Below are 229,253 nucleotides of genomic sequence, written 5' to 3'. Positions count from 1 at the left end.
GCAGCAGGCCACTCAAATTGGCAGGCATCCTAAACGGCCTCGGTCCAGTATATCTGAAGGAGCGTCTCCACCCCCATCGTTCTGCCCGGACACTGAGGTCCAGCGCCGAGGGCCTTCTGGCAGTTCCCTCATTGCGAGAAATAAGGTTACAGGGAACCAGGCAGAGGGCCTTCTCGGTGGTGGCGCCCTCCCTGTGGAACGCCCTCCCACCAGATGTCAAAGAGAACAACAACTACCAGACTTTTAGAAGACATCTGAAGGCAGCCCTGCTCAGGGAAGCTTTTAATGTTTGATGTATTACAGTATTTTAATATTTTTTTGGAAGCCGCCCAGAGTGGCTGGGGAAGCCCAGCCAGATAGGCAGGGTATAAATAAATTATTATTATTATTATTATAGTATTATTATTATCCCTCTGTCTCCTGTGGGAGGGAGTTTCTTTGTGTACCTGATCCGCTAAAGTAGGGTTAACAGATTTCCCCGGTTCCCAGGGTCAGCCCCCGGATTTGCAAATCTGTCCCCGGACACATTCCGTCCCCGGAATGACCCCAGATTTGCAAATCTGTCCCCGGGAAAGTGGCAGCGGCAGCCTCAGCCAACCTGGTAGCGCCGTTGGCTCTGGCTGGCTTCAGGAGCTGCTCGCTGCCGCCGCCACGGGGGAACTGGGGACATCCGGCGGTACAGATCTCCTGTCACCTTTGTTTTGACTGATCGGGGCGGCTCAGGAATCGCGGGCAGGCGGCCGTTGCCCAGGAAGGGCGCAAGGCGCGCAGCTTCTCTGCCAGGCAAGGTGCAAAGCCCGTCTTTCGCACCCTGTGAAACATAAATGCGCAGAGTTTTTTAAAAAATTGGGAAACACTGCAACTCCCAAGTACTGTCTCCTGATCAGTCAAAACAAAGGGGGGGGGAGATTGGGGGAGGCTCAGGAGTTACGGGGAGGTGGCGTGCCGTTGCCCAGTTTTTAAAAAATATTTATGTTTCGCCGGGTGCGAAAGAAGGGCTTTGCGCCTTTATACAATACGCATGTGTGCTTGGACCCAGGGTCTTTTGCCTCGCCATTCCCACTACGGGCTCCTTTTGCTGTTGTTGTTGTTTAGTCGTGTCCGCCTCTTCGTGACCCCCTGGACCAGAGCACGCCAGGCCCTCCTGTCTTCCACTGCCTCCCGCAGTTGGGTCAAACTCATGCTGGTAGCTTCGAGAACACTGTCCCACCATCTCGTCCTCTCCTTCTCCGTGTGCCCTCCATTTTTCCCAACATCAGGGTCTTTTCCAGGGAGTCTTCTCTTCTCCTGAGGTGGCCAAAGTCTTGGAGCCTCAGCTTCAGGATCTGTCCTTCCAGTGAGCACTCAGGGCTGATTTCCTTCAGAGTGGAGAGGTTGGATCTTCTTGCAGTCCATGGGACTCTCAAGAGTCTCCTCCAGCACCAGAATTCAAAAGCATCCATTCTTCGGCGGTCAGCCTTCTTGATGGTCCAGCTCTCACTTCCATACATCACTACTGGGAAAACCATGGCTTGAACTATACGGACCTTTGTTTGCAAGGTGAAGTCTTGGAGCCTCAGCTTCAAAAAAACAAAACACCATACGCTAAGGGACTCTTACTCTTCCCGCAGAGTCGGCACCCAGTCTGCTCCCTTGAAAGGTTCGTCAAAATCGGGAGGGAATGGGCCTTGTTTTCAAAGAGGAGGGAAACTGGGTCAGGAAGGATTTCGGTCCAACTTAGCCATAGCAGAAATTTAATCGGCTGCGGTTTTTTTCTCTCTGCTGCTGCTGCTGTGTGTGTGTCTGGTAGGGTGTGGAATTTTGCATTTTCTTTCCTGCATTTCACTGGAAACTCCCGCCTGCAGGCAGACATAACAAAACCGCCCTCCTAGAGTTTGGTCTGAACTCGAGGATTTGATGAGACACACACTCATGCGGCAAAGGCAAGCTATCTTTTATTGCATCTGCAAATCCCCTCCCTCCGTCTCCCAAAGGCTTGGCTGCTTTCGAAACATCTGGCACCGAAGCTTTCTTGGGAAACCGGGATATGGAAATGACCTAATGCAAAGAGGGTTAGGAAGAATGCACCCGTTGGCCTCGGTTTTGCGGATTCTTGCACTCGGATCCTGCCTTCGGGTTTCTCATAAGGTGCACCCTGAGATGAGGCTGCTAGACGAGTGGGAATGCTTGGGCCTGATCCAGCAAGCTGGGGTTTTTCCCCCTTGCTCTTACGGAACCTCCAGGTACAGTTGCAGTCTATCCGCACTCCAAGGTTCTTAGGGGTATTTGGCCAGGGGGCTGGGCTCCCTTTTGTCTGATCCAGTTCTGCAGTGGAACAAAAAGCAACTGCACAACGGGTTTCCAAAACAACAACAACAACAACTTCTACAACCATATGATCCACGCGAAGTCTGCAAGTTTGGTCAACTGCTCTAAAGCAGCCTGAAATTTGCACAACCGCTAAAAAGCACAAGGGGAAGTCAGTAAAAGAGCGCTTGTGTGATGTATGGCGGTGGACCTGTGAGAGACCAGAGTTCGAATCCCCACTCAGTGGCCGTGAAGATCACTGGGTGCAGCTTTGGGGGCCCAGTCCCTGCCTCTCGGTCTGACCCGCCTCACAGGGTTGTGGGATTAAATGCGGAGGGAGGGAACTATGCAAGACATCTGGAGCTCCTTGAGAAGGGGAAAAAGGTGGAATATAAATGCAATCAGTCGACCTGATGGAAATGCAAGTTCACAAATGAGCAGGGTTTGAAATGCATGAATAGGTTTGCAAGGCAGAAATGTCTTCACTTTAATGCTGGCACAGAGCAGGGACCAATCGAATCCTCCTTTGGGGAGTTTCCAAATTGGGACGGGGCCATCGCTGAAAAGTCCCTGTTCTCACGCCAACCAGAGGCCGCCACATCTCTCTCTTGGTGGCAGAACGGGAAGCAGGGCACAGGAAGATACCTGCTAAACATGGCACAGGACGGGCAGGCGGGTCTCTGTGGAAACATGGCCTGGATGGTAGGACTCGAACCCATGACTTCAAGTTGCAGGAAAGGCGCTGCCGACTAAACAGCAGGAAGAACTTGATGACAGGAAGAGCTGTTCGGCAGTGGAACGGACTCCCATGAGGGTCCCTTCCAATTCTACAATTCTATGCTTCTATGATCTGGATCTGAGTAGCTGAATATGCTGGTGCCACAGCCCCATTGCAGTGAACTCTGACCCATCCGATTTTGGTCCCCACTCCCCCCCCCCTTTAGTTGGCTTCTAAGCATGCAAATGAAGGGACGCGGGTGGCGCTGTGAGTTAAACGACAGAGCCTAGGACTTGCCGATCAGAAGGTCGGCGGTTCGAATCCCCGCAATGACGGGGTGAGCTCCCGTTGCTCGGTCCCTGCTCCTGCCAACCTAGCAGTTCGGAAGCACGTCAAAGCGCAAGTAGATAAATAGGTACCGCTCCAGCGGGAAGGTAAACGGCGTTTCCGTGCGCTGCTCTGGTTCGCCAGAAGCGGCTTAGTCCTGCTGGCCACATGACCCGGAAGCTGTACGCCGGCACCCTCGGCCAGTAAAGCGAGATGAGCGCCGCAACCCCAGAGTCGTCCATGACTGGACCTGATGGTCAGGGGTCCCTTAACCCTTTACCTTTAAGCATGCAAATAGACTGGGGGGAGACTGGATATTTGTGTCAAGGCCAAATCAGGGACCAAAGCCACCCTATTCCTAAGGGGCAAAGTACATCTGGGGAAGGGGTCGGTTTGCAAATTATCCAATGTCACAGATTCCCTAAATCAGGGGTGCCCAAACCAGGAACGTGCATGAGGGCCGACCAAACTTGTTGATTATTTTTTTTAGGATTTTACCCCAAAGTTGCTGAGCTTTTTTTAAGGATTTTACCCGAAGACATATACGACCACAGGGGCCAAAATAAATGGACCAGCAGGCCTGCGAAACGGACTTTGGACACGGCTGCCCTAAACGGAGCCTGCACTTACACCGTTCCATTTATTATTATTTTTATAAAATATTTATTGCAAATTTATTGGGTTGGTGGAAGGCGCTTTGGAACTATGCCTCCCACTCCGTCCAGGCTTCCGGATTGCAAAACCACCGCGAGTCGCCACGCTGGAGAGGTTTCAAAAACAGTTGCGAGGCGGCGGTTTTTTGGTGCGTTCCCAAAACCCCAGACATTGGAAAGGGAGAGGAAAACAGAAAAAGAGAGAGAGAGAGGATTCTCTGCGGCGCGCGGAGGACGACGAGTTTGGAGAAGCATTTCCAGGAAGGAAAATTTTGGGAATGAGGAGGATGCTAATCTTCCCAATCCAGATGTTTAGGAGGGAGAGGGAAGAGGAGCGCCGCGCGTCGCACAGCTGCGCCGCCTCTCTCTCCCATCGCGCGCAACTGGAGCGCACAGGCGTGCGCCACGACCCGGGAGGGCGCGTTATTGATGCTTCTCTTAACGATCCGGATTTGGCCGCATTCAGGCTGGCCTGGGGCGCAATACACTCCCCAGACACGTTACTGGCTGCCCTCGACACCGCCTCCCGTGGAGCTATGATTCAGACTGTTACAGACACCCTCACACACTTCACACACACAGAGAGAGAGAGACGCGGGGAGAGGAGAGACGGGGGTGCTCTTAAAACGGGGAGAAACCCTCTCCCGGGAAGGCAGTGCCAAAGAGGACCCCGGATTATTCCCAAGCTAGGTGCCTGCCCTCTGCTGAGACTTCGCTCCTGCTTCGGAGAGACAAGAATCTGAACTTTCCTGGACGCTTCCAAATTTTCTTTTCCCCTGTGGATTTCTCTCCCTTGCGCCTCGCCATGAAGTTCTGCCTTCTGTTGCTGAGCGCGCTCTGCGCTGCAGGCGGGGACTCCCTCTCAGGTAAGCGCATTTTGGGGGGAATGGAGTGCCGGGCTTTAAGCAGGGTTAGGGGGTGCAAATCCACGGGTTAGGGGGCGCAAATTACTTGCCTTGCCCCGGGTGCTGACAACCCACGCTACGCCACTGCCCCAGGTGGAATGGTTTCCCAGGCCTCCCCGGAGACAAGGGAACGCGGGTGTTCCCCAAGAACCTGGGGGTTAGAACGTCGGGTGGGATGGGAAGGAGGGCGTCTGAGCATGTGCAGAGTGCGGGACTGATGCAGGATCGCTGAACTAGTTTAAAAACTTTCGGGAGTCAGTCCCAACCCAGTTCTGACTCCCTAGAATTGATGTGGGTGGGCCAAATTATTATTATTATTAGTAGTAGTAGTAGTAGTCTGCGCTATTACATCATCATCATCATCATCATCATTATTATTATTATTATTAATACCCCGTCCATCTGGGAGGCTTCCAACAAAATATTAAAATACAGTAATGCATCAAACATTAAAAGCTTCCCTAAAATTACAGTATCAAAAACACAAAAAAATAATCAATAACCAGCCCAAGCTTTTAGGGGATTGCAGAAGGCGACTGTGATGATTTTTAAGGTGATAAGTCAAGGGATATGTTTTTAGTTGGGGGGGTGGGGGGAGTTAAACTTATTTTAGTTCTGGTGTGGTTACTCTCAACAGGGTTTGAAAAGGAGAGGATAAAATATGCCCTCCATCCATTTAAAATTGTTTTAAAAGCAAGTGGGGGTTAGGAATTAAAGGGTGGTTTTTAATGATGCTCCCCCCCCCGGAGTTCTTGATTGTAAAAAATAAATAAATCAATAAATTATCAATAAGAAAAATAAATGACAGTGATTTAAGACTTTCGAAAAGCTGAAATAGACGAAAAACCGAATGAAACTTGCAGGGACTTTCTAAACATCTGGGGCAGCTCATCGAAACAGAAAATGTCTTCAGCGGGTGGCAGAAAGAGTATGGCGAAGGCGCTTGCCTGATCTCAAGTGGCAGGAGTGCCGATGGTTTTCTCTAATGCGATACAGCTGGGAAGTTTGGAAAGGAGCAATAGAATCAGAAGAGACCGTCTTGGTTTGTACACATTTGTGCTGCAGATGCATACCCCTCAGCTAGTTTGATGGCATGTCATAGTGCCTTAGTGACCATGCGCAAGGGTTTCTGCGCATGAGCATTAAAGCGTCAATTTTTTATTATTAGTGTCTTATTTTTTTACATGCCAGACAGATCTGGTTGGAGGATGGATGGCGGCTAACAGGTTGAGGTTGAATCCTGACAAGACAGGAGTACTGTTTTGGGGGGACAGGGGGCGGGCGGGTGTGGGGGACTCCCTGGTCCTGAATGGGGTGACTGTGCCCCCGAAGGACCAGGTGCGCAGCCTGGGGGTCATTCTGGACTCACAGCTGTCCATGGAGGCGCAGGTCAAATCTGTGTCCAGAGCAGCTCCATCTGGTACGCAGGATGAGACCCTCCCTGCCCACAGACTGTCTCGCCAGAGTGGTGCATGCTCTAGTTATCTCCCGCTTGGACTACTGCCATGCGCTCTACGTGGGGCTACCTTTGAAGGTGACCCGGAAACTGCAATTAATCCAGAATGTGGCAGCCAGACTGGGAACTGGGAGAGGCCGCCGGGACCACATAACACCGGTTCTGAGAGATCTGCATTGGCTCCTGGTACGTTTTTGAGCACAATTCAAAGTGTTGGTGCTGACCTTGAAAGCCCTAAACCGCCTCAGCCCAGTATACCTGAAGGAGCGTCGTCCAGCCGACTCTCATCCAGCCGACTCTCTGCAAAGTAGGAATCTTTTGTCCAATGTGGGGCTTGAAGCCACAATCCTGAGATTAGGAGCCTCCTCTATTTCTGCTGTTGCCCTGATCAAATAAATTAATGAAATGAAGAAGCCCAAAGTCCTGGGAGGATGTGGACTTGGGATTTAGGGTTGCCGGCGATGGATCGGAGGGTTCTGAGCAGTCAAATCTGTGCACTGATTTCCCCATTTGCAAATTATGGGATGTTGTAAGCGAAAACATGCCTCCCTTCGGTGTTTGGGGAGGGGGGAGACTGGAATCCGAGTTCCTGAACCAGGTGGAGACGCTTCCTTTGAAGTGGGAAACTTAATCTTTCAACAGGGCTTACTTGCGGTCGAGACTCTTCTTCTGGTGAAATTGCACAAGACGTCCCTCTTTGATGGGAAGTGGGGGCCAAGTCAGACAGGCAGGCAGACAGACCTTCAGGCAAAATGCTTAATTTTATTTTATTCCCTCCACCCCCAGCAAAACGTCTAGAGTTTCAGGCTCTCTTTGGGGTTGAGAGTTTCCTGTGGCCAAAAGAGGCTTCCAATAATAATAATAATAATAATAATAATAATAATAATAATAATAATAATAATAATAATTTATTTATTTTTTAGAATAATATTTTATTAAAATTTTCCAAAGAATTAACATCAACAAACAACAACAAAAGTCATAAAAAATAAACAACAGACATCAAAAGACATCAAAAATTCAAACAAAAAGACAGAAAAAAAAGAAAAATACAAAGGAAAATTTAGCATAAAAAAGAACACTCTTTTATATTAAATGACTTTCAAAACCTTATTCTCTTTGCTTCCACCCGCCTTCCCTTAGGCGTTTCTCCTGCAGGATAATAATAATAATAATAATAATAATAATAATAATAATAATAATTTATTTATACCCCGCCCATCTGGCTGGGTTTCCCCAGCAACTCTGGGCGGCTTCCAACAAAACACTAAAATACAATAACCTATTAAACATTAAAAGCTTCCCTAAACAGGGCTGCTTTCATATGTCTTCTAAAAGTTTGGTAGTTGTTGTTCTCTTTGACATCTGGTGGGAGGGCGTTCCACAGGGCAGGGGCCACCACTGAGAAGGCCCTCTGTAATTCGGTTGAATTTCTGGCACATTACGCTCCTGCCCCTTTCATGAATTAAAGGCATTTAGAACTGGGGAAACAGAAGTCCCCAGTGCGGATGATGCAGGCCAAATCCTATCGCAGAATCGAAAGGGTTGGACCCTTGAAAGGCAGGAATTTTTTTCAGCCCTGTGTGGGACTCGAACCCGCAACCTTGAGATTAAGAGTGTCAGGCTCTGCCCACTGAGCTACCCATGTTGGAGGGGGAAGGGGTTTTTTTGGGGGGGTTAGGCGCAGGGAGGCGATTGCAGTTCTACAGCCGCCCAAATACTGGGTGCTCTGCAAAGCCACCAGCTATCTTAACATGCCCAGAGGCCCTGTGCCCTTAAACACCTAAGAAACCCCTCTCCGTGGCGGACGGCAACCCAGTCAGGTGGGCAGGGTAATAATAATAATAATAATAATAATAATAATAATAATAATAATAATTTCTGCAAAAAAACCTTCCACCACCACCTCCCGAGGGAGCCCATTTCACCATCAAACTGCTCTTGCTATCAGAAAGCAATGTTGACGTTGAGTCAGAAGCTCCCTCCTCGTAACTTGGAGCCACGAGTTCGAGTCCTGCCCTCCAGAGAAGGAAACAAGCGTGCTGCCTTTCTCCACGGCACAGCCCTGCAGTTGCTTGAGATTTAAAGGCACCATAAAACAACAGAATTGTAGAGTTGGAATGCGCCCCCAGGGGCCATCTAGCTAGCCCAACCCTGTCTGTAATTCCGGGACTGTCCCGGGAAAACCGGGACACTTGGAGGAGGGCGTGTCGTTGCAGAGGGTTAGGCTGGATGACCTTTGGGTGTAAACACCCCAAATCTTTGATTCTGTGAATCTGCCGAGACCCTGGCAGGTTGGCAGTCCCAGCCAGGGGTGTTCTGCCATCTGCAAAACCATGAAGACCGGCGGCTTCAAAATTAAACAGCTCTCCAATTAAAAAGGCTCTGGAAGGTGTCTTTGCTGCTGATTGTTCTAGGAATTCTAAGGTCTTATATATATATATATAATTAAATGTTCATAAACGTACAAGGCAAACACATACGTAAGTATACAAACCATGTGTCTGCGATAGTCCAGGAGAGCAATCCTGAAGCCCAAATTGACCTCAAAGATTTCTCTGCAAGGAGGAAGGAAATGGGGAAAGCCTTCCAGTTTTCTTTGGACTATAGGGGCTCACACCTCCCTTTGCAAATACAGCCTGGCAAGTATCTGTTCAGCTGAGCAAAGTTATCAATATGCCTAAGAAATTCAGGAACTAAGTGTTATCTCCAAGGAATGGCCAGGCTACCCAGAAAAGGCAATTGATAAGGTATGATCAGGTCTCCTGGCAGACAGGAGAGAAGCAACACACTCCCATTTCTGCTGGGGACCACCTCTTTCTGTGATGTGTGTGGGATGTTTTTGGGGGGTGGTCTTGAGCTACAGGGGAGACAATTTCAGAAGTCTATATAAGAGCTTGCACACCAATGTTGGGGGTTCCCTTCCTCCCTCCCTGCAACAGATGAAAAAAGATCAGGCTTACTAGCCGCTTTGCTTCTCAATATTTTCTGCTTGGCCTCTGTTATTTTCTCCTACCGATAGGGAACCTACTTAAGGACTCTATATGGGCTCTTGGATACCCCATAAGGGAAAAAGAAGCAGTTTTTTCTTATAACATTGGCCTCTGTTATGTTCTCCTACCGATAGGTAAAGGTAAAGGGACCCCTGACCATTAGGTCCAGTCGTGACCGACTCTGGGGTTGCGGCGCTCATCTCGCTTTATTGGCCAAGGGAGCCGGCGTACAGCTTCCGGGTCATGTGGCCAGCAGGACTAAGCCGCTTCTGGCGAACCAGAGCAGCGCACGGAAACACTGTTTACCTTCCTGCCAGAGCGGTACCTATTTATCTACTTGCACTTTGACGTGCTTTCAAACTGCTAGGTTGGCAGGAGCAGGGACCGAGCAACGGGAGCTCACCCTGTCGTGGGGATTCGAACTGCCAACCTTCTGAACGGCAAACCCTAGGCTCTGTGGTTTAACCCACAGCACCACCCGTGTCCTTCTCCTACCGACAGAGAACTGTTAACAGAGAAATCTGAGGGCTCCCTTAGACAAAAAACAAGGACACCAGCCAGGAATACCAGAGCGAAACAGCAGCCAGTGGGCTTGGTCTTTATTGAAGACGGTCACGACAGGACTCCCACCTGCCACCAGGTGGAACAAGATGGAAGCCCCGAACAAAAGAGAACCCAAACTTTTATTAGCTGCTAATCCCCATGTTACACCCCCCCAAACTACATCACGGTTACATCATGAAAGGGGAGGTCTGGTGGCCGTAATCTGAGCATCGGGGACCCTGCCCCATGGTTCCCCTTGCCCTCCACCAAACACCCATCAAGTGTAACAAAAGAGATCTTTACATTTCCCTGTTTCCCAGCCAAGTTCATCCCACCTTTTTGTCTTCATCTGGGTTTGTTATTTCTGGACTGGCTACCTGTCTGGCACTCAGGTATCAGGATGCCAGGGATTACCGCTCAGGCAGAGGGGCTGCTGAGGAGCTGAGCTCACCTGTCTATATCAATTTCTGAAGTTTCCCCAGTGAGCCAGTACAGAGATACATTGATCAGTGAATTCTTACATTTGGTATCGTGCAGCAAAGGCCCTTGGAATAGATAGGAAGGAACTGCGATGAAGTGTTTTGTGGGGACAAAGCACAAAAGTCACAAAATCGATCGTGCTGGTTTTGGTAGTGGGCTGCATGTGCGTGATATCTGCTGGAGGGGCAATCCCCCCCCCAAAAAAAACCTATACATAAATTCCTGCAACAGAACCTACATAAGGACTCTGTACAGGCTCTTGGATACCCCATAAGGGAAAAAGGAGCTGTTTTTTTCTTATAACACTGAGAAAGGGCACCTCTCCTGAACTGAGGAGCCTTGGGGGTGGGATGGGAAAGCTTTCCCCCCCCCCGCTCCTGAAACGTGGGAGCGTCTGGGGCACCCCAGACAGGAATGGCCCGGGGGGCTTTGCTCTCCAAAAAAATGAACGATTCGTTCACCAGATTAAGGAACAAACAGCCTTTTGAATCGGCTGCCAGCTGGCTGGTTGCTTTGCCGCCGGCTGTCTTGGATAGTACTTTTTTTTGGGGGGGGCGGTTAGGTTTGAGGATGCCATCAGCACTGGGGGGGGGGTGGCGGGCAAATCAGAAGTCCCAGACAGACCTCACACGCTCAGGCCTGATCTTTCACTCCAAGAGCCAAACAAAGCACAGTTTGTCTGTCCAGGGGTTTTTTTGGGGGGTGAGGAAGAGATCAGGCTTGTTGTGGGTGGGGGGCAAGAATGAGGGGGGTCAGCTCTCGCCAGCTTGTTTGGAAGGCCTGTGGCGAGCGAGGTCCCGGCAGGGTCATCCAACCCCCTGCAATGTCCGCCTGAGTCGGAACTCGAACCCGAGACCGTAAAATTCAGAGTCTAGTGCTCTGCGCAAAATTCGACAACTCCCAGACTAGAATTGCAACCTGTTGTCGCTTAACCAAAATTTATTGTTTTATATCAGGGGTCAGCAAATGTTTTCAGCAGGGGGCCGGTCCGCTGTCCCGCAGACCTTGTGGGGGCCAGACTATATTTTTGGGGGGGAAATGAACGAATTCCTATGCCCCACAAGTAACCTAGGGATGCATTTTAAATAAAAGGACACATTCTACTCATGTAAAAACACGCTGATTCCTGGACAGTCCGCGGGCCGGATTGAGAAGGCGATTGGGCTGGATCCGGCCCCCGGGCCTTAAGTTTGCCGACCCATGTTTTATATCATATCAGCTGATTTTTTTTGTTAACGTCGAAGTATATCTACGAATAGCCAGTTGATTCTTCTTCTTTTTATCATTTGTTCTGTGCAGAAATGCGCTTAAGATTTCGCTTCCCGGCTAGCTCTTCCAACCCTAAACGCCTAACCAAGTTTCTGGCCCTCATTGCCGTGAAATAAAAAGCTGGTTTTAAAAAGGACCGCCATGCAAAATAGGATAGACTGCTCCTGAGAATGGAAGCTCCACGTAAAACTAGCTACTGGGAATAATAGGCGAATCCTGCTGATTGCTTGGAAAACCACAAAACGCCCTTACGCAAAGTCTGCCAATAGTCAAGGCCGTGAAAGTAGAACTTCTGTAGCCTAGCGCAGTCTATCTCCACTCTAGATCTCCTATGCCCTTTAAAAATATCTTTTTTTCTGGGGCCAGGGCAGGCTACCGGGTTGTGGTTTTTATTTTTATGAGGTATTTTGTGGTTTCATATCTTGATTTTATTCTGTGAACTGCCCTGATACCCCTGGTTATAGGGTGGTATATACCGTATTTTTTGCTCTATAGGACTCACTTTTTCCCTCCTACAAAGTAAGGGGAAATGTGTGTGCGTCTTATGGAGCGAATGCAGGCTGCGCAGCTATCCCAAAAGCCAGAACAACAAGAGGGATCGCTGCTTTCACTGCGCAGTGATCCCTCTTGCTGTTCTGGCTTCTGGGATTCAGAATATTTTTCTTCTTGTTTTCCTCCTCCAAAAACTAGGTGCGTCTTGTGGTCTGGTGCGTCTTATAGAGTGAAAAATACGGTAAATCATCATCATCATCATCAGTGCTTTTTTTCTTAAAAAATGTTTAGAGGTACTCTCATTTGGACTCAAGAAAACCACCATTTTATAGTTCAAACCGGGGGGGGATAAATACAGTAAATGGACAAAAGTACAAAGATTCACAAAATGTTTAGGGGTATGCGTACCCCCGGGTCCCCCCCCAAAAAGCACTGGTAATACAGTGGTGCCCCGCAAGACGAATGCCTCGCAAGACGGAAAACTCGCTAGACGAAAGAGTTTTCCGTTTTGGAGGTGCTTCGCAAGACGATTTCCCTATGGGCTTGCTTTGCAAGACGAAAATGTCTTGCGAGTTCCTGCGGGTTTTTTCCCCCTTCCCCCCTTTTTCTAAGCCGCTAATCCGCTTATCAGCTGATCCGATCAGCAGATAAGCCGCTAAAAGCCGCTAATAGCGCTAATCCGCTAATCCGTCAATGGGCTTGCTTCGCAAGACGAAAAAACCGCTAGACGAAGAGAATCACAGAACGGATTCTTTTCGTCTTGCGAGGCACCACTGTAATAGATATAAACCTCAAGAGATGGTGAGTACAGATTGCTGGACTAGTTAGGGCTGTAACAGCACCCTCTTCCAATGTTCTTATGAAACCTCCAGACCCAGGATCAGTCTATCTGAACTCCTAGGTTATTTTATGGGCGTTTGGCCGCTGTGAGGCCAGGGTGCTGGTCTAAGCCACATAAGCTGCCCAGTCATGTGGCGGTGAGTTCCGCGAGCTAACCGATCTCTTAAGAGCCGATATTCCGTTCTCACGGCCCCTTTTTCCCAACAGGCGGTATCTGCTGGCTGCAGCAAGGGCGCGAGGCAAAATGCACGATGATCGTCCGGACCGGCGTGAGCTGGGAGGAGTGTTGCGCCAATGGCAGCACGGACATGGCCTGGTCAAACGCCTCGCACCCGGACAACAAGATCAGCCTCCTGCGGATCCTGGGGCTCGTGACCTGTCACCCTTGCAAAGGTAGAGGACCTTTCTTTTTTTAAAAAAATAAATTTGCAAGGGGCCACCACTATGAAGGCGCCGTGGAAGCTGGGAGCCAGCAGTAGGTGGCGCCAGAGCAAAGGGGGAAAAGGCAGGCAGCTGGCCCTCTTTGGCCGAGGGCAGACTACAGCCACAAATAAAACATTTCAGCTGCATAACCGTCTATTGAGATTTTTTCTAAATCTCCCAGCCTCCCACCATCGCTTCTTTGACTGCAGATTATTTCATAATCCACATATTATAACTCTCCGTATTATCCATAGCATTTGCTCTTAAAATCCTGCTAATGTTTTTAATCTGCCTTGCAGCGGTCGTTTTTAAGTGTGTTTTAAGCACATTATACTAATCTGACACTAGGTGGCGGTGGTGAGCTAATGGCAAATTCAATTTATATATATATTATATTATTATTTTTTTAAAAAGCATCTTCACAGTCTTTTTATATATATATGCGTAGTTTCGAACCAAGTCTGGTTGGGCAGTACTGCGTTCGCCCCAATTTATCAGCCTCGACTGCGGCCACCACGAATGCAAGGAGACATATTGGTATAGCAACGTTGTCCATCAGTCCCCTAGCGCAGAGATCACACCCCATTCAAGGAGGGCTGCTGTGTTTTAGGGCAAAATACATCGATAATCCAAACCCATACAGTATATAAAAGACTAAATTAAAGTAAAAAACTAGAAAACCACAACTAAATAAATCAGGCAACTTTAGATTTAGGCTTTAAGAATCTCAGGTGTTCCTTAACAATAGTTCAAAACCTATTCCCTGCCCCCTGGAATTTGCCCAAAAAAGCTCAACAGATTTTCACTGTTTGAAATATGCAGGAATCTTTTGCCCGCTGCGGGACTCGAACCCGCGACCGAGAGATTAAGAAGCTCCTGCCCTGAGCTGTCAGGAGGGGGGAAAAAACCCAATCTCAATAACTTTTGTATCCGGATTTTCACTGTTTGAAATATGGCAACCCTAGATTTGGCTCCTTGCGCCCTCTTTGCGGGGCAGGACTCTGCCGGGAAAACGGGTGCTGCTTTTTCCCACCCCCAGACTTGCCTTGGGGGGGGTGACATTCTCCCAGACAGCCAGAGAGAGCCCACCCACGTCTCCAAGGGGCGGACTGTGCGTCTCGCCCCCCATCTCCGCCAGATTTTTTTTGTTTTGCCCCAGGGTGCCCCTCCGACATAATGCACCCGTCTGTCTCCGGAGACTCTCCCTCCTTCCCCACAGACCGGAGGGGCTCCCCCCATTCCGGCTGCCTTCCCCAGACAGATCCTTCCCTCTCTCTGACTTGTTGTTTTCATGTCACGGAAGCCGGCGGAGGAACAGGGGCGTCTATTGTGCGAGAAAAAGCTCCCCGTGGAATGTCCCCTCTCCTGCAAAAACCAAGTTTTCGGGCTTGCCGCGAGCACATCGTTGCAAACCCCGGTTTTGCAGACCCTCCGACTTGTCCCAGGGGTGTCATGAGGACTGCAATCTTGCGTCGTTTTTAAGAGAAGCATAGAATTTTAGGGAATACTTGGGTCCTTGACCCAGTGCAATGCAGGAATCACAACTGAAAAATCCCGGGCTCTTGGCCGCCTGACCTCTGCTTAAATACCAGACCCTCCCCCCCCCCAGTGTCCCTATTTTCCAGGAATAGTCCTTGATTTTGAGAAGCTGTCCCAGTTTCTGATTTGCCAGGGAACATCCCGCTTTTCCTTAGGACGTCCCTATTTTCATGGGAGAAACGTTGGAGGGGATGGAATAGGACGTCCCTATTTTCACGGGAGAAATGTTGGAGGGGATGGAATAGGACGTCCCTATTTTCAGGGGAGAAACGTTGGAGGGGATGGAATAGGACGTCCCTATTTTCAGGGGAGAAACGATGGAGGGGATGGAATAGGACGTCCCTATTTTCAGGGGAGAAACGTTGGAGGGGATGGAATAGGACGTCCCTATTTTCAGGGGAGAAACGTTGGAGGGGATGGAATAGGACGTCCCTATTTTCAGGGGAGAAACGTTGGAGGGGATGGAATAGGACGTCCCTATTTTCAGGGGAGAAACGTTGGAGGGGATGGAATAGGACGTCCCTATTTTCAGGGGAGAAACAATGGAGGGGATGGAATAGGACGTCCCTATTTTCAGGGGAGAAACGTTGGAGGGGATGGAATAGGACGTCCCTATTTTCAGGGGAGAAACGATGGAGGGGGTGGAATAGGACGTCCCTATTTTCAGGGGAGAAACGTTGGAGGGGATGGAATAGGACGTCCCTATTTTCAGGGGAGAAACGTTGGAGGGGATGGAATAGGACGTCCCTATTTTCAGGGGAGAAACGTTGGAGGGGATGGAATAGGACGTCCCTATTTTCAGGGGAGAAACGTTGGAGGGGATGGAATAGGACGTCCCTATTTTCAGGGGAGAAACGTTGGAGGGGATGGAATAGGACGTCCCTATTTTCAGGGGAGAAACGTTGGAGGGGATGGAATAGGACGTCCCTATTTTCAGGGGAGAAACGTTGGAGGGGATGGAATAGGACGTCCCTATTTTCATGGGGAAAACGTTGGAGGGGATGGAGTTATCCGACCCCCGAGCCGTCTGAAGGCAATCATGTATAGGGAAGGTATTTTTTAAAATGTTTAATGTTTTGTTACGTTTTTTATGTGTGTTGGAAGTTGCCCAGATTGGCTGGGGCAACCCAGTAAGATGTGTCGGGTATAAATAGTAAAATTATCATTATTTGAACGGGACGCCCCTATTGTCACCGGAGAAATGTCGGAGGGTACGATTTTGCTTCTCTCCATTTCGTTTTGCTTGCTGCGGCTTTTAATTTAAGTGCTCTGCCGTGCTTCGGATTAATAATAATAATAATAATAATAATAATAATAATAATAATAACCTTTCGATTTCTCCTTCCTCAGAGACCTGCGAAGGTGTGGACTGCGGTCCGGGAAAAGTCTGCAAAATGAAATACGGTCGCCCGCACTGCAGCTGCGCCCCAGATTGCTCCAACCTCTCCCGGAAACTTCAGGTGTGCGGATCCGATGGCTTCACCTACCGAGACGAATGCGAGCTTCTGACGGCAAAATGCAGAGGACAGCCTGACTTGGAAGTCATGTATCAAGGCCGGTGCAAAAGTAAGCTGGTCTCCCCGCTCCAAACTCCCAGCACGGGCATCTTCCAAAGTTTGACTAACAAAAGCACAAGCGCTCTAGGTACTATGGTTTGTTAAACCGAACCGCAAGTGGTCCGGCAGGTTATCGAAGAAACCGTGGCTTGCGCCAATACCTTGGTTCTCAAACGTAATCCGTTCCGGGAGTCCGTGCGACTTCTGAAGACATTCGAAAACCGAGACATGGATTTCGGTTGGCTGCGGTAGCTTCCAGGGCCCTATCGGAAGCCGCGTCGGATGTTCGGCTTCCGAAAAACGTCCTCAAACCGGAACACTCACTTCTGGGTTTGCGGCGTTCGTTTAAAAGCCTGGGATGGATTAATCCGTTCTGCATTCCTTTCTATGGGAAAGCAGCATGCCTTGGTTTTGGAACGCTTTGGTTTTGGAACGGACCTCCGGATTAAGTTTGAGAACCAAGGTACTGCTGTATTGAGTAGAATTTCATGACAGAAAGCGGCGACAGCTCGCCCAAAGTTCCAGCTGATCTTGATCCTTGGACTACTGCAATGCGCTCTCTGTGGGGCTACCTTTGAAGGTGACCCGGAAACTACAACTAATCCAGAATGCGGCAGCCAGACTGGGGACTGGGAGCGGCCGCCGAGACCATATAATACCAGTCCTGAAAGACCTACATTGGCTCCCAGGACCTTTCCGAGCACAATTCAAAGTGTTGGGGCTGACCTTGAAAGCCCTAAACGGCCCATTATACCTGAAGGAGCGTCTCCACCTCCATCGTCCACCCCGGACACTGGGGTCCATCTCCTGAGGGCCTTCTGGCAGTTCCCTCCCTGCGAGAAGTGAGGTTGCAGGGAACCAGGCAGAGGGCCTTCTCGGTGGTGGCGCCCTCCCTGTGGAACGCCCTCCCACCAGATGTCAAAGAGAACAACAACTACCAGACTTTTAGAAGGCAGCCCTGTTCATGGAAGCTTTTAATGTTTGATGCATTATTGTATTTTAATATTTTGTTGGAAGCCGCCCAGAGTGGCTGGGGAGGCCCGGCCAGGTGGGCGGGGTATAAATAATAAATCATCCTTATTATGATTATTTCTCTGATGTCTGTGTGCGTGTGTCCCCTTGTGCAGAATCCTGCTCCACTGTGGTGTGTCCCGGGACCCACACGTGTGTCGTGGACCAGACCGCCAGCGCCCACTGCGTCATGTGCCGGGCCGCCCCTTGCCCGGACCCCACCGACATCGACCACGCGATCTGCGGGAACAACAACGTCACGTACCCTTCCACCTGCCACCTTCGTAGAGCTACCTGCTTCCTGGGGCGGTCCATCGGCGTCCGACATTACGGAAGCTGCGCAGGTAGGTTTCACCCCGGGATCGGGGCCTGAAACTCTGAGGAAGGCCAACAATTCGGTCCCTATTTTCCAAGGACAGTCCCAGATTTACAAAAAGCTGCCCGGTTTCTGATTTATTTCTTTTTACCAATGCTTTTTCAAATTAATACATTTCACTGATTTCGCGATCATTCTGACGTTTCAAAGCTTGCCTTCCTTCCCCCTCTTTCCGCCGTTCCTTAAATTCATTTTTAATATCTTCTGCATATCCCAATTAACTGTATGTCTTCTAAAGGTTGTATAGTTACTTGGCTCTAGGGTTGCGTAACTCCATCCCCTCCAACATTTCCCCAATGAAAATAGGGATGTCCTAAGGGGCGCGGGTGGCGCTGTGGGTTAAACCACAGAGCCTAGGGCTTGCTGATCAGAAGGTCGGCTCCAGCCCCAGTGTGCCTAGGCGTTTCCCCTGCAGGATAATAATAATAATAACAAAATAATAATAATAATAATAATAACAAAACACTAAAATACAATAACCTATTAAACATTAAAAGCTTCCCTAAACGGGGCTGCCTTCAGATGTCTTCTAAAAGTCTGGTAGTTGTTGTTCTCTTTGACATCTGACGGGAGGGCGTTCCACAGGGCGGGCGCCACCACCAAGAAGGCCCTCTGCCTGGTTCCCTATAACTTGGCTTCTCGCAGCGAGGGAACCTCCAGAAGGCCCACGGGAGATGGACCCAGGTGTCCGGGCTGAACGATGGGGGTGGAGACGCTCCTTCAGGGATACTGGGCCGTTTAGGGCTTTCAAGGTCAGCACCAATGCTTTGAATTGTGCCCGGAAACGTCCTGGGAGCCAATGGAGGTCTTTCAGGACCGGTGTTATGTGGTTTTGGCAGCTGCTCCCAGTCACCAGTCCAGGTTGTAAGTTCTTTGTGGACAGAGAGTGACTTCTGCATTCGTCGCCCACCCTGACGGTGCCCTTCTGTGCAAATCCTGAATCTTGCCCTCTCCTGTTTTGATTTCTCCCTTAGCCCCGAACCGATACCCGCTGGACACAGATGAAGCCGAGGAAAACTACATCTGAACCCGCCTTTGTGGTCTATCCGACTCCCGACGACACGCTGGGGCATTATCTGTTAACGATGTACAGACCGTATATATCTGATATTTATTAAGACCAAAAGACGACGACAGCCTTATTTATATATATATATAGACAGATAGATAGATATCTCGGCTGATGTAACCTAAGCAAATCTGCCCCACTTTTTCCTCCTCCTCCTTCTTTTGGACACCCCCCACTCTGCAGAATTCTCCCCCAATAGTGTGGAGGGAGATCTACTCCACATAGTGAGAGCGAGGGGGAAGCCGGGACTGCAGTTCTTGAGGTCTAGCAGCTTAGCTCAGACCAGTATGGGGTTCTCTGCTCTCTGCTTGCCTCTCGGCGACACCCTATCCTTGCCCTACGATCCTTTCTCTGTGCTGAGCGGAAAATTCAGGCCCCGTCCCAACTCCCAAAGCTGCGCCGTTTGTTAACATCCCGTTGCTGACTCTTCCCACAAACATTCCGTGACATCACAGGGATCAAGCCAATAGGCACAATTTGGGGCGGGAACTCACCCGGACAAATTACCAGTTTTTAGCCTTTAAAAAATATATATACGTATATATCTCTCTCTAATTTAAATTCACCACTATGGTCACACCGAGTGCCTCATAAGCTTGTTGTTGTTGTTTTTTAAAAATATGTTGTTTCTTGTTCTCTTTCTACATTTTTTTAAAAAGCCTATTTTCTATAAAAACAAAAAGAAAAAAAAATACCTTTGTGTCCCGATCTTTTTACACGCTTCTTTTACCTGACGGATTATTATGATGATGATTATTAATGATTGGTTGAAATTAAATTTATCCACGGTCCTTCACCCAAAGATCACCAAGTGGTTTGCGACACAATCTCAGTTATAACCAGCCTTTCCTCTAAGTTAAAATAGCAGGAGGCGAACGACAGATTAAAACCCACAGCAACTTTCTAAATGTATTTATAAGTTGGCAAGCATGTCTAAACAAAAACGTGGCGTTTTTTTGGCAGGTGCCGGAAAGAGGACCCTGAGGACGCCTGCCTGATATCCAGTGGCAGGCAGTTCCAAAGTTTAGGCTGGCAGGAAAACAGGTTGGCTCACTGTTTTAGGAATGTATCCAACTAAATTCTGCTCCAGAGACATTGATATGGAGGGAGCTGTGTTAGTCCTCACTATTACCGTATTTTTCGTTCTATAGGACGCACATTTCCCCCTCCAAAAATTAAGGGGAAATGTGTGTGCGTCCTATAGACTGAATGCAGGCTGCGCCGCTAAGCCCAAAGCCAGAACAGGAAGACGGAGCACTGCGGAGGGCTCCGTCTCGCTGCTCCAGCTTGGGGACGGCTGCGCGCAAACCTCTGCAGGGCAGCAGAGCGCTGCGCCCCAAAGGTTTCAGGGATCTTTGAGGCTGGCGGTGGGGGAAAGCAGCGCTTCGCCCCACCGCCAGCCCCACAAGCTCTGGTGAATGCACCTTGAACGCACCTTGTTTTAGAGGGGGAGAACAAGGGGGGGAAATTCCCTGTTCTCCCCCTCCTATGGTCCGGTGCGTCCTATGGAGCGAAAAATACGGTAGTTTCAGTGGGATTACTCTGAGGAGAAGTTAGCGTTGGCTAGAGCCCTTAGGCCCCATTTGATTCACTCGCCTGTAATTTGGGGTGTGTGTGAAGAAGGAAGGAAGGAAAGAGAGAGAGAGAGAGAGAGAGAGGAAGGAAGGAAGGAAGGAAGGAGAGAGAGAGAGAGAGGAAGGAAGAAAGGAAGGAAAGAAGGAAGGAAAGAAGGAAGGAAAGAAGGAAGGAAGGAAGGAAGGAAGGAAGGAAGGAAGGAAGGGAGAGAGAGAGAGAGAGGAAGGAAGGAAGGAAGGAAGGAAGGAAGGAAGGAAGGAAGGAAGGAGAGAGAGAGAGAGAGGAAGGAAGGAAGGAAGGAAGGAAGGAAGGAAGGAAGGGAGGGAGAGAGAGAGAGGAAGGAAGGAAGGAAGGAAGGAAGGAAGGAAGGAAGGAGAGAGAGAGAGGAAGGAAGGAAGGAAGGAAGGAAGGAAGGAAGGAAGGAAGGAAGGAAGGAAGAAAGAAAGAAAGAAAGAAAGAAAGAAAGAAAGAAAGAAAGAAAGAAAGAAAGAAAGAATGCTATGTTGGACATGGTCTAATCCAGGGGTAGGCTAACTAAGACTCAGGGGCCAGATCCGTCCCAATTGCCTTCTCAATCCGGCCCTCGGACGGTCCGGGAATCAGCATGTTTTTACATGAGTAGAATGTGTCCTTTTATTTAAAATGCATCTCTGGGTTATTTGTGGGGCATAGGAATTTGTTCATGTTTTTTCCCCAAAATATAGTCCGGCCCCCCACATTGTCTGAGGGACGCTGGACCGGCCCCCTGCTGAAAAAGGTTGCTGACCCCTGGTCTAATCTGTTTGCTGGAAACGGTATGGCTGTGATTTCCAATTTGGGGCCTGTTTATTTGTATCACAAAACTTACACACCGCTTGATTGCAAACAAGGAAAACCTCAAGGAAACAATAAAACCATCAGTTTGAAACATCAGCAGCAACAATCAAAGACTTTCAAAAAAAAAGTTACAATAACAGACTAAAAACAGATCAAAACTCTCATCAGCTTTCTGATGCGGGCAGGCTTCTCCGAAAAACGTGTTAAGGGGTGCCAAAAAGAACACTGCAAAAGCTGACATCAATAGGCAGGGAGTTCCAAAGGTTTAAAAAAATAAATAAGAGGGCACTGACTGTTTATAGAAATGCAGCTATTTTGTTCTTGGCACCCGTCTGTCTCGAGAGACGACATTTCGAAGTTTTTCTGTGAGAGGGTTTCTTAGGTGTTTAAGGGCATGGGATGACAAGTGGGCCTCTGGGCATGTTAAGATCGCTGGCGGCTTTGCAGAGCACCCGGTATTTGGGCGGCTGCATAACCGCAATCGCCTCCCTGCGCACTGAAACCCCAAACTCCTGCCTTCCTCCTCCAGCATGGGCAGAGCCTGGGACTCTGAATTTCAGGGTTGCGGGTTCAAGTCCCACATGGCGTGGGGAAAAAATCCTGCATTGCAGGGGGGTCAGGATGGATGACCCTTGGAGGAACCATCCTCTACAATTCTATGATTCGAGGAGATGGGTGGTGACGGCACAGGGTTTAGGCTTAATGAGGTCCTCAGCGCCTGAAGGTCATGGGGCCCTTTCTATGTCCAGCTGTCCTTTGTCAAGAACAAATTGTCGCTGTTTTTTGTGTCAATATACTGCGGGTATAGGGCAGTATATAAATGCAAATAATAATAATAATAATAATGTGAATTGCGGGTATAGGGCAGTATATAAATGCTTAGAAGAAGAAGAATCGCGGGTATAGGGTAGTATATAAATGCAAATAATAATAATAATAATGTGAATTGCGGGTATAGGGCAGTATATAAATGCTTAGAAGAACAAGAATCGCGGGTATAGGGTAGTATATAAATGCAAATAATAATAATAATAATGTGAACTGCAGGTATAGGGCAGTATATAACAGCTAATAAGAATAAGAATAATAGGAAGAAGAAGAGGAGGAATCGCGGATATAGGGCGGTATCTCAATGCAATGAATAAAAATTAAATTAAAAATATTCTGCGGGTATAGGGCAGTATATAAATGCAAATAATAATGATGATGATGATGATGATGATAATAATAATAATAATAATGTGAATTGCAGGTATAGGGCAGTATATAACAGCTAATAATAATAAGAATAATAGGAAGAAGAGGGGGAATCGCGGGTATAGGGCGGTATCTCAATGCAATTAATAAGAATTAAATAAAAAATAGCAATTAAATGTGTGCTGCTTTGAGGGGTGTTAAGAATATATATATAAAAAACCATGCATGTTGAACCCGGAAACTTCCCACGGAAAGGAGAGGCCTCCGCTCTGCACTTTTCATAGCTCTGCGGTCCCAGGAGAGAGAGAGAGAGAGAGAGAGAGAGAGAGAGAGAGAGAGGCGCGAGCGAGCGTGCGTGCTGCGCGCGGCGTCGCTCGGATCCGGCGGGTGGGCGGGGCGACGCCTGTGACTTCAGGCAGGAGGTGGGCGTGGCTTAGCGAGAGAGGCGTGCGTGCTGCGCGCGGCGTCGCTCGGATCCGGCGGGTGGGCGGGGCGACGCCTGTGACTTCAGGCAGGAGGTGGGCGTGGCTTAGCGAGAGAGGCGTGCGTGCTGCGCGCGGCGTCGCTCGGATCCGGCGGGTGGGCGGGGCGACGTCTGTGACGCCAGGCCGCCAGGCTTAGCGAGAGAGGGGGAGAGGCGTGCGTGCTGCGCGCGGCGTCGCTGGGATCCGTGGGCGGGGCGACGTCTGTGACGCCAGACCGGCGGTTGGGCGTGGCTTAGCGAGAGTGTGAGGGAGGCTCAGAAGGAGGAAGAGGCGGCGGCGCCGGAAGTCGCCCGTGGGAGCTCGGCTTCCGCTTCCGGCCTGGGCGCTTCCTCTCTCTCTCTCTTTCCGTTCGGCGAGGCAGGAGGTGAAGCAGGAGGGCCGCGTGGAGGGTGGGTGGCCTCGCCTCGGACGCCTGGGTCCCTTTCATTTCGGGAGGGGTTTTCGTCCTTTCGTGTATTTAATTATCAATTTTTAAATTATTACTATTTTTTTTAAAAAATACCATTTTTTAATTATTATTTTTTAATTATCTTTTTCTAAACTATCATTTGCCTTTTTTAAATTATCATTTACTTTTGAATTCTTGTTTCCTCGCGAGTCGGGCAGCTACTTTATGATAATCTCATTTCTCTCCCCCTCTGAGAGGGCTTTTTATCTGGGGCGCTTTCTGGGTTTTACGTCACGTTCGTCATTGGCACTATATTTATAATTGTGCGTTTTATTACATAGAGTGAGAAAGAGAGAGAGAGAAAGTTATGAATAGGACATAAAACCCAGAAACTGACAGGGCTATACTATATATATGTGTGTGTGTATTACCTTGTCAGTTTCTGGGTTTTATGTTATAGTCATAATTTATGTTAATATTTTTATTTCTGCATTTTATATCTATCTATAACGTCTGTTTCTGGGTTTTATGTTATATTTGTAATTCTGTGTGTGTGTATATATATGTATATATAACCTTTTCTGTTTCTGGGTTTTATGTTATATTCATAACTTATGTAACATTTATAATTCTGCGTTTGATTATCTATCATCTATCTATAACCTTGTTGGGTTCTGGATATATATATATGGATGTGTGTGTGTGTGTGTGTGTGTGTATATATATATATATATATATGGGTGTGGGTGTACACACATACACAGTATAAATATATATAATGAATATGACATAAAACCTCAAAACGGAAAAGGTATGTATATGTATGTATGTTTGTTTACACACACACAAACACACCTTACGTTTCGCCTCTTCTCACGATACGCATGCCGTATCGAGAAAGACTCTCGATACAGCTGCTTTTCTGCATTCTGTTTCATTTTATTCATGTCTGTAAATTACAAAGCGTCCTATATTTGTTTTATATCCATCCACCCACCCACCCGTGTGTCTATACACACACACACACACGAAAAACTACCCAATTTTTGGGGGACACAGATATAACCTATTGTGTTTGCGCTGTGCTTTTTATACATTGCCATCTGAACCTTCAGTAGTTTGAAGGGCTGGTGGTTAAAGCTTATAAAGGTAATGGATTTGGTTTGTTCAGTGGGGGCTTACTCCCAGGTCAGCAAGCAGGGGATCTCAGCCTTTAAAGCAGTTTGATTTTGTTTAGGCCCTCCCGCAATATTGCTCACAACCATTATTGTGTCATTATTGGGCAGGGGGCATAACATGGTAATATTCAATGCAGGATTTTAATATATAGGTTCCCATCTCTGCCTGAGGACACAAATGCCACGCATATTTCCTTAAGCGGTGAGATTCGTGTGCCTCTGAATTTACCAGGAGGGTTTAAGGAAGCCCCTCTCTGCTTCACTTCTCCACATCTGTGAAGTGGCGATCCTGATACTGATTTGGTTTAACCACTGCTTCTCTTCCCCCCTTCAGGTGACGCTCAACTGCCAGGATGCAGATTTTTGTGAAGACCCTGACGGGCAAGACCATCACCCTTGAGGTGGAGCCTAGCGACACGATCGAGAATGTCAAGGCAAAAATCCAGGATAAGGAAGGTGAGAGTGGTTGAATCTGTTGGGGGTGCCAGAGCGACCCAGGGACTGCTGCTTTTTCAGAGCGTCGGGCTTGCAGAGGGGCCTGCAAAAGATTCAGTTAAAAGCAAGATCGTCTCTGCCCATAGGCAGAAAAAACAGGAGGGCAAAGGGGGAGAATTCGAACTCGGGCACCAATTCTTAAAATTCTTCTTCTCGTCTCATAATAACCAGCTGGCATAGTTCAGGGGAGGAAAAGCAGAGCTGATGGAGTGAGGAGAGCTTGGGTTTTTTTTGGGGGGGGGGGACAAATATCATTTGTCAGCACGCATAGATCAGGGCAAGCCCAACTTTATATACCAGGTGGGGCTACAAAGCTACAGTGGTACCTCAGAGGTCAAACAGAATCCGTTCCAGAAGTCCGTTCAACTTACAAAACGTTTGGAAACCAAGGCGCTGCTTAATTATCTATTATTATATTCTAAAACCATAATTATTATCTCCCACCCCTTGAGTGTTGCTAGGGGCTGCCTAATAGGGCAGGTTAGGCCACCCTGATACGGATAGTAAGGTATAGTAAAGTTTTAAAAGTGTGTGTGCGTGTGTGTATAATTGTGTGTATACAATTACAACAGCAGGCAAGAATTTTAAGAAACAATAAACTAAACTGTAAAGTAGGCATGCAGAATGAGTACAGTGCCACATGGGTTAAAATAAAGCGCTGGTAAAATACTGTTGGGACGCGGGTGGCGCTGTGGGTTAAACCACAGAGCCTAGGACTTGCCAATCAGAAGGTCGGCGGTTTGAATCCCCATGACGGGGTGAGCTCCCGTTGCTCGGTCCCTGCTCCTGCCCACCTAGCAGTTCGAAAGCACGCCAGCGCAAGTAGATAAATAGGTACCGCTCCGGCGGGAAGGTAAACAGCGTTTCCGTGCGCTGCTCTGGTTCACCAGAAGCGGCTTAGTCCTGCTGGCCACATGACCCGGAAGCTGTACGCCGGCTCCCTCGGCCAGTAAAGCGAGATGAGCGCCACAACCCCAGAGTTGGCCACGACTGGACCTAATGGTCAGGGATCCCTTTGCTTTTAAAATACTGTTAACACGCAGGAATATATTTCCTGCCAAGGAAAGGTCATAGCTCAGTTAGCAGGACACCTGTTCTCCATGCAGAATGTCCCCGTTTTAACCTCCCCAACATCTTCTGATACGGCTTCTGAAATCCTGGAGAAATGCCTGGAGTCGAGGCAGACAGTAGCAAGCTCGTTCGCCCAACATCCTAGCTTAGAACAAGGCAGATTCCTGTACTGTGTTGCTTCTTCAGAACCATGAGGACTAGAATCTGGCTTTGTTGATATAGAGAAGAGCCTGAAACCTCGGAGACCCTCTGCCAGCCAATCCTGGGCTGGTGGGTCTGTCTCTGCACCGGGCTCTCCTACGTTCCTGCGGGCGGGATTTTCATAACATCTCCTTTTGCAGGTATCCCTCCCGATCAACAGCGTCTGATCTTCGCAGGAAAGCAGCTGGAAGACGGCCGCACGCTCTCCGATTACAACATCCAGAAAGGTACGTTTCTGGGGCGGAGAATACCCCACCCCGGCCCCCTTCTGCCACACAAGACGGCAAAACCTATTTGGCGTTTCGCAACTTTCTGACTAGTTGCAGGGCCTTAGCCAGACCTAGCAGAGTAAACGCAGAGTTCACGAAAGCAATTGGCAACTTGGCTGCAGGCAGGATGGACGAAGCAGGAACCAGGAACTTGTAGTTAGGTGTTTATTATATACAGTGGACTATTTACAGGAACAGGACGCGGGTGGCACTGTGGGTTAAACAACAGAGCCTAGGACTTGCCGATCAGAAGGTCGGCGGTTCGAATCCCCACAATGGGGTGAGCTCCCGTTGCTCCATCCCTGCTCCTGCCAACATAGGAGTTCGAAAGCACATCAAAGTGCAAGTAGATAAATAGGTACCACTCCAGCGGGAAGGTAAACGGCGTTTCCGTGCGCTGCTCTGGTTTGCCAGAAGCGGCTTAGTCATGCTGGCCACATGACCTGGAAGCTGTACGCCAGCTCCCTCAGCCAATAAAGCAAGATGAGCGCCGCAACCCTAGAGTCTGTCACGACTGGACCCAATGGTCAGGGGTCCCTTTACCTTATTTAAAGGAACAGAACACTGATCTTGACATCATCTCTCACATACACGACTCACAACTCTCAACCTCCAACTCCTACAGTGACAGACTGAACCACTGAACTAACAGTTAGTAGGCCATTAATTATCACTCCAGTGAGAGAGCTTGACCAATCATGGAGCTGTCTCCATGCCACTGTATGACCAGGCAGACTTACTCCTTCACATGACCTTTTGGCTGTCTGCCAAACCTTAGTCGACTCTGTGTGAGTAGCTGCACATATTCAGATTCCCTATTATTATTATTATTCCCAAAACTAAAAATTGAAAAATTACAAACATCAATTTCAACATCCATATTCATTTTCTAACATAAACCTATTACATAATTAAATTAAAATATGTCTAATTGCTCTAAACTTCTCTTTGCTGTATGCAAATGCAACACAGTTATAAATGTTATATTAAAGCTTTTATATTATAAATAATACTTCAAATTCCCCTATACCTCCCGTTCGGTTCCCCTTCACCCATGTGTGATCTCATTTTTTATTTTATTTTTTACTTCTTCCGTTGTGTTGTGTTACAAGACGGCAGTCTCACTGCGCTCCTTTCCGCAGGACTCTGCCTAACTCCTGATGTTCCCCCATAACTGGCGACTCTGATTTAGAATTCCCGGAGTCCCCGTGAAGCTGGGTTTCCAGGCTGGCTGCCCCCAGTCTCCCCCCCAAAAAACACACACCCTGAAACACCAGTATAGGACCTGCTAATCTTGCTTTCCCCCCTTCCCCTGCCTAGAATCCACTCTCCACCTTGTTCTTCGTCTCCGCGGGGGGATCATCGAGCCCTCTCTTCGCCAGCTGGCCCAGAAATACAACTGCGACAAGATGATTTGCCGCAAGTAAGTTGTCTGGGTGGGTGGGTGGGTGGGTTGCTTGCCGGGACGGATCCTTATCCTCTCATCCGGAGCCTCACTGTTTCTGCGCTGTTCCCCTTCCAGGTGTTACGCCCGCCTCCACCCCCGGGCCGTCAACTGCCGCAAGAAAAAGTGCGGCCACACCAACAACCTGCGCCCCAAGAAGAAGGTCAAGTAGACCGAGTACGCGGCGGGGCGTCTCTTCCCCCCCGGTCCCTCCCCAAATCTGGGTATCGTGCTACTTTGCCGAAACGTGCTAACACCTGTTCCTTCCGGGCATTTGTTTCTTGCCCGTTAGAATAAAACTTCCATTGCACCAAGCAAAGAGTGTGTCTGTCTCTTAAATGGTTTGCTTGGACCAGTTGCTGAGCCCAGATTCTCCGCCGATACGATACGATAATCTTTGTTGTCATTGTCCCGTACAGAACAACGAAATTGAAAAATCTACATCAGACATTCAGAAACCAACAAGCCTATCCCAGCCTGTTTAGCCTCCTAAAAACATCTGATACCCTATTTTTAAATACACTATACTCCCATAGAGACTCCTTACACTGCGTTTAAAATCAAAATCGCATTTCGATAGACACTTTCTCAGGCGGCTAGTCCTAGTCTTTATAATCCTATACCTTCTTCCAGAAGGCAGAAGCTGAAAGAGATCATTTCCGGGGCGCGCACTGTCCTGCGCTATCTCTGCCGCTTTCTTATGGCGCCTGGAAGCATAGATTTGATCCAAGGTGGGAAGAGTGCACCCAATTATTCTCTCTGCAGTCTTTACAGCCCTGGACAGCATTGTTTTTCCCCTGACCGTGCAGCTCCCAAACCACACACACAGACCGTAAGTTAATACACTCTCCACAGTACAATGGTAAGATGCCATCAACAGGTCCTTTGAGAGATTGTTTTTCCGGAGGATTCTCAGAAAATATAGCCTCTGCTGTGCTCTCTTCATCGGGTCTTTGCTGTTTTCTCCCCAGGTTAGGTCATCTCTCAACTCCATTCCCAGAAATCGAAACACCGGTGATTATTCCTGAAAGTTGCAGGCATGTGTGAATGCTGTTTTTTAATCGTCTGAACCAGGGATAGGGGAATATGTGGCCCACCAAGACGGTTTAATTTGGGGGATGTTTCACCCCTCAAAATTCAGCCACTCACTGATTTGAGGGCGAAGTTCGATTCTGCGTAGGCTGTGGAAATGGAAGGGACTTTCTGTGTGGGTGTTTGCCGCTGTTTGCGGGCGCAAGCTTGGTATTTGGGATACTTACTTCGCAAACTGAGCTAGTTTTAAAAAGGGAATACCCTTTCTTACAGGTTTCAGCATGGCATGAAGGCAAAAGTGAGATCCGGATTAGCAGTGCACACAAACGCCGGTTCTGTGTAACCGATTTCTCTCACCACTAGGGAATACAAACATCAAATCAATCGAATCTGCAACTTGTATATCAGAAACACTCTAGAAACTCAATTTTTGAAACTTGTCCGCTACATCTCACATTAACTGAATAATTCCCCTTGACTCTGATTTTTTCATGAACAGATCATGCCTTCATCTTTCCTTGTTCTTTAACTATTGCAAGTGTGTTTTGCCAGAAATAGAGGTGGCTTTAAGAGTGCTTTAGGACAGGCACCCCCAGTCTTGGCCCTCCAGATGTTCTGGGACTACAACTCCCATCATCCGTAGCTGACAGGACCAGTGGTCAGGGATGATGGTCCCAAAACATCTGGAGGGCTGGGGTTGGGGGTGTCAGTTTTAGGAGGGTGTCAGTTTTAGGAGGTTTGGAGGGCCTTCAGAATCCTGCTTTTATTACTCCTAAATGTACCTCGTGATGTGTTTATAATCCTGTGCCCTCAAGCTTCGCAGGGAGAAATAAGGGGAAAATATGGGAGTTTGCATTTAGGTGGGTTCCAGTCTTGATTGCAGGAAGAAATTTAGTTTATTGGGGGGGTTAAGCCCTATTAGGGACGCGGGTGGCGCTGTGGGTTAAACCACAGAGCCTAGGGCTTGCCGATCAGAAGGTTGGCGGTTCGAATCCCCGCAATAACGGGGTGAGCTCCCGTTGCTCGGTCCCTGCTCCTGCCAACTTAGCAGTTCGAAAGCACGTCAAAGTGCAAGTAGATAAATAGGTACTGGTCTGGCGGGAAGGTAAACGGCGTTTCTGTGTGGTGCTCTGGTTCGCCAGAAGCGGCTTAGTCCTGCTGGCCACATGACCCGGAAGCTGTATGCCAGCTCCCTCAGCCAATAAAGCGAGATGAGCGCCGCAACCCCAGAGTCGGCCACGACTGGACCTAATGGTCAGGGGTCCCTTTTCCCTAAGCCCTATTGGGGAAAAAGAGGCAGATTGGGAGAAAGGATTTGAAGGCAGGCAGTCTTGGGACGGTCCTCTTTCAGTCTGACGTACCTCACAGGGTTGTTTGTGACGTATGCCCCTTTGGGGCAGAGGGGAGGTGAACTGTAAATGCGATAAATCAGTAAAATGCAAAGGTCTTTTTTCGGATGGCCGGAATTCCCCAGCAAAGGAGCCTCTCTGATCTCTTACCAACTCAGTCGGGAAGAGCATGAGACTCTTACTAACCTCAGGGTCGTGAGTCCCACATTTGGGCAAAAAACATTCCTGCGTTGCAAGGGGTTGGTTGACCTGGGCATGGTTTTGAGTACTGATGTACTGGTGGTTATTATTATTTATAAAATTTATACACCACCCTATACCCGGGGGGAGCCTAGGACTTGCTGATCAGAATCCCTGCAACGGGGTGAGCTCCCTTTGCTTGGTCCCTGTTCCTGCCTGTTGAATGGTCACTGTAAAATGTGAAGGTTCATTATTGTTCCACCTGGAGTACTGTGTCCAGTTCTGGGCACCACAGTTCAAGAAGGACACTGACAAACTGGAACGTGTCCAGAGGAGGGCAACCAAAATGGTCAAAGGCCTGGAAACGATGCCTTATGAGGAACGGCTAAGGGAGCTGGGCATGTTTAGCCTGGAGAAGAGGAGGTTAAGGGGTGATATGATAGCCATGTTCAAATATATAAAAGGATGTCACACAGAGGAGGGAGAAAGGTTGTTTTCTGCTGCTCCAGAGAAGCGGACACGGAGCAATGGATCCAAACGACAAGAAAGAAGATTCCACCTAAACATGAGGAAGAAATTCCTGACAGTAAGAGCTGTTTGACAGTGGAATTTGCTGCCAAGGAGTGTGGTGGAGTCTCCTACTTTGGAGGTCTTTAAGCAGAGGCTTGACAACCATATGTCAGGAGTGCTCTGGTGGTGTTTCCTGCTTGGCAGGGGGTTGGACTCGATGGCCCTTGTGGTCTCTTCCAATTCTATGATTCTAAGTTGTGTATGTCTGCAAATAACGAGACCCAGTCTTGCAGCTGTGAAACATAGCAGGTGCTGCTGAGTTGTGTTAATCAAGCTGTGTCAGCAATTGGGTATAGTATATAAGGAGCAGCACCCAGCTCTCCCATTACCCTGGGGGATGGGTTGGTGGTTGGGTCATGTGTGTTGTTGTTGTTATCTTTAGTGTAAAAGGAGTTTTTGTTTTGTTGTTGTTATTATTATTATTATTATTATTATTAAAACCTTGTTAAAGTTATTTTTGAGTTCCTTGTTATGCATGCTCTCCCCAGCAAGCTCTCTGCAGCGCTACTAAGCTGCAAATAGCCAACACTGCCAACCTAGGAGTTCGAAAGCACACCAGCGCAAGTAGATAAATAGGTACCACTCCGGCAGGAAGGTAAACAGTGTTTCCGTGCGCTGCTCTGGTTCGCCAGAAGCGGCTCAGTCCTGCTGGCCACATGACCCGGAAGCTGTACGCCGGCTCCCTCGGCCAGTAAAGCGAGATGAGCGCCGCAACCCCAGAGTCGGCCACGACTGGACCTAATGGCCAGGGGTCCCTTTACCTTTACATATACCCTGGGGTGTCAGAGTGGTTAACAGAATAAAATCAATATTTAAAACCACAGAAATCTGCCTCCCTCTGTATTTTGCAACCAGCTGGAACAGGGCACAAGGAGAGTACCAACGTGAGCAAATTGCCGCACACCAGACTTGAGCATGCCGGTGGTCTGAATCGCCACTGGGGTGCACAAATTCAGTGCCCTTTGCTTGCGCAGCAGTTGCTCCCCCCATACTGGGGCCCTTCATGGAATGGATTGCCTGTGAATTTTGTTCTACAGTGGTACCTTGGTTTACAACCATCATCCGTTCCGGAGGTCCGTTTGTAAACCAAAACTGGTTGTAACCCAAGGCGCGCTTTTGCCAACGGGGCCTCCAAAAAAAATTTGCTCGTCATCCCCCCAAAATTGGGTTGTAATCCAAAAAAAAAGTTTGCAAACCGGGACATGCACTTCCAGGTTTGACGTGTTCGTAATCCAAAACGTTTGCCAATCAAACTGTTTGCAAATCAAGGTACCACTGTATTTCCAGAATCACCCTTTGTTTAGTCGCTTAGTCGTGTCCGCCTCTTTGTGACCCCCTGGACCAGAGCACGCCAAGCCCTCCTGTCTTCCACTGCCTCCCGCAGTTTGGTCAAACTCATGCTGGTAGCTTCGAGAACACTGTCCCACCATCTCATCCTCCGTCGTCCCCTTCTCCTTTCACAACATCAGGGTCTTTTCCAGGGAGTCCTCTCTTCTCACGAGGTGGCCAAAGTCTTGGAGCCTCAGCTTCAGGATCTGTCCTTCCAGTGAGCACTCAGGGCTGATTTCCTTCAGAATGGAGAGGTCTGATCTTCTTGCAGTCCATGGGACTCTCAAGAGTCTCCTCCAGCACCAGAATTCAAAAGCATCCATTCTTCGGCGATCAGCCTTCTTTATGGTCCAGCTCTCATACATCACTACTGGGGAAACCAGAGCTTTAACTATATGGACCTTTGTTGGCAAGGTGATGTCTCTGCTTTTTAAGATGCTGTCTAGGTTTGTCATTGCTTTTCTGCATAACCTAGCAATTCTAAAATATAGACGTCCTTGTTTATCTCCTGTCTGGCAGGTTACTTGATTGGATTTCCTGGGGAGCCTGGCCAGTCCTTTGTAATGATAAATACTTAGTTCCTGGGCCAGGTCACAGGCTCACACCCTATTCAAACACAGACATACCCTTAAGACAGGATTTGTGAGGAAAAGACAATGGGGAGGCTTTTCCAGTTTGGCCTTGCAGAGAAAACATTTGCTCAGTTTAGGAACCAAAATGGTTCCAGGTCAGTCTTCCTGTGTTGATCTATGTATGTGCAGTTATGAACATTACCATATATCTAAGACCATAAAATTCCTATTACACTATCCCTGCCGAAAGGAAGGTCTGTTTAGGAGAAGCCCTTTTCCTCGTTGATATTTTGCTGACATATGAAAGACAACGATGCCCCGTCATGGATTTTTAAACGGAATCTGATCCCCCCGGCTCCCTAAAAGGCAACTTGATCCGCTTGCAAAGAGATCTTCCGAAAGCCCGGCGAAAGAAAGCAGGTTAAAGAGGAGAGAGGCGTCTTATTACGACCAGAAAGAGAGAGGATCCGCTCCCCGGTTTGATCTTCAAAGCAAATTTCGTCAGAGAGGGACCCCAAACCGTCGCAGGCGTATATTTCTACCCCCTTCGAAAAGGTCCAGCTGATTCAAGTAGGTTTTTGCTTTTCGAATGCATGTGTGCGCGTATATATTTTAATCAAAGCAATCTGCAAGCTTCTGGGTGACACAGGCTCTCAAAAGGGCCATTTCGGCTCTCTGTTTGACCTGGTGGAGGGTCAAGCTGATTCAGATGGGTTTTGCCTTATATATATATATATATATATATATATATATATATATATGCTTTCGTAGATTTTCACGGGTACAGGAATGCAGGTTTTGGTGTCTTCGGGTGTCTTCCCGTGTAAGAGTCGGGGTGTCTGTGCGACGTTTCGACGTCGAAACGACCTCGTCGAAACGTCGCACAGACACCCCGACTCTTACACGGGAAGACACCCGAAGACACCAAAACCTGCATATATATATATATATATATATATATATATATATATATATATAATATTTTATTAGGTTTTATCAATAGAAAAGTTTAGAAAAATACAAAAGCAAAAAAGATACAAAATTACAGAATACAAAAATACATTAAACACAAGAAAAAGAAAAAGAAAAAGCACATAAAAAAAAACAAAAACAAAATTTCCCCTCTTTCTTAATTTCTCATCTTTAGTTAACTTATTTTCTGACTTCCTCACGTCTCCCATTTTTGTATCCCTTTTAAAAATTGGTTCAGCAAATTCATATCCTATCTAGTTTTATCTATTTATTAATCCCATCTTACATTTTACCTTGTTGCTAGAACCCCTTCAGTTCATTTCAATGTCATCAGATGGGTTTTGCCTTTTAAATGCATGTGCGTGCGTCTATATTTTGATAAAAACAATCTGCAAGCTTCTGGGTCACACAGGACTCTTCTCCGCGTTCGAAAGGGCCACCACTGCTCTCTCTTTGACCCGGCGGAGGGTTAAGCTGATTCAGATGGGTTTTGCCCTTTTAAATGGTATGTTATTTAATGTATTTTAAATGCAAGCTTCTGGGTGACGCAGGATTATTCTTCGCGTTTAAAAGGGACATCTCAGCTCTCTGTTTGACCCAGTGGCTGATACAACCAAGAAAACTACACCTCCCAGAATCCTTTATTCCTTTCTTTTTTTCACTCCTCCCCACCCCCTCCTCCCCACACATGCTCAAACCACAGGGAGAGAAAAGACCCAACAGGAAGAAAAAGAAGTTCAGAGAAAGGATTTGCAAGTTGCAAAGGGGTAGAAAAGCAAACAGCAACAAACAATGCTCTGACCTGGAATGAGCGGGCCGGATCCTGCTTGCAAAAAGCACCAAAAACCGGCACGTTTGCAAAGCTCCTCTGCTCCCGGGTCGCTCCTCCTCTGCAGCAACAACAAAAAAGTTTTCCAGAAAGTGAGTTTTTTTCCCCCTTAAAAAGTTTGCATCCGCTTCGTTTTGCTTGTAAACCGCCTGAAATTAAACCAAAACAGTGTGAAATAATCTGGCAAGCTTGTAGATCTGTTACACATCAAGCCAGGCAAAAATTAATTCAGTCTGAATTAAATTTTTGGGGTGGTTTGGTGGCAACGACTGGCAACTTTCCTATAGCTCAGTTCTGTGTTTTTTGTTTAATTTTTTGGGTGGGTTTGGTCGTGTCCTTTTCAGTCCTTTGGGTCCAGGGTGGTTTGTAAATACTTTAAATAGCAATAACCCTGTTTACTCCTAAGTAAACAAGCCACACATAACCAGAATTCACTGCTTGCTTTTTAAAAAAAGGCTTGCAAAGCATTGCAATTCAGTTCTGACTTCAATCACCTGGGAGTAAGCCCTCCGCCCTTGAATTCAGTAAGGCTTACTTCTGAGTAGACCACCGTAAGGCTGCAATAGGAGGCACATATTGGATGTGGGAATCATTGGGAGTAAGCATGCGTGGGTTTGCCTTGTGAAAAAGAACGCCCGGAATTTGGAATTTGCAAAACCATTGATAGCTGCAAATATCTCTTAATTTCTCAAATGCCTGGGGAACATTTATTGTTGTTTTTCTGAAAAAAATAAAATAGATGAGTCCTGTTCTCCGAAAGAAAATCTGCAGACGGCAACCAAATTAATAATAATAATAATAATAATTTTTATTTATACCCCACCCTCCCCAGCCAAGGCCGGGCTCAGGGCGGCTAACAAGTTGAATGAATACAACTTAAAAACAAGATTAAAATACAACATTAAAATATTGAAATATTAAAATGCAGCCAAATTGTGCCTTTCCCTTCCTTTTCACATCCCTGACACTATTACTTGTCAGTTCCGCCGTCCTTGCTCTTTTAGCCGCCCTTCCCAAATTTAATTGAATTTAATTGATTCGACCACCGTTAGCAAAACTTCTAAGTGCTTTTACGGGAAGGGTTGAAACAACCTACGAAGGATGAGTTAAAAAACCATTGGAAACGTTTTTCTAAAAAAATAAAAGAAGGCAAAAAAATTAAAATCTGCAGTAAAGTTAAAAAGTAAAAACATGTCTGGGCAGTTTTGCCTGAACAGAAACATTCTGAGCCGATTATCTTAGCATATATCGGTGCCTGAAGCACGTTGCAGTTGTCCAAAATTGCAACGAAGTTCAGTAAATTATAATATTTTTGGCTACTGTGAGAACAAAATACTGGACTAGATTTGCTTACTGCATTTATACCATACCTTTTCTTCTTAAACCCCAGAGCCTAGGACTTGCCGATCAGAAGGTCGGCGGTTCGAATCCCTGCAATGACGGGGTGAGCTCCCGTTGCTCGGTCCCTGCTCCTGCCAACCTAGCAATTTGAAAGCACACCAGTGCAAGTAGATAAATAGGTACCGTTCTGGCGGGAAGGTAAACAGCATTTCCGTGCGCTGCTCTGGTTCGCCAGAAGCGGCTTAGTCCTGCTGGCCACATGACCCGGAAGCTGTACGCCGGCTCCCTCGGCCAATAAAGCGAGATGAGCGCCGCAACCCCAGAGTCGGCCACGACTGGGCCTAATGGTCAGGGGTCCCTTTACCTTTACCTTTCTTCTTAAAACAGTGTGCTTTGCTCTTCCCTGATCCCGGGCCCATTTAAATCCCGACAACAACCCTTCGAGGCTGGTTGGGTTTTGAGCATCAGCCGCTACCGCAAGCAATGCTAGAATCTCAGATACAGTGGTCCCTTGGTTCTCAACCTTAATCCGTTCCGGAAGTCCGCTCCAAAACCAAAGCGTTCCAAAACCAGGGCGCGCTTTCCCATAGAAAGCAATGCAAAACGGATTAATCCCTTCCAGACTTTTAAAAGCAACCCCTAAAACAGCAATTGAACATGAATTTTACTATCTAAAGAGACCATCGATCCATAAAATGAAAGCAGTGAACAATGTACTGCAGTCACACAATCAATCAACCCATCAGTAGCTGAATTGGGTTCCTCACAGTCACAAAAACAAAAAGAGCCGCAAGAACAAAAAATGCAAAATAAATAGCAAAAACAGAGAGATCGCAGTGTAGCACTCAAATCGGAAGTGTAACACTCAAAACGGAGCACATTCGTCTTCCGAAAATAGTTCGCAAACCGGGACACTTCCTTCCGGCTTTGCAGCGTTTGGGTTCCAAGTTGTTTGAGAACCAAGGCGTCTGAGAACCAAGGGACCACCGTATAACAAAAATACAAAACCGTGTGAGCGTCCGCAAGTCTGTTCCAGTTGTCCATTTCCACATTCCGATCTGCAAAATCTGTATTTATTTATTTTTTAAATGCTGTTCTACATTCAGGGTAAACCCTAGCAATTAATAAATGCTAGGGTTTGGGTTATTTTGTGATGCGGAAGGAGAAAGCAGGCTGCAAATTAATTCCTAGGGTTAGTGAAGAGGAAATGTAACCATTTTTGTACATTTTTGCTCATTTTACCGGGGTAACCGGGGGGATTTCTAGCACAGATCCCCAAGGGAGCTTTACGGCCAGGTGGGTGGTAGGATTTGAATTCGGGTCTCCCCGGAGCCCGGTCCTGTATGCTCGCTTTTGTTTTCAAGTGTAGGGCTATTCCTTGCTCCATCATGACCGACAGCGAGATGGAGGCGAATTCGGTGACCGACCCCCCAGAGACCCTCTCCATGGACTTAGAGGAACGCATGGCGACAGACCCCGATGCCCCCCCAAAACCCGGAACAGATGCTTCTTCCGTCTGGGAACAGCCCGGTCCCTCTCCCGGCCGTCTGCAAGCCCCCGTTCCGAAAGGAGAATCCGTGATCTCCGAATCGGCGGCGCCCGAGACCCAGAGCGGCTCAGAAATTGCCGAACGATCCGATTGGCTTTTGAATCCGCCAGATTCCAGCCGCCAAGGTTACAAGCAAGCGGTCAGCCAGGGCTGCAGGTAAAACCCGTTTTTAAACTTCATACAAGTCGCCGCCGCAAAGCAGGGATTGGGATTGTCTTTCCTGTTTCACTGAAATGGTGCACTGGGGGGGGTGGGTCCTGGCGCGAAACACGACCCCCCGAAACGGTTGAAGTGGGGCAGACCGCCACGACACAGGACTCCCGGGCCCCCAAATGCTGCCAGGGCAGGTTCAGGGTTCTCGTATCGTCCCATACGAGGGTGCCTGGATTTTGAGTTCTTTGGAGAGGCCCCTCTCTCGGTCCCGCTTGGTGGAGATGAAGAACAGGGCCTTCTCGGTGTTGGCTCCTCCCAGGCAACTTTGGGATCTTTGGAGAGGCCCCTCTCTCGGTCCCGCTTGGTGGGGATGAAGAACAGGGCCTTCTCGGTGTTGGCTCCTCCCAGGCAACTTTGCGATCTTTGGAGAGGCTCTTCTCTCGGTCCCGCTTGGTGGGGATGAAGAACAGGGCCTTCTCAGTGTTGGCTCCTCACAGGCAACTTTGCGATCTTTGGAGAGGCCCTTCTCTCGGTCCCACTTGGTGGGGATGGAGAACAGGGCCTTCTTGGTGTTGGCTCCTCCCAGGCAACTTTGGGATCTTTGGAGAGGCCCCTCTCTCGGTTCCGCTTGGTGGGGATGAAGAACAGGGCCTTCTCGGTGTTGGCTCCTCCCAGGCAACTTTGGGATCTTTGGAGAGGCCCCTCTCTCGGTTCCGCTTGGTGGGGATGAAGAACAGGGCCTTTTCGGTGTTGGCTCCTCCCAGGCAACTTTGGGATCTTTGGAGAGGCCCCTCTCTCGGTCCCGCTTGGTGGGGATGAAGAACAGGGCCTTCTCGGTGTTGGCTCCTCCCAGGCAACTTTGGAACTCCTTGCCTAGGGAAACTAGGCTGGCTCCCTTCTCGTCATCCTTCTGGTGGCAGCTGAAAACCTTATTCCACCAACAGGCTCTTGGGAACTGATGTGCGATATTCTGATTAAGGGTGGTATAAGGATTTAAAGGGATTTAAAGGTCTAAACCACAGAGCCTAGGGCTTGCCGATCGGAAGGTCGGCGGTTCGAATCCCCATGACGGGGTGAGTGCCCGTTGCTCAGTCCCTGCTCCTGCCAACCTAGCAGTTCGAAAGCATGTCAATGTGCAAGTAGATAAATAGGTACCGCTCCGGCGGGAAGGTAAACGGTGTTTCCGTGCACTGCTCTGGTTCGCCAGAAGCGGCTTAGTCCTGCTGGCCACATGACCCGGAAGCTGTACGCCGGCTCCCTCGGCCAATAAAGCGAGATGAGCTCCACAACCCCAGAGTCGGCCACGACTGGACCTAATGGTCAGGGGTCCCTTTACCTTTATCAACTGAAATTCCAAGACATATCTGAGATCCGTCCATTAGAAGCAAAATCGGTAAATATGTCCGGGGCAACCTATGTCAGGATCAGGGCCGGATTTAGGTTGGATGAGGCCCTCAGCTACTGAAGGGAATGGGGCCCTTTATATGTCCAGCTGTCCTTTGTCAACAACAAATGGTCGCTGTTTTTTGTGTTGAATATATGCTATATGGTAATTGATGGACCTAATACGTATCAAAAGCCATTTGCACGTGTTGCCCTGCAACCAGTCCATGCAGAATGTAGGCACCCTATATATAGAAAGGAGCAAACCTGGGATATTTTAGGGAGCAGGATAGCAGGCGGGGCCCATGACTTACATCACAGGAGCCTACACAACACAAAACACTGTTGCGGTAGGTAGCTTTTATTTTATTTGTTTTTTTATCTTCTATTTTGGAAATGTACATCCAGGTTTTTTCCTTTAAATTTTTTTGGGCGCCCCCAAGAGAGCGGGGCCCTGAGCTACAGCTTGTTTAGCTTATACGTAAATCCGGCACTGGTCGGAAGTGTTGATTTTTTGGCAGATAGCTAAAAATCTTCAATGTTTTGGAGATTTTGCAAAACAACAAAGCTTTTGTAAAAAAAAAAAAAAAGCAACTTTTGCGTCTGTATTTTCGCTTTTTGAAATATGGAAACACTTAATAATAGTAACAGCAACAACAACAAATGGCTTTTTTGAAGGAAACGGCTAGTGCTGGGATGCTTTCATTGTAATTATCTGCATGTTTTGAATCGATCTTGTATACATTTGGGCTTGCCACTTAGACAGGGTTTCGTTTTGGAGGCTCTCAAAAGTTTCATTCCTGCAGACATTTCAGAACCGACTGCGAAACGACACCCCTGACATATATATATATAAAATTGATTGACTTTAACATAAATTATAAAATGTACCACAAAACCTATCACTTATACAATCTTTTTTAGACTTCCATCAGCACCTCTGATGATCCACCATTTTAACCACTTCTTTTATGCATTTCTTAGCTTTATATTGCCTTTACGTCTCTTAACAAATCCTCCTTCCCCTTCTCCATTTTTGCAATACTTCCAAATAACACTCCTCACAAAACCTACAAACGCCGTCTGATCTTCACAGATATCTTGTCAAGTAGTTCGTACATTGACTCCAGTCTTCCGTGAATTTATGGTCCTGCCGGTTTCGAATCCTCCTTGTTAGTTTATGTAGTTCTGCATAGTTCTTTAACTTCATCCTCCATTCTTCAATCGTCGGTAATTCTTCTTGCTTCCATTTTTGGGCCAGTAATATTCTTGCTGCTGTTACTGCATATAAAAAGAGCTGACATTCCTTTCTGTTTATATCACTCCCCACAATCCCCAGACACCCCTGACTTCTCAGAGGGCTGAACCTTGCTTTTCCTCCAGCAGGGGCTCAATGCAGGCGTCTCCCGAACCCGTCGCCGGGGACGCCGGCTGGACGCCGGGCCCCCGAGAAGCCTTGGAGGAAAGCGACCTGTCGTCCGCAGACCCGGCTGAGCTTCTCGTAGAAATGGAAGATGCGGACGTCGTCCGGGACGAAGAGGAGGACGCCCCGGATTCCGATCACCTACATCTTCACGGCCTCCTGACCCGCTTGCAGCGACTCAGCCCGAATTTCGAAGACCGATCGCCCACGTCCGAAGACGGGCTGCTGCCCGCCTCCGACGGCGAAGAAGGCCGTGTTTCCGAAGGCGACGGAGACCCTCTCCTGGCGTCCGAAGAGTGCCAGGGGGCCCCTTGCCCGCTCCACATCGCCACGGGGCACGGCTTGGGGCATGGCCCGCCGCGCCTGCGGAGGGGGCGAGGGCTGCTATCGGCAGAAGTTGAGAGCGAGGATCTGCTCAGCCTCCTTCGCTACGAACGGGGGTCCCCTTCCGACGCGGGCGCCGAGACACCCCTGGCTCGCTCGGACACGGTGGCCGGGAGCAGCCGCCCCGGGGGAATGGCGCCGGGGGAACTGGCCTTGGACAGGGGTCAAGGGGAGGGCCCCCGCCGATGGAAGGAGCCACCTCTCTCCTCCGCTGATTCCGTTTTGGGGGGACCTTCGCCGGAGCTGGGATGGAGGCGGCCGGCGCCGGGGTCTGCCCACGAGGAAGAGGCGTCCTGCTCTTCGGACATGGTGGTAAGGATCTTGCGAGGGGCACACCTTGTCCCAGGTTGAAGCAACAATGCCAGTCACCGTAGTAGTAATAATAATAATAATTGATTAATTTTATTGTTTATACCTTGCCCATCTGGCTAGGTTTCCCCAGCCACTCTGGGCGGCTCCCAACAGAAAATTAAAAACACGGTAAAATGTCAAACGTTAAAAACTCCCCTAAACAGGGCTGCCTTCGGATGTCTTCTAAAAGTCAAATAGATGTTTATTCCCTTGACATCTGGTGGGAGGGTGCCACCACCGAGAAGGCCCTCTGTCTGGTTCCCTGTAACCTCGCTTCTCGCAGGGAGGGAAACGCCAGAAGGCCCTCGGGAGATGGACCCAGGTGTCCGGGCTGGACGATGGGGGTGGAGACGCTCCTTCAGGCATACTGGGCCATTTAGGGCTTTCTAGATGAGCAGCAACACTTTGAATTGTGCTCGGAAACGTACTGGGAGCCAATGCAGGTCTTTCAAGACCAGTGCTATGTGGTCTCGGCGGCCGCTCCCAGTCCCCAGTCTAGCTGCCGCAATCTGGATTAGTTGTAGTTCCCGGGTCACCTTCAAAGGCAGCCCCACGTAGAGCGCATGGCAGTAGTCCAAGCGGGAGATAACCAGAGCATGCACCACTCTGGCCAGACAGTCCGCGGGCAGGGAGGGTCTCATCCTGCATACCAGATGTAGCTGCCCTGGACACAGAACTGACCTGCACCTCCATGGACAGCTGTGAGTCCAAAATGACCCCCAGGCTGCGCACCTGGTCCTTCGGGGACATAGTGACCCCATTCAGGACCAGGGAGTCCCCCACACCTGCCTGCCTCCTGTCCCCCCAAAAACAGTCCTTCTGTCTTGTCAGGATTCAACCTCAATCTGTTAACCACCATCCAGTGGTGTAGACAGAGCAAGGGCCTTTAAGAGAACAAGGGAGCTTTCATTTGACTTTGCTTTTTATATGCACGCCGCCTTTCTGCGTCACAGTGCATGAGGCAGTTTGCAAGCTGACTAAGCAGCGTTCGAAGGAGGCTGTAACCAACCGTGAACTTCTTGTTTCCCTCTTTGAACAGGATAAAGCGGATTTGTCATCCTTGCCGACTTACAAGGAAGGTGAGCGAAGGAGGTTTTTTGTCCCACTCGCAGGAGGAGGCTTCTGTGTTGAGGGTCGGGGTATTTCAACGTGTGGGGCATGCTGCAACCCTACCAATCTTGTAAATAAAAATTTGCCCTTTTCCCTTATGGGGTAGCCAAGAGCCCATATAGAGTCCTTGCATAGGTTCCCTATTGGTAGGAGAAAATAACAGAGAATATTGAGAAGCAAAGCAGCTAGTAAGCTTGATCTTTATTGATCTGTTGCAACAGGGTGCTCCCCTCACTTGCAGGAGAGAGGAGGGACCCAGAAAAATGCCATGCAAGGCCTTATAAAGACTTTTGAAATTGCCCCCCTGTAGATCCAGACCACCCCCAGAAACATCATACATACATCACAGAAGGGGTGTAAGCTAAGAGCCCCCCTCAGATACATCACACCTACGTCACAGAAAAGGCGGTCTACAACAGAAATTTGAATGCTGTTTTTCTCCTGTCCTTGTTTATCTCCTGTCTGGCAAGTTACTTGATTGGATTTCCTGGGGAGCCTGGCCATTCTTTTGTAGTGATAAATACTTAGTTATTGGGCCAGGTCACAGGCTCACACCCTCTTCAAACACAGACATACCCTTAAGACAGGATTTGTGAGGAGAGAGACAATGGGAGATTTCCCACTTTGACCTTGCAGAGAAAACATTTGCTCGGTTTAGGAATCAAAATGGCTTCAGGTCGGTCTTCCTGTGCTGATCTGTGTACGTGCGGTTATGAACATTACCGTATATCTAAGACCTCAAAATTCCTATCATAATCTCATACAGAAAGGAGGGGAGTTGCTCTCGTTCCAGCTGCAGAACATCCCCCATGTGGACTAGAAACTTGAGGGTTGAGGGAAAGTTTTTTTTGCTTTGTTCCATTCCACGTTCCGTTAAGAAACGGGCCCTTTCGTCGTTTAATCCAGTCCCAGGCCCCTGCGAGCCCGAAGATCTGCTGGACGGCGTGATCTTCGGAGCCAAGTACCTGGGCTCCACGCAGCTGGTCTCGGAAAGGAACCCCCCCACCCACGTCCGCATGGCCCAAGCCCAGAAAGCCGTGGACAGGATCAAGGTGAGATCCTGGGGGAGCATCTTCCTCCAGAGATGTGTTGCTGCAGAGGCAGCTTTGGTCCAATCCAGCAAAGGATCCTTTAGCATTCCTAATTCCACCCAAGCGGAGCCTCCAGGTACAGGCGCAGTCTATCTCTCTCGGCACCTGCTGGCAGGGGCAGAGTGGAAGAGGTCTGTGGCCTTGCCGTTGGGACACTCTGGCTGTTCACCTCTGGAAGCAGGATGTGGGGCTAAAGGGGTCTGTGGTCCAGTCCATGTTGCTCCCTCTGCTGGCCATCACTTGCCGCATATTATTCCATTTGCCAGCCATCACTTGCCCTGTGTTGCTCCCTCTGCCAGCCATCACTTGCCCCACTTTGCTTAATCTCCCAGCCATCACTTGCCCCATGTTGCTCCCTCTGCTGGCCATCACTTGCCCTATGTTATTACATTTGCTGACCATCACTTGCCCCGTGTTGCTCCCTCTGCCAGCCATCACTTTCCCCATGTTGCTCCTTCTGCCAGCTATCACTTGCCCCACTTTGCTTAATCTCTCAACCATCACTTGCCCCATTTTGCTCCCTCTGTTGGCCATCACTTGCCCAACTGCACTTAATTTCCCAGCCATCACTTGCCCCATGTTGCTCCTTCTGCCAGCTATCACTTGCCCCACTTTGCTTAATTTCCCAGGCATCACTTGCCCCACTTTGCTTAATCTCCCAGCCATCACTTGCCCCATGTCTCTCCATCTCCCAGCCGTCACTTGCCCCATGTCTCTCCATCTCCCAGCCATCACTTCCCCCATGCTGCTCCATCTCCCAGCTATCACTTTGCCCCATGTCTCTCCATCTCCCAGCCATCACTTGCCCCATACTGCTCCCTCTGCCAGCCATCACTTGCCCCATGTCTCCATTTCCCAACCACCCCGTCTCTCTATTTCCCGGCCATCGCTTGCCTCAAGACGCCTGCCTTTGCGTTGCAGGCCCCCGAAGGAGAATCGCAGCCCATGACGGAGGTGGACCTCTTCATCTCCACGCAGAGGATCAAGGTCCTGACGGCCGACTCACAGGTGCGTCCCTTGAGGGCTTCCGGGTTGGCTAGCAGCATAGGCGGAAGCGGGGCTCGAGTTCGAGGATTCGCCAGGAATTTCCAAGCGCCAGAAACACTTGGCCAAAGCCTGGCTCCTATTCCTTTTGACGTTTCTCCTTCCTGTCCCCCTCTCCGCTCCCAGGAGGCGATGATGGACCACCTATTGCAAACTATTTCCTACATCGCTGACATTGGGAACATCGTGGTTCTCATGGCCCGCCGGAAACTTCCTCGCCGGGCGGACGCCTCTGCCGAAAAGCAACTCTACAAGATGATCTGCCATGTCTTCCACTCGGCGGATGTGAGCCTGGGGAAATTGGGGGCCGGGGGAGAACCTCGGGGGCCGTATATGTGTGTGAGGTCCCGTGTAGAAATGGAAAGGAGAATAATAATAATAAAAAAAAAATCGGATTTTTAAATTTGATTTTTTAAAATTCAAATTGTATTTTTTTGTTTTAATTTTTTTAAAATCAAATTTAAAAATCGGATTTTTTTAAAAAAAGCATTGATTTTTATCTGCTCTGTGTAACAATAATAGTTGTAGTCACAACCATGCTGATGGTGATGTTATTATTGTTGACGGCTCAGTGAGTAGAGCATCTTAACCCCCGGGTACTGGGTTCGAGTTCCGCGCCGGAAACCCGCCTTCTCCTTCCGCAGGCTCCCTTGATAGCCCAAGCTATCGGCCAAGCTTTCAGCGTCGCGTACCAGCAGTTCCTGAGGGCCAGCGGCATCGACCCCGACCAACTCCACCCCCGGCGGTGCGGCGACGACGAGGGCGACGAAAGCTTCGTCCCGGGGGAAGAGCTGTACAACGGCGATTTGGCGCACTTCTCCAAGCAAGAGAACTGTAAGGAAGTAAGGACGGATCTTTCCCCTCCTCTCCCCGGAGGTGGGTGGGCTGAGCCCCTCACCTGCCTTGTAGGGGGTTGGTCTAGATAAATAATAATAATAATAATTTATTATTTGTACCCCGGCCATCTGGCTGGGTTTCCCCAGCCACTCTGGGCGGCTTCCACAAACACCAAAAAGATGTCACACGTTAAAAACTTCCCTGAACAGGGCTGCCTTCAGATGTCTTCTGAATGTCTGCTAGTTGTTCTTCTCTTTGACATCTGACTGGAGGGCGTTCCACAGGGCGGGCGCCACCACCGAGAAGGCCCTCTGCCTGGTTCCCTGTAGCTTTGCTTCTCGCAGGGAGGGAACCGCCAGAAGGCCCTCGGAGCTGGACCTCAGTGTCTGGGCTGGACGATGGGGGTGGAGACGCTCCTTCAGGTATACTGGGCCGTTTAGGGCTTTCAAGGTCACCACCAACCCTTTGAATTGTGCTCAGAAACGTCCTGGGAGCCAATGTAGGTCTTTCAGGACCGGTGTTATGTGGTCTCGGCAGCCGCTCCCAGTCCCTAGTCTGGCTGCCGCATTCTGGATTAGTTGTAGTTTCCGGATCACCTCCGGAAACCAGAGCAGCACACGGAAACGCCGTTTATCTTCCCGCTGGAGCGGTACCTATTTATCTACTTGCACTTTGACGTGCTTTCGAACTGCTAGGTTGGCAGGAGCAGGGACCGAGCAATGGGAGCTCACCCCGTCATTGTGGGGATTCGAACCGCCGACCTTCCGATCGGCAAGCCCTAGGCTCTGTGGTTTAACCCACAGCGAAGATCATTTAGGCGCTGACAAATTAGACTGCTTGCTTGACTAAAACCCAAAGTGAGCAGCTGTTATGGGGATAAACCGCAAGAGGGAAATTTTGGATAGACGCACTGAAAGATCACCATTTCCTACAGACGTGGCGCCGCGCTGATTCCTGCCCTGTGTTTCTGTTGCAGGTTGTCATCCACAAGCAGAAGGGGGAGATCCTGGGTGTCGTGATCGTGGAGTCGGGCTGGGGCTCCATCCTGCCCACCGTGGTGGTGGCTAACCTCATGCACAAAGGTGCAGCGGAGCGGTCGGGGAAGCTGAGCATTGGGGACCGCATCATGTCAGCCAACGGGACCAGTCTGGTGGGGTTGCCCCTGGCTTCCTGCCAGGGCATCATACGGGTGAGTGACGGCGGCGGAGGAGACTCCTTTTCCTTCCCAGGGCTGGTGGGACGCAGAGCAGCGGCTGGGAATCCCCGAAGCAAAGAAGGCTCAGAGTCTGGGAAGCAGTGGTGGGATGATAATACATGGTGATATGTCCATAGCTGTCAACCGTCCCGTATTTGGCGGGAAAGCCCCTTATCCCAGCGCCGTGTCCTTCCGCTGCTGTCCCTTATTGATGATGTCCCTTAAATTTCCCGGGTTTCAAAGGAAGCAGCTCCCCTCCCTCCCTCCCTGCCGGCCAGGGAGGAGGGAGGCTCCAACTGGGTTGCTTGGCTGCGTTGCTCACCCAATAAGGAGTCTAAGAACGACTGGGGGGTGGAGCTTGCATGCCTTGTGCCGATCAAATCGGCCACGTTGCCTGGGGACTCGTCTTTGCTCAGCGCTTCCCAGCGGAGAGGTGACGGTGGTTTCCCTTGCTGCATCCCCTTTGCCGGGTTGCTGCGCTGTGGGAACCACCGCTTGAGGCTTCGTTTGGCTGCTGGCTGGGCTTTCTGCCTTTGGCTCAGAGGGGCTCAGAAGTTGAACATACCTGTGCTTGGAAAATCCCTTATTTTGGCTGCTGGTCCCTTATTTTCGAGGCTGCTGGTCCCTTATTTTCAAATCTGTAAGTTGACAGCTACGGATACATGTGGTCTAAACCACTGAGCCTCTTGGGCTTGCTAATCGGAAGGTCGGCGGTTCGAATCCCCGCAATGACGGGGTGAGCTCCCGTTGCTCGGTCCCTGCTCCTGCCAACCTAGCAGTTCGAAAGCACGTCAAAGTGCAAGTAGATAAATAGGTACCGCTGTAAGCCAGCTATTCAAATTTCTGCACTCTCCCTTCCCAGGATTTGAAAAGCCAGACTGTGGTGACCCTCAGCGTGGTACATTGTCCGCCCGTCACCACCGCCATCGTGCGGAGACCTGATGCGAAATACCCGCTGGGGTTCTGCGTGGAGAACGGCATTGTGAGTAACTTAGGTGGCTCGAGCGAGCGAGCCAGGCTGCGTGGCGAAAAGTTTTGCGGGGTGTTTTTTGGAGGGTAGTGGCGGGGATTGGAGTGAATTTAAATAACAAAACAACTTGCAAACGCGGCTGCGTTAAGACCTTTGGAGGCCCATAACACTGGAAAGATTTGCCTAAATATGCATAGATGCATATTTCATATGTGTGTATATCAAATATGCATAAATATATAAATATATGGGATGCGGGTGGCGCTGTGGGTTAAACCACAGAGCCTAGGGCTTGCCGATCAGAAGGTTGGCGGTTCGAATCCCCGCGACGGAGTGAGCTCCTGTTCTCAGTCCCTGCTCCTGCCAACCTAGCAGTTCGAAAGCACGTCAAAGTGCAAGTAGATCAATAGGTACCACTCCGGCGGGAAGGCAAACAGCGTTTCCGTGCGCTGCTGTGGTTTGCCAGAAGCGGCTTAGTCCTGCTGGCCACATGACCCGGAAGCTGTACCCTGGCTCCCTCAGCCAATAAAGCGAGATGAGCGCCGCAAGCCCAGAGTCGGCCACGACTGGACCTAAATGATCAGGGGTCCCTTTACCTTTACCCAACTCTTAAACAGGGTCCCTTTGCCTTCTTCCTGCTCCAGATCTGCAGCCTCATGCGAGGAGGGATCGCCGAGAGGGGCGGGATCCGCGTGGGACACCGGATCATCGAGATCAACGGGCAGAGTGTGGTGGCCATGCCACACGAGAAGATAATCCAGATCTTGACGCAGGCGGTCAGCGAGGTGGGCATCAAAGCATCCCTCCCCAGCAAAGGATTACAGTGGTGCCCCGCAAGACGGAAAACTCGCTAGACGAAAGAGTTTTCCGTTTTGGAGGTGCTTCGCAAAACGAATCTCCTATGGGCTTGCTTCGCAAGACGAAAATGTCTTGCGAGTTCCTGCGGGGTTTTTTCCCTCCCCCCCCCTTTTCTAAGCCGCTAAGCCGCTTATCAGCTGATCCGATAAGCCGCTAAAAGCCGCTAATAGCGCTAATCCACTAATCCTTCAATGGGCTTGCTTCGCAAGACGAAAAAAACGCTAGACGAAGAGAATCACAGAACGGATTGAAGAGAATCACAGAACGGATTCTTTTCGTCTTGCGAGGCACCACTGTATTTATTGAGATGCTGAATTTGCAAGTACAGGAACGCCCCCAAATTGCATGCATTTGGCTTCACGAGCAGAGCAAAAAAATTAAAAAAGGGGTCAGCCTTCCGAGAGGGGTGGGAAACTTTGACAATCTGCAGGGGTGTGGGATTTTTTGTGGAAATAGTAGTAGTAGTAGTAGTGATGATGATGATGATGTTGTTGTTGAGTCGTTTAGTGGTGTCCGCCTCTTCGTGACCCCCTGGACCAGAGCACGCCAGGCATTTCTGTCTTCCACTGCCTCCCGCAGTTTAGTTAAACTCATGCTGGCAGCTTCGAGAACACTGTCCCACCATCTCATCCTCTGTCGTCCCCTTCTCCTTGGGCCCTCCATCTTTCCCAGCATCAGGGTCTTTTCCAGGGAGTCTTCTCTTCTCATGAGGTGGCCAAAGTCTTGGAGCCTCAACTTCAGGATCTGTCCTTCCAGTGAGCACTCAGGGCTGATTTCCTTCAGAATGGAGAGGTTTGATCTTCTTGCAGTCCATGGGACTCTCAAGAGTCTCCTCCAGCACCAGAATTCAAAAGCATCCATTCTTTGGCGATCAGCCTTCTTGATGGTCCAGCTCTCACTTCCATACATCACTACTGGGAAAACCAGACCTTTTACTATACTGACCTTTGTCAGCAAGGTGATGTCTCTGCTTTTTAAGATGCTGTCTAGGTTTGTCATTGCTTTTCTCCCAAGGAGCAGGCGTCTTTTAATTTTGTGGCTGCTGTCAGCATCTGCAGTGATACCAGCATGAGTCTGACCAAACTGCGGGAGGCAGTGGAAGATAGGAGTGCCTGGCATGCTCTGGTCCAGGGGGTCACGAAGAGTCGGACATGACTAAACGACTAAACAACAACAACAATATTAGCAAAGTCAACTTTTTTTGTTGGGCAGGACTCGCTGAATACACTGGGGAACAATTTTTTTGTTGCATTGACACCTGCAGTTGTTCTAACCTAATTTTGACGTGCTGATTTCATATCTGAAGTTGGTTTTGTTCTGTAAGCTCTAGCTTTTTGCAATTCATGTTTTTCACTTTTCACCATAATCTTTATTTTTCACAGTGAAAGAATTCAGCATTTTATTAAACACACAGCAAAAGTAGTACAATATGAGTATAAATGTAAGTGACTTGCATTTGAAAGCAGCACTGAAAGAACGTATAAGAATGGCTGAAAAATCTCACGCAAGAGAAAATGACAAAAGAAAAATTGTTCCCCAGTGATATCGCTTTAACGCAAACATGCCTTCCGTCCTTGTGTCTTTTTTATTCCAGGTCCACATCAAAACCATGCCGGCGTCAACTTACCGTCTTCTGACCGGACAGGAACAACCCGTTTTCCTATGAAGGGAGGTGTTTTCTTGGGGCGGCAGCAAATCTACACCTGCTTAACAAGTTGCATGCAACCCTTTCTCACTTCGCAAACCAGACTCTGTGCACCAAAAGCGGTCTTCTCTGAATTCAGACCTGCCCGCCTCTCAACGGGACTTTTTCTCCACCCGGAATCACAGGAAAAAAAGGTTTTATTTTGCTTTAACTGGGAGCGTGTGTTCGTGTGCGGTTTATTTTGGGGTGCTGGTAAATTGTCCATCTTCAAGCGTTGCCCTGCAATGTTCGTTTCGGAGATGTGGGGTTTTTTGTGTGTGTGTGTGGAATTGTTTTCTGGGTCGGGACATGGGAAGCCGCTAAGAAGCAGTGGGAGAAAGGCTGTACCCCATCACGCTGCTGGTGGATAAATAATTTTTTATACAGTGGTGCCCCGCAAGACGAAATTAATTCGTTCTGCAAGTTTTTTCTTCTTGCGAGTTTTTCGTCTTGCGGAAGCACGGTTTCCCATAGGAATGCACTGAAAATCAATCAATGCGTTCCTATGGAGACCGTCCGGGGACAGAGGGGAAGCGCCGCGCGCCTTCCCCTCTGTCCCCAGACCTGTTTAAAGAAAGGGGCGGCGGGGAGAAGATTGCTTCTCCCTGTTGCCAGCTCCGCAATCTCCGGGGAGAGAGGGGAAAGCGCGCGCGCCGTCCCCTCTTTTGAAGCAAGGGGCGGAGGGGAGAAGATCGCTTCTCCCCGTTGCCGCCCCTTGGTTCAAAAGGGGTCCGGGGAGAGAGGGAAAGGCGAAGCTGCATTGAGGCGGACGGATTTGTGTTGCTGTTGTTTTTAACGAGGTGAACATTTTAGGAAACGAAAGATGAAATAAATCTGAAAAGCAAGGATCTCCAGGAAAAGCTATCTGGAGTTTTCAGCTCCTGACACACACACAAACCCAGAACTGAAACACAGCTTAAAACAAGCTATTTATTAAGGCAAAAATCCAGAGGGGAGTTTGACTGTTTCTCCGACAGCGAGAGATCAATTACGGAGGTTTTATATTATTATTATTATTAAAAAACTGGCCCAAACTTTGCAGGTGTGCATGGAGATTTATTTATTTTCCATCTTCTCGTTTTTAAAAAAAGAACCGATTTGCCTCGAGGTCTTTTGTTCAAAAGCTGCGAGCCGTTGGCACAGATTGTTTTCCCCTCCAGATCGCGGGATTTTCGGAGCAAAGGGAGGCGGAACGGTTCCTTGCTAGGTGGTGCCGCGAAGAATTGGGACCTGAGTTTGGGGTCGGGGGTCCTGATCCCAAGGGACCCGGGGCTGGTAAGAGGGCATACAGGGATGTCGTAGGCACAGAATTTCCAAATGGGGGAAAAAATAACACAACGCACACCGTGTATTCCTCCAATCGGCGAACCCCAATCTCTGCAGAACAGTCTAGAGGTCTGTGGCAGGCCCCCAGTCGTAACCGTAGTCTTGGTCCGACTCGGAGTCGTAGGTCTGAGCGTGGGTGAACTTCTTCCGCAGGGCATCGTGTTCATATTCCCTGGGGGAGAGGAAAACGAGGTTGCAAAACTAAAGCAAAAGAGGGGTTTTTAATTCAAGTCGTTCAAGCCCACCTGTCGGTACGATCCGGCCCCCCTGGCAGTTTCTTTCCTGGGGTAAAAGGTAAAGGGACCCCTGACCGTTAGGTCCAGTCGTGGCCGACTCTGGGGTTGCGGCGCTCATCTCGCTTTACTGGCTGAGGGAGCCGGCGTACAGATTCCGGGTCGTGTGGCCAGCAGGACTAAGCCGCTTCTGGCGAACCAGAGCAGTGCACGGAAACGCCGTTTCCCTTCCCGCCGGAGTGGTACCTATTTATCTACTTGCACTTTTCACGTGCTTTCGAACTGCTAGGTTGGCAGGAGCAGGGACTGAGCAACAGGAGCTCACCCCGTCATTGGGGGGATTCGAACCGCCGACCTTCTGATCGGCAAGTCCTAGGCTCTGCGGTTTAACCCACAGCGCCACCCACGTCCCTATTTCCTGGGGTAAAATCCAATAAAAAGCTCACCAAAATACTTTGGTCAGCCCTTGCGACGCATGTTCACTTCATCAAATCTTGCCCTCTTTGAAAAAAGTTTGGACACACAAGCTATAGCTTAGGGCCCGGCTCTCTTGGGAACCCCCCAAAAAATGTAAAGGGGGAAAAAACCCTGGATGTACATTTCCAAAATATAACATAAACAAATTAAATAAAACCTACATACAGCAACAGTGTTTTGTGTTGTGTAGGCTCCTGTGATGTAAGTCATGGGCCCAGCCTGCTAGCCTGCTCCCTAAAATATCACTAGTTTGCTCCTTTCTATATTTAGGGATGCCGGTGGCGCTGTGGGTTAAACCACAGAGCCTAGGGCTTGCCGATCAGAAGGTCAGTGCTTCGAATCCCCACAATGACGGGGTGAGCTCCCGTTGCTCGGTCCCAGCTCCTGCCCACCTAGCAGTTCGAAAGCACGTCCAAGTGCAAGTAGATAAATAGGTACCACTCTGGCGGGAAGGTAAACGGCATTTCCATGCGCTGCTCTGGTTCGCCAGAAGCGGCTTAGTCCTGCTGGCCACATGACCCGGAAGCTGTACGCCGGATCCCTTGGCCAATAAAGCGAGATGAGCACCGCAACCCCAGAGTCGGCCACGACTGGACCTAATGGTCAGGGGTCCCTTTACCTTTATATATAGGGTGCCTACGTTCTGCATGGACTGGTTGCACGGCAACATATGCAAATAGCTTGAGATACCTATGAGGTCCATAAATTACCATATAGCATAGGTTCAACACAAAAAGCAGCAACAGTTTGTTGTTGACGAAGGACAGCTGGACATATAAAGGGCCCCATTACCTTCAGTAGCTGAGGGCCTCATCAAACCTAAATCTGGCCCTGGTCAGAGGGCTGCCGACAACTGACAATGTGGACTAGTAACTTGAGCAATCATTTACAACCGCAGACAGCGCACAGGAGTGTACTGAGGGATCGTTGACCGGCCGACCACCCTCTTTTAAAACTCTCAGGGTTGCTGCAGCCCCTAACCCGTGTCCTCGACCCCCAAACTCTTCATCTTGTGCCCTCCGAAACCAAGTATCAGCCCTCCCACTTGGGTGGACATTTTCCCGGTACCCCAGAATGCAAAAAGCAAGTACCTGATTCCGTAGTCTTCCCTCCATTGGCCTTGGGGTTGCTGGTCGCCGTCGTGCTGGAGAGGGAAGAAAGAGGAATCAGCAGGTGAGAACCACAGGTCTTAAAATTGGTGGTTTCCCGACAGCTGGGACTACAACTCCCATCATCCCTGCTCGCTAGGGATGATGGGTGTTGTAGTCCGACAACAACCAGGGACCCAAAGTTTGGGACGCTCTTAATTCAAGGAGAATCGCTTCCCATTTGCACCATTGTTTTTGGAACCGGGGTTGGTGTTTCTAAGTTGCCGGAAGCAGCCCAGAGCGGCTGCGCCGACCCGGTCCGATGGGCAATGAACAAATAATAAAATTATCGCAAGCCGTGATGGCTAGGCTCTGCCTTTGTGGTCAGAGGCAGTGACGCTTTTGAAGAACAGCCCCTGGAAACCACAGGAGGTGTGTAATGAAGGCGCCAGGCACACTTCCCTGGGGAGAGTGTTCCACAGATGGGGAGCCACCACAGAGAAGGCCCCGCTCTCGTGTTGCCACCCTCCGGACCTCTCGAGAAGTAGGCACAAGAAGGAGGGCCTGAGAAGATGATTTCAGGGTCCGGGTGGGTTCATATGGAAAGAGGTGGTCCTTGAGGTATTGCGGTCTTGAGCCGTTTAAGGCTTTATAGGTCTAAACCAGCACTTTGAATTGGGCCCGGAAACTAAATGGTAGCCAGTGCAGCCGGACCAGCACTGGGGTAATACGCTCAAACTGTTCTGTTTCTTGCTACAGTAACACCCCCATCACATGGGCTGCCCAGCACTGCAGGAGAATGGGGATTGGGTTGGAGTAGATGACCCCCAGGAACCCATTTGGGGGCTCCTTACCTGCTTAACTAGGGACGTGGGTGGCGCTGTGGGTTAAACCACAGAGCCCAGGACTTGCCGATCAGAAGGTCGGCGGTTCGAATCCCCGCAACGGGGTGAGCTCCCGTTGCTTGGTCCCTGCTCCTGCCAACCTAGCAGTTCAAAAGCACACCAGCGCAAGTAGATAAATAGGTACCACTCCGGCGGGAAGGTAAACGGCGTTTCCGTGTGCTGCTCTGGTTTGCCAGAAGCGGCTCAGTCCTGCTGGCCACATGACCCGGAAGCTGTACGCCGGCTCCCTCGGCCAATAAAGCGAGATGAGCGCCGCAACCCCAGAGTCGGCCACGACTGGACCTAATGGTCAGGGGTCCCTTTACATTTACCTGCTTAACTGGGTAAGCCAAAGCAGCCGCTACTCTCTCACTGAGGTCCTGCTCCGAGGTTTGCTCGGTGGGTTCCGAGGAGCGAGCCAGGGCCGGCTCCTGATAGGATTCCTCGAGCTCCTGGTCAGTGTAAGCTTCGCCTTCTGCGTCCGTCTCATCGTAGTCGCTATTGGCGCGGCTGTCGCAAGTCAAGTAGCCCGGGCTGGTGGGAGAAGGCTGGTTCAATAGGTCCAAGCCTTCGTCGGCTGGAACATCCACCTGGGTGGAAAAGGGAGGCAGGTGAGTTTATTTTAACCTAAGCTGTGTATTTTTTAGGTTAGGTATTTTAACCTAACCTACCGTATTTTTCGCTCTACAAGACGCACCAGACCACAAGACGCACCTAGTTTTTGGAGGAGGAAAACCAGAAAAAATATATTCTCAATCCCAGAAGCCAGAACAGCAAGAGGGATCGCTGCGCAGTGAAAGCAGCAATCCCTCTTGCTGTTCTGGCTTCTGGGATAGCTGCGCAGCCTGCATTCGCTCCATAAGACGCACACACATTTCCCCTTACTTTTTAGGAGGGAAAAAAGTGAGTCTTATAGAGCAAAAATACAGTAATGATTAAAAAAACAAACCTCAAAGCCGTTTACACAAAATATAAATTTACTCGTCGCACACACTGGAATTCTAATAGCCCGCCCCCAAGCCCGTCTGTTTTTAAAAACCATAGCGCATAAAAACACAGGGCAGCTTCTGAAGTCAGTTGTTAAAATATGGGCAGTTTCGAAAGCGGTGTTAGGGCAACTCACGGTTTGGGTCAGTTAGGCCGGAACGATCACTTACAGTTTCCGGAGAGGCTTTATTTATGCAGGAACGGATTCGTCTCGTCGGGAACTATTTACCGGATGAGCAGAGACGAAAGGTTTTGCCTCTCAGCACGTTGGGAGAGAACAACTAAACGGTGACCATGCGACGGGATTTAGCTTAGGCAGAGAGGCCACGAAACAATTTCTAGACAAAACAGCACTTTTGCAGGGTTCAAGGCAACACACGCATTAGCCAGAAGTCCAGAAGAAGAAAAGATATTTTGCTTTTCTGCAATACCACCCGCCTTCTCAAATAGTTTTGCATTCTCAGGCGAGGCAGTGGCAATTTGCAGACAGCCAACCGTCAGCCAACGATGCTATCTTGCTGCACGTTCTTGAGAAGGAGATAAGTTTACACCAATGTGTTTAGTCTTTGGGTTTATCTTCTCAGGCTGCGTCAGACTCCAAGGTCGTCAGAGAGCTTAGCAGCTGCTGTTTCCAAGACCTTCTTGTCTTTGGCGATCCCTCGTAGCCGAGTAAGACTGTCTTCCCCAAACACGGTTTTAGCAGTGAGTCCGTAAGTGACTATGGAGGCCAATTCTGGATCCACACGTCCTTCCACAGTGGGGACATTGGTTTCCGGGTGGGAGTTGATCCCGGTGAGGGTTTGCCAAGCATGCCTTCCTCTTAGCACATTTCTCCCTTTTGTCCTGAGTTCGAGTGTCTTCAAAGCCCACGACACCTTTGGTCAAGGCTGTTCTCCAACTGGAGCGCTCGCAGGCCAGTGTTTCCCAATTGCTGGTGTTTATACTACTTTTGCCTTGAGACAGTCTTTAAACCTCTTTTGTTGACCACCAGCATTACGCTTCCCATTTTTAAGTTCGGAATAGAGTAGTTGCTTTGGAAGACGATCATCAGGCATCCGAACAACATGACCGGTCAACGAAGTCGATGTTGAAGAATCATCACTTCCACACTGGTGATCTTTGCTTCTTCCAGTACACTGGCATTAGTTCACCTGTCTTCCGAAGTGATGTGTAATATTTTTCGGAGATACCGTTGATGGAATCTTTCGAGGAGTTGGAGATGGCGTTTATAAGTGGGCCACGTTTCACAAGCATACAGTAAGATTGGCAGCTTTGTAAACAAGCATTTTGGTTTCCCTGCGAATGTCTCGGCCCTCAAACACTCTGCGCTTCAAGCGGGAGAAAGCCGTACTCGCAGAGTTCAGGCGCTGCTGGATATCAGCATCAATGTTGGCCCTTGTGGAAATATAACTGCCCAGGTAGGAGAAGTTTCCAAGACCACGCAGTGGTTGAAAAAGACATCGTGTTTGTCGGCAGGCAGAGATCACAATAAGGGATTTCAGCGTTTGCAGAAGACAGAGAAATGGGGGGTTGCTTCTTGTATGGCCAGCTGATCATGCCTTGACCAAACTGAAACAGGTAACCACTGGCAGATTTCTTGCCTGTGGCATCTCTCGCCCATTGGGCATCAACGTAACCGAACCAGAGCTGGCTTGTCAGCTAGAAGATGAAGTTGAAGAGAGACCTTTTAGGTGTGCATGAGTTACTGGACAGAACGTCAAATCAGCTCAAGTAGGGAACTCAACCTTTCTGCATAGGACACCAACAGACAGGCCCCCAACAGAATGCCCATTGCCTTTCTGTATTGCTTCTTATTAGGGATGCGGGTGGCGCTGTGGGTTAAACCACAGAGCCTAGGACTTGCCGATCAGAAGGTCGGCAGTTCGAATCCCTGCAATGACGGGGTGAGCTCCCGTTGCTCGGTCCCTGCTCCTGCCAACCTAGCAGTTCGAAAGCACCTCAAAGTGCAAGTAGATAAATAGGTACCACTCCAGCGGGAAGGTAAACGGCGTTTCCGTGCGCTGCTTTGGTTCGCCAGAAGCAGCTCAGTCCTGCTGGCCACATGACCCGGAAGCTGTACGCTGGCTCCCTCGGCCAGTAAAGCGAGATGAGCGCCGCAACCCCAGAGTCGGTCATGACTGGACCTAATGGTCAGGGGTCCCTTTACCTTTACCTTTTATTGCTTCTTATTGGGCAAAGGCACAGAAGAGCCAAGATTTTTCCAAAACTTGACCCCCAAGAGTATCTCAAAAACCTTGGCTTCCGACATTCAAAAACGCACATGCCAAAAAAGCAAGCAGTTTTGCCGTTTTCAGCGACTGGTTAAGAAGGAAAATTGTCAGAGTGTTAATGCTCGATTTGTGTCCCAAGACACAAGGTCTTGTGAGGTTGGCAAGGTCTTTGAATTGCTGAGAGAGCTTGTGAAGAAGGGAGCTAGTATCTTCATCTTGGTCCTAGCAGGCCACTAGATCACCATAAATGACCAGGTAGGTCCACCTGAAATCTCGAAGCTTGGGAGTACAAACGAGGATCGCCTTTGCTTTGAGAAAACGTTTCCACGAGTCAAGACACTGTCGATTTCTCTTTCTAAGCTCCAGCAAGCTTGCTCAGGACCACAGGTGCTTTTTGCAAAGCTCACAGACTAGATTAGCATCGTTTAGCTCTTTAAAACCAGGTTGGCTCCTGCAGAGATCCTCTTTGACATAATACAAAAAGGCCGGTTTTTTAATTTCCTGGTGCTTTTCTGCTTTGCAAGGTCTTGCCAAACCTCTGCAAAGTCTAGGTTTGTATCTGTGAACTCAGCATTATGCTGAAATCGCTTGCATCCACCAAGACCTTGACTCTGCTGTGATAACAGATGAATTTCACAGGGTGTCTGGAGCACAGTCTACTCCTGTTGTCTTTGATTAATTTCAGCTGGTAAGGCTCAAGGATGTGGACGCTCAGACCCTTGCCCCTCTTGGCTGATAAAAACCATCAGGGAGGGAACAGCTGGCTGGGCCAGGGAGGTGATCAACGCCTCTTTACGATAAGGGCTAGTCCCTGCCTGTTTGAAGTAGGCTGTTGTAAACCCACTCCTTAACAAACCTTCCCTGGATTCGAGAAAACCGAAACTACCAGCCAGTTGCTAATCTCCCTTTCCTGGAACACTTTGGCGACTAAGTTTGCAGCAGCACGTGCAACAAAATGGCGTCCAGCATTCAAAAACCTCCTCAGCTTGCATTAACTAGCCACACACAAGGCATGCAAGCTCCACCCCCCCAGTCGTTCTTAGACTTCTTATTGGGTGAGCAACACAGCCAAGCAACACAGTTGGAGCCTCCCTCCTCCCTGGCCGGCAGGGATGGAGGGAGAGGAGCTGCTTCCTTTGAAATTTAAGGGACATCATTTAAGGGACATCTATCAATAAGGGACAGCAGCGGGACATGGTGCTGGGATAAGGGACTGTCCCTTCAAATAAGGGACACTTGACAGCTATGATTAAGAGAGTTATTGGGGAGGACCGCAGGACAGACGCTTGTCCAGGAAAGAGCAAAGAATGTGTTTTCATTGTGGGAAAATGGGACATCCAAGGGAATATTAGAAGTCTGGGGTGCAAGCTTGAAAGCTACCTGGTATGTTGATTCTGGTGCGAGCAATCATAGGACAAGTTGGGTGAAAGATTCCTGCGTCGCGGGGAGGTGGGCTGGATGAATCAGATTCTATTCAGTTGAACCTCTGGTTACAAAGTTGGTTGGACAGTGTTCTCGAAGCTACCAGCATGAGTTTGACCAGACTGCAGGAGGACAGGAAGACTGGCGTGCCTGGAACAGGTGAGGCTGCAGGTCCCTTATTTTGGCTGCTGGTCCCTTATTTTCAAGGCTGCTGGTCCCTTATTTTCAAATCTGTAAGTTGACAGCTATGCTCTTAATCCTGTGACACTCTTCAACCTGTTTGGAAAAGACTCAAATCTGCTTCTGGTTGGGTCTCCAGGACATTTTATCAGTGGAGCAAAGGATTGGGGTGAACGGCGTAACATGGAAACCGCCGCACGGTTGTCCTCAAGATCATCGCTGACTTTTCTCAGTCGCCGAAGAATTTCTAGGGCGGCACTCAGGCGAGTTTGCAAGTCTCCATCCTGTTTCAGCCTAATTGAATACGGTTTCCCCAATCCTCTGGTGTGTATTATCAGTGAATCTTCCAGACAATGACTTTTGCTTCCCTGCCCTTTCTTATCCGACTGCGCAAAATCAGCAGCTGGCTAGGAGATTCTCTATTTTGAACATCCACCGTTGAAAAATCTGCTCCTTCAACTTGGAGATTACTGTCCTTGCCTAAATTCCAAACATTGTTCATCTCTCTGCAAGTTCCAGTTCTTAGCAATGCAAACCTCCCCCTTCTGCTTTCCAATAGCCTTTGGGGAGAGGCACACCTAGGATTTTTGCTTTTGCAGATTCCTTGCAGCCGGTTCTTTCTTCCTAGTCCAGTCCACCCATCCTTTCTCTTCACTTCTCTTGAAATCCACTCCCCTTCTCGCTGGCTTTCTCGCTGGCATGGGAAGGCTTTTGGAAAGGAAACTTTGGGAAAATCCATATGGGGTTCCAAATATACGCCTGGGCCCATAACCTGTTAGAAGTGCTTGCAGCTTGGGTCAATAAGATTTATTTGATCACTTAACAGTTTCTGGAGTTCAGAGGCTTTATTCATGAAACAAATATTTATGGGATGAGTAAAGATGAAAGAGGCAAAGATCTTGTCTCAACACGTTGGGAGGGAACAAGAATATGACTTGGCACCCGGTGATGTCTAGATCGCCCTCATGTAGTTTAAAGTAACTCATGCATTAACTAGAAGCTCAGAAGAAGGAAATGTATTTGCTTTTCTCCAACAAAAATCAGGGCGGTTTCGAAAGGTTCTGTTTACCATCTTGATTCAAAATAACCCCCTGTTTTATCCAAATATAGAGGAAAACCAGTTCCCTGGTCTCAGGAATGATTGTGCGAAATCTGGATAAAATCAGGCTTCCAAATATAGATGAACAGCAGCTCCTGATCTCAGGAGCTGTCATGCAAAGTTTGATCACGATATCCTAAGAGGTGTTCAGATCCAGAGCGACTGGGTAGCCGTCCAAATTGCACAGAAGATACATTAAAATTATCAGTTAAAAGCCAGAAGTTAAAAACCAAGCGGACCTAAAAAATAATAAATTCAAAACATCAATAAAACCAGCTGTTCAAAATATACATTACAAGGAGAATTCACCTATTAAAATGCATGACAACTTGGGTATAAGTTGTTGCAGATCAGCAAACAGGCACTTACTGATTTTGTTCCGTTTGAAATGTGCTTCTTGCAAAATACCTCGAAGCAATTTCACAACGAAAAGCATCAGCGATAAAAACAATTATAACGTTTTGTTAAAAACCCAATCAAAACCAGTTTCACCTGTAAGATCACTGAGGGCAGAGAAGAGAAATATCTAAGAAATCAGGAAGTTTTCTGCATATGTTCATGCTAGATGGAATAATAATAATAATAATAATAATAATAATAATAATAATAATATCTTTATTGTCATTGCCCCCTCTCGGGGACAACGAAATTTTTAAAAAGCAAATGAAAAGTATTTCATTAAAGAAGAGAAAAAGCCAGCGTGCCACAACCGCAGCGTAAGACGTGAGATCCAGGTTCCGCTACCCCAGACGGCACCCACCTGCTCCTCTGTCGTCCATACGGGTCGGGCTTGCTGCACCCGGATGATGTCCTTGAGGCTCTGGTACCAGCTGTTGGAGCCGCCGGCCAGGCTGATGGTGGCCGTGAAGATGTGGCTCCAGTCTTTCTTCATCTTGCCAGCCTGGGCGTAGAGGCGCCGCGAACTCTTCTTGGATTCCGGGGCCAGCCACTGTCGCATGGCTTTGACGCCCTGCCGGCTGTCCGGCTCGCAAAAGACCACGATGGGGAAGTACTGGACGTAGTTGAGCCTCTCCACGGCTGCTGGGGTGATGTCCAGAAGGGCGTGTTTATCCTGGGAGACAGGAAAGCGACAGATGAGGCCGTCAATCGTGCATCTAGGGCGGCTATCTATCAGCTCCATCAGAAACCAGGTGCGCAGCCTGGCGGGCATTTTGGACTCACAGCCGTCCATGGAGGCGCAGATCCATTCTGTGTCCAAGGCGGCTGTCTGCCAACTCCATCTGAGACCCTCCCTGCCCACAGACTGTCTGGCCAGGGTGGCGCATGCTCTGGTTATCTCCTGCTTGGACTACTGCAATGCGCTCTACGTGGGGCTGCCTTGGAAGGTGATCTGGAAATTGCAACTAATCCAGAATGCGGCAGCTAGGCTGGGGACTGGGAGTGGCCGCCGAGACCATATAACACCGGTCCTGAAAGAACTATATTGGCTCCCAGTACATTTCTGAGCACAATGCAAAGGGTTGGTGCTGACCTTGAAAGCCCTCAATGGCCTTGGACCAGTATCCCTGAAGGAGCGCCTCCACCCCCATCGTTCTGCCCGGACACTGAGGTCCAGCTCCGAGGGCCTTCTGGTGGTTCCCTCCCTGTGAGAAGCAAGGTTACAGGGAACCAGGCAGAGGGCCTTCTTGGTGGTGGTGCCCACCCTGTGGAACGCCCTCCCGGCAGAGGTCAAGGAGATAAACAGAACGCAACACAGAACCATGAGGACTAGCGTCTTATTTTGAAGGGAAGGGCTTCAGAGCGAGGGAGCATCTGCTTCCCACCCCCTTGGACCCCAGTTTCGTGACGTTCCCCCCCGCCTCAGTCCTCTAACCTGTTTTGCAATATGCCACACGGAGTCCAGCTTGATAACCTTTGATGAGCTCCCTTCTCTTGCTACGCTCTCTAAAAATGGGGAGGGAAAGAAAAAGAGAGAGATGGATATTGTTTTTCCATCTTTGACTGCGCAAGAGTCGGTCAAAGCACAGTGAGTCGGACGACATATGAAGACCTGGCCCTTCCAGCCCCACCAGACCATAGCTGTCAACTTACAGATTTGAAAATAAGGGACCAGCAGCCTCGAAAATAAGGGATCAGCAGCCAAAATAAGGGATTTTCCAAGCAAAGGTATGTTCAACTTCTGAGCCCCTCCGAGCCAAAGGCAGAAAGCCCAGCCAGCAGCCAAACGAAGCCTCAAGCGGTGGTTCCCACAGCGCAGCAACCCGGCAAAGGGCATGCAGCAAGGAAAACCACCGTCACCTCTCCGCTGGGAAGCGCTGAGCAAAGGTGAGTCCCCAGGCAACACGGCCGATCTGATCGGCACAAGGCATGCAAGCTCCACCTCGCAGTCGTTCTTAGACTCCTTATTGGGTGAGCAACACAGCCAAGCAACACAGCTGGAGCCTCCCTCCTCCCTGGCCGGCAGGGAGGGAGGGAGAGGAGCTGCTTCCTTTGAAACCCGGGAAATTTAAGGGACATCATCAATAAGGGACAGCAGCGGGACACGGCACTGGGATAAGGGAGTTTCCCACCAAATAAGGGACGGTTGACAGCTATGCACCGGACTCGGGTCGTGGGGAAGAAGGCTCACCTGCAATCTCAAACTGATCCGGCAATTCGGTGCTGAGTTTCTGCATGGCAATGTCGGCGATGGGTCCCAGGATCACGACCGGGCGCTTAAAGGTTGCTGCCGGGGAGGAGGTGGAGAGGAGGAAAGTCAGAGGGGTCTTGCTCATTTATTGCATCTATATCTCCCTCTGTCACGGAGGAGATCCGGGCGACGTTTTCCAGGTGATGCTCTGTGTATGTTTCGGACTACAACTCCCATCATCAACCGCCAGCCAGCATGGGAATTGTAGTCCAAAAAGATCTGGAAGGTGCCAGGTCCTCAAAGGCCAATGGTTAAGCCTCGTGCATAACATTGCGTAAACATACCCAGTGGTTTTTTTCTAATAAAATAAAATGTTTAGGGGTACTCTCATTTTGACTCAAGGAAACCACCGTTTTATAGTTCAGATTGGGGGAAATAAATACAGCAGACCCTCTGGATACGGATATAATTTGTTCCAGGGGTCCGTACGTATCGTGAAAAATCTACAAGTAGAGGTACCAGTTCTGTGCATGCGCACGGTGTGGCAGAGCGCTTCTGCGCATGCGGCGAAACCTAGAAGAATACAATGCCGGGTTTGCAACCCAAAAGCTACGTTTCTGTATAGTAAATAGAGAAACGTACAAAGATTCACAGAATGTTTAGGGGTATGCGTACCCCTGCGTACCCCCCCCCAGAAAAAAGCATTGAAAATACATAAACATACTATTATTGACCTTGCTACATAATAAGGAGGAGGAGGAGGAGGAGGAGGAGGAGGAGGAGTAAATTTTCTTTATACCCCACCCTCCCCAGCCAAGACCGGCTAACAGCAGGTATAAAAACAATTGATTAAAATACAACTTAAAAACAAGATGAAAACACAACATTAAAATGCAGCCTCATTTCAGCAGAAACTCCAATCAAAAACTTTTGGGGGGATGAAAACATCAAATCTTCACCAAGGCCAACTATCCAGGCTCGTCCTACATGGGCCAGAAAAAAGCCAGGGAAGAATAATAGTAATAATAATAATAGTGGGGCCCTGAGGTATAGCTTTGGGACGCGGGTGGCACTGTGGGTCAAACCACAGAGCCTAGGACTTGCCGATCAGAGGGTCGGCGGTTCAAATCCCCGCAACAATGGGGTGAGCTCCCGTTGCTCGGTCCCTGCTCCTGCCCACCTAGCAGTTCGAAAGCATGTCAAAAGTGCAAGTAGATAAATAGGTACCGCTCTGGCGGGAAGGTAAACGGCGTTTCCGTGCGCTGCTCTGGTTCGCCAGAAGCGGCTTAGTCCTGCTGGCCACATGACCCGGAAGCTGTGCGCCGGCTCCCTCGGCCAATAAATCGAGATGAGCGCCGCAACCCCAGAGCCGGCCACGACTGGACCTAATGGTCAGGGGGTCCCTTTACCTTTAAGCTATGGCTTGTTTAGCTTATATGTAAATCCGGCACTGCCCACCGCTCTTGAAGTCCCCAAAAACAAAGCAAACTGCCCTCACCTTCCTTCAGAACGACCCTCTCGTACGGCGGGTAGTGCCCTTGCTTGGTGAGGGCGGACAGGTCCTCGCGACTCTTCCGCAGGTTCCTCTTTGCTCCTCGCAGGCCCCGTAGTTTCCAGAATTCGGCCCGTGGCCCCGAAGAGGCGACTCCCGATGTGGCCTTGAGGACGGACTCCAAGCTGGCGATCTGTTCCGCCCTGGGGTGCAAACGAGAACCACGGGATGGGTTGGGTGGAGGGTATTTCTCTTGGCAATGCCCCATAGATTCTCTAGGGGGTTCAGGTCAGGCAAGCCTGCTGGCCAATTAAGCACAGTAATCCCATGGGATTACACCCATGACACAACCTTGATGGCAGAAAGTGAGGAGGAATGAAAGAACCTTTTAATGAGGGTGAAAGAGGAGAGCGCAAAATATGGTCTGAAGCTCAACATCAAAAAAACGAAGATCGTGGCCACTGGGCCCATCACCTCCTGGCAAATAGAAGGGGAAGAAATGGAGGCAGTGAGAGATTTTACTTTCTTGGGCTCCATGATCACTGCAGATGGTGACAGCAGCCGCGAAATTAAAAGACGCCTGCTCCTTGGGAGAAAAGCAATGACAAACCTAGACAGCATCTTAAAAAGCAGAGACATCATCTTGCCAACAAAGGTCTGTATAGTTCAAGCTATGGTTTTCCCAGTAGTGATGTATGGAAGTGAGAGCTGGACCATCAAGAAGGCTGATCGCCGAAGAATGGATGCTTTTGAATTGTGGCGCTGGAGGAGACTCTTGAGAGTCCCATGGACTGCAAGAAGATCAAACCTCTCCATTCTGAAGGAAATCAGCCCTGAGTGCTCACTGGAAGGACAGATCCTGAAGCTGAGGCTCCAAGACTTTGGCCACCTTAGAAGAAGAGAAGACTCCTTGGAAAAGACCCTGATGCTGGGAAAGATGGAGGGCGCAAGGAGAAGGGGATGACAGAGGACGAGATGGTGGGACAGTGTTCTCGAAGCTACCATCATGAGTTTGACCAAGCTGCGGGAGGCAGTGGAAGACAGAAGTGCCTGGCGTGCTCTGGTCCAGGGGGTCACAAAAGAGGCGGACACGACTAAACAACAACAACAAATGCAGCTAATATAATTTAATGGCTAGAGTCTCCATTAATTCCCATTTGTCTAACTCTTGAGTATTTCTAATGCTGGAATTTATCAATAGGTCTACTCTGAGTATTTCTAATATCGGATTATATCACCCTGTGTAGCTATAGAGTCTCCGCTAATTGCAATATGTCTTAACTAATATTGTACGAAATATTGCAATATTGTGCAGTCAGTAATGTATATAATTTAATACACTGGTTCCAAGGTTGTCTACTCTGATCGGGACTACCCCCGTGTAAAATAAGCCAGATCATGGGGTCACGAAGAGTCGGACACGACTAAACAACAACATCGGGAACCTCGGAGACAGCCCATCTCTGCCCAGGATACCTGTTTCGATTGATAATGGTGGAAAATATATATTTACTATAGGTTAAGATGCTGAGTAAGGTTAAATGATAGAGGGTAAGGATTTGCTGAACTAAATATCTGAATTGGAATACAAAAAGGGAGGTGTGAGGAGGTCAAGAAACTAGTGAATGAAGTATAAGACATGAAAATACTAATCTTTTTTCTGTTTTGCTTATTGGTGTTTTTTATCCTTTTTTCTTCTATTTTGTTAACTGTTCTTTATTCTGTATTTCTTATGTGTTTTGTTTTGTATTTTTTATTTTTGTAGTTTTTCTTGGCTTCTGTTTAAATTTTGAAGCTTTTGATGGTTTATGAAACTTTAATAAATATTATTTAAAAAAACAACAACAGGGTACCTGTTTCGGTTTGGGATAATGCCCTTATCAAGTTCCTGGAGATCTTTGCCCATCCGCATGGCTAGCCAGCTGCCAACTTTCCCCCGGTACATGGTGTCCACCACGTGGAAGACCTCACCACGGGTGAAGCTCAGAGCAGAGGGGGCGTCCTTCTCAAAATCGAAATGGGTGCGGATGTAGAAGGAGTCGCCCACGTTGGACTTCACCATCTTCCTGTAGACTGATAGGAGGAGAGAGAGAGAAACGAAGACTCAAACATTTTGATGTATTTTTAATCTTTGTTGGAAGCCGCCCAGAGCGGATGGGGAAACCCAGCAGCCAGATGGGTGGGGTACAAATAAATTATTATTATTATTATTATTATTATTATTATTATTATTATTATTATTATTTTGAACCCCAGGCATGTGACATTGCTCTCCATAGCGAATGGGTAGGCAAACTAAGGCCCGGGGCCCGGATCCAGCCCAATCGCTTTCTCAGTCCGGCCTGCGGACGGTCCGGGAATCAGCGTGTTTTTTACACGAGTAGAATGTGTGCTTTTATTTACAATGCATCTCTGGGTTATTTGTGGGGCCTGCCTGGTGTTTTTAAAGGTAAAGGTAAAGGGACCCCTGACCATTAGGTCCAGTCGTGGCCGACTCTGGGGTTGCGGCGCTCATCTCGCTTTATTGGCCGAGGGAGCTGGCGTTCAGCTTCCGGGTCATGTGGCCAGCAGGACTAAGCTGCTTCTGGCGAACCAGAGCAGCGCACGGAAACGCCGTTTGCCTTCCTGCCAGAGCGGTACCTATTTATCTACTTGCACTGGTGTGCTTTCGAACTGCTAGGTTGGCAGGAGCAGGGACGAGCAACGGGAGCTCACCCCGTTGCGGGGATTCGAACCGCCAACCTTCTGATCGGCAAGTCCTAGTTAAGCAATGGCAAATGAGGGCTGGAGGGACACGACAATGGCGAGTTACTCACTGTCCTGCTTATTCTGAACGTGCAGCGCCACCTCTTCACCCGGCGGCAGCTCCAGGAGGTACTGAATGGCCTCTTCACGGGTGAGGTTATGAAAAACTTTCTCGTTCACCTGTGGGCAGGAGCCGGGGAGCAAGGAGTAAGGAAGGAGAGATAACAATGTTCCGCACCTCTGTCTGAATGCACACTTGTTTTCACCTCTGAAATAAGACTCTTCCAAACTGCTCTGAGCAGTGCTTCTTAGTAGAGCATAGGTAAAGGTAAAGGGACCCCTGACCATTAGGTCCAGTCGTGGCCGACTCTGGGGTTGCGGCGCTCATCTCGCTTTACTGGCCGAGGGAGCCGGCGTACAGCTTCCGGGTCATGTGGCCAGCAGGACTAAGCCGCTTCTGGCGAACCAGAGAAGGGCACGGAAACGCCGTTTACCTTCCCGCCGGAGTGGTACCTATTTATCTACTCGCACTTTGACGTGCTTTCGAACTGCTAGGTGGGCAGGAGCAGGGACCGAGCAACGGGAGCTCACCCCGTCATTGCGGGGATTCGAACCGCTGACCTTCTGATCAACAAGCCCTAGGCTCTGTGGTTTAACCCACAGCGCCACCCGCATGCCTTTAGTAGAGCATGAGACTCTTCAAAATCAGGGTCGTGGGTTCGAGTCTCGCAACAGGCAAGATTTCCCTGCATTGCAAGGGGGTTGGGCTGGATGACCTCTGGGGGTGCCCTTTTTTCTCTCTGTGTCACACTTTCAGGATAAAAATCTGCTTGTACCACACAACATTTATTTTTTACCGATAAGAAATACATTGGAAAACTAACTAGCGGTTCTTGAACCCAGCTACTTTACTGGGTCAGGAGCTGGGACAGAGCAACGGGAGCTCACCCCGTCATGGGGATTCGAACCACCGGCCTTCTGATCGGCAGGTCCAAGAGCAGGCATAGGCAAACTCGGCCCCCCAGATGTTTTGGGACTAAAACTCCCATCATCCCTAGCTAACAGGACCAGTGGTCAGGGATGATACGTACATTTCCGAGCACAATTCAAAGTGTTGGTGCTGACCTTGAAAGCCCTAAACGGCCCAGTATACCTGAAGGAGCGTCTCCACCCCCATTGCTCAGCCCGGACACCTGGGTCCATCTCCCGAGGGCCTTCTGGCGGTTCCCTCCCTGCGAGAAGCCAAGTTACAGGGAACCAGGCAGAGGGCCTTCTCGGTGGTGGCGCCCGCCCTGTGGAACGCCCTCCCACCAGATGTCAAAGAGAACAACAACTACCAGACTTTCAGAAGACATCTGAAGGCAGCTCTGTTTAGGGAAGCTTTTAATGTTTGATGCGTTACTGTATTTTGATATTCTGTTGGAAGGCGCCCAGAGTGGCTGGGGAAGCCCAGCCAGATAAGCGGGGTATAAATAAATAATTTGTTGTTGTTGTTGTTGTTGTTATAATTATTATTGGAATTGTAGTCTCAAAACATCTGGCGGGCCGAGTTTGCCCATGCCTGTCCGAGAGGCTCAGTGGTTTAGACCACAGCGCCACCCGCGTCCCCATCACATCACAGACCTTGCGGAGATCAGGCAGATCGGGCGAGGGATCTGCTTACCTGAAGGATCTGGTCTCCTTCCTGGATCCCTTGGCTTTCGGCTGGGCTGCCTTCCTGCACCCCGGCGACGAAGATGCCGACATCGTTGCCGCCGGCCAGACGGAGACCGATGCTCTTGGCTTTTATGAAACGGACCACTTTCGAATCGGGGCTGTATCTGAAACAGGGGAGGACGAAAAAAAGCGCTCTCAGGGAATGTGAATGTATGGTTATCGCATTGTGATCTTGACCTAGCAGGTCCCCCTGAAATATAGATTGGCAAGCCTGCGGAAATCATAGAATCCTAGAGTTGGAAGAGGCCACAAGGGCCATCGAGTCCAACCCCCTGCCAAGCAGGAAACACCATCAGAGCACTCCTGACATATGGTTGTCAAGCCTCTGCTTAAAGACCTCTAAAGTAGGAGACTCCACCACACTCCTTGGCAGCAAATTCCACTGTCGAACAGCTCTTACTGTCAGGAAGTTCTTCCGAATGTTTAGGTGGAATCTTCTTTCTTGTAGTTTGGATCCATTGCTCCGTGTCCGCTTCTCCGGAGCAGCAGAAAACAACCTTTCTCCCTCCTCTATGTGACATCCTTTTATATATTTGAACATGGCTATCATATCACCCCTTAACCTCCTCTTCTCCAGGCTAAACAGCAACGGACAGACTGTGGGAATGTTTTTAACGGAGGTGTGGAAATGGCGTCCGTCCTTTATGTGACATGACTCTTGGAGAGTGCAAAACCCACACAGGAGATGTTTGTTTTCAACCCGCTTGTGAAGATTATCAGAGATCACAAAGAAAGGAATATATGATAGCAACAAGAAGATGGGGAAAATAACAAAGAGACTATCTGGACAGAACTGGATAAAACTGTTTAATCAAAGCAGCAGCAAGAGTGATGTTTGGACCCCTTTCGGAGCTTGAAGTAAAATAAAATTTTTAAAATCTGGCTGTATAATTTGGAACTAATGTGATTTGGAATTAATGTGATTTGATTGGCCTGTTAATAAAAATTATATTTAAAAAAGAAAAACGCTCTCAGGGCCAGGATGCGTGCGGTCAACTCTGGAGCCGCTAGGACTCTCCCAAGCTCCTTACCCATAATTTGTGCCGGTCTGAGAAGCAAAGGCATCAGCGTGGGCATCATAGTCGTTTTCAGGGCTCCCTTGGACTTCTGGAAAGGGTACGGGAAACAGAGAGAGTCTGAAAACTACAACCTCCATTTCTTTTTATAAAAAAAAAAAATTTACTGAATGATTTTACGTTGCAAAAAACAATACAGCCATACTACCCCTAAATATAATTAAGAAATAAAAATTACATACATCGATTTTTAGTTTATTTGTTATTTACCGTCTTATTTCCTCCCAAACATTGCATACAGCAACACACATATGTGCAGACACCCACACAAAATGATAATAATGAAAGTAAATATTCCCCCCCCCTTTTATCTTCCAAAATCTTTTCTTCAACTTTGACTTCCTGTCAAGTCCCTTTGCATATATTTTATCTTACCTTTGGATGTACACAAAACAATAAACCTTTCTATATAATTTTCCTAATACATTCTGAAAACATAATAAATCCTTAATTGTTGTCTACTTCCTTTTAGTTCCTTTATCACTCGAATGTTAGCACGGAGTCAAAACTAGGTGCGCAGCCTGGGGGTCATTTTGGACTCACAGCTGTCCATGGAGGCGCAGGTCAAATCTGTGTCCAGGGCAGCTACATCTGGGACGCAGGATGAGACCCTCCCTGCCTGCGGACTGTCTCGCCAGAGTGGTGCATGTTCTGGGTATGTCCCACTTAGACTACTGCAATGCGCTCTACATGGGGCTGCCTTTGAAGGTGACCCGGACACTGCAACTGATCCAGAATGTGGCAGCTAGACTGGGGACTGGGAGCGGCCACTGAGACCGTATAACACCGGTCTACATTGGCTCCCAGGATGTTTCCAAGCACCATTCAAAGTGTTGGTGCTGATCTTTAAAGCCCTAAACAGCCCAGTATACCTGAAGGAGCGTCTCCACCCCCATCGTCCAGCCCAGACACCGGGGTCCATCTCCCAAGGGCCTTCTGGCGGTTCCCTCCCTGCGAGAAGCGAGGTTACAGGGAACCAGGCAGAGGGCCTTCTTGGTGGTGGCGCCCGCCCTGTGGAACACCCTCCCACCAGATGTCAAGGAAATAAAGAACTATCTGACTTTCAGGAGATATCTGAAAGCAGCCCTGTACAGGGATGTTTTTAATGTTTGATGTTTCATTATGCTTCTATATTTGTTGGAAGCTGCCTGTTGTGGCTGGGGAAACAGAGTCAGATGGGCAGGGTACAAATAATAACATTATTATTATTATTATTATTATTAGGTGTGATTGGGGCCTTTACTCAGTCCATCATGTCTGCGGCTTATGGAGTATTTACGGATAAGGCAGAGACTTCATCTAGTCTATGGAGGGTGTCAGGGGCAGAAAAGGAGTTGGGGGGAAATCGAGCCCCCAAAATGGAGGTTTCTCCACTGCTGGGGTAGACAAACAAGGCCCCCCCTACATTTGGATAGAAAATCTAGCCACCCCAAAACCCTTTGCCCAGGCACGCAAAAGGTGCGATTCAAGGGCCCCTTTGCAACCTAGCAAAAACATTTGGCGGGGAAGGGCCAGGGGGGAAGGATCCAGGAGCCAGATTGAGAGGTCTAGGGGGCCACATCTGAACCCTGAAGCCCCCCCCCCCCCAGGGCCTGAGTCCCTGCCGTAAAACGTCTCAGCCGCCTTCGAAGCAAAAAAACCAGACACTTGACAGAGAGATGGGAGAGAGAGGAGATGAACTCACCACGAAGTGGGGGTGTCATTGACTTTTCGGGTGACGTTTGCTCGGAGCGCCGTAGGGTCCTGGGTTTGGGGAGGGAAGGAGATTTTTTAAAGCACTAGTGAAGAATTGGAATTAAAGTGAAGGGAGTGCTGTGCTTGGAACTTGCAAAAGGGACAGAATTATTACGGAATAAACCAACCGATGTACAGTGGTGCCTCGCAAGACGAAAAGAATCCGTTCTGTGATTCTCTTCGTCTAGCGGTTTTTTCCGTCTTGCGAAGCAAGCCCATTGACGGATTAGCGGATTAGCGCTATTAGCGGCTTTTAGAGGCTTTTAGCGGCTTATCTGCTGATCGGATCAGCTGATAAGCGGCTTAGCGGCTTAGAAAAAGGGGGGGAGGGGAAAAAAACCAGCAGGAACTCGCAAGACATTGTCGTCTTGCGAAGCAAGCCCATAGGAGATTCGTTTTGCGAAGCACCTTCAAAACGGAAAACTCTTTCGTCTAGCGAGATTTCCGTCTTGCGAGGCATTCGTCTTGCGGGGCACCACTGTAGTCTAAAAGGAGTGGGAAGGCTTTAAGACTTATCTAACGAGGCAAATTTGGCCGTGCCTAGAATAAATCCAGAAGGAGAGAGAGAGAGAGAAAGAAAGAGAGAGAGTGTTAGAGAGAGAGAGAAAGAGAGAGAGAATGAGAGAGAGAGAGAGAGACGGGGGGGCAGGAGGGCAAAGGAAATGAGACGTCCGCCCCCCATCCAGGCATCTCAGAGAAATGCTTACGGGGCCGGATTCCACTTTGGAGATCCCGGCGAGTCTGGCCCGCTCGCTGGGGCAGTTGGAGGCGGCGAGATGTCCGAGCCGAGGTCAGAGATGTCTTTGGGAAAAGAAAACAAAGAGAAATATCTAAGTATTTGAGAAAAATATCTAAAGTTGGAGACATAATATTTGAAAACTACAAAATAAGAGTTGAAAGAAGGTGATGAATTGCTGTTTATAACTGGGAACGCAGGAAAGGGAGATGTGAGGAAGTCCGAAAGGTTATGGAAATATGGTTTTTTGACACTTGATAATGTTATATTTTATTTATTCTGTGTTAACTTTTTTGCTTTTCTCTTTTTTTTTCTTTGTTTGTTCTACGTTGGTGATGGTATTTTATGTGTCTGGTGATTTATTGTTTAAAACTTTTAATAAATATCTTTTAAAAAAAAAAGAAAACAAAGAGAAATAATTTCGCGGCGCATCACTTCTGCGAGCGCTAAGCAGCTGGAAGTGCTTAGAACTCCCCGGCCCTCACTCACCGTCCAGATGGGAGCTTTCGCTCTCGCTATCTCTCACTTGGGGAATGTTCACCAGGAACTGGCTGTTATCCCGAAGAACCACCAATGTCAGCCTCCCCTCTGAGAGCTCGATCAACCGCCGCGTCTCCTCCAGGGACAGATTCTCACTCGACACCCCATTGATCTGGAAAGAGAAGAGATTCTCTTGAACCCGGAGATTCAGGATCTCACGCTAAGCCGACTAAGCTAAGCGCTGTTAGGAGGTCAGGAAATGTATAGGACATGCTCCAACATGCCATCATGTTATTCTTTTAGTTAAACGAATCGTTTAAACTGCTATTAAGGAAAGGGTTGTTTTTCTCCACAGCGGAAAAGTTGCCCAAATGTAAAGAGTTAACTTGTTAAACCTCACAAAAATCATTTCATAGTTATCTATCTTATGTATTCCTAGGTAAATGTAAAGGTCTTTTCGTCTTGCGATGTTTTTCATCTTGCAAAGCACGGTCCGTCGCAACTGCGCCTCTTCAAGCGGCTTTAAGAAAAAAAGCGCAAGACGTTTTCGTCTTGCGAAGCAAGCCCATAGGGAAATTCGTCTAGCGAAGCAACGCAAAACCGAAAAACCCTTTCGTCTAGCGAGTTTTCCGTCTTGCGAGGCACCACTGTATTACCCGTTTTTTATGTGGTATGAAAATTGAATAAACAAAGATAAAGCAAATATTAAAAAGGAAGGATATTAATAAACAATATATCCTCTCCTGCCACCCTGAATATTCCCACAAATTGCGGGTGTAATTCCTCCGAGATTTGAACGAAGACCCTCTCCCGCCCAACTCACCTTCAGTATGAGGTCTCCCTCCTGCAAAGAACTGTCCTTGGCCGCCAGTCCTGTGTCCGTAATGTGTTTAATAAAGATCTGGCTCGCCAACTTCAAGCCAAATTCTGCATTTTTGGGGGAGGGAAGGAGAGAGAAAAAATGAAGACATTTAGGTGAAATGAAGAGTTCTTCAAGCGCTTTCGAAGGAGGGAGGGGGGGAAAGGCAGATAAATCAATGGAATATGTAGAATTGACAAATAGGAATAAGGAGCCAGGAAGATGGGAGCTTCCGGCAGCCAATCGGAAGCCGCGCTTTGGTTTCCAAACGTTTTGGAAGTGGTACCACTGTATATTTAAAGAAGATGAACAAGTGGGCAAATTAGGTTGATTTGGATATGCACAAGATATTAGAAACCGCAGAAAGAGGGGGAAGGAAGTCAAGTTTCGAAATGTCAAGATGGCTGTAAAACTAGTGAAATGTATAAAATTAATGAAATGTTAAACTAGAAAAATACACTTAAAAAAAAAGAATATATATATATATATATATATATATATATATATATATATATACACACACACACACACATACACACACACACACACACACACATGCATACATATATATATCTCTTAAGGATGCAAAATGCTTATCTGAAATTGTAAAACAGAAAAATTAATAAAAAGTCATCTTAAAAAGGCGAAGAATCTTTACGTAAAAGAAAAAAAGAGGAGAGGGAAATCGGGGTGGAAATCCCACTCACCTTCGCTCTCCTTGCTCTTTACCAGAACGGAGCGGACCGGTTTCATCGGCACGTCCTGCTGCGGAAGCCGCTTGAACCCGGATACCAGGGCCAGCCCGCTAGCGCTGCCCCGGTGGCTGTACCCATTGGTGAAGCGCTGCCGGTCCGACCCGCTATCTTGGCTCCGCCTCCGATGCCCGCCGTCTTGGCTCCGCCTCCTGCTGCGGACCGGGTGCCTGCGGGGGGCGTCTTCCTCGTCCCGGTGCCGCCCGGAGCTCCTCTCGCTGGACGAGTCGCCGTCGTAGCCGCGGTTGTGCTCCGCCTCGGCCTGGCGCCGGCCGCCAGACACCAACCCGTCCCGCGCGGAAGGCGCCCGGTAGCCAGCGTCCTCATCAGAGTCGCCGTCGCGCAAAGCGGGGCTGGAGAGTGGGAGGCTTTTGGGCGGGCTGGGCTTGGCTACGGGGAGGTGCACTTTCCGGGGGCGCTTGACAGTCTGCAAGAGGAGAAAATGGAAGACAATGGTAACTTGGCTCTCAAACGCCTTGGTTCTCAAACGCCTTGGTTACCAAACACCTTGGTTCTCAAACACCTTGGTTCTCAAATGCCTTGGTTACCAAATGCCTTGGTTACCAAATGCCTTGGTTACCAAATGCCTTGGTTCTCAAATGGCTTGGTTCTCAAATGGCTTGGTTACCAAATGCCTTGGTTACCAAATGCCTTGGTTACCAAATGCCTTGGTTCTCAAACACCTTGGTTCTCAAATGCCTTGGTTACCAAACGCCTTGGTTACCAAATGCCTTGGTTACTAAATGCCTTGGTTCTCAAATGGCTTGGTTCTCAAATGGCTTGGTTCTCAAATGCCTTGTTTCCCAAACGCCAAAAACCCGGAAGTAAATGTTCCGGTTTTTGAACGTTTTTTGGAAGCCGAACGTCCACTGTGGCTGTCGGCTATTGTTTCCGGGGCGCCTGCGCCAATCAGAAGCCGCGCCTCGGTTTCCGAACATTTCAGAAGTCAAACGGACTTCCGGAACGGATTAAGCCGGGGTTGGACTAGATGACCCTAGGGCCCCGTACTGGGTGAAATCTTGACGTTGACGTCATAAGTTGGCCTACATTGTGAAGAGACACAAAAATAGTGTGTGGTTGAGGGAATCTGCTAACTCAGATTTTGTTAAGAATGCGTCGAGAACGTCGGAGTAATATGGCCTTGAATCAGCGATAGGAGTGGAAACTCTGTTCCGTCGGATAATATCCGGCTCGGACAACGCAGGCCTGCTTTCCCTCAAAGTCTCCGTTTCTGCGCATTCATGCAGCTAAATACCTTATTTTTTGCTCTATAAGACAGTGGGACAGTCTACACCCACCTCACTGCTCTACCGTCTTTCTAGAATAGACCAGATTTCTCCACCTCTCTCTCTCTCACACACACACACACTCAGCCCTGCCGTGTGTTAAAAATTTGGCGGCTGGTCTTCGCAACAAGAAACAGACCTAAAGCAAAACTTGCAGCAGGTGTCCATCCACAAACCTTTCAGTAAGCGGTGGGGAACGTGCCGCCTTGCTGATCATCAGCCGAAATACTAAAAAACAAATATGTCTGCACCGATTTATCACTTCACAAGGGTGGGAGCGAATGCAAAAATCTGCATGTCCTGCAGTCAAAAATCCAGCATCTCAGGGTAAAAGGTTAGGGCAGAGCCTAAAATGGCAGTTTGTATTTTTATTTTTTAGAAAAACCTTTAGGGCGAGCACATGGGAAATACCGTATTTTTTGCTCTATAAGACTCCCTTTTTCCCTCCTAAAAAGTAAGGGGGAATGTGTGTTTGCGTCTTATGGAGCGAATGCAGGCTGCGCAGCTATCCCAGAAGCCACAACAGCAAGAGGGATCGCTGCTTTCGCTGCGCAGCGATCCCTCTTGCTGTTCTGGCTTCTGAGATTCAGAATATTTTGTTTCTTGTTTTCCTCCTCCAAAAACTAGGTGCGTCTTGTGGTCTGGTGCCTTTTATAGAGCGGAAAACACAGCCCACAGTTTATAATCCCAGGGACTCCCACTTTTGCGGGTTCCTTGCGGCTGTTGTCGCTCCGACGCAACAAAGTCCGCCTTGAAACATCACAGCTGGAGTGTGCCATTGCAGAAAACCCACCAAAGGCTCCTTTCCAACCCCACAGCTCCGTGAGGCAGTGTCGTGCAATGGTCAGAGCAGTGTTTCTCAACCTGTGGGTCCCCAGATGTTGTCGGACTACAACTCCCATCATTCCTAGCCAGCATGACCAGATGGGAGATGGGAGTTGTAGTTCAACAACATCTGGGAACCCACAGGTTGACAGCCGCTGGATTAGAGTGTCGGAGCAGGACGCTAGAGCAGGGTTCAAATCCCGACTCGGCCACAAAGCTCAGCGGGTGACCTTGGTGCCTTACAGGGTTGTGGGGATTAAATGAGAAGTGGGGAAAACATGAATGCCACCTTGAGATTCCTGGAAGATAAAAAGGTAAAGGGACCCCTGACCATTAGGTCCAGTCGCGGACGACTCTGGGGTTGCGGCGCTCATCTCGCTTTACTGGCCGAGGGAGCCGGCGTACAGCTTCCGGGCCATGTGGCCAGCAGGACTAAGCTGCTTCTGGTGAGCCAGAGCAGCGCACGGAAACACCGTTTACCTTCCCGCCGGAGTGGTACCTATTGATCTACTTGGACTTTGGCGTGTTTTCGAACTGCTAGGTGGGCAGGAGCAGGGACCGAGCAACGGGATCTCACCCCATCATTGCGGGGATTCGAACCGCCGACCTTCTGATCAGCAAGTCCTAGGCTCTGTGGTTTAACCCACAGCGCCACCCGCGTCCCTTCCTGGAAGATAGAGGTAGAGATGGCCTATAAATGTAAATAATCATAATACAGTGGTACCTCGGGTTAAGTACTTAATTCATTCCGGAGGTCCGTTCTTAACCTGAAACTGTTCGTAACCTGAAGCACCACTTTAGCTAATGGGGCCTCCTGCTGCTGCCGTGCCACCGGAGCACAATTTCTGTTCTCATCCTGAAGCAAAGTTCTTAACCTGAAGCACTATTTCTGGGTTAGCAGAATCTGTAACCTGAAGCGTATGTAACCAGAGGTACCACTGTAATAATAATAATTATTATAGTTCTATGTTCTGTCAGGAATACCCTGTATCAGTCTCTACAACCACAACAAGCACTGCAACCTTCCAACAGTTTGACTTCACCTCCAGAGAAAGGCCAATGTCTGAACGCCTACTTTAGCTGATTCCTGCATCGCAGGGGGGGGGGTTGGACTTGATGACCCCTGGGGGTCCCTTCCAACAAATTCAACGATTGTTATCAGCTCACGCAGAGCTGCCGTTCTCTCACCGAGAAATGAGCTGCCCCAAAATCTGCAGGGAGACGATCAAAATCTGGGAATCGTAGCATCGGTAGGCGCCAACCCCGTGAAACTGCAGGACTCTTTTGCCCCGTGCAGGACTCGAACCCACAGCCCCAAGATTAAGAGTCTCATGCTATTACCCACTGAGCTGTTGCTCAATTAAAAGGCATGCCTCTTCCGGAGCGATTGGCTGAGGGTCGCCGTCAAGGAGTTGGCGCTTGCTCTTACTCACAATATTGGCGGCTTTCCCGCAGCCTTTCAGGGTTTGGATAGCAAAGGAGGATGATACATTCTCCATGGAGATCCCATTCACCATGGCTATCTTGTCCCGGGTCCTGAAAAAAAAGCCTTGTGAGATGGGCGAAGAGCGATCAGCAAACAAAAAAATTCTGACTCTCCCAAACCATTAAAAAAACATTTTGAGGATTCCATAGAAAGCTCATTTCCCTCTTTCCTGGCTGCCATGTGGGTTCGCCAAGCCACGGTTTCCAGTTTGCTCACTTCCAGCAAACTGGACTTCAGATCAAACCATGGTTTGTGGGTTTGCTAAGCCACGGTTTCCAGTTTGCTCACTTCCAGCAAACTGGACTTAAGATCAAACCATGGTTTGTGGGTTTGCCAAGCCACGGTTTCCAGTTTGCTCACTTCCAGCAAACCGGACTTCAGATCAAACCATGGTTTCCTGGCAGCCTGCTAAAGCTGCCTGGTTTAAGGCTACTCACTGGAGCCGGCCATCAGCAGGGCCCCCGGGCACCACGTCGGAGATGATGATGGATGTGTCTCCGTCGACGCCGCTGGGGCGATCCCGGCCTCCCGATATGGCAATGCCAAAGCCCCTCCGGGGATCCTGCATGCAAAGAGGCCCAAAGCAGATCTCAGTTCCTTTCTGCGCTCCAATTTAATTTGATTCCAGTTTGTTTGATTCCAGAAAACTGGACTTAAGCTTAAACCATGGATTCTGGGTTCACCAACCAAGGTTTCCAATTCTCTTGCTTCCAGAAAGCTGGACTTAAGATCAAACCATGGTTTGTGGGTTCCCTAACCATGGTTTCATGTTCGCTTGTTTCCAGAAAACTGGACTTAAGATCAAACCATGGTTTCTGGGTTCACCAACCAAGGTTTCCAGTTCTTTTGCTTCCAGAAAACTGGACTTCAGATCTAACTATGCTTTCTGGGTTCAGTAACCATGGCTTCCTCTTCGTTCGCTTCCAAAACACTGGACTTAAGATCAAACCATGGTTTGTGAGTTCACCAACCATGGTTTCCATGGTTCCAGAAAACTAGACTTAAAATCAAACCATGGTTTGTTGGTCTGTTGGTTGAGCAAAAAACGGGTGCAAAAGCTTCCGCAAACTTCTTTGTGGATGTGCCAGGGGAGGGGAAGGGGAAACTCCCCAGGTTTTGGGTCATGCTAAACCAAGGGCAAGGAACCTTTTCAGGACAACTTTTGCATGTGGGTCACTTAGTTTCAGGAGTGAGCCGGCCGTAAATCACACCGTGCAAGCTGGAGTTAGCAAAAACAGGATCTGCACAGGAGAGTCTTGCCTAATGAGCAGAGCAGATCATTCCCAGTGATCTATGTTTAAAAAATGCTTGATATTTGATGTTCATTTCTGTGGTGTCCAAACTTTTTTTCCAAGGAGGGCCAGATTTGATGAAGTGAAGGGCCGTGAGGGCCAACCAAAGCTGTTGAGTTGTGGAGGTTTTTGTAGGATTTTACCCCAGGAGATAATCTGCCACAGCGGCCGGATTAAACCGACTGGTGGGCCGGATTGGGTCCCCAAAACGGACTTTGGACATGCCTGCTGTATACTATATTTTCCTTCTCCTTTCAAACATTAATATATATATTTTTTAAAGCAAACACACACACACGAAAATCAGAAAACCATCCGCTTATTTCTTGGGCTTATTCTGCTTATTGGTCTGTGTCCGTCCCCCCAAACTGTATTACCTGGGTTATGAAGGCACCCAAAAGACGTTAAAGCAAAGATTATGGGATAATGCACACAGTGACTTGAGATCTCGATCACACGCAGTCTGTAATCCGCTGGCAGTAGGAGTGCAATATGGGTATGTCTTTAAGTTAACACCTTACATTAAAAACCTGACAGTACCAAACTATCGAAGGCTTTTCACCAAAGCCAGACTAAACGTCTTTCCTTCTGCAGCGTTGAGAGGAGTTCCCTACCAGGACAGACTTTGCTCGTGGGCTCAAGACATCGATTCCATAAAACATATTTTGCTGCACTGTGCAAAATACGAGCAAGCCAGGGCTGAACTGATACTACCCTTGCTGGTACCTTTCCCGGGAAAAGCAGAGGCTCACTATGTCAGGTTCCTATTGGAAGACCGGACAACCGCTAGAACATTAGCAGTGGCGAGGTTTTTATCGGCGGTTGCAAGAACCAATGATCCCTATATTGTACAAAATGCTTGTTTAACCTGGAGGCAGGCTGTCTGAATTGTGTATTGCTTTGTAACGATTTGTTGGGTCTCTGGACCGAGATAAAGATTGTTGTTGTTGTTATTTTGCTTATTTCTCAAATCACTCACCCTGCTTAGAGTTACTGTATACTGTTCCCAGATTATCATCTCCTCCATGTCTGCAACCTAGGGGAAGAGGGAAAACGTTATAAAACAACTTCAGGGATATACACAAACAGAAAGAGAGCAGGCAGCCGAAGAATTAGCCCTTTATGTCAAATCAGTGTCTGATTCAGCTTCTGTTTTCTCTCTTAAAAAGCCCCTTTTACACATTGGAGGGGGTTCGACTTAGATGCCCCTTGAGGGTCCCTTAAAAGGTAAAGGTAAAGGGACCCCTGACCATTAGGTCCAGTCGCAGACGACTCTGGGGTTGCGGCTCTCATCTCACTTTATTGGCCGAGGGAGCCGGCGTACAGCTTCTGGGTCATGTGGCCAGCAGGACTAAGCCGCTTCTGGCAAACCAGAGAAGGGCACGGAAACGCCGTTTACCTTCCCGCCAGAGCGGTACCTATTTATCTACTTGCACTTGGACGTGCTTTTGAACTGCTAGGTTGGCAGGAGCAGGGACCGAGCAACGGGAGCTCACCCTGTCATTGCGGGGATTCGAACCGCCGACCTTCCGATCAGCAAGTCCTAGGCTCTGTGGTTTAACCCCTAGAGACTACCTTACACTGCGTTTAAAACCAAAATCGCATTTGGATAGAAACTGTTTCTCAGGCGGCTAGTCCTGGTGTTTATAACCCTGTACCTTCTTCCAGAAGGCAGAAGCTGAAAGAGATAATTTCTGGGGTGCGCACTATCCTGCGCTATCTCTGCCGCTTTCTTATGGCACCTGGAAGCATAGATTTGATCCAAGGTGGGAAGAGTGCGCCCAATTATTCTCTCCACAGTCTTTACAACCCTGGACAGCATTGTTTTTCCCCTGGCAGTGCAGCTCCCAAACCACACGCACAGACCATAAGTTAATACGCTCTCCACAGTACAATGGTAAGATGCCATCAACAGGTCCTTTGAGAGATTGTTTTTCCGGAGGATTCTCAGAAAATATAACCTCTGCTGTGCTCTCTTCATCAGGTCTTTGGTGTTTTCTCCCCAGGTTAGGTCGTCTCTCAACTCCATTCCCAGAAAACGAAACACTGAGACCTGTTCCACGCACTTCCCCTCAATAATAAGAGTTGTGTATTTATGGAAGTTGATGCGCTGGGCACCGGGGAATAGCAGCTACCAGGTGAGGCAGCAAAGAGGGAAATCTTTCGCTTGCTGCTCCTTTCTCAGCCAAACTCTAATAACTAAACGCCAGGCAGAATTTTATAGACTTCTACCATAAAGAAGGCTGATTGCCGAAGAATGGATGCTTTTGAATTCTGGTGCTGGAGGAGACTCTTGAGAGTCCCATGGACTGCAAGAAGATCCAAGCTCTCCATTCTGAAGGAAATCAGCCCTGAGTGCTCACTGGAAGGACAGATCCTGAAGCTGAGGCTCCAAGACTTTGGCCACCTCATGAGAAGAGAAGACTCCCTGGAAAAGACCCTGATGTTGGGAAAGACGGAGGGCGCAAGGAGAAGGGGACGACGGAGGACGAGATGGTGGGACAGTGCTCTCAAAGCGACCAGCATGAGTCTGACCAAACTGCGGGAGGCAGTGGAAGACAGGAGTGCCTGGCGTGCTCTGGTCCAGGGGGTCACCAAGAGGCGGACACCACTAAACGACTCAACAACAACAATCATGTTGCTCCTCATGCCCCTTTACTTTAAAACTAAATAGTCCCAAACCTTTCAATCCCCTCGATCATCCAAGTCGCCTTTCCTGAACTTTTTCCAATGCCCGCTTTGAGGAGAGGGGACCAGAACCCAAATGCACCATAGATTTCTACAATTGCATTAACACCCACCACCACCACAATTTATTATTTATACCCAGCCACTTTGGGCGGCTCCCAGCAGAATAATAATAATAATAATAATAATAATAATAATAATAATAATAATATATTTATATCCCGCCTGCCCCAGCCGAAGCAGGGCTCAGAGCGGCTAACAACAGTAAAAGTAACACAGTTTACATAAAATCACAATCCATTAATTGAAATACATTCTAAAATCAATTCATTCTAAATATTAAAAGCTCAACAGAACATCAAACACTCAAAACGTCCCTGAACAGGGCTGCCTTCAGATGTCTTCTAAAAGTCAGATAGTTGTTTATTTCCTTGACAACTGATGGGAGGGCGTTCCACAGGACGGGTGCCACCACCGAGAAAGCCCTCTGCCTGGTTCCTTGTAAGCTCGCTTCTCGCAGGGAGGGAACCGCCAGAAGGCCCTCGGAAGATGGACCCAGGTGTCCGGGTAGAACCATGGGGGTGGAGACACTCCTTCAGGGATACTGGGCTGTTTAGGGCTTTCAAGGTCAGCACCAACACTTTGAATTGTGCTTGGAAACATCCTGGGAGCCAACGTAGATATCTCAGGATCGGAGGTATATGGTCTCAGCGGCCGCTCCCAGTCCCCAGTCTAGCTGCCACATTCTGGATTTGTTGTAGTTTCCGGGTCACCTTCAAAGGTAGCCCCACGGAGAGCGCATGGCAGTAGTCCAAGCAGGAGATAACCAGAGCATGCACCACTCTGGCCAGACAGTCTGCGGGCAGGGAGGGTCTCATCCTGCGTACCAGATAGAGCCGCCCTGGACACAGAATTAACCTGCGCCTCCATGGACAGCGGAGAGTCCAGAATGACCCCCAGGCTGCGCACCTGGTCCTTCGTGGGCAGAGTGACCCCATTCAGGACCAGGGAGTCCCCCACACCTGCCCTCCCCCTGTCCCCCAAAAGCAGTCCTTCTGTCTTGTAAGGATTCAACCTTAAGCATCGATTTGTACGGCGGCCATAACGATGCCTTCATCGCGGGGGGTCAGACTAGATGACTCTAGGGGTCCCTTGCAACTCTACCATTCTATAAAATCGGCCCTTTTTATTTCCCTAAATGACGCCTAGCGTGGGATTTGCTGCTGGGAAACAAAGCGCTATCACGCGTGACTTGCAGGGCGCAAGCAAAACACTACCTGCCCCCTCCCCAAAATCAATGCAAGCCAATTTTTTATTTAAAGTGCCCCCTTTACTTCTAATTGAGGAAGGGAGCTGTTTATGCTTGCTTTTAAAAATGACCTTTTTTTACTAGCCCCGATTTATTTAATTTATTTTATTTTCCGCAGGGTATATGGGGTCTGTAATAATTGGCTTACCTCAGATGGGGGTCTAAGGCAATAATGACGCCTTTAAATCTGCCACTCAGAAGCATGGAGGTATTTTGATAAGCGGATCAGCTCTTTCGGCTGAAAAAAGGGCTCTCTTTAAAGCAATAAATAACTTAACCGCCAGCAGGCAGATAAAGCATTCCAAGAAGTTTTGGAAGAGGGGGGGGGGGGAAATAATTCGTGGTGAAATTAGGTCAAGGTGGCTGAAGAAAGGAAGAGGCGAATGTTGCCGAAAGGGAGAGGAAGAGAAGGGGGGGGGAGAAAGAGAGAGAGAGAGAGAGAGAGAGAATGAAAGAAAGAGTAAGGGAGGGAGGGAGAGAGGGAAAGAAAGAAAGAGGAAGGGAGGGAGGGAGGGAGGGAGAAAGAAAGAAAGAAAGAAAGAAAGAAAGAAAGAGGAAGAAAGCGAGAGAGAAAGGGGGAAGAAAGGAAGGAAGGAAGTTAGGAAGTTAGGAAGGAAGGAAGGAAGGAAGGGAGGGAGGGAGGGAGGAAGAGGGAGAGAAAGGGGGAAGGAAGGAAGAAAGAGGGAAAGAAAGAAAGAAAGAAAGAAAGAAAGAAAGAAAGAAAGAGGGGGGGAAGATAGAAAGAGGGATCTACGAAATACTTTGGCGGAGGGTTAAAAGCTAAAGGTAAAGGGACCCCTGACCATTAGGTCCAGTCGTGGCCGACTCTGGGGTTGCGGCGCTCATCTCGCTTTCCTGGCCAAGGGAGCCGGCATACAGCTTCCGGGTCATGTGGCCAGCAGGACTAAGCCGCTTCTGGCGAACCAGAGCAGCACACAGAAATGCCGTTTACCTTCCCGCCAGAGTGGTACCTATTTATCTACTTGCACTCTGACGTGCTTTTGAACTGCTAGGTTGGCAGGAGCAGGGACTGAGCAATGGGAGCTCACCCCGTCATTGCGGGGATTCGAACCACCGACCTTCTGATCGGCAAGTCCTAGGCTCTGTGGGACAAATGTAAAGGTCAAGGTAAAGGGACCCCTGACCATTAGGTCCAGTCGTGGCCGACTCTGGGGTTGCAGCGCTCATCTCGCTTTACTGGCCGAGGGAGCCGGCGTACAGCTTCCGGGTCATGTGGCCGGCAGGACTAAGCCGCTTCTGGCGAACCAGAGCAGCGCACGGAAACGCCGTTTACCTTCCCGCCGGAGCAGGACCTATTTATCTACTTGCGCTGGTGTGCTTTCGAACTGCTAGGTGGGCAGGAGCAGGGACCGAGCAACGGGAGCTCACCCCGTCATTGCGGGGATTCGAACCGGCGACCTTCTGATCGGCAAGTCCTAGGCTCTGTGGTTTAACCCACAGCGCCACCCTTTTCCTCACCTGGAGAGCCAGGACAAAAGTGGGTAAACAGCCGCTCTCATAGAAAGGCCAATCCCACATTCCTGGGACGTTTTGCCAGGCAGAAACTACAGGAAGTCCCCTTTGTTGTCCTAGCAAGCCTGGAGTGGTTCACGCGTAGCCAACACCCAAACAGAGCTTCGCTCCTCTCCCCTTTCGAAACGGCAGGGTTAATATCGGGCCAAGAGGCCACATTTGGCAGTTTCTCCATGCCAGGAGACAAGACGCACCTGTTGGATTGCTGACTGTTTTACAAGGAAACCAGGTGGAAATCTTCGGTTGCAGGGAGAGGTTGACTCCTAAACTGCAGTTCGTCCCACGAGAAAGAAACAACCTGATTTTTCCATCCTCAAAATCCAGAATCCCCCCACCCAAAAAAACCCACAACCCCAGTCCTCTTTACTCCAAATGCACTCTGCACACACCCAGAGACACAGCTTTCCAACTCTGTGTCCAAAACTGCCGGACACCCTGCATTAATCTAAACGCTCTAACCCGGAAAGAAAAGGGGGTACCTCTGAGGATGTCCAGAGCGCCAGGCTCTCACCCCCAAATGAACAACCCACCTCCCCATAGCTGTCAACGTTTCCCTTTTTTAAATTCCCTTATTCTGAATAGGATTCCTCGCAAGAAAAGGGGAAAGTTGACAGCTAGGCGACTCAAACGGCCGTGAGATTAAGGCTGCACTTTTAAAGCACACACACCCCAGGGGGGGGGGAATCATCTGGGGAACTGTAGCGTGCAGCTACACGCTACAGTTCCCAGGCTCTTGCCTTGAATGCAGCCCTTTCAATTAAACGCGGCTCGGGTTACACGTTTCCCTCCGCAACCGCCTTGCCAGAAAAAAAATAGAGAAAACAAGAATGTCGTTAAGCTGGGCGGTCAAACCTCCTCGTTTCCCGGCTCAGAGATAAGCCCGTATTTTTTTGCACTGCTGGAAGTAGGTCGCGAGGCGAAGGCTGCCAAACAACGCAAAATCTACTTGCCTGAAATCGCACGGCCATGGTGCTTAGAGCCAGCTTGGGCCAAACATCTTTGCCAGGTGGGAAACAGGTGTGCTCACCTGTCCGCAGCCCCGAAGAGGTTTGCCCAGGCCCGACCGAAGGCAGGCTTCCAGAATATATATATTTATATTCCAGGTTTTCTCCCCCCCCGGCCCGTCGGCTGTGGTTTTCCTTCCTCTTCCGCAGTCCGGCCCCACCTCTTTCAGAGCACAGGTGTACGTTCCCCAAAGACACACCTAGAGGTGGAGCCAGAACTCTCCAGTTCCCTCGCCGGCTGGCAGAGGCCCCCCAGGAAATCCGCTCGGTGCAGAGAAACTTCAAAAACAGGGATTTCTCGGCCGCCTCTCGCAAGGAAAACATCTCCTGAGATCTGCCTCTGTCCGGCTCGCGACGGACTGGGGGTTTCCGATAACCGCAAGGACACTGAGAAAGCAACAAAGGCTGAAATTCTACCCAGGGCCGGACACCGGAAGCGGCCTTATCTGGAGTCGGCTCCCTCTCTCTCTGTGTTGTCGCCGGCACGGGCTGGCAGCCAGTGGCCAGGATTTCGGAGGTCTTCCCTCCAGCTGCCGAAGTATATCAGGAGAATCGAGGCCGGGAGATTTTGCAGGATGGAGCTACGAAAATAAATCAGGCTGGACCGGGAGAGGCCGGCTGCTGTTGGGCTGGACTGCTGCAATGCTATCTTTGCGGGGCTTTCCTTCCGCTCGATAGGGCAGGTTTCCGATCGCCGATGGCAATCCTAGAATTGTAGAGGGGGAAAGGGACCCCAGAAGTCTAGTCTAACCCCTTGCAACGCAGTAATGTGCATGCGGACTTGGGTCTAAGAGCGTAGCCCCCAACTTGGTGCCCTCTACGCGTCTTGGACTACAATGCCCATCATCCACTGCTAGCTTAGCGGTGGATGATGGGCGTTGTAGTCCGAAAGCTGGAAACCGGTCGGCTGGGGGGGGGTTATTGTTTTGTTTGTTATTATGCTATGTATTTTTGTGTGTTTTATATTGCAAGCCTACCCAGACACGCGGAACGTAGGCGTGTGTTTTTTCATCCGCTTATTAGCTTATCCTCGATTTTATTTTCTGAACGTTTTAAGCTGCTTTTTTAAAATATAGAGTTTCCCTGCTTTATTCTTCTTTGAGGTTCCGCTGCAATCAAGCAGAATAGAACCCTTGCAAAACAAAAGAATGAAATAAATTTTAAAAACACGTGGTCTTGGGTCTAAGAGCGTAGCCCCCAACTTGGTGCCCTCTACGCGTCTTGGACTACAATGCCCATCATCCACTGCTAGCTTAGTAGTGGACGATGGGCTTTGTAGTCCGAAAGCTGGAAACCGGTCGGCTGGGGGGGGTTATTGTTTTGTTTGTTATTATGCTGTGTATTTTTGTGTGTTTTGTATTGCAAACTGCCTTGTGGATCCTGAGATGAAGGGTGTATAGAAATGTTATTATTATCAATAATAAAAAACCCAAAACCTGCAGCAGCGGGGGCTTATGGGAGCTGTAGGAGGAGGTAAACAATGGCTCCATGCAGCAGTTTTATTCTCATAAGCCTGAAAATCCAGGGTTTACCTTCGCCCCTCAATCGTCTATCCCTCTTTCCCTATCTACCTTTGCCCAATAGCATTCCACTTCTCTCAGGGGCAAATATTGACATTTGGCTGTGAAAGGGGAAATCTAGATTATTTGAGGTTAGCGAACTCAAACAGACACAAAGACCGGTGGTTGGTCAACAGCGGACCAGGGCAGGTGGGTTAGGAAATCCCACAGGATCTTACAAATCCATTTCTCGGAGCTCAGAATTGCAGCTAGATCGCAAACAAACAAAGGACTGGCTCAGAAATTGACCCCTTTGGCTTAACCTCTTAGGCTCCGCTGCCTTCGTTTCCCCTCCGGAGGTGGCGTCCCTCTCCAGTTACAGATTTGCAAGGTCCTCCGGGCAGAGATCTGAAAAAGCCAGCTCTCCGGAACACCTTGGGGGAAGCATTCCCCCCCCCCCCCAGAATGCACATGCGGCTGAACCTTGCTCAGATAGCTTGCTTCTTTAAAATAAAAATCGGACAATTTCATATTGTCCTACGCTAGGCCGCGAAAAGCTGGACTGGATAAATCCCAATTAAGATTGCCAGAAGAAATATCAACAACCTCAGATATGCAGATGACACAACCTTGATGGCAGAAAGTGAGGAGGAATTGAAAGAACCTCTTAATGAGGGTGAAAGAGGAGAGCGCAAAATATGGTCTGAAGCTCAACATCAAAAAAGGTAAGATCATGGCCACTGGCCCCATCACCTCCTGGCAAACAGAAGGGAAAGAAATGGAGGCAGTGAGAGATTTTACTTTCTTGGGCTCCATAATCTCTGCAGATGGTGACAGCAGCCATGGAATTAAAAGACGCCTGCTTCTTGGGAGAAAAGTAATGACAAACCTAGACAGCATCTTAAAAAGCAGAAACATCACCTTGCCAACAGAGGTCCGTATAGTAAAAGCCATGGTTTTCCCAGCAGTGATGTATGGAAGTGAGAGCTGGACCATAAAGAAGTCTGATCGCCAAAGAATGGATGCTTTTGAATTCTGGTGCTGGAGGAGACTCTTGAGAGTCCCATGGACTGCAGAAGATCAAACCTCTCCATTCTGAAGGAAATCAGCCCTGAGTGCTCACTGGAAGGTCAGATCCTGAAGCTGAGGCTCCAAGACTTTGGCCACCTCAGGAGAAGAGAAGACTCCCTGGAAAAGACCCTGATGTTGGGAAAGATGGAGGGCACAAGGAGAAGGGGACGACGGAGGATGAGATGGTGGGACAGTGTTCTTGAAGAGACCAGCATGAGTTTGACCAAACTGTGGGAGGCAGTGGAAGACAGGAGGGCCTGGCATGCTCTGGTCCAGGGGGTCACAAAGAGGTGGACACAATTAAACGACTAAACAACAACAACAACACAGCACAGGAAGGTTTGAGGGTTTTGGTGTTTTAGTATTTTGTTGGAAGCCACCCAGAGTGGTATATAAATAGTAAGAATTATACCCAGGACCTGAAGCTGATCGTCTATATTGCAAAGCGCTTACGTTTCTTCAAAAAGGGGCTTGACCATCCATTCAGCACCCCCTCATTAAAAACCTGAAATATTTTTAGAGACGAATGGGAGGCCTTTCGTGGACTATTTAAAAATATCTATATGAAATCATAACTGTTTATGTCTGCTACGATGACCGTAGCCAGGAGGATATACGCTGAGAAATTGAAAGAATACTCTAGTCCCAGTGGCAAAATTTACGGGAGCAATAAGGAACCATGAAGGGGGGAAACTTTATAAAAGACTGGGGGAAATTTGTGGATTATTTGAAATGCTATTGTACAGTACACATGTAAGTACATTAGCAGGATTAACTTAAACAAAACAGTTAAAATTAATGTTTGAAGACAACAACAACAATAACAATTTATTTATTTATACCCAGCTCATCAGCCTTCCAACCCCCCCAAAAAACATCAAGCGTTAACAGTAATAATCTGATCCAATATAAAGAGTCGCAATAACTTTAAAATACTGTAAACAACTCATATCAAACAATGCAACATTCAACAATCCATCAGAACCTAATAGTAAACGTTAAAATTAAATACTGTATCAGCAAATAATCATGAACAGTTTACAGTTTAGACTGTAATCGATGAAAGATAACTATTAACCGGAGTACTGGAAGAGATACAGTGTTATAAATTAAAAAATGTAAGAAATTGCAAAAGAAGTCAATATATATATATATAAATTTGTTGGGAAAGATGGGGTTGTCTTTATGTCAAAAGTAATACTGGAAAAGTGAAAAATAAAAGTTATAATAAAAATACAGTGGTACCTCGGGTTAAGCACTTAATTCGTTCCAGAGGTCCGTTCTTAAACTGAAACTGTTCTTAACCTGATGCACCACTTTAGCTAATGGGGCCTCCTGCTGCCACTGCACCGCCGGAGCACGATTTCTGTTCTCATCCTGAAGCAAAGTTCTTAACCTGAAGCACTATTTCTGGGTTAGCGGAGTCTGTAACCTGAAGCGTAGGTAACCTGAAGTGTATGTAACCCGAGGTACCACTGTATATTAAATCAAGGGTTGGATTTGAGATACAAGGCAGCTTAGTTTCGTCAGAATCAAGTACGGTACAGTGGTACCTAGGACGGCAAAAGGAATCCATTCCGGAAGTCCATTCGACTTCCAAAACGTTTGGAAACCAAGGCACAGCTTCCGATTGGCTGCAGGAAGCTCCTGCAGCCAATCGGAAGCCGCGACGGACGTCCGGCTTCCAAAAGAACGTTCGCAAAGCGGAACGCTCACTTCCGGGTTTGTGGTGTTCGGGAGCCAAAACGTTCCGACTCGCAAGGCGTTCGGAATCCAACTACGGCTATATACACTTCCCCTGTTAATGCTAAATACATGAGTTTTGGTAAGTGAGCCATCATAGCCGCTAGAGGGCTGCGAAAATTTGTGTCCTGGGTTTCTTAGACTCTTACTATCGGAAAAACAAGGAGGACATGGGTTGACAAATCTGAAATCTATTGGCATTTTTCCCAACTACGGGCTCTGGGGCCCGTTGGCAGACCAACTCCGTGTTGAATGTTTATAAATGAAAGAGGCTGATTTCAATATGAAGTTGCCTTATGCTGAGCTATTAATCATGAGTAGGCGAGCTAAGGCCTGGGGGGCGGATCCGGCCCAATCGCCTTCTCAATCCAGCCTGCGGATGGTCCGGGAATTAGCATGTTTTTACATGTGGAATAGGGACACGGGTGGCGCTATGGGTTAAACCACAGAGCCTAGGGCTTGCCGATCAGAAGGTCAGTGGTTTGAATCCCCGCAATGACGGGGTGAGCTCCCGTTGCTCAGTCCCTCCTCCTGCCAGCCTAGCAGTTCGAAAGCATGTCAGAGTGCAAGTAGATAAATAGGTACCACTCTGGCGGGAAGGTAAACAGCGTTTCCGTGCGCTGCTCTGGTTCGCCAGAAGCGGCTTAGTCCTGCTGGCCACATGACCCAGAAGCTGTACGCCGGCTCCCTCGGCCAGTAAAGCGAGATGAGCGCCGCAACCCCAGAGTCGGCCACGACTGGACCTGATGGTCAGGGGTCCCTTTACCCTTTACATGAGTAGAATGTGCCCTTTTATCTAAAATGCATCTCTGGGTTATTTGTGGGGCATAGGAAGTCATTCATTCCCCCCCCCAATATAGTCCGGCCCCCCATAAGGTCTGAGGGACAGTGGACCGGCCCCCTGCTGAAAAAGTTTGCTGATCCCTGCATTGTTAATCCATAAGCGATGTATTACTACTGCCTCTGACTGGCAGTGGATGAGGGCAATTTTCAGAACAACCCTTCTCTACCACTGAGCTGTGACCCTTGTCAGAATGCCTGTATTGGGGCATTACTAGGAGTAGAGGAAAACACCCCCAAAACAGCAGCAACAAACACTTTTTATTTATCTGATATGTTTATGATTTTAATGGATTGCATCCAGCATTAATTCAACTCACCGAATACATGAATGGGTCTCAATTAGCCACACATGCCCTTTCATTTCAGTGGGTCTACTTTGAGTACACAGGTGGCGCCGTGGGTTAAACCACAGAGCCTAGGACTTGCCGATCAGAAGGTTGGCGGTTCAAATCCCCATGACGGGGTGAGCTCCCGTTGCTCGGTCCCTGCTCCTGCCAACCTAGCAGTACGAAAGCTCGTCAAAGTGCAAGTAGATAAATAGGTACCACTCCGGCGGGAAGGGAAACGGCGTTTCCGTGCGCTGCTCTGGTTTGCCAGAAGCAGCTTAGTCCTGCTGGCCACATGACCCGGAAGCTGTACGCCGGCTCCCTCGGCCAATAAAGCGAGATGAGTGCCGCAACCCCAGAGTCGTCTGCGACTGGACCTAATGGTCAGGGGTCCCTTTACCTTGGATGCAATGGTTCTGTTTTGAGTAATAACTTCATTGCATTCAGCCGTATATTTACTGTGGAAAGGTTTGGGGGGGGGATCGCTGCAAAATCCCGGATATTTGCTTACACACGGAAAAATGCGATAAATATCTTGAGTTTCTCAGATATTAAACGAGGGGGGAGAACCAATGATATGATACCCTGAGCTGCTTGAGGGCTAAAAGTAGGACAGAAATGCAATATAAAATACAACAAGGGGATGCACATACAGTATACCTCTGTTAAGTTTCTAGAGAAGCGAAGTTTCTCATAAAGCCATGAAGATTTTATAATGCAGCCGTACATTTAACTGAATTGCCTTCGGGCCTTTGAGGGAGAGGCAAGGCGTGTCTTGAAACAAGAAGGATGAAGAAATTCGTGCGACTCAACAGAAGAAGCCTATCCCTGCCTACTCAGGAGTCAGCCCCACTGGGCCCAATAGGGCTCCTCGCTGACTCCCAGGTAAATGAGGCTTGCCGGCGGCCGGGTGACTTTAAACGAGGCCCCTGGGATTATTTTGATTTTGGCAGCCTGGCCAAAAAGAAAAGACCTCTCCACAAAGCGCTGCTGGCTGGGCGCTTCAGGCAAAGATCCACGGCGGCTGAAGAAACACATTTGCGAATTTAAAAAGGGAGAGAGGGCTGAGAAGGAGGGGAGGAATCGAAAACAGGAGCCACGTGCGGGAATCCAGGAAGTCGCTTTTGCTACGCAGACACCTTTCCCACCGCCGGATAGGGTTTGCCTTCCCTGTAAGTCCTCCTCAGAGTAAACCCAGCGAAAGGCATGGGCCCCCGCTTCCCCCATGCAACCCAGCGCGTCTAGGAACTTTGTTGGAGGCAAGTCAGGGCAGGAAACTGCGCTCTGCTACTCGGGAGTAAGTCCCGAGTAGGGGGACGCCTACACTCCGAGGTAGCAGAACGAACGCCCTCAAAAAAACAAAACACAAAACTTGCAAGAGACTCAGTCCACCTGTAGGGCCTTTTTGGTGGATCGGGGCGTGGAGCGAGCGCCGGGATCGGGGCCCTGGGAAGCAATCCCGGGGGTGGGGGCTCTCTTCCTTTCCGAAGTGGGGGGGGGGCGCAAACAGCGTCCCCTCCCCATTCAGCCACCTGAGCTCTCCAAAGAAGGCGTGCGCCCTGGGCGCAAAGACGCTTTCTGGAGAGGTTGATTTGGGTAGGGAAGTGGGGGCGCCCCCTGCTCCCCCCCCCCGCGCCCCAAGACTAACCTGCCAGGCTGGGGGGCTCCTCAGCGACGGCTCTGGGGCGCAGGAGCCCCAACGAAGCGCGGGGCGAGCCGGAGCGCAGACTTTCCTCCTCCTCCTCGCCTCTAGTTTCTTTCCTTCCTTCCTCCAAGCCGGGCGGACAGGTGTGATGCCTTTTGCCCAGGAATGCGGCAGAGCCGCTTGCCTTTAACCCCTTCCGTTCAGGCCCAGGGAGAGCGCCAAACCTCGTTAGGAGGAGTCCGGCCGCTGGTCCATCTATAGCTCCGTATTGCCTGCACGGACTGGCAGCGTCTTTTCGGGGGGGGGGGGGCTTCCAGCCGAGGGAGAAAAGCAATGACAAACCTAGACAGCATCTTAAAAAGCAGAGACATCACCTTGCCAACAAAGGTCCGTATAGTTCAAGCTATGGTTTTCCCAGTAGTGATGTATGGAAGTGAGAGCTGGACCATAAAGAAGGCTGATTGCCGAAGAATGGATGGTTTTGAATTCAAATCCCCAAGACGGGGTGAGCTCCCATTGCTCAGTCCCTGCTCCTGCCAACCTAGCAGTTCGAAAGCACGTCAAAGTGCAAGTAGATAAATAGGTACCGCTCTGGCGGGAAGGTATACGGTGTTTCCGTGCGCTGCTCTGGTTCACCAGAAGTGGCTTAGTCATGCTGGCCACATGACCCGGAAGCTGTCTGCAGACAAACGCTGGCTCCCTCGGCCAGTAAAGCGAGATGAGCGCCGCAACCCCAGAGTCGGTCACGACTGGACCTAATGGTCAGGGGTCCCTTTACCTTTATCTTACTCTGAAGCAAATGCACAATTCAGCTGGAAAGACACAAGAAGTCAGGTTGGGAGCAGGGAGGTTCTGACATTGGAACCTGCGCTGAGAAAGTTCATGTTTGCACAATAAAGGCGTAGGACAAAAGTGCCAAAAAAATAAACATATAAATCATTTTCTTTTATGGGGCAGGAGTAAAGTCTCACTGAATATGGTGGAATCTACTCTTTCAGTGTACCGTATATACTTCGAGGATTGACTTTCTTTTGAAACTTTATAGTTAGGATGAGAGTGGATGATTAGTGCCCATTCGAACTTTGGTCTCTCCCAGGGAAGCGATAGCTGGCAAATTTTTGCCTTTTATGTCAGAATTTCTGCCCTTTTGGTTTTTTAATTTTTTATTTGTGATTTTCAGTTTGGTGCTGGAGGAGACTCTTGAGAGTCCCATGGACTGCAAGAAGATCCAACCTCTCCATTCTTAGGGAAATCAGCCCTGAGTGCTCACTGGAAGGACAGATCCTGAAGCTGAGGCTCCAAGACTTTGGCCACCTCTTGAGAAGAGAAGACTGCCTGGAAAAGACCCTGATGATGGGGAAGATGGAGGGCGCAAGGAGAAGGGGACGACGGAGGACGAGATGGTGGGACAGTGTTCTCGAAGCTACAAACATGAGTTGCACCAAATTGCGGGAGGCAGTGGAAGACAGGAGGGCCTGGCGTGCTCTGGTCCATGGGGTAAAGGTAAAGGTATAGGGACCCCTGACCATTAGGTCCAGTCGTGGCTGACTCTGGGGTTGTGGCGCTCATCTCGCTTTACTGGCCAAGGGAGCCGGCGTACAGCTTCCAGGTCATGTGGCCAGCAGGACTAAGCCGCTTCTGGCGAACCAGAGCAGCGCACGAAAACGCCGTTTACCTTCCCGCTGGAGCGGTACCTATTTATCTACTTGCACTTTGAGGTGCTTTCGAACTGCTAGGTTGGCAGGAGCAGGGACCGAGCAATGGGAGCTCACTCCGTCATTGCGGGGATTCAAACCGCCAACCTTTTGATCGGCAAGCCCTAGGCTCTGTGGTTTAACTCACAGTGCCACCCGCGCGTCCCTTGCGTGAAAGGGGGGGGGGGAGTTAAATGCCACCCTTTGCAGAATGGAAATTATGGGGATGAGGTGGATGACCTGTTAAGGTCCCCTTCCCTATTAGCAATTCTAGGAATCTGGAGTCCCAGAAGGGGCTTCTTTTGCAGATATAGGGGCTCAAACCTTTGCAAAATAAATCCGCCTTTGTTATGTAAAAAGCCAACAAGTGAGGGCAATGTGTTCCCATGGGAACTAATGGCTAGGGAGGGGGAAAGGCCTTTTGTTCGGTTTGCCTTGCCACTGCCCCCCCCCAGTAAATTCTGTTATCTCTGAGAGTCAGCTTTCCCCTCTCTGGCCATTTCGGAGTTAAACCGCAGAGCCTAGGCCTTGCCGATCAGAAGGTCTGCGGTTCGAATCCCTGCAACGGGGTGCTCGGTCCCTGCTCCTGCCAACCTAGCAGTTCGAAAGCACAAAGTGCAAGTAGATAAATAGGTACCACTCCGGCGGGAAGGTAAACAGCGTTTCCGTGCGCTGCTCTGGTTCGCCAGAAGCGGCTTAGTCCTGCTGGCCACATGACCCGGAAGCTGTACGCCGGCTCCCTCGGCCAATAAAGCGAGATGAGTGCTGTAACGCCAGAGTCGGCCAAGACTGGACCTAATGGTCAGGGGTCCCTTTACCTTAACCATTGGTCATGCTGTCTAGGACGGGCCGGCGAACAGCTAACATGATTCTCCTCCCATTCTTTTCCAAATGCAAGAGCAGTGCTTAGTGTCGACTTGGGAGATCAGGGTTCAAATCTCACCACTTTGACACGGATCTCGCTGGGTGGCCTTCGTCTGGTCAGCTGGCCAACGCAGTCTTGTGTACACTGACTGGCAGCAGAGGTGCTCTGGAGTTTCAGGCAGGGGGTCGAAACTGGGTCCTTTGCTATCGAGGGTCTGGAAAGCGAGCCTGATGAGGAACGGTCGAAGGAGCTGGGTATGTTTAGCCTGGAAAAGTGGAGATACCTGAGAGCCATCTTCCAATATCTGAAGGGCTGTCCAATGGAAGCTTGTTTCCTCCTGCTCCGGAGGGTAGGACTCGAACCCGTGGCTTCAAGTGGCGAGGAAGGACATTCCGACTCAACATCAGGAGGAATTTTCTGGCAGTCAGAGGGGGTTGGACTGGATGACTCTCAGGTTCCCCTCAAACTGTGCCGCCCTCTGATGCTGAGTTGTTTACCTTTCCTTAGAAAGGAAGCAAGTTTCTAGTCCTCAAGGTTCCGTGTAAAGGCATATTAAGCGTCTAAGCCACACACACACCCATCTTGGTCAGTGTTACTCACACTGGCTGGCAGCAGCTGGGGTTCCGCTCTCTCCCTACCTGGAGGGACCAAATATTGAACCAGGGAACTTTTGCAGCCAGAGCGCCCGCTCTACCTCTGAGCTGAGCCGGGCTGATAAGGGGGGAGTGGCCTCTGGAAAGGGGGTGTGGCCTGAAGGAAAGGGGGAGTGGTCTGGAGGAAAGGGGTGTGGCCTGGAAGAGGTGGGAGTGACCGGAGGAAAGGGGTGTGGCCTGGAGCAAAGGGTGAGTGGTCTGGAGGAAGGGGGAGTGGCTTGGGGGAATGGCCTGGAGGAAAGGGGCGTGGCCTGGAGGAAAAGGGGACTGGCCTGGAGGAAAGGGGAGTGGCCTGCTGGAAGTGGGAGTGGCCTGGAGGAAAGGGGAGTGGCCTGGAGGAAGGGGTGGCCTGGAGGAAAAGGGAGTGGCCTGGAGGAAAGGGGGAGTGGCCTGGAGGAAAGGGCATGTGGCCTGGAGGAAAGGGCATGTGGCCTGATGGAAGTGGGAGTGGCCTGGTAGAAAGGGGTGTGGCTGATGAGCTGTAGCCAGGGGGGGCACGGAAGGACCAGGTAGGGAGAACTAGAGGGGGCCACTTTTTGATTTTGGGGCTTATTTCCACCCCACCCCACCCCACTCTGCCATGTAAAAAGTCCTCCCCCACCTACCCCTTATCCTTTCCCCCCTCCCCTTGCTTAAACACCTCCCCCACCCCAAATAAACCAAATAAACTCTCTCGTTTTTTTCGTTTTTAATTCAGTCGGTATTAGTGCCCATAACACAGGAGACTAAAAGTGGAGTCCTAGACAGGGCGACTCGGACGTAAGCCCCACCGAGCCCAATGGATGCTCACCTCCAGGTAAGCAGGTGCTCAGGATCGCGGCCTAATACATGCAACCGAGAGTTGAGGTTAAGGCTCTCTCTTTTTCCCCTAACCCCCTTCGCTTTGTCTCCCCGCCATAGGATTTGGCCTGTCCCGTTCAGGGCGAGTTCACTCGCGGCGGCTGTCCCGCACAGCAGGGGGAGCGGCGATTCTTGCATTGCGGGGGGTTAGTCTGATGACTCTCCGGGCCCCTTTCCAATGCTACAAGGTCTGTGATTCGGCACACGTCGCTGGAGCCCAGCTCCCATCGCCCCTGCCGCCCCGGCTATCAGGGATGATGGGAGATGTGGTCCAGGTAACATCCCTGGCCAATAATAATAATAATAATTTTATTATTTATATGCCTCCCATCTGATTCTTAAAGTTTGTGTCTGTGGTTTCCAGGAAAGCAGAGGAGGGCAGGAGACACACCGCCCCCAAGGTGGCTTGGTGGAACCGTGGAACGGGCAAAGAAGGACTAATCCGTCTGGCGGTGTTATCTGTCCACCCCAAAAAAAGTCGCTGGCAAAAGGAGTCTTCTGTGTAAGCCAAACCAGAAGCGTCTTTTGACCACGTCGCTTGCGAAGGGCAGTCGGAAGTGTTCAAAACGGAGCGTGTCTGTACAAGGCTGGGGATACGAATTTGGCAAGGGGTGCTCGTGAGGGAACGGTGAGGTATTCTTCCGAAAGATGACCCCGGTCTCATAATCCAAGCAGGAAGGGTGTTTTCCTGCAGGAGAACACCATATTTAATTCTCAACGGGGCGAAGTTTTTTCCCCCCGACGGTGGGGGAGAATCGCTCACCCTCATCCCCACAGATTGGGTGGCTGGGCCCCGATCCACCTTGTAGCACCAGCACCGACAGCCACGTTGACCCCGAAGCATGAGGTGGGCTTTGGGCATCTCTTGGTGCGTTAAGAAGTCCGAGAAGCCGTTTCGAAAGGGAGGAAGGATTCGGTGGGCATGAAAGGAATCTCTCCCCAGCGATCAGCCCAAGAAACGGCTCCCCCAGTCCTGTGCCAATATGGAATCAATAGCTCCCCGATTCCTCCTCGCTTTGCTAAGAAGCAAGGCGGGGAGTTAGCAGGCGGTGACAAAGTCTTCCTTTTTTTTTTTAATAGAAAAGAAAACGAACGAAAGATAAGCAAACGGAGACAAGCTGTGTTCGTACAGAGGTGCGACGGCCGCACCCGGTGTCTGCTCAGACCTGCACTTTTTGGATCTGTTTCTCGTTGTCCGCGGGCTCCGCCATGGGGCTGGGCGTGTAGTTGAAAGGGCTCACCCGGGCAGCCCGGCTGGGGGAGCTGTGCCTACTGGGAGGGAAGTTCCCGAGGGAGCTGACGGGCGCTTCGTGCGTGAAGGAGATGGGCACCGCTGCGGGGGCCTTGCCTGGATTGGAACCGCCTGCGTCTCCTGCTTCTGAGAACGCGAGGAGCGCAGCCTTGTTCTCCATCGTCGGAGAGGTGCTGGAGTTGGTTTTGGCGGCGGAGAAGTCTTCCGTCTGCACGACGGCGTCGCTGGTCTTCCGCAGGGCTTGAGGGGCCTCTTCTTCCTCCAAGGTGCTGACCAGTGGCAGGGCCGTGGGAGGGAGGGTGGTCTTCAGGATGTGGGGAATGTCCTCGTCTCGGATGCGCTTCCATGTCCCCCTGACCATCGCCTGCTGTGCCTCTTCGGCCTGCTTTTCCGGCGCTCCCAGAGGAGGCACCACGGGGAGTTTGGGCCCCTCGTCGTTCTTCTTCTTCGTGGGCTCTTGGCAACCGGGAGCGGCCGGGCTGCCCGTCCTCTTGACGACGTTGATCTGAGGTGACGACGAGTACCGTTTGAACGGCTCCGGCGGGCCGTTGCCCGTTTTGACCGGGAGCCTGCAGGGGCTTTCCGAGCTCGTCCGCCTGGGAGGCCTCATGCCCGTCGGGACCCCGTGGCTCGACAGAGGTCCCCGCGAGACGACGGGCCGCTGCATCAGCCCCCCGGACTTGTCCGCCTTGAGCTCGTCGCACCGGGAGGAGCAGAGGAAGACGGGCGGCAGGCCGGGGCGGCCCCTCCGAGGTGAAGCGGCCGGGGAGAGCGTCGAGTTCGGCTGCGGTGACGAAAGCTCGGCCCGGTGCCTCATGAGCAGGCCGGACGATTCCTTGATGAACGTCAGTTGCCTCAGGAAGCCAGAGCGGTCCGACTCGCTGGCGGCGGACCTCGCGGAGGACATGCGGACCAGGTTGAGGTGGCTGCTTTGCAGGGCGGGCTTCCCGCCGGTTTGGGGCCTTGTCCCTCTGCCTCTCCCCACCTGCTCCTCCAAAGTAGGCATGGCACTTCTGGCTGGCAGCATTTTCTTCACCGGCTTCTGCATGAAGGGGATACGGACGGGAGACTTCTGGGTCTTGTGTTGTTTGGGGACGGGAGACTTCTGCACCGGCTTGGGGTTCTGGCCGGGAGATGTGGCGTTCCCGTTTGCCTTCCCAGCTTCCCGAGTCGGTATCTGCCGGCTGGGTGGCTGCGAAGGGGACGTCAGCTTCTTCTGGTTGGGCTGAGACGGCGTGGATGTCCGGGACGACCCCGAGGAAGGGGCTTTCGTCATCCGGGCCGGCGGAGTCGCGCTGCGTTTCGGCAAGGTGAGGTCCACCATCTCCGAGATCTTCCCCGGCCTGTGGAGGCTCCGAGACCTCTGCTGGTTCAGGCTGAGGTTCTTCACAGGCGCTTCCTGCTTCGCTGGGGGTCCGGCCTTCTTCGGGGCGGCTCTGGGGCTCTGTGCCGGCGAGTCCTTCGCTACGTTTGGCATGTAGATCACCGTCCGGCCTCGGAAGACCACCGGCAAGTTGGTGAGCGGCTTCTGCTGAACGTTCTTCTCCGCCCGACTGTTCTGGCCCCTGGGACCTCCTGTGGCGACCTTCTTGCCATCCTGGAATGCCCTCGGAAGGTCTTTCTTCTCCACGTGACGGCCGGGGACCTTCCTGCCTGCCTTCTTCTCCTTCCTCTCCAGAGACAGCTGCAGCGTGGATCCCGACGACAGGCCGGACATGAAAGAGAGAATGGAGTCTGATTCCGAGGACGGGTCGTGGGCAAAGGAGGAGGCCGCCTGGTGCAGCCAGGTGACAATGGAGTTGGCTCCTTCCTGGATTGCCTTCCAGTCGACACTGTCCAGGTCTGAGGCGGCTTCGTCCGGTGTGGCCTCTGGCTTCCGCTCGTGGGGTTTCCTCCCTTTCCTCTCCTTCTCGCCCTGCTTCCTTTTCCCTGAGTGCCTCCTCCTCTTGGCCGCGGCCGACCCGACCCCCTTGGGTAGCAGGTTGTCGTCCGAGTCACAGCTGAGGGAGCTCCCTGAGCTGCCCCTCCGCTTGGACAGCGCTGCCCGCATCTCCTGCCGCCGGCTCAAGGCCAGCTTGGCTCGGCCGTACAGCTGCCCCCTCCCATCTGCGTGGCACAGCTCCACGTCACTCAGGGAACTCAGAGAGGAGCTGAGGGAATAGCATGGGGGTGTCTCGTCCGCAATGAGGTTGCTGCGCAGCTTGGCAGCCATCTTGGTTTTCGGCGGCGGCTGCCTGGAAGCAAACTCGGCCTCTTTCTTGACCCAAGCTTCCTTTCTTTGCCCTTTGCCAGGTGCGCCGGCCTTCCTCCTGGGCGAACGTCTCACCCCGAGTTCCGCCAAGTCGTCTGAGTCGTTCTCGTAGAAGCAATAGACCGCCTCTTCGGTCGGCGTGGTGTGGCAGAGCGACTGGAAGACCATGTCACTGCTGCCGTTCTCCTGAGGGGCGTCTTTCCTGGAACGGCTACCTTCCGAGCTGGCCCTCAGGCTGCCCTGCCTCACGAGCGTCAACTCCAGGTTTCTGAGGGGGACGTGTCCTCGCTTGGACTCGGCCGACTGGGCCCGGCCTGTGCGGAGTGGGCTGGTGTGGCTCGAGCCCGTGTTGTGCTTGTACGCGGATGCCACCCGGGTTGGCGTGGAATGGCTGGAGGTTATCCTTCCGGCCCGGAAGCCTCCCGCCTCACCCTGGGCCGCCTCCATCTTGAGGCCTAACCCACGTGGGCCCAGAGCGTCCCTCCTCTTCCCGGAGCACCGCCTCAAGTCCGCCTCCTCCTTCGTCGGGTACTGGAGCGTCTCGTCGCTCAGGGAAGCCGCGCTGGAGAAGTTGACTGGAGTCCCTTCAGCCGAGTCGGTGAAGGAATCCTCATCGCCGACGTAGTCTTTGCTAGGCCTCGTGGCTGCTGCCGTACGCCTGTGCTTGGGGAGACCAAGGTGAGAACTGGCAGGGACCAGCATATAAACCGGGACGTGCACTGGCTTCTTGGTTTGGGGGTTCAGAACCTGGCCCGGAAACCCAGAGACAAGAGACGTCCGCACTTTCCGGAAGCGGGACGGCATGGCCGAATTGATGCACTCCTTCAAGATCTCGATGTCTTCGTCGGAGGTCAACTCCAGGCGCTCTGGCTTCCTCTGGCTCTCGGCGGCCCTCTCTTCCTCGTGTGCCACGAAGCCCAGGCCACCGCTCCTGTCGGGGAAAGGGGGCATCAACTTCAACTCCACGTCCTTCTGTACGTAGTGTTCGTGGAGAGGAAGAGCGCTCAAGCTGGAGGCGCAGGAGAAGTTCTCGTTGGGCTTCTCCACGGTGAAGTAGACCATGGAGTCAAGGTCTTGGGGCACCTGGAACCGCTCCTTGAAGTCCGTGATCTCCATGAACTTCTTGACGTTGTTCTCCCACTGGATGTTGAACTGGCTCGCCTCCTTCTCCGGCTGACCGCTAAGCTCGAACAGGGGTGTTTTGCTGCGGCTGGGGGGCATGGTCTGCCCGGGACTATCGGGCAGCTCGCTGGGACTGATGGTGCCGCTGATCATCTCGCTGCAAGGCTCGCTTTGGATGGAACTGGCGATGGATGGACTCTCGAAGCTGCCCAGCGAACTGACTGAGCTGCAGCGGCTCATCACCAGCGGTGTCTCCTGTATGTAGTTCTCCGAGGAGCTGGACGGCGTCAAGTCCTCCGGCCGGCAGGGCGAAACTCCGCGGAGGAAGACCTTCTCCTTGGGGAAAGGGATGGCGATGGGCTGCGAGGCGGCCGGGGCAGGCTCCACTTGCCCTCCCTTCCGCGCCTCCTCCATCTCGGCCACCTCTTCCACTTCGATGATCTCCAGCGAGGAGTCGCTGTCCGTCTCGTTCTCGCTGTGGCTCTGCCCGTCCAGGATGTTGTCGGCCGAGGAAAGCGAAGACAACGAGCTGCAACGAGAGAAGCAGATCGGCGTGTCTTCCACCGAGTACTTCTGCAGCTGCTCTTGCGCCGCGGGGGCCGGGGGCCGAGCGGGCAGCTTCTCAGGAATCTTGCTCAGGTTTTCGATCGACTTCAGCGACAAGCTGGGGTAGAAGGGACCGGCTCCCTGCGGCCCGGCCGTTTCGGGTGCTGAGCTACCGTCCCCAATGCTCTCCACCAGGGGGACATGTTGGTAGGACGGCGAGAGCTTAATCGTGTGGACTTTGGGGTCTGCGTTTAGCTCATTGCTCAGAACTTTCGTCTGGGGTTCTGGGTCCTTCTTGGCAACCACAGCGTCAGATTTCGGGAGCTTTGCAAGGTTTCCCGGCTTTTCTGCCGCCTCTCCTGTCCCGTGACGTTTCTTTCCTGGCACCTCTGCCTTCTCTGGCCTGTTGCTCAATATGTTCTTCAGGTCCAGGCGGCTGGGCCGCTTCTGGTAGCGATGCAACTCGTCTTTAAAATCCAAGAAGGTCGTTCCGGTGCATGGTTTCATGTGCTCCTTGGTACAGTAACCGTCGCTGGTGCTCCCGCTGTTGAGGCTGTCGTTGGAGAGGCTGGTGTAGGCCGTCTTCAGCCGCAGGAGGGTGTGGGCGCGGCACAGGCCTTCCCGCTTGGCAAAGCCGCTGGCGTCCGACAGCCGGCACGGCGAGCACGACTGCGCACGGGCCTCATGCACCTCCTCCAGCCCCAGCTGCCAATCCAGGCAGTGGTCCTCAGAGCTGAGGCTGAAGCTGTCGTCCGACGACGTGTGCAGGACGGAGATGTCCTCCACCAGCTTGTCGATCTTGGCCACGGCGGTGGAGATTTTGTTGGCCAGCTTCTCGGCCGCCGCGGAGACGTCCTCGTCCGGGCGGAGCAGCGAAGGGGCCACCTGGGCGGCTTCCGCCGGACGGCTCCCATCCTTTTCAGGCTCGGGGCACCTCCGTGGAGCACCGGCTCGCGGCAACGCCTGCCCTTGGAGGAAGGAGGAGTTCAGGAACATGGAGAGGACAGAGGCGTTCCCTGTTTCGGAGGCGTTGGGGCCCTCGTCGTCGTCAAAGCACCCCGAATCGGAGGCGTAGTCTTTCACCAAACTCTCTATGTGCCTTATGGGCTTTTTGGCACTCTGTGTCTTCAAAGTCTGCTTCTCCAGGCTGTCAAAGGCCTCGGCCAGGTGTTTCGTGTCCAGTTCGGCCTCCAGCGCCTTCTGCTTCCTCATATAAAGCGATGGCATACAGGACCCCGGCGAGATGACCATGGCGTCTTTGTATTTCGGGGGCCGGTTGGCCAGGAGGTTTCGCAAGGCCGCCGCACTGCCCATGGCAATCATCTTGTGTTTGGAGTGCACAAGGTTTCGGAGCATGCTGACGGCGCCCAGGTCCCACAGGAGCTCCTGGTCTTTGGGGCTGCGAGCCGAGAGGTTCCAGAGGGTGCCGCAGGCGTTGCTGACGATGGTCAGGCTGTGCGACTTGAGGTGCTGCAATAGGGTCTGCAGGCAGCTGTGGTCTCTCAGGACTTGCCTGGAAGACAGTCGGGTGGGGAATAAGTTAAAAACAACACAGTGGCATGGACCTGCGTTTCGCTGAACAGTGGTGCCTTGGTTCTCAAACTCAATCCGTTCCAAAACCAAAGCGTTCCAAAACCAAGGCACGCTTTCCCATAGAAAGCAATGCAAAACGGATTTTTAAAAACAACCCCTAAAACAGCAATTTAACATGAGTTTTGCTCTCTAATGAGACCGTTGATCCATAAAATGAAAGCGACAAACAATGTAAAGGTAAAGGGACCCCTGACCACTAGGTCCAGTCGTGGCCGACTCTGGGGTTGTGGCACTCATCTCGCTTTACTGGCCGAGGGAGCCGGCGTACAGCTTCCGGGTCATGTGGCCAGCAGGACTAAGCCGCTTCTGGCGAACCAGAGCAGCGCACGGAAATGCCGTTTACCTTCCCTCCAGAGCGGTACCTATTTATCTACTTGCACTTTGATGTGCTTTTGAACTGCTAGGTGGGCAGGAGCAGGGACTGAGCAACACGAGCTCACCGCATTGCGGGGATTCAAACCGCTGACCTTCTGATCGGCAATTCCTAGGTTCTGTGGTTTAACCCACAGCGCCACCTGCTGTACAATGTACTGCACTATAAAATAAACAAGAGCATTGTAGACGATAAAAATTAAAATCAAACTTTTTTCTTAGCTGCACAGAAGCACATCTTCTGATTGGTGCAGGTGCCCCGGAAACAATAGCCGACAGTTGCATCGGACGTTCGGCTTACGAAAACTGTCCAAAACCTGGAACACTTACTTCCGGGTTTTCGGCAAGGTACCACTGTACTCAAACGCCTTGCGTCCCAAACCTGGAAGTGAGTGTTCTGGTTTTTGAACATTTTCAGAAGCCGAACGTCCGATGCAGCTGTCGGCTATTGTTTCCGTGGTGCCGGCGCCAATCAGAAGCTGCGCCTTGGTTTTCGAACGTTTCGGAAGTTGAACGGAGGGAGGGAGATGCGCCCAGTGGCGGCCGAGAAACAGAGGGAGAGAGTCACTGACCTGTAATCTTCCTTGGTGGCGACGAGGCTGGAGACATTCCTCAGGATCCCTCCTCCGCTCTCAATGATGGCCAGTGAGTTGCTTTGGCATTTATAGGTGAGGGTGCTGACCAGGAATCCCAGGGCCCCATCCACCAGACAGATGGCGGCTTTGTTCTCCGTACTGTGAGCCGAAAGATTCCACAGGGCACTGAGAATGCTTTTTAGGGTCGATTCCTAGCACAGAACAGCAGAGAGACAGAGGCAATGAGGCTGTGTTCGTCCCTGGCGTTCTTATTACAGCGGTACCTCGGGTTACATACGCTTCAGGTTACATACGCCTCAGGTTACAGACTCCGCTAACGCAGAAATAGGGCTTCAGGTTAAGAACTTAAGGATGAGAACAGAAATCGTGCGGCAACAGCAGGAGGCCCCATTAGCTACAGTGGTGCTTCAGGTTAAGAACAGTTTCAGGTTAAGTACGGACCTCCGGAACGAATTAAGTACTTAACCCGAGGTACCACTGTATTATTATTATTTGTGCCTTTTAATTCTTTTTTTATTTTACACATTTTTATTGATTTTTTAAACCTATCATTTCCAACAATCATTTAACATAAATTCTTATCTTATACAATACTTTGGACTTCCGTCAACAACCGCTGAAGATTTTCCATTCTTTATCACTTATTCCACATTTCTTAATTTCTCTATTACAGTCATACCTCTTGTTACGTTCAGTTCAGGTTATGTTCTTTCAGGATACGTCCCGCGGTGACCCGGAAGTAACGGAACGGGTTACTTCCGGGTTTCACCGCATGCGCAGACGCTCAAATGACGTCACGCGCATGCACAGAAGCGACGAATCGCGACCAGCGCTGACGCGGGTTGCGTTCTGCTCATGTTGAGAACGGGGCTCCGGAACGGATCCTTTTCGCAACCAGAGGTACCACTGTACTTCTAATTATCATTAACTAATAATTCTCTTCCTAATCTTCCTTGCAATATTTCACATAATCCTCCTTACAGGACTTCTTGCAGTCCTGCTAGCGTAATCTGTTTATTACAATTGTTTTTTAGATAGTTCAAATGTTTACTCCAGTCTCCTAAGAATCTCTGGTCCCACAGGTTTCGAATCCGTCCTGTTATGTGTTTGCCCCAGGCGTTTGGAGTACTATGGTAAAGGTAAAGGGACCCCTGACCATTAGGTCCAGTCGTGACCGACTCTGGGGTTGCAGCGCTCATCTCGCTTTACTGGCCGAGGGAGCCGGCATTCAGCTTCCGGGTCATGTGGCCAGCAGGACTAAGCCGCTTCTGGCGAACCAGAGCAGCGCACGGAAACGCCGTTTACCTTCCTGTCGGAGTGGTACCTATTTATCTGCTTGCACTTTGAGGTGTTTTCAAACTGCTAGGTTGGCAGGAACAGGGACCGAGCAACGGGAGCTCACCCCGTCATTGTGGGGATTCGAACCGCCGACCTTCTGATCGGCAAGTCCCAGGCTCTGTGGTTTAACCCACAGCGCCACCCGTGTCCCTTGGAACACTATGAGACCGCTTTAAATCAACTGTGGGCTTCTCTCCCAGAGGATCCTGGGAGTTGTGAATCGCCCTGAGACCTTTGGAGTGGTAACCTCGGACGTCGGACAGAATCTGTTCTCGAAGTCCGTTCGTCTTCCAAAACGTTCGGAAACCAAAGCGCGGCTTCCGATTGGCTGCAGGTTGTCCGAGAGAGTGGAAGGCCATTGCCACATTTGCCCCAACGAGCTTCCACCATTGGCAAGCAATGGACCGCTGACACCACATAACACCGGTCCTGAAAGACCTACATTGGCTCCCAGGACGTTTCTGAGCACAATTCAAAGGGTTGGTGCTGACCTTGAAAGCCCTAAACGGCCTAGTATCCCTGAAGGAGCGTCTCCACCCCGGACACCAGCGTCCATCTCCGAGGCCTTCTGCCGGTTCCCTGCCTGCAAGAAGCGAGGTTACAGGGAACCAGGCAGAGGGCCTTCTCGGTGGTGGCACCCTCCCTTCAGATGTCAAGGAAATAAACAACTATCTGACTTTTAGAAGACATCTGAAGGCAGTCCTGTTTGGGGAAGCTTTTAATGTTTGATCTTTTACTGTGTTTTTAGTTATCCTGTCGGATGGGCGGGGTATAAATAATAATTATTATTAGCTGCTTCCCGGCTCACCTTGTTGGCCCGCAGGGCACACTGCATCAGACCCGTGACACTGCCGACTTCCCTCAACACCTTCTTGCTATTCATGTCGGCCCGCCAAGAGAGGTTGCGGAGGATGCTGGAGACTACCTGAGAGGAGGAAGAAGAAGAGGATCCGGAGGGAAGCTGATTACTGATCTCGGAAGGGCACAGAGTTCAAATGACGGTAGCCAGCGGCTTTAGAAGGCTGCTGTGTGTGCATGTGTGACTTGGCTAAACTCAGAGGGATTTGCTGATCCATAACTAAACTATGGAACTCCATGCCAACGGACACCAGCTTCCCTGTGCTCTTTTCGGCGCCTGCTAAAAACATCTCCGTTCGGAGAAGCCTATCCAGTTATATAGAATGTGTTTTAATCTGGTTTTTAGTTTACCATTTTTTTTATTTAAAAAAAGGTTTTCAGTGGTGGTTTTCAGTTGGGTTTTTTTGCTGATAATTTTACCGCTTTATTCTTTGTGTCGTCGTTTTGCCTTTGCATCTGGTCGACATAGAAATCTTGTGCGATAAATAAATAATATAAATCGGGGAAAATACATGCTAAAGTGTCTACAAATGTCCACAGATGTCTGCCCCCCCCAATTTTTTTGTCATTTTTATAAACCAATGTGGGAATGTGGAGAACTTAACTGAAGGTGAGTAGAGGGGGGAGGGGACAAAAATGGAGAGGAAGTGAAATGGATGGATACACTCATTCCTCATTGTGACAACCCTGCACATCGGCCCAATGCAGGTTGGTGAGGAAGTGTGTGGAAGTCTGCTGCGGAAGTGTGGAAGTCTTCTTCCGAAGTCTGAGGAAGTGTGGAAGTCTTCTGCCAAAGTGTGTGGAAGTATGTGGAAGTCTTCTGCCAAAGTGTGTGGAAGTATGTGGAAGTCTTCTGCCAAAGTGTGTGGAAGTATGTGGAAGTCTACAGAAGTGTGGAAGTCTTCTTCCGAAGTCTGAGGACGTGTGGAAGTCTTTTGTGGAAGCGTGTGGAAGTCTGCTGTGGAAGTCTGCACAGAACTGTGTGGAAGTCGGCTCGGGAAGCTTGCTGTGGGCAGACGCAGTTCACACACCCCCCGCCTTTGAGCTATCCTTACCTGGTGGAGCTCTTCGCTTTCAGACGCCAACTGCGCCACAATGGCCTGCATACATCTCTGGCGGGAGCACAACGTCGCCTGGGTGGGGGGAAATGAGAAACGAGGAAAGAGAGGTGGGGAGAAGGGTCATCATCTGAGAAACTGCTGTGGTCCCCCTTCAAAACCAGCTCGCCCCTTTGCCTTCAAATGCTCCTCATTTCTGCATTTTGCCTCCAAAGTGCAAAGTGTCTCCCCAGCATTTTTTGGGGTGCTCCACTTTGCGTCCACAAACTCATCCCCAGTGCTCCCCTACCCCACATATAAGAAAGCAACGTTCAGTGGTTTGCTGGACCGACTGCAGAAAATCATAAATTCAAAACAGTGACAGTTAATCTGGTATGCAGGATGAGACCCTCCGTGCCCACAGACTGTCTCTCCAGAGTGGTGCATGCTCTGGTTATCTCCCACTTGGACTACTGCCATGCGCTCTACGTGGGGCTACCTTTGAAGGTGACCCGGAAACTACAACTAATCCACAATGCGGCAGCTAGACTGGGGACTGGGAGCAGCCGCCGAGACCATATGGGACTCTCAGTCATTCTGGACTCACAGCTGTTCATGGAGGCACAGGTCCATTCTGTGTCCAGGGCAGCTGTTTACCAGCTCCATCTGGTACGCAGGATGAGACCCTGCCTGCCTTTGCATTGTCTCGCCAGAGTGGTGCATGCTCTGGTTATCTCCCGCTTGGACAACAGCCATGCACTCTACATGGGGCTACCTTTGAAGGTGACCCGGAAAACACAACTAATCCAGAATGTGGCAGCTAGACTGCGGACTGGGAGTGGAGACCACATAACACCGGTCCTGAAAGATCTACGTTGGCTCCCAGGATGTTTCCGAGCACAATTCAAGGTGTTGGTGTTGACCTTTAAAGCCCTAAATGGCCCAGTATCCATGAAGGAGCGTCTCCACCCCCATCGTCCAGCCCAGACACTGAGGTCCAGCTCCGAGGGCCTTCTGGCGGTTCCCTCCCTGCGAGAAGTGAGGTTACAGGGAACCAGACAGAGGGCCTTCTCGGTGGTGGCACCCTCCCTGTGGAACGCCCGTCAGACGTCAAGGAAATCAACAACTATCTGACTTTTAGAAGACATCTGAAGGCAGCCCTGTTTAGGGAAGCTTTTCATGTTTGACGTTTTATTGTGTTTTTAATATTCTTTTGGGAGCCGCCCAGAGTGCCTGGGGAGGTCCAGGCAGATGGGCGGGGGATATAAAGAATACATTATGATGATGGCAGCTTTTCAAAGTCCGATAGGACCTACATTTCTGGTGCTGTGCCACGCAACCCCTACAGATTCTCCGCTCGCACTCAGCCTTTCCCCTGAACCGATCGCAGGCGTCTGGACTTTTCCCCGCATCTTACCGTATTTTTTGCTCTGGAAGACTCACTTTTTCCCCTCCTAAAAAGTAAGGGGAAATGTGTGTGTGCGTCTTGTGGAGCGAATGCAGGCTGCGCAGCTATCCCAGAAGCCAGAACAGCAAGAGGGATTGCTGCTTTCACTGCGCAGCGATCCCTCTTGCTGTTCTGGCTTCTGGGATTCATAATATTTTTTTTTCTTGTTTTCCTCCTCCAAAAACTAGGTGCGCCTTGTGGTCTGGTGCGTCTTATAGAGCGAAAAATGCGGTACTTTCTTTGAGTTCTTTCGAGCCTCAGAAGTTTCCGCGCTTTGGGATTCCGTGGGCCGAGCGATGCCGAAATCTCTGCAAACGGAGAACCCTCAGCTATCTTATCTGCCGAAGTCCATTCCTAGTACCTTGTTGACAACGTCCCCAAACGTGAGATTCGTCAGAGCCATCCCGGTGTAACGCCGCAGGGCCAGATTGAGGGGATCACTGGTCATTTGGTGCATTTCGTAGTCTACCTGCAACAGTTCGGCAACGGCTTGAAGTCCGCCTAGGAAGAAGAAAATGGAGGCTTCTGTGTTTGACCCCAGACGTATTAAAGAGCATCTCTTTCTCTCTCTCTTAATGTCATTTTTATTTGTTTTCCATTTTGTAATTGTTATGTACTGAGTTGAATAGGATCCAAAATGCAGCAGCCTGATTGGTCCTAGAACAATAGGATTCAGAATGCAGCAGCCTGATTGGTCCTAGAACAATAGGATTCAGAATGCAGTAGTCTGATTGGTCCTAGAACAATAGGACCCAGAATGCAGTAGTCTGATTGGTCCTAGAACAAGAGGACCCAGAATGCAGCAGCCTGATTGGTCCTATAACAATAGGATTCAGAATGCAGCAGCCTGATTGGTCCTAGAACAATAGGATCCAGAATGCAGCAGCCTGATTGGTCCTAGAACAATAGGATTCAGAATGCAGCAGCCTGATTGGTCCTAGAACAATAGGATTCAGAATGCAGCAGCCTGATTGGTCCTAGAACAATAGGATTCATAATGCAGTAGTCTGATTAGTCCTAGAACAATAGGATTCAGAATGCAGCAGCCTGATTGGTCCTAGAACAATAGGATTCAGAATGCAGCAGCCTGATTGGTCCTAGAACAATAGGATTCAGAATGCAGCAGCCTGATTGGTCCTAGAACAATAGGATTCAGAATGCAGTAGTCTGATTGGTCCTAGAACAATAGGACCCAGAATGCAGTAGTCTGATTGGTCCTAGAACAAGAGGACCCAGAATGCAGCAGCCTGATTGGTCCTAGAACAATAGGATTCAGAATGCAGCAGCCTGATTGGTCCTAGAACAATAGGATCCAGAATGCAGCAGCCTGATTGGTCCTAGAACAATAGGATTCAGAATGCAGTAGTCTGATTGGTCCTAGAACAATAAGACCCAGAATGCAGCAGCCCGATTGGTGCTAGAAGAATAGGATTCAGAATGCAGCAGCCTGATTGGTCCTAGAACAATGCAGCAGTCTGATTGGTCTGCAGGAGCCACCCAATCCAGCTCAAGGTGGAAGTGAATCCACAACCTGATTGGCCTACAGGGGAATCCCAGAATTACCCAATCACATGCAGCCCATTGTGTAAATAATGCATATAAAGCAGATATTGTGGGGGAGCTTCCATTCCTCCTCACCACTATGAGCTGAATAAAGAGCATGAAATCCACTCTCGACTCTGAGTATATTTCAGTAATATACAGTCATACCTCGGGTTACAGATGCTTCAGGTTGCGTTTTTTCAGGTTACGGACCGGTGAAACCTGGAAGTACCAGAACGGGTTACTTCCAGGTTTCGGGAGTCGCGCATGTGCAGATGCGCTAAATCGCACTTTGCGCATGCGCAGAAGCACCGAATCGCAACCCGCGCCACCGCAGGTTGCGAACGTGCAAGAATGCTACTTGCCCCAAATGGAAAGCAGAAGGAAGTCCCAGCAAAGGAACTACGTAGCTTCGGACTACGTGGAAATGCGCAAAACTTACCGGAGGAATAAGAAATCAAGACAAACTTTTTTAAAAAATAAAAGAATGGAAATGTTCTGTTGAATATTTACAGATAAATTGTAAGCAGATCAGAAGATTGGCAGGGTTATTGTAATGACCCGTAGTTTTATAAGGGTATGTATTTAGATGATTAAACGAGCAAATTAAGTTAATTTGGATATGCAGAAGATATTAAAAATGAATTTAAGGAACAGCGCGGAAAGAGGGGGAAGGAAGTCAAGGTTGGAAATGGTAGAATGATTGTAAAATTAGCGAAAGGTCTAAACCTGAAAAGCATAAATAATTTTTTTTTAAAGGAAGAAGAACAGATCTGTGGAATTGTAGAAGAAGGGAACCCCAAAGGGCATCTAGCTAAACCCCCGGCAAGGCAGGAATCGGAGAAAAGCAGGGAGAGGGGACAGAGAGCGAGAGACAAGCAGGACGGGGGAAGATATCGGCCACATTTTATTTATTTTATGCAGAAAAGAATTATGTCACAGACACAACCTCAGATATGCAGATGACACAACCTTGATGGCAGAAAGTGAGGAGGAATTAAAGAATCTTTTAATGAGGGTGAAAGAGGAGAGCGCAAAATATGGTCTGAAGCTCAACATCAAAAAAACGAAGATCATGGCCACTGGGCCGATCACCTCCTGGCAAATAGAAGGGGAAGAAATGGAGGCAGTGAGAGATTTTACTTTCTTGGGCTCCATGATCAGTGCAGATGGTGACAGCAGTCAGGAAATTAAAAGACGCCTGCTCCTTGGGGGAAAAGCAATGACAAACCTAGACAGCATCTTAAAAAGCAGAGACATCACCTTGCCAACAAAGGTCCGTATAGTTCAAGCTCTGGTTTTCCCAGTAGTGATGTATGGAAGTGAGAGCTGGACCATCAAGAAGGCTGATCGCTGAAGAATGGTTGCTTTTGAATTCTGGTGCTGGAGGAGACTCTTGAGAGTCCCATGGACTGCAAGAAGATCCAACCTCTCCATTCTGAAGGAAATCAGCCCTGAGTGCTCACTGGAAGGACAGATCCTGAAGCTGAGGCTCCAAGACTTTGGCCACCTCAGGAGAAGAGAAGACTCCCTGGAAAAGACCCTGATGCTGGGAAAGATGGAGGGCGCAAGGAGAAGGGGACGACAGAGGACGAGATGGTGGGACAGTGTTCTGGAAGCTACCAGCATGAGTTTGACCCAACTGCGGGAGGCAGTGGAAGACAGGAGTGCCTGGCGTGCTCTGGCCCAGGGGGTCATGAAGAGGCGGACACGACTAAACAACAACAACAGTCACAGACAAGGGTTTCTACGGCGTCATATTTTGTGGGAGGGAAGGAGAACGATAGAAACTTAATTTCCACTTACCTAACTCGTTCATCGCCCGGCGATAGTCTTCGTCGAAGGAGAGTTTCATGATAGCACATGTGGCTTGGCAGATTTGCGGCTCGATAGGGACGGGCCCTGCCAAGAAAAACGTATATGACAAAGCGTTGAGAAATGCGGAAAATATGAAAACAACGAGAAGAGGCAAGATGATGATATTGGAGATATTCTTCAGAGGTCCAGACTATGGGGAGCCCGGAAAAATTAATAATTAACAATTCGGACTGTAATTTGCTCGTGTTTAAGAAATTTAGTTTATTGTTTTTAATTGTGGATACGTTGATTGGTTGTTTTTATTGGAAAATCAAGAAAAGTGATTTTAAAAGAAAAGCGTATATGAGATGTATTTATAGATAGTTGAGCTCAGAAGGGCAACTCTGCAAAAATTAACCTCTCTCAGTGGTGGACTCTGCCTTGAGACCCAGTCGAAGGGACCTAGGGATTGCTTATGGAGCAGAGTCAGGCCATGTCGCTCAGCGCTGACTGGCAGAGGCCGTCCAGGGTTTGGGGCAGAAGATGCTCTCCCGAACCTTCTTGTGCACCAAGCAGACGCTCTCCCCCTAAGCTGAAGGTAAAGGGTAAAGGGACCACTGACCGTTAGGTCCAGTCGTGGCTGACTCTGGGGTTGCGGCACTCATCTCACTTTATTGGCCAAGGGAGCCGGTGTACAGCTTCTGGGTCATGTGGCCAGCAGGACTAAGCCGCTTCTGGCAAACCAGAGCAGGGCGGAAACGCCGTTTACCTTCCCGCTAGAGAGGTACCTATTTATCTACTTGCACTGGTGTGCTTTCGAATTGCTAGGTGGGCAGGAGCAGGGACCGAGCAACGGGAGCTCACCCCGTCATTGCGGGGATTCGAACTGCTGACCTTCCAATCGGCAAGTCCTAGGCTCTGTGGTTTAACCCACAGCGCCACCCGCGTCCCTTGGCTGGACTTAGTAAAAATGACCTTTACCTAGAGAGCGAGAAGGGGATTTGCAAGACCCTGCTAGTTTTACCTGCTCCCCTATCGGGGGTCTTTGCTCCCTCTTTGCCATGCGCCTTTAGCCAATCCCAGCAGGTCTCCGAGTAGGAGCGAATCTGCTCCAAAACGTGCAAGACTCGCATCTCCTTCTTCGCTTGCCCTTCGTCGGGCTGCGAGAAGACGATGTTGTGCAGGGCGGCATTGGCCCGCATTCGACAGTCCTTCCCGGCGGCTCCGGGGCTCTCAGGGGCTCCCGGTTCCCGGTCTGTGTCATGGAGAATCTGGACCAATAGGGGCAGACAGCCGGACTTCCGCATGGCCAGGCAGCTTTCCTGGGAGCTGGACATCGCCAGCAGGGTTCGAGACATGTCCTCCTTGTCCCGGGTGGCCAGCATGGAAAGGAGCCAGAATACCGCCTCCACCTGCAAAAAGGCGGAAAGGGAGAATCAGGTGCAGTTATCAAAGGTAGCCACTAGGGGGTGCTCATGTCAAAGCTGTAAAAGGGTAAAAGAGTATTGGGGGACGATGGAGAATGAATCGAAAAAAATGTTTAAAGACTATTTAGTTAAATAAAATGGGAAAAGCTTGCAAATACCAGATAGGCTTAGGATTTTGCTATGTAATTAATATGATTTATTATTTATGATATGAATTATAATTATAATTATTTATGATATGAATTATAATTATAATTATTTATGATATGAATTATAATTATTTATGATATGAATTATAATATGAATTATGATGAATTAATATGTTTAATGCTGAACTGGAAAGAAAGAAAGATGTTAAGTGGTTAATTTAGGTTTTAGAAATGCGTTAAAATGTTATACACTGAAATTCAACCGGGGGGATACGAGGAAGTCACTTAACAATGATACAAAGTTTGGTTTAAATACTGTTGAGATTTTTGTTTGCTTGTTTATATGTTTGTTTTAATTTTTTTTGAAAAAACAATATTATTTTTTTTAAAGAAACAAATGGGATTGTTTTAAAAATTATCGGTGCAAATATGGTTCCCAAAGTAATACTGGGGTACCTTCGTTCTCAAATGCCTTGGTTCTCAAACACCGAAAACCCAGAAATAAATGTTCTGGTTTTTGAACATTTCAAAGTCAAACGGACTTCCGGAACGGATTAAGTTCGAGAACCAAGTTACCACTGTATTTGGCGCTTTGGGTTTTGCTCTTTATTTTGCGTTTTTGAGGCTTTTTCGGTTCGTTCGTTTTTGTGTGGAAGCCAATTCAGCTGATTGATTGATTGATGGTGTGACTGTGGAAATGGATAAAAGCCCCCCCATCCAAACAATGACTATCATCAGAGCAAGTAAGAAAAAATAATAATGTTAATTTTCATCATCTACAATACTGTCTTATTTATTTTATAGTACAGTCCATTGGTTATTGCTTTCGTTTTATGGATCAACGGTCTCGTTAGAGAGTAAAATTCATGTTCAATTGCTGTTTTGTTTTTAAAAGTCTGGAACGGATTAATCCATTTTGCATGACTTTCTATGGGAAAGCGCACCTCAGTTTCAGAACGGACTTCCGGGATGGATTAAGTTTGAGAGCCAAGGTACCTCTGTACATGGATGTGCGCAGATTAAATTTTCACAAAATGGAAAAGGGAAAAAATGGAGGAAATATATTATATAAAGAAAAGGATGTAAGTATGTTAGAACACAGTACAGAGATAAGGAAACAAAAATAAACGATGAAGCTGTAATAGAGCTTCTGGGTTTGCAGTGTTTGGGTTCCAAGTTGTTGGAGAACCAAGGCGTTTGAGCATAGCTGTCAACTGTCCCTTATTTGGCGGGAAAGTCCCTTATCCCAGCGCCGTGTCCTGCTGCTGCCCCTTACTGATGATGTCCCTTCAATTTCCCGGGTTTCAAAGGAAGCAGCTCCTCTCCCTCCCTCCCTGCCGGCCAGGGAGGAGGGAGGCTCCAACCGTGTTGCTTGGCTGCGTTGCTCAGCCAATAAGGAGTCTGAGAACGACTGGGGGGTGGAGCTTGCATGCCTTGTGCCAATCAAATCGGCCGCGTTGCCTGGGGACTCGCCTTTGCTCAGCGCTTCCCAGCGGAGAGGTGACGGTGGTTTCCCTTGCTGCGTCCCCTTTGCCGGGTTGCTGCGCTGTGGGAACCACCGCTTGAGTCTTCGTTTGGCTGCTGGCTGGGCTTTCTGCCTTTGGCTCGGAGGGGCTCAGAAGTTGAACATACCTGTGCCCAGAAAATCCCTTATTTTGGCTGCTGGTCCCTTATTCTCGAGGCTGCTGGTCCCTTCTTTTCAAATCTGTAAGTTGACAGCTATGCATTTGAGAGCCAAGGCACCACTGTAAAACCAACTTACTTTGTTGCCCTGCTGACTCCCATCTTCAGGGTGGGTTGGAATCTCAAGGTTCCCGTCCTCTTCCAGGCTGGAGAGTTTCCCGCAGAGCTGGGGGGAAAGGAAAAATATTTGAAATAATAGTTTTCTTAAACCAAATCTGCCAGGATGAGTGTTCAGACCCCTGGGCTCTCACTTGTGGGGTGCCTCAGGGTTCCATCCTCTCCCCCATGCTTTTCAACATCTACATGCAGCCGCTGGGAGAGATCATCAGGGGGTTTGGGTTGGGTGTCCATCAGTATGCAGATGATACCCAGCTCTACCTCTCTTTCAAATCAGAACCAGTGAAGGCGGTGAAGGTCCTGTGTGAGTGTCTGGAGGCGGTTGGAGGATGGATGGACGGATGACAGATTGAGGTTGAATCCTGACAAGACAGAAGTACTGTTTTTGGGGGACAGGGGGCGGGCGGGTGTGGGGGACTCCCAGGTCCTGAATGGGGTAACTGTGCCCCTGAAGGACCAGGTGCGCAGCCTGGGAGTCATTTTGGACTCACAGCTGTCCATGGAGGCACAGGTCAAATCCGTGTCCAGGGCAGCTGTCTCCCAGCTCCATCTGGTACGCAGGATGAGACCCTCCCTGCCCACAGACTGTCTGGCCAGAGTGGTGCATGCTCTGGTTATCTCCCGCTTGGACTACTGCAATGCGCTCTACGTGGGGCTACCTTTGAAGAACACGGCAGCCAGACTGGTGACTGGGAGCGGCCGCTGAGACCATATAACACCGGTCTTGAAAGACCTACACTGGCTCCCAGTACGTTTCCAAGCACAATTCAAAGTGTTGGTGCTGACCTTTAAAGCCCTAAATGGCCTCGGACCAGTATATCTGAAGGAGCGTTAGTGGAGTCTGTAACCTAAAGCGTATGTAACCCGAGGTACCACTGTATTAGGGGATGACCTCTTCACAATCCACAATTCCCATTTTTAAGCTGAGATCAATAAGGACTAGAATCTTGCTTGCGCCTGGAGAGAAGGGCCACGCCCCCTCCATCTCCTTAATCCTGAATTTATTTCATTTTACTCGGATTTGCCAAAAGGAAAGCACACACCAATAAATAAATTTTGGGGTGAGGTTAGGATTCACAAACCCACACAGACCTGGCTTGCGTCCCGGCAAATTTTGGTTGGCATTAGGTTGTCGGGAGAAGGAAGCTATCGCCAGCCAAACCTTTCTCCCATTTACACACAGAAGTTGGCAGCTGTGCCAAATCTGGTTGCGGCCATCAGGCCAGCTTGTCCCCCCCCCCGCTTTGCTGACCTACTTCTCGTCGCCACGGCAACTGCCTCCCTGTTCCACAGGGACGCTTGAACAAAAAAAAAAAAAACAAAAAAAAACAGGCTTTCTTTTCTTCCTCATTGGGGAAAGAGAAACGGGGAAAGGAGAAGAACTAGCGGTTTGGTCCCTGGAACGATGCAGAAATCCATCCTTATTTTGTCCCAGGCACAGGACCAAATCACAGCCCTGGCGTTTGCCCTTCGAGGGATGCTCACAAGGACAGGAAAAATAGGGTTGCAAAAATGAAAAAAACCTCTCCTTTTAAACACCCCTCCAGTGCCAGATTTACTATAAGCTAAACAAGCTAGAGAGCTGGACCACAAAGAAGGCTGATGGCCGAAGAATGGATGCTTTTGAATTCTGGTGCTGGAGGAGACTCTTGAGAGTCCCATGGACTGCAAGAAGATCCAACCTCTCCATTCTGAAGGAAACTAGCCCTGAGTGCTCACTGGAAGGACAGATCCTGAAGCTGAGGCTCCAAGACTTTGGCCACCTCATGAGAAGAGAAGACTCCCTGGAAAAGACCCTGATGTTGGGAAAGATGGAGGGCGCAAGGAGAAGGGGACGACAGAGGACGAGATGGTGGGACAGTGTTCTTGAAGCTTCTAGCATGAGTTTGACCAAACTGCGGGAGGCAGTGGAAGACAGGAGGGCCTGGCGTGCTCTGGTCCAGGGGGTCACGAAGAGGTGGACACCACTAAACGACTAAACAACAACAACAAAACAAGCTATAGCTTAGGGTCCCCAAAAAAATTAAAGGAAAAAACAAACTGGATGTACATTTCTGCTAGTAGGCCAGGTTTTCCCCGTTTTTCACGCAGCTGGTTCTTTCCCCCTAAGTTCATAAATTGACATTTGTCCCTGTCAGAATTCATTTGGTTCGCTTTGGCCCAGTTCTCCAATAAAGATAAAAACACAAATAAAATAAAACCTACATCCAGCAACGGCGTTTTGTGTTGTGTAGGCTCCATTAATGCTCGCCTGCTCCCTAAAATATCACCGGTTTGCTCCTTTCTGTATATAGGCTTTTATTTTATTTGTTTTTTATCTTCTATTTTGGAAATGTACATCCCCCTTCAGTTTTTTGGCGGGCCCCCAAAAGAGTGGGGCCCTAAACTATAGCTTGTTTAGCTTATACGTACAGTGGTACCTTGGGTTAAGTACCGTATTTTTTGCGCTATAAGACTCACTTTTCCCCTCCTAAAAAGTAAGGGGAAATGCGTGTGCGTCTTATGGAGCGAATGCAGGCTGCGCAGCTATCCCAGAAGCCAGAACAGCAAGAGGGATTGCTACTTTCACTGCACAGCGATCCCTCTTGCTGTTCTGGCTTTTGATATCCAGAATATTTTTTTTCTTGTTTTCCTCCTCCAAAAACTAGGTGCGTCTTGTGGTCTGGTGCATCTTAAAGAGTGAAAAATACGGTAAATACGGCACTGTCTAATCTAGTCGCTACAGGAAAAGGCTCATTTTTTAAATCTGTCTGTCCTGCAGATACGAGGATTCGAATTCGCAGGCAGCAGAAGGTCTGCTACCATTCTCTGCGGGACAAGCTGAGGCTGTCACAGCGTTCGTTCCGGCGAGTGGACATCTCCGCCTGGCTGCCGTGACAGCTTAGCATCACTGGCTCCAAATCTCCGCCTGGGGAGTCGGGACGACAAGGGGTAGGAAGAGGAAAAGGGTTGCGATGAGACTCACACCACATCCTTCTGCGACGGACCAGTTTTGGGGCGGGTCTGTTTCTGATCATGAACTGGAAAGGTGCAGGGGTCATGGGTGTAGCCAGGAATTTTTTTGGGGGGGGGCACAGGACACCCACCTTCCACTGTTGATACGATGTTGTTGTTGTTGTTGTTTAGTGGTGTCCGCCTCTTCGTGACCCCCTGGACCAGAGCACACCAGGCCCTCCTGTCTTCCACTGCCTCCCGCAGTTTGGTCAAACTCATGCTGGTAGCTTCGAGAACACTGTCCCACCATCTCTTCCTCCATCGTCCCCTTCTCCTTGTGCCCTCCATCTTTCCCAACATCAGGGTCTTTTCCAGGGAGTCTTCTCTTCTCATGAGGTGGCCAAAGTCTTGGAGCCTCAGCTTCAGGATCTGTCCTTCCAGTGAGCACTCAGGGCTGGTTTCCTTCAGAATGGAGAGGTTTGATCTTCTTGCAGTCCATGGGACTCTCAAGAGTCTCCTCCAGCACCAGAATTCAAAAGCATCCATTCTTCCGCGATCAGCCTTCTTGATGGTCCAGCTCTCACTTCCATACATCACTACTGGGAAAACCATAGCTTTAACTAGATGGACCTTTGTTGGCAAGGTGATGTCTGCTTTTTAAGATGCTTTCTAGGTTTGTCATTGCTTTTCTCCCAAGAAGCAGGCGTCTTTTAATTCCGTGGCTATGTGGTCTCGGCGGCCGCTCCCAATCACCAGTCTGGCAGCCACATTCTGGATTAGTTGTAGTTTCCGGGTCATGACTCGGACGAAGGAATTGAGGGGATCTTTGTCCAATTTGCAGGTGGCACCAATTTGCGGGTGGCAGTAATGTCGCAAAAGACAGAATCAGGACTCGAGATGTCCTTAACGGGTTGGAACACTGGGCCAAAACGAACCAACCCAATATCGACAGGGACAAATATCAGGTTATAAGCTTAGGTAGAAAGAACCTACTAGCAGAACATGTGAAAAGGATATTGGGGTCAACACTGATTTCCCCCCCCTCCCTCGCTCCAAGCCCTCTCACCTGAGGTTCCGATTGCTGGACTTTTTCTTGAGCTTCAATCACCTCTTTGTCAATCTGGTCCAGCCGAGACGCCCGGATCTGAACGGTTTTTTAAAAAATAAAAAAGAGCAAAACATTGTATTATTTACCGGCAAGTTCGCTTCAAACCACATCTGCCCCACTCGGCCGTTACGATCCCAGGGTGGGTGGCAATATTAAAACACAATGTTAAAAACTGTTCAGAACAACTTCCGTTCACGGTAATAAAAGAAAATAAGATAATAACATCACAATAATTTTATATATTATTATTATACAATTTAATATTAAGATTATGATGGTGTTAATAATATGTAAGGGCTCTTGCCCACTGGGCCCATCACCTCCTGGGAAATAGAAGGGGAAGAAATGGAGGCAGTGAGAGATTTTACTTTCTTGGGCTCCATGATCACTGCAGATGGTGACAGCAGCCACGAAATTAAAAGACGCCTGCTTCTTGGGAGAAAAGCAATGACAAACCTAGACAGCATCTTAAAAAGCAGAGACATCACCTTACCAACAAAAGTCTGTATAGTTAAAGCTATGGTTTTTCCAGTAGTGATGTATGGAAGTGAGAGCTGGACCCTAAAGAAGGCTGATGGCCGAAGAATGGATGCTTTTGAATTATGGGGCTGGAGGAGACTCTTGAGAGTCCCATGGACTGCAAGAAGATCCAACCTCTCCATTCGGAAGGAAGTCATCCCTGAGTGCTTACTGGAAGGACAGATCCTGAAGCTGAGGCTCCAAGACTTTGGCCACCTCATGAGAAGAGAAGACTCCCTGGAAAAGACCCTGATGCTGGGAAAGATGGAGGGCGCAAGGAGAAGGGGGCGACGGAGGACGAGATGGTGGGACACTGTTCTCGAAGCTACCAGCATGAGTTTAACCAAACTGCGGGAGGCAGTGGAAGACAGGAGTGCCTGGCGTGCTCTGGTCCAGGGGGTCATGAAGAGGCGGACACGACTAAACGACTCAACAACAACAAAGGGTTCTTGCAGTCCTTCCTCCCTATATAAAACTGTAGAATTGGAAGGGAGCACAATGGTCATTTAGTTCACCCCTCTGCAACATGGGATTCGAACCCATGACCGTAAGATGAAGGGTCTACTGACACAGCTTGTTTAGGATGACGTGGTCGCATCCTGCATTGAGTTTGGCGTGGGTTCATCTAGATGCCCTCCGGAGTACCCCCTCTTTCCAGCTCAGTATAGTCCAGTGATTCTACAGCAAAGCCCTGATAGTTGGGTTAGCAGAGTATGAGGCTTTGAATCTCAGGGTTGCGGGTTTGAATCCTGTGTTGGGCGAAAGATTCCTGCATTTCAGGGGTTTCGACTGGGTCCTTTCCAACTCTATATTGCCTAACTCAAATCCCCCCCAGTCTAATAGTCCTAGCACTGCAAGATTGTCACAAGAGTGCCTGGTTTATCAAAAACTTCACTCTTGTGGTTTATCCCCGCAACAGCTCCTCACATTGGGTTTTAGTAAAGCAAACAGTCTAATTTGCCAGTGCCTAAATGATATTGGAGGGACGCGGGTGGCGCTGTGGGTTAAACCACAGAGCCTAGGACTTGCCGATCAGAAAGTCGGCGGTTCGAATCCCCGCGACGGGGTGAGCTCCCATCGCTCAGTCCCTGCTCCTGCCAACCTAGCAGTTCAAAAGCACACCAGTGCAAGTAGATAAATAGGTACCACTCCGGTGGGAAGGTAAACGGCATTTCCATGAGCTGCTCTGGTTCGCCAGAAGCGGCTTAGTCCTGCTGGCCACATGACCCGGAAGCTGTACGCCGGCTCCCTCGGCCAGTAAAGCGAGATGAGCGCTGCAACCCCAGAGTCGGCCACGACTGGACCTAATGGTCAGGAGTCCCTTTACCTTTAAATGATATTGAGCGTCAGAACCACTTGGCCACAATACGGACATTTTGCCCATGGCATGACTGTTTTCCACCTTCACATTTTGTCTCTCTGCCACCCTATCTGCATCACCTAGCAATTCTAAATAATAGACGCGGTTTGACTCTCGCGAGATTGAATGTCTTGCCCTCGGCTGGACTTGAGGGACGATTCCAACAGATCCCACACGGAAAATGTCCCTGTGGAGACGGTAGACCCGAATCGGTGACGCATACCCTTCTGGCTTGCCCTCTTTATAAAGACTTGAGGAATGAGATTATCACCCCTCTTTTATCGTCCATTCCGGGTCGCCCAGACACTGCCCCAGGGTCCTTTCCCTTGGCAGATCAAGATGAGCAGGTGACAGCAAAGGTGGCAAGGTTTTTAGCTGGGGCAATCAGAATAAGATCCACTATTTGACTATGGATTCAAAACCCTAAAATGCATTTTATATAATTGACTTTTTATTTCTATTCTTTGTATATCGTACAGTGGTACCTCGGGTTACATTCGCTTCAAGTTACATACGCTTCAGGTTACAGACTCCGCTAACCCAGAAATAGTGCTTCAGGTTAAGAACTTTGCTTCAGGATGAGAACAGAAATCGTGCTCCGGCACTGTGGCAGCAGTGCAAGGCCCCATTAGCTAAAGTGGTGCTTTAGGTTAAGAACAGTTTCAGGTTAAGTACGGACCTCCGGAACGAATTAAGTACTTAACCCGAGGTACCACTGTATTGCTGTTTTATTGCTATGGTCGATGGCGGACGCAACTAAAGATTCGTTCATTCATTCAATTAATCCAACTCTATAATTCTACAGTTTTTATAATCCTTACCTGGGCCCTTTGTACCATTTCGTCGGTTGTCCCAAAACGTTCCTCCATGAGGGTGCGGATGTGCTGGGCTTCGAATTCGAGCTGCTGGCGGATCAGGTCCATTTGCATCGAAAACTGGGCGGCGGCGGGGGAAGAGGTCAGGTTAAAAACTCAAACTCCATCTATTCACTGTCCCTCTCCCTGAGCAATTCCATAATTTTTAGAGAGGTGGATTCCGGATACAGTGGTGCCCCGCAAGATGGAAAACTCGCTAGACGAAAGAGTTTTCCGTTTTGGAGGTGCTTCGCAAAACAAATCTCCTATGGGCTTGCTTCGCAAGACGAAAATGTTTTGCGAGTTCCTGCGGTTTTTTTCCCCTTCCCCCCCTTTTTCTAAGCCGCTAAGCCGCTTATCAGCTGATCCGATCAGCAGATAAGCCGCTAAAAGCCTCTAAAAGCCTCTAAAAGCCGCTAATAGCACTAAGCCGCTAATCCTTCAATGGGCTTGCTTCGCAAGACAAAAAAAACCGCTAGACGAAGAGAATCAGAGAACGGATTCTTTTCGTCTTGCGAGGCACCACTGTATTTGCATTTGCTTGCAAAGCACCCACATCGGAGAATATTCCGATTTTCCACCCCTATCAGATTTCGCCGACGCTGCTCATTTGGAGCTGCCGCCAACGGAGTTTTACTCAGAGTAGACCCCGTGGAAATGGCTAGGCCTCAGTGAATCGTGCCCGTCGATTTTGATGGATCTGTTCTGAGTAGGACTTGCGGTTCCATTTTTTTGCCAATTTTTTTTTTTTAATGGCTGAGACTGTTTTAAAAAACCCTCTGAATTTGGCCGAGAGAATCTTCTAGATCATTGCTTCCCCCCAAAAAAAAAGATTCCTGGACACCATTGTTTCTTGAGGGTGCTGGGAATTGTAGCGCAGTGAGTGGGGGAACTACAGTTCCCAGATTCATTTTAAAATACAACAACCTTAAAAGATTAAAGCAATAAAGCGTTAGGCAAAGGACTTTTGTCTTAACATAATCAAAGACTCAGGGTTTTGTGGGATTGTTTGAAGCCCTCTCAAAATAAACAGATTGATTGAATTCACCCCGGCCTAAAATAGCCCGGGAGATGTCAAGAAATGTTACCATATTTTTCCGTGCATAAGATGCCCCGAAGTAGAAGATGACCCCTATTTTTCGAGCCCCAAATTAAGAAATAATGAATTGCAACGTTCCATGTATAAGACGACCCCCAATTTTAAACTTAAAAAAAAAATGGGGGGAAATATACGTGGAAAAATACAGTACCGTATTTTTTGCTCTAGAAAGCTCACTTTTCCCCTCCTGAAAAGTAAGGGGAAATGTGTGTGCGTCTCATGGGGCGAATGCAGGCTGCGCAGCAGTCCCAGAAGCCAGAACAGCAAGAGGGATTGCTGCTTTCACTGCGCAGCGATCCCTCTTGCTGTTCTGGCTTCTGGGATTCAAAATATTTTTTTTCTTGTTTTCCTCCTCCAAAAAATAGGTGTGTCTTGTGGTCTGGTGCGTCTTATAGAGCGAAAAATATGGTAATTAGACACAAACCGGCATATTTAGGACACAAAGAGAGAGTATTACAAGCCCGTTTAGGCCAAAGCTTTGTGTTTGGGCAATGTTTACAGCTTCTCTTTCCGCAGAATCTTTCTCCCCGCAAGCAGACACACCAGGGACTAGGAACTTGGTCCCGCACACTCCTGGTATGCCAAGAGGGGGGGGTGGGTTTCCGAAACTCACCGTCTCCACGTGAGGGAGCTCATCCAGTCTTTTGGAGAGGCTTTGGAGTTGAGTGTAGTACCACAATTTTTCCTTCTCCTCTTTTTCAATCTCACTCAGGAGAAAACATCTGCGAGAGAGGAAAGGGGGTGAGAGTAAAGGGGGAGGCTGGTTCAGACCACATGTGGATGAAAAAAAAAAGAAATTAACTGAGACGGGGGCGCTTTGGCTTGCAGACTCCAATGGTGACCTCATCGACCCCCTCACCTTTCTCTGTCAAGCTCCTCCAGTAGTCGGATCGTGGCCCGGCTGAGGTCCAACATGCTGTCCTTTCTCTGCAGGGAGCCTAGGTGAGCAGGGCTGCCTTCGGGGCTGTGATCCTGGCTTACGGGTTCGGGGAGAAGAGCCGGCGGATGGAATTTGAGGTTGTATAAGCTGCTGATGTCCATCTGCAGGGCTGGAACAGAAGGTAAAGGTAAAGGACCCCTGGATGGTTAAGTCCAGTCAAAGGCGACTATGGGGTTGCGGCGCTCATCTCGCTTTCAGGCCGAGGGAGCCGGCGTTTGTCCGCAGACAGCTTTCCGGGTCATGCGGCCAGCAGGACTAAACCGCTTCTGGCGCATGATGGAAACCAGAGCAGCGCACAGAAATGCTGTTTACCTTCCCGCCGCAGTGGTACCTATTTATCTACTTGCACTGGCATGCTTTCAAACTGCTAGGTTGGCAGGAGCAGGAGCAACGGGAGCTCAGTTTTCAATTTAAAAAATCCAATATATGCCACATTGTATCAATACCAGATTACCCCACACATTTCTCGTTAACATTAACAAATAATCAAAAAGAAGACCATTTTTACTGCCCCGCCCCCCAAATCCCCGAACCGCCGACCTTCTGATCGGCAAGCCCTAGGCTCTGTGGTTTAGACCACAGCACCACCCACGTCCCATTTAGGAACAGTTAAAAGGTAAAGGGACCCCTGACCATTAGGTCCAGTCGTGACCGATTCTGGGGTTGTGGCGCTCATCTCGCTTTACTGGCCAAGGGAGCCGGCGTACAGCTTCCGGGTCATGTGGCCAGCAGGACTAAGACGCTTCTGGCGAACCAGAGCAGCGCACAGAAACGCCGTTTATCTTCCCGCTGGAGCGGTACCTATTTATCTACTTGCACTGGTGTGCTTTCGAACTGCTAGGTTGGCAGGAGCAGGGACTGAGGAACGGGAGCTCACCCCATCATTGCGGGGATTCGAACCACCGACCTTCTGATCGGCAAGCCCTAGGCTCTGGGGTTTAGACCACAGCGCCACCCGTGTCCCAAGGCATAAATCTATTATTATTATTATTAAATGGAGAGGTGAGCTGTGTAGGGAACCCACCGCCTGGGCTAATAATTGTTTCAGGGACCCTGCTTGGGAGTGACACCCACCCCAAAATGAACAAAGATCTCCTCTCGGATTGTGACTTCCACCCACCTTTCAGTTGGTCCAGGACTTCCATCTGACCTGTCGAAACCATCATCTTGGCCTCCTGTTCCAGTTTTCCCTGGAGGTGCTTCAAGACTTCCTGGAACGGATAAAAAACGGGAGAGACAGAAAATGCATTGAATTGCAAAGAGGTGGAGCGAACCTTCTTTCACATGTGGTGGACCGGGTCAAAGAGTATTGGGAAATAATTGACAATGAATTGAAAAAAATGTTTTCCAAAAGAAACCAGAGTCCTTTTTGTTGGGGATGATTTAGGCGGAAATTCCCAGGTGTCCATCTTTCTCAGCTCCTTTCCTTACAATAAAGCAAGATTCTAGTCCTCATTAGATAGATAGATAGAGATAGATAGAGAGAGAGAGAGAAAGAGATAGATAGATAGATAGATAGATAGATGATAGATAGATAGATAGATAGATGATAGATAGATAGATGATAGATAGATGATAGATAGATAGATAGATAGATGATAGATACATAGATAGATAGATAGATAGATAGATAGATAGATAGATAGATAGATAGAGATAGATAGATGATAGATAGATAGATAGAGATAGATGAGAGATAGATAGATGATAGATAGATAGATAGATGATAGATAGATAGATAGATGATAGATAGATAGAGATAGATAGATGATAGATAGATAGAGATAGATGATAGATAGATAGATAGATAGATGATAGATAGATAGATAGATAGATAGATAGATAGATAGATAGATGATAGATAGATGATAGATAGATGATAGATAGATAGATAGATAGATGATAGATAGATAGATAGATAGATGATAGATAGATGATATAGATAGATAGATAGATAGATGATAGATAAAGATAGATGATAGATAGGTAGATGATAGATAGATAGAGATAGATGATAGATAGATAGATAGATGATAGATAGGTAGATGATAGATAGATAGAGATAGATGATAGATAGATAGATAGATGATAGATAGATAGATAGATATCTTTGTTGTCATTGTCCCATGCAGAACAATGAAATTGAAAAACTACATAAAACTACTGAAAAACTACATAAAACTACATAAAAAATTCAAACCCCCTAAAAACTCTAAAACCCCATTTTAAAATACACTATACTATAAAGACCCCTTATGCTGCCTTTAGAACCAGTTGATTGATCAAATTGATCAAATCAAATCAAAACAAATTGATCTGAGGCTGAGGGCTATTGCTAATCCATTGAACAGGAGCCTCCCTTTCTCACCTTCATATCCGAAGTCTCATTTTCCAGCTTGGACAGGTGGTTGGAGTTGTCCTCTAGCTCCCTCCGAAGGTGGGTGTTCTCTGTCTTCAAGGCCTCCACCTGCCGGACCAGCTGGTCGTAGGAAGCGATGGACGTCGACATCTTCAGCTCCTCCGTCAACTGCAGAGGGGCAGAAAGGGACAGGTGAGGGGGCTTTGCTATCGTGCGCCGGGAATAATAATAATAATAATTTATTCTTTATACCCCTCCCATCTGGCTGAGTTTCCCCAGCCACTCTGGGCGGCTCCCAATCGAGTGTTAAAAACAGTACAGCATCAAATATTAAAAACTTCCCTAAACAGGGCTGCCTTCAGATGTCTTTTAAAGATAGGATAGCTGCTTATTTCCTTCACATCTGAAGGGAGGGCGTTCCACAGGGCGGGTGCCACCACCAAGAAGGCCCTCTGCCTGGTTCCCTGTAACTTAGCTTCTCGCAATGAGGGAACGGCCAGAAGGCCCTCGGAGCTGGACCCCGGTGTCCGGGGTGGAGACGCTCCTTCAGGTATACTGGGCCATTTAGGGCTTTCAAGGTCAGCACCAACACTTTGAATTGTGCTCGGAAACGTCCTGGGAGCCAATGCAGATCTCTCAGAACCGGGGTTATATGGTCTCGGCGGCCGCCCCCAGTCCCCAGTCTGGCTGCCGCATTCTGGATTAATTGCAGTTTCCGGGTCACCTTCAAAGGCAGCCCCACATAGAGAGCACTGCAGTAGTCCAAGCGGGAGATAACCAGAGCATGCACCACTCTGGACAGACAGTCTGCAGGCAGGCAGGGTCTCATCCTGCGTACCAGATGGAGCTGGTAGACAGCCGCCCTGGACACAGAGTTGACCTGCACCTCCATGGACCGCTGTGAGTCCAAAATGACTCCCAGGCTGATCACCTGGTCCTTTGGGGGCACAGTCACCCCTGAAAACACAAGCACGGACATTCCCTGTGTCCAGAATGTTTGCAGGTCGTACACAGAAACCTGGCAAGCATCTCCACAATTCCCTACGGCCCTTTCATCGCGACGGGCCTAACTCTGATAACAAGCGCTGGGAAGGCGAGCCGCAAAACCACAAACTTTTGGAAGAACCCCCCCCCCCAAGAGCTAAGCATTGTCGCCCATCGTGCACAAACCCTCTTGGAATAATAATAATAAGATTTTTTATTATTATTATTATTATTATTATTATTATTATTATTATTATTATTTTGTTATTTATACCCCGCCCATCTGGCTGGCTTTCCCCAGCCACTCTGGGCGGCTCCCAACAGAATATTAAAAACGCGATAAAACATCAAACGTTGAAAACTTCCCCAAACAGGGCTGCCTTCAGATGTCTTCTAAAAGTCAGAAAGTTGCTTATTTCCTTGACATCTGATGGGAGGGCACCACCACCGAGAAGGCCTGAGACCCATGGTCTTTCCTCCCCTGGTTTAGTCGGCCATTGGAAGCCGTTTCCCGGGATTGTGGCGGCTTCTGGGAGCTGCAGGAGAGAGCTGAGGGGGGGGGGACCAAAGGGGAGCGAACTACCCCAGAAGGAGCACAACGTGCCCCCCCACCAGAGGTACTGCCCTTCCCCTTACACCCCAGGCAGGGCTGAGAAGACCCCCTACCCAAATCTGTCAGTCAAACGGTCGGCCACACTGATTAACAGCACAAGAGTCCTATTTGCTTTTCGCTCAGAACCATGAGGGCTAGCGTCTTGGGTTCTATTTGTGGGGAGGAGACCCCGCCTCATTTGAAGAGCACCTGACTTGCCTTCAGGAGGGCCCAGGGGTAACCCCCTCCCCACCGTACCATCTCCAGAAAGGGGGCTCGGGGAGAGCCTGAAAGCCTGGGAAACTACCGTATTTTTTGCTCCGTAAGACTCACTTTTTCCCCTCCTAAAAAGTAAGGGGAAATGTGTGTGCGTCTTATGGGGCGAATGCAGGCTGCGCAGCTATCCCAGAAGCCAGAACAGCAAGAGGGATCGCTGCTTCCGCTGCGCAGCGATCCCTCTTGCTGTTCTGGCTTCTGGGATTCAGAATATTTATTTTCTTGTTTTCCTCCTCCAAAAACTAGGTGCGTCTCGTGGTCTGGTGCGTCTTATAGAGCGAAAAATACGGTGCTGCCAGTCAGAGCAACCAGATGGAACCGTGGGTCTGGCTCAAAGTGGGGCAGCACCCTGTTTTCCCTATTGGGAGCCCCTGTCTTCATATGCACAGCAAGCCCCTAACTCCCCAAGGGTCTGAGACCCATCATCTCCCCTCACCTACAAATACAGTGTTGGTGCTGACCTTTAAAGCCCTAAACGGCCTCGGTCCAGTATACCTGAAGGAGCGTCTCCACCCCAGCGTTCTGCCCGGACACTGAGGTCCAGCGCCGAGGGCCTTCTGGCGGTTCCCTCCCTGCGAGAAGCCAAGTTACAGGGAAGCAGGCAGAGGGCCTTCTCGGTGGTGGCGCCCGCCCTGTGGAACGCCCTCCCACCAGATGTCAAGGAGATAAACAACTACCAGACTTTTAGAAGACATCTGAAGGCAGCCCTGTTTAGGGAAGCTTTTAATGTTTGATGTATCACAGTATTTTAATATTCTTTTGGAAGCCGCCCAGAGTGGCTGGGGAAGCCCATCCAGATGGGCGGGGTATAAATAATAAATTATTATTATTATTATTATTATTATTATTATTATTATTATTATTATTATTATTAATAATATAACCCAGCGACTTTGTTGCAAGCTGGTCGGCCGTAGGCTCACCCATCTCGGACCCTGAGTCCCAAGCACAAGACTTAGGGGTGGCCCCCTGGCGATGTCGCCTGGGCCATGCCCCATGCCAAAGACACACAGAGACGCAGAACGCACTCCTCCCCTTCTGCCCAGCCCAGTTCTTTCTCTTCCTCACCACTCCCTCCCTTCGCTAATCTCTGGAGATGGAGGTTAATTGGGACAGGGAAGGTAGGAGAAGAGAGACAGAGTCTATGCAATAATTTGCACCCAGTCTGCCGGGCTGAATCCTGCAAGCTGCATGCACAATCTTTTTGTTGTATAGTCCTGTCAGACTCTTCGTGACCCCTGGACCAGAGCACGCCAGGCCCTCCTGTCTTCCACTGCCTCCCGCAGTTTGGTCAAACTCATGCTGGTAGCTTCGAGAACACTGTCCCACCATCTCGTCCTCCGTCGTCCCCTTCTCCTTGCGCCCTCCATCTTTCCCAACATCAGGGTCTTTTCCAGGGAGTCTTCTCTTCTCCTGAGGTGGCCAAAGTCTTGGAGCCTCAGCTTCAGGATCTGTCCTTCCAGTGAGCACTCAGGGCTGATTTCCTTCCGAATGGAGAGGTTGGATCTTCTTGCAGTCCATGGGACTCTCAAGAGTCTCCTCCAGCACCAGAATTCAAAAGCATCCATTCTTCGGCGATCAGCCTTCTTGATGGTCCAGCTCTCACTTCCATACATCACTACTGGGAAAACCAGAGCTTGAACTATATGGACCTTTGTTGGCAAGGTGATGTCTCTGCTTTTTAAGATGCTGTCTTATAAATATATATGAAAATTAAAGGCACATTCTCCTAACCTGGAGATTTAAGCTTGCCCCCTGCCATCACCTGGAGACCAGGTTAGCGCAGGTAGGTTCGCAAACCCCTCACCTGCTCTCTTCTCCCTTTTTCTAAATCGGTGTCCCCACAGATCAATGGCCACAGTCATTTTTTACAAAGAACGGAGCCCCCTTTTGTCTCTTTCTGCCCCCCCATCACCCATCTCGGTCTCCCTTTCATCCCTTTGTCTCCCTGCCTCTCTCAGAGCGGACTCCGTTCCGCTGCCTTCTCTTTCTTTCTCTCCCCATTTCTGGGGGCTCCTCGCTGCTTTTGTGGCCTCCCCACCACCCCCCCTTTTCCCTCCATCTTCCCCACAACTCTTTCTTCCCCACAAGCACACCTGGGGTCTCTTGGAACACCCCTATTCCCCTCCCCAAAAAAATCTCCCCGAGTTTATTCTTACGGAAAAGGAGAATCGCGGAGAACATCAAACAGAGGAAACAGAGACAATGAAGACCCCTTACTCACAAACGCCAGCCGGGTCTCTGTGGGACCCCAACCTCTGACCTCAGGCTGTCAATTCCTGCGAATTCCTCCACTCCCCGGTTCCACAGCCCCCTTGGGGGTCTTCTTATGGGTCCCTGTGGGCTTGGGGTCCCGGAAAGCACGCAACATCCCCATTTTTTCTTAAGGAAATGAATTTTTTAGGCGGAGGGCATTATCCGTGGTTTAAATGCGAGGGGAGATACAGGAGAGCTGTTTGTCTCCGTCGTGGGGTCCTCGCCTGCCAATGACAAGTCACGTGGTGGGTGTATTGAACCAAATAGCTGTGAGAAGACCCCCCCTTCTCCAATTGCCACCCCGCAATCTCAGCACAAGCCGTACAAGGCAGGGCTGGTTTTCCCGGCTGAGCTCCTTCCATCGCTTTCAGAGCGTGTCAATAACACAGGCTTTTCGGTTCCTGGATTGATAACGATCTATTATAATTACAATGATGTAACTCGTATACAGAGTTAGATCACGCAGCATCCGTCCAGGCCTTTAGATCTGGAGTTTGCTTCCTAGCCTTACTGGGAAACAGTGGCGTAGCAGGGAGCTGGGGACCCGGGCGCAAAATTCGGAGGGGAGAAACCAGGCACCCCAGGCTACACCGTTGTCTATTTTCAGGGGAAAGTCCTGGATTTACAGAAGCTGTCCCAGTTTCTGATTTGATCCCGCTTTTCCTTAAAGGTAAAGGGATCCCTGACCGTTAGGTCCAGTCGTGGCCGACTCTTGGGTTGTGGCGCTCATCTCGCTTTATTGGCCGAGGGAGCCGGCGTACAGCTTCTGGGTCATGTGGCCAGCAGGACTAAGCCGCTTCTGGCGAACCAGAGCAGCGCATGGAAACGCCGTTTACCTTCCCGCCGGAGTGGTACCTATTTATCTACTTGCACTGGTGTGCTTTCGAACTGCTAGGTTGACAGGAGCAGGGACCGAGCAACGGGAGCTCACCCCGTCATTGCGGGGATTCGAACCGCCAACCTTCCGATCGGCAAGTCCTAGGCTCTGTGGTTTAACCCACAGCGCCACCCGCGCTCCTTAGGACATCCCTATTTTCATTGGGGAAATGTTGGAGGGGATGGAGTTACGCAACCCCAGAGCCAAGTAACTATACAACCTTTAGAAGACATACAGTTAATTGGGATATGCAGAAGATATTAAAAATGAATTTAAGGAACCGCGGAAAGAGGGGGAAGGAAGTCAAGCTTTGAAACGTCAGAATGATCGCGAAATCAGTGAAATGTATTAATTTGAAAAAGCATTGGTAAAAATAAATAAATCAGAAACCGGGGCAGCTTTTGTAAATCTGGGACTGTCCCTGGAAAATAGGGACTGACTTGTTGGCCTTCCTCAGAGCAGGCCTGTCGTGAATGAATGCCTGAGGCTCCTTCGTTTCAATGGATCTACTCTGAGAAGGACTCAGCTAGGAGATGGCACTCGCTGTCAACAAAGTCCAGATTGTGGGCTTTTCCCCCTAGGGCAGCGATGAAGATTTATCTGTGCAAGGGTTTCCGAGAGAGAAGGGAGTTGAAGCGAAGGCTGTGGCAGCTGCTCTCCGCAAACCAGCGGCCGGGGTGGGGGTCCGCGGCTGCCCACCTCGCGTCTCTATGCCCACAGATCCATGTGCCTCTGCCCAGGACCCAGCCGGCACATGGCAGAGCTGTCACACGCGTGTGTGGGCATCGGACGCTGATTCTCCCGAGCTGAGCAGCGGCAGCTACACCAATGTTTATAGCACGTGCTCCTAAAGGGAATTCTCAGGATCACCTCATGCCTGGTCCATCGAGGCCCATGCTGCCTGCACTGGCTGGTAGCAGCTGTCCAGAGTTTCGCACGGGGGGGGGGGCGGGCGTCCCAACCCTACTTGGAGACGCCAGGGTTTGAACCTGCCACCTTCTGCACGGATGGAGGCCTTGGCCCTCAGCGACGGCCCTTCCCGCTAAATTAAGTCGCTAGTCCTCAAGGAGAACGGTCCTCAAGAAGTTAAGTCGCTAGTCCTCAACAAGAACCGTCACATGACTGATAGCAAGTGAGATGGGAAAACAACTGTGGAATAGACTTTGTGGAAACAAAAATATTAACTAAAGGATTTGCTTTTTAGAAGATATGGAAAGAAAACGAAAGGCTCTCTAAGATGACGCACTTAACTTATAAGACAGACTACCGTATTTTTCGCTCTATAAGACGCACCAGACCACAAGACGCACCTAGTTTTTGGAGGAGGAAAACAAGAAAAAAAAATATTTTGAATCTCAGAAGCCAGAAGAGGGATCGCTGCGCATAATATATTATTATTAATCTAGCCCAACCTCTGCAATGCAAGAATAGGCAGCTGTCTCCAACAGGGATCGAACCTCCAACCTTGCCGTTATCAGCACCAAACTCTAACCACGGGGTGCACCAAGGCCTTATAAACAAAACCAAAACCCTTTTGGGGGCGTTTTTGGGGAGGTGGTCACCCTCCAGCTGCCTCAAATGGCCCCCAGGGAGCAGTTTTGCAGTATCACCCGGGGTCCCCACCCACTTATTCCGGAACCACGTACCACGGTGAAGCCCCCTCCCCTTGTTTAAATGCACCGTGTGTTTTCGTTTTGCAGAGGAGACAGATTCAGGGGGCTGGTTGGGTGAGTGGAATTTGCCCTTTTAAAATCAGAGAGAGGGGGGGGGAGTTGGGGAGGGGGTTGGGGAGGCCTCAAAATAAATAAATAACCTTTCCTTTCCTTCCCTGCCCCCACGGAGACAAAAGGCTAGCTACCTTTCTTCAAAGCCTCATTCATCTTGCATTGGAAGGAGAGTCCCTAGTGACTTGTCCCATACAGTGAATAAATCAGAGATAAATGGGTTTTTTTTTTTAAAGGGAGGGGGGAATAGATGGGGAGGAAAGCAACAGAGGGCTGGCACCAGCCAATAGCAGCCCAGAACATGCTCTTGTGTAACCATGGCGACAGCCAATGGCTTCCAAGATGATGGATATATATATATACATACATACACACACACACAGAGAGAGAGAGAGAGAGAGAGAGAGAGAGAGTCTCTCTGTATCTCCCTCCTCCCAATAAATAGATAGATAGATAGATAGATAGATAGATGATAATAATATGCCCCAACACAGCTGAACTGGAGAAGCCAGCCTTCCATTTTGAGCTGGTTTTGTCTCAGGAGCTCAGATTTATTTTTTAATTTTTTTAAGTGGGGTGGGGGGAGGTGGCAGAGAAAATAACGGGTGGCAGACGTCCCCCTGCCCTCGCTGGCCAAGATTTTAATCTGCGCCATGCATCGAAAGCACATCCCAGCGCATCGGTTTTTCCACCTGTCCAAAGGATCCTGGGAACTGTAGTTTTGTCCCGGGCGCTGCAAATCACAGCTTCCTCCGAAGGGGTGGGTGGGGAAACTACAGTTCCCGTGGTTCTTTGTGTGCGTAAGGGAGGTCATGTTTATTATATACCATAAAACCCACATACACCGAAAGCCCTCCGAGCGATCGACGAAAAAGGATAAAAGAATAAGAGTCTAACTAAAATAAAATAAAATTGCACCCTTAAGTTAAAGTGTACAGGCTAAAAACCACAACAAAAACAGAATGAAACAAATTAAAACCCCTACGAACTTTCTAAACTCCTGAGCTTTAAAGGATATGCTTTGAAAGCATGATGTGGACTCTGTTAGAACCTGTCTCTGTCCATTCTCACTCCTTGCCCCTTATCCATGGAGAACGTTGGGGGAGAAGAGGGATTGAATGGGGAGAGGAGCAAATAATTGCTTGGGAAGACAGGTGAACTAATGCCAGTGTACTGGAAGAAGCAAAGATCACCAGTGTTGAAGCAATGATTCTTCAACATCAACTTCATTGGACTGGTCATGGTGTTCGGATGCACGATTATCGTTCTCCAAAGCAACTGCTCTATTCTGAACTTAAAAATGGAAAGTGTAATGCTTGTTTTGTTGTTGTTTAGTCGTTTAGTCGTGTCCGCCTCTTCGTGACCCCCTGGACCAGAGTACGCCAGGCCCTCCTGTCTTCCACTGCCTCCTGCAGTTTGGTCAAACTCATGCTGGTAGCTTCGAGAACACTGTCCCACCATCTCGTCCTCCGTCGTCCCCTTCTCCTTGCGCCCTCCATCTTTCCCAACATCAGGGTCTTTTCCAGGGAGTCTTCTCTTCTCAGGAGGTGGCCAAAGTCTTGGAGCCTCTGCTTCAGGATCTGTCCTTCCAGTGAGCACTCAGGGCTGATTTCCTTCTGAATGGAGAGGTTTGATCTTCTTGCAGTCCATGGGACTCTCAAGAGTCTCCTCCAGCACCACAATTCAAAAGCATCCATTCTTTGGCGATCAGCCTTCTTGATGGTCCAGCTCTCACTTCCATACATCACTATGCGTAATGCTGGCGGTCAACAAAAGAGGTTCAAAGACCCTCTCAAGGCAAATCTTTAAAAAAATGTAGTATAAACACCGACAACTGGGAAACACTGGCCTGCGAGCGCTCCAGTTGGAGAACAGCCTTTACCAAAGGCTTCGTGGGCTTTGAAGACACTCGAACTCAGGACGCAAGGGAGAAACGTGCCAAGAGGAAGGCACGCTTGGCAAATCCTCGCCATTATCAACTCCCGCCCGGAAACCTATGTCCCCACTGTGGAAGGACATGTGGATCCAGAATTGGCCTCCACAGTCACTTACAGACTCAGTGTTAAAACCGTGTTTATGGAAGACAATCTTACTCGGCTACGAGGGATCGCCAAAGAAGAAGAAAAGTAAAATTTCCTTCTTTTTAGTGTGCGCGCGCGAGGTTCCAACCCTCTAAAAGAAAAATGTAGAAAACCGAGATAGTCATTGGAGGTCAAGTCTATTTTAAGATTGAATTAATGTCATAAAGGCTCCTGGGGAAAGCTTAGGCTCCAGGCAGCTGTCAACCAACCATTCACACCTCCTCCGAGTGCCAGGGAAACTCTAGATCCCAGAGATCTCTCTCAGATCACCCACCCTCCCCACTTCAGTTATTTTAAGCTCTAGGCAAATTAAAGTCACCAACCCCTTTGCAAAGACCACACGTAGTCTCCTACTGGATTCGATTCGGAGTAGACTCGTTGGAAGGACCCAGGTTATTCCCTTTCAATGGGCCTACAATGCGCAGGGACCCCCTGATCGCAACAGCCGTGTTGGCACCCCATAAATATATAGTTAAAAAACAACAACAGGGGGTCCACCTGGGTCCGTAAAAACAGGGCAGGGCGAATTTCCATTTGGGCGACTTTTTGAAAGTTCTGCAAAGTCTGCAGAGTTCAAGGGGGATGAGCTAGAATTCTTTCAGGACCCTGGACAGCAGGCATCAAATATCCCTAAGGTTCCCTAGAAATTTAAAACGGTCTTGCCCACTTTGAACAGCCAAGGCTTCCCCCTCAATTCATCATGGGAACTGTAGTTTGGTCTGGGTGCTGAGAGCATTTGGGAGATCCCTGTTCCCAAAGTTCCCTGGGAAGAGGGGATGGATTTTTAAACCACTGGTCCCATCACCTCCTGGCAAATAGAAGGGGAAGAAATGGAGGCAGTGAGAGATTTTACTTTCTTGGGCTCCATGATCACAGCAGATGGAGACAGCAGCCACGAAATTAAAAGATGCCTGCTTCTTGGGAGAAAAGCAATGACAAACCTAGACAGCATCTTAAAAAGCAGAGACATCACCTTGCCAACAAAGGTCCGTATAGTAAAAGCTCTGGTTTTCCCAGTAGTGATGTATGGAAGTGAGAGCTGGACCATCAAGAAGGCTGATGGCCGAAGAATGGATGCTTTTGAATTCTGGTGCTGGAGGAGACTCTTGAGAGTCCCATGGACTGCAAGAAGATCAAACCTCTCCATTCTTAAGGAAATCAGCCCTGAGTGCTCACTGGAAGGACAGATCTTGAAGCTGAGGCTCCAAGACTTTGGCCACCTCATGAGAAGAGAAGACTCCCTAGAAAAGACCCTGATGTTGGGAAAGATGGAGGGCGCAAGGAGAAGGGGACGACGGAGGACGAGATGGTGGGACAGTGTTCTTGAAGCTACCAGCATGAGTTTGACCAAACTGCGGGAGGCAGTGGAAGACAGGAGGGCCTGGCGTGCTCTGGTCCAGGGGGTCATGAAGAGTCGGACATAACTAAACGACTAAACAACAGTAATTGAGAAGAGCTGTAAGCTCAAGGGCTGGTCAGCTGCCTTGCATGCACAAGATCCCATGTTCAATCAACTCAAAAAGGGACCGAGTGATGGGATCATCTCTTCTCTGACCCAGAAGAATCGAAAGGTCTGAGTCTGCGTACAAGGCAGATTCTTGCATGCCAAAACTCTGGCGAAGAATTAGAGGATTTGGGTTGGAGTGGCATTGTGCAATTGTCGTTGTTGTTGTCGTTATTATTATTATTTTAACCATTTTAATATGATGATGATGATGATGATTTATACCCCGCCCATCTGGCTGGGTTTCTCCAGCCACTCAGGGCAGCTCCCAAAAAAACAACAAAACATCAAACGTTAAAAACTTTCTTTTGGCAAATCCTAGCAAAGAGTAAAATAAATTCAGGATTAAGGGGGTACAGGGGCCAAGTGAAAGCAAGATTCCATTCCTAGAATCATAGAATCCTAGAGTTGGAAGAGACCACAAGGGCCATCGAGTCCAACCCCCTGCCAAGCAGGAAACACCATCAGAGCACTCCTGACATATGGTTGTCAAGCCTCTGCTTAAAGATCTCCAAAGGAGGAGACTCCACCACACTCCTTGGCAGCAAATTCCACTGTCAAACAGCTCTTACTGTCAGGAAGTTCTTCCTAATGTTTAGGTGGAATCTTCTTTCTTGTAGTTTGGATCCATTGCTCCGTGTCCGCTTCTCTGGAGCAGCAGAAAACAACCTTTCTCCCTCCTCTATGTGACATCCTTTTCTATATTTGAACATGGCTATCATATCACCCCTTAACCTCCTCTTCTCCAGGCTAAACATGCCCAGCTCCCTTAGCCGTTCCTCATAAGGCATTGTTTCCAGGCCTTTGACCATTTTGGTTGCCCTCCTCTGGACACGTTCCAGTTCGTCAGTGTCCTTCTTGAACTGGGGTGCCCAGAACTGGACACAGTACTCCAGGTGAGGTCTAACCAGAGCAGAATACAGTGGCACTATTACTTCCCTTGATCTAGATGCTATATGAAGAGGAACCTTCTCCTCCTTCCTCATTGTTCTCAGCCTAAAAAATGGAATTGTGGATTGTGGAGAGGTCATCCCCTAATGATAATTTATTATTTCTACCCCGCCTATCTGGTTGGGTTTCCCCAGCCACTCTGGGCAGCTCCCAACAAAACATTAAAAACAGAATAAAACTTCAAACATTAAAGACTTCCCTAAACAGGGCTGCCTTTGGATGTCTTCTAAAAGTCAGATAGTTGTTTATCTCCTTGACATCTGATGGGAGGGCATTCCACAGGGCGGGCGCCACCACCGAGAAGGCCCTCTGCCTGGTTCCTTGCAACCTCGCTTCTCACACAGAGGGAACCGCCAGAAGGCCCTCGGAGCTGGACCTCAGTGTCCGGGTAGAACGATGGAGGTGGAGACGCTCCTTCAGGGATACTGGGCCGTTTAGGGCTTTCAAGGTCAGCACCAACCCTTTGAATTGTGCTCAGAAACGTACTGCAAAAGCATCCAGGTTTTGAGATTCAAAAGGATCAGGAGAGACATTCCCCTTCTCCTCCCCCAACCAATAAATAAATAAATTGATAGGGGCATTTGTGTCTTACACCTCCCTGCCAAAATGCAGAATTTGGAATTAAATTTGTGGCTGGGGAGCAGATCGAGTGAACATATTAAACTACAATCTCAGGGGTCTTAGTTATCAACCCAGATGTTCTGGAGAGATTAACAGCCTGGAAGGAGATCCCATCTGTCACCCCCGGGCCAAGCCAGCGTCACATATCTAACGTGTCATATTAGATGAAAGAGAAAAACACTGGGAGAGTTAAAAGAAGAAAATCACGAGCGTTAAAATGAAATTATGAAACAGGAGGGGAGGAAGTATATATTAAAACAGCAAAGAAAAAGGGTTATCCAACTCAGAGTAGACCTATTGAAATTGACCTAAGCCTGCCCATTAATTTAAATGGATCTCTGACGTTAGACAGTATTGATTGGTTTGCTTTTGCTTTTAGAAAACCGTAATGCCTCTGATTTGCTTCTAGATTATTGCTTCCCTCATCAAAGGACACTTTCATTTGGTAAGGGTGCTGGGAATTGTAGCTCCGTGAGCGGGGGAACTACAATTCCCAGGATTGTGGGGTTTTTAATTGCTTAAAATAAAAGTTAAATGGAAACATTGCATTGCTCAGTGTTAAAGCAATAGTTTGATAAGCAATGCCTTAACGTCGATCAACATAATCAAATATTTAGGGCTGTGGGGGGGTATTTAAAGCCCCCACAAAATAAACATATATTGATGGAATGTTTACTTTCTATACTGGCTCAATAGAGTAAAAATATTTCTAAGTGGTGTGCAGAAAACTGAAGCTGAGAGAGAGAGAGAGAGAGAGAGAGAGAGAGAGAGAGAGAGAGGGAGGAAGGAAGGAAGGAAGGAAGGAAGGAAGGAAGGAAGGAAGGAGAGAGGAAGGAAGGAAGGAAGGAAGGAAGGAAGGAAGGAAGGAAGGAAGGAAGGAGAAAGAAAGAAAGAAAGAAAGAAAGAAAGAAAGAAAGAAAGAAAGAAAGAAAGAAAGAAAGAAAGAAAGAAAGAAAAGAGAGGGAGGAAAGAAGGATAGATGGAAGGAAGGAAGGAAGGAAGGAAGGAAGGAAGGAAGGAAGGAAGGAAGGAAGGAAGACTTCACCAATGCTAAACCTAGCTAGTGCTGTTACGGTTAGTCATATTCTTTCATTTCAAGGGATCTACTCTTGAGTCCAGAGGGAGGGACCAGATCCAATGACTTCAAGTGACAAAAAAAGGAGATTCCAACGAAACATTAGGAAAGAACTTTCTGAGGCTAAGGGCCATTGAGCAGTAGACTGGACTCAGAAAGGGGCAGAGTGTCCTTTACTGGAAGATTCCAAACAGAATTCGGGCGGCCAATTCTCACGGAGTCTTCAGCTGTGATTTCTGTACTGCCCCAGGGGGTTGGGCTGGATGGCCTCTGGGGTCCCCCATTCCATGATTCTGTGAAAGCTGGACACGGGGGCCCCAAAGAAAAAGGAAGAACATCAAAATGAAAGAACTAAGTTAGTGAAATACAAAGAAACGAAGAGCAGGAATCATTAAGATGAAAGGAAAGAGAGAGGGGGAGCAAGGAGGAGAGAGAAAAAAAATATCCTAAAGGAATTAAATCTGATCTAATCTGGATTTATTCAGCTGCTTTATATTATTATTATTATTATTATTATTATTATTATTATTATTATTATTATGCTCCGTTCTACTGGTTTTGGATTGTTGGAAGCTGTCCTGGTTTTTTTGTTTTAACAGGAGGGGAAATAACTTTTAGAAGAAAAAGAAGAAACATCTAGAGGAGATCTTTTGGGAAAGGAGGAAGGGAATTAAAATGCAAAAAAGGGAGAGGGGATTTAAATGAAAGGGGAAGGAAAAAAGAAGGGAGAGGAGGAAGAAAAGTGAGCAAGAATTGGAAAGGGAAAGGGCCTGAAAATGAAGGGGAAAAAACAACGCTTTAGTGGCTGAATGCTTTAGGGCCTGGAGATTTTCCAGGGGAAGGAGAGAGGGGCTAGTCTCTCCCGCTGCGCCCCCCCTATACACTCACACCCTGCAAACCCCCCAGGGGGGTTAAACAAACACTCTGTTGTTACCAGTTCCTGCTAATTGAAATTTCAGTCAAGATCCAGGGCGCAGAAGGAGATTAAAGGAGGGGAGGCGAGAAAGAGGAAACCCAACTCTGGCAAACAAAGCGGCCTCAGGGGGGAGAGAGGAGGGGGCATCCAAGCCCCCAGAAGTGGCCCCCTCCAACCCTCCCTCTCATGTCCTGCTAAGAGGAAACATATCCCAGTTTGACAACTGGGAAGCAAGGTCAATGCAATTGCTGGATAGGAGCAGGGGAATCAATATATCATCACACACCCAGACACGACATGCAGACACATTGATGCTGGAGATGGGAGGATACTCCCCCCCCCCCACAGAGGATGGGGTCACCATGGCAACAGGGCCTGACTGGTACCCAGCTTTGCCTAGAGCTCCCCTCCGGAGGAGGAGGGCAGGATGAAGACAGCCTGCTAGAGGATGGGGAAGGGGGGAAGGTCGTGGAAATGACAGTGGAAGTAGTAAAACAGACCCCCCCCCAAAAAAAAACCTATTAAAGAAACAATTATGGGAAGGAAGGGGGAAGGTAAAGGGGGTCCCGGCAAGCTTGTTGTTGTTTAGTCGTGTCCGCCTCTTCGTGACCCCCTGGACCAGAGCACGCCAGGCCCTCCTGTCTTCCACTGCCTCCCGCAGTTTGGTCAAACTCATGTTGGTAGCTTCGAGAACACTGTCCCACCATCTCGTCCTCTGTTGTCCCCTTCTCCTTGTGCCCTCCATCTTTCCCAGCATCAGGGTCTTTCCCAGGGAGTCTTCTCTTCTCAGGAGGTGGCCAAAGTCTTGGAGCCTCAGCTTCAGGATCTGTCCTTCCAGTGAGCACTCAGGGCTGATTTCCTTCCGAATGGAGAGGTTGGATCTTCTTGCAGTCCATGGGACTCTCAAGAGTCTCCTCCAGCACCAGAATTCAAAAGCATGCCTTCTTTGGCGATCAGCCTTCTGGGTTTTTGTTTTTTAAAATTATAAAAAGCGTGTGTGTCTCTCAGCGGCTTCCAAACCGGGGAAGGGATTAATGTACGCGTCTCAAGTGCAAAAGGAGGGCGACCGCTGCCTCTCTGAATGAGTCCCTGCTGTGCTCCGGTCAACTTCTCTGTACAGAGGAGGCTCTCTGCGCAAGTCCCTCTGTCCTAACCACATACAAGGGACCCTTGCGCTGAAAACCCATCTCTCCTTCTCACCAGCCTCTCTGCTGCCTCTCTGTATGAGTCCCTGGTTCCTTCCCATCCGCCTCCACTGTTGAATCTCTGTACAGTGGTACCTCGGGTTACAGATGCTTCAGGTTACAGACTCCGCTAACCCAGAAATAGCACCTCGGGTTAAGAACTTTGCTTCAGGATGAGAACAGAAATCGTGTTCTGGCGTCGCGGAGGCAGCAGGAGGCCCCATTAGCTAAAGTGGTGCTTCAGGTTAAGAACAGTTTCAGGTTAAGAACGGACCTCTGGAATGAATTAAGTACTTAACCTGAGGTACCACTGTACTGGGTTATCCCGGGGAGGTGGACACAGAAGAATCTCCCCCGCAAGAGAAGAGTCAGCCTGTTGCATCTCTGGATGAGTGACTAAGGGCTTTGGGTATCTCACCTTCCAGACCTGCTCCCTAGTATCTGAGATCCGCCCGAAGCAACATAGGGGATGGGCTACTCAGAAGGCGGTCAGCTCCCTGAAAGCAAACCCTTTTTTGACTTTGCACTTGCATTCCAAATCCTTTGACGTTTGGGATGCAGCGAATGTCTCCCTACTGAAACTCTGGAGCGCTGCTGCCAGTCTGTGCAGAGCTAGATAGCGGGTAAGGCAGTCTGTTATGATGTTAGCCGCCCTGAGCCCGGCTCCGGCTGGGGAAGGTGGGGTACAAATAAAAATTCATTATTCTTATTTTTATTGTTATTATTCAGAACCCTCCCTGAATCTGCCGAGCAAATGTTCAGAAAGGTTTCTCGCAGGCTATTTCACAAAGGCCGGTCCTTTCCAAGTATGGAAGTGAGAGCGGGACCATCAAGAAGGCTGATCGCCGAAGAATGGATGCTTTTGAATTCTGGTGCTGGAGGAGACTCTTGAGAGTCCCATGGACTGCAAGAAGATCAAGCCTATCCATTCGGAAGGAAATCAGCCCTGAGTGCTCACTGGAAGGACAGATCCTGAAGCTGAGGCTCCAAGACTTTGGCCCCCTCAGGAGAAGAGAAGACTCTCTGGAAAAGACCCTGATGTTGGGAAAGATGGAGGGCACAAGGAAAAGGGGATGACAGAGGACGAGATGGTGGGACAATGTTCTCAAAGCCACCAGCATGAGTCTGACCAAACTGCGGGAGGCAGTGGAAGACAGGAGGGCCTGGCGTGCTCTGGTCCAGGGGGTCACGAAGAGGCGGACACGACTAAACGACTAAACAACAACAACAACAACAACTCCTTTCCAAAGTTCCTGGGAAGAGCAAACACAAGCCTCTCTTTCTCCCCACCCTAAAATAATAAATAAATCCCACCCCTTTCCTAACCCCTTGAAGTTGACGTGAGCACAAATCTGGACAGTGTCCATGCAGGTAACTGTAACCTTGGGACAAAGGCTTGTCTGACAACCAGTGAGATTGCTGTAGAATCTACCGTATTTTTCGCTCTATAAGACGCCCCAGACCACAAGATGCACCTAGTTTTTGGAGGAGGAAAAGAAGAAGAAAAAAATTCTGAATCTCAGAAGCCAGAACAGCAAGAGGGATCGCTGCGCAGCGAAAGCAGCAATCCCTCTTGCTGTTCTGGCTTCTGGGATAGCTGCGCAGCCTGCATTCGCTCCGTAAGACGCACACACATTTCCCCTTACTTTTTAGCAGGGGAAAAGTGAGTCTTATAGAGCGAAAAATACGGTAGTTATCTTTGGGGTGGTGGAAAGGAACGGGAGACAAACCAGTTTGCTTTGGGGGTGCACCAGATTGCCGTTCCGAACCGAGGACTCAAGAGATTGACCTAAGAGTCGGCAAGTGCCGAGTTCAAATCTTGTCTCTGTATGGAACTCACAATGGATGGGTTGAGGCAGGTCTTTGTCTCTCCCTTCCCACCAAAAAATATGGATGATAATAATACTGGATTACCTGACAGGGGTGGTTGTTAATACTAATACTAATTTTATTTATACCCCACCCATCTGGCTGGGGTTCCCCTAGCCAATCTTGGCGGCTTCCAGCACATATAAAAACATCATATAGGATGGTTTAAGGATTGTTTCTTTATATCTACTGAATGTTAATGTAAAGAGGCTTTAGCTAAGTGGTAGGGCGTCCATGCCAGGTTCCACCCTTGGCATTCCCCCCGCCTGAAACCTTAGAGAGCTGTTGCCAGTCCGTGTGGGGAATATTGCACTAGATGGAGCCATGGTCTAAGCCAGCGTTCTGTTCATTTCGGCCTTGTAGTTCAAAGCGATGAGGACTAGAATCTTGCTTTCTTTTTAAGGCAAGGCCCGTGACATGCAGAAGATTCCCCCTGCCTGAAACCCCTGGACAGCTGCTGCCAGTCCGTGCGGACAGCACTGGTATAGGTGGAACCATGGGGGTACCGACTCCGTATAAGGCAACTGATGCAATTGAAAGAGCACACGTTGTTTTATTTTTGTGCATCAAACATCCCGGCTCTGAGCCTTACAACATGCAAAGTCATTCCAACAGCAAAATGGAGCCTCCTGGGCGAGGGCAGTCTATCGCAAAAACGCCAGGGATGCAAACCAGGGGTGCTCCTTCTACCGTCTTTGTTGTCTGCATCGTTTTTTTTCCAGAGGGCATGTGTCCAACCACTTCTGGACACAGAGCACTCTATTAGATGGGCTGTTTTTTTGGGACGGATCCAGCAAACCCATTCCGAATGCTCGCTTGTTTTTTTTCTTTCTTCCAGGGCGTTGGTGTCATTTGGCTAAACTCGGAGACGTTCGTTTTCGGCCTCTCTCGCTTTGCCTTCCCTGTGGACGTTAGCCAACCAGCCAAGCCTTTTGGAAAGGGGCGGTGGGGGAAAATGGCGCTCCATTTTGGACCAACATCAAATCTACACACAGAGAGAGAGACACACACTGCCTCTCGCATCCCCAAATGCCTGCCAACACACCTTTGTCTGGAGTTGTCATCGCTAGGCAACAAAAACAGATTCCCGTCCCTCGTCCCTTTTGCGAAGAGGAGATGTTTGTGTGTCTGTAATCACGACAGCGAGATGGATGGAAAAACAGCCAGCGAGACAGCCAGCCAGCCAGCCAAACGATTTCTCACCAAAGGAGGTTGCAACAACTAAAGCACAATATTGGCCATCGTTTAAAGCACAACCGAAATGAGATTGTGGGTCCGGGGGACACCACCGCAGCGTGAACAAGCCCAGGCTTCCAAACCACAATCTGGACCTTGCAAAATTAAAACGGCAACCGTCCCTGCCACCCTCCACTGCTTGCACCCTGAATTTTCTGCTCTCGGTTCCCCCAAGGGCTGGTACCTGGTTTTCTAAACCCGCAAGCTGAGAGGGCCAGCAGTTGCATTAGGAAAAAAACACACACAAACACAAACAGATTGAAGCTTTTTGTTTGCCATTGACAGCTATCGTTTGAGAGCAGGAGAGAAAGCATATTGGAAAATGCAGGCGCATCTTTTAAGAGGGAAGGCAGTGAAAGGAGAAAGCCTTACCTCATCACCGAAGAAGGTGGAATGGAGGAAAGACAGAACCCAGAGCAAGCCCATGTAGTTCTCTGCATTCTCTGCCACCCTTTGGCTGATTCTCCCCTCCCTCTCTGATGGATGCAGATGGGCTTGGCTGGCTCGCTCTGGCAAGGACGGAGGCGGCAGCGCACTCCAGCGAGCGCTAGGGAGCGGTGCAGACTCAGTCCACCGGGTTGCTAGGGGGGGGGGAAATGTGGCCGAGAGAATATTGCAGGAGCCAAATACCGGAGGAGGTGGTGGAGGAGGAGGCTGCAAGGCAATCTGCAGATTTTATTTTTATTTTCCAAATGATGACCCTGCTTTCATACCCGCCCTTTGTTTTGCTGTTGTTTAGTCGTTTAGTTGTGTCCGACTCTTCGTGACCCCCTGGACCAGAGCACGCCAGGCCCTCCTGTCTTCCACTGCCTCCCGCAGTTTGGTCAAACTCATGCTGGTAGCTTCGAGAACACTGTCCCACCATTTCGTCCTCCGTCGTCCCCGTCTCCTTGTGCCCTCCATCTTAGCCAACATCAGGGTCTTTTCCAGGGAGTCTTCTCTTCTCCTGAGGTGGCCAAAGTCTTGGAGCCTCAGCTTCAGGATCTGTCCTTCCAGTGAGCACTCAGGGCTGATTTCCTTCAGAATGGATTGGTCATCCGAACTGAATCCGCCCATTCCCGTCCATTTTAGTTCACTGATGCCCAGGATGTCAATATTTATTCTTGCCATCCCATTTTTGACCACATCCAACTTACCCAGGTACATGGTTTTTACATTCCAGGTTCCTATGCAATATCTTTCTTTACAGCATTGGACTTTCCTTTAACTTCCAGGCATATCCGCAACGAGCGACCTTTCGGCTTTGGCCCAGCCGCTTCATCAGCTCTGAATTACTTGTCTTCCGCTCTTCCTCAGTAGCACGTTGGACGCCTTCCGACCTGAGGGGCTCATCTTCCAGCGTCATAACTTTTATATGCCTGTTGTCTTTGTCCATGGAGTTTTCTTGGCAGGGATACCGGAGTGGCTTGCCGGTTCCTGCTCCAGGTGGATCACATTTGGTCAAAACTCTCCACTATGACCTGTTCATCTTGGGTGGCTCTGCACGGCATAGCTCATAGCTTCTCTGGGTTATTCAAGCCCCTTCGCCACGGCAAGGCAGGGATCCATGAAGGGGGTCACACCTGTGCCAAAAGCATCGCCAGGTGAGCCTGGAAATGCCCCTTCCCTGAAAACTCTGGGGAAGGGCCGGCGGTCAGTGGCTTTTAACCCACCCTGCGGTGCCCAGAATGATGGTCAACACTGGCCTCTACCCCTTTCCTTCGCTCCCTCCTCTGTTGCCCTCTGGCGTCTCTGCCTCCGCAAGGCTTGCGAGGTTCTTTGTTGCAGCAGCCCTGGCTGCAAGCTCCGTGGGTGAATGGTGCCTCTGGGGCTGGGCAAGGGGTGCCTGCCAGGCCCCTGTGGGGCAGTGTGAAGAGGCGCCTCTCTTTGGGGCAGCTCAGAGGGAAGGCATTGTGGCTGCCCAGAGGTCTCCCAAGGAGAGAGGAGGATGTTTGAAAAAGGGTGAGGGGCTGTCGGCTCTGCAGGCGAGGGGTGGCAGAACAGAGCTGCCTAGCCCCACAGGGGTGCCCTGTGTTGCTCTTGCGCTCAGATCCTGCTCGGGGGGGTGCTTTCCTTGGGGGGATTTGACCAGACACAGTGAGAACAGGGTGCTAGAATAGAGGGGGGCCCCGTTTGGGATCAGCCTTACCCTTTATTTGCCCAACCAACCTTTGAAAAGTCTGCGGAACTGCCGCCACTGCTGCAGGCGCCGCAAAAGGCCCGCTCCACATTTCTAAGGGCTCGAACCTTTCGCGTGGCGGCACTCCGACTTTGGAACTGCCTGCCACTTGACGCCGAGCCTTCGCGGCGCTCTTTTCAGCGCCTGCTACGGACGTTTTTGGGTTTAGGCAAGCCTCCTCAGATGCTCAGAAAATCGGTGTCTATGGGCGATCGAAGTCCCGGCTGAGGACGTCGGGAGCAGGGGCAAGGTGGCGGGGTGGGAGCAGGAATGAGAGTCCAGAAGCCAGGGGTCTGAGGGTCAGGAAGAAGGAAGTCATGAAGTCAAGGGTCCGAGGGTCGAGGAGCAAGGAGTCACGAAGCCAGGGGTCCAAGGGTCAGGAAGGAGGGAGTCAGGAAGCCAGGGGTTGAGGGTCGAGGAGCAAGGAGTCAGGAAGCCAGGGGTCTGAGGGTCAGGAAGGAGGGAGTCAGGAAGCCAGGGGTCCGAGGGTCAAGGAGCAAGGAGTCCCGAAGCCAAGGGTCCGAGGGTCGAGGAGCAAGGAGTCCCGAAGTCAAGGGTCCGAGGTTCGAGAAGCAAGGAGTCCCGAAGTCAAGGGTCCGAGGGTCGAGGAGCAAGGAGTCCCGAAGTCAAGGGTCCGAGGTTCGAGAAGCAAGGAGTCCCGAAGTCAAGGGTCCGAGGGTCGAGGAGCAAGGAGTCCCGAAGTCAAGGGTCCGAGGAGCAAGGAGTCAGGAAGCCAGGGGTCCGAGGGTCAGGAAGGAGGGAGTCAGGAAGCCAGGGGTCCGAGGGTCAAGGAGCAAGGAGTCAGGAAGCCAGGGATCTGAGGGTCGAGGAGCAGGGAGTCACGAAGTCAGGGGTCCGAGGGTCAAGGAGTCAAGGAGCCAAGGATCGGGAAGCAAGGAGCCAAACGCAGTAAGGCAAGGAACATGTTGCTGTGGCAAAGAGCCGAAGGGAAATGCTGACCTTATATCCCTTCCCGGCTCCTGCCACCAGGTGCTGTGAGTTACCAATCGGCCTCACCTGTGCGGCTGCACCTTGCCACTTCAGAACAAATTTAGGAAGGCCCCAGTCCTGCAAAGTCCTACTGGTCCCAGGGCCTGGCTCCTGCACGCTCTCCTGACAGTTGGTGCGAGTTTTAACCTGTTTTCAGCCCACACTTATGAGGGACTCGGGTGGCGCTGTGGGTTCGAATCCCCGCAACGACGGGGTGAGCTCCCTTTGCTCGGTCCCTGCTCCTGCCAACCTAGCAGTTCGAAAGCACGTCAAAGTGCAAGTAGATAAATAGGTACCGCTCCGGCGGGAAGGTAAACTGCGTTTCCGTGCACTGCTCTGCTTCGCCAGAAGCGGTTTAGTCATACTGGCCACATGACCTGGAAGCTGTACGCCGGCTCCCTCGGCCAGTAAAGAGAGATGAGCGCCGCAACCCCAGAGTTGGCCACAACTCGACCTAATGGTCACAAGTCCCTTTACCTTTTTAACTCATAAATTTTACGAAACAAATAAACCGGGCTTTTCCGATGTTCTTCTAGCTGCAAAGCTGGCATTCACATTTGCCTTCTCAAACACTTACAAGGGTACCTTGGGTTTAAGAACAGCTTAGTTTACGAATGACTTGGGTTAAGAACGCTGCAAACCCGGAAGTAAGTGTTTTGGTTTGTGAACTTTGCCTTGGAATAAGAACATGTTTCGCTTCCTGTTGATTGTGTTCCATTTCATGCCCTGCAGAGGACCTTAAGTTCCATGAGTATTCATAGTTTAGAGGTCCCGGGCCCTAAGGAAGTCAGATTATCCTCCACCAGGGCCTGGGCCTTCTTAGTGGTGGCTCCGACCTGGTGGAATGCTCTGTCCCATGAGACTAGGGCCCTGCAGGATTTAACCGCCTTCTGCAGGGCCTGTAAGACAGAGCTATTCCACCTGGCTTTCAACTTGAACTTAGCCTGATCTTTTATTCCCCTTCCTTCCCTCCCCTTTTTATGAAGATTACCCGCTCTGGGATCCCACAGCTAATTCTCCCCCGGTCTCCTCGCTAGCCCAAATAGGACTAATTTAGCCAGCTAGCCCTGGGGATCATCTAATGTTTATTGGATGGATTTCCCCCCCAAATTGATTTTTGAACTCTGAATTTATTGTTATTCATGTTTTATTTTGTATTTTATGCTGGTTTTTGTTGCATCGATTAAGTGTTTAAATTTGTTGTTAGCCGTCCTGAGCCCGGTTTTCTGAACCGGGAAGGGCGGGGTATAAATAAAATTTTATTATTATTATTTGTAAATAATATTTGTACATTCTGAACAAAATGCTTGTTTAACATGGAGATAGGCTGTATGAATTGTGTATTGCTTTGTAACAATTTGTTGGGTCTCTGGACCGTAATAAAGATTGTTGTTGTTGTAAATTGTGTTCCCCGCTGCTATGGGAAAGCGCGCCTTGGTTGAAGAACGCTTTGGTTTCAGAACGGACTTCCGGAACGGATAAAGTTCATGAACCAAGGTACCGCTGTATATCCACTTCAAACTGCAAAGAACAACCCTTCCTTCAGGTTGCAGATAGGTTGCCGTGTTGGTCTGCCATAGTCAAAATAAAAAAATTCCTTCCTGTAGCACCTTAAAGACCCACTAAGTTAGTTCTTGGTATGAGCTTTCGTGTGCATGCACACTTCTTCAGATACACTGAAACAGAAGTTGCCAGACCCTTCTATATAGTGAGAAGGTGGGGAGGGGTATTACTCAGAAGGGTGGTGGGAATGGGAGATTGGCAGATAGCTGAGATGAGCCTGTTGACGACTCTTAACGACTGCAATAGGTCTTACAGGAAAAGGCAAGGGGTGAGAGGGTGAGAAATGGCTTAGTTATGTATAATGGGATAAGAATCCAATGTCTTTGTTCAGACCAGGTCTCTCCATGGTTTTAAGTTTGGTAATGAGTTGCAATTCAGCAGCTTCTCTTTCCAGTCTATTTCTGAAATTCCTTCCTTCAGGTGTTTCTGAAGAAGACGACGACTGAGCACACCTCCCTTTGTCTCGACTGCTTCAAACTCACTTAGACAGGAATGTCCACCCTTGTGCTGAAGACGGTGCCTTGTTTATATCAAAATACACCCACAGGAGAGATTTCCTGGTCTCTTAACCACTGCCCTTGATCCCAGGAAGGGCAGTTTCAGAGAGGAAGCCTGGAAGATGAAGGACTTCTGACCGTCTTCAGGCCGTTTCGCTCCCTTTAGAAGATAAAACCGGCCTCGAGAAACAGATCTACGCAGCCTTTCAGATCCAGAGACGGCCGCCCTGCCAGGTGAGGACTGCGCTGAAAACTCGAACTTGCAGACTTTGCTTTGTCCCTTCAATCTCTTTCTAAAGCTATGGCAGAATGTTTTTTTCTTTTTCAACGTCTCTAGTCCTGGGCTGAGGGACGCTGTGGGTTAAAACAGCCTAGGGCTTGCCGATCAGAAGGTCGGCGGTTTGAATCCCCGCCGGGTGAGCTCCCGTTGCTCGGTCCCCTGCTCCAGTTCGAAAGCACGTCAAAGTGCAAGTAGATAAATAGGTCCCGCTCCAGCGGGAAGGTAAACGGCGTTTCCGTGCGCTGCTCTGCTTCGCCAGAAGCAGCTCAGTCCTGCTGGCCGCATGACCCGGAAGCTGTACACCGGCTCCCTCGGCCAGTAAAGCGAGATGAGCGCTGCAACCCCAGAGTCGGTCACGACTGGACCTAACGGTCAGGGGTCCCTTTACCTTTACCTTAGTCCTGGGCTGAGGACGCCAGTCCTTTCTCAAAAACGGTACTTGGGCTGAACTGTTTCGAGGGACTTTTGAGGTTCGAATCCCTGTGACGGAGTGAGCTCCCGTTGCTTGGTCCCAGCTCCTGCCAACCTAGCATTTTGAAAGCATGCTGGTACAAGTAAATAAATAGGTACCGCTCCACCAGGAAGGTAAACGTCGTTTTCGTGCGCTCTGGTTTCTGCTGGCTCCCTCGGCCTGAAAGCAAGATGAGCGCCGCAACCCCATACAGTGGTACATTGGGTTACATACACTTCGTACAGTGGTACCTCGGGTTACATTCGCTTCAAGTTACATACGCTTCAGGTTACAGACTCCGCTAACCTAGAAATAGTTCTTCAGGTTAAGAACTTTGCTTCAGGATGAGAGCAGAAATTGTGCTCTGGCGGCGTGGCGGCAGCAGGAGGCCCCATTAGCTAAAGTGGTGCTTCAGGTTAAGTATGGACCTCCGGAACGAATTACCGTATTTTTTGCACCATAACACTCACTTTTTTCCTCCTAGAAAGTAAGGGGAAATGTCTGTGCGTGTTATGGAGCGAATGCCTGCGGGTGGCGGGGGGGATCTGCTGCAGTCGTGAGCAGAAGATCCATGGTTCCCCTTCCTTCCCTCCCCCGTGGTTACAAAGCATGGATCCACATGGATCCTCAGGATTTTTGCATTGGGCTACTCCAAACTCACTGCCAGATCACTTGTCTGTGGCCACAGCATGAACCACAAAAATCATATATCCACTATTTCGTTTAGAATATTTTTTTCTTGTTTTTCTCCTCTAAAAACTATGTGTGTGTTATGGTCTGGTGCGTGTTATAGAGTGAAAAATACGGTAAGTACTTAACCTAAGGTACCACTGTAGTTGCCTTTGACTGGACCTAACTGTCCAGGGGTCCTTTACCTTACCTTTATAAATTATTTTATATACAGTGGTACCTCAGGTTACATACGCTTCAGGTTACAGACTCCGCTAACCCAGAAATATTACCTCGGGATGAGAACAAAAATTGTGCTTTGGCGTCGCGGCAGCAGCAGGAGGCATTAGCTAAAGTGCTGCTTCAGGTTAAGAACAGTTTCAGGTTATGTACGGACCTCCGGAACGAATTAAGTACTTAACCCAAGGTACCACTGTATTTTATATATGTTGGAAGCCACAAAGAGTGGCTGGGGCGACCCGGTCAGATGGGCGGGGTATAAATAGTACACCTTTACAGGAATAATGTGAGTAATTTTGATTGCAGTGGAAAGCCGTTCCCGCTGGGACCCATGGGGACAGAAGTGTTTCTGACCGTCCTGAGCGGCACTAGCGGGCAGGTGCCCAGGCTGTGCCGCGCTGGCCTGGCTCTGTTTGCTGCGGTCCGGCTCGGATCCCTGGCCCTGGGTGCAAGAACCCTTTGGCGGGACGAGGCAGGGGACCTGCGCTGCGACACCGCTTCCCGGGGCTGCCTCTTGGCCTGTTTCGACGCCGCCTTCCCGGTCTCCCCCTTCAACCTCTTCCTGCTGCAGATGGCCAGTCTCCTGACCCACGGCACGGCCTGCTCATGTGTTTTCCGCCCGCCCAGCTTCCAGGGGAGGAGTGGCTGGAGGCAGGGTCCGCCCCACGGCAAGAGGCGGCTGCAACAGCTGCATTGGCTCAGCCTGCTGGCCAAGGCGGCCCTAGAAGGGATCTTCCTGGCAGTTTTCCACGGACTCTACGCTCGCTACCCGCCACAGCTCCACTGCCCTCCGTCCGTCTCCTGTCCCGATGGGGTTCTGTGCACCATTGAGCAAGCCAAGTGGAAAGACGGGTTCAACCTCTTCGTAGCTGGGGTTTCCTGGGCCTCCGTTGCGCTGTGTCTCCCTGGGTTGTACTCAGCGGCATCCGAAACCTTTCACTGCGCATCGGGCCCAGGGAAGAGTCAACCGGAACGGCCTCTCTTGATGCCGGATGTTTGACACCTCCCATCCGACTATCGACGTCTGAAGGAGCGTCTCCACCCCCATCGTTCAGCCCGGACACTGGGGTCCAGCTCCGAGGGCCTTCTGGCGGTTCCCTCCCTGCAAGAAGTGAGGTTACAGGGAACCAGGCAGAGGGCCTTCTCGGTGGTGGCACCCTCCCTTCAGATGTCAAGGAAACAAACAACTATCTGACTTTAGAAGACATCTGAAGGCAGCCCTGTTTGATGTTTTATTGTTTTTTTAATATTCCGTTGGGAGCCGCCCAGAGTGGGGCGGGGTACAAATAAGAAAATATTATTATCATTACATCGCCAGATTTGACTGGGAGCACCTCTCCAACTGAGAAGGGTCTCTTCTAGCATCGGCCACCTGACCTAGAGGTGCTGCATTCAAAGCAAGTGTTTTGCCACGGAGCTATGCCCCTTCCCTTAGAAATAACATATTTTTTGCTCTTTAAGACTCACTTTTTCCCTCCTAAAAAGTAAGGGGAAATGCGTGTGCATCTTATGGAGCGAATGCAGGCTGCGCAGCTATCCCAGAAGCCAGATCAGCAAGAGGGATTGCTGCTTTCTCTGCGCAGCGATCCCTCTTGCTCTTCTGGCTACTGAGATTCAGAATATTTTTTTTCTTGCTTTCCTCCTCCGAAAACTAGGTGCGTCTTGTGGTCTGGTGCGTCTTATAGGGCGAAAAATACGGTACTCTACTCCTCCCGTTTTTGAATGGGCTAATTTAAGCAGGAAGCCAACTGGCGCCAAGCCACCAAGTTGCACCCTGGAGCTCAATATTGTCCACACTGGATGGAAGCAATGGATCTCCCGGGTTTCAGGCAGGGGGCCAGCCCTAGTTGGAGAAGTCCTCAGGGTCTTCCTGCGGGCAAAACCTTGAAGAGGTGCTGGCAGCCAGTGGAGACAATAATGAGCTTAGGACAATGGTCTGATTCAGTGTAAGGTAGGAGGACTTCCCAAGGGACGCGGGTGGCGCTGCGGGTTAAACCACAGAGCCTAGGACTTGCTGATCAGAAGGTCGGCGGTTCGAATCCCCGCAATGACGGGGTGAGCTCCCGTTGTTCAGTCCCTGCTCCTGCCCACCTAGCAGTTCAAAAGCACCTCAAAGTGCAAGTAGATAAATAGGTCCTGCTCCGGCGGGAAGGTAAACGGTGTTTCTGTGTGCTGCTCTGGTTCCCCAGAAGGGGCTTAGTCCTGCTGGCCACATAACCCGGAAGCTGTACGCCAGCTCCCTCGGCCAGGAAAGCGAGATGAACGCCGGAACCCCAGAGTTGGCCACGACTGGACCTAATGGTCAAGGGTCCCTTTACCTTAGGAGGACTTCCCCTGCCTGCAAAGGCAGGCTCTGGAAGTTTGAGTGGATAATGGCCTAGAAGGCGGTTTCTGCGTGTGCTGTGGAGGGGAAAAGTGAGGGGCAGAATGAGGCCCGTCCACCTGAGAAGGAAGCCCGTCCAAGAGAAGGCAAACTGACCCGAAACTTCCACTGCCTCCAGGGCATCTTCGGGAGAAGAGAAGGCTAAGGGAGCAAATCCTACACAAATCTGGAGTGCATGTAGTGCCTTGTGCGCTTCCTTCCTGCAACCCGGCTGCTGCGGAACATGCTCTCCTTTCCTTTGGACCCCAATAGTGAGGCAGAGAAAGGGGTCTTGTCGTCGGGACAGCCCAGGACCTCCAGAAACACTGCTCAGGCTTGTGCCCTGGGGTTGGGGGGGTCACTTCGGTGCTAAAGCAGTTCAGACCTCAGATGCCAACAACTGCTTTGCAACGCAAAGATCTAGGCTCTGAATGGAATCAGGGGTTTTGCACAGCATTTGGGTCAAGTGTCGAAAGAGATTTCTTGGCTGCAGTCTCGTTCTCCCTACTCCTTGCCACCTGCGTGCATGTTTAATATCCTGCCCCCTAATTTTCATATAAGGGACGCGGGTGGCGCTGTGGGTTAAACCACAGAGCCTAGGACTTGCTGATCAGAAGGTCGGCAGTTCGAATCCCCGCAATGACGGGGTGAGCTCCCGTTGCTTGGTCCCAGCTCCTGCCCACCTAGCAGTTCGAAAGCACGCCAGTTCAAGTAGATAAATAGGTACCGCTCCGGCGGGAAGGTAAACGGCGTTTCCGTGCGCTGCTCTGGTTCGCCAGAAGCAGCTTAGTCCTGCTGGCCACATGACCCGGAAGCTGTACGCCGTCTCCCTCGGCCAGTAAAGCGAGATGAGCACCGCAACCCCAGTCTCGTCTGCGACTGGACCTAATGGTCAGGGGTCCCTTTACCTTTAAGCTGCCCAGAGTGGCTGGGGAATAAATAATAATGATAATAATAATATCATCATCATCATCATCATCATCATTATTATTATTATTCTAGTCCTCCTAGTTACCGGTATTTTATTTTAAAAGACACAGCATATATAGAGCCCCACATTTCTATAGGCAGCAGCCCAACTCAGAAATTCTACTATGGTGCAGTCAACACCAGAGGAAAAATCCCAGTGTCATGAGGTGAAATCGGGTTTTCTTGTTGCTACTCACCACCACAAGTGTAATTCGGAGAGTACAAGAAAGAGAAATTGTTTGGGAATGCCCCCATCCAAAAGCAATGCAGGCAATATTGTTGGGAAACCCTTTTATTTACACGAGAGACACAACTCTTTCCAAGTCCCCTTACTTCAGAGGAATGAACCGAGAGGAATGGGTGGCCCCGATTCCAGGTCGGCCGTGCTTAACGGGCTTGTAAGTGATGGAGAACTCTCCCAAATAGTGGCCAATCATTTCAGGCTGAAAGAGAAAGGAGGAAAATGAGATTCGTTAGCACCTTGGCAATCTTCCTGGAGGTTGTTTTTCATTTGTGCACATGAACTTTATCTGCAGAAGAATGCGAACGTTCTGCCTGAATTTTTAAAGGCACAATATTTTTTTTGTTCTTAAATAGCACAAATCACAAGCAACTAATAAATCGAACAAGGAAGAAATAATGTATTCAATATATTTATGAACTGCTTTCTGTGAAAGGACTCAAGAACTATGTAATTGCAAGGTTAGCTTTGTGTCAAGGGTGGTGAAAACAGAGTAAAACAATCACACCAGAAGAACAGCAAAGTTTGGAGACGGAGGCAGTTAATGCAAAGGGGAACGGCTAGATGGTTGGCAAAATTGCTTTTCTTTACCTGGGGGGTTTACTAAACCACTTAGAATGTTTGTGGGTTTGTTTGCTTTTAAAACCATCAAGTGGTGAATGCATTTTGTTAAATGAAAAGAAATGCTGAGACAATTAAATGGGTGACAAATGTGGTCCATGTTAGACCTTAAAAATCCCTATCAGTCTGCATAGTGAGATTTGAGACTCTGTATTGGGAGTCAAGCGTTTGTGTTGTGCTGACACAAAAAGTTGGGCAGTGACTGGCAATGCAATTTCTACAACCGCGGAATTTCCCAATTTTGCAAATCTGGTAGATGCTGATTTTTTAAGAAGAGAACGCTTTTAACTTTAAAGCCATGTTGACATTACTGCCTTATGATTAATTAGGCATCAACTTGCTAAATTCATTTGATTGTTCAGTTTGCAAGCTCTTTCAATTACAATTTCCGAGAGATTCAAAACGTACGACCCTTGTGGTCTCTTCCAACTCTGCAATTCTGGGCCCGATTCAAAGTGCTGCCTTGACCTACAAAGCCTTAAACGGTTCAGGACCACAATACCTCATGGACTGCCACTTTCCATATGAACCTACACGAACCCTGAGATCATCTTCTGAGGCCTTCCTTCGTGTGCCTCCTCCTCGAAAGGTCCCGAGGGTGGCAACACGAGAGCGGGGCCTTCTCTGCAGTGGCTCCCTGTCTGTGTAACGCTCTCCCTAGGGAAAATAAAAAAATTCCTTCCAGTAGCACCTTAAAGACCAACTAAGTTAGTTCTTGGTATGAGCTTTCGTGTGCATGCACACTTCTTCAGATACACGCATGCACACAAAAGCTCATACCAAGAACTAACTTAGTTGGTCTTTAAGGTGCTACTGGAAGGAATTTTTTTATTTTGACTATGGCAGACCAACACGGCTACCTCTCCCTAGGGAAGTTCGCCTGGCGCCTTCATTATACACCTTTAGGTTCCCTTTTAACCAGGCCTTTGGTTGATCTGATTTACATCCTGTGTCCCTATAAAATGTGTTTTTGTTTTGTTGGGGGAGAGGCTATTGGGTTGTTGTTTTAATTTCTATTATGTATTTTGTGGTTTTATATCTTGATTTTACTCTGTGAAGCGCCCCGAGACCCCCGGGTATAGGGCCTTATATAAATTCAATAAATAATAATAAGAAGAAGGTGTTCCCTCCCCAGCCACCAGCCCTCCTCACCTTAATTTCCACCTGGTTGAAGGTCTTCCCATTGTACACGCCAACCATGCTGCCCACCATTTCCGGAAGGATAATCATGTCCCGCAGGTGGGTCTTCACCACCTCAGGCTTCTCCATGGGCAGGGCTTCTTTCTTGGCCTTGCGCAGCCGCTTGAGGAGGGAGTGCTGCTTGCGGCGCAGGCCGCGATTCAGCCGCCGACGCTGGCGGGCGCTGTACAGCTGCATCAGCTGCTCGCTGGGAACAGAAAAGGAACGGTCAGGCAGAAGTTAAAGGGCAGGCAGAAGTCTTTTTAAAAAATGCTTTTAATTGAGTTTTTCACCAACAAAAATAAAACTTAATCTTTTACAATCATCATTTGATGTCATCTTATTTACACTGCGTAGTTTCACGCCCAGACTTCCTTCCTTCCCTCCTTCAGTTTTCTTAAGTTAAATCTTCTCTTGCAGATTCTTATTTACCTTCTGTACACATCACAGGATTTATGTTAACCCTGCTACAGTTTTTAGACTTCTACAGTTACTTCTTATGTATGCAACAAATTTACCCCACTCTTCTTCAGACTTTGTCCCTTTTTGGTCTCGAATTTTATAAGTCATTTTAGCTAATTCTGCATACTCAAAAAATTTAGCCTGCCACTCCATTACCGTTGGGGTCTCCTGTGATTTCCACTTTTGAGCCACAAGGATCCTAGCTGCTACTGTAGCAAATTGAAATAATTTACAATCCTCCTTTTTTACTTCCTCCCCTATTATCCCTAATAGAAAACCCTCCTGTTTTTTCGGGAATGTGTTCTTAAAAAGTTTCTCCAGTTCATTATATATTAAATCCCAAAACTGGGCAGGCAGAAGTTAAAGGGCATCAGTGGTCAATCCCAGGTGCGCAGAGGGGGTGGGAATCAGAGCAAGGACAGCAGAGTTCGGAATCAGCCGGGCGCATTTCGCACCTGGGTCCCAACCACTTGCAACTCAGGGAAGATGCCCGGAATATTCGCCACATGGGGATCCTTGTATCCGGACTGTTTTCACACACTAATACGCCAACTGCAGAATCCTATCCGTTATATTTTAGCTGCACACTCAGAATGGCTTTCTGGAACCAAAATGTATTTTTCTGTGCGGCCTGAGTAGGAGCGGTGAATGCTGTTATGCAGTGGTACCTCGGGTTACATATGCTTCAGGTTACAGACTCCGCTAACCCAGAAATAGTACCTAGGGTTAAGAACTTTGCTTCAGGATGAGAACAGAAATCGTGCTCCGGTGGCACGGTGGCAGCAGGAGGCCCCATTAGCTAAAGCGGTGCTTCAGGTTAAGAAAAGTTTCAGGTTAAGAACGGACCTCCGGAACGAATTAAGTACTTAACCCGAGGTACCACTGTAGTGAATTGCTGTTGCTTGTCTTCACTTACCGCCCCCTCCCAGCTGCCCTGCTCACGGTTGTGAAGAATATTCTTATGTTATGAATGGTCTAAGAAAAAGGGCCTTCTTGGTAGTGGCGCCCTCCCTGGGGAACGCCCTCTCACCAGATGTCAAAGAGAACTAGTACCAGACTTTTAGAAGACCTCTGAAGGCAGCCCTGTTCAGGGAAGCTTTTAATGTTTGATGTATTGCAGTATTTTAATTTTTTTTGGAAGCCACCCAGACTATGGACGATGGGAGATGTAGTACGAAAAGGGGACAGGAAGGGTGTAAACGACGGAAAGGGAAGAGGATTCTCTTACTAGGACATGTCAAGGAGCTGGTCCAGGTCAACACCCCGATAGGTGAACTTCCGGAAGGTACGCTTCTTCTTCTGTTCCACTTCCGCCTGCCCAGGGAGAGGAAACGAAAGGCGTTCACACCAAATACATAAACCTACTTCATTCTGCCCTCATCCAAAACACCTGCAAGTTTCCCCAACCTGGCAAGCCTTGCCAGTTTGAGAGACAGTGTAGGGCAGTGGTTAAAGAGCGTTGGACTGGGGACTGGAAGACCAGGGTTCAAATCCCTCCATGGAGCTCACTGGGTGAACCGGGGCCAGTCACTGACTCTCAGGTTTGTTGTGGGGATTTTTTTTTAAAATTTCTTTTTATTAAGTTTCATATATGTACCCCAAGAAAGAAATAAAAAAAAACACTTTAAAGTTATAAAGAAACAAATGTGAAGACTAATAATTGGAATGGAAATGGATAAGATTATTATGTTACATTTGCAACCTATTTATTCATTTATCTACTTTCTTTTACTTATATTTTCTTTATTTATTTCTATTTTTTGTAATGGTTGATTTGGGGTTTGTTGTGGGGATTAAACAAGGAGGGGAAGAAAGAGAACGCCTTGGAGGGGGGAAAAAGCGGGATATAAAACGAAGCTAACGTCTAAACCGACACGGTTCCTGGCTTGGAAAGAAACTGCTGGCGCTTAAGGCCTCCAAGCACTCTTATCACGCTCAGAGGCAACGGCAGCATTCCTCCCTGCCCCACAAAGACCCCAGACGCAGGAACTGAAATTCAGTTGGCTGGCTTGGTTATAGAGTGTGGTGCTGATCATGCCAAGGTTGCGGGTTCAATTCCCATGCGGGTCACCTTCCGACTCTACAATTCTATCAAACCCCACAAGACACTCTACTCATGCTCAGAGGAGGTCTTGTACGAACGCCACCAGCACCCAGCCCATATTCTCCGAAGACGGTAGACCTGGACTTTGTGACAAAAATTCTGGGGCTTGCTGGAAATCTGCTCCTATTCAGGGACCATGTTAAGATCCCCTCTCGCCCCAATATTTGGAAGGCATCTGTGGCTGCCCTGCTGGTCATTCTGAACATGTGTGGAGGGAAAGGCTTTTAATCTTTGCTGTGATTTCTGCATTAAAGGATCCTCGGTCTTCCAACAGAAGCCGCATGCATGGTGGGCTTCTTCGTGAGCTGGACCTCCGCCATGCAAACATGCGGCAAAAGATTAAGAAATGCACGTTTGGGTTAAAAGTGAGTGCTGGGTCTGAAAAGGTTGGGAGGGCCTGAACTAGATATTCCTCGGGGTCCCTTTCCAGAACTATGATTCCTTTCCCCTCCTTCCATATCTGAAAACAGTCCTTTCATGTGCTGCCACCTTGCTGGGCACTCTGCCCATGCTCAGAAACACAGATTTTTTTAGCGCCTCCCTTCTCAAGAAAAATTAAAATAAAGGAAACTGGCGCTTAAGCCTTGTTGGAACTCTACTCATGCTCAGAGACACAATTTCCTGAAGAGTCTCCCCTTGTCCTTTGAAGATAGCTTTGAAAATACATGCCCTGGAGCTTAAGCCTTGCTGGACGCTCTGCCCATGCTCAGAGACACAGTTTCCTTAAGAGCCTCCCCCTCCCTTCTGAATAAAGCTTTGAGAATACAGGCACTGCAGCTTAAGCCTTGCTGGACGCTCTGTCCATGCTCAGAGACACAGTTTCCTTAAGAGTCTCTCCTTGTCCTTTGAAAATACAAGCCCTGGAGCTTAAGCCTTGCTGGACGCTCTGTCCATGCTCAGAGACACAGTTTCCTTAAGAGTCTCTCCTTGTCCTTTGAAAATACAAGCCCTGGAGCTTAAGCCTTGCTGGACGCTCTGTCCATACTCAGAGACACTATTTCCTAAGAGTCTCCCCCTCTCTTCTGAATAAAGCTTTGAGAATACAGGCCCTGGAGCTTAAGCCTTGCTGGACGCTCTGCCCATGCTCAGAGACACAATTTCCTTAAGGGTCTCTCCTTGTCCTTTGAGCATACAGGCCCGGGAGCTTAAGCCTTGCTGGACACTCTGTCCATGCTCAGAGACACAATTTCCTTAAGGGTCTCTCCTTGTCCTTTGAAAATACAAGCCCTGGAGCTTAAGCCTTGCTGGATGCTCTGCCCATGCTCAGAGGAACTGTTTCCTTAAGAGCCTCCTCGCCAGGCACTGGCAGGAGACACAGTTTCCTGAAGAGTCTCCCCTGGTCCTTTGAAGATAGCTTTGGAAATACAATCCCGGCAGCTTAAGCCTTGCTGGACGCTCTGCCCATGCTCAGAGACACAGTTTTCCTAAGAGCCTCCCCTCCCTTCTGAATAAAGCTTTGAGAATACAGGCCCTGGAGCTTAAGCCTTGCTGGACGCTCTGCCCATGCTCAGAGACACAATTTCCTTAAGGGTCTCTCCTTGTCCTTTGAGCATACAGGCCCGGGAGCTTAAGCCTTGCTGGACACTCTGCCCATGCTCAGAGACACAATTTCCTTAAGGGTCTCTCCTTGTCCTTTGAAAATACAAGCCCTGGAGCTTAAGCCTTGCTGGACGCTCTGCCCATGCTCAGAGGAACTGTTTCCTTAAGAGCCTCCTCGCCAGGCACTGGAGCTTAAGCCACACGGGATCAGGCGCTGCAGAGACAGCTATGGTCGTGCCGAGGACCCCTTTCCAGGCCTAGGCCTGGGCTACCCCGCCGCTCCATTCGTCTCGCCGCCCGCCGGGCTTCCCACCCCGCTCACGCCCTCCTGCCCCCGCCGGTATAACCGGGGCCCGACCCCACTCCGCGAACAGCCAAGTCCCGCCGGCCCCCGCCGCCCTCCTCCGGCCGGATGGAGCCGGATTGCGCGCCGCCAAAGAGGGCCCCTTCAGAAACTACCCACCATCTTGGCCGCCGTCTCCTCCAGGAAAAGGCCGAGATTCCGCGCGCTTTGCTCCTAGTCTCGCGAGAGCCGGCGGCTTCCGGGCGCAGAACGGAAGGCCTTTCGCGAGAGCAACGCCCACCGCCGGCTTCAAGGGCGCTCGCTTCCGCCCATAGAGCAGGCGAGCGCCTCTGTGCGCACGCGCGAGGTTCTTAAAGGAGCCGCTGGCAAAATAAGTCGGGGTTCTGCAACGTGGCGCCCTCAGGGTGTTTGAAACTGCTGCTGGGGCTGCAGCCCAGATATGATTACGGTGAAAGGTGGGTAGTAATTCAAATTACTGAAACAATTAATTACTACTTTTAATAATAGCAAACTTGAGTGCGAAACTGGTTTCTGCGTTTTTGGCTGTAGAAAGATTAAATTGTGCAAATTGCTGAATAGGGAGGTGGGCATTTAATTGGATCGATTCATTTAATGAGATGATTGATGTACGGTGGTGGGGAATAATGATTTTCGTTTGCTTCATTGCTAATCAAGTTTTTGTTTGGTTTTTTTTTTTAAAAAAAGGAGAAATTGGTACTTTTTAGCTCATTTTCAATTATTTTGCTTCCTGATTTTTAAAGGATGCTTGGATTTAGTCCTTTGCCATGGATTTTCCTTGCATTTTTTCGCAGCTGATTTTTATGTGGTGATACGGAAGGGGGGGGCATGTCTTCTTCACCTCCTTCTTCGCTACAATATATCCATTTATTTCCAATTGTCAATGTCAAAAGGGGCTAAAATCTATAAAATTCATAGAACATCAATGTGCCAATTTGCTCAATTTCTCTAGGACTCCATGACACCTCCCCTGTCCTCCATAATCCCTCAAGCAAGGTGTCAAGACCCTAATCCGGTCAAATTGCTCTGCCAAGCCCTTCCTCTGGGCGATGCTAGGTGACAGACTATGCATACATGGACCATTGTCTTCTCATCAGGTACTCAGGATGTGCTTATCTGCGCATATCTCCAGCTCTGCATATTCCCCCCTCCCTCCTCCATATGTTAATCCTGTGTGACCCAACCTTTTCTTAATGTATTCATGATGTAATCTAAAGACCAACTAAGTTAGTTCTTGGTATGAGCTTTCGTGTGCATGCACACTTCTTCAGATACACTGAAACAGAAGTTGCCAGACCCTTCTATATAGTGAGAAGGTGGGGAGGGGTGTTACTCAGAAGGGTGGTGGGAATGGGAGATTGGCAGATAGCTGAGATGAGCCTCTTCTTTATTGGCCGAGGGGGCCGGCGTACAGCTGGTCATGTGGCCAGCAGGACTGAGCCGCTTCTGGCGAACCAGAGCAGCGCACGGAAACGCTGTTTACCTTCCCGCTGGAGCGGTACCAGTGTGGTGTAGTGGTTAAGAGCGGTAGTCTCGTAATCTGGTGAACCAGGTTCGATTCCCCGCTCCTCCACATGCAGCTGCTGGGTGACCCTGGGCCAGTCACACTTCTCTGAAGTCTCTCAGCCCCACTCACCTCACAGTGTTTGTTGTGGGGGAGGAAGGGAAAGGAGAATGTTAGCCGCTTTGAGACTCCTGAAGGGGAGTGAAAGGCGGGATATCAAATCCAAACTCTTCTTCTTATCTACTTGCACTCTGAGGTGCTTTCAAACTGCTAGGTTGGCAGGAGCAGGGACCGAGCAACGGGAGCTCACCCCGTGGCGGGGATTCGAACCGCCGACTTTCTGATCAGCAAGTCCTAGGCTCTGTGGTTTAACCCACAGCGCCACCCGCATCCCTATACATACATACATATAAAATTCGTGTAGAAAGGGACTCCGGATGCTTTGCGTTGCAGTTTAGAGGTTTTCCTGCTCAAGTGCTTTTATAAATTTTGTTAAAACACACACACACAGCTCTCATCACACTCAGCCAGCACTGCTATGGAAGCCAATGGGAGCTGTAGTCCCAAACATTGACTGTGGGATGTGAATTTGGGGAGGTTGGAAGGGCTAGGACGAAAACTTCCCCACTGAACACTTGATCTGAGTGCATTTTTTAATGTTACGGAGGCCAGGTCCTCCAAACCATATCTAAGTGGTACATTAGCAATCACAGAGCTATACAGTGGTACCTCGGGTTACAGACGCTTCAGGTTACAGACTCTGCTAACCCAGAAATTGTACCTCGGGTTAAGAACTTTGCTTCAGGATGAGAACAGAAATTGTGCGGCGGCAGCAGGAGGCCCCATTAGCTAAAGTGGTGCTTCAGGTTACGAACAGTTTCACGCTAAGAACAGACCTCTGGAATGAATTAAGTACTTAACCCGAGGTACCACTGTATCTTTGTTGACTACATGTTAACCGATTTAGCGTTCAACTAATTTTGATCAATGAGCAGCTCAAATCAACACAGGCTTGCGGCCTGTGTTTTAAAGCAGCAAAGCCCAAGATGGTCTTTTCCGAACCTGGCAGGGGAAAAAAAAAGTCAGGAAAAGACAGCTTGGGTTCAGGAATCGAAGAAGGGCGAGCGTTGAAGCAGCAACCTTTCGTTATTTCACCAAACCCAGGATGGTTCAACGTTTTAGGCTGTCTTTTATCACAGGAGGGTGTGTGTGAGGTGACAAAGACTGATTTTTGCTGCCTTAACGGTTGGAAGTATGAAAGATCGCAGAAAAGGCGTTTTCCGTATTGATCAGGCTGCTGCTCCCCACCGTCTGTGAGGAGGAATACAGTCATACCTCGGGTTGTGAACGTGATCTCTGCGGGAGGCACGTTCGCAACCCGCAGCGCTGCGTCTGCGCACAAGCGTGATGCAATTCAGCGCTTCTGTGCATGACTTCATTTTGCGCTTCTGTGCATGCGCCGAAACCCGGACGCACCGTATTTTTCGCTCTATAAGACGCACCAGACCACAAGACGCACCTAGTTTTTGGAGGAGGAAAACAAGAAAAAAAATATTCTGAATCTCAGAAGCCAGAACAGCAAGAGGGATCGCTGCGCAGCGAAAGCAGCGATCCCTCTTGCTGTTCTGGCTTCTGGGATAGCTGCGCAGCCTGCATTCGCTCCATAAGATGCACACACAATTCCCCTTACTTTTTAGGAGGGAAAAAGTGAGTCTTATAGAGCAAAAAATATGGTAACGTCTGGGTTTGGCGCAGTCCGCAACCCGAAAACGCGCCACTAGCAACCCAAGGCATGACTGTACAGAACTGACACAAGGGGGGGGGGGAGACTGTGGACTTTTCATTAGTGGCTGAAAAATACGCAAGCTTCAGAGCCACACAGAACCTTTCTAGTGGCTGCCGGCCGCCAATCCAACCCAAAGTGGTGTTTCTTGGAGCTTATGAGCTATGGTGAGAAACTCAAGTGTTGTTGTTTTTTTTTGGGGGGGGGGTTGCAGGCAAGGAAAGAAGAAAAGAAAGTAGAGACAGGTTTGTGTTTCTAATCCAAATGTACTTCTCTTTATTCAAACCAGGGGTGATCACTGGTTAGTGCAAAATTGCACCATTTATTTTTTATTTTATTTTCGCCTGAGGGATATCTACATCTTCGCAAGGCCTCCGTTAACCCCCTCTTTAAAGAAATCTACATCCCAAAAAGGATTTATTTTTATTTATTTTTTTTAAGAACTGAAGCCCAGTTTGAAACGCTGTGCTTCGGAAGTGACCCCGCTGCCTTTCCCAACAATTCTGTTCTTCCGGACTGTTGCCATCAGCTCAGGAACCAATAACAAAATGACCAACACACAGAGTAGATTCCTTTCTCTTTCTCTTCTTTTTTTTTTTTTTAACTCCCAGAGTTTCTGGACCAACCACACTAAAAAGGAGGTTGGGAGCTGACCCCCCCCCACTTACTTCTAAGCAGTGCTAACGGAAACCCTGTTGTGTTTTTTTTTTCTCTTTTAAATTAAAAAATAAGCCAGCATACATAGTAGAAAATTTCTCTTAAAAATCTCACAATCTGTAAATGTAATATATATTTTCTTCTTCTTCTTTAAACATAAAAGTTTACAATATATGGTAAAACAAAAGGCTCAGGAAAAAAAAAATTTAAATTTCCAACAAAAATATAGAGAAAGAAACCTGAAGTTTGTTTTGTGTTTTTTTTTTTAATTAAAGCTGAAGACGTTTTTAAAACCCTGTAAGTTTGAACCAGTGACACTCTCTTTATTTGTGCTGATGGGTTAAAGAAAGGAAAACAAAAATTAAAAACCGCAGTCCAAACACCACCCACGGCTTCGCTTGGAAAAGCTTTCTCCTCCCCTAGCACCCCCTTCCCAAGATGTTACGTTTTGTGGTTTGTTTTTTTTCTCCCCCCCACCCCCTCCAGCAAAGTAGGTGATTGTCACAAGTTCATATAAGTCTGGGATTCCTGGGTTTCGGCTGGTACCAGATATCCTGCTCTGGACAGAACTCCCTGATTTCTAGGTGCTAGCGTCGGTAAGGGTGGAAACCTTGAACGTTATGGTTCTGTCCGCGGCCAAAACCACTGCCCCCTGCAGGCGGCCCACTGGAGGGTGGTACGGAGGGGCCTCCGTAGGTGGGGGGCTGTTGGCTGGGGTCGGCAAAGCCTTGTCCAAAACCACTCAAATCTTGTCCGTATCCTAGAAGGGAGAGAAGAGAGAGAAAAAGGAGGGAGAGGGGGAGAGTTGGGAGGTGAGCTCCTGACGCACCAGGCAAGGCCAGAACACAGCGCAATTTACACATTCGCAAGAGTGCGCGGGGTCGTGCGCACAAAGCCCCCGGACCCCACGGAGCTGTTAGTTGGTGCAGTGTCAAGGATGGGGGGGGAAATGAGCAGAGGGAGAACAAGAGACAACCCCAAACCGGCCCCCCAAGGTTTTAAAGCTTCCTACTGCCAGCTCCTTTTGGGGGGGGCAAGTCCACCCCCCCGGGAACCCACAAGTTCTATCACAGAGGGTTTGAAGCGTCCTGATGTTTTTGTGAGGCTAGTGGATCGCCCAAGACGTAGGGACAGGATGGAACGGCAGGAGTCGGGGGCATCTCACCCACAGAGCAGCAGTTCTCAACCTGTGGGTCCCCAGATGTTGTTGGACTACAACTCCCATCATCCCTGAGCTCTGGCCTTGCTAGCTAGGGGTGATGGGAGTTGTAGTTCAACAACATCTGGGGACCCACAGGTGGAGAAAGGCTACCACAGAGGCTTGTGGCGCAGGGTGCCAAGTTCTGGAGGGCGCCATGGAAGAGGCGGAAGCTGGACGCAGCGCCTCCTGGCATCAGCTTGCCCTCAAGCCGCTGCCCACCTCCTCCAGCCCTGCCATCCTCCCTTAAAAAAGGTTGACAACTCTGAGAAACTGGGGGCAGGGGGCAGCTTTGCACAAAGGCACCGGATATGCTTAAGACAGCCCTGGCAGGAGTCCCTTTTGCAAAAAAATCACTTTAGGGCAAAATAGGCTTGACCAAATCTGCAGTTGCTCCTAAAAGCAAACTGGGGGAGAATCTGCTGCCTCGGACCAGGGGTGGAGAACGTCTTCCTTTTCTATTTTAAATTTAATTTTAATAAGTTTTTATTGTTAAAATAATTCATCATTAATACACATATATTACAAATATACAAGCATACAAACATACATTTCATACACTTTTAAGGATTGTATGAAATGTACGTCTTCCTTTTCTAGATTGAAGGCCACAACGACTCTGACCGGTACAGAAACAGGTCCTTATCATCACCTGCCCACTAAATCCTTTTAAACTGGCGATGGGCCTGGGCATGCAGTGAAGGAGGCTCTGACACTGAAATACCCCTCACAGACTCCAGTCTAGGTGCTGGCTGCAGTTTACAGCTGGTAGTTAAATCTCCGGATCGTACAGGACTCTTGTGAAAAACAGCCCAGATCCCCAACGGCTCAGATAAAGCCATTGCGCCAACTCAACTGCGTTTGGCAGGGCGATGCAGCGATTCCTCCAAGTGGCAGAGGATTCTTGCACTGAACCTTTATGGCCTGAAAGTCAGGTCTGCCTCTCACCTTCTTTGACAACATTCCAGACAACTCACTCGCACAGGTTTGTGCATACCGTATTTTTCGCCCTATGAGATGTACTTTTCCCCCTCCAAAAATGAAGGGGAAATGTGTGTGCGTCCTATGGGGCGAATGCAGGCTTCAGGAAGCTATCCGTTAGCCGTGGGAGACCCAGCTCTCCCACGGCTAGTGGAGAGCTTGCCTGCACCCAGAAGCTTGGGGCGCGCTGAGCTCCGCACGCCCCAAGCTTCAGGATTAGCGCAGCGGTCCGCTAGCCCTGGGAGAGCCGCGTGGCTCTCCCACGGCTAGCGGAGACCTTGCCGGCACCCAGAAGCTTGGGGCGCGCCGAGCTCCGCACGCCCCAAGCTTCGGGCTTAGCACAGCGCACCTGGGGGGGGGGATAAAAATTTTTTCCTTTATTTCCCCCCCAAAAAAAACTAGGTGCGTCCTATGGGCTGGTGCGTCCTATGGGGCGAAAAATACGGTATATTGTGGGGACAGGGAAGCCTTGGAAGAGCGGACCCGCCTGCTTCTTCCGCAAAGAGGAATATCAGTTTTCCTGTTTGTGCAAGCCCTCGCTTCCAGTGTTGCAGCGCTCGTGCCAGGAAAAAACCTCATGCGCCAAGGTTTCTGTGCAAGTGAGCTGGCAGGAAGACGGGGTCGCATCTCCCATGCCTTCCTCATCACTGGGATGGAGAACGCTCTCAAAAAACATACAAACAAACCCAGAGGCTTGGGATATTTTTCGAGAAAGTTCAAAGAAAGGAGGCATATGGCAGAGGGGTGGGAAGAATCGCCATTCCGGTTTGGAAGGCCCAGGCACCCTGACGCAAGCAAAAGCGGACTCAGAACACAGCAAAGACTGGTAACAAAGAGACGCCCGACGGGACCAAAATATGGACAGTGGTGGCCAAGAAGCTTAGATTGCTTCTTATTTGCAGAGCTAAATAGGATCGTTAATGCTAATAGCCTAAAGAACAGCCTGAGAAAAACCTTTTACCTGACCATATCTACAAAGGCTGCCCAATCACCTAGAAGCATCCATTTAGGAATGCCCACAAGCCAGCAGGGCCCTTCGATGTGCTACCTTAAAAAAGGTAAAGGACCCCCGACAGTTAAGTCCAGTTGCAGACGACTCTGGGGTTGCGGCGCTCATCTTGCTTTACAGGCCGAGGGAGCCGGCGTTTGTCCGCAAACAGTTTTTGCAGGTCATGTGGCCAGCATGACTAAGCTGCTTCTGGCGAAAGCAGAGCAGCGCACGGAAACGCCGTTTACCTTCCCGCCGCAGCGGTACCTATTCATCTACTTGCACTTTTTGGCGTGCTTTCGAACTGCTAGGTTGGCAGGAGCTGGGACAGAGCAACGGGAGCTCACCCCGCCGCGGGGATTCGAACTGTCGACCTTATGATCGGCAAGCCCAAGAGGCTCAGTGGTTTAGGCCACAGCGCCACCCGCATCCCCGGTACCTTAAACGTCATGCCAAAAGGCTTGTGGATGTAAAAGCTGTCTCTCTGTGCAGCAGCGGAGCTTTGAAACGTTAAGGGAGGGGAAAGGCTAAAAATTCACAGCTCTGCACTTCCTCACACGTTCGAGAATCACTTGCTCCTGCAAAGCCGCAGGTCCATGCAAACTTGGAGCCTTCTGCATGCAAAGCACCGTCTCTATGTCACAGAGCTGATCTCTGTGCTTACTGCTGAAGCATTTGTGCTCTGGGGGAACACTGAGGCCTACAACTTCCCCACCCTAAACGAAAGCCCCTTTTAAGCTGTGGCCAACCACCAAATTGCCAGGGAGCAGAAAGGTGTCCCTTTCATGCCTGCCCTCGCCAGGTACGTCCAAATCTTCCCTCCTGTGGAAGGCATGCGTGCTCCTCCATACATTCAAAGAGGCTGGGTGTCTTCCTTGGAACCACCCTACACTCGCCAGAGCTTCTGGATAAGCCTGTAAGGTAAGAGGCTGGTGCATGGGGTGGTACTGGTTAGCCCAACCGCTGAAAGCTTGCAGCTAAGAAGGAATGCCCTTTTCTCCTCCCTCCTAATCCCTTTTGCGTCTTTTAGGCTGCAAATCTGAAAGCGAGGCCAGTATTTGTGGACAGCCGAAGAGTGGGATAAAAATGATTTCAATAAGCAAGGGTGAATATCCCAAGGCACTTGTCTCATCTTTGCAACAGGAGAGAAAGGAAGTAGGTGCATTCAACCAATTTTGTCATGAATAGGGAGATTTCACCCCACTCTTTTAAAAAAAACAACAACAAAGTACCTAACCCTATTCTAATTATTATTTTTTTGGCCAAAGCTGCATTGTGCCTTGTTTTTATGTGGGATGCCTCCACCCACCACAATTCCATTGTACAACACCCCCCCCCCAAAAAAAAAGGAAGAGGGGGAAATGCTCTCTTCAAACACAGCTGAAGGTCCTTGCCCCCGAATTTCTCCCAAGAGAAGCCACCCCCTTTGCACGTGAACGCTGCCCAATCGTGGTACTACAAATTAATTAAGCCAACACCCCAGGGCAGCGGGGTGGTTTCAACAAGACTGGCAGCTGTGTGAACTAGAGAAACCTTCAGGGGAGGGGCAAATGTCTCTTCTTCTCCCTGCTCCCCAAAGAGGTGACACCCCTGCAAGGAAAAAAAGGTTACTGTTCCCCCACCCCGCCCCCCTTCCATCCACACAAGAGATCACAAGCAAGAGGATTTGGTGTAAATAGGCTCCACCTACCTAAGGTAACTCACTTCTCAGCCTGACCATAAGTGTGTAAACAAAGAATTGGCCCGAAGCCTGAAGGGTCTTGAGAATAGGTACCCAGGCCTGGCAAGAAATGGAGGAGACCAGGGTGACTAAACCCCCAAGAGAGCCCTGTACAAAACCTACAATTCTCTCGGAAAAGGGGGGGCGGAGGAGACTTACCCAAAAGGCAGCGCTTCGGGGTCACCCTAGCTGAAAAGAACAACGCTGGTCCGCAACAAGGGCGTAGTTATGGGCCAGGACTGTCCCGGCCATGTCTATATACACACACACACACACCCCACTGGCGGGATCTTAAAAACAGCTAGGCAGCTTTAACGGGATAAAACATGCATAACAGGGGGAGCTGGAGAAAGGCACATATATGTAAGCAAGGACTCTTCGGAAGTCGTAACTACGGAAGCATCACATTTGGACACGGAACGATGGGCTGTGGATTGCGGCTCTCTGTGCCTGGTAACATGCATTTCAAGGAATCCTGCCCTATCTTGAGAACTAAGGGTTTCTGGAGGGAGCGTTTCTCGGAACACGCTGAGGATTTAACACCCTAGCTTTATTGTCTTTCAATTTCCCTACATTTCTCTTTCACCTATTTTCTCTCTCAGTGAACATTCGAAGCAGCACATTGATTGGAAACAGGCTGCAAAAAACTCCTGAGACACATTATTTCGGAATGCAAAGGAAATAACCCGAAGCTATTAGGATAGAACAGAAGGGGTCACAGCATTTTGGGGGGGAAAAGAACAAAAAGGCTTATTTTAAATATCGACAGCTCCCTTCTTACGTCACTGAATCTCAGCCTAATCCTGGTCATTGAAAACCAAAAGTTGAGGAAGCCCTGGGAATTGAGGGCTTGTGCAAGGATGCAGGCTGCAATGTAGGGTGAGGTTTGGGGGGGAATACAGTGGTACCTCGCAAGACGAATGCCTCGCAAGACGAAAAACGCGCAAGATGAAAGAGTTTTCCGTTTTTTGAGTCGTTCTGCAAGACGAATTTCCCTATGGGTTTGCTTCGCAAGACGAAACGTCTTGCGAGTTTGTTTCCTTTTTCTTAAAGCCGCTAAGCCGTTAATAGCCATGCTTCGCAAGATGAAAAAACCGCAAGACGAAGAGACTCGCGGAACGGATTAATTTCGTCTTGCGAGGCACCACTGTAGGCTACTGAAAACCAGCTACTGGGGACGGCAGGAGGGGAGCGTGCTAGGGTTTTGGCTACTGTGAGAATAGGTTGCTGGCTACTGGGCCACTGGCCTGATCCAGAACAGACACTTCTTATGTTCTTCCTCCAAACAGTCCCCCTCAAGACCCTGTCAAAGAGCCATCTCCCTCTTTACGGGTCTGACTAAAAGAAGGTCACCTGGGACTGGCTCAGTATTTTGGGGTAGCCTGTTCCTTTCCTTGATACTGGGACGAAAATCTTTCCGTGTAAATGGTTAACTGGAAGCCCTTTTCGCTGTCCTGACAAGAAAATAGGTGATGAGGCAAAACTTCCATCCGACAAGCACATGCCGCCGCGTGCAGATAATTTCAACAAGGTGCTTCCCGGCAGTGTTCAGATTAACAAAGCTTTCTGACACATAGAGATCAAGATGCTTTTATCCTCCCTTCTTGATGGCTTCTCAAGGTTTCGCTTCAAACACTCGCAGGCATCCTGCTCCCTCCCTCCAAGCCCCAGTTAGAAGCCTTCTAAGTCATTTGACAAAAAAGGAAAAAAATCTTCAAATAGCTTTAGCACACAGGGCATTCCAAAGTCAAGAGCAGATTTTTTAAGCAGGAGGGGAACACAGGAAGCTTGTAGGATTTTATGTATTTCTGAAGCGCTAACTTGAAGGGTCTGTGGTGAGCAACCCCGATTTCGGGGAAGGTGTTAAAAGAGCCTCTTCTAGACCACTCAGACTAAACATGGAATTTTCTACACAGCTCCAATACTGGGCTCAACGGATTCTGTACTGATACAGATGATCTGCGCTCAGAAAGCCTGCTGGGAGGGGGGGGGAGGCGATTTTAGAGGTCTCACAACCTCCTCCTGCAGCCGCCCAAGATTTGGCTACTGAAAGCCTGGAAGTGGGCATCTTCTTGTGCCAACAATCTTACAGGAAAGGTGTGTATTCTACAAAGGAGGAAGGAGGAGGAGGAGAAGGAGGAGAACAAGAAGATGACAACAACAACATCCCTTTGGGGCAGCAGCAAATTAAGAGTACATGGTATGAGAGAGGGGTCTCTTCATAAACTCTGGAACTGTGGCATTGGGAAAGGAAGTTATTTGGGATCACATGGACAGAGGGCTTAGATCACCTGGTGTCCACTGATCAGGATTCTACATGTAACTGATTAAGTTGAGATGCAGAAGAGACCTTGTGTCTCGAGCAAGACAGGCGTAAGATTGCCATTCTTCCTTTGAGAGTTTGGCCCTGATGTTTCAAAGACAGGTTCGAATGGTACAAGTCCTCAACAAGTTACAGAGCAAAATGCGCTCAGCTGGAAGGCATAAAGACTTCTTTCATCAGACTGCGGAATCCTGGAAATTCAGAAGCTCTGGAGCCAAGAGGGCAAGATTAAGAATCCCTGAATCTCCTCCAATATTGAAATCTGATAAGACTTTGGTGCAAGAAAATGAGGGTTTAAAGTTTCCTGACTACGTACTGAGAATAACATTTGGGTGGTGCTGAAACAGAGTCCTACTGAAATTTGAAAAAAGACCTTCTTATAACTAGAAATTGTACAAAATCTTAGTTTGGTGTGGGAAACTGCATATTCCTGCAAATCTCAAGGTGTAGGAGAAGAGACCCAATTTTTGCAGCTGCAATATCCATAAGGTGCAACTTAAGCCTGCAAATTCGACTACCCTTAACTTGTTTGAACTTTACGTAGATGCAAAAATGACAAGTCAGACAACCTTTTCAGAGTCCCGCTCAAGGCTTAGAAGTCAGGGACTAGTTGCTAAAAGACAAAAAAGGGCCTACTTACATCATATGCCAGAAATTCGTGCAGATTCATAGCCCCCTCCCCTCTACTTCTCAGGGTAACAGCAATGTCAAGACAGCTGAAATTCAAGTGGTTGTTATCAGACTTTCAGTTCATCCTACCCTCCCTCTCGTGGATTGGCACCATGTTCACATGACGCAGCCCTGTCGGATCTCAAGGGCCAGCTCTCACATCGCAAGGATGATCGCCGCAAGCCTAAACCCTCCAGAGGCTAATCTATGACAAGGAAGCAGGCAGGGCTCCCCCCTCCCACTTTTAAAAAAGGCAGAAACAAGAAGACAACCAGAACGGATGCTTTGGATACCCTTTGCAAGCAAAACCCCAATCCTGTTCTCTAGCGGAGCTATCGGTGAACGAAACAAAGGGGACGGGGAGGAGAAGGGAAGCAGGCAGAGCCGGAAGAGGAGCCACGCAGACCCCCAAGGCCGTCACTTACCAAACTGACTATAGGGGAAATCTGGCTGGGCGGTTGGTGGCTTGCTCATGTCCTGAGTTGGCTGAGATGGCGGTGGCGGAGGGGGGAAAGCGAGTGGTGTTGCCCCAGGAGTTGCAGGTGGCGGAGGGACGCCTGGAGGAGCAAACTGCTCTGGTGGAGGTGGCGGGGCACCGTATCCAAAACCTGAGGAGGAGGCCGGGGGGGGGGGCGGCAGCGGGGAAGGAAGAAGAAAGAGAAGTCACGGAGGAAGCCCCGAGCCGACACCTTACCTGCTCAACTCAAGGCTAGGAAAGGAAACGGGCCTCAGGGACCTTTCCTCCTCTAATTATTCCTCACCCGCCAACCGGGGACCAGGAGGGAAAATTCAAATGGAATCAGCGCTGGGAAGAGGGCAGAGCAGCCTTCCCCCAACCCTGGGGCTCTCCGGATTTTCTGGGCTGTATCGGCCAGGGTCAGAGCATCACAGCCTTCTGAGACTTCGCGCACTGGCTGGTATTGTGCCAATGACACGCTCCTGGCTTGATCTGCCTTACAGGGCGGTTGTGACAATAATAGACAGCAGGACGGGCGATGAGAGGTGGGGTATACACACACACGACGTAGGGCCCCCACCCCGAGCTGTGCCGCAAAGTGGCCGGGAATACTCACTGAAGGGCGGAGGGGTTCCATATCCCTGCGGGAAGCCCTGCGGGGGAGCAAATCCTCCTGGAGGGGTCGAGACGATGTACGAGGTAAAAGGCGGCGGTGGCGGTGGAGCTCCTCTACCTGGAGGAGGGGGGCCGTACCCACCTGGGGAAGGGGAGGAGCAGCCAGTGAGGAGGAGGAGCTTGAGAAGACAGGGGGATGTTACAACGCCCCAAGTCGGCTCCATCAAGCTGGGAGCGACCTATGAGTCTTGGGGGAGTCTTTAAAACCCACTGCACCAACATCAAGTAGCTTACTTGACATAGGCGTTTTCCACCCAGGAAGTACAGCATTTAAGTGGTTCCCTCCACCCCCAGGCCCACAACACGTTGCTTAATTGGGTTAAAGGTAAAGGGACCCCTGACCATTAGGTCCAGTCGTGACCGACTCTGGGGTTGCGGCGCTCATCTCGCTTTACTGGCCAAGGGAGCCGGCGTACAGCTTCCAGGTCATGTGGCCAGCAGGACTAAGCCGCTTCTGGCGAACCAGAGCAGTGCACGGAAATGCCGTTTACCTTCCCGCTGGAGTGGTACCTATTTATCTACTTGCACTTTGACGTGCTTTCGAACTGCTAGGTTGGCAGGAGCTGGGACCGAGCAACGGGAGCTCACCCCGTCATTGCGGGGATTCGAACCGCTGACCTTCTGATCGGCAAGTCCTAGGCTCTGTGGTTTAACCCACAGCGCCACCCGCGTCCCCTCTTAATTGGGTTACTGATTAGGTCCAGTCGTGACTGACTCTGGGGTTGCTCGCTCATCTCGTTCAAGAGGCCGGGAGCTGGCGCTTGTCCGAAGACAGCTTCCGGGTCACGTGGCCAGCGTGACTAAGCCGCAGCTGGTGAGCCAGCGCAGCACACGGAAACGCCGTTTACCTTCCCGCCGGAGTAGTACCTATTTATCTACTTGCACTTTGACGTGCTTTTGAACTGCTAGGTTGGCAGGAGCAGGGACCGAGCAACGGGAGCTCACCCCGTCATTGCGGGGATTCGAACCGCCGACCTTTCGATCAGCAAGTCCTAGACTCTGTGGTTTAACCCACAGCGCCACCCACGATCCCAACTTAAATGAGTACCTATCCAATTAAGATGTGGCATCAAGCTCTCGTCGAAAGCGAGGCACAGCAGTCTTAACAAACTGCCTATTCCTGCCCCCTCCTCCAGCTGCTTAGGAGGTTAAAAATCCTAAATGCACAAACAGGCAGCTGAAATGATTTTCCTCGGGTCACACTCTTCAGCTTTCGCTGTTAACGGGGCTGTCGAGGGCTACTGCCTACATGAAGTAGTGGCTTGTTTCAAACAATCATTTGGTAGCCCGCCCCACTTCTGAACGGGGCAGAGCCCAGCTCTTCCAAGCCAACCAAGGGGCTAGGACGGTGGAGAAATAATATAAGAGCACAGCTTTGATCCAGCTGTTCCCACAGTTCACAGAAAGCCAGCTTTCAAAAAAAGAGAGAGGACATTTTGCGTTGCTGTACTGGGAAAATGAAGGCTTAGGGGACCAGGCCTTTAAAAGGCAGGGCTTCTTTTTGGCAAATGGAAAAAGCTAGTTCACTTTACCCTCTTCCCTCTTCCTCTCATTCACAGCACCCAATCTTTTCAGGTTGCCAACGTGCAACAAATGACTAACATGAGTTAATGCGAGCTAGCTACATTTGTGGCTGCTTTCGTTTATTATTAGTATAGTCACACCTTGGGTTCTCTGACAGAATGCATTCCGGGAGTCTGTTCCAGTCCCGGAACCGTTCGAAACCCAAGGTGCGGCTTCCGATTGGCTGCAGGAGTGTCCTGCAGCCAATCGGAAGCCGCGCCGGACCTTCTGATTCCAAAAATCGTTCAAAAACCGGAACACTCACTTCTGGGTTTTGATCCTTTGGGAGCCGATTTGTTTGGGAGCCAAGGCGTTTGAGATGCAAGGTACGACTGTAGGAATACCCTGCCCCCCTGACTTGCTTGCCCCCTTTCCCCCTCCTTGACACTTGAATTAAGGCAGAGGGTCATACGGAATTAAAGCCAAGGGTCAACAAAGATGAAACAAATCCCTTTCCCTCGCCTGAGCTCTCCTTGCTTATCCCACCCACCCAGGAACCCTGGGGATTCTTGCTTAAGGGGCTTCAAGATGCTTGCAAATTTGCAGTTCAGAGTTCTTGGGAGGATAACTGCAGAAGGATTAAGCCGATGAAAAAATTCTGGGATGCGTGCAACAAAACTCTACTCAGTGTAGAACCACTGAAACTAACGGGCTTAAGTTCATTCCCTTTCAACGGGTCTACTCCAAGCACGACAGCCCTTTGACTTGCTTTAATTAGGCTTAGGATATTCAATATACAAGGCCTTCGACAACTGTGCCATACTTACCGAGTGCTTGTCCCGCTGGTACCCACATCCCTAAAGTTGCGGGGGAGGGGGGAGAAGAGGAAGAGGGCAGGGAAGGGAGAAAGAAAACACACACAAGACCGGTCAAGATACCAATGTCTGTTTGACCAGAACAGCGCTCAGTCGTTTTACAACCTCATCATTTCAGAACTGTGGGGATGTCGAGAAGCGAAGCCTAGCGGGAGAGTTGTTTGGGGCTGTTCTGAAACACAGCATTTGAAAAACAGCGCCTGAGATGTGGCCGCAGACTCTTCTAAGCTACAGAGGCCTGCATACAGTGGTGCATCGCAAGACGAAAAGAATCCGTTCTGTGATTCTCTTCGTCTAGCGGTTTTTTCGTCTTGCGAAGCAAGCCCATTGACGGATTAGCGGATTAGCGGCTTATAGCGGCTTATCTGCTGATCGGATCAGCTGATAAGCGGCTTAGCGGCTTAGAAAAGAGGGGGGGGGAAACCCAGCAGGAACTCGCAAGACATTGTCGTCTTGCGAAGCAAGCCCATAAGAAATTCGTTTTGCGAAGCACCTCCAAAACGGAAACCTCTTTCGTCTAGCGAGTTTTCCGTCTTGCGAGGCATTCGTCTTGCGGGGCACCACTGTATCACTTCCGCGCAGGCAGCATCTGCCGCAAGCTCCAGCTGAACGAGGGCTGGAGGCAGGGCTTCCAAGAGGCAGAGGATTCTTGACCCCTCTGTCTCAAATGGGCTGGCAAGGTGCAGGGGCGCTTCAAAACAGCCTGGATCGTGCCTGTTTCAAAGTTATTTCAGCATGGAACTTGATGGGGGGGGGGGAGGAATCCCCTTTCCAATCACCTACCATATTTTTCGCTCCATAGGACGCACCTTGTTTTAGAGGGGGAGAACAAGGGAAAGAAAATCCTCCCCCTCTCTGCGCAGCACCCCTTCAGCGAAGCGGCAGGAGAAACGGAGCCCCTTCCATTTCTCCTCCCGCTTAGCTGAAGGGGCGCTGCGCCTTAGCTGAAGGGGCACCTATCCATCAGCGAAAGGAACCGGAAGCCTGGAGAGTGAGAGGGGTCGGTGCGCACCGACCCCTCTCCCTCTCCAGGCTTCAGCGAAAGCAACGCAAAGCCTCCGGAGCATGGCGGGAGCGCTCCCTCTGCGCTTCAGATTGCTATCGCTGAAGCCAAGGAGCCTGCATTCGCTCCATAGGAGGCACACACATTTCCCCTTACATTTTAGGAGGGGAAAAGTGAGTCTTATAGAGCAAAAAATACGGTATTTGCAGGGACAGCCAGTATCGGCCCGGAGGAGCTTGTTCGCGTACAGAGGAATGAAGGCCAAGCCTGATTTGGCCCAGGACCATCCCGCAACCTGCCGAGGTCCCGAAGCGGCAAAGTGGTACCTTGAGGTCCGTATCCTTGCTGCCAGGTAGGTGGGGGCTGCCCTGCCCAGCCGTTGGCAGCGCTTGGCATGATCCGGCTTCCCCACTGGCTCGTGCCCGTCGGCCCTGGCGTCTGGCTCTTGCTATCCCGAGGCTCGGCCCGCTTCACCTCCACCTAGACAAAGAGAGCGAGGCGCTCAGGGAGGGGAGGCTGCCGGTTAGCTCGCCGCCGCTGCCCCCCCCCGCACTCTGCCCGTCTTCACACACACCCTTAAGTTTAACACTTAAAAAAGCAAAAGCTCATATCTTAGCACCTTATGACTTACAGCTAAGAACTTAATCAAAGAATTACAAGCTTTTTTCCTTTTTTTTTAAAGGCCGCTAGTTTAGAGAGAAAAAAACACAAGTGTTTCTCGGGTACAATGGGTAGTTCAAGAGGAAGCCGGTCCGAAAGTCTCCGCTCCGTAAAGCGGTTAAGGATAAAAGGTGTCCCCGAGCGTGGTTTTTCTCTTCCGTTATGTCTGCTGGTCGGCTTGCTCACGTAACAAGCAGGCAGCGACGTCTTCTCGGCAAGACTTTCGGTCTCCGCACACAGCTCTGGTGCTTGGCTTCGCAGGTAAGACGAATTAAGTTTGCTAGCAAGGTTGAGGGGAACATCACGGAAGAAAGGTACAAAGGCTTTAAGCCAGACCTCTTTTTTGGTTTGTTTTTTTTTGGCAGAGTGGCGATGAGGAAAGTGTTGTAATTTGTGGCCAAACATGCCACACAGCTAAATTGCAATTTCGGCTTTGTTCATACCTGAGAAACACACATTCAGTTTCCAGTTGTTGTTGTTTTTTAAAAAAAGAAATTCCTATTTATAAACTTATTTCTTTTATTATTATTTAGAAGTCTAATGGAAGATAGAGACTTACCTTCCCCAGGCTAACGCTTAAAGAACCTCAATTAACTCAAACAATGTCAGAAGGAATGGATGTGATAAGAGAACCTTACATTACATCTAACAAAAAAGTAAACAAACATGCAGGTAATAAAAAATGGACAGTTGAGTCAATAAGAAGCAAAACCTTCATACTGTGTTAAGTCAGAGGAAAAGCGCTTTTGTTCTGTAAATAAGGTGGATGTGTGTGTGTGTCACACATAAAGTGAATGCACCCCAGTGCTTTCATGGACTGCTTAATACAAACTTCCTGTCCAAGATAAACTTCACAGCCGGTTTTAAATCCAAATATGAAGCTAATTTTGAAATTTGGCATGGGGTGGCAGAAGATAAACTCTGAATTATTAAGCGAAGCTGAGCAATGGGGTCATGAAAGGGAGAGAGAATAAACCCCCGTTTTAAACTTGTGCTAATGTCGGGACGCAGCTAAAAATTTGGACATGCTCAGCCACGCTTTAATAACTCGAGGATCTTTGCCTTCAAAGAGCCAAGGATGCGGTTTGAGGGCCAAAGCCGCAGAAACCTTACTAAAGCTGAGCACGCCTTCTCTGCGGTCGCTGCCTGGATGGGCGACCACCTGGGAGCCCGGCGTACCTTTCCTGAGCTCCCTGGAGGAAAGCCCGGATATAAACGCCACGAAGCGAAATGTATGAAATGTGTGCGCTTCAGATTAACTCTGCTTCTGCAAGGCTGCACAAGTCAGCGCAGATAACAGGCCTCCCAATGTCCCTGAAACATCCCTCCTCTCTTTTTTGTCGACCCAAACCCTGCACTGGGAGGGTGCTGGAAACAAGCAATTTCCCACCCCTATGCCCCAAGTCCCAAACCTTGAGACAGTTTGGTTGCTCATTAAATATGGCAAAGGGGTCGGGGGGGGGAGAATAAGTTTCTGTAATCATTTTCAAAGGGCAGAAGAGAAAGAAGGCAGCGCGGCTTTGCCGACGCTGCTGTTTCAGGGGTTTATCGGGGAGCAGCAGCGCTGAGAAAAGTTCAAAAGCCGCTGTTAAAGATGGGATAGAATTACCAAAATGACTGGAAACTTGCACTCTTCCTGGTCGACAAAAACGTATTTGGGACCCAAACATCGATGGCTCAAAGCCTGCCTTTTCTCCAGCCACTGGCTGAGTAACATGGCATTTATATCGCTGCAATCTCTTCATCTTTGCCATATTGAGATTTTGGCTTCAGCTTTGTGCAAAGACAAAGATGAGCAGGGACTCTTTTGCGGTGAGGGAGGGATGGAGAGCATGGATTTTGAAACCGACTCATATCAGCCAGTTCTCTCCTGGGTTCCCAAAACTGGTGCTACAGAATTTGATTAGCAGCTGGCGAAACGCGTGAAGCAGTAGCTCCAGCTCCAACTGAGAAGATTTCAGCAATATTTTAAAACTGCGTAACTATTTCTGCATTAGCTAGGATATCCTGGCAGGACTTTCTGGATAGCAGAGAAATACTGAGCTTTCAGAAGATGCAATCAACTTCTCATTGTGAATTGCAAAGCTTGAGAACTGGGAGAGCGTTGGGCGTTTTAAAACCCAGGAGTCTATCATCAAATGTCTGCGGTTTCAACCCAAATTGGAGAGCCACTTTCTCCTTTATCAGAAGCTGGGACAATTTAGAGGCTCAGGCCGCTCTCTGAAACTTAAGCCACTCCTTCCCGACTCGCCTGCTCACGTGAAGCTACGCTGAGAGCCAAGGGACTTAAAAGCAGAGTGAGTTAAGGAAGCAGAGTCGGTTCACCCAGAAGTCTCTCGGGAGCGCTGACAACACAGTATGAAGATGACAACAACCAAAAGGTCACTTAACTGCATCGTGGTTAAAAACGCTATTATAGGTAAAAAGAATATGTGGATTCGTATCGAAGTCTCACAGTAAGTGACCCATTTTTTTTTCCTCCCCGGTTTGAACCATTCCTTCACGATGCTTCGGTCCATGTTTTGTTCAAATCTCGCCTTTCAAAGGCTGCTGTCCGCCCCTCCCCTCCCGTCCTCCCCAGCTGGAATATGGAATTAAAGGCACACACATCTGAAGGAGTGGTAATGGGAAGCTGAGCCTTTGGCAACGTAGAGATTTCACTGGCGTTGCAAAAAATAAAATAAAAATCACCTTCTACAACAGCCCTGCTGCTCCTGACCGACTTCTACCGGCTTGTTACCATCGTACCTCCTTAACACCTTCCAGGAGAACATCTAAAGCAAAACCTCAACGCTGCTTGCCTTAGTTCGCTTGAACGCAGCCAAACGCCACGACAAAATCGCAAGTGGGGTCCTCAGCTATTATTTTAACCCGAGCCGCCCACAAATGGCCCTCAAATGCCCGTCTGCAGTTTTCCAAATTTCCAGGCCTGCACTGCACAAATGGAGAGACCCCCGCTAACCAGCCCCTATGGAGGAGTGTTGTATGGAGATGAACAAGCTAGCCTGGTTGGGCACAACCACCTCAGGTCGATAAATGACTGCTTATTGGGCAGAGATCAAGTGCAGTCCTTCCTCCTCCTATTGACAGTTCACTGCCAGGCTTACGCAGCTCAGACTTCCAGAAAACCAGTGGTTTAGCCAACCACGGGAGACTTGCATTAATGCATTCTTCCCCAAGCTGAGGCTGATGGGAGTTGTAGTAGAAAACCTCTGGAGGGTACCAGCTTAAGGAAAAATGTGTTAATGCTCAAAGATATGAGGTAGCAGGAGCATAGAAGCACAGCACCTGTTCTTGGTCTGCTAAGCGCTAATTTATTAGACCAAGATCATTACACTGCCTCTCAGGGGATTTTTTTCCATCTATCTTCTCTGCAATAAACTTTCATGGCCTAGAAATGCAGTCTGAAAGGTGCTGGGTTTAAACCTTCTCAGTGCCAAACTTTGGAAGAAGTTACTTCTTAATCTGTGGAAATGTGGAAAATTAAATTCTCTGTTCCAAGATGATGGAGACTCGTGCGATAAAAACAAGTCACTCGATGAAGCTTCACCTGTGAGGATTCTTCTCCTGTCACTCCTTGTGTGTGACCCCCTCAAACACTCCCCCCCCCAAGCTCCTCCTACCCGCCAGCCAAATTGCCAGTTGCTCCAAGGCTCAGCTTTGTCTTAAGGTAAAATAAAACTACAACTACACACTTTTTTGCCCATGATGTCGTGAAAATGCATGTTGACAGCCTGGTCCACTGATTGTTCGTCCTCGAAAGTAATAAATCCAAAACCTAGCCAACGACGAAGAGTGAATCAAGGTAGCAGGGTGTTGTGACACAAAACAGGATGATGAACAGTATTAGGGGCGAACCAAGGGTTCAAGCAAGGGTTTCAGGTGACTTTGGGGTGGGGCTTGGCGGGACGTCCCAATGGCAAGATCTTCCGGGGCCAAGGGGGGGGGGATGGAAAAACATTACAGCTCCCTGTTTATCGTCGCTGGAAATTTGGCTGACTGAGAATATATTACGGGCAGTACTTCCAGGGGGCAACTTCTTTGCCCTGCCAATTCATTCCATGAATAAATATCTGAGAAAATCCCAAACACGGTCCTACGCAGAGCACACTGCGTCCCCTTGGAAAACTACCAGTGGCCAAATCCAGGACCACTATTAGCTGACGCAACTGCAGCCTTTTGCAAAAGCGGCTTTCTAAAAAATGAATTTGGGGTGGGAAATGGTGTTGGGGGCATTTAATCGTTTCCCCCCTGAAACCCAAGATTTCCCCCTTGGTTTAATTTTCGCTTTGCAGCTAGTGCTGACAGCAGCCATTTATTGCTCTAAAGCGTTCAACAGAAAAAAATAAATAAAGCTACAGTCTCTGTAACAGTTATTGTCTCTCTAAGCTTATCCAACATGGTTGGGTAAGCCCATGGAGCCTTATCGTAGAAAAGGTTCATACTTAAAAAAGACACAAAGATACAGGCCAAGATAGATGGCAGCAGGTCAATATTCTGCTGTCAGCAACAAGAGCAGGGGCGGGGGGCGGAATCAAATTAAAAATAAATGGATTGTGGGGGACTTTTAAGAGCATCTCCAACACGTAAGAGTATAAAGGAAGCCAGGTCCACGATGCAGCAGCCTCTACAAAGAGTGGCTCTTTCGCTTGTCTGCAGGCAGATGGAAGTCTTGGCAGGACAGAAGTGGAAAGATGGGTGTTTCTGCACCCGAGAGATTCAGAAACGTCCACTATTTAAAATGGGGGGAGGACGTTATCAGGGACAGCTACTGATCGCCTACACGGAAGAAAAATGTGCTCTTTTGCTCTTCGCTCAAGGTTAGGACCATAAAGAAGGCTGATTGATGCTTTTGAATTCTGGTGCTGGAGGAGACTCTTAAGAGTCCCATGGACTGCAAGAAGATCAAACCTCTCCATTCTGAAGGAAATCAGCCCTGAGTGCTCACTGGAAGGTCAGATCCTGAAGCTGAGGCTCCAAGACTTTGGCCACCTCATGAGAAGACTCCCTGGAAAAGACCCTGATGTTGGGAAAGATGGAGGGCGCAAGGAGAAGGGGACGACAGAGGACGAGATGGTTGGATAGTGTTCTCGAAGCTACCAGCATGAGTTTGACTAAACTGCGGGAGGCAGTGGAAGACAGAAGTGCCTGGCGTGCTCTGGTCCAGGGGGTCACGAAGAGGCGGACACGACTAAACGACTAAACAACAACAAGGTTAGGAAGGAAGATGATAGGCAAGCAAGGAGATTCGAAGAAAGGAAGACTGCAAACACCAGAAGGGAAAACTAAGCAAAAATTTGAGTTTCCCAGAAGCGGAGATCTGCAATTGAGGCAGACCCAGATAAGAGGCGAGGGGGTCACGGGCGTTGGCAGGGGTCTTTTGTGAATAAGAAAGACAGCAAGGAAAGGGCGGATGGAAAACGAAAAAGTTGTCAAGGAGGCAAGCGCTAAAAGAGGCTGTTGGATCAGATTTCCCTTGAAGTCCAGGGAGCTTTGCCGAAGAGCAAAATAGGTGCGAAAGGCCTAAGAAGACAGAAACACAAGGAGCTTTGAGAAGGGGAAAGCCGAAGGTTTAAGAACTCGTTGCAAGGGGGAAAGTTTGGCATTCTGGGGTGGGAGAAAATAGATGGGTGCACCCACCTCTGATATTAAAGGTTGGGGATCAGCTCGGCTGGGTTGGTTTTTTTTTTGAAATTGTGAACTCTTCCTCCCTTAAGAGGGGAGATTGCTACGTTCCAGGACTAGATGAGTAGCCGGCTGCATTCTGAGCCCCAAGCCGCAGTTTGGCTGATCGCTGCAGCGCTCTCAAATTCACCTCAACGAGCTTTGAGAGCTGATCTGCAAGGGAGGAAAGCACCTCAAGGCCAAACACCCCACGTGACCCGCTGCATCACACTGTCATTCAGGAATTTCTCTGTGAGCCCAGAGACTCAAACAACCAAAAAAACAACAACGCAAGAGTTTTTGGACTGGTACAAATTTTGCGTTGTGCAGATGTGTAGAATTAGCTGAACGCTGCATGCAATTCAAAGGTGCTCTTAATTTTCAGTAGCAGGCAAGCTAAAAAAAAGTAATGACCGTGACGTGTTTCTGTGGTGTAGTGGTTAAGAGCAGTGGACTCGTAATCTGGTGAACTGGGTTCGATTCCCCGCTCCTCCACATGCAGCTGCTGGGTGACCTTGGGCCAGTCACACTTCTCTGAAGTCTCTCAGCCCCACTCACCTCACAGAGTGTTTGTTGTGGGGGAGGAAGGGAAAGGAGATTGTTAGCTGCTTTGAGACTCCTTCGGGTAGCGATAAAGCGGGATATCAAATCCAAACTCTTCTTCTTTTTGACTTTAAGTGTTACCTCAAGTGTTCAGTCACACTGTCAACCCTGCCTTAGTATAAAGCTTTGCTTTGCTCCTGGCTTTATCGTGAAGCCATTTTCCAAGACAAGATTGCAACAAGAGTCGTAGGACTTCAAAGCGTAACATTTACAAAGCTGCTTTTCGTAAGTAAGCAGCATAACAGACCCCGACCCAAAAAGTGAACCAAATTCCTCTATAAGACATCTGCATCCTTCCCATCAGTGGTCCTCTCAAAATCTATAACTTGGTGCTAAGTTGGAAAACTGGTAGGATGCGGTGGAGGCAGGGGGAACCAGTTTATATCACAGCTCAGTCATGAAATCACTAGCTGGCTGAAAGGAAACAAGAGGAACTACCGACCTTGAACGAGTGGAGGATGAAACTTATGGACTATGCAGAATTGGATAAAATGACTGGAAAAATTAGATACCAGAAAGATCACAAATTCATCGAGGACTGGGGAAAGTTTACGGAATATCTGAAAACTATATGTGATGAACACACAACGCTAGTGGGTTTTAAAGAGACTTTGTGATAATATAAGGTATATTGCAAGACAGAATTAGAGTTGGAAGGTTAATATTAAATCGGCAATATTATATAGAAAATGCGGGAAGATAAGAAAAATGGATGATTGAGGGAGGTGCTGGTGGAAGTTCAAAAATTGTTAATTTGCAATCATGGTTGTAACAAATACTTGCAAAAGGAAAACTTAATAAAAATTTATATATATAAAAAAGAAAGGAAGCCAATTAGTATTCAAGCGCACATTCCCCTTCTGTAAAATGGGAATAAGGGGTGGGTGCCCAGTATACGAGTCAAGCTGCCTAACAGCCATACGAATGACTGAGCAGAGATTTTAAGGTGAAAGAAGGAAGTTTAAGATCTTAAGAGGGCAAGAGATGGAACAGAAAGAGACACGAAGAATTGGGACAGGGAGAGCATTTTCCGAGGATACTTAAAGAGAGGAACTAGGACAGACAGGGAGACTTCACAAGTTATCAATGTGATGTACCCAACAGGGCAGCCACCGATGGAAGAGGCTTTTGCTCCTCGCATCCCCCAGGGGTCTAACCGACACGTTGGCACTTGCAGTGAAGTTTACAGCTGTGCAACTGAGTGAAGAAAGCACAGGGTTGCAATGGAAACCGCAGGACCGGCAGACAAAAGTGGTTAAGAGGCAAGTGGTGTAAACGCAAGAGTCATGTTTGCCCGTGGTCGGAATGGGTGGACTGCTAGTGCAGGCTGCAGGATCATGTCCAGCTGCTGAAAGCTGCCGGCTATGAGCCGAGCTGGGCCCAAACTGCCACACCAGCTCGCCACCCATGTTTGGCATCGAGCGCCGGACACACTTGTGGTGGACAAGGCTGAAGCTAAACGTGGCTGCCCAGACCTTCAAACCTGCTGGCGGTAGCTAATTGCATAAGCGAGGCTTTAAGGCAAAAGACAAAACCTCAGAAGGAAGCCTTCAAATTTTCCTGATTTGTCCCTGGGAAATGTGAGAGCTTTAGGGGGTCGTTTAGGTAAAAAAACCATCACGTCTGGGTCTTGTTTTCATGGTGAGCACAAGTGCGGGAAAGATGGTTCAAAGTAGAGGCAAGGTTATTTTATTACCTCTCCCAACTTTAAGGTGGGGGGGATGGGGAACCATGCAAGAAGATGCTGCTCTTTCTTGTGTCAGTGAATTTTTCTGTTGAAACAGTGCAAAGCTGTTGCAAAACGAATTAAAAGGCATCAAAAGAAGAAAAAAACCGCCCGCCCCCACTCCTCCTGCCCCCAAATATTGAAAACTTTAAGTTTACACTCCAAATAAAGACAGAGGCCCGAACCCCTCCTCCATTTGTGGAAATGGCCTGTACCTCTGTGATAATCTATCACCTAGAGAGAAGAAAATCTAAAGAGATATTAATCACAAACAGTTCACAGAGAGAGAGAGAGAAGAAAAGGAGGGGGGGAAGAAAGAACTTAACGTTTACTGTACTTTTACTATGAAACACTTAAATATGCCACTAAGGATGTATGTCTAAATTAAAATAAAAACTAAGACTTAACAGCTTAATCAATATGAAGTGGAGAATTTACATATTGCTTTAAAATAAATGGAGTCAACAAGGAAGAGTGGAAAAGTCTAGATGGCAAACTGTTTCCTAGCATGTCTGACATGCTACCGAGTGGGTTAGGTGCAACTCACGCAGATGACGTTTTGGTTTGGAAAAAATACTGCCTCTAAGAGCCGACTGAAAAGTGATTGGTGGAATGGAAAGCTAGACAAGACAAGGGCCGGTTCCCGCTGGGGCTGAAGCTGAGAAGGCACTGCTGACTCAGCCTTTGGAGTTTGGGGAGAAACTGCCAACTCACTCAAATATAAAAGCAGTTACCCCTCAAGGGTAACAGGGGACTTGCCCAGATGCTCGTCTGCGAAACATTTCAAGAAGCTACTTAACAGCCTTTGGCCAATGCTTTTAACTGAAGCCATTTAATCACAAAAAGGGCAAAGCTGAACATATGTTCTAATCCTGCAGTTACTGATAACTGCAGCCTTGGAAAACAGATTTTAAGAGCCCGTGTGTTCTAAAAAGGACGCGGGTGGCGCTGTGGGTTAAACCACAGAGCCTAGGCCTTGCCGATCAGAAGGTCGGCGGGTCGAATCCCCGCAATGACGGGGTGAGCTCCCGTTGCTCGGTCCCTGCTCCTGCCAACCTAGCAGTTCGAAAGCACCTCAAAGTGCAAGTAGATCAATAGGTATCGCTCCGGTGGGAAGGTAAACGGCGTTTCCGTGCGCTGCTCTGGTTCGCCAGAAGCGGCTTAGTCATGCTGGCCACATGACCCGGAAGCTGTACGCTGGCTCCCTCGGCCAGTAAAGTGAGATGAGCGCCTCAACCCCAGAGTCGGCCACGACTGGACCTAATGGTCAGGAGTCCCTTTACCTTTACCTTATTCTCAAAAAAAGGGGGGGGTAGGAGAATGTGTAAGTTTAATGACTGCTTCTTTTCACTCCTTCGCTTATTTGAAACAAGAAGCTCAATTCAGGTGTCAACCTTTTCGTTAAAGAAGACACCTTTTGGAGGCATGGGCAGGTAAGGGTGGAGACAGAGACGGACATTTAACACCTGACTTCAAAAGCAGTAACACACTGGAGGATGGAATTGCATGAATCACATGTAGTAGTTTGTTCAGTGGAATAATTTCCTGAGGCAATGTGAACAATGTAGGTATATTGTGTGTTGATGTTGTGAAAGTTTGCCATCTGACATAGGGAGAGGATAAAGAAATTTCAAGGACAAACTAGATTCTCCTTTACCTCGGGGCCGCTGCTTCTCTGCATCATAGATCATGACCACTTCAGTGACCTAGAAAAGAGAAAAGGGGAAATTCGACTGATGAAGCTCCCACAGGAGGGTTAACACACGGCGGGCAGCAGGATGAGGCCACGCAAAGAAAGCAGAAGCACAATCGGACGCTTGAGGTGCGGCTAGCGATAAGCATCTGATAGGAAGCAAGGCAGAATAAGCCCTTCCCCAAGCAAGGGCTGAGAGGCAGAAGACCCATTCCTGGCTCTTTCTTCTTACAGGTGTTAATATATAACTGCAATAACCTTTTTTTTAGAAAAACAAATGGATAACCGAGAAAGCAATGCCAAAGTGCAAACCAAAGTCGCAGATCGGCAGAGGGCTACCTCCCCACCGGTCTTTTTAAAATTCTCCAGACAAGGTGCAGATTAATTGTGCCGAAGCAGCAGAAAACACATCTTGCTAGGAACAGGGAGAAAGGCAGATGGCTCTGGAGAGCGAGGACGGATGCGTGAGCTGGAGGAATAAACAAGGAACACAGAGCATGTTTTCTAGCCGTCTTAGTAAGTGTTTCAAGCAGGCAGAACTCCCCAAGGTGGCACATATAAACAGGTGCCCTGCGTTAACTACCCTTTACTAACCTCTGTACCTCGTTTGTTTTTTCAAGGGGCAATCTAGAGGCTAGTGTGTGATAAGCAAGGGAAAGAGAGCCTCAAATGACAATCAGGGCTCCTAAGAAGATGTATTTTTCACTCCTGAATAACTGATGCCATTCACCGTATTTTTCGCTCTATTAGACGCACCAGACCATAAGACGCACCTGGTTTTTGGAGGAGGAAAACAAGGAAAAAAATATTCTGAATCTCAGAAGCCAGAACAGCAAGAGGGATCGCTGCGCAGTGAAAGCAGCAATCCCTCTTGCTGTTCTGGCTTCTGGGACAGCTGCGTAGCCTCCATTCGCTCCATGAGACGCACAGACATTTTCCCTTACTTTTTAGGAGGGAAAAGGTGAGTCTTATAGAGCAAAAAATACAGTAATAACGACTCCCCGAAAAACTGATGCAAGATTGTCATGTTTGGACGGCTAAGCAGCTCTCCCTGCAAACACAGGAAACCTCTCAACGTTTTGCCAAACAGTGAACAGGGCACTGCTGAGACAGTGGGAGATTCTTGGGTTGTGAAGTAATGGGCTGCCCATTCAGATTTCACAATGCTTTACAATTTTGTAGCCTCTGAAATCAATCTTAGCTGTCACTTAGCCAGAGATCCCAGAGGCTGTGATTTCAAGAGAACACTTATTTTAAGAGCACCGCCAGCCAAACGGCTGAACTCAGGTGTTTGACCGCAGGGCCCAAATCTTCAGATGATGCAAGAAGTCAGGGAGGCAGGCATATTCCTTCCCAGGCAGAATGGGCTTAAGCTGGCTTGTGCCAAACATCCTGAGAAGTGGGGAAGTGGGAGAGAGAGGGAGAGAGAGAGAGAGAGAGAGAGAGAGATGGCAGCACTTATAGGCTGGTAGTCTCTTCTCATTCTGTGATTTTCTAAACAAATGAGAAATGTCTGCTTGGTTTGTGAGTGGAGTTTTTATTTGAGAACCTTGCATAGATTTTTTTGAGGTGTGTGTGTGTGCAGAAAAAGGTTTATATTTGAGCATGGGGGCTGCTATCCCCTTAAAGAGCCGTTGGAACACCGTATTTTTCGCTCTATAAGACGCACCAGACCACAAGACGCACCTAGTTTTTGGAGGAGGAAAACAAGAAAAAAAAATTCTGAATCTCAGAAGCCAGAACAGCAAGAGGGATCGCTGCGCAATGAAAGCAGCAATCCCTCTTGCTGTTCTGGCTTCTGGGATAGATGCGCAGCCTGCATTCGCTCCGTAGGACGCAGACACATTTCCCCTTACTTTTTAGGAGGGAAAAAGTGAGTCTTATAGAGCAAAAAATACGGTAATGCTTCCTTGAGACAACGTCGTTCCAGGGCATTCTGGAGAAATCGAGTCAGGAGGGACAGTGGCAAGTTTAAGAGCTGCCCAATCCTCAACATTCAGCCCACCCACTTTCACCGTTTGCAAATGAGGCCTAATCGGCAAATCTATACGGATTTACTGGTGGCCTCTTTAGTTAGACCTAGCTAAGCACAAGGGGAAAGAAACTGCCATCAGTCACAAGCTTGAGGGGCTCTGCTCCCCATTTTATAGGTCCAGCTCAGCTTGCCTCTGCTGTGGCAGGATGAGGACCTTCGACACTCAGAGCCTCCCCCAACCAGCCCCAGGAGGCTGAGCTGCTCACATGGGGAAGCTGAGGCTGAGTTGGTGAAGCAGCCATCAGCGGGAAGGAGAAAATTTATCAACCAGCACCACTCAAGGGCTTTTAGGTAGCATTTGCCTGGATGAGCCACAAATGCCCCCCCAGGGAGTATTTTGGGAGCCAAAGGACAACTGCATAATGAAATGGGATACACATGGGTCCACCCGGGGCGAGTTAAGGTTTGAAAAGACAACTCGTTTGGCAGGGTTCAGGTTACCAAGCCCGAACGTAGATCTTATTAACATGGGTCAATTCCCTTTTGGGACCTGCCCAATTACACCTTGCCCATTGTTCGCCCCACCTCCCCACAAACACCCCCTCAAGGAAACAGGAGAATCACGTTTCTGATTCATCTGGGCAAAAGTAGTCATTAGTTGCTGAACAAGTTCAAGTTTACATATTCGCCGTTGGGAAAAGCCAGCTCCCCTTTTTTAACTGCGCATCTCAAGTTGAATTCCAGTCTGCTTCCGAAACTGACCAAACTACAGTGGTACCTCGGGTTAAGTACTTAAATTGTTCTGGAGGTCTGTACTTAAGCTGAAACTGTTCTTAACCTGAAGCACCACTTTAGCTAATGGGGCCTCCTGCTGCTGCCGGAGCACGATTTCTGTTCTCATCCTGAAGCAAAGTTCTTAACCTGAAGCACTATTTCTGGGTTAGCGGAGTCTGTAACCTGAAGCGCATGTAACCTGAAGTGTATGTAACCCGAGGTACCACTGTATATTTTGCAACCCTGCTCCCCGCCCCCTCAAAGGCCTGGCTGGGAAGAGAGCCATTTTTCAGCCAGCTGGCTGAAAATGTGGCTAAGTGAGTCGATTAGATTGCAGACCGTGGGGAATTCTCGCATGCAGCCCATGGAGGCGCCCAATTCCACAGCCACCAGGGTCCCCAGGGAGCTGTGCCCAAGGAACACCCACCCGAGAGGTAGCTAAGCTTGCTGAAAACAAAGGACAGGGTGGTTTAGGATGGGTGCTTCGGGCTGCGCAAGTTCTCGGGGTTATATATGCACCCCAAGCCGTGTTAGTTCTGCTCCACTCAGCACCTCTCCCTCCAGTTACCTGCCAGGCTGTCTGGTGAAAGATTTGGAGCAGGAATGTTCCCAGCACACACCGTGTAGACCCATGCTTAAAGTGTTTGTGCAGAGGACTGATGCTGAGCAAAGGACATTCCAGGAATCTGAAGGGCTACCAATATTTAACAGAAGCACCAGGGTACCAGTCCCAATGAGACAGGGTTTTTAAGAAAACAATAACCCAAGCACGTGGTATCTAGGTGAGGTTTTAGAAACCAAAAGGATGGCTGGACAGGCCTGCCAAGGGCTTCAAAGCCTGAGGATGTTTTATTTTATTTATAATTATATTTATACCCTGCCCTCCCCAGCCAAGACCAGGCTCAGGGCAGCTAACAACCAATAATAAAAACAAGTTGATTAAAATACAATTTAAAAAGCAAGATTAAAATACAACATTAAAACGTTAGGATGCAGCCTCTTCACAGGAGGAGACAGGAAAAAGAAAGAGGGGGAGGGAATCAAACTGATTCTAAGCCAAAGGCCAGGTGGAACAACTCTGTCTTACAGGCCCTGCGGAAAGAAATCAGATCCCGCAGGGCCCTGGTCTCATGAGGCAGAGCGTTTCACCAGGCTGGAGCCAGTGTTAAGAAGGCCCTGCCTCTGGTTGAGGCTAATCTAACTTCCTCAGGGCCCAGGAACACTAGGGTGTTGCTATTTATGGACCTTAATACCCTGGCCCACCCTTCCACCAGCGCCTCTCAAATCCATTCTGTTCCAGCACACTTCAGAACCAATTTCTGGGTGCTTCCTAAAGCTGCTGCTGGAACTCCTGAAATTCCTGTGGAAATTTTGGGGTTTGGGAAGGAAGGGAAACTAGGAAAAATCAGCAGGACACCTGGGGGCTTAAAGGTAAGTGTTGGTGTTGACCTTTAAAGCCCTAAACGGCCTCGGTCCTGTATACCTGAAGGAGCGTCTCCACCCCCATCATTCTGCCCGGACGCTGAGGTCCAGCTCCGAGGGCCTTCTGGCGGTTCCCTCCCTGCGAGAAGTAAGGTTACAGGGAACCAGACAGAGGGCCTTCTCGGTAGTGGCACCTGCCCTGTGGAACGCCCTCCCACCAGATGTCAAGGCAATAAACAACTATTTTACCCTAAAGAGGCAGCCCTCTTTAAGGAAGTTTTTAATGTCTGATGCTGTACTGTTTTTAATATTCAGTTGGAAGCCGCCCAGAGTGGTTGGGGAAACCCTGCCAGATGGGCGGGGTATAAATAATAAATTATTATTATTATTATTAAGAATTGCAGGGGAACAAGGAGGACAGGAATACAGATAACCCTGGTTGGACTTAATATTATTAAATTCATTACCCACCCTTCAACAGCAGGCCACTCTGCCAGTGCATTAAAATTACTCCCCCCCCCCGCCCCCAATTCAGTACCAGCATAAAACATGCCACTATTTAGTATTTTGGAAATCTGTCAACTCTTTTCCTGGGTAAGCCAGTGGAAGTTTAGAAATAAAAGGTCTTCAAAAACCCAAGCCTCTGAGAAAGGGAAGAGTTCTGGGGAAATCATGCTTCACACCTCATGTGTTATACTGGTAACACTCCAGGCTTAAACCTACACAAATCCGCTGTTGTGATTAAATAGGTTTTTCTTGTATTAACAAAACCCTGTTTTCAAAGCTTGCTGGTGCGATTCTTCCTTTTTTTTCCAGGCCCTAGGTGCCTGGAGCACAGAGATAAGGGCCAAAGCCTGCCCGGAACTGGGAGCCTACCATTCTCTCTCTGCTCCAAACATAAGCAGCTTGTAAATTGAAGTATAAATGCAGGCGACCTATGTCCAAATATCCAAATAATGATGAGTTGTTTGACGACTTATCTGCTTTGGGGGGGGGGAGAAAGAAGAGGGGTGAGGGGGGGGAGTGAAGAATGTGGCCCACATGAGAACAAAGCATGAAAATGATCTGTGAACCATTTAAGCATGAAAATGATCTGTGAACCATCTAGATCAAGGGAAGTAATAGTGCCACTGTATTCTGCTCTGGTCAGACCTCACCTGGAGTACTGTGTCCAGTTCTGGGCACCACAGTTCAAGAAGGACACTGACAAACTGGAACGTGTCCAGAGGAGGGCAACCAAAATGGCCAAAGGCCTGGAAACGATGCCTTATGAGGAACGGCTAAGGGAGCTGGGCATGTTTAGCCTGGAGAAGAGGAGGTTAAGGGGTGATATGATAGCCATGTTCAAATATATAAAAGGATGTCACATAGAGGAGGGAGAAAGGTTGTTTTCTGCTGCTCCAGAGAAGCGGACACGGAGCAATGGATCCAAACTACAAGAAAGAAGATTCCACCTAAACATTAGGAAGAACTTCCTGACAGTAAGAGCTGTTTGACAGTGGAATTTGCTGCCAAGGAGTGTGGTGGAGTCTCCTACTTTGGAGGTCTTTAAGCAGAGGCTTGGCAACCATATGTCAGGAGTGCTCTGATGGTGTTTCCTGCTTGGCAGGGGGTTGGACTCGATGGCCCTTGTGGTCTCTTCCAACTCTATGATTCTATGATTCTATGATTCTAGGCTAAACCATGGGCTCTGGATTCTGAAACCAAACACCTTAGAACTAGGGGCTTTTATGACCAATGCCCAGAAATGCAGGTTGGTTGGATTTTCAGAAGGAGCAGACAGCCACAGGAATATTTCATGTTGATGAGGCAAAAAATCGAACTCCAGGTGTAGAGGAGGGAATGGAGATGGAAGAGATGGGAGAAAGAAGCTGCTTTCTGGAGACCTGATGCCTGCCACCGCAATAAACTCACCACTCCGAACTTCTTGAAGTATTCCCTGAGCTCTGTCTCGCCGCAGTTGTGAGGGATCCCACCGACAAATATTTTATTAGATTTGTTATCGCTCCTGGATCCTTTCTGCTGAGACAAAAGGGACAGAAACGGTGGCAATTAAAACTAGGATGTATCCTTCAAAGCGACGCTTGCGCTGTGCCTGCGGAAGCGCCGGTCCTTTCGACGGCCGAGCAACTTCTGCCTTAAAGGGAGAGGGGCAAAAGGGTTCTTTCACAACGGACTTGAAATTCAAAGACAGACCAAGCTGCGCTCCCTAACTTGCCTTGCAGGCTGCAGTTTAGATCTGGCTCAAAGAAACACACACCATCCAACAAAAATCAACAACAACATTCGTTCACGCGGCCAGACTGCCATTTGTCAGCATGTGTGTCCACTGCAAATGGCAGAGGGAGCGAGGCACCGTATTTTTCGCTCCATAAGACGCCAGACCATAAGACACACCTAGTTTTTGGGAGGAGGAAAACAATGGGAAAAAATATTCTGAATCCCAGAAGCCAGGACAGCAAGCAGGTTCGCAGCTCAGCGATCCCGCTTGCTGTCCTGGCGTATGGGATAGCCGCGCGCAGCCTCTCCCGGGCAGCGGCATGAATTCTCCCCCTGCCCAGGAGAGGCTGTGTGTGGCTAGGGCTCCCCCAAGAGCCACACACACGTTCCATGCGGCTCTTTAAAGGGAGCGCTGAGCAGAGCCTCCCGCCTGCATTCGCCCCATAAGACGCACACACATTTCCCCTTACTTTTTAGGAGGGGGAAAGTGCGTCTTATAGAGCGAAAAATGCGGTATATATGAGGCAGCACCAGTGGGGTGGGAGTTGAGAGAGATGATTTCAATGGGTAAAGGTAGAGAGGAAGTCCATTCCTCTTACCATTTGTATTGGTCCTCTTATCTGAGCTTTGTAAGGGCTTTTGAGCAAAGGCTATTGGGGGGGCTAGGTCACCTCCCTACCCCCCACCCCAATAATTCAACAACTGAAGCGGTGAACAATAGTCACAAGTCTTCCTGTCCTACTGGAAGGAAGTGCTGATGAGTTGTGCTACAAATGTGCGCCCAGGGTGCTGAAATGACATATTTGCATGTGGATGGAATCACATCGGCCAGAAGGTGAACGACTCAGACGTTACCTTTCTTGAAAACCAGCTGCACCTAAAAGGCGCACACTACTGGAGCAGGTGCCTTGGAAAGACTCGCCAAGTTAAGCTGCCGTGCGTGAGCTGAACTCTGCCTGCATGTGGAAGTGCTGTTAAGAACACTGTAATCATTTCTTCCCCGCCCATGCCTCCTCCGTATAAGTGAGATGGGCAGCGATCAAGTACAGCAAACAGGACAAAGGTGAGAAGGGAGGGAAGGATTTGATAGCAAGGGCTGATATTAAGGAAAGCAGAGTTGCAGTACAGGTCCGGAAAAGCTTGGCAGAAATGGAGGCGGAAGGCATGGCTTGAGAGCAGAGGAGGAGAGAGGACACTCTGTTGAGAGCGTACCGTATTTTTCGCTCCATAGGGCGCACCAGACCATAGGGCGCACCAGACCATAGGGCGCACCCAGTTTTTAGGGGGGGGAATCAAGAAAAATCTTATTCCCCCCCCCAGCCCCAAAGAGCAGCGTACAGGATGCGCGCAACATCTCCCTCCTGGAGGGGTTGCGGTGGCTAAGGCACAAGCCAAGGCAGCCAGTGGGATGGATCCCGCTGGCCTGTTTTGGCTTCCTCTTTAGCCCCACGCAACCTCTCCCTCCCGGGAGAAACTGCGCGGGGCTAAAGAAGCCATAGCCCCGTGCAGCCTCTCCTTGCCGGAGGGGCGGCGCGCGGCTATTCCTGAAGCCTGGAGAGCGAGAGGGGTCAGTGCGCACCGACCCCTCTTGCTCTCCAGGCTTCAGTGAAAGCAACGCAAAGCCTTTGGAGCATGGAGGCAGTGCTCCCTCTGCGCTTCGGAGGCTTAGCATTGCTATCGCTGAAGCCAAGGAGCCTGCATTCGCTCCATAGGACGCACACACATTTCCCCTCAATTATTGGAGGGGGAAAAGTGCGTCCTATAGAGCGAAAAATACGGTAGTTAAAAAGCAGGGACATGGCAGATGAAGGTGATTGACTACATGGAACTGGCAGAAATGACTGGCAGAATCCGAGACCAGGGAGATGGTGAAAGAAGACTGGAAGAAATTTACAGACTATTTACAAAAATATTGTAAAATTAATGAATGCTAGAAGGATGTTGGATAGAAACTAAGGGGTTTCCAGCTGTAATGCTTTAGGAGATACGAAAAAAAAAGGTTTACAAATGGGTAAAAGCTTAATGGTAAGGGTTTGCTGAACTAACAAATTGAAGTGGAATACAAAGAAGGGAGGTATGAGGAGGTCTGGGGGAAATAAGTGTAAGGAAGATATGCTATGGAAAATTATTTGTTTTTTAACTGTTTTTATGTTGTATTTTGTTTCTTTTTCTTTTTCTTTTTCATTGTTATATTTTAAAAAACTTCAATAAATATCTTTAAAAATAAAAATAAAAAGCAGGGACAAGGGTGGGAGTGGGAGAAGGGAATGGGCCGCTGAGAGCTGACAGGCATGGATGGAGCCGAAAGCAAGGGGACGGTATGCGAGGGAACCTGGAACTGATGTGGGTGGCAAATGGAGACACTGGCAGAAAGCCCCAGAGGGCAGATGTGTAGGCAGAACTCTGGAAAAAAATCCCCAAGCTGAAGAGACTTACCCTACATGTTCCCAAGGCTGGGCTGCTCCTAACGGACAGGAGGAGCTGACCCAACGGAACCCCCTGACTTCACAAATTGAACAAGCACACTAGGACATTCGGTGGACCCTTCATTGTGGTAGCAACTGAAGTGAGTGAAGACACGTTTGATCACTAAGACTTTGTGGCTAATGCCTTTCCTGGCCTGGGCTGACTTATCCTGGCTCAAATAACACTTATGGCTCCTTTCTATCCCCACTTGAACAATTCCTTTGCGGGGGAAGGATAGACACAATACAGTGGTACCTCAGGTTAAGTACTTAACTCGTTCCGGAGGTCCGTACTTAACCTGAAACTGTTCTTAACCTGAAGCACCACTTTAGCTAATGGGGCCTCCTGCTGCTGCCACGCTGCCGGAGCACGATTTCTGTTCTCATCCTGAAGCAAAGTTCTTAACCTGAAGCAACATTTCTGGGTTAGCGGAGTCCGTAACCTGAAGCGCCTGTAACCTGAAGTGTATGTAACCCGAGGTACCACTGTATAAACATCAATAATGAATATTCATTGGGCAAGGAGGCATCTGAACACAACAATGTCCTTGTGTCAGTGTTAACATGCCCCACTGCAAGCGGCAGGTATACACATATCAAAACCACAGCTGCTCCACCCCCAGATCGTGAAAATCAGCGGGTTCAGCTGAGCACAGTGGCGTAGCGTGGGGGGTGCAGGGGGGGCCGGCCGCACCAGCCGCAACATCTGGGGGTTAGGGGGCGCAAATCCATGAGTTAGGGGGCGCAAATCCACGGGTTAGGGGGCGCAAATCCACGAGTTAGGGGGCGCAAATCCACGGGTTAGGGGGCGCAAATTACTTGCCTTGCCCCGGGTGCTGACAACCCACGCTACGCCACTGGCTGAGCACACCGAAACATGGCTGCTTTCAGCAAGCAGTGACATCTGGCAACCCAGTCCCCAGAGCTTCATTTGTTTTTTGACAGTGCGGCTGAATTCTGCTGCCCTGCTTCCAGCGGGTTAACGAAGCTCCTCAGAATTTGGACATGGGAAAGACTGGCAGCTCAGCAAGGGCACGGAGGGAGGAAAGAGAGGAGAGCGACGCAGACCAAAGCGGCTTCCTTACCCATCCCTCCTTTGGTCGGGTTCTCTCTGGCTGCATTCCGCGAGGGGTGCAAGGCTTTGGATCAATCTGTCAAACAAGGGAGAGGGTGAAACAGGAGGCAGGGCAAGCCAGAGTTTTATTTGAAAAGAAAAGGAGACCCGAAGCTGGCTTTGCCCGATGCTGGCGTGCAACCAAGCAAGCTGAGTGGGTGACCAGTAGGTCCTAACCTCCTGTGGACAGCTGAAACCGTCTCTCAAGAAGCCCACAGGGGGAAATCTAACACAGGCAGATGTGTACCAACTCAGCACAGTCATCTTCTCTAAAGGCAGCCACCAGGCTACGTGGCAGGAGGAGAGAAGGGATGGCACGGCCTTTCCATCAGCGCACAGCTGAGACACCAGCAATGTTTAGCTCCTCCTCTCCTTGTACATCCTAGCCAGTCGTTATAAGAAACGGCTAACGAAGAACTTGTGCCCAAGCCTCCTTTCTTTCTTCTTTCTGAAGGAGCGTCTCCACCCCCATCGTTCTACCTGGACACTGAGGTCCAGCACTGAGGGCCTTCTGGCGGTTCCCTCACTGCAAGAAGCCAAGTTACAGGGAACCAGGCAGAGGGCCTTCTCGGTGGTGGCATCCGCCCTGTGGAACGCTCTCCCATCAGATGTTAAAGAGAACAACAACTACCAGACTTTCAGACGACATCTGAAGGCAGCCCTGTTTAGGGAAGCTTTTAATGTTTGATGCATTACAGTATTTTAATATTTTGTTGGGAAGCCGCCCTGAGTGGCTGGGGAAGCCCAGCCACATGGGCGGGGTATAAATAATAAATTATTTATTATTAATAATTATTATATAATAATAATAATAATAATAATAATAATAATAATAATTTATTTATACCCCGCCCATCTGGCTGGGTTTCCCTAGCCACTCTGGGCGGCTTCCAAAATAATATTAAAATACTATGATACATCAATAATGATACATTATTATTATTATTATTCCTCCTCCCCAATCCCTTTTCCAGACCATGCCTTTGAAATCCCTGAGGGCAGGGACTGATTTGGAAGCTGCCCTGGGAGCCCTTTAGTTTAGTTTTGCTCAGGAGCCGAGTAAAAATGCTTTGGATAAATACAGGCAGGCTAGGAAACTCTGAATCAAAGTGGACCTACCAGTCGCTCCCAGGGCTGGCTGCTTGCCCACTCCTTCCTAGCGTGTAAATGGCCACTCGCCTGCGAGTCAGGGCTGGCAAGGACCAGGGCAGCGAGGCTGCTGCAAACTGGAAAGAGAGCCGGGCCTTAATCCCCTTTGGGAAATTGATGGGCAGGCTGTCAAGTCCAACGCTGGTGGACTCGTTTGCAAGCCTGCCTCTTTTACGCCACACTTCCATTTCGCAAGAGCGTGACAGCAGCCACCTGCCAGACTTCGCAAATCCAAGAGACAGCAGAACACACAAGGGCAGCTACTTAACCTGGTGTGCGCCCCCCTGACCAAGAGATGCTTTGGGGTGGTGACAATTCCAAAAACAGGAAAGGAGGGTTCGTCAAGCAGCGAGGGGAATCTCACTGTTCACCACCCACGATATCGTGAGCAGATGTTAAGGTATGGGCAAGAACGTATAAGAGAAGGGCTGAAAGTTCCCCTAAAAGCCGAGTTCTAATTAGGTTTGGCCTCAGTTCAGTCACATATGGAAGGAGCAATTGCTCAACTGAAGCTTTTAATTATTCAGTCAGTCACAGTTGCCTGCTTAGCTTAAGAAATAACTGGAAAAGCAATCACTCCCCCACCCAAAACTTACATTTCGGCCATCTAATGTGTGAGGCCTGCTGGCCAGGACTGTCCCCACGCAGTTGGGGTCTTTGAATTTGACGAATCCAAACCCTCGCGACTGATTCGTCGTCTTATCTTTCATTATAACACAGTCGACAACTTCCCCATACTGGGAAAAGTAGCTGCGGAGAGTTTCTGTTGAAGAAGCACACACACACACACATTTCGTTGAGGATGATTTGCCGGGAGACAGAACGTGGGCGGAGACGGAAATAAAGGCACCCCCATGACACATGGTCTCAAGCTGGCTTGCACTTTTTTTGAGAACATAAGGAAAGCCCGCAGGATCAGGCCAACAGTGCATCTAGACCAGCATTCTGTTCTCGCAGTGGTGAACCAGAAGCCTGTGGGAAACCCGCAAGAGGAGGACGGATCCAGGAGGGATGGCAGACATAGCCCCTGCAGGGCAACCAAAACAAATGCTTGAAGTATTTGTTACCTTAAAATGGGTTCCCAGCCATTCAGTGCTTTGAGAAGCAGAGGAACGCTGTTCAGAACAGACTCGTAGGGTCCACAGAAGGACAGCTTAATGGTGGAGGCAAGAAAGCCAAGGCACAAGGAGGAATTTGTAGTTACAGGGAGGCTCGTTTTAATAAGGCTTGAGGATTTGTGCTCTCACTCGCTAACCGCTATCCCCCCAGTAGCTCCCCACCCCCATCTCTCAGACAAGCAACCCATCTTGCCGGGTGAATCTGAGGCTGCACTGGCCTCAGGGAAACCCCAAATAATTTGGCATGAGGCAGCCCTCTCAAAGCCGCGATACGACGAGAGCAGCAGCCCAGAGGTAGGGGATCTGAACCTCAGTAAGATGTGCATGGTCAATTTAGGAAATGGTTACCTTGCGTGGTACTCCAGTCAAGGCCACCCACAAACAGCTTTCTGTAATTCAAAGAACACAAAAGTTAGTATCTGCTCTGTGGAAACAAAGGTCCTTTGAAATCTGACAGCCCACAATCTACATAAACGATCTTCTAGCAAGGTGCTATACCGTAATAGGCAGTGTGTGCATGCTTTGTAGATTGTAAACGTGCTACTACCCAAGAGTTACCTCAGCACTTTTACTTACCTTATGAAGCAATGTGTCAGAATAAAGCAAAATTTCTTAATGATCATTGCTCCATCACACCATTGCAAAAAGCACAATATTAAGAATGTACGGAGTGCTAGATATATTGTGAAAAGATGTCCCAATACTTTACAGTCTGAATCTCATTCCACCAAGCTGCCCTTGGAAGAAAGCCTTTGTTCTGCCCCTTTCACCAAGACTAAAACAGAGGTAGCAGTTTGCCAAGGCAACCAAGAAAGGTCACAGCTCGGCTGATATTTCAACTTCGATCTCTCGCTCAGACCCTATTCACTAGACCACAAAGGCCCTGGAAAGCCATTCTGGCAGGCCGATTGTTCCCCCTAAACTGATTCAGACAAACCGTTTGTGCCTCGGGAATGGAACTGCATCCCGGGAAGGTGTCCAGCAAGTAATTCACTACCGGCAGCAACAACTTTTTGCAGGTGCCCTTTTATTTTGCAGGCAGCAAGGAAGGACCTCACAGCTGCTGCAGGGCTCAAGCGACCTACTCAACAAGTTCACCTAGCCGATGCCCAGCTTAGGGCTTGAACTGGCAGCAGAGGGCTTGGCAGGCTCTCCATCAAGAATACCTCCTCGGTTTTATAGACGCACTCCCGCCAGCGCTAGAACCTTAGGTGCACGGTAACGTAACGGTGTAATTTGAACACTAATGCTGTCATATGAGCATGGGAACACTAGGACGGTGGCTCATTCGGGCTTTGAAGCCAATGGAACTATTAGAGTCAAACAGTGTGCCATGAGGCAGGGAGAAGCAGAGCCCGGGCAGCTCCAGGGGTTCTTCAACTCCAGTTCCCACCAGCCCCAGCCATATATCAGGGATGATAGGCGCTGGAGTTTAGCAACACCTGAAGAGCCACAGGTTTCCCATCCTTCCCACCTGGGGCATTTAAACTTTTTGTGCCCTGCCCCTCTATGCTAGAGATGCACACCTGACCCTCCCTGTGAATGCACGCTCCACTTGCTGGACAGAAAACTATTTTCATTGTTTTAAACTCCAGCGCAGGGACAGGCAAAGCTCATCATTGTACCCCACAAGGAAAGTCAATCTTCAGTCTAAGTGCCACATGGAAAAAAACAACAACCCCAAGGACATAACTCTACACACACACACAATTTTTGGGGATACATATGCCTCCCCCGGGGACATGGGTGGCGCTGTGGGTTAAACCACAGAGCCTTGGGCTTGCCGATCAGAAGGTCGGCGATTCGAATCCCCGCGATGACGGGGTGAGCTCCCGTTGCTCGGTCCCTGCTCCTGCCAACCTAGCAGTTCAAAAGCACGTCAAAGTGCAAGTAGATAAATAGGTACCGCTCTGGCGGGAAGGTAAACGGCGTTTCCGTGCGCTGCTCTGGTTCGCCAGAAGCAGCTTAGTCCTGCTGGCCACATGACCCGGAAGCTGTACACCGGCTCCCTCGGCCAATAAAGCGAGATGAGCGCCGCAACCCCAGAGTCGGCCACGACCGGACCTAATGGTCAGGGGTCCCTTTACCTATCCCTCCCCCACAATAAAGGATTCTCTTTGCTCCCCCATTAACACAAGCAGATACCCGAACAAGGCCAAAAAACACCGGGTCTTGGTTCTAGGTTCTACCACACACATTGGGATTCCTCTGCCACCGCCGCTGCCTCCCAAGCCAAAGGATCTTCAAGGCCACTGAAGTATGAGAAAATCCTTCCACTTCAGTTCACGCTTTCTCGTGCTCACTTTCATTAAGGCAAACAGTACCATCCATCAGCAATGCAAACGGCAACATACTCCGCTTGCACGCCATATGGGTGGGAGAGGGACTGTTGGGAAAACAGCAGCGGCAGAAACAAAGGCTTCCCTCAAAGGTGCAGCAATTCAAGGCCCAAGCACCAACAGCTTCCCATCACCTCCAGCTCAGACTGACAGATGTTAAAAATCCCCCCCTCCAATTAACAAAGTTTAATAATAATAATAATAATTTATTATTTATACCCCACCCATCTGGCTGGGCTTCCCCAGCCACTCTGGGCGGCTTCCAAAAGAATATTAAAATACTATTAAAATATTAAAATACATCAAAATTAAAAAATATTAAAATACATCAAACATTAAAAGCTTCCCGAAACAGGGCTGCCTTCAGATGTCTTCTAAAAGCCTGGTACTTGTTGTTCTCTTTGACATCTGGTGGGAGGGCGTTCCACAGGGAAGGCGCCACCACCGAGAAGGCCCTCTGCCTGGTTCCCTGTAACTTGGCTTCTCGCAGTGAGGGAACCGCCAGAAGGCCCTCGGTGCTGGACCTCAGTGTCCGGGTAGAACGATGGGGGTGGAGATGCTCCTTCAGATATACTGGACCAAGGCCGTTTAGGGCTTTAAAGGTCAGCACCAACACTTTACCCCTCAAGGGTATAGAATCATAAAATTGTAAAGTCGGAAGAGCAGCTATGCCTATTTATCTTGTTCCCCCAAACACTCATGGGGTGGGAAAGGGAACAGAGCAAGCAATTAACTCTTTGAAATGTTTTGTTTATGCCACTTTAATGCAAGGAAAGCACTTGGGGTTTTTATTGACAAAAGGAAGGTTGGCAACTTTTGGTCTCAACTGGATACCCAGTTCTGGACAAGAGCAAGCTTTCAGTTCATATTATATTCAGCCCTGAGATCCACTATTTGGAGGGAGGTACAGAACAGTGGCTTGGGGGCAGGGGCAGGCAGAATCGGAGATGTCTCTGAGCACATGCTCAGCTAAGGAATTGGTTTTCAGTAACAGAATTGAACCCAGCTGTCACTGGGCTAAGAGGAGGCAAAACCACAAATAAGAGGAACAGACCTCCTGGCTGGCAAACAAGTTATTAGTGAATCCCCAAACACAATGACATGATTAGCCCCACAGGTGGGGGAGCCAGGTGTATGGCAGGAGCTGCTGAAAGGAAATTTAAGCGCCACAAAAACATCTAATTGTGCGGTGTGCTTCTCTAGGGAAGCAGGAAGTCTTCGGCACAGCACAAACGTGGCTCAAGTTAAAGCAGGTTCAAGCCAGACAAAAGAGGGAGGCCAGGCTATAGGTCTCTTAAGTAGCCCTCATCAGCCTTCCCTAACCTGGTGCCCTCCAATGCGATGGGTTACAACCCCAAACATCCCTAGCCAGCTTGGCTGCATGACGCTGAAGCTGATGGGAGGTGCAGTTCAAAACATCTGGAGGGCACAAGATAGGGGAAGGGTGCTTTCCAGGCTCTCAGGCAGATGGGTCTTTTCCCAAATAAGCTGGTACTTACGCTGTTTAAACTAACAATGTCAGGGACTTCGGTTGGGGCCTTCTGAATGCAAAGCGGATGGCCTGCCACTGAGACGCGGTCCCTGCCCAGACATGTTCACCCATTCGGGTAAAGAAGTCAAATAAGCACACTGTTTTTGTCTTAATTATGAGAAACGTTTCAGCAATAATGAGAGATATGACAATGGCAAAATGACAAGCACACCGGCTGGGATGCAGAGCTGCAACGCAAAGCAAGCTTCCCCACTGGCGGGGGGGAGTTACACTGAAAGTGTTATCCATAGATATTTTACAAATAAATACATGCATGTTTAAGAACAAGCATAAAATCCCTTGCTGATCCTAACCCAGCAGCTATGTTGTGTCGATTAACTTGTGGCTGAGAGGATTTGACTCCTCAGCTGGTGCTAAACTACTTTCTCTTTTACTCAGGATTCTAGCCCTCATGGTACAAGATGATGTACACAACCATGCAGACCATGCTTGGAAAATACTCTCGTCTGCGGCCCAGCATAAATTTTGCCTCTCTACTGCTCATTACAGAAGCATCCTTCTCCTCTATCACCAATTATGGTTTCCCAAAAGCATACAGAGAGCAGGTGTAGTGTATCAGTGTTAGAAACTCAGATATATAAGCTGGGTGCCAAATGGCTCCTTAAACTAGAGTGGCAGTCACCATAATGGAATGCAGAGTTGTAGTTTTCAATACAGCTTTTTTGATCCTGAAATTAATTCTGATTGCGCAGATAAATTCAAATTCAAATATCTTTAATACGGTCAATGACCAGGAAACAATTTATAAAATGTGACATTAAGAGTAATATTGTGCTAGAAGTAGCAGTAAAAATATGGCCAATTCTCAGAGTTGGTGCTTATATTTATGACCAGGTTACTGCGCAGATAAAATATAATGGGTAGGATTCTACAGGATGTGTTGTTGGTGTGTGAAAACAGTCAAGACCCAAGGATCCCCAGGCATGAACCTCCAGATGATGGAGACGTCAGGTTCTATCCTGGTGCCTGAACATCTTCACTTGGTTGCAAGTGGCCAATAGCCAGGTGCATAATGCGCCTGGCAAATTTCGAATGCTGGTATGTATGTATCCATGGGACGCGGGTGGCGCTGTGGGTTAAACCACAGAGCCTAGGGCTTGCCGATCAGAAGGTCGGCGGTTCGAATCCCCGCAATGACGGGGTGAGCTCCCATTGCTCGGTCCCTGCTCCTGCCCACCTAGCAGTTCAAAAGCACGTCAAAGTGCAAGTAGATAAATAGGTACCACTCCGGCGGGAAGGTAAACAGTGTTTCCATGCGCTGCTCTGGTTCGCCAGAAGCGGCTTAGCCATGCTGGCCACATGACCCGGAAGCTGTATGCCGGCTCCCTCGGCCAGTAAAGCGAGATGAGCGCTGCAACCCCAGAGTCGTTCACGACTGGACCTAATGGTCAGGGGTTCCTTTACCTTTTTATGTATGTGTCCAGCAGAACAAAGCCAAGAGCCAGGGCTCTACCTCCTAACAGCAACCCAACCTACAAATGCAATACAATACAATACGTGACCCTTGGTGGGTAAGAGAGGGCAACATCATGTACCCTTCTTCCCACGACACCACAGCAGTAATGAGGACAACACTTGACGTCACAATGTTGCTGCTTCATCTACAATTCATTCACTAAGGGAGAACTCTGGTCTCCACCAGCACCTAACCCCAAGCAAAGACGAACCAAGCATACCTCCCCACGCAGAGAAGGCAGTTCTTTTTATATCTCTTTCTCTGGGCACCAAGATAAAAGAACTACCCTGCCCGAATGAGTAATGGCTTTGCCTTGTCAACTTGAGCCAGAAAACTGGATCTACTCCGCAGGGGAGCCACGCCCTAAGGATGGTTGCCATCAGACAGACAAGTCTCGCTGGAAGCTAGTTCTAAGCGCCACGGGAGGCTGAGCAACAACAGGTTCTTTGAGGGAAATTTTGCTGCACAGGACACTTATGACAGCATCGTGAACTTCCATCATTGCTGGTATCGCCAGGAAGGTAGAACTGGAAGCCAGTGTCTAAGGCTTGCTTTGCATGTAGAGTGACCCAGGTTCGATCCAGGTTGACACCTCCAGTTAAACAGGAGCAGGTGATGTAAAAGGCCCCTTCTGAGCTCCTAGAAAGCCACTTCCTGTTGGGGTATAAAACACTGGGCAGGATGGACAAATAGCCTGACCTGGTAAAGGCAGCTTTCAATGCTCCTATGATCTCTAATGCAGGCAGGATGCAGTGGAGGCAGGGGAAAGTACTCTATTATTAGTATTAGTATTAGTATTATTGCAGCTGCTGCTTTACCATCAAGTAAGCTTTGCACAAACCAGCTCCAGGTGTTAAAACTTTACCACCAGGTATTAAAACTCAACCCAGCCTCAAGATCATTTCACATGGGGCTGAAGAGCAAATCTTCAGGAGAGTAAGGTAAAGGGACCCCTGACCATTAGGTCCAGTCGTGACCGACTCTGGGGTTGCGGCGCTCATCTCACTTTACTGGCCGAAGGAGCCGGCGTCCAGCTTCCGGGTCATGTGGCCAGCAGGACTAAGCCGCTTCTGGCGAACCAGAGCAGCGCACGGAAACGCCGTTTACCTTCCCACCGGAGCGGTACCTATTTATCTACTTCCACTGGTGTGCTTTCGAACAGCTAGGTTGGCAGGAGAAGGGACCGAGCAACAGGAGCTCACCCCGTTGCGGGGATTAGAACCGCGACCTTCTGATCAGCAAGTCCTAGGCTCTGTGGTTTAACCCACAGCGCCACCCGCATCCCAGCCCTTGCTTAAGATCAGACAAATTCAGGTTTATCCGAGCTCTTGAAATCTACCACTGGGAAAACAGACATCCAACAAAAAGAACTTTTTTTTTTTTTTTGAACTAGTGTAGAGTTCAGGGCAGCTTTCCGTGCAAACGCATGAATACCGCTCCCAGTGTTTCGGCTCGCTTTAATAATGTGCAGTGCCCATCAATGGCTGTGCAGAAAGCACAGAGTGTGCCTACGGAGGAGGGTTGTCCAGGGACATCAATACCGAGAGATGTCACCACCACTGTTAGCAAGGCAGGACTCCAGCGCTCACCCACAATCTTATCACAAGCTTGGCTGAAGCAGGCATCAAGAGATGGCCAAGCACAATCCCAACCGCACAGGTCTAATGAATACTTGAGAGGCACCCTATTATTCACCAATGAAAGGGGGAGAAGCAACTTGTGTGGAACTAATGGCTACACTGGAGGGGTACTGCTTAATTCTTGGATGTCAGGTGTGTGTGACTAAAGCAACTTGCATGCAAGGAAGTTCACGTGCTGAAATATAGTCCATTGATGAAGCACACTCATTCTAGAGGGCCAAGGCAATTTGAGGATGTTGACGCTAGGAATCTTTTCCACATACAAAACGCTCTCCCATTCTCATTGACTTGGAAAAATTTGGAAAGGTAGAGAGCATTAAGATTCCCATGTTACAAAGAACTGAGGCTGAGATGTTGCAAATGGCGCAAGGTCACCCAACAGAAATGACAATAAATGACAAACTATGGATATGGGGTTGGTTTTACTTGTCCCTGACCTTGCTCTGGCATGTTCCCTAACACATTTAATCCCATTTCCCCCCTTTTACTGAGGGGGCTCAGAGCAGCCAACATTTCCATTAAAATTACTGTAACACCCCCCCCCCGCCTCAAAACATATCCTAAGCCAAGCATCTTTCTGCAAGGAGGAGGGACTTTGAAATCTTTTCAGTCTTCCAGCTCTATTGTAAATTATTTCTGGCCACCTTGACAAATATTCAGGCAAAAAAGAAAAGTGCAGGGTTTTCTGAGGTCAAGCAGAGCAGCTGTATGTAAATAAAGTGTGGCTATTTATACACAGCTCCATAGATTGCCACAAGCTAAGACAGTTTTGGCCTTTGGCTTTGTGTTAGATGGGATTCTGGTACACTGAGCAAATGCAGAACAAACCGCCGCTGCAGCCTGAAGATGGCATGGAGAAATAAATAAATAAACAGACCACACGAGAGAAGCAAGCTACCTTGCACCAAACCGTTCCAACAAAACCTCTCATCTTCCAGCGCTCGGTCACTGCCATCTTAACTATTTTACCAGCAGCTCATCTCCTATGCCATGGGGAACCGGGTTTGCTTGACCCTTCATTTTAAGCAACACTTTCCTTAATGCTAAAACAAAATGATACTAACAACAGCAACAACAAGGAACAGGTACTTCTACATACCTAACTGAAAGCCCCGAGGAACAGGGTAGCAAAGCACAAAAAAGCAATCCATATTATTTATAGGCTCTCGCTCCCTTGGATTATTTTGGGCTCCGCTGGAAGGTCGAGATAGAAATTTAATAAATAAATAGTTTTAATGGCCATGGAGAATTTTCTCCAGGCTAGGCGCAATCCAATTCAGACTGATTTGGTACTAAGCACCACTGAGCTTGTTGCTGAGGGACCATATGTAGGATTTGGATGAACACCCTCTGACTTTTGGTTTTAGGTCCTGTGCCATTTTTATGAATTTGCTGTATGTGAATTGTGTGCTAAGCATCCAACAAATGCCCCCCCCTTTGTTCTGCATTGGGCTGCATCAGATGCAGCGCCAAACTATGGTTTGGCCGACATGGGTGAATATTAGAAGAAGAAGAAGAAGGAGGAGGAGGAGGAGGAGGAGGAGGAGGAGTTTGGATTTGATATCTTGCTTTATCACTACCCTAAGGAGTCTCAAAGCAGCTAACAATCTCCTTTCCCTTCCTCCCCCACAACAAACACTCTGTGAGGTGAGTGGGGCTGAGAGACTTCAGAGAAGTGTGACTGGCCCAAGGTCACCCAGCAGCTGCAGGTGGAGGAGCGGAGAAGTGAACCCGGTTCCCCAGATTACTTGACTACCGCTCTTAACCACTACACTACACTGGCTCTCCAAAGGGCAGCCTTAAAGGAGCCTTGGGCTTGCGCGCTCCCTCTCCTCGCTCTGTGTGCATGGCAATTCTGTCCCTCCTTTACTTCCAGGAAAGGGTGCAATTGCTGAGCACGAGGTGAGGAAGAAGGGCAAGGATGCAGCAGCAGCAGCACAAGCGCCTTTTATCAGATTCGGCCAGTATGCAGGCTGCAACTTTGCCTGGATGGAGACAGTTTGGCAACAATCACCCATGCTCTGTTACCTGAGATGGATGTGGGATCGCCTCTGAAAATGGCCTGGAAGATGCAGTTGGTCAAGAAAAGCACCGCAAGATTAACTGGGGCTAATCTAGTCTGTTTCTGTGCTCACTTTAAACCTTTAAGGCTCTAAATAACTTCAGACTAAGTGACCTGGAAGGCTACCTTCTCACATACATACCTGCCCACACCTTATGATCCTCTTTGGAGGGCCTGTTCCAACTGTCCCTGCTGAATGAAGCAAGGCAGGCAACGACCAAGGAGAGGAGAGGGCACTTTGGTGAAGCAATAGCCTTCCCAGGAAGGCTCACCCAGTGGCGTAACATGGGTTGCCAAAGCCCAGGGCAAGGCAAGTATCCTTGGCACTGTCTATCGATAGGCGGGAACTGAGGGGCAAAAGCTAAGCAACATACCCGAGCAGCAGCCGTGGCGTCCCGTGAGCACTGAGCATGGCAGAGAATGGAATGGGGGATTGGTCGGGAGCAGGGTTCTTTCCAAAACCCGTGCAGAGGACATTGGGAGATTTAAATGTGAGAGGGAGGGCACACTATTTTTAAAATTTATTACAACTACTTTCTTTTGAAATTTTGCACCCCTAAGAATATTTGCGCCGAGAGCAACCGCCCCTGTGACCCCACCAATGCTACGGCGCTAGCCACTCGCCTAGTAAAATTTCGTGATCTTTCTGGTGACAGGTGAATATATATTTTTTCTAACCACCCCTTTAAAATTACTTAAGTAATTTAGACCTGTTTTTTAAAGGTGGGGTGCATCAAGTTGTGTTGCGTTGATGCTGTTCTTGAATGGCTTCATGTTTTACTTTGTATTTTAATTTCTTTATAACTTATTTACTGTACGTCACCCAGAGAACTTTATGTTATGGGATGCCCTGCAAACATAGCAAACGAACAAAATTAAATCAGAGGCTCCTTGAAGGCTCTCTCTCTCTCTCTCTCTCTCAGAAGCAAACCAAGCTCTGCCATCGTGCCTAAAATCAGCCCATTCCTATTGCATTATCTTTCTCTTCACCACAGAAGGAAAACAGTTGCCTATGAAACCACAAATAACGAGCAAGCTACAAATAAGCTTACAAATCCAATTTATTAAAACAACACAGATTATTGTGGCCACATTAACTGTGCCACATTCCACAGGGTCAGGAAATTAAAAAAACCCATTTGCTATTAGAATTTTATAAGTGCTGCGAGGACACCCAGAATCGACAGCACCCGTAATGCTGAGAATTTTGCTGTTGCTAACTGGCGTCAGGATCTAGCACTTGTTAGGCCAACAAGCAAAGAGCATTCCTTGAATCTTTATGAAGGAAGTCTAGACGAAATCCAGTCCCACTTGCAATGGGTCTACAGGTTGCTTGTCCAGTCTCGCATATACCTTGATCTAGACCAAGGGACGTGGGTGGCGCTGTGGGTTAAACCACAGAGCCTAGGACTTGCCGATCAGAAGGTCGGCATTTCGAATCCCCGCAATGACAGGGTGAGCTCCCGTTGCTCGTTCCCTGCTCCTGCCAACCTAGCAGTTCGAAAGCACGTCCAAGTGCAAGTAGATAAATAGGTACCACTCTGGAGGGAAGGTAAACGGCGTTTCCGTGCGCTGCTCTGGATCGCCAGAAGCGGCTTAGTCCTGCTGGCCACATGACCCGGAAGCTGTACGCCAGCTCCCTCGGCCAATAAAGCGAGATGAGCGCCGCAACCCCAGAGTCGGCCACGACGGGACCTAATGGTCAGGGGTCCCTTTACCTTTTTAGACCAATAACGGGGAACCTATGGCTCTCCAGATGTTGATGAACTCCCATCATCCCTGACCATTGGCCATGTTGGCTGAGTCAGACTCAGATTGTAGTCCAACATCTGGAGGACCACAGGTTCCTTACCACTGACATAGGTGGTCTACACTTACCTATTTTAGTCATTGTGGCCTTTTAAAAATAAAAGTATTTACTGCATTGTTCCCTGAAGTGGATTTGCACTGGTCATAGGTGACTGCTAAGAACCTTTGGGCTTTTCAGTCACCGTATTTTTCGCTCTATAAGACGCACCAGACCACAAGACGCACCTAGTGTTTGGTGGAGGAAAACAAGAAAAAAAATATTCTGAATCTCAGAAGCCAGAACAGCAAGAGGGATCGCTGCGCAGTGAAAGCAGCAATCCCTCTTGCTGTTCTGGCTTCTGGGATAGCTGCGCAGCCTGCACTCGCTCCATAAGACGCACACACATTTCCCCTTACTTTTTAGGAGGGAAAAAGGGAGTCATAGAGCAAAAAATATGGTATATTTTTCACCTGAGGTTTCACAGCTCAGTTTAAAAATTTAAAATTCAGCTCATATGAACAAGGCTGATAGAAGCAGCTTGTTTCCTGCCACCTTGAGTGCTACTCTGACCATGGTAAGGCAGTATAGCTTATCAGTATTTTTCTTTTAAAAATTACTGCAGCAGCAACAACATACTTGATGCTTTACCAAGTAACAAAGACAGGGCCCAACCTCAAGACACTTAAAGCAGAAATGTCAACAGTGGCTTAGCAACACACTACAAGGAAAGAACTTGCAAGGAATGAATGTCTTTAAGTGCATTTCAGATGGGAATATGAATTAGCTTTATGAGGGATGGTGTAAGACTCAAGGAAAAGGTAGACTTTGATGAGAAAATGCTTCACAACCCACAGAGCAGAAATCTTCCCAATGAGTAGAACCCAAAGGACGAGCCATTCTTCTTGTCACATCCCAAAAAGTATTCAGACGACTGTCTACTTGCAACCCTGGCATAATGTTTATACTTTTGCCACCATGCTCATTCTGCATGCCGTACTCTTAAGCATGGGCCTGATAGTAGAAGAAACTTTATGATCAAACTGCTTGATATTAAACTAAACGTGAAGCAATGTATGGAGGCGTAATATTATAGTTGCTGGTTTTAAGCATCTTTTCCATTTTCAGCAAAGTTTCTTCGATTTCAGGCTATGTATGCTTATTTCCTATAGAATGGCAGCTTAGTGAGCTAGGGCTTAGAAATATTTCCCCAGCTCTTTTCCTACATACTGTACTGCAGACATCCTGTTCAACATTTGGAGCACGGTGACTAAGGACGACATATACAAAGACTCAACCAGTGAGCTATTTTGAGGTTATAGATTAAAAGCATGAAATCCCTTAGAAGGCTTTACAAAAGTAAACCCCCCCTTTCTCTCACCCCTTCAAATTCAGCCATTCCCAGGATGGAAATTGATCTGTGGAAATCTGCCCGGGAACAAGAAATATAAAGGCACGTTGGGCACCCCAGGAGGTCTTATCTGCATGTGGCAGAGAAGCAAAAAACGAGATACAAAAGAGAATCTTCTTTTAAAGCCTTTATCCCTCCTCCAGTGTGGGCTGCCTCGGCCTCAGAGGCTGAAAGCAAAGCCGTGCCTTTGCCAGCCGTGCTCAACACAAGAGGGGCAAGCTCCGTGCATCAAGGGGTAGCATGGATGAATCACCAGTGTTCTTGTCCTACACAGGTTCTCAACCTCCTTCAACTGCAGGAAGGGGACTTAAGAGGCACGAGAGAGACTGTTTCAGGAGCAAAAGTCCAAATATGATGGCTTGTATAGGGTCACAAGGGACAAGGAGGAGAATGGTTCAGCAACCAACGACCACCTTCCCTCACAAAGCGTGCAGAGGGACCTCAGATAATAACTGGAGCTCTTCACAAGGGAGACACTGGAGCTGCTGCACATCCCAACCTGATGACCTTGTGCCCCAGGTGCATAGCCAGGTGCAAGCTGCCAGCTGCTCCACAGCCTTAGATTTGTACTGCCGAGCTAGAAACCCATCACCCAAAAGGCCGCAAACAGGATGTCAGAGGATGTGGGGGTTTGGGGGGGGGTGTTGTGAGAGGAACCCCAAAACGCATGTCAGAGGGCAACAAATGGCCGGGGCCTCTGAACTGATTAGGGAGCTGGACATGAGCCCACAATCTTACTACAATCTCGATCTATATCCACATGTTACCTAAGGAGTAATTTAAGAGCACCTGACAAGTATTATCCCCAACAGTGTTATCACTATATGCACCAACACACGTCCTCAACAGTTGAATCACCTCCCGGTGTGTTTTGGAAGGAATGGAGCCCAGGAAAGGAACAAGAACCATATAAAAGCATACAGTATGCTGAAAGAACCTTTCGCTGCCATGTCTGCTCCAGCATCCAATAATCCAGGAGACAGATCTTTGCGTATCTGCTGGGAGCCCTCTAGTCTGATACAACCCGACTGGGGTCTCAAATCCCAACAGCAGCCACCTCTCCATTGGAGGTTGTGCTCCAAATCCCCATTCGCTTATCTGCAAGGTAGCAATCACAGACCAACAGCCCCCTAGAGAGAACCCTGCTCCATGTTTAAAGGCAGGACGGTGCCATATGGGCTTTCTGGAAGCACCTGGTTCAGTAATGTGGAAAGCGGGGCTTTGGGTGCAACAGACCAAGCAAGGTTCTCGTTTTTCTGAAATCCATTTGTGCACTTAGCTCCCCCACCCCATGGCTCTGCTGATATAACGACTCCCACCCCATGCTCTCTTTCACCTTCTGTGGCCTTGACCCCCCACAGTGCCCACCCATTATTATTTTGAATCCAACCCACCCTAATTAATAGCTCATCCTTTTGGCACAGAGAAAGGTTGGAGATAGACGGAGGGAGGATGCCTTTCGTTAGAGTTTCTCGCAGCTCCTCTCACAACCCCCCCCCCCAAAAAAAACTGACCCTCTCCCAAGCCCTCAACTTCAACCCCACTCCCAAAATAGAGAAGAGTTAAGACACCTTGACCCACCTTGCCCTGCAGTGCAGAGGGGGTAAGAGAGACAAGGGATAGAGGGTACAGAGAAGCGTGTGCTGGCGGCGGGGGCAGGGGGGGAGGTTTCCTTTGGAGAAACTCCTGCCTCATAGCTGAAAAAGTAGGAAGGTTAACCCAGCTTCCTCCCTCCCCACCTCTTCCTGAGCTCTGGGGGAGAGAAACATCTGAAACTAAAGAGAAAGATCCAAAATAAAGGAAAAATGAACATATTAGGTGGTTGACTTTCAGCAGCCCTCCTTGCTGATCGTCGGCCCCCTCCCCAAAATTTATGGCTCTTGTCGCAGAGAGAGATGGAAGGGGGAAAGCGGCAAGGAGGGTGGTTGCGAAGGGGGAGAAAGGCCCTTCCCTTTCACTGCAGGGTCCTCTGTTGGAGGTGGGGGATAGAGAGGTCACTCTCTTCTCCAGCCAAATCCAAGAAATCCCTCAACATCCAGGATAAAAAAAGAGAAAGACAGGTAAAGAAGAGAAGGGGCTGAGACCTGTCTCACCCAAACAGTAATAAGGTGTGAGAGTGTGGTCTTTTTTTGGGGGGGGTCTCCTTTTTTCCTTCCCTTACAACAAGGCTACTATGTAGAAACAGAGGAAGAGGGGGGGTGTCCTCCCTGTGACCCCCACTTTCCCCCCACGGGACAGGGCCTTCCCCCTAAATATTAAGAGTGGTCTTTTTGGGGGGGCTCCCTCTCCCCCCCTTACAACAGGGCTACTATGTGGAAACAGAGGGAGAGGGGTGTCCTCCCCGTGACCCCCACTTCTCCCCAAGTGTGGCCTTTTTGGGGTGTGGGGGGCTCCCTCTTTCTTCCCTTCCCTTACAGCAGGACTACTATGTGGAAACAGAGGGGGGGTCCTCCCCGTGACACCCCCTCCCCCTGCCCCCCACACGTGACAGGGCCTTCCCCCTAAATAGTGAGTGAGGTCTTTTTTGGGGGGGTGCTCCCTCTTTCCCCCCTTCCCTTACAACAAGGCTACTACATGAAAACAGAGGAAGAGGGGGGTGTCCTCCCCGTGACCCCCACTTCCCCCCATGTGTGGTCTTTTTTGGGGTGGGGGCTCCCTCTTTCTTCCCTTCCCTTCCAGCAGGGCTACTATGTGGAAACAGAGAAAGAGTGGGATGTCCTCCCCGTGACCCCCACTTCCCCCCTCGCCCTGCCTCCCACGTGACAGGGCCTTCCCCCTAAATAGTAAGAGTGCTCTTTTTGGGGGAGCTCCCTCTTTCTTCCCTTAAAACAGGGCTACTACGTGGAAACAGAGGAAGAGGGTGTCCTCCCCGTGACCCCCACTTTCCCCCCTCGCCCTGCCCCCCCCACACGTGACAGGGCCTTCCTACTTCTCCCCAAGTGTGGTCTTTTTTGGGGGGTGGGGGCTCCCTTTCTTGCCTTACAACAGGGCTACTATGTAGAAACAGAGGAAGAAGGGGGTGTCCTCCCCGTGACCCCCACTTCCCCCCAAGTGTGGTCTTTTTAGGGGGCTCCCTCTTCCCCACCTTCCCTTACAACAGCACTATGTGAAAACAGAGGAAGAGGGGGGTGTCCTCCCCGTGACCCCCACTTCCCCCCACGTGACAGGGCCTTCCCCCTAAATAGTAAGTGTGGTCATTTGGGGGCTCCCTCTTTCCCCCCTCCCCTTACAGCAGGGCTACTATGTGGAAACAGAGGGGGGTGTCCTCTCCATGACCCCCCACTTCCCCCCCACGCCCTGCCCCCCCACACGTGACAGGGCCTTCCCCCTAAATAGTAAGTGTGGTCTTTTAGGGGGGGGGCTCCCTCTGTTTCCTCCTTCGCTTACAGCAGGTAGGGGGCTCCCTCTTTTTCCCCTTCCCCCCAAGTGTGGTCTTTTTTGGGGGGTGTCCTCCCCGTGACCCCCACTTCCCCCCACGTGACAGGGCCCTTCCCCTAATTAGTAAGTGTGGTCTTTGGGGGGGCGCTCCCTCTTTTCCCCCCTTCCCTTACAGCAGGGTTACTATGTGGAAACAGAGGGGGGGTGTCCTCCCCGTGACCCCCCACTTCCCCCCACGTGACAGGGCCTTTCCCCCTAAATAGTAAGTGCGGTCTTTGGGGGGGTGTCCTCTCCATGACCCCCCACTCCCCCCCCACGCCCTGCCCCCCACACACGTGACAGGGCCTTCCCCCTAAATAGTAAGTGTGGTCATTTGGGGGGGCTCCCTCTTTTCCCCCATTCCCTTACAGCAGGGCTACTATATGGAAACAGAGGGGGGGTGTCCTCCCCGTGACCCCCACTTCCCCCCACGTGACAGGGCCTTCCCCCTAAATAGTAAGCGTGGTCATTTGGGGGGGCTCCCTCTTTTCCCCCCTTCCCTTACAGCAGGGCTACTATATGGAAACAGAGGGGGGGTGTCCTCCCCGTGACCCCCACTTCCCCCCACGTGACAGGGCCTTGCCCCTAAATAGTAAGCGTGGTCATTTGGGGGGGCTCCCTCTTTCCCCCCTCCCCTTACAGCAGGGCTACTATGTGGAAACAGAGGGGGGTGTCCTCTCCATGACCCCCCACTTCCCCCCCACGCCCTGCCCCCCCACACGTGACAGGGCCTTCCCCCTAAATAGTAAGTGTGGTCTTTTAGGGGGGGGCTCCCTCTGTTTCCTCCTTCGCTTACAGCAGGTAGGGGGCTCCCTCTTTTTCCCCTTCCCCCCAAGTGTGGTCTTTTTTGGGGGGTGTCCTCCCCGTGACCCCCACTTCCCCCCACGTGACAGGGCCTTCCCCCTAAATAGTAAGCGTGGTCATTTGGGGGGGCTCCCTCTTTTCCCCCATTCCCTTACAGCAGGGCTACTATGTGGAAACAGAGGGGGGGTGTCCTCCCCGTGACCCCCCACTTCCCCCCACGTGACAGGGCCTTTCCCCCTAAATAGTAAGTGCGGTCTTTGGGGGGGTGTCCTCTCCATGACCCCCCACTCCCCCCCACGCCCTGCCCCCCACACACGTGACAGAGCCTTCCCCCTAAATAGTAAGTGTGGTCATTTGGGGGGGCTCCCTCTTTTCCCCCATTCCCTTACAGCAGGGCTACTATATGGAAACAGAGGGGGGGTGTCCTCCCCGTGACCCCCACTTCCCCCCACGTGACAGGGCCTTCCCCCTAAATAGTAAGCGTGGTCATTTGGGGGGGCTCCCTCTTTTCCCCCCTTCCCTTACAGCAGGGCTACTATATGGAAACAGAGGGGGGGTGTCCTCCCCGTGACCCCCACTTCCCCCCACGTGACAGGGCCTTGCCCCTAAATAGTAAGCGTGGTCATTTGGGGGGGCTCCCTCTTTCCCCCCTCCCCTTACAGCAGGGCTACTATGTGGAAACAGAGGGGGGTGTCCTCTCCATGACCCCCCACTTCCCCCCCACGCCCTGCCCCCCCACACGTGACAGGGCCTTTCCCCCCCCCCTCTCTTACCCGATCTCGTCGGCGCTCCCCACGCTGTTCATGGCGGGGGCGCGAAGGCCCTGGGCCCGCTCGGCCGCCCCTCCGCCGCCTCTTTCTGCTTCCTCCTCCGGCGCTGAGGTGAACCCGGGCGGGGTGTGAGGGGGGGGGGAGAGAGGAGGCGGCGGCGGCGGTTGTGGCTGCTGCTGAGGCGGCTTTCTCTCTTCTCTTCTCTCCTTCTTCCCTTCCTTCCTCTCCTCCGCCGCCGCCGCCTCCTCCTCCTCCTCCTTCTCTCGGGGCTTTTCCTATTTTACCTCACACAAGAGGGCCCCGGCGACCGAGCAGCAGCCAGCGGGCGTCGCGCGCATGCGCAAGCGGCACGCACGCACACGCGCGCGCGCTCCCGCCCCCGCCCCCCCCGTTTCCCTGCGGGCCGCCAACCGCCGCTCCCGGCCGGACAAGCGCCGTACTGCGCTTGCGCCAAAGCGCGAGGAGGCGGAGGACCGCTGGCTTTCTTTTCCTTCCTACGCTCCACCCACTATTCGCCATTGGCTGGTTCCAAACGGGGTTTACCGCAGGGGCGACGCGGGGAGCTGAAGGGAGGAAGAGGCGGCGCGCACGCGCGTTGATCGTCAAGGTGGGTTTTCCGCGAAAGGCATTATGGGAGGTGTAGTTTTTTTAAAAAAAATTCGTTAATGTAGGCGGAGAAAACGTCTCGCCTTCCTAAAGGATGATGGGAAGTGTAGTTTGTAGCCGCTCGCACGCAGAGCACGTCTTTGCGCCCGCCTGAGGGGTCAGGAAGAGAAAAGGTTAGAGGAGAAAGGTGCGCATGCGCTGAGGAAACGTAGCGTATTTTGCCGCCGCAAGGCTTCATGGGGGTTGTAGTCCGTTGGGCTGAGGGGAGGAGAATGGAATTATTACAGGAAAAGTTTTCAGGCCATTTGTGTGAGGGAGGTAAATGTCTGTTTTAAGAGGATTAAATAGATTCTAAGGGGGAAGGAAAAGAAGGTTTTGGTGCCAGCCCCCCACAAAATGCCTTTTAGTAGGAAAGGAGGCACTCTGTACATGCTCAGAGACACCTTTTATCCTGAACTCACATGTACGTGATTGTGCATGGAAACTAACCTACTGGGGGAAAAGTAAAAAAAAAATAATACATTTATTGCCTGGCTCATTTGGCCTCTGGTGGCCCTCATCAAGTTGCTCAGAGTGAAATGCGGCCCTCAGGCCGTTTCCTGAGGGCCAGTATAAATTACCTGGTGCATATTGGGGCAAATAAATAAATAAGCAAATAAATTTCACGTGGACCACGAATAAAACCTCGAGGGGTCTTGATGGAGACGTCGACCCAAGCGTGCAGCAGCCCTGACAAAGGCAAATCCCATGCCAGGGATGATGATGATGATGATGATGATGATAATAATAATAATAATAATAATAATAATTTATTATTTATACCCCGCCCATCTGGTTGAGTTTCCCCAGCCACTCTGGGGAAAAGGAGCTGAAAATAAAACCGCCAGTGCCATGAATGTCATCATACAGATCGATAATATTAATAATAATTTATTATGTGTCCAGTTCTGGTCGCTTCATGTCAAAAAAAGGATATTGCAGAGTTTGGGAAAGTTTCGGGAAAGGGCAACAAAGGGGAAGGAGGAAAGGTTGCAGCATTGAGGATTATTATTATTATCATTATTATTATTATTAGTTTGGAGGAAAAGGCGAGCCAGAGAAGCGACCCGAGACAGAATTATACGCATAATTCTGCAGAAAGCAGACAGATACCATATTTTTTGCTCCATAAGACTCACTTTTTCCCTCCTAAAAAGTAAGGGGAAATGTGTGTGCGTCTTATGGAGCGAATGCAGGCTGTGCAGCTATCCCAGAAGCCAGATCAACAAGAGGGATTGCTGCTTTCACTGCGCAGCGATCCCTCTTGCTGTTCTGGCTTCTGAGATTCAGAATATTTTTTTCTTGTTTTCCTCCTCCAAAAACTAGGTGTGTCTGGTGCGTCTTATAGAGCAAAAAATACGGTAAGTGTTTTCCTCAATTTCTATAACCTGTGGACGTCGGGCGAAACTGGATGTTGGAAGATTCGGGATGGAGAAAAAGGAACTGCGGAACTCACTTGTGCAGGAGGCAGCGACGGCCACAAACCTAAATAGCTTTAAAAGAGGATAGGACAAACTTGCAGGAGTGTGTGTGAACACTATCAGCGGCTACCAGCCACCATCGCAAAGACAGTATTATCTTGGGGAGAAGAGTAAACCCTATACCAGGGGTCAGCAAACTTTTTCAGCAGGGGGCCGGTCCCCTGTCCCTCCGACCTTGTGGGGGGCCGGACTATATTTTGGAGAAAAAAATGAACGAATTCCTGTTGTTGTTTAGTCGTGTCCACCTCTTCGTGACCCCATGGACCAGAGCACACCAGGCACTCCTGTCTTCCACTGCCCCCCTCAATTTGGTCAAACTCATGCTGGTAGCTTCGAGAACACTGTCCCACCATCTCATCCTCTGTCGTCCCCTTCTCCTTGCGCCCTCCATCTTTCCCAACATCAGGGTCTTTTCCAGGGAGTCTTCTCTTCTCAGGAGGTGGCCAAAGTCTTGGAGCCTCAGCTTCAGGATCTGTCCTTCCAGTGAGCACTCAGGGCTGATTTCCTTCCGAATGGAGAGGTTTGATCTTCTTGCAGTCCATGGGACTCTCAAGAGTCTCCTCCAGCACCAAAAGCATCCATTCTTCGGCCATCAGCCTTCTTGATGGTCCAGCTCTCACTTCCATACATCACTACTGGGAAAACCAGAGCTTTAACTATACAGACACCCCATATATAGAAAGGAGCAAACCAGTGATATTTTAGGGAGCAGGCTAGCAGGCGGGGGCCATGACTTGCATCACAGGAGTCTGCACAGCACAAAACACTGTTGCTGTATGCAGGTTTTATTTTATTTGTTTTTTATCGTATATTTTGGAAATGTACATCCAGTTTTTTTTCCCTTTTAATTTTTTTGCCCCCCCCCCAAGAGAGTGAGGCCCTAAGCTACAGCTCGTTTAGCTTATACGTAAATCCAGCGTTGGGTGAGTGCATGCAAGAGTTCTCCAGCAGGTGTCCCCTCGTTCCTTTCCCATTTGGAAATGGGCGTTGCAAAATGAGAGGGGGGAGGCATGGAATCACCCTTCCCTTTTCAACTCAGCACTCCTGAGATGCAGAGTCAGCTGTTTTCACCTCCCCTTCGCCCCCCCCCCAGCTTCATCTATTTAAAACCAACTTATTTAAAGTCCAAAGGGTTTCCTGCTGGGATCTCTTAAATCTCCAGCTCTCTCTTTCTCTCTCTCTGCCTCTCCAGCTCCAGCCAACATGACTTCCTCCTCCGAAACCGCCCAACCAATTTTCCTGGAAGGGGAGAACTGCAAGCCCTCCTGGAAAGAAGCGGCCGCAGGGTATGACACGACGGACACCCACCTGGAGATCATGGGGAAGCCGGTTATGGAACGCTGGGAGACCCCCTACATGCATTCCCTTGCTTCCGTGGCAGCTTCGAAAGGTAGGATGGTGCATGTAATGTATTTTTCGCTCTATAAGATGCACCAGACCACAAGACGCACCCATGGAAATGCCATTTACCTTCCCGCTGGAGTGGTACCTATTTATCTACTTGCACTTTGACACGCTTTTGAACTGCTAGCTTGGCAGGCGCAGGGACCGAGCAACGGGAGCTCACCCCGTCGCAGGGATTCAAACTGCCGACCTTCTGATTGTCAAGTCCTAGGCTCTGTGGTTTAACCCACAGCGCCACCCTCGTCCCTATAATTTTGAGAAGTAGCTTCTAGTAAATGACTTTACAATTATTAATATACAACCTATGACCTCTACGTGTGGATTTGCGTAATATAGGCAATTCTAGTGGTTTTGAGCTACAACTCCCAGACCCTTTAGCTAACATTCCAGGGATTATTGGACGCGGGAGCAGCAGTGAAGGAATGTGCTTTAGCCTTTTCCGCCCCTCACCCCAAGTCTTCCTGCCTGAGACCTCCTTGTGTTGCAGCAGAGTTAAGAATAGCCACTCTGCAAACTATCTCCCCCTTTAAAAAAAACGCTTGTCTGTGGGTTCGATTCAGGGGTCGGGTTTTTCCCGACAGCTGCGGGCTGAGACGTGGAATATAAGTCTAAGGGAAGAACGATTCTCTTGGATAGAGCAAAAAAAAAATCTAGATTTTTCTTACAGCATCTTTATATGTCAACAGTGAACTTTGGCCTTTTCGTATTTAGCCAGAAGGCCAACACACAAACTTGCTACACCCACTTTTGCCTCTGGCAATATTTAAGGGGGGCATGCCCCCCCCAGATTATAGGTAATGCCATTCAAATGGTGCCCGTGCTCCGCATCTTGTGATTGCTTATGCGGGGCAGGTCTTACCTGGGCCTCCCCAATATTTTATTCATATTGGCACCCCTGCTTTCAGACTGATCAGCCATGTGTTGGGGGGGGGCAGCCAATTTAGAAGCCGACTTTTGAATTTCGGACCCAAGACTTTTTCTTGCTCGTACTGCACTTGCTGCCTGCATTGAATTGTAAGTAAACTATTTGTCCAACAACAACAGCGATTTTATTATTTATACCCCGCACATCTGGCTGGGTTTGTTTATCTTACTTTAAAAATGTGTGCTTCATTCTATGCAACGGGGGTGAAGAGGTGGAAGGGGGTCAGCAGACCCCAAAAGAAAAGGCATTGAAAGCCACAATTGCCTGATTCCTGCGCTTTAGTAAAGGTAAAGGGACCCCTGACCATTAGGTCCAGTCGTGACCGACTCTGGGGTTGCGGCGCTCATCTTGCTTCATTGGCCAAGGGAGCCGACATTCAGCTTCCGGGTCGTGTGGCCAGCCGGACTAAGCCGCTTCTGGCGAACCAGAGCAGCGCACGGAAACGCCGTTTACCTTCCCGCCAGAGTGGTACCTATTTATCTACTTGTACTTTGATGTGCTTTCGAACTGCTAGGTTGGCAGGAGCAGGGACCGAGCAACAGGAGCTCACCCCGTCATTGCGGGGATTCGAACCGCCGACCTTCTGATCGGCAAGTCCTAGGCTCTGTGGTTTAACCCACAGCTCCACCCGCGTCCCTTCCTGTGCTTTAGCAGGCTGCAAAATATGTAAGAGCCTTTGACTCTGCTGAAAAGGCTTTGCAGCCCATTCACTTTTTCTATTTCTCCCACACACACATGGGACAGGAAGTTTAAATGTCCCTCTGCAGATCTAACCCTCGACCTGTCTCCTTAGTCCGCTGAAAGAGTCACGGCCGCTAACCGGACCTCCTTGCTGTTGTGTGTTGCACTCAGGGGGCCGGGTGCTGGAGGTGGGTTTCGGCATGGCGATCGCCGCCACCAAAATTGAGGAGTTCAACATCGAGGAACACTGGATCATTGAGTGCAATGAGGGTGTCTTCCAGCGGCTGAAGGAGTGGGCGAAAACACAGCCTCACAAGGTATGTCAAAAGAGCCCTAAGGCCGAATCAGGTCATAGAGGTGTGTGTGTGTGTGTGTGTGTGTGTGTGTGTACACACGCACACACACAGACACATATACACTCTCTCTCTCTCTCTCTATATATATACACATATTTTCAGGTATACACAAGCACCGTATTTTTCGCTCTATAAGACGCACCAGACCATAAGACGCACCTAGTTTTTGGAGGAGGAAAACAAGAAAAAAAATATTCTGAATCTCAGAAGCCAGAACAGCAAGAGGGATCGCTGCGCAGCGAAAGCAGCAATCCCTCTTGCTGTTCTGGCTTCTGGGATAGCTGTGCAGCCTGCATTCGCTCCATAAGACGCACACACATTTCCCCTTACTTTTTAGGAGGGGGAAAGTGAGTTTTAGAGAGCAAAAAATACGGTAAGCTGTTCGAAAACCAAGGTACAAATTTTAATAATGTTTTTCTGCTTCAATTTTATTTCTTCTTTTGAGTCTTCTTTTGCTCTCTGACCCAAAGAACCAAACCAGGTTAAACTGGAAACCGAGAGGAGTTGGGCAAACTTTTCAGAGCTGATTCCCAGCTGCTGAGTCAATTGAGTGGTCAGTCATTAACCTCCTCTACTCTGCTCTGGTCCCAAGGTCGTCCCTTTGAAGGGGTTGTGGGAGGACGTCGTCCCCACCTTGCCCGAAGAACATTTCAACGGTAAGCAAGAGACCCGATGAAAAGGTTTCCTTCCTTTCTCTCAGGACCCCAGAACTGGTGGGCGTCTAATTAAGCTGAACAGGCTGGGAGATTCAGGACGGGTCAAATAAAGCCCTTCTTCGCCCCGCGCAAACTGTGGAACTCCCTGCCACAGTAGGCAATCAGGGCCAACTTGGATGGCTTTAAGAGGGGATTAGACAAATTCATGGAGGGGAAAGGCCATTAATGGAAGCTACGTTCTGTCTCCTGGTTGGAGGCAGAAATGCTTTTGAATTCCAGAATAAGGCAATAGTAAGTCGTTCTGTCTTCCGCACAAGATTCTCTCTGCTGTGATCATATATTAAAATGAAACCCCCACAATTCTTTTCTTACTGTGTATCCATTAATTCGCACCCAGTTCCCAGTTACTGTTGTATTTGCTGTACAGTTTTTTTGGGGGGGCAGGTAGGTATGGAGGACTCCCTGGTCCTGAATGGGGTCACTGTGCCCCTGAAGGACCAGGTGTGCAGCCTGGGAATCATTTTGGACTCACAGCTGTCCATGGAGGCTCAGGTCAATTCTGTGTCCAGGGCAGCTGTCTACCGGGTCCATCTGAGACCCTCCCTGCCCACAGACTGTCTGGCCAGAGTGGTGCATGCTCTGGTTATCTCCCACTTGGACTACTGCCATGCTCTCTCCGTGGGGCTGCCTTTGAAGGTGACCCAGAAACTACAGCTAATCCAGAATGCGGCAGCTAGACTGGGGACTGGGAGTGGAGACCATATAACACCGGTCTTGAAAGACCTACATAGACTCCCAGGACGTTTCCGAGCAAAATTCAAAGTGCTGGCGCTGACCTTGAAAGCCCTAAACGGCCCAGTAGACCTGAAGGAGCATCTCCACCCCGGACACCAGGGTCCAGCTCCGAGGGCCTTCTGGCGGTTCCCTCACTGTGAGAAAGTGAGGTTACAGGGAACCAGGCAGAGGGCCTTCTTGGTGGTGGCACCCACCCTATGGAACACCCTCCCATCAGATATCAAGGAGATAAACAACTATCCGACTTTTAGAAGACATCTGAAGGCAGCCCTGCTCAGGGAAGTTTTTAATGTTTGATGCTTTATCGTATTTTTAATATTCTGTTGGGAGCCGCCCAGAGTGGCTGGGGAAACCCAGCCAAATGAGTGGGGTATAAACAACAACCACAATTATTATTATCCCAATTTTTAAAAATCACCTCTGATTTTTATGAACTCCCAATCCTCCCTTGCCATTGGCCATGCTTGTTTTGGCTGATGGGAGCTGTATCTCAGCATCGTCTGGGGGCCAGATGTTTCCCACCTCTGGAATAAAGTCCACCTTTTGCTTTAGGAGGTGCGGGAGACTCGTAAGTTTGCAAAGTAACCTCTTCTGTTTTCCTGTTTCTTTCCTGCAACCTCCAGGAATCCTCTACGACACGTACCCTCTCTCAGCCGAAACCTGGCACACTCACCAGTTCAGCTTCATCAAGGTAAAGCATGACAGCAGTTGCAAAAAAAGCGAGGTATTTCTTCCTAAAGAAATATCGCAAACCCAAAAGCAAACCCTTCAGGGCAGGAATGACCAAGAGTATTTTTTGAGCGCTCCCTGGCAGTTCCTGGGAAGGTAGCGACAGGGATTGTGGCTTTTCCTTTGTCGCTGGCGATTGCAGGGCGGACAGTTTTGAAATCCAGGAGCTCAGCACGGCAGCCGCGAATATAGCCTGAAATCAGGGCCGTATTTAGGTTTGATGAGGCCCCAAGCTCCTGAAGGTAATGAGGCCCTTTCTACGTCCAGCTGTCCTTTGTCAACAACAAATTGTCACTCTTTTTTGTGTTGAATACATGCTATATGGTAATTTATGGACCTAATAGGTATCTAAAGCCATTTGCACATAACAAAATACCGCATTTTTCGCCCTATAGGACGCACTTTTCCCCCTCCAAAAATGAAGGGGAAATCTGGGTGCGTCCTATGGGGCGAATGCAGGCTTTTGCTGAAGCTTGGAGAGCGAGAGGGGTCGGTGCAGCAGGGACCCCCAACCTTTCCAGGACAAAAATCCCCAGCAAGGCGTCCTGGGGGGGAAAGAGCCCCACAAAGTCTGCCATAACTCCCATCCCTCCCCCTTCTCCTGCAGGGCCATGCTTATCGCCTCCTGAAGCCCGGAGGGGTCCTCACCTACTGCAACCTGACCTCTTGGGGAGACCTCCTCAAGAACAAGTATTCGGACATCGAGAAGATGTTTCAGGTGAGGGCGAAGGAGGGCTTTGCAGGCGGGTGGAGGCCAGGGAACAAGAGCTCTGTGTCCGGGCGAATTCTAGTCTGGCTCCCGCAAGTAGACCCACCCCATAGATTTAAACGGCTTTCATCGTCATTCCTCTTCCTTGGATCGTTATAAGAAAAAAAAAACCCCAAGGAAAACTGCGTTTTGAAATTCTCTGCTCTCTGGCACCCTCTGGTGTCGGATGCTCATAGTGCACTCAAATTGCTGGTTCTTTACAACCGCGTGTCTTGTGTGGTTTCAAGTCTCCTCAAGGCGCTTTCCTCCCGCATTTTAGGAAACGCAGGTGGAACACCTGGTGGAGGCTGGTTTCAAGAAGGAGAACATCCACACGGCCGTCATGGACCTCGTCCCTCCGTCCGACTGCAGATATTACTCTTTCCCCAAAATGATCACTCCCACCCTCATCAAGTAGAGCTGCCAGCCTGTTCCCCGACCGGCCAGCTCTCTGAGGAAGGGCATGCTGACTGCAGCAGGAGCAGCCGAGACGGTCCGCTCTTTTGCGGCCAAACAGAAGTCGGGGAGGGAGATGGCCTCTCGTTTTTCGAGCCTCCGGGCACATGGACACGAGCCCTTTAGCCCCCAAAATTGCAATCTGTTCTGTCGATCAAGAGAATTCTTTTCCACATTGCCTTGTCTCCTTTCATCTCTGCCGAACGGCAAACTGGGTGTAACTCGGTTGCATGCAACGCATGCAGAAGGTCCGTGGATCGATCCCTCCGGTGGCGTCTCCGTAAGCAGGGCTGCGGTAGACCCTTCTCTGCCTGCAGACCCCACACAGCCCCTGCCGGCCCTTGTAGATAGATTGGCTTCTGGTCTGATTTGGTAACAGGCCGACTCCTGTTCAAATTTGCCTTTCCATTCAGAACCATGAGGACTAGGGACATGACTTTTCAGCTCAGCACCTGTGTGGCCTGTGGAAGGCGCCGGGTTCCATCCCTGACATCTCCATGCGGGAGAACGGCTGCCAGCCAGTGTAGACCATACAAAGCCGGATGGATCAGTAGTCTGGCTCCGTATAAGTCACCAGCCTATCTCCTGTTGCTGTAGTCAAGGTAAAGGGACCCTTGACTATTAGGTCCATCTTCTGTTGCTGTAGTCAAGGTAAAGGGACCCTTGACCATTAGGTCCATCTTCTGTTGCTGTAGTAAAGGTAAAGGGACCGCTGACCATTAGGTCCAGTCCTGACTGACTCTGGGGTTGCGGCGCTCATCTCGCTTTATTGGCCGAGGGAGCCGGCGTACAGCTTCCGGGTCATGTGGCCAGCAGGACTAAGCCGCTTCTGGCAAACCAGAGCAGCGCACGGAAACGCCGTTTACCTTCCCACCGGAGTGGTATCTACTTATCTACTTGCACTTAGACGTGCTTTCGAACTGCTAGGTTGGCAGGAGCTCACCCCGGCATTGCGGGGATTCAAACCGCCGAGCTTCTGATTGGTAAGTCCTAGGCTCTGTGGTTTAACCCACAGCACCACTCGCTGTAACAAGGCTCTAAAGCAGGGGTCAGCAACCTAAGGCACACTGGCCGGAAGCGGCCCGCGGATGTCGTTTGACCGGCCCCCGAACCAGCACAGCGCGGTGCGGGGACTCGCTTCCGCGGCGCTGGAAATTGCGTCTGTGCAGACGCCGGAAATTGCGGCTGGGACCGATCTAGTCCAGGCAAGATAAACCTTGCCGACCCCTGCTCTAAAGGCAGGCAATTGGTCCATGCAGCCTGCTGATGACTACTCTGTCTGGCAGCAGCTCTCCAAACAGAGGTCTTTTTTACACCTGCCTCTTTTTTAACCGGAGTTTGAACCCGGGGCTTCCTGCCTCCAAAGCACAAACTTTTATCTCCTGAGCAAACAAGCTGCCTTCTGGAAGTCGACCCGAACAACCCTGGGTCTCATCTTGCTCTTGCTATCGCAGTTTTACATTTACTGTATTTTTTGCTCTATAAGACTCACTTTTTCCCTCCTAACAAGTAAGGGGAAATGTGTGTGCGTCTTATGGAGCGAATGCAGGCTGCGCAGCTATCCCAGAAGCCAGAACAGCAAGAGGGATTGCTGCTTTCACTGCGCAGCGATCCCTCTTGCTGTTCCGGCTTCTGGGATTCAGAATATGTTTTTTCTTGTTTTCTCCCTCCAAAAACTAGGTGCGTCTTGTGGTCTGGGGCGTCTTATAGGGCGAAAAATACGGTACTCTACTCCTCCCGTTTCTTACAGAGCGAAAAATGTGGTATATCCCAACTTATTCCTAACAAAGGAGCTCGACTCGGTGTGTTTAGTTCTCCCCTCCCTCATTTAATCTTCACAACAACCGTGAGAGGTTGGTTAGGCAGAGACCTAGCGACCGGCCCGAAGTCACCAGTTGCAAAATGTGTGAATGGGGTGTGTGTGTGTTAGCGTTCCCAGAACCGCAACTTCAGCTTTTAAAAAGGAAAGCTTCTAGTCCCCATGATGGCGTTGTTTAGTTGTGTCCGACACTTCGTGATCCTGTGGACCAGAGCACACCAGGCCCTCCTGTCTTCCACTGCCTCCCGCAGTTTGGTCAAACTGGTAGCCCTCATGATGGTAATACAGTGGTACCTCGGGTTACATACGCTTCAGGTTACAGACTCCGCTAACCCAGAA

At 49.5% G+C, this 229,253-nt stretch overlaps 9 protein-coding genes across 21 annotated transcripts; 5 read left to right on the top strand and 4 right to left on the bottom strand.

The window, feature by feature from the left end:
* Positions 1-4,314: 4,314 nt before the first annotated feature.
* FSTL3 (follistatin like 3) lies at positions 4,315-19,633 on the top strand. Its single transcript, XM_082206716.1, has 5 exons — positions 4,315-4,850; positions 13,170-13,355; positions 16,275-16,490; positions 17,608-17,835; positions 18,842-19,633. Exons 1-5 carry the CDS (start codon positions 4,790-4,792, stop codon positions 18,892-18,894), a joined length of 744 nt encoding a protein of 247 aa, XP_082062842.1. The 5' UTR covers positions 4,315-4,789; the 3' UTR covers positions 18,895-19,633.
* Positions 19,634-23,249: 3,616 nt separating this feature from the next.
* Positions 23,250-28,374, top strand: UBA52 (ubiquitin A-52 residue ribosomal protein fusion product 1). Of its 2 annotated transcripts, none has more exons than XM_082206809.1 (5): positions 23,250-23,398; positions 24,910-25,031; positions 26,483-26,569; positions 27,932-28,034; positions 28,134-28,374. In XM_082206809.1, the coding sequence occupies exons 2-5, from the start codon at positions 24,929-24,931 to the stop codon at positions 28,225-28,227; spliced, it is 387 nt and encodes a 128-aa protein (XP_082062935.1). In that variant the 5' UTR covers positions 23,250-23,398; positions 24,910-24,928; the 3' UTR covers positions 28,228-28,374. The 2 variants fall into 2 exon arrangements, with proteins under 2 accessions (XP_082062935.1, XP_082062936.1); XM_082206810.1 differs by having other exon boundaries at positions 23,251-23,373.
* A 4,843-nt stretch (positions 28,375-33,217) lies between these two features.
* On the top strand, positions 33,218-227,270 carry GAMT (guanidinoacetate N-methyltransferase). Of its 4 annotated transcripts, none has more exons than XM_082206647.1 (7): positions 33,218-33,266; positions 221,538-221,735; positions 223,527-223,672; positions 224,304-224,367; positions 225,786-225,853; positions 226,499-226,609; positions 226,920-227,270. In XM_082206647.1, the coding sequence occupies exons 1-7, from the start codon at positions 33,233-33,235 to the stop codon at positions 227,055-227,057; spliced, it is 759 nt and encodes a 252-aa protein (XP_082062773.1). In that variant the 5' UTR covers positions 33,218-33,232; the 3' UTR covers positions 227,058-227,270. The 4 variants fall into 4 exon arrangements, with proteins under 4 accessions (XP_082062773.1, XP_082062770.1, XP_082062772.1 ...); XM_082206644.1 differs by lacking the exon at positions 33,218-33,266 and adding an exon at positions 39,463-39,664; XM_082206646.1 differs by lacking the exon at positions 33,218-33,266 and adding an exon at positions 43,234-43,282.
* On the top strand, positions 34,763-50,650 carry APBA3 (amyloid beta precursor protein binding family A member 3). The gene is given in 13 exon segments (XM_082206864.1): positions 34,763-34,902; positions 34,904-34,980; positions 37,599-37,934; positions 40,698-41,433; positions 42,512-42,551; positions 43,489-43,634; positions 44,595-44,681; positions 44,844-45,002; positions 45,362-45,559; positions 46,531-46,743; positions 47,612-47,731; positions 48,364-48,504; positions 50,172-50,650. Coding segments are annotated over 13 exon segments (2,361 nt in total). The 5' UTR covers positions 34,763-34,866; the 3' UTR covers positions 50,244-50,650.
* On the bottom strand, positions 51,178-93,067 carry TJP3 (tight junction protein 3). Of its 3 annotated transcripts, none has more exons than XM_082206303.1 (20): positions 92,922-93,067; positions 80,237-80,293; positions 78,403-78,527; positions 77,913-78,015; positions 74,324-74,795; positions 73,581-73,684; positions 72,767-72,929; positions 72,249-72,342; positions 71,492-71,550; positions 69,763-69,838; positions 68,679-68,835; positions 67,087-67,195; positions 66,124-66,343; positions 64,277-64,473; positions 62,779-62,874; positions 62,023-62,093; positions 60,949-61,260; positions 54,602-54,859; positions 53,389-53,441; positions 51,178-51,759 (listed from the first exon to the last, which is right to left on the bottom strand). In XM_082206303.1, the coding sequence occupies exons 2-20, from the start codon at positions 80,282-80,284 to the stop codon at positions 51,651-51,653; spliced, it is 2,826 nt and encodes a 941-aa protein (XP_082062429.1). In that variant the 5' UTR covers positions 80,285-80,293; positions 92,922-93,067; the 3' UTR covers positions 51,178-51,650. The 3 variants fall into 3 exon arrangements, with proteins under 3 accessions (XP_082062429.1, XP_082062428.1, XP_082062430.1); XM_082206302.1 differs by lacking the exon at positions 92,922-93,067 and adding an exon at positions 85,738-86,326; XM_082206304.1 differs by lacking the exon at positions 92,922-93,067 and adding an exon at positions 83,403-83,501.
* APC2 (APC regulator of WNT signaling pathway 2) lies at positions 96,796-145,992 on the bottom strand. The gene is made up of 15 exons (XM_082206197.1): positions 145,789-145,992; positions 127,280-127,438; positions 126,032-126,122; positions 124,831-125,020; positions 124,585-124,693; positions 122,840-122,953; positions 120,098-120,175; positions 116,060-116,146; positions 113,746-114,133; positions 112,731-112,826; positions 109,744-109,883; positions 107,954-108,031; positions 106,849-106,965; positions 104,679-104,893; positions 96,796-103,654 (listed from the first exon to the last, which is right to left on the bottom strand). The coding sequence occupies exons 1-15, from the start codon at positions 145,840-145,842 to the stop codon at positions 98,131-98,133; spliced, it is 7,440 nt and encodes a 2,479-aa protein (XP_082062323.1). The 5' UTR covers positions 145,843-145,992; the 3' UTR covers positions 96,796-98,130.
* LOC309523158 (gap junction beta-4 protein-like) lies at positions 152,411-153,457 on the top strand. Its single transcript, XM_082206914.1, has one exon. The coding sequence runs from the start codon at positions 152,596-152,598 to the stop codon at positions 153,262-153,264; it is 669 nt and encodes a 222-aa protein (XP_082063040.1). The 5' UTR covers positions 152,411-152,595; the 3' UTR covers positions 153,265-153,457.
* RPS15 (ribosomal protein S15) lies at positions 155,872-159,481 on the bottom strand. The gene is made up of 3 exons (XM_082206812.1): positions 159,327-159,481; positions 157,610-157,844; positions 155,872-156,038 (listed from the first exon to the last, which is right to left on the bottom strand). The coding sequence occupies exons 1-3, from the start codon at positions 159,332-159,334 to the stop codon at positions 155,925-155,927; spliced, it is 357 nt and encodes a 118-aa protein (XP_082062938.1). The 5' UTR covers positions 159,335-159,481; the 3' UTR covers positions 155,872-155,924.
* Positions 165,597-218,585, bottom strand: DAZAP1 (DAZ associated protein 1). 7 transcript variants are annotated; one of them, XM_082206569.1, is made up of 13 exons: positions 218,223-218,576; positions 201,331-201,371; positions 200,461-200,627; positions 198,687-198,752; positions 194,831-194,938; positions 188,710-188,758; positions 182,755-182,837; positions 178,726-178,879; positions 177,349-177,378; positions 174,960-175,100; positions 174,312-174,494; positions 170,865-170,954; positions 166,629-166,767 (listed from the first exon to the last, which is right to left on the bottom strand). In XM_082206569.1, exons 1-12 carry the CDS (start codon positions 218,252-218,254, stop codon positions 170,875-170,877), a joined length of 1,134 nt encoding a protein of 377 aa, XP_082062695.1. In that variant the 5' UTR covers positions 218,255-218,576; the 3' UTR covers positions 166,629-166,767; positions 170,865-170,874. The 7 variants fall into 7 exon arrangements, 5 of the variants coding, with proteins under 5 accessions (XP_082062693.1, XP_082062694.1, XP_082062696.1 ...); XR_014215174.1 differs by lacking the exon at positions 170,865-170,954 and adding an exon at positions 173,858-173,933 and having other exon boundaries at positions 166,636-166,767; XR_014215175.1 differs by lacking the exon at positions 166,629-166,767 and adding an exon at positions 173,858-173,933 and having other exon boundaries at positions 170,872-170,954.
* Positions 227,271-229,253: the final 1,983 nt, after the last annotated feature.

The sequence above is a fragment of the Podarcis vaucheri genome (assembly GCF_965113315.1).
Source record: "Podarcis vaucheri genome assembly, chromosome: 18".
Lineage (NCBI taxonomy): Eukaryota > Metazoa > Chordata > Lepidosauria > Squamata > Lacertidae > Podarcis > Podarcis vaucheri.
This window is presented reverse-complemented; position numbering and strand designations above follow the sequence as displayed.

Excerpts from the sequence above, each read along its gene's own strand:
- FSTL3 (XM_082206716.1), top strand. The coding sequence starts at position 4,790 with ATGAAGTTCTGCCTTCTGTTGCTGAGCGCGCTCTGCGCTGCAGGCGGG. Across the intron at positions 4,851-13,169 it reads AGGCGGGGACTCCCTCTCAG|GCGGTATCTGCTGGCTGCAG; the intron begins GTAAGCGCATTT and ends TTTTCCCAACAG. Across the intron at positions 16,491-17,607 it reads GTATCAAGGCCGGTGCAAAA|AATCCTGCTCCACTGTGGTG; the intron begins GTAAGCTGGTCT and ends CCCCTTGTGCAG.
- UBA52 (XM_082206809.1), top strand. The coding sequence starts at position 24,929 with ATGCAGATTTTTGTGAAGACCCTGACGGGCAAGACCATCACCCTTGAG. Across the intron at positions 26,570-27,931 it reads CGATTACAACATCCAGAAAG|AATCCACTCTCCACCTTGTT; the intron begins GTACGTTTCTGG and ends TCCCCTGCCTAG. Across the intron at positions 28,035-28,133 it reads GACAAGATGATTTGCCGCAA|GTGTTACGCCCGCCTCCACC; the intron begins GTAAGTTGTCTG and ends TTCCCCTTCCAG.
- GAMT (XM_082206644.1), top strand. The coding sequence starts at position 39,478 with ATGGTAATTGATGGACCTAATACGTATCAAAAGCCATTTGCACGTGTT. Across the intron at positions 39,665-221,537 it reads CAACACAAAACACTGTTGCG|CTCCAGCCAACATGACTTCC; the intron begins GTAGGTAGCTTT and ends CTGCCTCTCCAG. Across the intron at positions 221,736-223,526 it reads TTCCGTGGCAGCTTCGAAAG|GGGGCCGGGTGCTGGAGGTG; the intron begins GTAGGATGGTGC and ends TGTTGCACTCAG.
- TJP3 (XM_082206302.1), bottom strand. The coding sequence starts at position 86,115 with ATGTTTTCCTTGCGAGAGGCGGCCGAGAAATCCCTGTTTTTGAAGTTT. Across the intron at positions 68,836-69,762 it reads CAGACCGGCACAAATTATGG|ATACAGCCCCGATTCGAAAG; the intron begins GTAAGGAGCTTG and ends CCCCTGTTTCAG. Across the intron at positions 64,474-66,123 it reads ATTATCCCAAACCGAAACAG|GGCGGAACAGATCGCCAGCT; the intron begins GTACCCTGTTGT and ends TTTGCACCCCAG.
- APC2 (XM_082206197.1), bottom strand. The coding sequence starts at position 145,842 with ATGGGCTTGCTCTGGGTTCTGTCTTTCCTCCATTCCACCTTCTTCGGT. Across the intron at positions 120,176-122,839 it reads AAATGGTACAAAGGGCCCAG|ATCCGGGCGTCTCGGCTGGA; the intron begins GTAAGGATTATA and ends AAAACCGTTCAG. Across the intron at positions 103,655-104,678 it reads GCCACCAAGGAAGATTACAG|GCAAGTCCTGAGAGACCACA; the intron begins GTCAGTGACTCT and ends ACTGTCTTCCAG.
- LOC309523158 (XM_082206914.1), top strand. The coding sequence starts at position 152,596 with ATGGGGACAGAAGTGTTTCTGACCGTCCTGAGCGGCACTAGCGGGCAG.
- RPS15 (XM_082206812.1), bottom strand. Across the intron at positions 156,039-157,609 it reads TCAACCAGGTGGAAATTAAG|CCTGAAATGATTGGCCACTA; the intron begins GTGAGGAGGGCT and ends TTTCTCTTTCAG.
- DAZAP1 (XM_082206567.1), bottom strand. The coding sequence starts at position 218,254 with ATGAACAGCGTGGGGAGCGCCGACGAGATCGG. Across the intron at positions 194,939-198,686 it reads CCCGACCAAAGGAGGGATGG|CAGAAAGGATCCAGGAGCGA; the intron begins GTAAGGAAGCCG and ends CTTTTGTCTCAG. Across the intron at positions 178,880-182,754 it reads ACGACATCATGGGCAAAAAA|GTGGAGGTGAAGCGGGCCGA; the intron begins GTGTGTAGTTGT and ends CTCTTTGTCTAG.